This window comes from Mastacembelus armatus, chromosome 23 (genome assembly GCF_900324485.2).
Source record: "Mastacembelus armatus chromosome 23, fMasArm1.2, whole genome shotgun sequence".
Classification (NCBI taxonomy): Eukaryota; Metazoa; Chordata; class Actinopteri; order Synbranchiformes; family Mastacembelidae; genus Mastacembelus; species Mastacembelus armatus.
This window is the reverse complement of record NC_046655.1, coordinates 11,690,928-11,898,649: the sequence shown is the minus strand read 5'-3', so window position 1 is coordinate 11,898,649 and position 207,722 is coordinate 11,690,928. Positions and strand designations below refer to the sequence as shown.

Here is a 207,722-nt window from a genome sequence, read left to right as displayed (position 1 = left end):
AATCACTATAACTTTACAATTATATTTGTGAGATGTACTTTTCTGGAATAGGAAGTATCTGTATAACATAAAAGCATTTTCAAAAGTTTCATCAGATGCATAATGTGCTGTATAAGTGCTCAGCTAAACACAGTAAAGAAAACTGTGTCATCCCCTGCATTGCAGGTAGTGTGTCTCAGTGGAATATCTAAATAAAATACATTAACCTCTGGCTATTTGATGAGTAATGCATCCCTGAGTCATAGCTATTGATGAGATTTATTTTTTCCAGTCGGGTTTGTTCATGGACTGATCACGTCTTGATCCTACAGTGAAAAGTTGTGACTAATTTTAGATTACATGTTCACTGAGTGGTAAGTGACTACTTGTCAGGAAACTAGAGCTCCCAGAATTGCTATCGTAAGTGCACCACGAGCCTGGTGCTGTCAAAACCATGTGGACACTTATTGGTTATTAAAGATGGCCGTGTTTTTGTGTGACACAAGGGAGCAGTATACGTAATGCACAACAGAGAATGTGATCCAGCCAATCTATCAACAAAAGAGGTAGCAGTGGATGCAGTACATCCCAGGCATGGCGAGACATAAGTCACTGAGGTCACATGTGCTTGCATCCCTTTGCATGTGACCTCTCTGTTAAAAGGTCTCCCTTAATGAGACTGCTCCTCGGTGCCCTTGCCACACTAGAGTGAAGGAAACAATGCTGTGTTACAGACGCTATTTTGATTGGTGTCACAGTGTAAAACTGGCAGCGCTGCCGGCCCTTTGATGCTGTTTATATCCCTGCCGTCTTGTCAACACATATAATCATACAGCAGATTCCTGCGCCTGATATTGCCAATAATGCTGCCTGCAAACTCCAGCATCAACATCTTGTCATGATGATTCAGCACACAGGACTTTGCAGTGGTGGAAGAAGTACTGAGATTTATTTAGGAATTACAGTGTAATAATACAACAAGTAAAACAAGTAAAGGTCTGAACTCAAAATTTTTTTTTAAGTAAATGAACAAAGGTATTAGCAGCCAAATATACTTGAAGTAACATTGTTGGATGGTCAATTTATGTTTGGGATGCCCAAAATGCAACTTTACTGTAAATGTTTCAGGCATAGATTCAATTGTGTTTTGCTAGTAGCAGCTAATGTAGCCTTTCAAATTTGCAGTCTTTGTTTCTGAACACCAAAAGACTGGTATTCAATTAAACCCAAATTTCATGGATATAGTTTTATATTAATAATTTACAACCATTTTGAAGACATCAACATAGTTAACATCTTGTGGTCTGTACATTTTACAACATCAATGAAGCCATAACTTGCAATGAGGGGTTAAAAAGTACTATCTACTTATTTTTCTAGGGTCACAAGCCAAATTGCTTAGAATCACAGCATGCTTTAAATGCCTTTAAATCCTGAATCAGTCACATGCAATTAATGCCCAATCAATTTATACCAATTTCTGTTTCTCCGTGTTTTCCTTGAAAGCATCTGTCAACCTATGTTTGTACATTTACAAGCCCACATGTCCTAAAATCTTATGATTGTTCCTCTCTGGCCTTAAAATGAGTGTCGTGGCTGCCGAGTGTGTACTCCAAAAAAAAAAATCTGCAAATGTATGCACTTAAGAAGACAAGATCCCAGGAAAACAAACTCCGGAAGCCCCTGATTGACAGATCTATCTGCCCACTCTGGTTCCCTGGCTAAAGCTGTGCTGTGGTTGCCACTGGTCCATGCCTGAAGACATTTGATGCAAGACCATTTCTAGGTTACAATAACACCACCACACTGGCACAACTGCAATCCCGGATATCCGAAACACTTGGCAACTCAACCAAGCCATATTTAGTTTGAGGCTTGTAAATAACTGCTGCCTCTATCAGTGAATTTTCTCGACAGAGCATTTTGGGTCCATGAGTAGCTAAAAATACGTACACCTTACAGCTTCAAAACGCAGTTTTAGATAACATTCTCTCATTTGGAGAACTTCTCCCCCACTAACATCAGTATTAGATGTCATTCATGCAAAGCATGACAATCTTTTGTATCTTATCTAAAATATAAATGTAAAGAGACAATCTGTTTTTTCTTTGCCTTACGTGGATTGTAAATAACAACAGTGCAGTCCCCGCCTGCGGAACAACCATACAAGGACAACAGTGCTAGACTGAGTGAGCCCCACACAAATCACCACTCTGAGATGCTGTACAGTACATAATGATGGCATTCACATTAGTGGTTGAGGGGGAAAACTGCCTCCTGACCACTTCCAACTAACAAGCTCAAATTAAGACCACTGATGACCTCACAACTGCCAACTAGGCTAGTAAATCCAGCTGGATGTCTAATTCTAAAATAGTCTGGTAATGCTTCCTGCTGGTGCAATAGATAGAAATCACTATTTATATCCACCTATTGCAAGTTTATACAAAGTAATTATTTGATCTAACAAGGCTAATCAAACAGTGTTATTAGTTGCCTGTACAACTTCTATCTAATAATTTATTATTTCATATATATGCTGCATGATGGTTTCTTTAGGATTTAGGTGAGATTGAGGACAATGTTTTATTGCTCATCATGTGATGACTTAGATTCTACTCTAGCAGATAACAAGGAAGTCTTTGTATAAGTACGTTATATAGAAGAAGTTTTGGTCTTGTCTGACAGATGTTTCATCACTGCAACATCTATGTGGGCTGGGCACTTCTATGTGGATCACAAAATAATATAACTGCATATTGTTAGAGTATAAAATAATAAGTACATTATTTTTAACATAGTGTTAGAGTTTTAAAGACTAACATTGCAAATCTTGCAGCTTCAACAGAAATTAAGCTATCATACATCTAAATGAAATAAATATATTATATAGATATTTATTTTTTGTGAGAAACCTACATGTATTTTAAGATTCATTCACAGCAGACTGTATAAATATACAAAGACCAAATATACAATATGTACATTTAGTTAAATATGCAGTTACAGTTAAAATCACATGCCTAAACATTTGTTACTGAAATTTCAGCACTTAACTATTACCAGTCATAATCTAGGAGAGCATTTCTACTTTTAGTTAAGTATACAATATACTGTATGCACTACATTCTGTCCTCCACCAGTGGTCACATGACTTTGTTTGGGAACATATAGTACAGCAATGCAGGCGGTGTAATGTTCACTCCAGCAACATAAATGTAAATCATTTCCTATAGGTAAAAACAGATGCATATATGGAGAAGCACCAGATGAAATGGACCCTAAATGTAGCTGTATTATTGTTTGTAACACATTGTAAACATCTTTATGTGTGAATGGAAGCATGATGTTGTGGCCCCAGTGTTTGCATGACTGGATCTGATATTTTGGTCATGGCTGTAGGCAGCACTGGAGGAGTTTAGGAATGTATGACCACAAGGCCCTTTGGCCCACAACTGCATGTCTTCCCTGTTTGGGTACAAAGACACGGACCGTCACGTCCCTCGTCCAGGTCCACTGTGCGACAAACCACAGCTGACAGCCACCCACTCACAAATTGGAAAATGACAACCCTCAGGATGGCTGCTGCTTTCTTAGAAATGCAGTAAAGACTGAGTGATTTCCCTTTTGCTGCACTCCAGAGGAAGCTGTGATTACTTCCGCCCTGAGTGTGGGCGACTGGGTGGCTGAGGACATGTCACGTTCATGTCAATCAGCAGGTCAGACTCATGTACCTCTGTGATCTGAAGCCATGTAGCTTCAGGATTATACTGCCATCTGCTGGACTGCAGCTGCATAGCTGAACACCCTCACTGAGACTAATGACACTGCCATAGGCTGGCAATTGAGAAATAGAAATGTTCTCTCTATATTCACCATGCAATTGAACCATCAAATATTTATTAGAAACCAAAACTGCCCTTCACATTAATATCAAAATACAGTTTGGGCTTTGCCAAGTGCCCAGAAAATTGCATGACAATGATTTTCTTTGACAGATGTCAGTTAATATAGTGTATCTGTAAATACACCCTCTATAGGCTATTTTGACCCATCAATATAATGTATAGTTTGAATAAGAAAAATGTATTCCTTAGTTTTTTTAAAAACACCCAAATCTCCAAACATATTTTAAGTAAGTCATGTTTATTTTTTCTGTCTGGTGACACACACACCTACATGTTAGCCAACATAAATTTAGGTTTGGCAGCCTGGCATTGTAGGTGTGGCATGAATAACTACTTCAGACTCTCACTGGCATGCAGTCTCGAAATGTCGCTTATTTTACTGGCAGGAAAAAAATATTTACTTTAAAGAACAGAAAGCACAGAGTCACCAAATGGCAGGTAGCATATGTTGTCCTCACTATTTGCAAGTTATTTCAGCAGGCTCAAAGGTCAATTTTTAATTTGATATGTGGAATCAAAGCTGTCATGTATGTAAGAGTCTGACTGATAGTGATTTTCTTAGTAGATATAAAATATGAATCACAGTACATCAATTAATATTCATTGCCCTCTCAGTTCTGCTGTTATTTGTTTTATATCCATAGTCTGAAATTGCCACAGCTGCTTCCTCACCTCTTCTACTGAGCTGTCACATTTGGCATGAACATGTAGAACTGATAGGAAATGTACATACTGAAAAAACACTGGATTATTTCCTCGCAAATTACCATACTTATCTAAACAGATCAAACAAGTCACATGATGCACTGTTTTCAGGGTGGGTTTATAGTCACTGGATACGCAACCAGTAAGTTTTGGTTTGACTTCGCTCTAACAGGGGCCCTCCAGGGGCCCTCCAGGGGAGTAACTCATGTCCAATTGCTGCTTTAGGCCTCACTTTCATTATCACTTATATTCATATTAACCTTCCATTGTATGGGTTTACCTGAAAGCTCCTCCTAGGTTTAAAGTCCCAATCACAGATTCTGGGCCCCCAAAAATTGTGAGCCGGTCCCTGTAGAGCTGTTACAGCCACAACACAGCAACAACTCATGATATTAAAACACATTAACAATTAAAATGCCATATACTTGCATGTTTAACTAAATAACACCTGGAACAGATGTTTAGCCATTTAACCACACACGAAGTCACCGAGCTATTTGACGGGAGCAGATTCGCTTCTTTTTGTACAGAAAAAAAAAACAAATAATAAATACAAATAAAAAAATAACACCCTTTGTGTTCTTACGCTTCAGCAGTCTCAAATCTACCGAGTCTGATTTAATCTGCTTTTTTCCTGTTATTGGTAAATAAACGAATCAGCCGCCGATTTACGTCAACAGTACGTCACTTCCCCTCTCTTCAGGCGGGCTGCTTGAGAGACTAACAACAGAACAGCGCCACCGTTGTTTTTTTTTTTTTTTTACAATATTATCGCTAATTAAGATGTTTTAAGGTTTAATTAGCTTTACTGTGTGTGCCCGAGTGAACGGACGTAACGCTATAGGTTATGTAAAGCTACGTTAGCGTTACCGGCTAGAAAATATTAGCTTCTGACTTACTTATCGTGTCGTTAGCAAACAAAACATAAACCATCAGGTTTAATTTTTACAAGCAATGGACCGTCCATCAAGGTTTGTCCCAGTTTACCTGCTGCTGTTACAGTAACGCTACGTTAAATGCTAACACGTTGTTTTCTTCACACAGGAAAACAAAGGTTGTGAATTACTGTGAAGCCAAGGACCTTGAAGATGGTGAGTTAAAAGTCTAATTTCACTTTTATTTTCAATCTGTCAATGCTGAAGTACAGAGCAGGGGATATAAATACAGGTGTCTCTTATACCTGTGGTCTGGTTTTTCACAGAAATGTCAGACACCACAGCTGTTTATTGGGAAGATTTGTTGTCAGTAATTATATATAATTTATATTGTAATGTCATCTCATATATATGTGTAGTCAAATATTAATTCAACATCACATTAAATAAACTAAGCAGAGAAAACTTTGCACATCTGACTGAGTAAACAAAGATATAGTCATTTAATGATCACATTAAATATATCTACTGTCAGTACTAATGTGTGGGCCCTTCAAGAACGTACTCATTTTCAACTAGGAAGCATCTTCAACAACACTAAGAATAAGACATAACCAATTTAACATTTTAGTCAAAGCTGTTACTAATAAAGTTAACACACACACACGTCATTCAGGCCATTCTGTGCCATGGAAAATGTTGGAGCTGCTCACAGTACTTTTTCTAAAGATAAATATTTTGTAATGGCTGATATTTTATTTTTCTTGTTAAACACACAAATTAAAATTATTTCTTATTCTCTGCATTATTAATTCTGCCAACATTAACCAGACAACCAGTTAAGCTAATAGATATAAAGGTTTCATGTCAGTCAGCCTTGTTATTGTTGCTCATTGTAACAGGAGAACAGAAGTTTTAAGCAGTAGCTATTGCTCATTTTAAAGGTGTGCACATACACATACATAGTCGTCTGTCACCACCACCATTATCCTCATGTTCTCTCTTCATGTTGCGACAGATGAGGATTTTGCTTGTGTGAAGGCTCCACCCAGTAAAAAGGCACGGGAAGATGTAAAACAACAGGAGAACAAGAAATCATTCAGCAAGTTGCCCAGTCAAGAGACCAAGTCACAGTCCACACTGAGTCAAAAGAGCAGGTGGGTCACAAATGAATGTGACATAGTGAAGCATATGCATGATTAAGATAATGATGAAGATTTATACTGGCTCACATTCTCATTAATTTTTGCACAAAAAGACATTGGAATAAGCTCAATCTAATCTAATGTTATAGCTGCCAAACTCTCCACATAGCCTAGCTGCCGCAGTCAGTTAACAGCACACACTATATGACAAGAAATGAACAGTTCCACATATGCACTTGAAGGCGAGTGCAACAGGAATCAGAGTTGGCTTCCCATCAGGTTTGTTGATCAGACAATTTTGCTGCCAACAAAATACATGATACATAAACACAGCAAGGAAATATGATTAAATCATATAGGTGTGTTAGTTTTTATTGAAGCCTCAGTGTACCTTCTCATCTTATTCTCTTAAGTAAACAGTTGCATGTCACCCTGCACACAATTACATCTGAAATTCAGGCTGTTGTAAATATAGAGTACAGGCACATTTTCATGCGTCACGGCTGGACATAATCTAATTTTAAATGATTTCTGAGACTGAGTAACTTTTTTTCCCCACAGGAGACAGTTAGAGGAACGGGATCTAGATGCAGCCATTACACTTTCCATGCTCAATAATACAGATGAGATAAAAGACCAGTGTCCCACCAGTAAAGGTATGACTGTAAGTTTTAGATATAATTGTGCACTTTTGTACATAGGTCTATTGTATGTAACATTTTTCAACTTATTTTTATGTTAAATTTCTCTAGGATATGTCAAGATTCAGCTTCCTGCAGATGAAAACACAGATCCATCTTTGTTGCACCTTTCTAACTGCAGTGTGGATGGTGCAGTTTTGGGTAAATTTCCACATCTTTTTGTCAACGACACATTTCCTCTCATGTTACACATTGAACCTTTTCATATTTGCAAAATACATTGTCATGTGTGATTGTTTAGTAGATGTATAAATGTTGGTAATTTTCATTGTCTCCAGGTTTGGATGAAATCACATCAGAGAAAGAATCATCTGCTCTGTCCAAACAGAGAAAATCTTCTACTAAAACAACTGAGGAGAAGAAGAAAAAGCTTCAGGAAGAAGATGAAGACTATCAACCCAAACTCACACATGGTTGTCACTTTTTTTCACCAACCCTTAAGTATTTAGTTTCTGTTTTGTTTTACTTTTTTTGCCATTAAAATAACTACAATGCTTTTCCAGATTCAGAAAGTGATGAATATTTCAGTGAACCAGATGAGAGCGAGGATGAGGAATTCACAGTGAAGAAAGTCAGCAAAACTAAAAAGAACAAAGTCTCCAAGAAAGAAAAGGCCAAACAGCATCCTGCCTCTAAAAAAGAAAAGCAGCCATCAAAATCATCAAAGCCTAAGTCACAGTCAGCAGGTTTGTTGGGTTTTTTTTTCAGCTTTTGAATGTTACTACTGTAGCTTTATGTTTTATGTGGAAATTGGTTTGATAACTACTTTGTCTCAGCAGCATCCACGCCACTGAGAGGTCCTCCAACAGCTAAATCTGCCACCAAAAAACCTGTTTCATCCTCCACAGTTTTAGTGTCCAAACCTGCAGTATCTGTGAGCCCAGCAGGGGGCAAGATCCCCAAGTGGAACCCACCAGGTACAGTATGAATGAAAAACAGTAGTAATACTTCAGTGTAAACCTTTCAAGACATTTACATTATGTGTCAGTAAATTGAACTATACGTTATATAACAAATCTTTCCAGGTCAAATTGGTAAAAGTCCAACATCGTCCGGTCCAGCAGTGAAGTCTCCAGGTCAGGGCCTGAGACTCGGACTGTCCCGATTCGTCCGAGTTAAACCTCTTCACCCCAGTGTTACAAGTCACTAACTGATCTGTGGATGCCCCTGCAGGCATCAGTGAGGTTCAGTTCTTCTTGTCATTTTAGCTTTATCACTTATTTTTAAAAGATACTTGTAAATATTCATTTCTAATTTTCTTTATTTGCTGTGCAAAGATCGGATGAATCATAGGGTTTTCCCGCATTGACTGGTATCTAAAATCACAGATTGTTTCCGTCATATTGTAACGTCATTTTCTCAGACATTGTCTTACTTTTCTGCATTGTGTATTGTGTACATGTATATATTAAAATAAAATTTAAAATCTGTTTAATTTTGCATGTTGTGATTCCATTAAGTTCTACAGGGATTTTGAAATTACTACAAGCTGCTGATGAGATCTGTGGAATTGGGAGGGATGATGGTCTTCCAGATACTCGAGCTCCCTTAAATTTCAGACCAGTGGCAGGGATTTTCTGGTCTATTGTCATCTTTTAACAGATCATACTCTCAGATTACAGATTAACAATAAAGGGTTTGACCTGACAGTGTTTGGAGGGGTAATATAAACGCACCGCCTGAGGGACTGAAATCTATCCTTTATAGTATCCTCAGTGGCCCTTGGCCAATATCTCACACAAACCGTAACGGTGGAATCTAATCTTGTGTTTGAATACACAAAGCAGAAACAATTCTGCACCCCTGCAATCGTACGCAACACTCCCTTTATCTATTTGATTTTCATCATGTTATTTAAAGAGAATAATGTTCTTGTAGCATGTTTTCCTTCTGGGTAATATTCATGAAGTGAAAACAGCAGGTTGAACAGATCCTTTTAATGTTGATAATTGTGTGCCCTCAGATGTTCATCCCAATGGCATAAAACATTTCATACTCAGATATCAATATGACAGGACTGAGATTGTTTTTTTCATTTATGAAAGTTATTTATTGGGATAAACTTGACAGTATTTTTTTCTGCAACCACATGAACTGTGTTGTACAATTTCCACTTACATGTGATATTTTTATATAGATAATGTTGCAAATGTTTTTTCCTTTTCATCTGACAATTCATGTGATACTATATAAATGTGTACACTTGTATCATTTAAATCCCATGTCAAATGGGCTGAATGATTAATAGGTTTTTCTTTTTGTTTGGATTTACTTCCTGTCATCTTACAGCAGAGAGGTAAAGACACAGTAGGATACAAGGAAAACGTGAACTGGATTAAACAGACCCTGTGATTTTTTTGTTTTGTTTTTCTGAGTAAAAAAAATCCTGTTCACAGTATGAAACCTAAACAACAGGCTTGTTAGACACGCTGTTAGCACAGAGGCTGGACAATTTTGTTGTATTCCCAAAAGCAGCGTTGTGCCTAACTTGTATTTGAGTCCAGTTCCTGTTCTCCCCAGAGTGCTGCTGGTTTTCCATCCTCCCTGGTAACTACATCTAATGGTTTACACCTTGCATCCCAGGTGTAATGCAACAAAACAACAGAAGAATGAATGCCAATCCTGACAACTACATCTTTGAACTTCAGGATATCAGCTAAGACAGTTCTGATATGTCAGTGTATGCAACTGGATTTGTCTGTGTGTGTGTGAAGTGGGTGTGAGACACACTGAGGAGGGAGAACACCTTGAATAAAAGGTGGTGGAGTAGAAGTCGCTGTTTCAGTTTGAGGCACAACAAAACAGCATGCACAGAAGCACCAGGATGAGATCTGGCTGTGTTAAAGGGATTCTTGTGATCTTTGCCAGTGCTTTGGTCTTGTTATACCTCAGCTCCATTAAGAAGGAGCTCCACACCCATTCAGAGAGACTCCAGAAAGCACACCAGAATGAGTCCACGAGGGGTCAGGGAATGCTAATGAGGATGGACAAGATGGAAGCAGACATCAACAGGCTATGTGAGTAAAAGTCTCTATTTATTTAAGTATAAATGAGGATTCATCACATTAACCATGATGTGGTATAGATTGATTTGGTGTTCTGCAGGTCAAAAACATGGTGATATGTAGATTCAACTGGGCTGAATTTGTTTGAAAGTTTTCTTCAGACTAGTAGTTTAACAGCTTGTTCAGTCATCAAATCAAGGTTTATAGGCAAAAGGTCTAAAGCTGTAACATTAACCGTTGGTTAGTTTGCTGAATATTTTGAGTAATTAATGATTTGGTTAATACATTTAAATGTATTTATCCAGCAAAATAATATTGTATATCAGCAAATCCTCACATTTAAGAGCCTGAAATCCAACAGATTCTGCTTGGAAAATAGTAAAACAATAGATTATCAAAACAGCTGGACTGAATAGCTTTCATGTATGGTGGCATGCTGATTTGTGATTGAAATAAGACATGCTATATTTGCATTTCAGGGAGCGGTACTTGTTGGCTTAACCGTCTGTCTTTCACACTGCAACAAGGCACACAGTTTTTTTTTGTCTTTTGTCTGCAGTCAATCTGATGAACAATCTGGAAAAAACAGCAAAGAACGAAGAGGTGAAGGAGAGGAAGGTGGTGAGGAAGCTCTACCCGAACTCGGCCCTGTTCAGCCAGTGGGGTGAGGAGCTGTCAGAGCAGGAGCAGGTAGAGGCTGAGACGTTGTTTCAGAGATACGGCTACAATGCCTTCCTCAGTGACAGACTGCCCCTCAACAGAGAGCTCCCTGACACCAGACCCCCCAGGTGACTATGACGTCCTGCTCATTTGTAGGAACTAATAACTAATAATACTCCACCTTGTTCACATGCAGGCTCTACCATTCCAAAATCCTATTTCAGAAGGCTCTGATGAGCCTCTTCAGTGTGCAATTTTGGTTGTTTATATATTTTAATATTTGTTTCTAACCTTCCTCCATCCATCAATCCATTATCTATACCTGCTTATTCCTATTTAGTGTCACAGGGATCTGCTGGAGCCTGTCCCAGCTTTCTTTGGGTGAAAGGACTTTCCTTCATGATCCAACCAATTCATTCAAAACAGGTCATTTTACTGTAAATAATTAATTTAAAGACAATAATTTGGGCTTTGGAAAGTTGTGTGATATGTATTTCACAATTTTCTAACATAAAGAGAAAGGGATCCGAAATCATCCCCTGACGTTTCCTCTTCTTCTCATGGCCTCCCTGAAACAAGCTCGATAGGCTACAATTTGAGCCGAAAGATGTTTCATTTCAGTCAAATACGTTTCCTGGATAGAAACACTGACACTGTATTTCCTCTTCCAGGTGTGGTAAGAAAAAGTACCCAGATGATTTGCCTACCATGAGCGTTGTGTTAATTTACCTGAATGAAGCCCCATCTATTATCAAAAGGGCCATTCACAGCATCATCAACAGGACGCCGGATCAGCTGCTCAAAGAAATCATACTAGTGGACGATCACAGCAGCAACAGTAGGTCACTCTGAGATTGACAAAGTGATATCTTGGCTTTTAAAATCGTTTCTCTGGAATTACAAAGCCATTTTCACATGTTTTGGGTTAATTAGACATTTACTCAAGCGAGGTCAACAGTGGCCATTTACAGTTTTAAAATGAAAACATACAAGCTCTACTATTCCAATTTTTACATGTGCATACAGTCCTGAATGTGTGATCACATTAACCTTCGGTTTTAAAAAAAAAAAAAAAAAAAACTGCTCTCATGCAAACGATGTGATCAGTTTTAACGTGAAAATGAATATGGGAACAGTGTGTGAGAGCAGTGCTGAAGTTTGTAGTCAGGTGTGTCAGTATACATCAGTATAGTCCAAATTAAACACAGTGAGTTTACAGTAGCAGCTTGAAGTTGCACTGAAGCAGAAAAAGCATGCTTTCATTTGGATTTCAAATGCAGTGAATGGGAGAAGCTTTCCTGGAAAGGTAAATGTAATGTGGTTACACTACATAGGAGATGGCTGACAAAATAAATACACAAACCTCTGAGACTGAACCAAACGGTGTGTAGGGCATTTACAGGAACAGTTTCAATTTTGGAAAACATGCATGTTCAAGTTAAAGTTAATGCCACTCTTTACACATTTATACTCTGTTAATCTAACCCACTGCAATCTGTGTAATTATACTGTAATTATACTAATTTTTCATTAACACCATAAATGAAATTCTCTTCACCTTTACTGAAAGTTTATTTATTGGATAATGCTGCTACAGCTATTCTGTCATAAAATCTATTTTCTGCAGAGGATTTAATGGAGAACTTGGATGAATACATCACCTTAGTCAATGAAGAGTTTCCAGGCCTGGTGAAGAAAATTCGGCACTCTGAGCAGCTCGGCCTCACTCAAGCCAGACTGTCTGGGTGGAAAGCTGCTGTAGGGGATGTGGTGGCTATCTTGGACGCTCACATAGAGGTCTATGTGCAGTGGTTGGTTTATGCATGGCATTTTTAGTTTTCTCCAAGTCTTGCTGTTATGATAAACTTATTACATGTTTTATTCCCATTTGTTAAGTTAAGCTGTCACTGTGTGTGCAGGGCAGAACCTCTGTTAGCTCGCATTAAAGAAGACCGCACCGTGATTCTAACACCAGTGTTTGACAAAGTCCGTTTTGATGACCTGTCAATCACACCCTACAATGCCGCAGCTGACGCCTTTGACTGGGCTCTGTGGTGCATGTATGAGTCCTTCAGACCTGAGTGGTACGATTTAAAGGACGAGACACAGCCTGGCAAGTAAGTTCAACTTTAATCAGTTACCCCAAATCACAAACACTTTTACACTTAAAGGAAAAACATACGAATTTTTCTCCAAAGAGTTAGATGAGAGGAATATTTCTCATATGAAGTGGTAGAAGTGTTGGGATATTTTACAGTCATTCCCAAAGTTGTTTGTTTCCAAATCCAAATGAAATCGTTAGAGTTCCCAGTTATTTTCATAGTGGGCACAAATGCATCCAGTATCTTTGTTTCCCATATCTTTGTTTGATATGCATACAATAACTCTACCTACTGTATCTCTGTAAGAGAAGTACTTCACCCTCATAGATTTAGTCTTATGTAATTACCAACACTGTGGCTAATTTCAGAGATGTTTGTGCATTTGTGATTAACCAAGCTAAATATGCAGGCACAAGGACAAATACTGAAGAGGGAAAACAGCCATAACAAAACTTCCTACCAGTTACTGGTGACACAATACTGAGCAAAAGAATGATGCTATCAAGGAAATTGAGCTAAAACTCAAGATGAGCTATTGCTCACCTCTTTGTTTTCAGAAAACCTTTCCTTTTCTTTTCAAAAAATTCTATATCTGAAAATCCAACCACTATGCTGGTATTGTAAGTGACCATAACTCTGTGGACAGACAGACTCAACGAAGTCAAAACTAAAACATTCAGTGAGATCAAGGTTGTTATAGAGAAAAAACATGCCATACTTCAAAAGGAATAGACTCTGTTGATTGTGCATCTCTAAAAGCTGTAGTTTTTGTGCCTTTCAATACTATAAGTTCACTCAGTCATTGTGTTAGGATTGAGAAAGCCAATGCTGAATGAGAGTGACTGAAAACAGTCTCTCCACTAGAGTTTGAATCTTTGCAAAGTGGAGGTGATGTTAAAATCTATTATCAAATGGTGAAACAGAATGAGCTCAATAATTCCCATAGTAATTTGCCTGTAGGACATTCCCCAGAACAAATGTTGAAAACAGTGACAGTTTTATCATTACAAGCAGTTACTGATTTCCAGAAACATTTAAAGTACTTCACTTAAATGAAACAAACAGGGATACACACTTTATTCGTGGTGACTAAATATTCAGATATATGAAAAACTCCTCAAAGAAAACTACAAGTTAAATGTATCTTTTATGAATTTTGCTCACTGACCTTTGTGTTTGTAGTTGTTTTGATTTATAATTGCTGCACAGACATGAGCTGTTAAATATTTTCTGTGTGATTGTGAACTGACAAAGTGAAACTGAATGCAGTTTAATGGCATTAATACCTGAACTGCACTAACAGTATGTGGTTGGTGTTGAAATTTAATGCAAATTTTCAATTTTTATTTATCAGGAGCCCCGCCATCATGGGGATTCTGGTAGCTGACCGGAAGTTCTTTGGAGAGATTGGAAGCCTTGATGGTGGAATGAAAATATATGGAGGAGAAAATGTGGAGCTTGGAATCAGAGTAAGGCATTCACAAAATATGTGTGCATATATATAATGTATACTAAAAATAGTAATAGAATGGTTTGTTTGGTCAGGACTGGGTTAAGGGGGTTTCCTTTGAAGGTGCTCGAGTTAAATGTTGTCATTCACACATTTGAAACACCTAACATTAAACCTCATTCAATTACATATAGCAGCTCCTAGAAAAGGAGTGGGAGAAATTGTTTTAACGGTTAATCATATCATCTGCAAAGAAACACCCCTTTTGACCCACACTTCACTTCTTATCTAAAAACAAACCATGCTGCTATCTTAATTAAATATTGAGAAAAAAAACAAACCTTTATTTTGACCACGCCCCCCTTAACCAGGCCTTGACCTACTGTCAGGACACTGGACACTGGCACGCACTTTTTCCATGTCATATTAGGACAAACATTTTCACACCATATTATGGTATTAAAATTTTGCATATATAATGATTTTGCAACATATGATGTGAAAAAGTACCTTAGTATAGCATGGTGTGAAAATTTTTGTCCTAATATAATATGATATGAAAAAAGGGCCTTACTAAGTATGTTACCACATACTATACTAAGGCAAATTCGTGGACTACTCACTATACTAAGGCACTTTTTTCACTTTTTTCTGATTCCAAAAAAGGGCCTTACTATACTAAGGCACTTTTTCACATCATATTATGTTAGTGCAAATTTTCATCTCCATAAGGCACTGTTTTCATGCCATATAAAATTTTCCCTTGTCATATTAGGATAAAGATTTTCACACCATATTATGGTATGAAAATTTTGCCCTAACATAGGATGTGAAAAAGTACCTTAGTGTTATTAATTTTTGTGATGGGTAGATAGATTCACTACAATAAATTAAAAAATAAATTTTATAAAATTAATAAAATAAATTAAACATTTGGTTTTTGTCTTTTGGCAGGTGTGGTTGTGTGGAGGAAGTATAGAAGTCATACCTTGCTCTAAAATTGCTCACATTGAACGAGCAATGAAGCCTTACCTCCCAGACTTGGGTGAAATGGTAAAGCGTAATGCACTGAGGGTGGCAGAAGTGTGGCTCGATGAATATAAATACAACGTCAATATAGCCTGGAACCTTCCCCTAGAGGTACGGGGCAGGAAGACTGTCATTAATGAGTGCTGTGTGTTCTGATGATTGTGTAGTCTCTTTTGCTTTTCACAGAATCATGGGATTGACATCGGGGACGTCTCAGAGAGGAAGAAGCTGAGGGAGCGTCTAAAGTGTAAACCCTTTAAGTGGTATCTTGATAACGTTTACCCCCTGCTGGACCCCCTGCACGACATACTCAGTTACGGAGCTGTGAGTCAAAACATTCATATTTAAGAGGCATGTGAGAGGCTGAATCTGCGGTGCATTCTGGGCTGAGGCCTCAGAAGTTATAACATTGTGATCATATACACTCAGCTGGCAGTTGGTTAGGTACATCAAGCAAAACCTAATGCAATCTACTTCATCAGTCTTGGTTGAATCAGCACCTCTTTGAAAATGTTTCAGCAAAACTGAACATTATCACCTTAACTGAGGATTTATTGCAGGGCCTATGTGTGAGACTGCATCAGTTTTTATTAGGTGTACCTAACAAACTGACAGCTCTACAATCGCATAATGTAACTTCTGTGGCTCCAAGCTAGAATACACCTAAACTGGTAGGATTCTATATTTGTTGCTGTCAACAAATTCTATTTAAAAGAATAAAATGGACAATAGTGTGTAGAACTGTTCTTCATGGATGTTATAAAGAATTATTTTCTCCTTCTGCTTTTGTTGACAGCTGACAAATGATCTGAAGCCAGACATCTGTGTTGATCAAGGCTCAATGCCTGGAAACACACCCATTGTTTACAGTTGCCACTACTACTCACCTCAGGTATGTTCAGAGATCAACTGCAAACATACAGTAAATTTGTTTGTAGATAATTAGTGTTCTTTGTTGTAGCACTGTTATTTTCACTCCGATGGACAACTTTACATTGGTGGAATTAAATCTCACAAGTACAACAGCAATCGCTGTCTGGTAGACACTGGCTTTGGAAACATCCCAGGACTGTATGAGTGCAAACTTGCAAAGGAGAAGAGGTTTCACATGCTGTGGGATTTTGAACAGGTGAATATTTCAATTCAAATCTTCACTAGAGGTGCATCTGTCTGCCTGAGGAGGAAAAATGAAGTGACAGCATGTTTTGTTTGCAGAATGGACCTATTCAGAACAGAGAAACAAAGAAGTGTCTGGAAATTGCAGAAGATCAAGATGGCTATTACAAACTTGTTGTTCAGCAGTGCAGTGGTCAGAGCTGGAAGATACAAAACCTCATCAAAAACCACTGAGAACATGTGTGGGCAGACAAAGAAACAATGTTTGCATTTGGGTGAGTTTGCATTTTGCGTTGAATGACTTCGATTCACAAGAGTCATGTGATGCACGAGCAGAGCAAAGTTATGAACTATCTCACTGAGATGATTTTTATTTTATTTTTTGTTTGTGATACACAATATGAACTGCCATTGAGAAGTAATTTTCTTGTTCTTTTTCGAATATAAAAAAAATCTCCTTGACTCTTAGTTTTTTTGAGATTTTTTTTTTTTTTTTTATTATAGGTTGCTGATAATTTTGAGCTGATGGATTTAACTGAGCTGGCCAAAGAGGACACAGAGCGACTCACTTTTCTCAGCCCCGGGGTAGTTTACTGTCAGGAAACATTTTTCCTAGGAAAAGCAGAATAGTTCTGAAACTCCAAGTATCTACAGTACTCACCTTCCAGTGTCAGCCCAGAACATGCTGCAGTACCAATCAAATGCTTGGACACACTTTCTGGTTTAGCTCAGTGGGAAAGTGTGTCCAAAAATTTAACTGGTACTTTAAGTGTAAACTCTTTTTTTACAGTCATGTATAAAAACACTAGTCCTCAAGAGAACTTTGTATTTAACTTGGATAGACATCATGACTTATAAATGTTTGCTTTAGTTCAGCACTACGACAATCGTCACTCTAGGCAAACAGGATCCTTTGTGCTTGGGCAGTTTCATTAGCAATGAATGTGTCCCATTTGTTCTGCCACATGACATGAGCCCTAACTTACATATTCCCCCAGTCAAAAGTCTGGACACACTTGGGAAAGTGTGTAAAGGCTTTAACCTCTGGTTAATCAAATCAAACCCCACCCTTACTAAAGGCAGTTGTGGCCTAATGGATAGGGAGTCAGACTCGTAACCTGAAAATTGTAGGTTCAAGTCTCAGGTCTGGCAGGAGCTGTATGCTGTCAGTGTGTGTGTGCCGCAATGTGCACATATTTTCATCCTCTCTCACCTCTGTGCTCTTCCCTTCATCCCTCCCCTCTCTGACCCACTTTCTTGCCTTTCAGTGGACATGATCTACGGGCCCCTGGACCCAGTCAACCCTTATCCCCAGTCTTTACCAGTGAGTGCCCTCATCTCCATTTGTTAAACCCTGTACAGCGTCTTCTTCTACTGTTAAAGGACATTTTTTTTGAGTATTTACTCTAAATGTTGCCAGGTCAATAGATTTTAGCCTTATATTTTTAGTGTAAGTACCATGTACATTAGTTTCATCATTTTCACTGCATACTGCCTGATTTTCACCACATATTATACTTAGCTGTGTTTTTTTACCACATACTATACTAAGGCATTTTTTTCATTTTTTTACCACACACTATACTAAGGCATTTTTTTTTCATTTTTTTACCACACACTATACTAAGGCATTTTTTTTTCATTTTTTACCACACACTATACTAAGGCATTTTTTTTTCATTTTTTTACCACACACTATACTAAGGCATTTTTTTTTCATTTTTTTACCACACACTATACTAAGGCATTTTTTTTTCATTTTTTTACCACACACTATACTAAGGCATTTTTTTTTCATTTTTTTACCACACACTATACTAAGGCATTTTTTTTCATTTTTTTTACCACACTATACTAAGGCATTTTTTTCATTTTTTTACCACATACTAAACTAAGGCATTTTTTTTCATTTTTTTACCACACACTATACTAAGGTATTTTTTTCATTTTTTTACCACACACTAAACTAAGGCATTTTTTTCATTTTTTTACCACACACTATACTAAGGCATTTTTTTTTCATTTTTTTACCACACACTATACTAAGGTATTTTTTTTCATTTTTTTACCACACACTAAACTAAGGCATTTTTTTTTCATTTTTTTACCACACACTATACTAAGGCATTTTTTTTCATTTTTTTTACCACACTATACTAAGGCATTTTTTTCATTTTTTTACCACATACTAAACTAAGGCAAATTCGTGGACTCTACACTATACTAAGGCAAATTCGTGGACTACACACTAAACTAAGGCATTTTTTTCATTTTTTCACCAAACACTATACTAAGGCATTTTTAAAATTTTTTTTACCACATACTAAACTAAGGCAAATTCGTGGACTCTACACTATACTAAGGCAAATTCGTGGACTACACACTATACTAAGGCATTTTTTTCATTTTTTTACCGCATACTAAACTAAGGCATTTTTTTCATTTTTTTACCACACACTATACTAAGGCATTTTTTTCATTTTTTTACCACACTATACTAAGGCATTTTTTTTCATTTTTTTACCACACACTATACTATGGCATTTTTTTTCATTTTTTTACCACACTATACTAAGGCATTTTTTTTTCATTTTTTTACCACACTATACTAAGGCATTTTTTTTCATTTTTTTACCACACACTATACTAAGGCATTTTTTTCATTTTTTTACCACACTATACTAAGGCATTTTTTTTCATTTTTTTACCACACACTATACTAAGGCATTTTTTTCATTTTTTTACCACACACTATACTAAGGCATTTTTTTCATTTTTTTACCACATACTAAACTAAGGCATTTTTTTTCATTTTTTTACCACACACTATACTAAGGCATTTTTTTCATTTTTTTACCACACACTATACTAAGGTATTTTTTTCATTTTTTTACCACACTATACTAAGGCATTTTTTTTTCATTTTTTTACCACACACTAAACTAAGGCATTTTTTTTACCACATACTATACTAAGGCATTTTTAAAATTTTTTTTACCACATACTAAACTAAGGCAAATTCGTGGACTACTCACTATACTAAGGCATTTTTTTCATTTTTTTCTGATTCCAAAAAGGGCCTTACTATACTAAGGCACTTTTTTCACATATTATGTTAGCGCAAATTTTCATCTCCATAAGGCATTGTTTTCATGCTATATAAAATTTTTCCATGTCATATTAGGATAAAAATTTTCACACCATATTATGGTGCCTGATTTTCACCACATATTATACTTAGCTGTGTTTTTTAACTGCTATGGTCATGAAGTCATGTCATACAATACTAAGATATCTTTTAACCAACTGTCAGGGTAGAATTTTCCTTGTATACTACAGAAACCGATTGATTATTATTAATATATATATATGTATATATAAATTATTATTATTGATTAAAGGATTTATGTTTACACAACATGCTTACAACAAAATATTTTATGACTAAACAGAAAACAGGCATGATTATTTACCCCCTAAATTTATTTTGTAGCAAAGGGAGTGAATACAAATGCGCACACACCAATTTTCAGTTTTTTATGTGTAGATCAACTACATAAAATCCAAATAAAAGTCCATTTAAATTCCAGGTTATGCAACAAACTAGGGAAAAGGCAGAGAAGGGTGAATACTTTTGCAAGGCTTTGTACTATACAGTACTTAGTTATGTATTTTACTTTTTTAAAATTTATTTATTTTTTACACTGAATGCTATAGTGAAGTGGGTCTTCACCACACAATATTCCTTACAAAAATATACTATGCTTAAAGTTTATTTTATTTGGTAAATTCAGTAAAGTAAATTGTATAGTTTATGTAGTAAGTATACGAATATCAGTGTACTGGTAGTACATTTTCAAGTGTACCATTTACATTATTAAATATTAAATTATAGTATTTTATATGAAAATACATCTTAGTATATTATTGTGTAAAACATGTCTCAGTACAGTATGGAGTTTAAAAAATGCCTTAGTAGGCTTATTAAAGTATTTTATGTAAAAATGCGTTTTACAATAGTATTTTTAAAAATATGTCTTAATATAGTTTGACATGAAAAATTCACCTTAGTACAGTAAGGTGGGTTTTCACCACATATTATGGTAAGTTATGATTTTCATCACATTCACTAATAAGGTGCATTGTTTACCACATCATATAGTAAGGTCACAATTCTTGGTTCTCCAACAGTGTAGTTAATTATTTTCACCAAAGGAAATCGATGGTAGACCTTAGCACATGTATTTCTCCTTGAAGAGGTTGTAGTGGATCAAATGTTTCCTTCATGCTGGATAAGAGCTGACCTAACTTGTAACTCCACTATTTGTAAAGGCTGCTGGGTCTGGGTCATCTGCTTCAAAAAGCAGGTGAATGGGTCAATGTCTGTGTCATCCCCTGTCAAGATGTGTTTCCCCTCAATACCTTGAGCTCCACCTAACCTAATCCTGACAATAAGCACCAAGAAGGGGAGGAAATGGGAGGAGAGGGTGAGAAAGGGGGAGGAGAGGGTGAGAAAAGGGGAGGAGAGGGTGAGAAAAGGGGAGGAGAGGGTGAGAAAAGGGGAGAAGAGGGTGAGAAAAGGGGAGGGGAAAGGGGCGGGACCTTTTTTTTTTTTTGGGTCATCTTTCATGTTTTTACCTGTCAAATATGACTAACAGCAGTATATTAGTGTGAAGGAGTCGGTGTAGTGGTAGTGTAAGGGGTTTGGCTACCAGAGATTAAGGGTTCAAATCCCACTGAAAGCGGGGGGTTTTATAAAAACTTTCTTACTGAAACATAAACTGTTACTATATAAGTTACACCCTCTCCTTCTGGGGAGGGACTGAGTCTCCTGCTGGTCTTGAACCACCAACCTCCCGCTCTCAGGCCCTCTGCCTTTCCTCTTCACCATCTCTTCTCACACTTATATATAGTTCTCGTGTAATCATGAACCTAATAAGGAGCATTTCTGGACAAATTAATAAAGCTGTTCCTGGCAAGATTTGAACCAATGTCTTAGAGAAGATCTCAGCATGCAAGCACACTGACTGTTCCTCTACACTATTGGAGGAACACAGAAAAAGCAGTGCAGAACACCTATTTGTGTCAGTTTTCTTTCCATCTGGACCTACATTGAACAGACAAGGACTAAAAGGGGAGGAGAGGGTGCGAAAAGGGGAGGTGTGCTGCATGGACAGCCAAGGTTCTTCCTTGGACACTATAGCCCAGTGCTTTTCTGCATTAAGACTCTTCATTACAAATATGACTCTTGTCTCTGCAGGCAGCTGGTCCAGAGGTCGACAATCCTTATTTTGGATGAACACATTAGTCACTACCCTCATCTGGAAGATCCTACTGGCTTCCTTAATGCATATTTCAATTTTATTCACTCTTTCTGAAGGGATACTCAATGCTGCTGCCATGTTAAGGTAATGGATTCTGATGATTGGAACCAGAAGCAATGCTGCATTATTTTGAGATTTAATCACTTGATGGGTTCATTCAAGTTATCGATCCCTGAAATGCCACTTACTGCCATGGAGAGCATAAAATGTGAGCTTAAAGAAGCATTAATTGTACTTTATGCAACTGACTAACTCCTGTGACAGAGTGGAATTAGTGAACCCTACACTAAGTTATCCTGGGTTGTGTGATTATTATTAAGCTCTTTGATTCCCTCTATTTTCTGTTTAAGTCCTGCAATCAGCTGCATTCTTATTGAATTTTGATATGACTTTATACATTCTCTTGATGATGCTGGGAAACAATAAATGTCCAATAAAATTAGTTTTGCAAGAAAAAAAACACTCAACAATGAAATGATGTTTCATGAGACTCTATTGTTGATTTGACAGAAAAATGTTCTTACTGCCAAGAAACATGAGGGCCAGCAGACAGTATAAAGGAAACATGGAAACATTTACATACAAGTTTACATACTAGAAGTAAAACAATGTTTTTCACATTGGACAGTGTCACCAATATAATCACAACAGCATTATATATTTCATATTAAAAAAAAAAACAACAAAAAAACAGAAGATTCAGTTTTCGTTTTGCAGAGATCGAAGGTCTTGAGTTGGCACAAAGGTGCTGAGTGAGACTTTTATGCCACCGAGGCCAAAATGATGTCAACGACCGTCACCTGCAAGGTCACACCATCTGCTAGTGCCAAGCGAGCACGAACAAGCGCATCGTGACCACCGCGAAACACACCTGGGCAGAGAGGGAGGGAGAGCTGTCAGTACAACTGATGGCATCAATCAAATCATGTCAAAACCTTCATTCAGCACACACTATTTTAAAAACACTCACCAGCAAGGAAGAGGACATGCGAGTTCTTGTTTTCAGGAACTTTGTCTGAGCGCTCACATGGCTGCATTCCCAGGAAGCTGATGATGTTACCAACCGCCAGTCACATTGCATTGGCTGTAAGCTCTGATATGATATGATATGAAATATATATATATATATATATAAATATATAATATCGCAGCCATAAAATCCAAAGGATAACTTGTAAAAGAAACCCTTTTAACTACCAACGAAATACTTTTTGTACAGCCACCTTAATCTTTGAATTTATAATATAAGCCTAAATCCTGATTGTGCATACCATCGAGAGTCCGTACAGATGACAGGGCAAAGGTCTCTCCCTTCTCAAAATCATCTCCCACGTCTTCCCACGCGGCTCCTGTCGCCCCTGACACTCTCGAAGGGGAGCAGCAGAGAAAACCAGCCATTACAGCCGTGCAGTACCCATGATGCACATCTGTAAAGTTGAGGTGCAGTGTATATCATGTCCCTTAATGCACAGAAAAATACAGCAATACACCACACAAAAACAATGCAACTTGTTTGCATCGGAAATGTTGTTTCACAGACACAGGAATGACGTCTTTGTTAAGACAAAATAAAAATAAAAGGAGGGAGTTGGTCTCTCATCCAGCAGAGCTACTTAGTCCATAAACTTGCGGTTTGGGTTGGCACCGAAGAGAGCCACTCAGATTTCAGGCATCATCTACTACTCACCTCAGGTATGTTCAGAGATCAACTGCAAACATACAGTAAATTTGTTTGCAGATAATTAGTGTTCTTTGTTGTAGCACTGTTATTTTCACTCCGATGGACAACTTTACATTGGTGGAATTAAATCTCACAAGTACAACAGCAATCGCTGTCTGGTAGACACTGGCTTTGGAAACATCCCAGGACTGTATGAGTGCAAACTTGCAAAGGAGAAGAGGTTTCACATGCTGTGGGATTTTGAACAGGTGAATATTTCAATTCAAATCTTCACTAGAGGTGCATCTGTCTGCCTGAGGAGGAAAAAGAAAGTGACAGCATGTTTTGTTTGCAGAATGGACCTATTCAGAACAGAGAAACAAAGAAGTGTCTGGAAATTGCAGAAGATCAAGATGGCTATTACAAACTTGTTGTTCAGCAGTGCAGTGGTCAGAGCTGGAAGATACAAAACCTCATCAAAAACCACTGAGAACATGCACGAGCAGAGCAAAGTTATGAACTATCTCACTGAGATGATTTTTATTTTATTTTTTGTTTGTGATACACAATATGAACTGCCATTGAGAAGTAATTTTCTTTTTCGAATATAAAAAAAATCTCCATGACTCTTAGTTTTTGTGAGATTTTTTTTTTTATTATAGGTTGCTGATAATTTTTCCTAGGAAAAGCAGAATAGTTCTGAAACTCCAAGTATCTACAGTACTCACCTTCCAGTGTCAGCCCAGAACATGCTGCAGTACCAATCAAATGCTTGGACACACTTTCTGGTTTAGCTCAGTGGGAAAGTGTGTCCAAAAATTTAACTGGTACTTTAAGTGTAAACTCTTTTTTTTTTACAGTCATGTATAAAAACACTAGTCCTCAAGAGAACTTTGTATTTAACTTGGATAGACATCATGACTTATAAATATTTGCTTTAGTTCAGCACTACGACAATCGTCACTCTAGGCAAACAGGATCCTTTGTGCTTGGGCAGTTTCATTAGCAATGAACATGTCCCATTTGTTCTGCCACATGACATGAGCCTTGTCCTTCAGGTGAGCTGGGAGTGAGCTGTACCTGCAGGTAGAAGAAAGCTTAAATGAGACTACAATGACTAAAAAGAGCCATTCCAGTTTTAGACTACTAATAGCTCTTCATAACAAATGTGCTCCACAGGGGAAACAAAAACTTTGAGAAGGTAGTCCTTTGTACTCAAAAGATTTCTCAGAAAGATTTCTCCTTATTTTACTAACTTACATATTCTCCCAGTCAAAAGTCTAGACACACTTGGGAAAGTGTGTAAAAGCTTTAGCCTGGTAACAGCTGAACACATGTTTCAGCGTGAACAAAGCTGCAGTAGTTTACATTGTTTAAAACTGGTTAATTTAACCCTAACCCTACTAAGGGCAGTTGTGGCCTAATGGATAGGGAGGTTTGCAGGTTCAAGTCTCAGGTCTGGCAGGAGTTGTCAGTGGCTCAGAGTGATTACCCATCGTCCTGTCTACCTTCAATACTACAACAGCTGAGGTTCCCTTGGGAATTGGGTAAAACGCAGAGCACAAATTCCAAGTATGGGTCACTATACTTGGCCAAATAAGTCCCTTTCACTTCCTGTTTGCAGTGAAGAAATTGTCCATGTCAAATGAGTGAAACCAACAGAAAACAATGCAGTGTTCTGATAGCTGAGTGGTTTCAGTGGCTGCTCCATGTGCACTGAGCTGGAGATGGAATGTATGACGTTGGTTCAAATCCACCTACTGACATGTCACAACCAACCATCACATGTAGGCAAAGAAATGGTTCAGAGAATAGAATAAACAAGAAGGAGCCAATGCTCTATCCATTGCTGATTACCTGGATCAGGTGAGTTCAGTTAATCAGGCACTGGAAGATACCAATTTGTTTTGTCTTCCACGCAGAGATGGTATCTTCCAGTATCTGACTGATTGAACACACCTGATCCAGGTAATCAGCAATGGGTAGAACAGGGATAGTTGGAACATGGGTTGCCCACCCCTGATCTAACATTTGTTTCCCTTCTTCCAAAGCAAGATACTGGGGATTAAACTGCCAACCTGCTCTACCACCTTCATTACAAGCACTAATTAACTACACTACACAGACTAACAATAAAGGTGACCTGTTTCTAAAGCAAGTGTCATGCATCTGCAAGTAGTTTTTCACACTACATGTAGCACAAGTAGTCTGATGATATTCTAGATTATTTTTATTGACAACAAAACCCACAAAAACACCAAAACCAAAGACACTATAATCCATGTCTCAGTACTTTCCATCATTTCAATCCTTTCAGTGGCTCTCCACCCTTTCAATCCCACCAAAGAGCTCAGTGTTTAAAAAAGCATCACAAATAAACACTTGGTTTTGTAACTAGAGGCTAAAACTAAATGCTGTATATGAGACTGTAAGTAAATTACTACACATTTGTTGTGTTAAACAGAATTTCTAGCAGGTTTATACTGGATTAAGTCAAAATGAATGTGTTCATAGCAATGCAGCAGTGAGGCTCACTGGTTTGTTTTGTCTATGGAGCTCTATGGTGCTATGGTTGGGATAAACAATAAATGGGAACAATTCATTAATGGTTTTGGTATTTTCGTAGGATTTTTGACAATAAGAAAAATATAGAAGTCACCAGGTTTGTTAAATAAAAAAAAGTAAGAAAGGTCTAAAATGTATTTAAAAATGACATACTTGGTAAAAAAAACAAAAACATCTATAGTGACATCAAAACAGAGACTAAGAGAAATGAAAATCAATAAGACTGACCTGATAGAGTTGAGAGCCAGTTCTTTCAGACTGCCCAGGTTTCCCTTTAAACCTCCGATACCCACAAAGGCTTCATAGAAGTCATAGGAGAGGCCTGTGGTGTCGAACACAGACGGGTCATCAGAGCTGATCACCATCGGGTGGCCCTCAGACATCAGCATGGCTGCTGGGTGGTTCCGAAGGTCTGACACCAGCTTCAGCACCTGAAGGTCACAGGTCAAACACAGTCAAGGACTTTATAAACACAGGGACATGTTTTCATTGCTGTTGCGCAAATTACAAAAATGTTGCCTGACCTGGTTTGAGATAGGGCACAACTCCACGGCAACACTTCTGTTCCTAGAAAGCTCTTTGGCAAGTGGATGGTGTGCTAAAGCATAGCCGTGGCCAATCCGTGTGGTGTTGAAGAGAAGGGCATCGAGAATATTTTGATCTACGTCTGTGCCTTCATTATCTGCAAACACAGTGAGACCAGCGGATAGATTTTTTAAAAGTGCTCTCGTGCATTTAACAGGTTCATGTATTTTCTGTTTGTGATCGACGCACCTGTCTCTCCTGCATGAAAGAAGTACGGCAGCGTGACAGACAGTTCAGCTGGCAGAGAAAGTGCCTCCCTGAAGTACCAAAGACTCCTCCCGCTGTCCTCCCTCCCAACCTGAAAACATGAATGTTATTTTAGGAAGTACAACAACCGTCACAACACACAAGGAATTGATTTCCACTTAACAGAACTCGTCCAAACAAGAGGGACAAGACACTTCTTACCAAGTCAAATCCTGCTACAACATCAGGAAATTCCTTCTGCAGCTCAATGGCTTCTTTTACAGCTGCACTGACCTCAGGTACACTGAGAGTCCTGGGGAAAAAAGCAGGAGCAATGACAGACACAGGACAGGGTATGGTATTAGCCCAGTAAAGCTCAGACAACATGCCTGAAGGTGGTGCATCAGTCATAAATACGTGTAAATAAATCACATCATTTTTAGATCTTTCCTCTTCTGCTAGAACTTCACAGTGCTGCTGTGTTGCAGTCAGTTTGAATGAATGGAAAACATTATTGAAGATACTAATTGTTAACCAGATCACTCAGACAGAAAGTAGTCACTGGAGAAATGGCCAGGTAAGAGTCCAAATGCATGTGCAAAAACAATATATCACTAATTCATTAAAAAACAAAACTACAATACTACATTTCCCATCATGCAATTCAATAATTTTTCATCATAAGCTACTCTCTGACACATAAACGGTCAGATCAAACAGTTGTTTTCTCAGACCTTACGACGCCTCTCAAGAGCAAATGGAGACATCACATAACTGTTTTCACATGTTCAATTGCTCCTTTAAAAAGAATTAAATAGCTGCTTCTGTTTCCAAGGCAGGAAATTCATTAAGAGAAAATATATTGAATTAGTTCAATTTTTTCCAGTACTGCTGGACTTTTACTTGTAATATTGTTAAATTGTTGTATTTGCACTTTTATATTTGAGTATTGGGTAACTGTGATAGTAAATTCTGAGATAGCATATAAATTGTGCATACAATGACAAACACTGATTTTAAAAGAGCCTTTTTTTTTTTTGGACCACACTGGTAGATTACCTGTGGACAGAAATAATGATGCGAGCCCCAAGGAAGTCTGGATGATCTGCTGTGAATTTCTTTGTAACTTCTTGAAATGTTTTCAGAGTCCACACTTTATCATGAATGGTGCCATCAAGCTCATATGCCTGTAACACAGAGAGATTTTGGGTAGAAATGCAAATGTTTTCATTCTATTGTCACAGCCCAGATATATCATCCTACAACTGCTGCTGCAGCTCTGTGAGAGAGGCTGGAGTTCCAGGGAGCAGGTGTGAACAAACAAACACAAACCCTTGAGAGACCACTCCTGACTTCCAGATACAGGACATTGTCATGGTGAAGCTCCTCCAGGCCCTTGTAGATGTAGTCCCTCAGCACAGGAGCATGGCTGATTAGTCCTGCAGCTGCCAGGAAGGCTTTCTCAAACTTCTTCCACACCACATCTTGGCTTGGGTATTCACTGTCTGGATCTTCAGTGACCAAAGTGAGGTACTGCATTAAACTAATAAACACAGAAAAGGAAATATTCCTGGGTGAGTTCCTTCAATTAAAATATAGACATAATATTTGTCTCTATTAAAATATAGACAAATATAAAATATAGACTGCAAAGAAAACATTACTCAACCTGTTATCAAAACCGACTGGGTCTTCAGTTTTGGCTCTTAAAGTGTCAAGCAGCTGCCAGAAGAAGCAGTCCCATCGTGGGAAAGGCTGGTGAGTTGAGAACAAGAAGCGGACTGACTTATCCCATGTGTAGCAGATGTAGCAGTTGGGCCTGTAGGTGACATTTTTCACCAACCATTCAACACTGACCAGGGCCGAGCTGTGGATGTGGAGGGCTGCGCCTGTCAAAACAACAGCAGGAGGTTCTGTCAAAGCTACGGTGATGTACTGAGATGTAACAGTGATATAAAAATTAACTACTGTGAAACTGCTTTAAACCACTTTGCAGTTTTTCTGCATTTTAGAGAAAAGTGACTGGATCTGAAATGCGAAGGAAAAATAAAACATATTTGCTTCAGGGATGCTACATCACCTTTAGGCATCTTCTGCAGCAGTTTGAAGATGGAGCTCTTCTGGATGAGGGGCTTTGCCTTGAAGAAGTGGATGGCAGGTGGGAACTGGGCAGCAGACATCTCCTGCTCCTTTAATAGATGGAGGTAAGCATCCAGTTTCTGCTCAGCTGCTGTCAGAGTCACTCGGCCTCCTGTCTGTCTGGACACTTCCTGACGAATCAGCAAGTCCCTCTGAGTGGGGTCAGGCACCCCATCAGTCCCGCTCACAAACCACAGTAAGGACACGTAAGCGACCACAGAGTGGGAGATTGAGATCACCATGATGCAACGGGATGTTGTTGTCGTCCTCCTAGAACATGGACACACACCCTCCACAGGAGGTTTACTCTGCTCGGTCCTAGAAAGAAATACTTTGTTAGACATTAACTATTGAGATTGTAGCTGCAGTTTTTGTGGTCTAGAAAGGAAATATAAAACACTTGTTTTGAAAGTCAACAACATGCATTATCGTGCTGGCATTCCATTCAGCAGCTTGCCAATAACTGCTGTGCTTTCTAATTCAGAAATATCCAGGACAGAAAGAAAGAAAATAAACAAGACTAAGACTATTAATGCACATTGGACCAAAGAGGACAAAACGAAAAGGCAAATCTCACTCCCTTAAGATTAGAAGTACTCACTAGCCGGAGAGCCTGGTGTCCTGTGGCTCCCTGCAGCCGTCGCCCAAATGTCTCAGCATCACGATAAGTTTAACATGTCAGAAAATGACTCAGAGCAACTGAACAATTGGAGCATTTTTGTCTGACAAACACCATGTGATAAACTAATGAATGAAGCGTGAAAGACCAGTGTTGCAAAATAAAATGTAAAAGCTATATATCGCTCTGCAGTGAGGACATTGTACAAGTCAATAACATGATTTATAATTTATTCTTTTACATTTCCACAATATAACATTTTCAGTTTGAGACACAATCAAAAAAACAAAAAACAAACAAAAACAAAAAACAACCACACATACATATATAATTTATTCCTGGAAACCTCATATACATACTGTGCACCCTCTGGAATGATATCACCCATTCTTGACTTTATGACAATAAAAACAAACAGCTGATGTAACATCAATAAATTAACTGTGCTGGGTCATGTACAGCTGTCAGCTTTCGTTTTAAGATACGCTTTGTTTCTCTGCAATTGGTTGGAGCAGACACTCATTAGCAACACAATGCCCCCATGCAATTTCTAATGTTAGGTTAATGAAAGTGACACAGATGCTGTCTTTGTCATGAAGACTGATCCAGTTACAGGACAACTTGTTAAACGTCCAGCCAATCACCCGGTCCTGTCGCCCCTGACTAATCAGTGTAAACTGACACTCTCGAAGGGGAGCAGCAGAGAAAACCAGCCATTACAGCCGTGCAGTACCCATGATGCACATCTGTAAAGTTGAGGTGCAGTGTATATCATGTCCCTTAATGCACAGAAAAATACAGCAATACACCACACAGAAACAATGCAACTCGTTTGCATTGGAAATGTTGTTTCACAGACACAGGAATGACGTCTTTGTTAAGACAAAATAAAAATAAAAGGAGGGAGTTGGTCTCTCATCCAGCAGAGCTACTTAGTCCATAAACTTGCGGTTTGGGTTGGCACCGAAGAGAGCCACTCGGACTTCAGGCATCATCTGCAAATACAAAAATTCATGATTAAAAACGTGAGCATGTTCAGATCTTAAACTAATTCAACATTAATTATACTTAAATAATTAGGCATTTAATGAGCTTTTCAGTCATTTTTCAGCAGAAATTTCAAACATTCTGTGAGAAAGTGTTTATATCTTTCCCTTACATTGTAATTTATTGAATATTTGAGGCTTGGGACTTAAAGCAGAAATGAACAAACAAAATCACCACCATACAAACATGAAGGCATTATGTAGGAGCAGTATATGAAAACATAAAAAGCTCGTATACTTAACTGGAGGCTAAAACCTGCACAGTGTGTTTGTGATTGTGATGGCCGCCCATGTGGCCACCCACAGCTGAGACTAATGTCGGTAATCCTTAAGCACTACACATCTGAGTTTCTTTAGTTTAAGTTGATTTCAATTTACTTTAAACATTAGTTTTCAGATGACACAAATAAAGCACACCTTTTGTTTCACAGTATATTTATTTTGCATGTGGACAGTACATTGTCTTCTATCTGTAGCACGCACAGTTAGGAAACTTTTGTATAGTCACATTTTAATTTAGTTACTCTTTAAGCATATTTTGTAATCATTATTTTTTTTGAGTTACCAGTGCTGGGATGCCGATGGTGGTTGGTGCTGCTCCTGGAGGGACGTTCTGGCAGGCCTCAGGCAAAGGATGCACTCCAGGAAATAAAACATTTAAATAGAGGAAGTGACCAAGTGGACTGTACCAAGTGCTGGCCACCTTGTAGGGGAAGTTGGGAAATTTGTTTTGGAGGTTTTGTTTATTTGTATAAGTCATGTTAGAAGTTTCAGATATTTGTTGGGTTAATATGTCATTGGTGATATTGGGATTGAGATTAATTTAATATTTATTTGGTATTTGTAGTTTAGTGGTAGTTTGTTTCTTTGCTATCCCCCTGTGTGTGTTAAGTGGTCTGATCAGCCACTATATATATCTCCTTCTGTGTTCAGTCTGTGGGTCAGTTTGTCTTTAATTAGTTTGTACAGTGGTGTCATTTTTTGAATTAATTTAGCCTGAGTTCAGTTTGGTTTCTTTGACCTGTGTCCTCGTCTGTGCCGGCTTGGTCCCTTACAGTGATACTGATAAGAGCTGTCACTACATCCTACCTGCTGAGCCATGAGGTCCAGTCTGCTCTCCAGGGTGTTGGACACCTTAATCTTCCCATCAGCATTATAGAGCTCAATCCCTCCAGAACTGAAGGCCGACAAACAAAATCAGAAGGATCAAATTTAGAAGACACTTTATTTTTTGGAGAAATTTTGATATTGGGATTAAGTCTTTGTTTTTAAACGCAATTTCAAACCTGCAACAACAGATTTTTTGGCCACTTGGAGACTAAAGATAAAAGTTGTCAACACCTTTAAAGTTGATGTGTCAATAACAGTAGGTTTGTCATTGCAAGATATCCTTCCACATTTGATTCATTATTTACATAAATAACAATAATAATTACAGTAGTTTAAAAATGCTTACGTGTCTGGGGGGAGGAAATTATCCTGGTCAATTCTGACCTCCAGGTTGTTCTTCACAGCAGCTTTGTATACAGGAATATTCCTCTGAATACATGCCTGAAAGAGAAGTGTTGCAATATTTATAATTTACAATCAGAACTGATTCACACACACGCACACACACACAAATGAGCAGATTACTCACCTGAACCAGCTGCACATCCTGTTTACGGCAGCGAACGGTCACTTTGGGCTCCAGAAGCTGATAGAACCCCTGACAAAAGACAGAAAGAGAAGATCATCTGCACACAGAATTTGGGAAAATTTTCTCTGTGCTGCTTCTGAAAACCCCTGCGACTCGGGGAGGAGAGTGATGCAGTGGTCTATAAATAACTGCCATCGTCTCTTCAACTGTGGTTCATTCCAACCAGTAAAGTAGATTCAAAAAGTTCAGTCCCTATTCTTTATTTACATAAAAAAAAAAATAATGTACTGGAACTAGATATTCCTACAATTTTATTGTGAAACATTTTTATTCTGTTCTGTTTTATGTAAACTTGTGTCTGTTGTCATGAACACATGAATACTATGAATAATTGGGATCATGACTCATTTTATCTGGTCCTCCCAAAATGCTTGAAAAAGGCAGAAGTACAAATGAACCTGTAAGACCAGTCCGTCCAGCAGACCCGAATATTTCGCAGGGTCTTTAGCGAGGTTAGCGAGCCGCTGCCGAGCTTCATTCAGCAACTCCTGACGGTACAAATACACACAGTTCTATTATTTACACAGCCACCTGCTGTTTACACTGTCAATCTTTATAATGTAAATAAATGTTATACAGTAGTTTACCGAGATCATATCATCACGGGCCTTCAGGACCTTCAGGCGAGCCTGGTTCATCAAGTTGGACATTTGACTGTTAAGTAGACAACACACATACATTTAGATTATTTGGGGAGCAACACTGTGCAGACACCCTGAAGACTGTCTGTGGCAGGTAACAACAGAGTCATTGCAGGAAGAAGAAGCTAAATAAAGTTACAGAAACTCTGTGTCAATCTGTAGACAGATTAAAGAAGTGAGGACTTGATCCTGTGATTTGTCACAGTGACTCACATTTTCTTCTGCTGCTCAATCTGCTTCTCTTTCTTCTCATAGTACTCCATTATCTTCAGCCTCTGGGTTTGGACCAGACGACCCTTCTCGATGTTGAACTCTTCTTCTGCCTGCAGGAGGAAGCACAGTTCACTCAGTGAGCTGAAATCCTCGGCTGTAACAGTCGATTTGACTTTGCACTTACTCTGCTCCAGTTTTCTTAGGATCTAATAACCAACACAAAAGGGTCATCTACTTGAATTCTTCTGAATAAAATATTTACTGCCACAATTATTGTAGGGGTTTGGGTATATAAATGAGAAATTGCACAGCCTTTGACCAGCAGCTGCATGCCGGATGTTCAGTAAAACTCAGAACACACACAGGACACGGTGACAAGGACCATGTGGGCTCCGGTGCACAGTGCTGCCACCCGCAACTGTGAATGTTTTGACCACCAACACAAAAATAACACGGTCAGTTCACAGTCTAGTGACACAACTACAGACCCAGTTGTCAAGACAAGTGCTTGAATGAAACTCAGATCATCCTGTTACCGTTACACTGACAAACACCAGATCAAGTTGAGAAAGGCATTGGTTTCAATTTAACATGTGCATCACTGACACCACACTTCAAACTGACCTGTGAGCGATCAGCTCAGCAGACAGAAGACCAAGAGACACACATCTGTAAGGCGCACACAGCTGTGTTCATTGGTGCTGGTTGACATGTTTTATTTTTTATTGTCAAACATCAAAAACACTGACCATGAAGTTGCCTTTTCCCTTCTCTCTCTCCACCTATTCCCTGTACCCTCAGTCTACTGTTAACCCATTCATAAAAACCATTAGTGTTTAAATTAGAAATACACTGATTAATCATCATTCTAATCACTGTGTAAAACACTGTGATGTGACATGCACATGTGTTTATACCTTTGCATCAATTTCTTCTGCCTTCTCATTGGCCTCCTGTTCAATGAAGGCCATCATGTGCTTGATCTGTAGACACAAGAAACACAAATGACAAAATGAAACATGAAAACCCTAAATGTCTGTACTTGCACATAGATCCAGATCGTGCCTTTTATGTATTATTGTATTATCATGGTACTATTTTAAGAGTCCCCAAAGATGCCTGGAACACTCTAGGTGGGAAAATATTCTGAATGTTTCACAATTAGTGAAGTTCTTTCAGTAAATGATGCGTTCACATTTTTTGTGTAAAACACAAGTATAATATCAAATGTTTTTCTGTGTGAAACTTTGAATATTTGAAGGAAACACCAACACCAGACCTGACCCTTGGAAAGATCACTAGATATACATTTATTCAGAAGTGCAGCTGCTGTGAATGAATTGTAAAGGGAATAAATGACAGTGCTAATATGCACTGAATCCATGTACGGACCAAGACTTAAAACACTAACAGTATGCATCACCGCAAGTCAATTACAAATCTATACATGCATCTCTCCAGTATACTGAGCATCATGTGTAAATACGGAAATGTGTATATTGTTATTTATGTACATTGTTAATTTTTCACATCTTGCTACTTGTACTGCCATGGCAGTGTCTTGTACCTAAGAATTTCACCATCAGTACACTTGTGTACATGATGCGTGACAATAAAAGAGATTTGATTTGATTTGAAGACTTCTGCAAAATATCAGCTTCCTCATTAGTTACAGCTGTTTTTCATTCTGCCTGATTCTGTCTCCACAGTGACGCACTTTCGGTCCATTTAATTTCACGTCAACATGAACCCAAACCCTACAGCAGGTAGAACTATCATCTGTTAGTCTGGATTCCTTCTCCTGCAGCTTGTTTTCAGTGTTTACTGATATTTCCCATTGACTTTAGCGTCTCAATCTGTCCAAGTTCCTCATCGGGGCCGGGGCATGTGTTCATCATGTGATCATTTGGAAATATCTCAGCAGCAACTCACACACGACAACAGCTTCAATCAGCTGCTCGTTTACTATAAAATAACACTTTGACACACAAAAACAGCTGCCGTGACTGTTTTTTCGATGCTAACCCGCAGCAGCTGCCTCGATGTCGTTTACACACTCTGCTAACGTTTGCCAACATTATAGCCAACACCTATGTGTCTTGCTTTAACACTAAGACAGTGAGCAGTGTCCTTCTACAGTGGCCTCAGACTAAAGTCTGAATCATGTCATTTGAAGGTTAAAACTGTTCGTTACCTGCTTCTGGACGTCGGCATCGCTTAGCGCCATGGCTGCAGCTAACAGCTACCAAAGATCCGCTCGGGGCCTACGAGAGAAAAACAACAACACTCAAATTAAAACCTCCAGGAGATAAAACAACAATAACATTCAACACCCCAGCTTTAAATCGATATTTACCAGAGAAAGACAGAGGAGGAAGTTTGAATTATTCGCAGCAGTCGTGACTCGTAAAGATGTCTGCGGAATATCAGCTGACTTTCTGTCACATGATTCCCACTTCCGGTGAACAGCCAATAGGGTGCGACAGGAATTTTTTTTTTTTTTTGGTTTGTTTTTCAGTTGTTTACTTTTTGTTAATTTAATGCCTGGTTCAAAAACTCCAAAATACTTATTACTTATATATATTTATAAGTATAAAGGCCTAGAGGAAGACCAAAGAGGAGGTTCTTGGATGTAGTGAAGGAGGACATGAGGATAGTTGGTGTGGGTGAAGAGGATACAGAGGATAGGGTTAAATGGAGGCGGATTATTCGCTGTGGCGACCCCTGAAGGGAGCAGCCCAAAAGAAAAGAAGAAGATTCCTACTTTTATATAAGACACTATTATCACGATACTGAAGGAGGCTGTCTAAAGACCAATGAGTATATTTAACGTCGATCCTTAAAAAAAAAACTGCAAGTTTAAGTTAGTTTATAAAATTGTACTGATGCAGTTTTGTCAGCAGAGGGAGCGAGAACATGGAAAGTCCATCCATCCATCCATTATCTATACCTGCTTATTCCTCTTTAGGGTCACAGGGATCTGCTGGAGCCTATCCCAGCTCTCCTTAGGTTAAATGAAGGGGTACACCCTGGACAGGTCACCAGTCAACATGGAAAGTCCAACTTTAGAAATGTCTCTTCTCCCTACCTGCCATTTTCCACTCTGTGCCACCAGCTCCCACTGAGAACTCACTAATAATCTGTTGTTTGGAAAATGAACATAAAACACAGAATGCCCTCTGACCTTTGGTGACCTCTGAGAGACTGTCAATACACAAGTTAAATTCTGATTCCAGATCCAGGAATAATTTTTTTTCCACTATTCGCTTACATTATTCACGTTTTTCTCACTTTAAATGCACAGTAAAGTCACCACTGACTCCTCTCCAGCCAAATGTTATGTCATGAACTTGGGAGGTGGGGTGAGAGAGGGAGGGAGGGAGAGAGAGAGAGAGAGACTTTTGAACAGTTTGTCCATCTTGTGCCAGCGACAGCATGCATGTCTGCCTGTCTGTTGTTTTCTGGCTTCGTGTCTGAACACACGTCTCACTCTGATTCCCGGTATTTGCTCCTCACCTAGCAACTCACTCAGCTCTGCACCAAGAAGACACAGGTATGCCGGGATGTTCTTTTTTTATTCACATTGCAGAAAGTTTCAGCAAAGCCTGAAAGGAAGTGTGAATATTGAGCATTGCTACAAGAATCAAGAGTGTGATCTGACTGTGGCATTTGTGCACCACACTTTGTTAAAGGTGTGTTAATTGTAAACATGTAAGGGTCATTATGGGTCACTATGGAGTAGTGAAGGACAAAATCTCACCTTACACAAGACAGTTGTAAATCTAAACAGTCCCCGTCCCACTTTGACATTGAATGCTGACCTTTTGTAAATTCCGGCATCAAAAGTCACTCTGTCCTTGTTACACATCAGCATAACATAGAAAGAGTTCCCTACATCTCACTGATCATTTACTTCAGCAGCCATTCTGTTTTTGCTGGAGAAAGGATCAATGGGAATCCAATTACTCAAGTAGGTCAGAAAGTATTGGAGGGTCACAGAGCAGAAATGGTTGATTGGATTCTCAGCAGACAGGGACACAGACGAGCTGCCCTGTGTGTGTCTGTGTGTGCGTGAGTGTGCAAAAGGTTTAAAATTTAAAAGTGGCCAGGTTTAATGTTTAAAGCAGCCATGACACTGGGATTGAAGTTTGCAAAGGCCTACAGGACACACAGGCCTGGAGACACAATATGGCAGCTAGTTAGTCATTAAATCTGTGAGGTCTGGGAGGCGAATGGGTCAGTCTGCTCACTCTGGAAGGGGAGGAGTGATACAATGTCAAGGATTTTGGCATCAAAACATGGGGGAGAGCAAACAAAGAGAAATGTAAAATGTTCAGATCAAAACAAGAGGTGATTTAGTCCTGGAAAGGAATGTTCATTTTAGGCCTAGTAAGTTTTCTGCACTAATTATCACTATTTACAAATATTTAGTTTGCTTACAATAATGACCAACACCTCTTAGATTCAAGTGTAACAGATATTTAAGCTGAGAAGCGATTTGTTGTTAAGTGACATGTTCTGAAACGAGAGAAAACACAGACAGGCCACACGCCTGAACATCACACAGTGAAAAGCAGCTGTTAATATCTATTTTGGGACTGCAATCAAAGCTGAGACATGAGGGTCAGCTTCAAACTGAATTCAAGCCAAATTCAAGCAAACAGCTGTGAGAGCAGTTTCACCCTGAAAAGTGCATTTTTTCAAATAAGGAATAAGGATTTTATATTTACTAAATGTTCTCAGAAAGAATGAGAGATGGACTGCAGGAATTTTGGTGTCACGTTAGAAATGATATACCACTTCCATTTATGTTTATACTCTCATCAAATTCAGTCGTCATGTGGAATCACTGAAATAGCTTCCACTCTTGGGTGACAAATGGAGATGTATATAGTCCCTAAACATAGTAAGATATGCAGGATGTGGCTATAGATAGTCACAGCCACTGTAATACAGAGCAGCCAGTGAGTAACTTTTTCCAGTGACAGTTATTGATATCACTGAGAACACAGGCAAGTAAAAAAAGCAGATAAGAAGCAGATCATGTGATGAATTTCAAACACTATTCTGATAGTCCAAGTGCAAATTAATGCAGATTTGCTGCTTTTAGTCTGTTGGTCTCGGGGTCATGGTAGGATCATTCTTTGCTGTCTTCACAGGTGTCTTTTTTGATACTACCACCAGGGGGCACCAAAGTTGGAAATATTCATATTCTACTTATGGGGATTTTAATTATAATGAAATAATTACACATGTAATATTTAACCACAGTTATTCAGAAAACTCTACTGTGAGATTATAAAATGAGGATTTAATCACCACAGTGTAGTATGAGCTACAATTACACCACTACACCATATTCCTGGAGGCTGTCACTCCGTAGAGTAACCAGATCTGTGCAGCCAGGTGGCAGTGGCAACACAGTCAAGAGAGTTAATGTAAAAGTTAAGTAAATGTACTTGTTGACGTCCACTGCTGTAGGGCTTAGTCATGACTAACTGTACTTGCCCAAAATCTGGTCTGTTTTGTGTCTGCAGCAGCCAGCCTTCATTCTGGAGGGGAAGACCCCAGTTGAGTCTAGCAGGGAGGATGCAGGAGGAGGGCAGGCTAGATCCCCCAGCCCCAGTCCTGCAGATCTGCCGCCGACCCAAGTAGAGAACCTTGGACCCTGGCAGAGTGAGAGCCTGCTTGCAGAGTCTTGGTCCACAATGGGTGACATGGACCCCGAGGACACCAAGAGCCTTGATAGCAGTGATGGGGCAGTTCTGGCCGGAGAGGAGAACCATTCCTCCAACTCTGATATGGTCCACCTAGAGCAAGAGGAAGTCGAGATGCTGGAGGAGGCAGAGAAGGAGCCTACAAAAGAGGAGAGGGGAAGGAGACCTGAGGAAGAGGAGGAAGAAGATGAGGAGCTGCAGACGAGTGTGTTGAGTGTGTTGGGTGGGGAGAGGGAGCTGGCTGAGCTCAGGGAGGACGAACAAGACCTCCAGGTCCCAGAAACTGAGGAGCTCCTTGTGTCATCAGAAGAGCCTCAGGTGGAGAGGGAGCCTGCAGGATTCAGGCAGGTAGTTCCCCCGATGGCCCTGCCTCTTCTGCCTATTGTCAGGCTTGAACCCCCCTCTGCTACATCCACCCCTGTCCCTTCAACCACAACCTCTGAAGTAGAGGAGCTTTACTCTACTCAGGGGCTCCACCCTCCCTCCATCCTCGCACCGATGGCAGCAGAATCTTCAGTGGAGCGTTTGGAGCAACAAAAATTCTCACAGATTCCTCTGTCAGAAACAGGGGAACACTCAGTTGAAGAGTCTCAAGCAGCTGTAGAGAAGAAAACTGTCAAACCTCTGAGCTCCACAGAGCTGCTGTGTGGAGGTGCTGCTTTAGTCGCTGTTGTGGGAATAGTTGCATATGGGGCTGTGGCCTACTGCAGAAAGTAGAAACCTTCTCTTTAACCCTGAATCACCTTTCAACGCAGGTCTCTGTGTTTTGAAATTTATTCCAGTTGAAATATTCCACTTTGCTCTCTGAATTCTTGGTTTTACTCGCTGAATCTTTTTGTTTTGTAGCTGTTAGACACTAATTTGATTTTTCTGATTTGTTTTGTGCTACCTCAGCTCAAGGCAGACCTTATGGCCTTTGTTTTTCTGTGTTCAATAGATCTCGCAAGAACCTTAGCCAGTAAAACCTAAACCAGGAAGGTAAAATCATGCAATGTAATATTTTAAAGAATCCTAAAACTTGAACTGTTTCTTTGGTGATTCTTTGTGTCACTGTGTCTCTCATTACTTTGCCATTATTTTGAGCACCTATATTCAAACAAGACAGCCCATTCTGTCCTTCAAGGATGAAGTTGTCTGGCTTCTGGCTTGGATGAAATATTGGCCATCTAGATGATATGATAGGAATATTAGTGTATTTCAGCTTTGGGAACAATAAAAATCAAGAGCAGGAGAGTAAAGACTGTAAAAGAGAGAAAAAAGGTGAGAAAAATCAAATGAAAGCATTAAAGCACAAGAAACGCAGTGTGTGCTTGGTGCATTCTGCTGCTCAGTCAGCAACATTACACCCATTCAACGAGCAATGAAACCAGTGTCAGCCTCAGGACAAAAGGGCACTCTGTTCACATTACAGGTGTTTAACCAGAATCTGTGAGTGGCTAAAAAACACATGTATGTATGTATGTCATTTTAGTTTCACTGCATATATAATAAAGTGTTTTGCTGAGATTATAAAACCTGAATAAAGGCTTTTTTAAAACAGAATAATTGCATGTTAATTGCAGCATAGACACAGTGACTTAACCTGCTTTTATCAGCCTTGTTCTAAAGTTCTCACCCAGGACACGAACATGATCTCATAGATAATGATTATAACTCTGCGGTCACACCAGCATTCAGCACGATAGACTAATTATACACCACTGGGTCTGACACTTCTTGATTTTCATCGAGTGCCAGGAAATAAAGAAGAACAATGCAGCCGACTGTGCTGCGGTTACCCCGCCGTTCCCACATCGGTGCCAACATGCATACAGCTATTGAATTGAGAAGGGGAAGGAAAGTGCTTCTTTGTTTGGAAAAATAAAGGTGCAGCAAATACACTTACCACTTTCACAGATAAACATGAATCCCTCTGTGTCTTTTTTCACTCAGCACACACATTTAAACACATCTGACCACATATTAAGCATGAATTTACCTTCAGCATTAAAAATAACATGAAAAATAAAATAAATATAAAATACCAAGGTATCAGCAAGAAATGCAGTGTGTTAAAGGGAAATAAGTAATGTTAGCTGTATAACTTCAGCATATGTGTTAAAATGTGAGGAAACTACCATTTAACAGGTGAAGAATATAAAAAATATACATAGAAGTGTGTAAACTATGATTATCAGTGACTATAATGTCACAGGGACTACAATTTTCATTCAATTCAAATGAGACAATAGTACTACACAATAAAAAGGAGAAGAAAGAAAGAAAACACTGTTAACCACAAAGCTAAAATCAATCAAATACCACAAGCATAAAAACTATATGTGGAAGTGGTAATAAAAATCTTAATAAATAGACATGAATATCCAAAGAAGAAAAAACATTATAAAACACACATCATAATGAAGCAACATAAAAAGAACTGAGAATAGAGAGGACAAGCAGCAGAGGGCACAATTTAAGATTATTATATGTCTGATGATAAATCATTACTACCTGTAAATACAGCATAATCAGAATAATCAGAATAAAATAATCTGGTTACTAGATTATCTTTTATATTCTGTTGTGTGTGTTCTGTTCTATTCAATTCTATTCTATTATATTCAGTTGCATGGTATTTTATTGTTACATTTCATTCTATTTTTTTCTGTAACAGCATTTCTCTAAACTCAGATCTTTCCATTACTTGCTCCTCCTGCAGAAAACCCCTCAAGCTGGGAAGTGTATTATGTTACTGCTGACACCAGCATCAGACAGTTATCATTAGCCGCATATGAAACTGTTTTTTATCCTATTTTTGAAGTTTGTTGCTTTTATTTGGTTGCTGTTTGAATGCTGAGTGCAGCTGAGGCTGCTGGGAATGTTTGACACAACCTGAGCTATTGCACAGTTAAAATGTTGACCTGATCGTGTCCTTATTGCTAGACGACCACCAGTGTTCTCACATTTCATCCTCTGGTGAACATGAACCTAATGTGCCCAACCATCCAATAGTTGTTTATATTTCAGCTGGGACCAAAGTGGTGGAGCGATATGGCCAAGCCTGAAGTCACTCATCAGTGATGGAATTACTAACAGAACAGAATATAATAGAAAAGCGTAGAATTGTAAAGAATAGAATAGTGTGGGCTCAAAGATACTACAACCAAGAAAAAACTGAACTCCCAGATAAGTGATTTCTGTAATCAAACGGTGATAATAAGGAACATTTATGAGTAATGGTGCAGTACCATGGATTATAAAATTGTAAAAATGACAGAAAAATATGAAATTTCTTAAGACCCCAAACCAGCCTAATGGAGCAAACCCGTCAGTCCCTCACAGTGCCAACATCAGCACACAGCTGTCAGGCCTCAGCTTCAGCCCGACAGGCTGTGGTCTTTAATTTATGGAGTTTCAGTCTAAATGGAAAGGGGGAAATGCGGAATGGGAGAGGACAGGGTTTTGTGGTTCTTTGTTCTTATCAGCATTTTGCACAGGCAGGAAACACACATGCACACATACATATTTGCATGCTTGCACACACACCCACACACAGAGACACACCTTCCTTACTCTCATGCACACAAACACATACTCACAAAATATGTTAAGTCCTTGTGACATCTTCACTGACGGAAAAGTTATAAGTTAAAATCAGAGGAAATAATGATACAAATCAAGTTATATGGAGTCAAGCTGGATTGATCTGTGCACGAACAAACTGATAAACCTTTGTCCCTGCTATAATCTGTGCATCCCCATTTTTTGTTGCCAGGATATTTCCAGCTCAGCATTCAGGCCTGACAGCCACTTTAACGGGGCTGAAAGGGGAACTTCAGGAGCAAGTCAGTTGATATTTAAAACTGCACGCCTGTGATAAATGAACTTCTCAAAAAGCCTGTGTTTATTTGAACAGGAGGGTTGGCTTTGTGGGGAAAGAAGGTGCAGGTTGCATTTATCTGTGATTGCCTTATTATTAACCATTAACTTTTACAAGCACATTTATCTGAAATTGCATTTGTGGTATTCTGCTCAATTAAATACTCAGGACATTAATTTTAATTCCCCTTTAGTTCCACACTGAGCACTTACAGACCCACACACCTGTGGGGTGCAAAAAGGTGCTTTGTAGGAATGCAAGTGGTTTTTGCTTTGAATTTAAGTTTTTAACAATTTTTTTAATTTGTTGGTTAATATTTCAGAACACAATGAGCTATTAGATGTTATGAGGCAAATGTGCAAATATAATCGTTTTAATTTTTAGAATAATAACACAAAACTACATTGATATAAAAAAGATATATTTTGTTGGTTCTGGCATTTTAGCCTTTAAATGAAAATGGAATATATATAAAAAAAAAAAAAGAATAGATAAAGTTATTAACACTGACAACACTGATTCAGATCCAATGGATTTATTGCAGGTTAATTGTTGCTTTGGTGCTTGTAAGAGCCAAACCATTGGTTCAAATCATAGGAACTTATGCAAATATTGGTTAAAGCACAAAACAAAAACAGAAGGCCATAGCGAAAGGTTTCCAGCAATCCTATAGGCTCAAGTTTCAATTTACAGAAAGCACAATCCTGAAGAGCATCAATTATATTATATCTATGTTAGATACATAGCTTGCTCAGTATGCAAATTCTTAGGTCAGACTGAGAATTGGTGGTATTCCTGGGTCGAGTGTGCAATAAAAGAGGTTTTTGTTGTCTGTAGATTGTGATCTCCACCATGAGACAAAGTGTGATGCTTGCAGGTGGATCTGATCTGTGCTTCCAAAAAAAGAAGAAGTGTAGGGCAGTAGTACATCATGACGTTAACACATTTAAATTGACCGGCCTCTCTACCTATTCAGGTGCCTGAATACCGAACAGGTATTGGAGGTCTGCAACACATATATATACCTGTCCAATACCTTACACCTGCAGTAGTGTAAGAGTTTTCAACTATTAGGACCGAAATTGCCTCAAGTGAGGGCAACACCCAGAGAAGATGGTGAGTTCCAAGGATGCTGCTTTTGATTATGTTCTCAGCTATCTGAAAGATGGAAATGAACCTTTTCATCTCATATTCATTCACAGCTTCATGTTAATTATTTTACACTTAAGGAAAAATTAAGCATTTTTTTTAATGAAATGAAGTTTTGTCTGCCTGTCTACCTGTTCTAGACATCCTTGGAGAACGACATCAACCAAGACTTCCAGGATGCAATTGATGTGATTGAACAGCATTCAAATACTTCATATTACTCAGGTACAAACAAAATATTTCAGAAACTGCACAGGTTACTATAAGAACACATGATTCTAAACAAAAAAAAACCTCCTTATTCTATTTTAAATCATGCTCTGTACACATTTCTAGAAAGTATCCCTATTTTTATGTAAAGCAGAAATTTGGATCAATTATATCACTTTTACTTGTGTTAATTTTTGAAATGATCACTTTTGTCTTGTCAGAGTATGCATATTATGAAACTCTGGGTACCCAGCAACAGTGTCAAAGCTCCTGCTGCCTCGTCACACACCTGCCTGAAGCACCAGCTCCTGTATATGACTGGAATGACTCAGTGGTACGTAGTGCTCAGACAACAAATACACTTTGTATGTGTCAGAGATGTTAACAGCCTTTTTTGACTGAACATATCTGTCATGCAGCAGCAGCCCTGGCCTCAGGTAATCCCTGATGTCTCCATGAGTCACTCTGTAGCAACTGAATACCCTCATTTCTACTCAGGCTTACCACCACAGAGAAACAGCAAAGGTAATAAGCATGCACTGACATTTTCCTGGGGGTTCAGAGACATTTTATATTTTTTCATTTATTTATTTTCATACATTTATTAGTTTATCAACAGTAAAACAAGTCCAATTCAATCCTCTCTAGGTCGAAAAAAGCTCAGACTTTATGAATACCTCCATGAAGCTCTGAATGACCCCAACATGGGTGATTCAATCCAGTGGACAGACAGCGGCAGCGGCACCTTCCACTTCATTTCCAAGAACAAGGAGAAGCTGGCTGAGTGCTGGGGCCAGCGCAAGGGCAACCGCAAGACCATGACCTATCAGAAGATGGCAAGAGCTCTGAGAAACTACAGTCGCACCGGTGAGATCATCAAAGTACGCCGCAAACTCACCTACCAGTTCAACCCAGATATCCTGCACAGGCTCGGCTCTGCACAGGTGTCTCTGCACCTGCCCTGCCACCCTACACAGGAGGAGGTCCACACCCAGCAGCAAAACCCTTCTGAACAGAGCTATTGCGGCTCGGCAGCAGCAGACTGGCACAGCTGGTATGTACACTACCCACTGCAAGAGGACTATGACCTGGCCTCCAGCTTCACCTCACACACCACAACCAAACTCTGAGCTGACAGAGGATTTCGTTACAGGCAGAAGAAGTTATCTAAACCTTTAAAGTTTGAAAACGCTTTCCAAGACTTTTCAGCTTTCAGACTTTCTGGTCCCAGTGCCTGTATGCATGTTACGGTGGGACTACTACTACTACTACTACTTTCACAAAGTCTTCAGTCAAAAGTGTTTTTAAATACCCTTTATTTTAGCATTTTGTACTTCATATAGAGGAGTATTACTGTAAATTAAGTTGTAAATAATATATTCGTGGGAAATTCTGTAAATGAATAAAGACATTTGTTTTATTTAAATAAAAAACACCTGAATCATTTTGAGTATTTTGTTGATAAAAGCATTAAGGAAGTATTAGATGGGATGCGATTAGATAAATTTTATAATCCCCAGAGGGAAATTTAGGTAGTCTTGTATAGTAATAAGTAGCCAGTAGTAAGGACTAGTCAGTAGTAGTCCAGTTCATGTAGAGTTTTCATCTACCATTGACTAAGGTGTTGTAGAGCCTGATGGCAGTGGGGATGAAGGATCTCCTGTATCGGTCAGTGCTGCAGCTCAGTGAGGTGAGTCGTCCACTGCCATCAGGATGTTGTGCAGGGGATGATCAGTGTATTCCAGGATGGACTCAATCTTTTTCTGACTGCATCTCTTCACCACAGCCTCCAGTGAGTCCAGCCTCATTCCAGTCACTGAACCGGCTTTTGTCCAGCTGCCTTGAATCCTTGTACTACAAAATAAACTGTGTACTATTGTATTTATTGTGTAATAATAACATTCTTGATTTTATTAAATGGTTCTGTGTACTTTCACATGTGCTTGGTTTTACTCACTTCATAAAAACAAATTGTGGCCTTATTCTCCTCATTTGTCCAAAAAGAAAAAACTCATTATCAAAAATACAAGGCCTGTGTTGAAAGATTTGGCACTGTCTCCATTGTAGTGAAATATTACAGCCACACTACAAAAATTGAAATTAAGACACATCCTGAGAGGAAAAATATGGCAGCAAGTGTGTTCTTTTCCTGAAAAGAGAGTATTGTGTAGAGGCTGCCTACAGGCCAGGTCTTATCTGGTTCAGCGGGGAGGATGTGGTCAGTGCTGGGAGGCTTTGTTAATGGGCTGACTGGTGCTGGTGCTTTGTGGGATGGTGGTCATTGTTCCTGTGAGCCCAGGGTAAAAAACGTCTGGTGTTATGTGGAAAGCTCGCTTCTGTGGGGGTATAATAAGAGTCTGGGTACTTGAGTGTCTCAAAGTCAGTTCTGTGAAATTCACCTAAACTGCAAGGACTCTACTGCATTAGAATAACATCATCAGCCATGGTACAGTAAAGACTAGACTTACTGCACGACCGATGTTTGATGAATTTCTAAAGGCAAAACTACTAGAAAATGAAACTGTACTCAAGGCTTGTGATCAATTATTTATCTTTATCAGAATTCTTTGCAGGAGACTCAGACTGATCTGGAGGTGATCTTAGAGTTCCTCGAGGAGTACTACAGACAGAACACTGGGGAAAATGGTAGGAGGAATGGCTGGGAACTTAAATAATAATACTTACAGAGCTATTTCATGGTGATCTCTGAGCAACTTTCTTGCTTTTCACAGTGAACAAGATGTACTGGACTACAGGTAAGGATGACAGACGAGTATCTGCAGATGATCCATCATGTGAGCAGCACTGGACTTGCTATGAACAACCTGTAAGCATTAAAATTTTTGTATTAGTGCTCTTTTCCATCTAGGAGGCTTATATTTTACTACACCATGTATAAAACTATTATTATGGATAAGACTCTGATCAGATGATCTTCTTATATACATATATATTCCATCATTTTCTTTATCAAAGAACATCAAACCTGCACTTCTCCCCATCCTGGCACACGATGCTCCAGGAACTCTAACCCAAAATACAACAGCAACATTGTCTGAGCATGGGTCACTGCCAAACTTCGTATCAGCAAGACAATCAACCAAACACCAGGTCACAGCAGGGGGGAGGGGTGAGTTCTCCTTTTTTTGGTCACTGGATACTGTTATTGCCCCTGTTGCTAGTAGCCTGAGGCAAACAATACCAAGAGAGCAAATAAGAGACCTTCCCTTTACTGTAAAAACAATGGAGCTATGCACAGCTTAGCTCAATGACTGATTTTACATATCTATCAGATAACCGCAATGTTTACAGCTTCAGCCTCTCCGCTAAATGGCATCCCATCAGTGAAGAGATTTTCTGGGAATAGCTGTATTTGAGGAAATTATTAACTGTAACCAGCACTAACTGTTTTAGTGCAACACAGCTGCCATGGTAGTCCCCAAATCCTCTTTTAAATCTCTTTTATATCTTAATGTACATGCCACTTGCTGTGCTTTTTACTGTCTGCAGGTAGAAAGGTGCGACTCTTTCACTTTCTGTTTGAGATGTTGGAGGATCCAAACATGGCTCACTGTGTGTCCTGGGTGCCAGCAGCTGCAGGTGTTTTCCGTTTCTCCTCCAGGAACAAGGACCTAGTGGCAGCACTCTGGGGGCAAAGGAAGGGCAACAAGAGGCCCATGACTTATCAGAAGATGTCTCGGGCCCTCAGGAACTATGCTCGGTCTGGAGAGATCTTCAAGGTGAAAAAGAAGCTCACCTACCAGTTCAGCCGGGACACTCTGCTGTTACTGCAGAAGTATCATCGAAGAAATTAGTAATCTATCATTTGATCTAAAACTCTAAATGTGCTCTTTTTTTATTCTTCTTTTTTATTTCTAAACTTTCTTTTCCAACATTTTTCTTAGAGTGTGACAAACTGTGTTATGTTTTCTACAGCTTCTGTTGTAAATAATACAAAATAAATAAAAAAACATTTTTTACTCTTACAATTTAAAGGACTTCTATTAGTTTGTGGATATGGTTTAGGTTAGGATTAGGTGTGTATGTGCTTCTGTGTGTCTCAGTGTAATAGTTTTCCATGGCTGTTATAGACCAGAGGGTGTCAGTGTAGTCCATCTCGCTGCCTTGAGTGTCTTCTTTCATTTTTTCCTGTGTAGTGTGACCTCATGACTAAATTGCCTCTGTGATGTGAACTCTTGGCCATCCCAGGCAATACCAAATGGTTTTGTGCTCTTTGTAGCAGACCCACGTGATACTTCCCTAAGCCTCGTATTTACTGCTGGAGCCCGCTCAGGGTTATAAATGGGCTAACAGGGCTGTGGGTGTCTATTACCAATAAAGGCCACATACGTCAAACAGAATAATAAAAACAGTTTTTTAAGGAAAGATTATGATCTTCATTAAAACCTTCCACATCATCTGATATGTGTTGGTTTGCACTTCGGATCCTATTTTGCTGTGACAGTTAACATGTAGTTGCAGAGGATCCTTCCATATGCGATGACTGTCTGGGCAATGATGGTAAATTTCTGACAGCAGGTGTAACTGTATGCCTGCTCACAGGCCTAAAACACAGAGCTGTGCCTTGTCGTGACTGTTCTGTTGGGCTGTATGAGGAATTAATTGTGCGCACTTCCATGTTCAGATCATTTAACATGCTCACATGGTTATGATGGGGAACTTGGTATTGTAGATGTGCAGAATCTTCAGTGGGCTGGTTAAAAAAGCACTGGGCTTGTTGTTGCACATAAATCCAGCAGCTTTCACCTTGTTCATTAATTTTTACGACTTTATCAAGGTCCACATTTGATTTATCACTTATGTTTAATGTGCTAAAAACATTCATTAGGACCAATGCAACCACATCAATGACATAATTCACAATGAAACCCTCTTTTCATGTTAGATACACATGCCAAATGTCAAGGTTTATGACAGCTAAGTATAGTCCAAATATCCACTGCCCAGGCATCTCTGCAGTATTTATCTGCCAGGTTGGATTAAAGTAATATTTGGCATCTGGCCTTGAGTGACTGCATGTCATCTCAAACTTCTCTTTTATAACAAATCCAGAGAGCTTAATAGTCTGAATATGTTGAATTCTATCTGAGCACAACACAGGATTGTCAGTGAATATTACATCAGCCTCAGACTTGTGACAATGACGACACATTTTCTTTTTATATCCTCCTGATTTCTTAGTCTCCTCCCTCTTCACCTATTCTGTTGCGTAATAAGACCCTCACCCCGGATGCCCCACCTACAGCTCTTAACCCAATACTGAGGGGAAAAGCTGACAGTAATGATGATAAATTTAGTCCTACTTCAAACATATGACTTGAAATTACTTTGAAAATTCTCAATTTTGAATAATCTTAACATTTTGTGGAATTTGTGCAAAATTTCTCTAAATGTGACACTAATAATACTAATAAGAGGTTGCACTTTGCTTTATTATAGCTATTATACCTTATTTTGAGTCAGTCTCAAGTATGCCCTGCAGTTGTAAACATCTGCTTGCACACTATATCTGTGGTTCAAACTAGTCCCCAACAAAGATCTAATTTACTGCTGAATAGTTATGGTTTGCTGTAAACTAGTGCACTGCTGTTTAGGGAAATTATTTATATGTTTACATCTTCATTTGATAGTAAACAAATCAGCAGATATTCTGACCAAAAGCAGGGCTATATTTAAATTCATGTTTGAGAACAGATCTGGGAATCTGAAGGCTTATCAGGTGGGAAAAATAGTACTTTGCAAAAGTCTGAGATGGGAATTTACAACTGTGAAAAGCTTCTTTTGTCAGAGTCCTCTGTGAGGGCAACCCTGGACAGCACTCAGCAACTGGAGGTTTTAAAGTAAAAGCACACAAATTGGCTTGATTTCGTCTTTTAACAGGATTGGTTGAGAATAACAAAAATACAGAACAGTGAATGTCATTTCAATGAACCAGCGCAGCACCAAATCATAAACCCTAAATTCACTGCTGCTGCTTCTCCTCTAAAAGGCTGGAACAGGAGCTGGTGAGTAGGAGTTATTGATGCTGCAATAGATGCAAGAAAGAGCTGCACTTAATAGAGGAGGAGTATCCCACCTATCTATATAAGGCCTGAAAGCCAGTCCCTCCTGGATCTGTCACTGGTCCTCCTCTCCTCCCCCACTGAGATTTCCAAATTGTATCTCTGTGCCCTTCTCATCTCCCATCACTCTGATCTGAGGGGTCCCAGAGGTTTTTCTGCTACTATCCTGTCATCATCTCTCTCCCTCTTGGACTGAGAGGGGATCCACACTTTACCTAGCCTCTTGCAAAGTCACACTGCTCTAAAGGTATCTACCTGCTTATCTTGACTCCCTGACGCTTTTCTTGAGACGCGGCTCAAGATGCCAGAGCCCACAAAGAAAGGTAGGAGTGTTGAGAGTGAGGATGGGATTAGCATGTCACCTGTAGCAGTAACATCAAAGCATGTTACAGCCACATAAAAATGACATAGGCTCCAAAACGAACCTGCTGCATTGCATGTTTAAATTGATTTGAAGGCAGAAGAATTTTAATGATCGTTAAAAGGATTTTTTGTGATCCCTTCACTGAACTGTGACATGCTTCACCAAAGTGTGTTCATTTCATGTTTGCCTGTTTATCGTCTGTGACTGAGGCGAACAGAGTCAGTTGACACTCACTGCAGGGAGCTACATCACTTTCTGGCATGCTTGCCAGCTTGTTCGTAGGAATCTTCAAAGTGACTTTGACAGCGGTATTGTATTACTGATCCAGGCGTGTTTCTACCATTCTGGGGGCAGGAGAAGATCTGAGGTTTATGAACACATACTATTGTTGCGAGGGATTGGCATACAAGATTGTCCTATGTGATCGAGCTGGAGAAAGACGCGATGATGAAACACAGTGAAGGAATGCTGATGAGTGCTGAGAGAGTGGCAAGCAAAGACACATGAAGGATAATGCAATATGGATAAACTTGCAGAGGGTTGAGTCGTATGAAGATAAATAATAATCTCATTGGTGTTATCTTCCTGATGACTGATGGGTACCATACAGGGATGACCCGTTTGGACACTCATGCGTGACCCCACCCAAAATTCTGGTTCATTTTTAACTACAGACATCATATTAACCCATCCTCTCTCACAACGTGATATTCAATCCCTCCTTCACCCCATAACATCACTCATCTGTACCATTATGCCCATTAACATTCCTTTTTAATCCGCCCTTGTCTGACATTATGATGTGGTATTACTCCCCCCAGCTATTTGTTCAGCTCTTTGGGGGTCTGCCCAGACAAGCCCATGTTGAGGAAGTGGAACATTTTGTTGTTGTTAGTTGTTGGAAGCCTTCCTGATGAGAATTGATTCAATTTTTCAATAAATCCATTTCCATCTATAGGGCCATTTGTCTGCAACAGCTTCTGGCAGGTCGGGCTTCATTTTTACCTAGACCAAAAATTTCTTGCACATATAACATCGGTTTCTTTTCTGTCTATCCTAGAATAGGGATCACTCCTGTGATAGTTTCTTTTTTCTTGTTTTTTTTTTTTTCTTTGTGAATTTTTAAAAAAAAATCTTTTTCTAATTCAAACCAGCGGTCAAATAATGGATAAAAGAAGAATTTTTTTTCATTGACACCGATACATTCAGATGAGACTTGGCAACATGAAACAGGCAGCAGCAAATTGCAGTGTCAAAATTTGAGGAATTTAGGAGATCCAAAGTGTAGGAACTTGCGACAGTCAGAGGAAACATATATAGACCCAGCTTTCCCTGTATCATTATGCACCATCGTACCATCGAGCATAGTGACACCGAAGTATTCACCCACTGCCATAAACATCCCTGATCTCCTCAGAGACAAAGCCGTGGCGAAATAGAGGCAACAGATTCCAGTCTGCCTCAACCACTACCCATAAATAGCTGCACAGCCAAGAGCAGCAGATAAATAGGAGTAGAAAAGTATTGTTCTTTAAATGAGTCTGAACAGCTGAAGAGGAGAAGGCCAGCGCTGTTGTTTTAGACACCAAACTCTCAAGCCTTTAAAAGACTGAACCAGAGATGGCGGACTGGAAGAGATCTCCTGGGACCAGGATTCCTGTCCCTGGAATAGTTCAGAATGAGCACACTTTTAATCCCTATCCCTTGTTCCCTGCCATCTCCCTCTACTGCTGCCTAACTCCTCCTCCACACCAAACCACATATCTCCCTGTCACCCTGCACTAAGCGTGGATCACAGAGGTCAACCACCTACCCATCAAACATCTGACCCGTTGCCCAGACACCTTAGAGTTCTGTCTTCACTGAGACTAGGTTTTGTGTTTCAGCTGAGGAGAAGCCCATGTCACCACCTCACAATATTTACTGTCACTAAGGTCCATCACTCTCCATGGGCACTGTCCTCTCACACTATTGCATCATGGTACAGAACACCAGCTCATAAATCAAACCAAAGGTAAAATACAAGGGAAGTCTTAATTGCCACTTAATTGCCACTTAAGTACCCCACCCACCTCTCCCCTTCTTTTAGACACTTAGTGTCATTGAAGTTAATTGTTATAGTCCTTATCTAACCAGATTTGCAAGAACCACAAGAACAAACACATCCTTATTATTATAAATTAATCTTTATTGAAGTAATGAAGGCCTAAAGTAGGCAAAATGAACCCGATGGCAGTTTAGCTCATGTTGGAGCCTGTATGAGCCCTTCTGTCTGCACGCCAGAAGAGGCGACAGCTGAAAATACCTGCAGCCATGTCAGCTGCACTGGGAGTCCTCAGAGGTAAAACAAAACCTTTCTACACTATCATTATTTCAATAGTGATGAGACAGAAAGCGATCAAGGCTCATTCTCGGATGCATGATGTGACCCTCCAGGATTGTGGTCTAGTGGCCAGTGACACATTGTTTTGAAGTGAGATGGGTGTGCGGCTAATTTTGACTAGGAATGCTTAGCAGGAATCATTACATATGGAGGGATATCAGAAGCTAAGAGGTGATGGGAGAAAACGCCTGGTAAAAACAGTGCACAGACATACAAGGAGTTAGGGATGCAGTATTCATAGACTGTCTGCTCTCTCTAAAGCCAAAGGCGCTAAAGGAAACGTCTCAAGTCTTAGAGTAAGTTTAGGTTGTTGTCAAGTAAAAGGATTTCACAGACAAATCAGGCTAATATATAGTCTGCAAGAGAAAGTGAGACACTTGGTTTTAGCTTTAAAGTTTTGTTTCTATCTTAATCGCATCATGTTCAGAGAAATCTACACAGGGTTTCATAGACCTTTTCAGAGACACTGCCAACTATCCAACAAAAGGTGGTACATGATCATGACAACAATGGATTTGGAGACTGCTGTTTGTTTTTCTACCAGCAGTCAATGTTGTTGTTTTTTTCTTGACTACCATTGTTCATTAACTGCACACTTGCAGTAAAAAAAAGGACGAACTGCTGTAGTTTAGGGTCCACTGCATTGCCGCGAACACTAATAATAATTAATTAATTTCAAATCTTTCTTTTTCTTTAATGAGCTAATTTAACTGCCAGTGCAGTGATTTTGTCTTGATAATATTTCTTAAAGTCAGAATGTCGAGCTACCAGAAGCCTTAAAACAAGATCAAATGACTCTGACTAGGATGAATGCTATTCTTGTTTCTAGATAAACAAAGGCTGTTTAGAGCCTTGGCCTCATGTGAACAGAAGTTTAAACACTGAAATTAGATCAGTCTCAAGATGAAGTTGAGAATATACTGACATGCAAGATAAAAGATTAAAACTTGAAATTAGATTTCTTCAAAGTTGAGCTCAAAATACATGTCCAAGCATTGTGGAGGTCCTGTAACAGATATGGCCCTTGATTCTTGCAAAACATTACTCCAGATAAGATAGTCAAGAAACATTTACTTCAGCTAAAGACAAACAGCTTTACATAGTCCATGCTAGATAATTGAATCTATACTCAAAGGAAGCCAGATTACATTTAACTCACTTTAGGGTTTTTTCAGTGTGAGCAGGGAGAAAAAATATGGACTGCTGTAAATGCTGCATGAGTTGTCTGACGCACCCTTGTGTACTACACAACCTGTACTGGCTCTGTGCTCTACTAACCCACTAATGACAAAAGTGGTTAATTTTATCATTGTATGCCAAGGTCTGAATGGATGCTTTGATCTGATGAGGCCTTAATAGAGGTTTTGAATTTCATATTGAAATCTAAAGCTTCTGTCACTGTTCCAAATCTCGTCTAGACTTTAGCTTCATTAAGTCTACACGAGACAGGGGCTAAACAAACAGTGTGTCATGGGGGGCTCCATTATAATCAGTTAAGACTACATGGAGTCTGCACTCAATATGAAAGATGATATAGCTATACTGGGGAATGGATATCACTAATATGAGTCAATGTATAAAATTGAGTGATAGTGCTGACTGCATATAAGACATACATGTTTGACACCGATGTCTTCCTTTTTTTAGATGAGATGCCAAACGGCCAGCCAGAAGGTGAGTGGACAATGACAGACATCTAATCACCCCAGTCGCCTCATGGTGTAGTAGATTATTGTTGCACCATATACACACAAAAGCAGATCTAGAATCATTAATATTTTACTAAAAAACTAGTTGCACAAATGACCCAGGATGAAGTGAGATTACAGGAAATGTACCCTCAGTAAAGAATACCTGTGTAAAAAAATCCAGCTTGTATGCAGCAAAATGCACAGGCACAGGGCAAAACTGATGACATGTAAGATAACCATCAGAGCCCTGAACTTGCCGTGAATGTGCAAACAAAAGTGCATGTGGGAGTGTAAATGTGGAGCCAGTAGTCGGCAGTATGGACACGCTGCTGTGCTCCTGAGTGATCTACAGCGTCGACCAAGCTGTAAGCATCTCTGACATTCCTCTCACCAGCCAGCTGATCCCACTCTGTTGATTCAGCTGACAGCAAGGTGCTGACATTTAACTGGCTTTTAACCAGTGCTAGGGTTTGACCTTGGAGCTGCAGCATCTTGAGGCTCTCAAATGGTCGGGCGGAGAGCTCAGCTTTTTAGGGTCTAATTAAAAATGCTTCTAGGAAAACTGGTCAGATAAATCATTATTCCTCTATGGGAAGCCAGCGAAAATAGAACATGCAGATAAGACCACTATGGAGTTACAAAGTAGCCCTCTCACATCTCCAGGACCAAGCTAACATGTCCCCACGAGTATTTATACTGAAAGCAGAGACTTCAGTTTGATTGTGTCAAATTTACTGTAAGACAGTAAGACCCTACAAATGCCAAACTAATATACCACGACTGGGATTAGTAGCTGTAATTTGATTACTACTTGAGTTTGTAATTGTAATCCCTTGCAATACAGGTTAGTGAAAAAGTAATCCCTATCCCTTACTACTAAAAATAGGCCAGTTGCATACTGTAGCATGGAACAACACATGGATGAACAGAATAAACTTAGTGTATTATACATTTACAGTTGTAACTTCATTTTAAGCCATTTTCAGTCCTGTCACTGCCAATGTAAGAACACTCTACCTCAAAGTGCAATCTAACAATTACTGAGGTATATAATAAATGCACAACATTGACTGACAAAGCATGACACTTCCCTTTAGTGTTGTGGTGTTGTTACAATAATCAACACTTGGAAAGAAGGATAAAGTATAACTTAAATCTTAAGTCTTGGTAAAATTTTTAACTCTGTGTTTATTAATGTGAATTACTGCGGTTATCAATGATTTTGGTAAATCTCTAATCTTGATACATTAACAGCACATTCTGTACATTTTACAGCAGGAAAACAGTCCTGTGATAGATCATTCCTGTGTACGTCAAGTGTATATATCAACTGTGTGAATGATTTCAAAAATATGAGTGTTTTTGAGTGTGTATGTGTATGTGCAGGCAGGTGCTTGGATGTCGGTGTGTGTTATTAGACATATGTGTTTTTCGATGTCTATTTCTGTGTGATTATGTGTGTTTGAGTGTGACACTGAGAGGCGTTGCAGATGCTGAAGCTTTGTGCTTATTAAAAGCAGCTGTCCTATCCACCATTATATCTGTCACATGCTCAGAAAGTGTTGCTCCAGACAGTAATGGTGCCCCACCCCAACCTGAGATTTCACTGGAGGTTTCTCCACCCCCAGGTGGGTAAGCCTGGTGCCCCCCCCCCCAGAATGTTTCACTCCTTTGCACATCACACTCACATCACGCGTTCGTTTGGTGTGTGTGCCATCACGTTTTTTTCCCCCACTTAATTCACTTTGAGAGGCCTGAAACTGCACCATTTTGTGGAGGTATGATTGCTGAATACACTGTATGTACACACAAAAAGTTCATTAGATTAGCTTTAGGTTAGTCACCCCACTCACTGTGCACACATCCAGCATTGGTCTATATGCTCTTTTCTTGGTTCTTGGTGCTGTTATTAACTCATGCTGTGACTGCTCTGTACTTCTGCGTCTGTATTTTGAGTGATTACACAGGAGGGGTGCAGTACAGAGCTTGGGGAAGCTGGGTTTTAATGACTGTTTTTGCACCTTGGGACGTTTTTTATTTTGTACAGTAAGTCAAATCATTAAGTAATTATCAAAAATATAAATTTAATACAAATGATCTATTTTAAAAAAAGGTTCAAGGAAATGTTTTTTTTTTTTATTATTATTTATGTAACTCTAAACAAGTGTTACTGACTTTTGTCAATTTTGGGGCATCATGTACTAATCACAATAGCATTTGCAATCTGGCCATTTTATAAATATTTTTTGGGTCTGTAAATCCATGCTTCCTTAATACCTTTACATTATAGATATACTATGACCAGATAGTTAATCATACCTATTGCTCCAATGATGTCTTTACAGTGTTTTTTGTACTTATTTTTTTTATTTCATTTATTTTTTTATTTGGATTAATTGACTTCAAAAATGAAATGTTAACCTTGGAGGATAATGTCTATCTGGTCATTAGATATTTATATCCACCTCATTTGAGCAAGCATTGTTTTGCAAGGCTGCCAGTGTTTGTGCTTGATGCTTGCTGCTCCAGCGCTTTGTCTGCTGTACAGAGGCGGTAGCAGAGGGGAAAGACCCCATAGAGACTGATGGGAAGAAACCAGAGCCCGCAGAGCCTGAACCATTACAGGCTGTGGTGCCGAGTCCCACAGAAAACGGCTCAAACCAAACACAGCTTGCTGGGGTAGGGGTGAAAGAGCAAGCAGAGTCCGCTAACTCTACTTTAAAGGGAGAGAGGTCTTGCTCTCCCCCACCACCTGGTAAGTGTACACATCTAAAAATGAATCAATCCCATGTCTCTCTTAGTCAAAGTGCATGTACCCCTACAGCAAATCAAATAACACAAATGCCCTGAAATCCTTACTATCCTTACTATAGTTATTTCAGTTGTACACTAGGTGGCTCACTACCATGGCAAACTGCCCTTTTTTAACTTATGTGATCTACTCTCAGCAAAAAGCAAACAGATTACACTGAATTCCCTGCCAGGAATGGCTTTCACTCTTATTGACTGGGGCCATGCATGGACTACTTATTTAAAATGGTGCTCTCATTCTTACTTGGCTTTAATGGCATGCAGTCTTCAAAGGAATATAAAAATATATGCGTGCACTTCCAGGTTTTATTTTTAAAGAAGGAAAGTCTAATATAAACTAATTACAAACTAACAGATGAAGCACTAATTACATCCTGAAATGGCAAACTGATGATAACACAATTCATGTGCAAGGTGAGTCATCAAACAAAGTCTTTGTCCGGCAATCCAGAAATATGAATACTGCATATACACAGAGCAACAAGGCAAAAAAACCAAACATATATACTCAATATCGCGTTGATTTCGGGTGTAGTTGTTCAGCATTTGCATAATGGCTTTAGCTGAATTGATCTCCACTGTGTAGAGGCAGAGAGATACAGCTAGGGTGAAAAATCAGGTTCTTTAAAGTTACACAGGATTTTGAGTATCCTTGGTTTGAGTATCACAAGCGTTTGCTTTGTTTTTTTGTTTGTTTGTTTTTGGTAAATATGTGTTGCAGCTACTGCTAAAAGGCTGATTCCTCTTTTTTCCTCCTTTTCCTTTTTTGTTCACTATGTGTGTGCATGCACCACAGCGCTAGAGAACTTGTGCTTTTTTTTACCGCAGCTTGAGAAGCTTGCAGCAATGAGCACAAAGCTTTTCCCACAGTTACGATCGCACCACTCAGACCTACAGTAGTTAGGTTTTTATAGGGCATGAGCCAAATCACCAAGTGATATGCTGCTCTCATTTTTCCTGTCTGAGAGCTGCATGTCATGATATATTCAAAGTGGTGCTTTGCATGTGATCGATGGCCTTGTTGGCCTGCAAGTTTTCTGTCTTCTTGGAGTGTCACTGGTGGACTTGGAGCTTTTTGATAGGTGGGTCTATTTGTCAAATGACACCTTTATTGCAGATGATGATGATACTGCAGCCACTACTCCATCCCCACCACTCCAAGCAGGTTGGTAACATCCCTTACCACTTCCTAATTTATTCTGCTTTTTTGAGGACATTTGGAAGTTATATAAAGTTAAGCTCAAATTATTTCCCATAATTCCAAGAGCGCTTTGAAATTTTTCAGAGGAACGCAAAGGTACTCAGGAGGTTACTTGTTGTTTAATGGTTTATATTGTGGGTTGTATTTTTGGTCTATTAGTGGCGGGAAACTAAAAGAGTGCAAAATAAAATGTTTCACTCATCCAACAATTTTGTTTGTTTTGTTATCTGGTGTATAACTTGTATTAGCACTTCACATGTCTGTGACTACACGTGTCTAGATTTTTGGTTTTTTTTGTTTTTTTAACTGATGTTCATGCCACATCTGTAAATTTATTGATGCACAATACCAATCAAAAGTTTGGAAACACTTTCTCATTGAATTCAATGGTAAAGTGTGTCCAAACGTTTGACAGGGAGTGTATGTCTGTGCACTGACATACATGTACTAACAGCATATTTCCTACAAGTACATCAACCTTTATTTACATATCTCAAATAAAGGTAAAGATGTGATAATGCTATTTTACATGTACATATTATACACTATACATATATTATACATACATATATACACAATGAACCCATGGATGTTTAGTGTGTATGAACATCAAGACAAATCTGCATTATTTGTTAATAACCTAATAGTTATAAAATATTGTTTACATAGTAAAATGCCATAGAACTTCAGAATAGTGTGATATTAGTGGCAATTCAAACATTGCATCAGCTTTGATAGTTAGCCTAACTTCCTTATATTTAGTATTAATGTTGATGCTACTCTAGGTTCAATACTGAATAATGTTAATAAAAACTGAAATATCTAATGAACAACAATATTAGAAAACTTCCATCCTTATCTAAACACTTGAAGCCAATCACATGACATGGCTTTGTTCCACTAGCAAAAACACGAGCACACAGCCGCTTTCCTAAGCTTTTAAATGGAAAGCATTCAGCTAGTCATGCCCACACTGATACAGACACAATATTCATCACAAAGTAGTTGAAAGTAGTTGAGTTTATCCTGATTAATTTCAATGATAACTGTGCTTTTTTTGCAGAGAACGTCAATTCAACCAAGAAACTCTCAGTTGATCTGCCTAGTAAGATCCCTCTGTTAAATCATGTCACCGTTTCAGCACCAACCAAATCAGTAGCTTACTCTAAATCAGAATAATCTGTCGTCTGAACACAGAAGACATGTTGCAGATATGTTTATTTGTAGATGTTTTGTTGTGTTTGGGAGCTACTTTTTAAAACAACAGGAATTGAAGATGTTCAAAATCTCCTTGCTAACAAATTAATACACACATATTAATGGACTGAGATTTCTTTTTTCCTTTTAATTTTAATTTCAGGGTGTTACCAGACCATGTTTTTTTGTTTTCTGTGCACATTAATTGCCATTTATGTGAGTACATCCTTCATATTGGAATTCTGATCATATTTATCCTAAGGTTTGTATTTTCAATCAGCAATTATTATTTGACAAATTTTAAAAATACCATCTGAAACCAAAAATAAAAGCATAGCACAGTTTTTGTGTTATAAGATATCTGATTCAGAATTCCTCAAGACATTGCTTGCAAGTCTTTAACTGCTTGTTGGTTTTAATTTTTATGCGTGTGTGCCTGCTTCAGTGGACTTTACAGTACTATTCATTACAATATGCTGTAAATTTCTCTCTGTCTTTGTTTAGATGATAGCGTGCCAGCCATGGAGAGAAAAGACTCAGGTAATGAAGTGATAGTCAAAAAAAGAGACTCTTATGGTAAATCATTCTGTCACACTCGCCAAGAAGAATTTAGACTTATCGGTTTCTTTCTTCCTATATAGCTGGTCAAATCAAACTTCAGTCAACAGTTTTTCAGGTTAATTTGTTCAAGGACCTAATTGTGCAGAATGAAAAAGATAGTTTTCCTGAAATGTCCCAGTTCCGGCGCCTTCTGTCCTCCTCGCTGCATGTAGGACATAATAGACTGTTCAAAACTTTCATCTCTTCTATTTGAAATAGGTTAAAGTTTCAATGTTGGGGAGCAGCATTTGATAGACAAACATTTGTAAGTGGTGTACTTGCAAAAAATGTGAAGACCGGTCAAGACCACTTTCATCCACTATACAGCAACAGTGTGACTCATCCAGGATCGCAGAGGATTTTGCGTATTTTGCTGAACATATCACATAAATGTGGCCCGTAATGGAAATTACACACCCCCTCTGTGTTTCATATTGTCTGTTTCATGCTTTCCATGTTGCAAAGAGCTTAAATTCTGCGGCTGTATGAGGTGTGATTGTTGTGGGAAAATGTGTCAAATTGTCTTTTAGTCTTTCCATGTCTTTGTTACTCTACTCTGTTAAGAATAAAACTCTCAGATGAAACATGAAAGGTGGGTATATGAATTTCCTGCTGTATTAGTCTTACACAATGGCAGTGAGATCTGTGAGTAACGTATGCATTTCTCCTAACTGACCAGTGTGGTCTCTGGGAGAAGGTCAGGCCCCAGAGGAACTGGAAAAGCCCGCTGACACCCCACCACTGTCCACACTGCTGATAGAACAACCTCAAAGTGGAACTGTCTCTGTGGGTGAGTGACAATATAGCAAAAAAGGTTTACCAGAAAATTCAATCATAAAAGAAAATTATATACGTTGACAAGATTGTCACACAGTAGTGGATAGCTAAAATATCTGTTGTACTCGTTGGTCAACTGATTTGCCTCAAAACAGCCTATAAAAAAGTCACAATTACAGGATAATGTTAAATACTAGGAAACAGTACTGGAGTAGGTAAGCTTACTACAGCCAAATTTACAATTAATGTTTGTAATATACATATATATTTTTGTTTTTAAAGGTGGAGATATCACCTTTGTTGCTAAAGTGGAGGCTAAAGATCTTCTCCGCAAACCCACTGTCAAGTGGTTTAAAGGAAAATGGATGGATCTGGCCAGCAAGACAGGGAAGCACTTACAGCTGAAGGAGTCCTTTGACCGACTCACCAAGGTACTGCACCACAAGCCACCCACCCTCTACTGCCACTTGTGAGCGCCACACTACATGCTAACTGTGCTACTATACCATTTCATAAATACCCCATTCTGGCAGATCCATACATTTGAGATGCACATCATCAAGGCCAAAGAGAACTATGCTGGAAACTACAGGTGTGAAGTCACATACAAGGACAAGTTTGACAGCTGTTCCTTTGACTTGGAGGTTAAAGGTTTGTCACAGCAACAAAGTGCATTATATAATTTTCACACGTGGAAAATAGTACAAAATGGAGACTAGCACATATGTTGTTACTGTCTTGCAGAAGGACAGAGCTCACAGAGTATTGACATTCGATCAGCTTTTAAAAGAAGGTAATAAGAGCATGGTTCATTATACGGTATTTTCATGAAGTCAACAGCGACTACTCTGAATCTAGTAATCAAAAATATTTCCCTTTTTCTATTGCACTGAACAAACCAGAGGATATGCTTCAGAAAACAGGTTCTCTAGCAAATGACCTACCCTCATGAATACTCCTGAAACAAAACAAAAGAAATTGTGTTGTTACACAAAGCACAATCATGAACATTTCCCCTTCAAGTAATATTATTGTACTACATTTAAGTGTGACAAGATGGTTGTAATCATGTCATTAACCTTTCTGAAAGGTAATTACAAATCAACCAAATGACTCAATGTCTAATTAAAGGCCAACTCTTGCATTTTAAATCTTCCTCCAAACAATGTATCTGGTAAGCAATGCAAAGCAACCCAGGCTCATTGCATTATCACAATGTTTCTGAAGAGGCATTGTGGCAATGTTGTCTGGCACAGCTCTTTGTGTGCTTTACACAAACCATCCTATTTCAAGCTTTTGGCAAGAAAAGAGAGAAAAGGGGTTTGTGTAAGCACTGATCATGTGTTAGCTTTGAGCTAAGGCATTGATTGACATTAGAGCCTGTGCTTTGTATTGCTCTTTTAGCATTGTTTTTTAGTGCCTGTAATAGTTTTATCTCTGATTAAATCTTTATTAATCTTTCCTTTTTAACAACAGCAGTGAAGGACAAGAAGATGCAGGGGAGCTTGACTTTAGTGGTCTCCTTAAACATAGGTGAGAACCACGTTCCGACCCTGAGTGGATTTAGTCCTATTCAGTATATTTAAGCCTCTTTTTTTTTTGGCTGTGCCTCTTTTCTCTTGCTGTAAATTTGATTTGTATTAGGCTACTGTATGAGTGGCAAGCACATTTCTACACATGATATATTATGCTATGGCAGGGGTTTTCAAAGTCTGACACTGTGGGCCCCCACACAACAAAATAAATGCAGCTGCACCCCCCAAAGACCTCTCTTTACTCTAGTGGCAAAATTATTATAGTAGTACATGAAAATAATAATATTAACAGTAATAATATTAATTTTGTTGCTCCTATTATTAGTCTTTGTGTTAAACTTGAGGGACAATAACACTTTAGGCTTTGTAACTAAAATGCCCAAAATGCTTTGGGAGATGTAAGATGAACATATTATGTTGCCATGGAGTCAGAGAATTAGCTATGAGCTAAAACCATTTTTTAGCCTATAGTTGTTAAAATGGCATTTTAAAGAACCTCAATTGTGGTTCACCTCATGCAATATCTTTGCCTCATGTCAGTCCTTACATGTCCCCCCACCACCTTACTCCCTATGCCCCCCTATAGACATGCCTCACAGTTTGAAAACCTCTGTGCTATACCAAAGCTACTGCGGTTAGCTCACATAAATGAAATATTGTCATGAATATTTGAGACGACACAATGCAATATTTAAGTGTGAGTACAAATAGACCTTGCCAGTGAAAGTGTTCACTGGCAAAACTCAACATTTATTTTGGCCTTGTCTCTTCTTCTCCCCTACATATTCAGAAATCAAAGGTTAGTAGAGAGAAAACCATAGGTTTTAAAATGATTAGACCTTACTGCGGGTGAGTACTGTAATTCTGTAGAGTTCCCAGCATGACATGTAGCTCTAGGAATTGGACAAGCAAGAGTGTTGGCCTACTGTAGTACGGTAACACTTCATTTGAAGGCAGCATTCCTAACTGCTCTGTCTGCAATCAGTAATGATGGAAATGGGCCTTGCATCATAAACACCACTCTTGATCAAGCCATGAAATCAAACAGCACTTTTATGAGGCAAAGAGCACCATTTTGGATCATTAATGATGTGCCAGTGGGCCATAGAGAAATGATGCTGTAAAATAGTGTTATCACTACACTGTCGTTTTATTTCAATTTAGAAATACAAGGCAAACACCTCCATGTTCGTTTCTGCCTTCCTCATAAATGCCTGAAAAATAAACAAATGAAAAATAAATCCAATAATGGAATAATATTTTACACTTATTCACCTCCAACCTTTCAGACATTTGGAAAAATGTCTATGAAAGAAAGGGTTGACAGAATGCTCTTTAAATAAACTAATGGATACATTCATGTTCACAACAACATGTTTATTAATATGGATCTCACAAATTAATCTGGATTTGTAACATCTCCAATAAACACATTCCTCATCGTCTAACAGTGTCAGACCATCTCTAAAGTGATCAGTCGAACCAACAACAAAGGGATGGGCCAGTTCATAAGAGCAATTTGAAAAATATCTGATTAAAAATATTTGTTGCAAGTTTTCCCTCAATCCCTGCATGCTCCATATCAACATGTTATCATACAAAAAAGTCAATCATAACAGGGTGTTTAAAAAAACACATTACAATAATTGAAAGTACTCTCCTCAATTTATCTGTGTCTGCTCCTATGTGCAATTTTCATCCTATAACACTGTAAAAAACCTTGTGGTGTCCCACACCTGAGTCGTGTGCTAGTATCCAAACAAATCCAACCCCAAATTCCTCTTTAATTCCCCTTTAGTATACCCTTCACCCCAGATCAGCACTATAAATATTCATGTTATTTGATTATTTGTCAATGCAGTGTTACCATGGAATGAATTCCAGCTATAAGCAACAACTTAAAGATTTCAAGAAATCTCATATTTATATTCCTATATCCTACACATTCATGATAGGTGGTACTCAAATCACTGGCTTCAGAAAGTTATACATGGCCAAATGCCAAATCATGTGGACTGTGAAACAGCAATTAGATGATCATGTTGGCAAATATAGCTCATAAAAATATAGTTTACAGCCTTATATTCTACAAATTACATTATTTTTGATAGACAAAGTCATGAGAGATGACTGCTTATATACTATTTAGTGAGTAATTTTCATCATTGGTCAGAACAGACAGTTTAAAAGTTATATCAGTGTCTTTACTTAAAAAAGGTTTTGGATTATGTTAAGCTTGCTGTCAACTACTAATTTAGGAAGGACTCCATTAATCGTCATTCATGCATTTTTGTTCCATGGATCTATGATGAACGTTTAACATGAAATCACAGGGAACAGACACACATAAAGAACATCAAGAGACAATTAACCCACAACAACTTCTAAACAAAACACCTCTGTGTTTTGTATTGATGGTGCTGATACCCTGTCACCATTAACATGTTCCATCACAGCTGATGTCAGCACACAGATGAACAGCTCATCATGCCCATCCCTTTGTGTGACATGTCCTGAGGAATGCTCAGCAGCATAACAGAACAACATCACTGCAATAAAACTATTTAACAAGATGTTGGAAAACAGCTTTGTGTTTCTGAGATCCAAATGGATGTCTCCTACCTGTACCAGTGCTTCTGAGCCACTATCCTGGAGGTAGCTCCTCAGGACATGTTGCAAACACCAGCCTATGACTTTGTCTCTCACATCCTTTCCTCGTATCCGGCACCATTAGGGAGCATAAACAGCAGGATGACACTCCCGAGGTGGATGTATGGGAGATCCTGAAGAACGCCAGGCCAGATGAGTATGAGAAGATTGCCTTTATGTATGGTATAACAGATCTGAGGGGTCTGTTGAGGAGGCTGAAGAAGATTCCTAAAGAGGTGAAGAAGAGTGAAGGTAAATACATCATTGTTTGCAATACTGAATGGCTGAATAACAATCTTTATGTTTGATTACAAAAAAATGTTGGTCTTGCCAATGATATCAAAAGAAATGCACTTTTGATGACCTCTGCAAGCTTAATTTTGTCTTTTCAAAGCTTTTGCAAAGAAGCTTGAGCCAGCTTATCAGGTGGACAAAGGTGGAAAGATCCGCCTGGTGGTTGATCTGGCTGACCCCACTGTTGATCTGAAGTGGTACAAGAATGGACAGGAAATCAGGCCCTCAACAAAGTATGTGAAGACATTTTTCTTTGTATTATATATGTTCCTTCTCCCTTTCAACACTGCACAAATGATAGACATTTTTTAAAAAAATGCCTATCATTTGTGGTAATGTCTGAAACTAGCTACGGTTACTATGTGTTTTCATTTTGTCACCTCTCAAATTCACAATGGTTCACAGGTTTGAAATCACAAACAGATCTGTGCTCATTTCATCAATTTACTCAATATGTATTTGGGTAAACTGAAGCCCACATAGATATACATTTTTACAATAGCTCGATGGCAATAATTAAAGACTTAACAGCAGCACAGTAAGACAGCATGTGTAGTGTAACTTTACATGGCCTTCACAGTTATACATTAGTCTTTTCCACACCACTGTGAACCACTGCCAGCTGACACCCAGTGAATAAATAACTCAACTCTAATGTGGCTCTAATCAGCCTCTCACACATTAGGGACATTATGAATTCCCAGAAAATATTTCTGCAGAGCTACATTTGGGTGTGAATGCAGTGTATGATGTCAACTGTTGTGTTTCATTGCCATTAACTGCTGTATATGTGCTCCTCTATACAGGAAAAAGGTGGTACCTCCTTCACAGGTCTTTAACTAAGTCTGGCTTTGGAACAGACTTAAAAGATAATAAATCTCACAGTAAATGTTAGTAAATCACATACTTTAACAAAAAAACATTACTGTAACCAAAACAACCAGTCCCATTATTATGTAGGTGTAATGATTTTTGTTTCAAGTATATTTTACAAAGATATGATATTTTGAACTTGTTATACAGTATATTATTAGAGTTTAAACTTTTATCAGCTTTGTTTTAGTGAAAAAGGCTCCAATAAACCCGCTGTACACTACCTGCTACACAACAGGAAGGCAAAGTTATCAACTAGCTGCTGGTTTAGAACAACATAAGCCATTGTTTATTAGAAAATTTGCCATATTGGCAATATAAATAAAATATGACACTTTGTAGAGTCTCTCTGAAATACCAAATGTTTTGCAGTGCATAGAGTATATTAATACCAGATTGAGAGACAATGATTTTGTAGTAAAAATGTCTGATTAAACAATCCTAAAATAGATATTAGCAGGATTTCTGATTTGCAGTATACATACAGACTATGTTTAAAGTTCTGATTCAAAGCCATATAATGTTAAAGCCATCTGGGAGGTTATTGCTGTTTTCTGGTTTTGGTCTCCTGTGGCATTTTCTCGCAGGCTCCCTGTTCAGAAGACCATAAAACGCTGTCTCTTTCTCTCTTTTGATTCTCTGTGTTGTAACAATATTGCTGAATACATATTGTATCCATTCTGGCATGATGTCTCTCTGTCTGTCATGTCATGGTGCTCCTTCCTGTGTGCCATAATCAATTCCTGTACACTCGCTCTGCTCCGACCCCATTGTGGCTCCACTGCTGAACTTTAGTCAAAGAAAGTAAGTCTATGTGTGAAGTCAGATTTCCCTTTTTCAAGTCAGTTTAGGTCTGCTCCTGTCTATCTTCTCTGATCTCTGGGCTTCTGTAGTGTATTTGGTGCATGTTAACTGAATAATGATATTTACATTTTGCATACACTACTGTGGTTTCTGTAGTCGACATATTCTGTAATAATTGTAAATGTCTTACTTAATATGTTGGAATAACATGAATTACTATTTTTGGATTACCATATAATGTTTCATACATAGCCTTAAATTGTTTAACTGACCAATAATGGATTTAATGGATTTCCTGTTTAGGTATATTTTTGAGCATAAGGGTACACAAAGGATTCTGGTCATCAACAACTGCAACATGAATGATGACGCAGCCTATGCTGTAGCTGCAGGAGACGAGAAGTGTAGCACTGAGCTGTTTGTTAAAGGTATAAAATGTTCACCTTTATTATAACTCAGAAAGTACATGACCAGATACACTGAAGCTTTGTTTGTGTGCCATCAATCGGGGTTCAGTTTCTTTCTACTCTGTTGTCTCACAGAGTTGCCAGTTAAGATAGTTAAAGAAATTGAGCCTGTGAAGACCACAGTGAACGAGAGGATTGAGCTGGAGTGTGAGGTGTCAGAGGAAGGTGCTCAAGTCAAATGGTAAGATTAAAGAACATTAAGTATGTCACAAAAAGACATGTTTTTCATAAACTGCAAGGATTATGAACCTCTCAATATTGACAGTGCATGACCTATTTAACAGATTGCTTTGTGACTCAAACCAAACTGTTTAATAGTAATTAGTTTATTGTCTAGTCTAACAGAGTACCTCAAGTCAGCTGAACATTAAAAATGTGAAATATGTCCAAAGACATATAGCAGTAGTATATATAACAAATAAAGTTTCTAATTAATAAAGAACTCTGAACACTATATTTATATTTCAAATGCTCCTTTCTCCCTCAGGATGAAGAATGGTGTTGAGGTCCCAACAGGAGTGCGCTCCAGATACCGAGTTAAGTGCGAGGGAACTAAACACTTCTTGGTGATTGATGACGCCTCTATAGAGGACACTGGGACATACTCCATTATGGCCAGCGGTGGCACTTCTGAGGCTCACGTACAAGTTGACTGTATGTAGCGTCTTGCCTTTTTTCAATATTTGTTATTGCTTGTATCACAAAGACACTGGTACTAATAACTTGCTCTATTCTGTATTGTTCTTTAGTGAAACCACTGAAAATCTACCAGGACCTGCAGGATATGAAAGTTTTGCTGGGTCAACCCATCAAGCTGCACTGTGAGATCTATCCAGGCAACGTGCCAGGCCGCTGGTACAGGAACGGACAGCTGATCCAGCCAAGTGACCGCATCAACATCATACACAGAAATAAGTATGCCTTCTCTGTTAAATTCAACTAATGAAAACAATTTCACCCATCTGCTAACTAATACTGTATCTTGTGTTGTTATAGGGTGCATCGACTTGAAATTCAGGCAAGCTCTCTTCATGATGCAGGAGATTATACTTTTGTACCTGAGGGATATTCACAAACTCTCTCTGCCAAACTCCACATCATTGGTACTCATACTCTTCACTGAATTGGGGAATTTTATTTCTTTTTATATGTTTTCTATCTTTTCATGATTTGGTTTGATGTTGCAATAATTTTTAATTTTTCAGACCCTCCAAGGGTCCATTTGGAGAGCTTGAACTTTCCAGAGAACACAGTGACAGTTGTGGCTGGAAACAAACTCCGCTTGGAGATCCCAATCAGTGGAGAGCCGGCACCCCGGGTGGTGTGGATGAAGGGAGAAAGGGTGAGCTTAGACTTTTCATCATAAACTCTGTAATAGCAGAAGGTTAGTAATTTTCTATACTTTTGTGATGTCAACAAATCACATGAAAAGACTAAAACCAACCTGTGTTAGTCAGTGTTTTAATGCTAAAACTCCATCTTTTTAACAGTAATGAAGTAGCATGTCATCCAGTGAAAAACCATAATTTACTGTGTTATTGATAGTTTTTGGAAAACACTGAGGATCTATGACATAAAAACAAGAAGTATCAAGTTTTTGTCCAATACTTTGATGGTTGGTTTCTGTCTTTTCAATCATTCATTGGCAGAAGATTACAGAACATTACTAGCCTTATGCTTTAAAGAGTCATCTGCTGGTCATCAAGCCTTTGATTTTTTACTCAGGTGTACATACAATTGTTCCTGTCTTTTTTGCTTCAGGTGATTCTTGATTCAGGCCACCGTGTGCGAGCTGAAACATATGGTGACCAGACAAGCCTGACAATTGACGTCACAGAGCGGGAGGACACAGGAAACTACAAGATAGTCCTGCAGAATGAGGCCGGCGAGGCCACGGCCAGCATCAAACTCAAAGTTGTAGGTAAGAGATCACCAAACACTTCAATTAGATGGAACACAGGGAGAAGTGTAGTATTGTAGTCTTGTATCATGTATTGTGGTTTTGTGTTGTCTACAGACATCCCTGACCCTCCAGATGCTCCCTTGGTCACAGAGGTGGGGGGCGATTGGTGCTCTATGACATGGGAACCCCCCAAATATGATGGAAGCTCACCGATATTTGGTAAACATTGCATTTTACTTAATGGTAGTTATGATAACTTTACTGATGACCACAATATACTGTCTTGTTCCCATACATTATTAATGCATGGCCACAATAGTGATTATTCAGTTGAATAAAATCTTGTCCATGGTGTGTAGTAGGAGAGCCTACATTGTTGGATGAGACTGATACAGCTGCAGTTCTTTACTGAACATCTAGATTTAGATATAAACGTATGAATTAATTTTGATAAAAACAGACTATAATCCTGCTTAATGTAGTATCAACAGTCAGTTTGTTAGCTTAAGAAGACGATTAACTCATTATAACATCATCAAACTCAATAGAAACATATTGTAAGGAAATGTATTAGGAAATATTGCGTGTTATTTTTTGATTAAAACACGAAGGCCCGGTGTATTATTGTGTTCATTAGCTAGCTAGCTAGCTGTGTCAACATGAATAGCATGTTTAGCTAACACTTAGCCAAACTAGCTAGCAGGGCTGCGGACTTTTTATTGAGAGTAAAGACTTCTGTCTGAAGGTTTCAGTGAAATGTTGTACATGCAGAAGTTAATACATAAAGTTACCCTGCCTTTTGCAGCAGGTTAAATGTGTCTTTAAGACTAATATAGCGTTAGTTAATGTTGTTTAATGTCTCAACACGAAGCTAACTTACCTCAGCTTAACGTTAACGTCGCCGTTTGCGATGGTATTGTGCCGTTTCTGAGAAAATCTTTGTGGCACTCTTTCTAAATGTCTAAACCATTAACCATGTGTTGTATATTGTTTTTCTCTGACCGCCCTGTAATACTTTACCTCATACTTTGTAGTATGAACTGAATTGAGTCATGGCAAAGCGCAGTATAGTCATCCAATGAAAACGGGGCAATTGGTTTTAAATGTCAGGTTTTGCATCCCGCCTTTAAAGGTTACTTCATCGAGAGAAAAAAGAAACAGAGCTCTAGATGGATGAGGCTGAACTTTGACCTGATCAAAGAAACAGCATTTGAACCCAAGAAGATGATTGAAGGTGTGCCATACGAAGTGCGAGTCTTTGCCGTCAATGCCATTGGTGTGTCAAGGCCCAGTGAACCCTCTAAAGCCTTTACTCCCCTTGGTGAGTCTCCACTTATCAACCTAAACATTGTGAAATAAATTAATCTTTTCCAATCTTGCTCCTATTCATTGCTGGAAATAAAATGGTTAACTATGACCCCTGTGATCTCGTCCCAGCTGTGACCAGTGAGCCTACCATGCTGGTTGTGGATGATGTGACCGACACCACAGTGACTGTAAAGTGGCGTCCTCCTGAAACCATCGGAGCAGCTGGTCTGGACGGATACTTAGTGGAGTACTGCATAGAAGGAAGTGAGTCAACATTAAATCTACCAAAGACCACTAAAGACTGTTTTGTGATCTGGTTAGGGGTATTTTACATAAGGCAATATCACATTAATTAAATGAGGAGAGAAGATGATCTCTTACCAGTAGAGAGGTAGAAATTTAAGTGTAAATAAAATATTCAAAAAATCCTGTAAACAAAGTTTTTTTCATACTGGGTGTTTTTCTCTACAGGTGATGATTGGGTAGTATCCAACAAGGAGCTGACGGAGAAGACCAGGTACACCATCACTGGGCTGAGCCCAGGGTGTAAAATTTTCGTTCGAGTCAGGGCCATCAATGCTGCCGGAGCCAGCGCTCCACGGAGCCTTCAGCATGCCATCCTGGTCAAAGAGGTTATTGGTGAGCAATCATAAATCTATACTGCTCTTAAAAGGTTTTTACATGTTTCCTGTTGTAACTTAGCTTGAAAGTTGGGCATTGACATGAAAGACAGCCGGATTCACCTTCCAGTCTCACACTTTCTTGTCAATCTCCTCATCAGAACCACCCAAGATTCGTGTCCCCCGACACTTGAAGATGACATACACTCGCAGAGTTGGAGAAGCAGTCAACCTTGTGGTGCCATTTATGGTAAAGCAATCTTGCAATTCATCAGTGTTTGCTGCAGTACTATTCAAAATACTAAACCCTGTGATGATGTCGGATGATGATGATGTAGGGCAAACCAAGGCCGAAGGTCACTTGGCTGAAGGACGGCAAACCCATAGACCCTTCCCACATCAACATCCGTAATTCAGACTGTGATAGCATCATCTTCATCCGTAAAGCAAAGCGCAGCCACTCTGGGAAGTATGAGATGACAGTGCAGGTTGAAAACTACGTGGACACAGCTGTTATGGACATACAAATCGTAGGTGAGTGAAAAATATTATCATAAAAACATGATTAGAATAATAATTTGTCTTTATGGCATATCAATGGTATTTATGAAGTGTTTTCAAGACTAAACTGCACATTATCCTTTCGTGGATTGTTAGACCTACCGGGACCCCCTCATTCTGTGACAATTGAAGATGTATGGGGAGGAAATGTGGCTCTGGTCTGGACTGCTCCAAAAGACAACGGCAACGCCCCAATAACAGGCTACACCATTCAAAAAGCAGACAAGAAGACAATGGTAGAAGATGGAAATATACTATACTGAATTTGAATGAAAGGCATGTTCTAGAAACAGGGTGTTTATGCAGAATTAACATCACATGTTTTCCTCTGGCTATCAGGAATGGTACACATGCATTGAGCACTACCATCGCACCAGCATCACCATCACAGAGCTGGTGGTTGGAAACGAGTACTTCTTCAGGATCTTCTCAGAGAATATGTGTGGTCTGAGCGAAACTCCCACCCAAACCAAAAAAAGTGCTCTCATCGCCAAAGAAGGTACAACTCACTGTGATATTAGCGAGTGAAAGTGTGCCAGTGTGCGTATATACAGGGGTGAGTTAAGGAAAAAATGTCTTTGCTTCTTAAAACAGTTACTGAGAATTAATGTAAAGTCTTATTCATTTACTGTTTCTAGCCAAACCTCACATGCTGCATGACTTTAAAAGCCTATAATTTCTGATGGGGGACATGGTTCCACAGTGCAAACTCTGGAACAAGTCAGGTTGAAATAATTTTGATAAATTTGTGGTTTCATTTGCTGACTATTTTTTTCCATAGCTCTTTTCTCAAAGGTACTGTCAGTGGTTTTCCACCCTAAAGTGAGCATGTCTCATTATCAAATATGGTAACAGGGGTCGGGCTATGACATCTGATGATAAATCAAGAAACATTGTCTTTCCCTCGTCACATAGGGAATTCCCCACATGATACCGCTCAGTGCCAGTATCATGCACAACCCCATTCCTTTACCCTTCCCCCCACAGGCTTGCAGGTGAAGATGGCTGATTACAGTGACCATGACTTTAAGGAGGCGCCAAAGTTTACACAACCACTGATCAACACTTTTGCCATCGCGGGCTACAATACTACTCTGAACTGCAGTGTCCGTTCCAACCCGAGGGTAGGTGGCAGGACATAAGATAACATGGTGTATGTGTAGACAGAGCATTATAGTCAGGTAAATATACAGGTTGGTCATGTTGTATCATAGTATGCCAAAAAAACTATTTAAGTATTTTACTATATCAGGAGACTTTTTCCAATCTGTTTTCTGGATAAATATCATCATACTGCTAACATGTCTGACGTCTGCCTACAGGCCAAAGTGATCTGGATGAAGAATAAGATAATCATCCTTGACGACCCACGTTACCGCATGTTTAGCAACCAGGGAGTATGTACTCTGGAGATCAGGAAACCCAGCCCCTATGACGGTGGTGTATACACCTGTAGGGCTGTCAATGAACTAGGAGATGCCCAGGTGGAGTGCAAACTGGAGGTCAAAGGTCAGTGCTCAACAGGAGGTAACGTCTGAGTGGCTTCCTGAGTACCTGTCTCTATCTGAGTCTGGTTTTCCCAAAGTTTCTCTTGTTTTATTTCTTCTTTGTCATTTCTGATGTTTATATTTCATGTCTCTTTTCCATCTCAAGGATCTTTGCTTCTTTCAATTAAAAAGGAAAACCAATGAATCATTTATGGTAACAATTATTTATCTCCTTTAAGATGAGTCATTATGCTTAAAAGAGTGCAAAGAAACAAAGGCGACTTTGGGAAACCAACTCTACCAGGTACAGTAGTGTTTGAACTGTGTGTTGCAGTCTACCAAAGGGCTGACCACAGAGGAGGGGGACATGTAAGTATCTAGGTTGGGTTGCACCAGCTATTTCTAAATCCATTACTAAGTTTGTGTGTAAAGTCATCCTGCAGCTGTTAGTAACCACTAGATATTTTATTTGGTAACATAATTGTTGAATATATAATTTCCACAGGCAAAGAATATATTAAACTTATCCATCAATGTTACAACTACATCTATGAATGACTATTTCATTTATTACAGGACATATATGTTAAGAGTTAACCTAGATGCATTCAAACTGCTGAGTGTGAATGGGACATAGTGCTAACCTAGCTAATTCTATTTGATAATTTAGCCTGACATTATTAGTTTGATGTTTGGTAATTTAAGGTAGCATTTTGTTATTTTTAGGAATAAAAATTTAATTCTTTCTATTTCAATCATCATTAAAAAGTATTTTATAAAATGTCAGGTTACTTATTGGTGTGTCACAGCTACACCTTCAGTTACTGGGTATAAACAGCTAATCTATACTTAAGGAGCAGTCTGTCTGATGCAACTGGTATTAATTTTGTGATATGTAAATTTCCACTTAGTAAACAATGTTATAAGTACTTTGAAGATATGAACAACCCAGACAACTGGCTCCTGGACACCAATTTCAGAATACAAGCAAATAATGACATAATAATAATCCTTTCATGTGTGCAGTGCACATAATATCTGGTGACACCTCCTCCATCTCTTCAACATGTAGAGGTTTATCCCCCATGTTCTCACACAACTCTATCCAGTCCAGTTCATCGAGCCATCTTGTTCATCATCACAACACACCACCGCTACACACAGTCTGTCACCAGTCACATGTCAGTAGGCATAACATATAGAGCTGTGATGTTTTTGTGTTGTATTATTTAATGTCTCCATCTTAAACTGTTCTCCACAGATTCCAGTGTCTTCTTTATGCCACACAGTTAACTCCTCATATAAAAGAATTCAGTATTAACTCAGCAGTATTCCCTGGTGCACACATATAACTTCATGTAAACATTTTGTTAACCCCCTCTTCTCTTCTCTCTCCCCCAGTCCAAACTCAAGAATTGTGAATTTATGTTCTCATATAAGGTAAGCTTTCATATGGTTTTGGCATATGAAGCTTATGTCATTCATTATGCATCTCTCCGCCAGCCTTTGTAACCTCACTTTTCTCATTCGGTGGGACTGTAGCAGTTTTTCTTCCCCATAAAAGCAGGACTGAGACAAGGAACATGTGAAATTGAGCTTTATTAAAATAGGATTTGCATGACAGCTTTGCTCGATGATCCTCTTAGGCGGCTGACTTTAACAATCCCGTTTTGTATATTTTAATTGAAAATGTGAGAATTTAAAGACTACCTCTCATGTAACTTGAGCCCCAGAAAAGGTGAGTAAAAAGAATAAAATGTTTTGCAAAACCTCTAACCTTTGCTGAGAACTTCATCACAGCATATTGTTGAAACTGAGACAGTTTTTTGCTAAGTAGACATGTCTAGATGTTTTTTTCTCACCTGCTGTTGTATAAATTCATACAGGAAATCAAACTAACAATGGGTATTTGTGTGTGTGTGTGTGTGTTTGCGACTGCCTCATTAGTGGTGTATGCACCATGGGAGACAGCACTCTGTTCTAGGCTTTCGCTTGCTGCTGTTGACTAAAGACAGCATTCATGAATCTAGACTTTGGCTAAAAAAAACGACAAGCATTGGATTTCAGTAGAATCAGCTATGTCTTTTGGTTCCACAAGCCTGAGCTACTGTCCCAATTCCTTACTATGCACTAACTCTAAGCACCTAACAAAATAGTACAGTATAGTCAAAATATAATCCAGTAAATCTGTATGTCCCTGAAAAGCACTTAGTTTTGAGTGCAATGTGTATTGCAGTTTGCAGCTTGCTAGAGTTAGTATCTACCTGCAAACTAACAGCATAGTATACTAAGACAGTAAATAATATGGAATTGGGACACTGACTTAGAAAGTAGTGTGCATTGTGTACACGAGCAGTTCTGATCACCTTTCTTCTCATTTCTGATGCCAGCCAGTGTTGTGAGTTCTTGGCCACTCTTTGCTTTCGGTTTGTTTTGCCTGATCAGCCTGTTGCTCTTCAGCCCTTTCTCCCTCTCCTTCCTCTTTCTATTCTTCCTTCTCCACATCTGCCTCTGTGCCTCCCAACACTGGTATAAAAGAGCTTTTCCTCTCGTCCTCCAGGAGGCTTCACCTTTTTTGAACTCATGCAACGTGGAGTGCCCCTACACCTGATTGACAAGTACATGAACGAGGCGAAGATTGTTGAGCAGGAGAAGTAAAATCGGACAGAGTGCAATGAGACACTTTTAAGATGGAGACATCTAGCTTTGCAAATATCTGCCGCCACTAAGTGATCCTCTTCTCTCACCTACTGAGGTCTGCGGCCTAAAAATGGATGGAGACGGAAGGAAGGGTGTGGAGGAGGGTCTTCCGGTCTGTGGTGTGGCATGCTGTGTGCAGGTTTTGGAGCTAGTTAACATAGAAAAAAAAGACACTTCACTTGTTAATCACCCTCTTGTGTTTGAAAGACGCAGATCAGCTCAGATGCATGTCAAGCAGTGTTTTAGTTCAGGCTTTTAATAAGGTCACATAGTGTGTAAACAAACATATACAAAGCACATATAGCACCAACAGTGACGCACACCAACAGTATTTACATGCTGATTGTGGTTGGGAATGCTTGTTGAAGGGGATAACTTACTTCTGGGCTCTAAAGGAAGTAGAAGGAAATGTATAAACAAACGTTTGGTGTTTCTATGGTGTCGCAGATTTTGTGTACGGCAAGAAAAATGAAAAAAGACTTGAGTAATGTTAGATAAATGAATGTGTTGACACTTCTGAAGACAATTTACCTTGATATTTGGTAATGTAATTTTTCTGTGTAGGTTATTTATGTTTAATAAGTGAAACATAAATATGCACAGAAGTTTATACACACTCCATATTCTGCATGACACAAGATTGTTGAAATCTTATTGGACTTGATGCTTGATTGAAGCTCAGTCGTGTGCATTTTACCAAGCCTTTACACTTTACCCATGTAATTATGACCCATGGATTACAATAAAAAGTGAAAAGTTTATATAATTTCCTTTTGTGAGTTCTTGTTTTGGGTAGATCTTCATTAAATGGTTGGAGCTTATATTAGTCATTCTTGGGGAAAGCAGTCTAACAAATTTATAATGGTATGAAAGTTTGACCAAAATGTAGACTTCTGTAATTTCTTGGTCCCCAAGACATTTATAATGTCAAGAATCAGTCTATCATGCACTACAACAATCTTATATTTACAGTACAGGGTTTGAAAAGGCCCATAATATTATATTAAATTCTATTTGTAGAAAATGCTGAGAATGTAGTTAATTATTAATTGGATAAAGATCATGCTGGGCTCCAACAGTGAGTAAGTAGAATTAGATGCAGTTGCCTAAAACACATTCAGGTGCAAAAACGCATAATTTCATTGTTATATCTTTTTTTGCAGTGATATATCCGTGATAGTTATTGATTTAAACCTCCCGGTACACAGCCATATGATTCCTTTCCGGAACCTCGCTTCCTGCCGAGACGCGCCTCGATTAGAAACGCACAGACGTCTCATGGTTCCGCCGTGGAAATGGCCTCTGTCTCCTCACCTCCTATAAATGCCAAATGAGCCTCTGTTTGTGGACCGAGAGTAGATCGCCCTGTCCGAGTTGGTTACGGTAATTTGTGGCAGAAAAACAATGGCACATTTCCTGTGGCCAGAGCCGCTGTCAGTCGCACAACTGAAGCGGCTGGAGGAGCATAAATACAGCGCCTCTGGTCGGTCCCTGTTCGAGCCGCCGTGTCAGGTCTACTGGAACTGGCTCGTCCAGCAAATTCCGACATGGATCGCACCAAATACCCTGACGATTGTGGGGCTGCTGGTCAACATCCTCTCCACGGTGGTGCTTGTGTGTTATTGCCCCACGGCAACAGAGGAGGTGAGTAAACCGACCGTGTCTGAAGTTCCCAACACAGAATGGAAAACGAAAACGCGAAGCTTCAATAAAGAAATGGGATAAATAAAGTTGCGTAATCATCTGAAAACTTCAGATGCCACAGAAGCCACGATTTAGGGTATTTGTAGAATCAGCATAGTCTGATTGTTAATTCGGCTTAATGTGATCCTCACAAATACTCGGTTAAATAGCATTTCCACGTCATTAATGGGAGCGTGCTGTAAATGCTTACGGCCTCGGCCATTACAAACCGAATTAAAGACCACCTCTCGTTTCAGGAAAGAGCTTAATCCACAATGTGTAAGGACACATATATAGACGAGATAATAATCGGATATAAGAGTCCGTTCACAAATTCAGAGTTTGGACGTGTTATTTTTTACAGGTTATTGTTTGATGCATTGTTATTGATGGCTAAACTCAATTTGTACAAAAATGTTGCTTTTGTTCAGTTTACCATTAGAAAGGATGAAGGTGAATAGAATTGAATTACAAATAATATCTGTTCAGATGGATATGTTGATGTGAAATTGCTCCAAAATCACCTACAATGTAGCCTCAGCATTTTTTCCTGAAACAACAGGACTTGCAACATACAGCTGAGCCAGCAGTTGACCTATGATCCACTTAAGTCAATGTGGCCCTAGAAGGAATCCATAAGAGTGTGTGTTTATCAGACACCTTTGCCCAGCCCAACCGTGACAAGTTTGTACTCAAGTCCAAAGTTCATGCAGTGTGCCAGAACTGTCAAATGCCACTGGTGCAAAAACATTTCAATTTCCTTTTCTATTCAACAGTGACAAAAGCAATTGACCTGATCATGTCTACTGTTATTTGTGGACTATAAACGTATAAAAGTCCCATGTCTGTGCAAACTCACATGAACCTATGGCCACAGTTCAGAGTTTTCCCTAAAAGAACCTCTGTGAAAACCCTAAACAAGCCAGACCTGGTCCCCTCCAGTCCACCAGTGTTTAGGAGGGAAAACAGCAGGGCTTCTAAATATTTAGGACATCATGGGATTCTTAGTCTTAGTGGGTACACAGACTTTCTTTGTCTTACAGACGTACACACATGCTCGCACACTTATATTCTAGTTGTAACCATGCTGCGTTGGCCAGCCCTAGTGTCCAGATGGTTTGGAACCTCCAGCCTAGTAAAAGGAGTCGGACCAGTCCTGTCAGCTGGAATCTTCCTGCTTACAGGACATGCACGGAGACATACAGTGATGTGCATGTGGATGGTAACACACTAATGTGAAATATATAAACACTGGATTTTAATACACACAGTAAGTACACACAGAGCTGCAGAACCAGTTCCCATCTGATACATATCAGACCAGAGAGGACCCACACTCTAACCATTTCCTTCCACCTCACCCAGGTGTACACACCTGACTCATGGTGCTGACTCAGACAACACCTCATGTCACACGTCCTTGAATCTTCCTCACGGAGCTCAGTGTTCCTGTCAGTGATAAAATACACCAATATCTTAACTCAGCAAAATCCCACACAACATGACTGGAATAAAAAACAAATGGAAATGAAACACCACTGACATGCACAAGTTGTGAATTTCCACCACACCTACATACTAGCCTGAAAAGAAGCCACATCATTGCTGTGTAAAACCCTGCATGTCATGCAATGTGTGTTAATTCAGATGTATTTCCCCTTCCTGTTTAGTCTCCCCTGTGGCCTGTGGCTCTCAGTGAATGACTGACGCCGTGCAAGGAGCTCTTAAATCGCAAACCTTAAATCTTTTTATTTTATAGTGCCCTCTTTGTGGAACACATTGGTTGTTTTATTGTGCGTTTTATTTATTTTAGTGAAAAATGTGACAGTATTTTAGTGTAAAACACTTGAGTCAACTGAAGTTGTTAAACTAATATACAAAGAAATGTAAATGTATTATTATGATTTTTTTCTAGGAAATTTTTTGGATATTTCTTACTCGAGGAATCACTTAAACAATTAGTTGATTATAATAATAATTTCAGGTTATTTTATTTTGATAGAATAATTGATTAATTGACTGTTTCAGCTCTGCTTTGTTTTTCCCAAGTTGCTTTGCCAAAGGACAAGGCTGATACTTTTCTTATGAAAGAAAATCTTTTTAATCTTTTAAAATCTGTTTAATCTTTTAAAATCTTCTTAATCTCCGCCCTCAGGCTCCACCATGGGCCTTCATCCTGGGTGCACTGGGCCTGTTCATCTACCAGTCACTGGATGCTATTGATGGGAAACAGGCCCGGAGGACAAACAGCAGCTCGGCCCTTGGAGAGCTCTTTGACCACGGCTGTGATGCTGTCTCCACAGGTGCTCTACCATGCAGCAGGAAGCAGAACTTCAGTTTGAAAAGACTGAATTTGTAGATGGGGGAGCTCTCATTTCAGTAACAAGATATTTACAATTGTATTGTGGAATAACAACAACTTACATGTCTTCTTCTCTGTTTGTTGGTCTTGTTTCTGTGCAGTGTTCGTTGCTGTGGGAACATGCATTTCATGTGGCGTAGGAGGTCTGTCAAACTGGATGTTCTTCTGTGGTTTTATCGGGATGTTTATGTTCTTCTGCGCCCACTGGCAGACATATGTGTCCGGGACGCTTCGCTTTGGGCTGTAAGTCACATGCTCAGTGTTACATTTATCCAGTATGCAGATACATACTGGATAAATATTACTCCAATTAAAGCTACTCTCTCTCTTCCTGGTTACTTTATCACAGGGTTGACGTCACAGAGGTGCAGGTCGCCATCATAATTATGTATCTGATGTCGGCGTTTGGAGGCGTGAGCCTTTGGCATACCACGGTAATTAACAATAATATATTCATAATGTGCACAGATACTGTAAACCCAGGGGAACACTTACATTTCGCCTTCAGTCTGTAGTAACATTTTTTTCCATTAGTTTTTTCACTCTACTAATCTTATCTAAATCAATTCCTAGTTTTTAGTGCTAGTTTTTAAATAGCATTTGTGTTTTACTTTTACTCTGTGCTGCCTTTGGAGGCTTGAGAGAAGTGAGAAGGTAAATATTGGTAGCTAACGCCATGGCAAGATCTCCAACATGTATTGGACATGATCTGGCTCAAAAAGCTGATGATGTCACCTGCAGTCTTTTTTTTTTGTTTTGTTTTTTTTGTTTTTTGCTTTGCCCTCCCATCATGCTCGGCATGCCTGCAGCTTTTATATAAGTGCCTTTCTTCTTTCTATAAGGAGACTGCTTTTTGAGCACACGTTAATTTGACCTTCACATGTTTACGTAGTTGCCCGTCATTGGACTGAAGCTGTATGCCTTTCCCATCATGGGCATCATTGGGGGAGCCCTCTACTCCTGTTACAACTACTTCTATGTCATTTTGAATGGAGGTGTTGGCAAAAACGGCTCCACTGTAGCTGTAAGTCACTACACAGTCACGTTTTGCACAAAACATAAGCTTTTATATATATAATATACAATATTTCAGGATGCATGCATAATAAAAACCCCTCTGTTTAGGACACCAGTGTGCTGAGTCCGGGTTTGCACATCGGCCTCATCCTCACCATGGCTTTCATCATTTTTAAGAAGTCATCCAGCCATCTGTTTGAGCATTACCCCTGTCTGTACCTGCTCACCTTTGGCATGGTCATCTCCAAGATCTCCAACAAGCTGGTGGTATGTCTGATGTGTCTTAAGCACCATAAATGACCAAAACTCAAGCTTCTTATGTGATTCAGCAGAGAACGTATCAAATCTGTTTTCCTTACCTCATGTGTCTCTTCCGTAGATAGCACACATGACCAGGAGTGAGTTGCACCTCCCAGACACAGCTTTTATAGGTCCTGGCCTCCTCTTCCTCAACCAGTACTTCAACAGCTTCATTGATGAGCACATAGTTCTCTGGATTGCCATGGTCAGTACTGCAAACGTACAGCAAACAGTTTTGTTTTTTTAAAAAGGTACTCCAGACTGTTAGCATTGGATGGCCACAAAGCTGAGAGAGCTGTGAGAGGCTTACGTGTTTTTGCCAAACAGGAGTGGTCAAATTAGGAAGTAAGTGAACACGTGTGGGACAAAGGAAGTGACAGAATAGATGGAAATAGAAAAGCTGGAATTTTTTTAATAGAAAGAGAAGTGCAGGAAAAAGTGACTGTAGCAAAGATTTATTGGCTGATTCTATTCAGACCAGCAGTTTTACTTGGTGTGTATGTATGTTGCACATGATTGCAGCTCATGTTGACAAAAATCACCATTAAAGGGGTTGGAGTATAGCGTTTGTCCATGTTCGTTTAATTTTTTTTATCTTTTGCTGCAGGTCCTCTCTCTTCTAGATCTGACACGGTACTGTATGGGCGTTTGCCTCCAGATCGCCTCCCACCTGCGCATACGAGTCTTCAGCATCACGCCGCCGAACCACGCCCACCATGATTGACGGTTTGCCCGGCGGGAGGAGGCGGGTGGAGACGCAGATCTCTCCCCGCTCCTGAAAGCAGACGACCACGACCAGAGTGACGTGGAGAGACCCTCGGCCCTGAGCCACTGCAGCCTTGACAAAGTGACCACTTCTGATTAAAACTGCCTCCCACCATTCAGAAAACTCAAACCAACTCAAGTCAGAAACCAAAAAACAAAAGAAAAGGTTTAAAAACCATGAATGTTAAATGGAACCAGAGTTTCACATTCATGTTGTCAGAAATTTAAGTTTAGATTTTTACATTAACACTTTCTACTTATTCAACTCAAATACCAAACTTTTTTCTTCATTGGGTACTTTATAGCTTGGGCAAATATCAAATTATATCTGCTTTAGATTTAACAACAGTCATACAAAGTAGAATTGTCATATGTGACAATAAAACTGCTCAGTAAGGTAAATATCTTTGACGTACGTCCAAGCTGAAGAGTACGTGTTCTTAATCTATTGTGTTTTTATTTATTGAATGAATCTGATGTGAATCAGGGACTGAAAATACAGATAGAAATTTTTTTAAAAATCTTTCAAAACCATAAAGAGTTTCCAATGAAGTTTGTAATGTGGACTGGCAGATTGTCACTGGGCTATGTGAAAGGGTAACGGTCTGTGTTAATGCTGAAAACGACGACTGGTTCCCTGTAAGGCTCCCCCCCCCCCACAAACTCCACTCCAGTTTCTAATATTTTTGTTCCCTTTTACTCATCTCATCCTAAAGTAAAGTGTTAAAAAAAAACAACAACAAACTCACCTGCAGCCTTCGGTGCCGTCGACTGATGAAGCAATAACACTCGACTATGTTCTGCTTTCTGTTCTTCTCCCTAAAGGGCTAATAATTATTTGTAATTGTACAGACATCAACTGAAGACACCTTAAATATTTTTGTTGTAATTACTGTTGAACTTGTGAATATTTAAAGCAACTTTGTTTTCACCTAAGTATCATACCAGATACAACAGTAATAATACAGGTTTACTGTATGTTTTTTTTTTTTTTAAACTGTTCATTCTTCATTCATGTTTCTTCATTTGTACATATATATTATATGTATATGTTAGTGGTATGTTTACTTCTTATAGATCTGTTGGATTATCAGTAATTTTGTAATGACTGAATATTACTGAACAGTTGTAATCTAACTTTGTCGTTCAGGTTAATGGAATCGAAAGGGATACTTCTGTATTGTGGGTTAACTGCTTTAGAGGTTTTATTTGTAAAAATAAAATGATGTTCAGGACACTATGGAGGGGCATGTCTGGAAAGAAGACTGATTTAATTTACAATGCGTTTTGGAAATGTGCATTGAATTGTATCATCTGGATTTCAATCCAGTGTTACACTGCTCAATAACAATGTGAAACACCTTTCTACTAACAGATTAGCAGAAAACAATACTAATAAAGAAAATATTTTTCTTGTGGTTTGTTGGCAGTGATGAAAAAGTACTTGGATCCTTTCTATAACTAATAGTGAAATATCAATGAATGTAAATACGCCAAATAACTATCCTGCATTTAAAATCTTACAAAAGTACAGTTTTTCAGGAAACTACTGCAACTATCAAAAGTACCTTTTCTGCAGAAAACAGTCCTGTGACTGATTTATTGCTATATTACATTATAACTGAGTCTTCAGTGTGTAAATAGTATTTTATCGTTGTAGCTGGTTGAGCTGGAGTTAGTTTGTATTACTGCTAACTACAAAGGTTGTGGAATAAAAAGTACATTAACCTTCAGCATGTGGTAGAACAGAAGTATAAAGTACCAAAAAATGGAAAGTCAAAATACTTCAAAAATGCACTTCCTGTAAGTGTTTAGTTACCTTGGTCACTGTAATGACAGAAACACCAAGGTGACTAAACAAATTCACATTTTTATTTCAGTCAGACGAACCACTGAAACTGATGCCATCTGAGGAAATGCTATTTTCAAATACGTGACTCATTGTGTCGCCTGCTTTTCCTGCTGACAAAATATGTATGACTAAAAGAGCAGCAGCAAAATACTGACAGTATCCAGTAGTAGCTCCATTTTTGCCCTTATAATGAATTCCATTCGGAGGAAAGGATTTTTGAACAGCTGATGAGGATTTTATAAGACTGTTTACATTCTGCAGCATTAAAATCAGGAACATCAGTTACTGGGTTCACTGTCACAATAATACAATCGATATAAGTTACAGAATATACTGACGGGTCTGAATTTCAGACAGTAGCGAGCCTGTTGAGTCCCACAGGGACACACACACAGGTGTCTATGAACTCTGTAATATCACATGTACCTCTGACAATTACATTTGTAGAGTGTTAAGAATGAAAATCATATTATCCTACATCCCATTCATTGTCATCAGAAATCACTAGATAGGGGTGTGACGTGGACTGGCCAATACTTAGAACAAAGCATTTAAAAAAAAAAAAAAAAAAAAAAAAATGTTCAAACAAAAAGGAATGAACAAAAAGGCACTTCAAGTTTTCTTTTTCTTAAATACCACACAGCTATAACAGACAAAACCTAAATTAATGATTCCTATTCATCAATATAAATAATTTACCCCCCATTTCCTTAAAATGAAGCTCAAGGAGTAAAAGATAAACGCAACCCCAATTATCAGTTTATCTGGGGATTATCTTCCCAATTAATACTTTTTCTAAAAAACGTGACAATTTCTTAACAAAAAGTAACATCAACATATTTAGGATGATAAAAAAAAAGAGAAAAGCAGAAAACAAATTAGTATGAGTAAACATTTGGCATTTTTGATTGAATACTCAACTGATTAATCACATTGAAATAGTTGCAGATCACTTTCTAAAGATTAACTGATTCAACTTTAGTATGACAATCTGTGGATTTGATGCACACAAACACCATGAGACCTGACATGCTGCTCAAGTGTTTCACAGTTAAACAGCATATCAATCAGTGTCGTGGAGAGGACAGGACGACAGAAGGGTGGCACAGTGTGAAGGGAATGTTTTGTTTACGGCTTGTATGAGAAGTCTTGGGTGGCCCTCAGTGGAGATAAAAAAGATTCCCTGGCTTCTTCTTTCTGGCTTTAATTCCTTTCCTCGGCCAGCCCCATCCTTCATCTTCTGAAAAATGTTTCATCGCCATCTCACTGCATCTATTTATCCCTCATCGGTGCTGATGCAACACAAGCCCTGAGGACCTTCAGATTCAGTTTCCACCCAGTCCCCAGGTCAGAATCCTCTATTGTCCTCTCTGCTGAGCAGGCGAGGAGGGGTGGAGGGTGAAGTGCAGAAAGGAGAAGAAGAGGGAAGTCTTCTCCTTTCACACCCGCTCAGGGTTGCTGTCCCTGTTCACTCTGCGTCTGGGGAACAGCTTTCGCTTTAGCAGAATCAGCTGCAGGAAACAGCGTAATTAGAAACTGCACGTAACTAAGAAAAGACAAACAAGCCTTGTGTCGTCTGTTTTGCAGGAGGAGGGTGGGGTTTTACACAACCAATAATCCACTGTGGTGGAGAGTTAGAGATGAGATTTTAAAACACCCTCTAAACTGTCTGTTCAATATGAAGCTGCAGGCAGCAACAGGTTAGCTTAGCTTTGAATACAGACTGTCCAGAGGTAACAAAATCAGTCTACCAGCAACAGAAAAGTTGCCAACTAACACATATCTGTTGTTTTTACACAGATGAAGCAAATAAAAGGTGTTCATAAATTCATTCATTTTGCCACCACCAGATAGAGCCAGAGCAGCTATTTCCCAAAATGTATAACTGTTCCTTTCAAGACTTTCAAGTTTCCTTTTGTAACCCAAGAAATCAAATAATCTTAGGAGCAGAGCAGTAAGGTACTTTAAAATCACCTCTCTCTGAAGAGTGAAGGCCCTTTGGATCACTCTCGTCTAAACAGTGTGAAGCTGACTCATATTTCTTAATAACAGGCAGCATCTTCTGCCAAAAGCACATCAAAAGTCTGTGCACAGTGACAGACACAGAGCAGCGAGACTCATTCCTCAGTGGGAACACTGGTCCCATGGGCTGCTGTGGGGAAAATTCTACTAAGGTCGCTGCAACTGTTAACCTTTCTTTAGCTTCGCTGAGGAGAAACTGGAAACCTTTGGATTAGTGAAGTGCTTATCAACAGCTCAATGTCAAACCTGAGTCCAGCAGAATTTGTTACACAATTCCTGGCATTTGTTTTAATCTGCTTTCAGTACCAAATTGGTAGAAACACACTGGGAATTGTCAAAGATGATGATCCTGATTTAAGTCTGGAAACTTCCAGGTAAATAATAAATAATTATTTGGCAACACAGAATGTTAAAGTATTGAAAATACAAGAACATGTGATCCTAGTCAATAAACAGACATGTCTCTTCTTTCACAGAGGGCTGCTGGAGGTCTTTCAGCTCTATAAAGCGAGGGCCTGGCTGAGCTGGTGATACTAACTCGACACATGAGACGGATGCACCTCGCAGTGAAATTTCGGTAGAGACGGCCTCAATCATAGCTCAAGCGTTAATCATGGAAAACAAGAGGTGTCTGAGTGTATGTCCTGTGTTTATCTGTAAATAAACTCTGTGGGGCCTGAGGTGGACACACTAACCTGCTCAGCAAAGAAGGACAGGACGGTGAAGACGACGAGCGTCACCAGGACACAGTGTGTCCAGAACTTCAGCTTGTCCCGATACACCCGCCTGGGGAAAAAACACATTTCACTTTGTTTTAAATTAAACCTCATCATTTGTTACCATGCAAACAGAGGCAGAAATAACATCTATACTACTTAATCTAGTGAAAAACAAGGACAGACAGACTAGCTGTCATCTGATGTGACAAGAAGGAAGCATGCAATATGTAGGGGGCAGAAGGGCAACAGGGTGACAAGGTGGCATCACCCAACACCATCTGCCTGTGATTTTACTGCCTCAGACACAGAAGGAGAGCTGGAAATACAGGGGAGGAGACGAGAGGATCAGCTGCGTGATGATCTAGCAAGGATTTTACAGCTGCCGACTGATCCGAAGCAGCTTGGTTTAATTTTAAAGCCTCCATGAGAGGCTTGAGTTCTCCAGCTCCAATAGTGGAGCAGATCCCTGACAAAAACTCTCTGCAGCCCCTGAGTGACTCTGACTGCTCCAACCTGGCAGCACTCAACTCATGCGGTGACAGCTACAAACTCTAAAGTTGCACTGACAGATAGTAAAAACTGTTTAATCTAGCAGCTCTGTGAGGAAAAAATAAAACCTATATCTTACCTTGATGAGGGCAAGATAGCTTCAAATGTTTGGTAAATAAAGCATGGTGCACTGGAGATGAGTCATGTGACATATATTACATTTGACTGATTGGCTTTCAGACCTGCACTGGTCTGCACCTCGCTGTGTGAGCTAACACAAGCATGTTAACATCCTCACAGTGACAATGCTAACATGCTGATATTTAGCAGGTAGAAACGTGTTTAAAACGTGGAGCAAAGTGATGGACCAGCCGACCAATACTGACACCCCCAGAGCGATGCTGCTACATAGCTAATATTAGCTACAGTCTCCGTAGCAACAAACCTGAAACCCTTTCAATGACCACAACTAATTAAGCATTTCTCTACACTTTATACCCTACCATTCCTGGAGCTCCTCCATATGCAGGAACCTGTTGCGATACTCTCTTGGCAGCTCAAACTGGGATGGCAGCGGGAACATGGACTCATAGAAGTCTCTCAGCACAGCTTTGACTGTGGCAGCGTCCTTATGGCTGTGGTCGATGTTATCATTCAGACAGATGAACTTCCTGTTGGAGTTTGGTGAGAAGACAGATATCAGTACAGTTTCACAGCTGGTGTGGCAAAGATGTAGAGGGATGTATGAAGAAGAAGAGTTCTCCCCACCTTGGATTCTTCCTAATGTCATCTAACTGGCCGACCACATGGGACACATTGGTGCGCACCATCTTGAAAGCTATCTCCTCCTCTCCCATGATCTCAAACCTGTCCAACCAGTGCCATGTTAGCAGTAGGAAAAATAGAACCATACAGGAAGAATATCTTTCAGGCTTTGCCAGACTAATGGTACTTACTTGTACTTGTTCTGGTCTCGAAAGGCTTTGTGGATGCGTTCTGTGATGGGCTTACAGTGGAGAACGAGGCCTTTTGTTACAGGAGGCTGTGGATTAAGAAAATACAGAATCTCAGCCTTACTAGTACCAAAAAACCTCAATTTATAATTTCTATTTTTCTAAGGAATTTAAAGTACACCTCACCATGCTAGGGTCATAGTAGGCCTCCTGAGTGGGGTTCACCAAATGGAGCTGGGTCAAGTTAGTCGGTAGAGTCTTAGAGCAGTTTATCAACATCTGCTCCAGACCTGTCAGGTCCTATGAGATTCAACAGAGAAAAAAAAAAAAGTTCTTGAAATCCTGCAAGAACTCTAGTATTATAATTATCTAGCATGTCTCAAAGCCGTATGTTGGGGAGAGGAGACATATCTGACCTGGAGGCTGAGTGGCAGCTCGTGGATCCTTGTGGCAAGAGTTCGAATCTCACGGTCTGACAGGACACCCGAATGATCGGTGTCGATCTCATCAAACACCTCGGAGACGTTGAGCTGTTGCTGAGCACTCATCAGGAAGTAGAAGTATGAAAAGGCGAACTGCATGTCCTCTGAGTGACGCACACGATGGGCTGATGTTTTGTCAAACTCCTCTGGGAATCTGAAGAAAAGAGCACAGAGCAGCTTCACATGCAGCAGCTTGGGGTTTATATAAAACTCTATTCAAAGACATAAGACAATGTCCCTTACGTGTCCTGGAGCTCCTGCATGATGAGACGGTCAATCATGTGGGGCATGTGTGCAGGGACCTTGCGGGATGTGAAACCAAACTGGCTGTTGAGCAGCTTGTTGACATAACGCAGCGAATCAGCAAAAGTGTCCTGCAACCTTCGCCCCATGGCAGCACCATCAGTCTCATACATCAGCTCTTTCTGCAGACGCTCCTCTTCCTACAGAGTCACCACAGGAAAAGGAAACTATATTTAAGCAGGTTAAAAAGCAGGATTAAAGGTTAAAAGTCCAATTTGCAGGCCCTACTTACTTCAAGTAGGTCCTGAAAGTACTTCCTCCTCTCCCATGGAAGGAAGCCTCTATCTGAGGAGATGAAGTGCTGGAGTTTTCTCCCCACTGGAGCTCCCTCTGGAGCACCGGGTGGCTCCACCTGGCCCTCAGATTTCCGGATTTTGGAAATGCTGTCTAGCAGTTTGGAAGTCATAGGCCTCTCTATAGCAGCATTCAGAGGGTAAGGTTTTGGTGTGCCAAACTCTGTCTTATGCTCGTTAATATGTACAGGGATGAGAGTGACAGGTTTGTCTTGTGAGTTCAGATTTTTGTGAATTGCATTTCCAGCTTTCTCTTCCACAGGCAGTTTTCCTTCAAGCTGCTCTCCCTCTAAGTCTTTATAAGGCTTTCCATGGGCCTTGGCGGCACCCTCATTACCTGGCTGGGAATCAATGACCAGCTGCTTTTGGGACAGTGCCTTGTAAGGTTTTAGGAGTTCAGCCTTAGTGAGGTTATAACCCCTGATAGTAATATCACCAATCAGAAGCTTCTCCTCCAGCATCTGAAGCTCAGTGCGAACAGCAGCTGGTAAAAGTGACACATTCACTGAAGGAACCTCTATGACAACCTGAGGTTCCCCAGGCTTCATCTTCTGGATCTTAGGACCCTGTCTATCTTCAGGAATATCTGAGAAAGGGAACACTGGCTCAAGAGTCGGGGTTGGCTTTGGCTCTTTACCTGTGTCTTTGCTCACAGACTGTGACACGTTAGTCTGAGGAATCTCACGAGTGTCGACAGCTATGGTTAAGCTCATTGTAAATTCTGTGTCATCTTCTCTCTGGAAAGTGAGGTTGTACTGGACCTGGGTGGCGTTGTGGCCAGGATAAAGCAGCAGATGAATGGTTTTCCACTTGTTGGCAACGGAGGTGTGGCGAACCACCTGGCTGTCACTGACCTGTGCCTCAGAGACTCTGCGAGCCAGTCCGGCAAAGCTGAAATATGGTTTGACCTCCCCCACTGGGAGAGTGTAAAGGCTCTGGTTCTTCAGCAAGGTCACACGGTGCAGCTCACCAAAGTGCTCTACAACAGAAATTAATATATGGCTAAGAATAAAGCTGGTGAGTTCCTAGATTTATGTTATTAACCATAAATCTAAAGAGAACACGTCTTTACATTCAATGTAGGTTTTGGTCTTTTTATAAAACTGCATGAGAATTAAAAAAATGAGGAATGTCAGACTTATATTTAACCTGACACTGACCACTGGCAGTTTCTGTTATTGTTATAAAAGAGCTTTGGCTAAGAGGAATAGTTACGTGTATGTATTTATTTTAAACTCACCTTGGCCACAGTCGCCCACGTCAAAGCCACAGGAAAGTACATTGCAGGCTTGGTCACAGAACTTGTCAGCTAACCAGGAGTTGGCACAGCCTTGATTACAATACGACATCCCGCCCATACCTCCCACACCACCTGCAAACTGCCACACCGGTCCATTAGCTCCACCAGCTCCACCACCACCGACCCCTGCAATAAACCGACTGTTCCCAGCTGCACCTGCAGAGAGAGGGAATAATATATTTGACAGGAATGACAAAAGTGAGCTCATTTATAGAGAAGACATGGCAGTGGTGTCTTTACCCAGGCAGTCTCCTCCATCCCAGTCACAAGCAGAGTTGTTGCAAGCTTTGTCACAGTAGCCATCTTTGATCCAGGATCCTGGGCAGCCCTCAGCACAGTTGGGAACAGGCCAGGTGAGGTACACCTGTGGAGAAGTGAGGTAAGAAAGGACTGAAGGATGAGTTGAGCTCATTATCTTGTGCATTGGACAATTTTACATGTCTTGGCTGAGCTTTCCCACCTTCTGTCCTTTAGAGTGGCTGTAGAAGTCGTCTGGCCAGACATCTTTGCCAAACATCACGTCATCATTGAGGTAAATAAACTTTTGGGAGAGCCCTGGGATGCGGTGGATGTGGGTCTCTATTGCAGGGGAGCTGAAGGTGGGGAGGTGACTGTAGTTCAGGAAAATATCCTGCAAGTTAAGGAAAACATTTTATATAGAGTTAAATAATGTTTTAAAGATATAATTTCCAAACCATACAGGGCTTAAGAATAAAAACATTTCAAACAGAAGATCCTCCACAAGCTTGGGAAAAGATGTATTTTAAAAAGGAAACAATATGCTCTAACAAGTGGGTGCAGTATGGCGTAAAACAAATGAAAATCCAGCCACTCAAGTAGATGATTAAAAATAAAAGGCCTTTAATAAATACGTGCTAATGCAATAAAAAATAAACAAACCTATATCAGCAACATCCATCCATCCATCCATCCATCCATTTTCTATACCCGCTTTTCCTGGCTCAGGGTATATCAGCAACATGAAATTCCTAAATGTTCCAAACTCATACATTTGAAGTAGTTTATGAAAGTACTTAATACTCGATTAACAATACTTAGAATAATATAGCATGAATATACTGTATCGGCTAGAAGAAAGGGGAGGTGTGAAGTTCTTCATTAGGGTCTGGCTAACTTGTGGCTTTGAGGCTGTAAGTTGAGCATGCCTCATGCTGCTGTAGGCATCTGACTCTATCACCACCTCTGATGTCCAAAGCTATGGCTTCCATGCCTGTATTTGCCAAAGTGGAGTCACTGCTGTGCTGGGCTGCTAGATGATGCCTGGCCATAGGATGAGCTGGATTCCCTCTATAAATAGCACAGCAGCGTTCTGTTACCCTATCCCTCATTCTACTTTTAGTCTAGTCTATATAGTAACAGCCGCAGAGGCATTCAAGTCTATAGACAACATGGGTGGAGTTACAGTTCACCAAACTTATAAGTGCTATGACTGTCTTGTGAAGAACATACTTGAAAAGTTATTTTTACCACATTGTTGCCATTGTTAGCCTTGTCTTTTTTGGGCTTTCATGTTGTGTCACATTATGACATGTGGGCCTACACGTTATATGTGTAGGATTTTGTTCCTAGAGGTTAAAGCATTTAATGCTGACCCTACTAAAGAGGAGAGAAAGCATTATGGGAGAAGCTAAAGGTTAATTTTTACCTGATGTGTGACAACAGTGACTCTGGGGTTATCCAGGTTGAGCCAGGAGGGAATCTGACCATTAGTGACGATGAAGATGTGTCGCACCCAGGGAGCATGTCTCTCCACTGAGCGCAGTGAGTAGCGGAGCTCCTCGTTGTCCTCAAACCTGCTGGCTGAAACATCTTCATCCTGCTTGGACTGGTGAGGAAAAACAGAAATTCTAGGAGTATGATACATCTGGATAGATGACAACAGTTAAATGTGTTTCAGCTCTACTGACACATCTTGGCTGTTTAAAAAATAAAAGCTCTATAAGTGGCCTTCATTACTTTTGGAAAGGGAAAGGCCAGTCATACCTGTGAGATGGCGGTCAAATCCCAGAACAAATAGCCAGGGCTGATGGTTAACTCATTTCCATCCAGCGTCAGGTTCTTTTTAGCCTGCTGCGTGAGATCAGTGAAATCCTGTGGGGTTTTCAGGTGGAGCAGGGCGATGCTGGCCTCTGAGTACAACTCAAACTGACAGACAAATAGAATAAGTATTCATTTCATCAGTATTATCAAAATGGATGTTAGCAGGGGTCAAAAATTGTCCTGACCTTTATTCACTAACATGCTCAGGCAAACGAATATTTTACAGAGTGCCACTTGTTCAACATTTTTTCCAAGCTCTAAAGGTAAAATATGTGGAGTCCCCCTGTGGGAAACTCCTGAAGACAAATGTCTCAGAGCTGAAGTCGCAGGCCTAGCTACAGTGTCAGCAGAGTAGCAGAGACCTTCCAGCCATCACAGAAGGACTTCTGAAAGGTTGAGATGACCGAGTAGGCATGAAAATGATAGGAATGAAAGTAGTGTGAGTTCTAACTACATAGGCCCTGAGCTATAAAAGTCAAATCAAATCAGCTATGATGCTTGTTTGGAGGCATGTGGTGGTCAGCCTCGAATGTGTGAGTATGTTTAAAGAGGTGAGAGTTCGGAAAATTCTGTGATGTCATCTGTGATGGCTCTCTGTGTATGTGAGCCATGGTAGGATTGTTTCGTGTGTGTGTGTGTGTGTGTGTGTGTGATTATGTGATGCATGTGAGGGACCCGTCTGACTTTGCTCATTTCAAACCATCTGTCCAGCCTCTCATCTCTCTAAGCTTCCTGGGACAGGACCCACTCCTCCTCCCTCTATCATCCAGCACTGAACCCAAACCTCTCACATGAACCCATGCTTTGCCTTGACTCTGCTCCTGGTTACAATTAAAACTCAAATCATTTTACCGCTTCCAAAACTTGCTGAATAATTGCCTTGAAACAGTATTTGTCATGATTCTTCTCAAATATAAACTAAATAAGTTTTGGGGTTAAGAACTATTGATGGAATCAAATCAAGCTGTTACCAGGGCTCAGATCAGGCCTGCAAGACAATCACACATAAGGACATTAAATGTGTTTAAGAGCATGTTGTGAGGTCCAGCCCACGAATTAACGTTGTGAAATCTAAGAAAAACCTGCAAGACTCACAAGAGACTTTTAAAAGGAGAATGAACACTTACTCTTACAAATGAAAAGCTGAATTCATAAGCAACAAAAAAACAGCCTGACTCAGGTCAGTACTATCAGGGCTTTGCTGCTATAAGTCTATTCATTCTGGTACGACCAGTAGTTTGTTGGTAGCTAACGCTGTAAAATTATCATTAGTGTGTCAGTTCACTGACTTTATGACTTTTCCACTTGTGCCACAGTAGTTTTATTTGATTAAGAATCATCTCATTATTTTCACTTGTGACAACACTTCTGAAAAATCGGCACAGGGTTTAACATTTACCAAACCACACAACAGCAAGTCTGACCTTCAAATTGACAGTTAAGCGCTTTTAATCCGACAGCTTCCAATTTCATTTGAAGGAGAAAGTTCTCCAGAAGAACAGCAATAGAAACCTCTAGGTGTCAGGGAGACAAGAAAGACGAGCTGCTCAGGTTTGTGGTGTACATACTGGAGGTGAAATTTAATGTTGAAACAGAAAAACACTGGAGGGTCAATCAGATAACTTTCAAATCCTCCAGGCAGCAGCTCCAGTTATTCCTCACCAGAGTATAAACATATCCCAGGTTACACATTATAAACTTCAGCTTGTCACTACAGAGGCATCAGAAGATGTAATTAGTGGTGAAATGATCAACACTGTGTAAACCTATTAACCCAGTGCTGAGTGATCTTTCTGAGCAGGTGGATTGAGGTGTGGTTGGCGGGTGGCACAGAGGGTGACGTCACCCTGCGTCACCCGCTGAGCAGACAGGTCAGACCATCCAGTACAACAATCTGAGGTGACAACTTGAAAACAACAATAAGACAAAGCAGGAAAACCTACTCTGATGCAGGTTTGAAGGTAATCATTCGTGACAAGATTATTTACCTTTAATGAAAAACAAAATGTATTAATCCTAAACTGGAAGGAGAACAAACTATGATCTTGTGGAACAAAAATAAAGTTGGCGCATTCTTTAACACACGGTATCCTTTTTAGCACAGATTCATGATCATGTGAATCTGCAGATGAAACACTGCATGGAAGCTTAACCACAAAAATACACACTACTACAAACACATCAGCAGGCTTGTAAACAAACACCGGGGGTAGGACTGAACCAGCGACAGCATGGGCAGATGATCGGGGTTGTGGAGCAGCTTTCATCACCATGGCACTCAGTCTAACACCAGCTATAAATACCAGCTGTTTCTCCCTGCTGGACCTCTCCCCCCACACTATGTGGAACATCCCTTTTCACAGAAAGGACCCGGCGACACCAGGAAACACCTTGAAATCCAAACTGTGCATTGTGTGGTGGCCTGTGTCACTATAATTGCTCTAGTCCTAACAGCCAAATACTCAGACACACAAACACTTTCCATCCACTTTCCTGGACTTGTGTCTTCGCATGTCCCAGTATCATGTCCACTCCCACTATTTTAGTCCTGCAACACCCTCTCCAGCATGTCCCACTTTCCACTTTCAAAGCTGGTCTCCAAACAGGTAAAGTCAGGTACAAACAAACGTGTGAGATGGTATGAGCTAAGAAAGCAGGGGAAGGTCAGTAAAACCCTGGTGACCTTTCAGCGTGCTGGCTGGCACCACGCCGCTCCTAACAGTTGTTCTTATGTTAACCCTCACACCGCCAGCTAATGTTACAGCCCGAATACTGCTGGCTGTTATCACATGACCCAACACACTACACCGCGGCAAACCTGGAGACAAATGCAGGGAATGATGGGACAACTGGATTTGATGATGATATGTGGGTTAAACACCGGCAAACTACCCATCATCACATATGAAGTTGCAGTGATTTACTCCCATGAGGTTCTGACAAGCTGATGTACTACTGTGGCACAGTATTACACACAGTATTACTACCTATTAAAATAATCAAATACAGGCAATGCAGGGAAATTGGATTCTGGTATAGGAATGAAAAGCATCTTTACTTATTGTTCCCAATTGGATCACATTTGTAGATGTTTTTTCTTTACAACAGACATTTTGAGAAAAAAAGAAGAAAAAAACAGCTGGAACTAGTAACACTAAGGGTGGCCTGGAGTCCATTACAATGTAGTTTTATGCCAATTATGTATTTATGCAGATCTGCAGTCCAACTCCAATCACTGTATTTACATTTATATAATATTTATATAATTGAATATTAGATTCTATTGCAAGTACACGGACTGTAAATTTCTTAAAGATTAAGAAGATTGTATAATGTCATTGTATGCCACCTTTGTTATACAAGCAGAATATACAAAGGCAGTTACAAAAGATGTTATCTAATTTGTCAGCCATTACTTCTGCCATGTGACTATATGATCAGAAGACAAAGAGTTGATTCCTGCTCATCCCACATGTCTGCTGGTGTGACAGGGTCACTGCAGCTGCAGCGCTTTGTTTTCTTTGATTATATCAGAGTAAGCCACGCTCGTTAGTGGCATTCCTCCCTCTGAAAATATACAGTAGACTTCTGATTAGAGAAAATTATTAAATACACAAGCCGCCTGCTGCCGAGCTAAACTGAGGCCCCTTTATCCACATCACAACGTAACTGTTTAAAATAGAAAAAGATTTAGCAGGACAGTGTAACCTCCTTTCCAATAAGGATGTGACATTTAGATTAGACCTTTCTTAGATGCTATGATGTATAAAAAGATCAAAACTTTAATTTGGGCACAAACAAATATATGGTATGTGTCTGTTCTAATAGTGATGTAGAACATCCTTCAGCACTGAGAATGGACGCTCTGTGAGCGACATCTGGTGGCAAGGCAGTGTCACTGTGATGACAAATTTTGGGGGGAAATAATGCCTTTTTTCTGTGTCAATTAAACAATAACATTAATAATAATGTTTACTGTACACTGATCACTTGAAACTGATTTAAAATATCTGTTTCAGGTCCCTGGTATGAGCTTTTTGTGGTATTTTCATACCTACACACATTTCTATCGACACATCAACACGTTTCTCCATGATCACACCAAAAACCATTTCAACTATGAATCACGTTTTGAATAAGATGCTTCTTGCAAACAAAGAGTTTGCAAAGATAAATCATAAAGCGACAGTTTTACCTGCTTGATCTTGTTGGTTACGGCAGAGGGCAGTTTCGCTCTCAGTTGCTCTGTTTCCTTGAAGGATGGCGGGAAGCCACTCAGATAGGCCAGAGACTGCATGCGAATTAGACCTGGAGCCTCTTTATCTGTTGTCTGCAAAACACACAGACACATTTGGCAACTGAATCACCTTTTGACAATTATCTTCATTCTCTGACCATAAGAGTAAGGAGGGTCTGTTGATGATGAAAGCAGACAGCCTTGCATATAGCTCGACATCTACAGTTAAAATAAACTCACCAGGTAACATCTGGACACAGAGAATTTCTGCTCTTCTCGAGATGTGTCTGTAAAGGCTTTATCAGCTGCAAGAATCAGCAACAGGTAGAAACAGTTTAAAGCACAGAACATGAGTGGAGGTTATGAAACAAGGTGACTGGAAACTTTTTGAGTAACCTACAGGAATGAGCAACACTAGTAGAAACAAGGTGTTGCAACAGACCTGCTCCGTATGATTAGCAGTACTCAAAATTTGATATAGAGGTGCTAATGCTGCTGAAAATAATCAACGGCCACAAATTTTCTGCCACATTTCTCACACTCATTTTCTGGTTATTCATGAATCATACTTCAAACGTTTTTGGCATTGTTAATAATTTGTCAGTGATGATGGCCTTTCCTGGCTATATTCCCTTCCTTTATTTTATAAACCGTCTGAAGTGTTTCTTTCATTTGTGTGTTTCTACCGTCAGCCTGCGAATGGAAGATGACCACAGAGACGGTGGTGGATGGGTTTAAGGGTTTGTTCATCAGCAGCAGCTCTTTGGCAGTGGCAAAGGAGGGAGAGAGTGACGGGAGCTCTTTGAGCGTAACGTTGGCTGGCAGAAAGGGGTCCAGGACCAGCATGGGCGCTATGATGCAGTGGGACAGCAGGCATTCTGGCTTAACGCTGAAAATAAATGGACAGGAAAAGAGAAAAGATGTATTTCAATTAACATATGGGCTTCTTGTGCACTTACCTCAGTGACAACTGCCTTTAATGTGTTTTGCACTAACAAGCATGTCTGTTAGTGCAACTTAGTCAAGTTCACACATTCAGCAAACAGCTTCTTTGTGTCTGCGGTTAAACTTATACATGTATTCTTCACAGAGGAGGACGAATGAGGTGAGAGAGGGGCCTGTTTAGCAAACCAGCACAGGAAATATCTACCCCAAAGTCAAACCCTTCACTGTGATTCAGAAAGCTGTGTGAGCTTTTTAGAGTTCATCACTGAAGGCACGTCAAATGACTCTCTCCAAAAACACATTTATTTCACAAGAGATGGCAGAAAATGCTTTTAAAATTAGATTTACTTTTATCACCACATTCAGCTGCTTTTCAGAAAACATGCTGCACACAAATGCATTTATAACAACTCTAAACAGTCGCTTATTGTTACATCTGGACCTCTTTTAGTTCACACCTTTTGGTACTGAAGCCCACCTCAACTTCCTGTTTCCACACCGTGCTGTTCCATTGCGACTTTAGATGTCATTTCTCTGGGTTTCAAAATGTGTACAAGTCTGAGAACAACCTCAAAAAACCAGTGGTGTCAAACTGGACCGCACTAGAGTTGTTTTTCTAGTGTCTTTCCCTGTCCTTTTTGTAATATATATATATTCTTATATTAAATTGCATTATTCTGACAGATGTTATTTAGGAGCCTCAGTTGTATAAACTGGGTGGATGAAGCAATAAAAAAAACTCTCAATATAACACAAAACCGTTCTCCAGCAGCACAAACAGTCTCCAGTAGCTCTGAATATTTCCATATTATTTCCATGAAGAAACGCTTTATAAGGAACGTGGCCTAGTTTTATCTGGGTGTACCTAAATAACTGGCTTCTGAGTGTAAACATATCAAAACAGCAACACAAAATTCTCTGTACCATGATATAAGGTTGTGGCCTTCACACCCACCTGTCCTTTGGCACTTCAGTTGTCTCATTTTGGTTTTTTCCCAGGCGTTCCCTACAGTATGAGAGACAAACCAGTTAACCAACATTATTTTTCTCACATACTACCTAAAATAACAACACTATAATAAACAATATACAAAAGGAAAATAAACATAATAAGTGCCTCATTTTAATACATTATTTTCACGCTAATGTCTGAGAGAGGAAGAAAAGTCCAGAGACTACTGAAACATAGGAACTTCCTCCTCAGTTATTCCAACCTTTGACCTGTGATTCCCTTTTCCTTTAGGGCAACATCTGAACAAGCCAGTCAGTGAAAATGGTAAGTGTGAATGATAATGCTTAGTTTATTCAGGTGCAAAATCACTCAGGTTTGTTTACTCTTGGCCATGTACTGCAGGACAGTATGTTATCCAGCAAAATGAAGGTTAAAATTTATGGCAGTTAGTTACAGCCCACATTAAATCTACACTGTCACTGAAGCATGACATAAGCGCAGAGAGTGGAGCTGCAGCTACCTCAGAGCTCTTTGTTCCTCCTCCAGTTGCTCTTTGACCACCTTCAGTTCCTTCAGCAGAGCCGTGTCTGTGCCGTTCACCCATGTGTACACCACGTCAATTGGCATGGGCAGACAGAGCCTGCAAAGACAAACACTCATAAGGCTCAGCGCTCAAACTGCAGAACTGTGACCTCATTCCCTACATGTCACACACTCACACACTTTCCTCTGGCAAGTCTGAATTAGCTGTTATTCATGCATGGCTACACCTCATCTATCTCTCTCAGATTTCCCCATAAAGGGAAGGATACATGCAGGCTTGGCTGGGCTAAAGCTTTCTGCCTACAGTGAACTAACATTTGCACACTTTCCACATTCATAACTGTAAATTCGACACGATTTTTTTTTCTTCTTGAACCTCATCCAATTATAGTTGTCACTTGTGACTCTAACAACAGTGATAAAAATAGTCAGCTATGCACAGTACTAAACTTGTATAAATGAGGGAGTGACACAATGATTCATTTCTTGTAGCTGGCTCCTTAAAGCTCCTTTAGGACTGAAAATGTTCAATTTTTCTCACCTGCTTTGGAAAGATTTTCCACCCACATTGTCTCTGTAGGAGTCAAACAGCACATGATACTGGTCCCGACTCCACTCCACCACCACCTGTACGGAGAGAACACATTTCATGACACACTCCTTTGGGGCTTGTAATTCTCATTTGTGCTGGACCCACACAGACACACACATAATGCACAATATAATTTTCTGATCCTTTTGGGATACTGCTTTTAAATTTGAGCCAGTATGTTAAATGTGTACTAATTACTGAGCATATATAAAGGTTTGGGGTTATAGTTACAAATATTGCGCAATATAAATTGCTTTAACTTAGAATTAGAGGGCTGTGAGGTAGACATATGTTTTCTTGAAATTTTTGTGCAACTTTTTGTGTTATTATCAGGCCGAATTGTCATGAGCATCCTAAAAATTGGTGTGATGTTTGAATCAAAGGCATATAAGATACCACGGAGTAACTGGCAGGAAAATCTCTTTAAATAGCCGATTGTTTGAGTGAAATCTGGTGAGTTAATAGCTGGCTGCAACACAACGAGGCTCAGCCCGAGTCACTCGTCCTCTGCGGAGAACAGCTAACCACGTTAGCTAAAATGAAACACTCACCTCTCCGAACTGAAAGGCAGAAACTATCATGAGGACGATCCCCCCGAAGCAGAGGTAGAGCCCGTATCGGTGGGACAGACAGGTGTAGGTCTGCCTCTGTACCAGCTTCAGCACCGAGTTGACGACTACCATGGTTCTCCTGGGCGAAGCATAGCGCTGCATTCATTCACAATAACGCAGGTAAACGCGCTAAACGAAGAAAGTAAACATTAGAGCCGAAGCGAATGGGTCAGCTGACCAGCGAGAAGGTTGTATGACACATGACAAACAACCACACTGTTCACGCTTCCTCTGCGCCCGCGGTGCTGCGGTCGACCCGAGGCTCGTTGTCGCCCCCTGCCGGTAGGGAGCTTGGACCGTGATGCCTTCACGGGCTCCAGGAACTGATAGAACCGTACTAATAATTTTTCTAATTGTTTTGTGTCTTTGTAGAATTTTTCACCGAGTATCTCTTCGTGGCCAATTTGGCAAATCTTTGTAGTAATGGCTGCCTGTTTGTAGTTGTTTTAAATGTTTGTGAGGATTTTGCATCTCTTTAACACCCCCTTCATCTATTTGTTGTGTTTTTTTCTGTCTTTTTCAAGTAACTGGATTGACTTAACAGTCAACAGTTAACAGTAACAGTCACTTTAAACTAAGGTGAACAGCTGAACTCGTAAGTCATCAAGCCACACATGCTGCTGGCTTTTTCAATAAAAAGGGTTTGATGAATCTGAAGTGTCCTTTTTGAAAACTTTGAGGCTGATAATTGAGGTCAACATTTTTCACCCCTGCTGAGATCCTCCCTCTCTGACAGTTTTCCAGAACTTCTGTTGGACAAAGTGCTTGTCCATGGTCTAAGAGAGGAGGAAAAAACCTTTTCAACCACATTTCTTAAGGTTGGAGCCAAGTCGGGCACTGGTGAGCTCCAAATACTTGTGTCCACAGTTGAACCTGCACTGGCTCCACTGGGCCTCTGTATCCTAGGCTTCACCCTGGAATAAAAGAAATATCTCTGTAAAGATGTGAACTCAAAGACTTCGCCAGATGTTCCAGGTTCTTCCTCTTTGTCTTCCTCGTTGTTTCGCACAGAAATCCAATAAGATTCAAGTTTTGAACCACAAAACCTTACTTAAGTAACCATGTGTTTACACAATCCCAGATTTTCACAAATCAATGTAGGTGAAGACACTGTAAATCAAAGGCATTATTCCCATATAACATTACCTTTTTTGCCTTTTTGTGGTTGTACTGCAATGCATTTCAGATAATGTTGCACTTTTTACTCCATGATTTCTTTTATAGTTATAGATATTTCAAAAATTTAGATTTTACAAAAAGTGAATATGATCACCTCATAGCTTAGAACTCCAGATACAGCCTTACTCCTCTGCACAATGCTGCTCACGATCCATGCATCTAAAATTAAAAAAATTAAAAATTCCATAATGTTCAATGCCAATCTTCAGTAGTGGAATCCAAGTACATTTATTCAGTGTACTTAATGTATACTTTGAGTATTTTATGGTATTTCATGCTTCTCATTTTGAGGGAAATTTGGCAGCTTTACCAGTGACATTGCAGATTCTTACATTATCTGCTGTTCTACGCATTAAGGCACCAGGCAGTACATAAAGTAATTAGCCCAATATACATGTACCTGTAACATTAGTACTTTTGATAGTAATTCTGCAGTCTGAGTATATTTTGAAGCCTAGTCTTTGTACTTAAGTAGCATTTTGAATGCAGGACTTATTACTGTAATGATCTTGTGTGTGTGTGTGCACACTCACTTGGCAATAAAGCTCATTCTGATTCTGATCTCTTTAACTTGTACCTTATTAGGTACTTGGTAGAGGCTGATATACTTCCTCTGCTGTTGGTCCTTACTGGCACTGACCTCAGTTCCCAGACAGGCAGAGTAAAAAAGCGAAGAAGGAAGAGAGCTGGATGATCATAACGGGTTTATGTGCGTAGGCGGGCCCCGGGGAGTCGTTTTGGGGAAGAGGTGACTATACTGTATATCAGTTCATAGGCAGGGGCCAAGTTCATTCTTGTTCGTACGAGCGCATGTGACTGTGGGTAGCAGATTTCGTCAGGTTTCAAAGCAGCAGCAGCAGTAACTTTATGGCTGTGTTGTCTCAGCACATACGGGTTTTCTTTTCTGCACGTTCCGCGTAAAAGCTCTGAGATGTTTTGGTTCAAGCAAGGACTTTGCTTCCTGCCAGTGTTTTTGGTCATCTGGTCCTCCAGCACTTTCATTGTTTCCTACCTGATTGCTATTTTCAGGCATGATGTCGATGTAATCTTCCCATACATAAGGTAAGTTTCCTTCAGACATATGTTTCAGGAAAGAACAGATTAACCAGACTTCCTGTCGAGGTGTTATTCTCTTGAAGTAATTCGAGAAACCAGAGCAAAGTTGTTCCAATATGCAAACTTAGTTTCGTTTTCCTACGCGTTAACTTGGCTGGTGCCCAGACTCCAGCTGCGTCTACACATCTGTATTTTTCCGAGGGCTGCTGCAGTTTCAAACCTCTATTTCTCACTTCTCCGTTATTTTTTTACGAAAAGAAGAGAAAACACAAACCTACTCTCAAATAACGGGAAGTTCGGATTCACTTTCAGCGCATGTTTGTAAGTGCAGATCTGTCTTTTCCCGTTTCAGTGACACAAGTGCAAACCCCCCAGAGAGCTGCATTTTCGGCCTGATGACATTCATTTCTGCGTGCGCAGGTATTTCCACACCTGTCAGTATGAAACTCTGCACTGTCCCCACCCAACTGACCCTTTTAGGCAACTTGGGATTTTTGAAGGGAGAAGATGTCAGTCACATTTCCCTTTTTAAGAGAATGAAACCAAAATCTGGGATGCAAAAGGGAATTTTGAACAAAAAAAAACAAAACAAAAAAAAAAAAACATGAGTCATAAGTTGATAAAATGTTGTGGTAAGTTGACCATGTTTTGAACATTACACAGGAATAGCCACCATATATTCCAGATACAAGTATGTGGAGAAGCTGAACGAGGAAACAAGTGTGGTGAGACCATCTCTCAATAAAGCTGCTCTGGTGCTGGGGGTGCTGTCCTGTTTGGGCATGTGCGTTGTAGCAACTTTCCAGGTATGTCTCCACAGGCAGTGCAGACTTTAATCCACACTTCAGTATGACTTCACCTCATGTCTAATGCAATTTTTTTCTACTTTTTGCTTGCAGGAAACAGCAGTGACAGTAGTTCATGATATGGGAGCTATGCTGTTCTTTGTCTCTGGTATCATATATATAATTCTCCAGTCTGTCATTTCATTTTCTGCCTATCCATACGGAGCTTCCAGGAGCGTGTGTGGAGTGCGTGCGGGCATCGCCATCATTTCTGTTTTGGCATTTATCCCCAGTATCCTTTCACAGAAGTCTATGTGGGTTGTTAACTTTTTGTTTTGTTAACTCATATGACTTGCATATTACCAGGAACCTTCGATTGCAACATTATTATTCCCCCGTGAGCCGTTGTTAGTGTAAGTGTCAGTAACCACAGCGCTAAATCCTCTTTTCCTTAATGGAGAATTCAGCTGTGGTCTGTGCAGTTTTTGTGAAACAAACCGAGCTGCACAGAAACAGAGACAACGAGGTAAACTGCAGCTCCTCCCTGTGTTATGGAAACAATGGATTAGTTAAATAAGAGAAAAGGATTAATAATAAGTTGGGTTTTTTTTTGGTAACTGATCAGTTGGCATCTCTCAATCAAAAATGCAAAAACAGTCCCCAGTTTCTTAATTGTAAGAACTTGGATAAAATGGATAAAGGTCCAACTTCTGCCAGTGTAGTAACCAGCCCTTAACAATCCAACCACTGCTGACAAAACATTTAGAAAACCTACATTTACGAACCAAACGATGTGTTGATTAGTCTAGGAAATCATATTTGATAATTATTGTAATTCATCCTCATATGTTGACTGAGTGCAGCTTCTGTGTCCCCCTTACAGGACTATCCCATGTATGTAACCAGTGCTGTATGTGAGTGGGTTGTTGCCTTCAGCTTCGTCTGCTTCTTCCTCACATATATCGATGATTTCAAAGTGAGTATAACACTAATAAACACAATGCTAATTCTTTTTTTTAAAACTTTTCTTACTTTACTTTTTTATTCCCTACAGCTTTTTACCTTACAAGTGAAAACAGAGTATGAGGAGTAGTGTTGATCTCCAACCCCCAGCAAAACTTCAGTGGACCTATTTTTAGTTTTAAGAGACTCTTGCAAGGTTTTTGTCCTTATATATTTATGTACACAAGGCTTTTATATGACTGTGTTGTTTATTACCTGACAGTAGGTACTGTACTTTTTATATTTATATTTTTTTTTACAAGGGATGTAAGCACAGCCTGTATTTTTCTACCTTTTATACAGTCAAACATCATTTTGTCTTGTACCACCTATGTTCAGTCAAATGTCACTTTGCACTCCCGACCCTTGCCACACCAGCGTGACATTGCATTTCAAACCTGTGACCTCTAATTGGAGAAGTTCTTCTTGAGTGGACACATGGTTGGACACATGATCGCTGCACATGTGTTTCTCAGTGACAACACCAGTCAAACTATTGAGAAAGTCGTTCTGTGAGTGCAACTTTATCTAGTCAGCACTTATGTTTTCTGAGATCACACTGATATCAGATACTGGTACTTATTTTCAAAGACCAGGCTGTTTGATTTACTACTATGCCTGTGATTATTCCTCAAATGCTGCCAATTTATTAAGAAAAGGTTGGATGTTTTTTTAGTATTTTCAAAGATGGATTACTATACTGTTATGACAACACAGTAGGGAGAAAAACACTCATTCTGTAGATGCTGTGATTAAGAGTTTTGTTCTGGTACTTATTGGTACCAGCTGATACTGCTATGAGGTTCTACAGTGCAGCTATGGATGTTATTCTGCATGTGTTTATAACCTACAGACATCTCATGCTATGGGAATTAGGCTACCTAGTACTACAAACTGGCTTTCTAGTTAATTTGCTGCCTAATTTAATTCCTATAATAAAATAATCAGGAATTGGAGCTGATCTAAGTGGTTTGTTCAGTATGTGCTCGAGCAAATTAATGAAACTTTTTTCCCCCTGTAAATGTTTCCCATCGTTTTTTTACTTGTGACCCTTCAGAACCTCATGAATGTGAAGTGGGTTTTAAGTAGACCAATTTGACAAAAGTACAACTATTTTGTGTAACATACAGATATTTCACTTAGTGTCGTATCTCCAGGTTGGGAACTGGAACTTTTCGCCAATACAAGTAAAATCACAGGGGACACCAGCTGAGCTAAGAGCACAGGGACAGAAGACACAGGGGATGTTATTCAAAGCTTTTGTATTTTTGCTTATGACATTATGTATTGCACAGATTCTAATACACTTCGAAGTTGAATAATAAAGACGCACTTTTTGAAGCAAACCATATGGGTGTTTTATTACAGGCAGTCTTGTAAACAAAGTGCTTGTCCAGACTTCTCACCTTTTAACAGTCATTACAGGATAGAATCCATCCACAGACATCTTATTCATCAACATTCTTGGCACAGTCTTCATGTTTTTACACTTTCAGGTAGGTATTCACACGTAGCATGACGAACATAATTGAAAGAAAAGAAAATATCCCATGTTTACCTCTTTATTTCAGTGGAGGTCAATGTGCAGTAAATTGCTATTTATGGCAAAAGACTTGTGGAGGGAATGTTAGTTATAGTAGGTGCCTAAAGCAGGACCAGGCAACATCAAATATTTATCGTCTTTCACTAGTGGTATATTGTGGTTTGTTTTTATACTGTTATGACGATGCATACAGCAGCTTCAGAAAGTATTCAGGTACACAATTATCTAGTTAGTGCGATGTCAGTTAGTAATGGCCAAAATCCATTTCAAACAAAACGAAGGTACCATAATGTGCCTGAATAGTTTCCACAGCCACTAATGTGGTTTAAATTTTAAATGCAAAGCAGCAGAGGCCTTGCTATTGTAGTCACTTTTCCAACATGGTCATATATGTATTTGTGTTCATTTGTTTTTGTGGTCAAGAGTGTTCATATTTCCCATGCAGCACTGAACACACCACCTGACAACAATAGTGTGAATACCTGTTACTTTTCAGCCCAGTGTGATTGACAGTTTGACTTACTGTTTATGTTAAACAAGTATGTTTTATCCAAATCAAATCAACAAAAATAGACAAAACTACCAAGTGACAAATGTGTCACTTAAAAACTGTGGTGGTTGTGTCACTACCAAAGAAGAAGAACTACATGGTTTTGTAGAAAAACCTCTTGTTACTACCGTGTTCTGGGGCCTACTGCTTGAATAATCAACAGGGAAAAGGGTTCCCCTTTTGATAAGAATAATCAAAAATGCTATTAATATATTAAAATTGAGAAGATCTGATTGACCATTAGGAGAACCATTTCACCTGATTCAGACTGTAATTACAGTCACTCTGGGTAGATTTGCCTATTTCATCTGCACCTTCTTGCTGGTGCACTTGTACAGGCACAATACAGCTTACTTCTCATCTAGGACAGTCCTACAGAAGCTCAGATGGCAAGGGATGGCCTTCAGAAGAAGCTTTATGGTGGCGAGGACAGAGGATAAAGGTCAGTCACTGAAAGACGATTCGCTGTCAGAGCTGGTGGCAGCAACATCTGGATCCTCTGTGCTCTTCGTTCCCCCATCAGGCACGGGGGCGTCCGGTGTCCTGTCATCAGCAGTGAGAGGATTAGTATAATGAAACCTCGTAATACAAATTTACCAAAATGCTAAAGATTAATATATGATCAATGCCAATGTTTTAAACACTCACTCAAGCAAGTTAGGATCCAAACCCTCCATAACCATTTTATTCCTAATGGCCATAACTGGAACCCCCTGAGACAGATAAATATGTATTAACACAACAGAAAGAACCTGATCTGGCACATCCACAGGTGTTGCTGACTCACCACTTGAACCATTTTCAGGTAACGGGCATAACGTGGGTCCTTGGCCACAGTCATGACGTTCTCTGTAGCTGCTGCTGCTTTTTGTGTTGGTGCAGTTTCTGGTGTACTCTGAGCAGACTACAGCATGAAATAGACAAATGAATAAGGCAGGGTGAAACATTTAGTAGGTTAGATGGAGCAGATACTGTATCAGATGTGGTTCTTAGCACTTTTGGCAGGTTTCATACTTTGGGTTTGAGTTTCATGTTTTTCTCTCAGGTGTTTTAATGCTGTTGATCATTGGACTAGATCTACTGTTGGAAAGATAATGTGGTTTCTATTATAATGATTATGACCTTTCTTGTCAAAAATTGGATGAGCAGAGTGATAACACTCTGGTTTTTGTGTTTTGGTCATTGGCTGCTGTTTTTCCCTATTTCCAGTGTTTCTGATCAGCCAAGCAGGAAAAATCATCTTTTGGCTGTTTTGCAGTAAAGTAATCCTGAACAGTACTAAATGTTTGATATTGTGCATGTCTGTGAATTTACCTCTGTGGGTGGCAGAGTCCCTGCTGGTGGGCTATCTGTGTGACCCGGACTGGCAGTAGTGGGTCCATTAGCCTGCACAGTTTGCCGTTGACTAAGTCCATCTATCGTGACATCCTCCAATCCGGGGATGGAAGACAGCTGCTCAGATCACAACAATTTTCCATAAATGATGAGCAAATAGGCACAAAATGTACATGACATAATAGGGTCAGGTCTCACCTTAGCTTCCAAAATACAGAGGGTGGTTTCAATCTGCTGGATGCGAAGAGATATGTCTGCAAGTTTCTGTGGGTAATAGGTTTGACAGTTGATGATGTGAACTACAGAGATAACGTGCGACAAACCGGAGAGCAGAAGCAGAAAGGTGAAAGAGTAAAAGATGCACAAACCTCTTCACAAACTGTAGAAAATCGGTTCAGGAATCGTACTGTATGTATGGCAAACTGGTTGAGATAGGCAACGATTCTTCTCTGTTGTATAGCAGGAACCTAAAGAACACACAGATATTTAGGTCACAATGTTACAGGATTTAACAAATAGATGTAACAGGTAATATCCTTATTTTAGAACATTTACAGTAAATAAACTCTATTTTGTTCTAGTAGTTAATTTATTAGTGCTTGAGAGAGACTGTAGGATTCAGATATGAATATGAACTTTATTTTACTTTGACCTAAGAAGTACTGAGTGTCTGTTTCTGACATGGAGGAGTTCATTGGAAAATTACAGGAAAACATTGTGTTTGCTGAATATAAGGAAATCAAATGGAGCTTGCTATATAGTTCTGTTAATCTGAGATTACTATCCGACTTTCTGAACAAAGTTTCAGTTTCCGTTTCTTTTCATTTCCTCAAACAACTAGCTAGTTATTTTTAATGTCAGCTAGCTTAGCTAAGCTTCATACCAACCTTGGTCAGGTCCACTCCAGACCCCACTAGTGGCAGCCCGTCCTCATCCATACCAGGATCTTACGATTGGGATGTAGTTTCAATTATAAAATAAATAAATTGTCCTCAAAGCAGGAAAAAAAAAAGGCAGAAATCACAAGATGCAGACACATATATATGTTTGCTGTAAAACGTTTCACGTGACTCTCGCCTCCTGACGTCACCAATTGCTTCTGCGAGAATGTGCCGACGGGATTTGTAGTTTTATTCTGAAGTCGCTCTTCCTCTGTGGAAAGTGTGTCAATATTTATGCTAAAACGATGAGACTCTCTTAAGTAAAATATAACACATTTATGTGTAATTGTATCTCCCTGAATATCAAACATATGTTAAAAGTACATACTATTTACGTTTTGGGCTGTAGTGAGAGTAGAAGCTTTTCCAACAGTAACTGTTGAGAAAAGGTGAGTACTCTGCGTTGAACTGTATAATTGCAAAGCTGAAAAAATAAAAGGGACAAAGCTTCAATATTTTATATTGCATTTTGAGATGGAGGGAGAAACTGGATCAAGCTAATCCCGATCAATTGTGAGACCTTTATTTTGAAAAGAGGAAACGCAGGCGAAGACTTGAGGAAACGGGTGTTTGCGTGCTAACAGCGCATAATACTAAATCTAACAGCATCACTTTCTATTTATTTTTCAACGCCACAGAAAGCCTGTCGCGCTAATGGAGGTTCTTGGGCCATCAGAGAAATTAAGCGGTACGTTTAATAACAATCTTCTCCCGCTGGATTTTAGAGCAAGCTATGTTTATGCTAGCTATACAGTTAGCCGGGCTCGTCTATTTAACGGATATGAGCTGCATAAGGTGTCAGACTGGTGATGCTGCAATAAAAATAATTTTGTTATATTCAGATTTGCATATAATATAATTAAATATTACAGTTCATTGAAGTACAGTTGAAGATATTTTTTTAAGTTTGTAAATTTGAAACTTGAATGAAATAGTTTTGTCCAGCAATTACACTGGTTCATTGGATTATGCCTGGTAGTTTACATATGGGGCATAAACATTTATCAGTAATTGTTCTATTTCTATGTTTCAACAAATAATTACCTCAATGATTTAGTTGAGAAAGCACAAATTTCAAAATAAATTTCAAATGTTTTGATCTAGTATTGTTGACTTTGTCTGCAAGTGCCTATTGGATTAAAAGCTCATTGCTTCCCTCCAGAGCCCACTTCTCACATTACACTTTTATGTTTCAGACACAGGCCTGCCTCTTTCATGTCTTCGCCTCCTGGTGCCCCCATTGCAGCTTCTGTCTGCTGCTATGTGGCAGCTGGCGAAGCAGAAAGATGTGATGAATTATGAGAAACTTCAGGCGTTTGTGTTCACGGTGACAGAAGCAGTGCCTGGACTCATCAACCACAGGCAGAGAGCCCAGCTGATTCTGGGTCTGAGAGCCAGGGTGAGCAAAACCTACAGTTTGTGTTACACACACATATGGTTAGTTTGTTGTTATTAACTCACTTGTTTGTATTTCAGTTGATTCTGGAGCTTTGCAAAGACTCAGGGCGAGGTTTTGTTGATTCTCAAGTGATCCAGAGCTATTTAGATAGACTGCCACTAACGTCTACCAACACAGATGTAAGTACTTAAAAGGATCGCCTGCTTACATCTGAATAGAGACTAATATTGACCTTGGAGGGCCTCATTTACTGACATAAATCTAATCTGTGACAGTACAAGGATGCAGAAGTGAGAACAACAGAGTCCATATTCATTGCACTTGTTCAAAGCCTGTTGAAAGATCCAGTTGAAAGAGCCTACTTTTTCCAGGTTAAGACAATTTTAATTCATTTCTGCGCTTGAAATACACTAAATTACTGCTAAAATAAATACACATTTAATTATTACTTATAGGAGGTGTTCCCTGTGGAATATGGGCCTCAATATGATACAGCTCTACATGTGTTACTATGGGAGCTACTCTCCAAACTGGAAAAGATGCTTCCAATACCAGATCTTAAACAGGTATTCAGTCAGCTCATCCAGATGTTTCAAGTTGTTTTACCTCTGTGAAAGGGGCCATGCCATTTTACCAAGAGCCTTTCTAGAGCTGTGCTGTGATTACAGACTGCAGCCTGGCTCACCTCTGCTCCCTCTGTGTTGGAGGAATATGTGCAATCCACAACAGAAGAGCTGAGCTCAGTCCTGGAGCACTACAAAAGTTCAGGACTGTTGAAAATGCCATGTAAGTAGAGCTTTTTTTTTAGTGGGCGTTTTTCTGATGTGTTATACACTACGCAGTTAGTGCAATTTGCTGCCCCCAGAAATTGTCTCAAAAAGTATAGTGTTTCAGTCATTTACTCCTTATGTTTTTCGTAGATGGCCCATCATCCACCATTGGCAGCTGCATCATGTCGGCTTTATCCATTCCTCCTTCACAGAAGACAAACATCTCTGTCGGACTAGAATCCATCCACAACTATGCCAACCCTGTCACGTTTGTTGGAGTGGACCAGTACAGCGTCGTGGCTGTCTACACAGAAGTGGAAGTTGGAGCATCTGAAGCGGATGAAGTGGTTGAGTCAGCTGAAGTTCAAGTTCAGACAGATTTCTATGAAGAAGAGATTGTGGCTGTTAGCACAGATAACACCAGCAGTGAGGAGGCCAATAGCCTGAGAGTGGAAGAAACAAGTGAAACTGTGGGTGTTGCTAAAGCTCTGGAGACTCTGACAAAAACATTTGCCTTAAGGAAGGAGAGCCTGGGTCAAGATGTACTGACAGGAAAGAATAATGATTCATCTTTAAATGATGAGGTTGGGTCAGGAAATGCTACAGATGAAGGGAAAATAATTGAAGGACATAAAACAAGTGTCCAATCTGGTGACAAGAGAGAAATTATTGAAGAAGTGAAGGAAGATTTCCAACCTGGAGGCCTAGAGAGCGACATTAACTCATCTTGCACGCACCTGAAGGATAACTACAAATCACTTTCTGTCCCTGAAGAAATGACAGATGTCTCCAGTGAAGTTTCTGTCTATGAAACACAACAGTCTGGTGCCACGGCTAACGTCCGCAGATCCTCTCGTCTACAAGTGAAGACCTCATCCAGTTGGCAGAAGTGTAAATTCAAGAGATTGTCAAAGGATATTATAGAGGAGCCAAAAATGTACAAAAACATTTATATTGTAATTGCTACATCTTTTGATATAGGATTTTTTTTTTAAAGAACATCTACACATTCTAAAAGCAGTTTCCCAAAATACTTCTTTTAAAACACTTATTTCTAAAATTGTAACATATATATTAAGATTGATATGAATGTTCTGCACTGAAATGTTTTTATTTCTCCAGGAGCAAAGCTGATGTATCAGTTGCCCCGTCTGTGATAGCAGTCAGAGGAATGGACAAAGGTAACATACTGACATGAAGAAGAGAAAAATATCTGACCTTGTCAAATAAAATCCACATGTTTCACTCACAGCTGTGTTCGTTTTATTTGCAGGAGATTCCAGTGAGATGACATCGATTATCTTCACCTGTTCACAGTGTCCTTTTCACAGCTCAGATGAAAACAGCCCTCCTCACTTCCACATGCAGAGTGTTCGAACAGAAGTTTACAGGAATCTCTCAGGAGCCAAGTTTACACCGTCTCCCTCCAGTTCTGATGAAATATTTACATCAATTAAACTTTTCCCCCAAGGAACCACAGAGCTGGGGGCAGCAGAACAGCCTGACAACCAAAGCAATGCAAATGTCCCTCAGTCTCAGAGCAGGCAAAAGGCCCTCACATGCGAAACGTGTGGCAAAGTGTTTACTCGTACGTCAGACGTCAGAAGACACCAGCTGACTCACACAGGAGAAAGACCGTTTCATTGCTCGCAGTGTGACCGAACCTTTCAGCATTCGTGGGATCTGGCAAAGCATGAGAGTAAACATCACGGTGTGGCCATCTCCTTCTCCTGCCAGCTGTGTAGGAGCTCTTTCTCCAATCTGCGAGCATTAACTGTCCATCACAAGAAGTGTCACTCACAGGAGAGTCAGCTCCCTCAGATCTGCTCCATCTGCAGCCAGAGTTTCCCCACCTCCTCTGAGCTGCTCGAGCACAGGAAGTCCCATGTCACCAGTAAACGCTATATCTGCCAGCAGTGTGGCGAAGGCTTTGACTCCCTGCTGGCACGCTCCCAGCACCGGCAGATGCATCTGGTGAAGCGTCAGTTTAAGTGTCCACACTGTGAGAAGACATACACTCGGAGGTCTGACGTGAAGCGACATCTGTCCACCCACACTGGGGAGCGTCCTTACCAGTGTAACCAGTGCAACAAACAGTTCTCGCTGCGCTTTATGCTCATGAAACACCTCCGTGTTCACACGGGTGAGCGGCCTTTCCAGTGCTCCCACTGCCCAAAGAGGTTCACACTGGTGTCTGTGCTAGCCAGGCATGAGAGGATGCACACTGGGGAGAAACCTTTCCTCTGTTCACAATGTGGGAAGGGCTTTTTGTCCCAGGGTGAGCTTTCAAAACACCACAGGTCTCACATGGACGACAGGCCCTACTCCTGCCCTCAGTGTGACAAACGTTTCAAGAGCAAGAAAACACAGCAAGAACACATCATCTCCCACACCGGCGCCCGCCCATATCCTTGTACCTACTGTGGGAAGGGCTTTACCAAGCCATATGCACTGACCAGACACAACCTCATTCACACAGGAGAGAGGCCGTTCCCCTGCGGACACTGTGAGAAGTCATTTCTCACTCTCAGCGAGGCTCAGCTGCACCAGCGGATTCACACGGGGGAAAGGCCGTATCCCTGCAACGTGTGTGAACTCAAATTCAAGAGCTCATCAGAACTGGCACGACACAAACGTAGCCATTCAGGGCTGAAGCCAGTGAAGCCGTACTGTTACCAGTGTATGAAAACATTTGCATCCAAAGCCAAACTGAAGAAACACATGGAGACACACAGGAAGGAAGGAGAAGCACCAGAGTCTGTGGACTCCATGCAGCCTGAGGAATCAAATAATTAAAGGAGAGAGACTAAGTGGTTAAAGTAGTGGAATAGTGAAAAAGAATGTGAACTGTCTTAAGATGTTTAAGTTCAGTATCAGATTTAACACGCTTATATTAGGAGAGAATATATTTTCTGCAAATCAGGAAGACAATGTTTACCCCATGCCTTGATTATACTGACTGCATTATAAACTGGGTATATTATTCTGAAAACTGATTTTTAGAGGTTATTAATTTTCAAATACTGCATATGGACATATAACTGCAGCTACACTATCTCATCTCCATTTGCCTTGAAACATGGAACTTACAATCATGTTGAAAATGTTTTGTTTTTTTTTTAAGAGAGGTGAACAGAATTGTTCATTAAAAAGATTTATTCATGTCATATACTGACCATTTATTGTCTCTGTAATATTGTGAATCATTGGTGTGCACCTCCCTAGTTTTAAGATGCAGACTTTCAAATAACAGTAATGCAAATAATAATCAGGTTGCAGGCCAGAGGTTCAAGGAGTAGGCTGTAAAACTGAAGCAGAGCAGGGAACATAATATAATCTAGTGCCATCCAATAAATGCTACCTTTTATATCATGATTTTTTTTTTTTTTTTTTCAGCAGGGGTAGATTGCGTTACACTCTAAGGCAGTGTTTTTTCAACATGGTAGGCATGTGAAAGGTCATGGGATGATTATGAAGGATGAAGCAGAAAAGGTTTTGTCAAATGTGTGCTTTTTTTTCACTGTGGAAACTAGACTGCAGTAAAAATGTGCAAATTTGATGAACTGCAATAACTTTAGTAATAGCAGGTATGATTTGAACGTGCTTTAAGGCGTGCCTGCCTTATGATGCTTTTATTGTTTCAAAAGGGCAGTTCTGCAGCCATAACAGTAAAGTTTTCCTCAGCCGTTGTTCTCTGCTGCTTTATTTTGAAGGAGCTGAATTGGAGGTACCCTCTGTGATAGACTGGCGACCTGTCCCAGGTGTACCCCTCCTCTGGTCCAGTGATCCAAAAAGTGAGTAGAGCTAATGTATGGATGGGTGGGCGAGTTGGATTTGCCTATAAAATCTCATCCTGGATGTGTCAGGTGATGTATTTCCTTCACTTCCCGCCTGCACATAAAACAATGTGTCAGTGAGCTGATGATTCTAGACCAAAGATTAATTATAAACATCATAAACATAACCTCATTTCCTCAACAGACCCTCAGCTGTCTGTGTTCTTATCACTGGTACACTGGCAAACATGGCTTTTCTCTGCTCATGTAACCTGGCAAACACCTGAGAAGTTAAAATAGTTGTTGTAGCCAAATTAAAATTTCTGTTTCTAAAGCAGGAAAAATTTACTATTTTACTATTTTCTGCAGTCCAAACAAACAGAATTTGCGATGTACATCTATCTGGATATTCCCTTCTCCATCATCATGTCACTGTTATAATTGTCCTTATAAAAAGAGTCATTTGAATGTGGTTAATTAACTGAGAAGCTTTAATTAGCTCTGATTGGACAGGGGTTTAATGGGGGGGGGGGCTAGTGTGCCAGGCAGAGATCATTAGAATAAAATTGGCAGCATCGTTTAACAGGAGACCAACAAAGTGTTATTGCAGTGAGTTTTAATGCTTGGTTTGAAATGGTTTTCTATTTTTAGCACATCATATGTTTCTAAATGTATAATGTGAAACTAAATGGTGAATAACTAATTTTTTGGGTCATGATTCCACTTTACCTGTTTTTTTGCATTTATACCACAGCAGTTCTCGACAGTCTTCCTTCTGTCAGATTATATGTGTTCACTTGGTCGATTGGAGGACTGTTTCTGAGGTATTTGGGGAAAAAAGCAGTGTTTTTTGTTGTAGGATGGATAAAAACCAGAGCCGGCTGTCAAATGATCTTATTATGTGCTTTATAAGCATAAGAAATGTATCTATTATGTCATCAAAATGGTATCATAAATGTTAAATATCAGATGAAGTAAAGTAATATTTCAAACTTTAATTTTTTGTTTTCTACACTTAAAAAAAAATCTGATAGTCCATATCTTCTTTCAATACATCACAAAGGTTAAATGTTGGGAAAGCTGAATTTCTACAAATAGTGTATAGACATGAGATCATTTATTCCACAAATGGACCAAAGTCACATTGAAACAGATGTCTCCTCCACACCGAGAGAGGGTGTGCATGGGTGGATTCTCAGTCCATCCCAGCGCTAACACCTCTTGTCTTAACTATAGTGAGGGGCAGCAGCGAGCGAGCAGAAGTCAGAATGTGGCTATCAGCGCAGGAATTTAGAGTACTGGTGGCCATGCAGGTGGAAAGAATGCCCGAAATAAACAGATAAATCGGATGGAAAACGGGGGCTGTGGATGCAGATAACAGCACGGCGTGACACCCATCAGCAAGATTTATAGTCCAGTCAGCGTTGGTTGTGTTGGTGGCGGATTAATAACCAGTCATAAAAAGGTGGGAGGGGGATAGTGTGTTGCAGGAGGACAAGAGTGAAGGCACTGATAGAGGAAAGAAGAGAGGGGGAGTGTGTAAAAGAGAGAGAGAGGAGTAGATAAAGCCGGAGCGAAGATCATGAGCTCTGCACTGCCTTACGGCTCCCTGTCAGCTCGGCCAAGTCCCAGCAGACGGGCTTTGGACTGGGAACGTGAGCAGCTAGCTGTGCGAAGACTGTCCTCTCCAAGGGGTCTCGACCTGCTCACTCCTCCTCCTCTTCCTCGTCGACCCTCCGCTATCCCCGGGTACTTGCTGTCTCCATATCAAGAGCAGGAAGAGCACCTCCAACGGCAGCAGCAGCAGCAGCACCAGCAGCAGCGTCTATCCTTGTCCATGTGCTCAGAGGCCTCCCTGGCACCCCCTGCACCTCCACCTGTGGGTGCTGCCCCACCCTGCTGCCACCCAGTGGGAATCATGCACCTGCTGCGCCTAGGTCTCCTGGCCTTCAGCTGCCTCTTCTGGGCAGCCGGCTTGGCCATCTTCACCATGGGTGTGTGGGCTCAGATTTCCCTTGCAGACTACATGCTGCTGTCTGCCAATCGCTACCCCAACGCTCCACTCATTCTTCTGACCACAGGTGCTGCCATCACTGCCTGGGGCTTCCTGGGTTGTCTGGGAGTGGCTGCAAACCTGCCCTGTGTCCTACGGGCTTATGGGTTCTTCCAACTCGCTGCACTTATAGCCGGTTTAGCAGCTGGACTCTCTGGTCTCTTCTACCGTGAAGACATTGCTGGAGGGTTTCGCAGCGGCTTACAGCGAGCAGTGGCAGGCTACACAGAGGATGAAGGTCGTGCCGATGCTCTAGACAGCCTGCAGAGAGCCCTGGAGTGTTGTGGAGCTGAGGGTTGGCGCGACTGGCTTACTTCAGACTGGGCTATCCAACATATGACCTTTGTGCCTGCTGAGAATGGTACCTCTGTGTCCCTGCCAGACAGCTGCTGCGTGAGACGCAAGGGCTGCAAGAACCGACCTCTTCTCTCCGATGATTCTGATGGAGTGGTTGCTGCTGGAATCCATCCACACGGCTGCTTCCGCAAAGTCTTCAGTTTGGTCAACGACAACGTCTTCCACATCGCTGCCACTGTGTTGGGATTAGCCTTCACGCAGATCGGAGGCATTGCCCTGGCCTGTCTGCTTGCCAACAAACTGGCACCAAGACAACATCGACGTGTAGTGGCACATTAATGGTCAATTTTAAGCCAACGATTGACCAATTTGTGAACGATTAAGTCTGATAATGAACAATGCCCTGAAAGAGTGATAGAGTTGCGAGGTTGGGAAAGTTTCTTTGGGGTATCCAGGGTCCTGCAAGTAGAAGTCCCATTTACTGTCTGGCAGTGTTAAATGACTGTCAGTTGGAGCACCTCCAATGTTTGGATGGTGCATGCAACTTTAAAATGAGCAGAACAAACCACTGTTCAAATCATTGATTTTTAAGAAGTCAGTGGTAAAAGCCAAATCTGAGAAGGCAGGAGCCAACTCCTGAGAGATGGAGGCTTTGTAGAAACCTGCTAATACATTCAGCAGAATGAATCTGTTTCACTTTATGTCTCTGGATCAATTTTGGATTTGAATTAAGCAACTACAATATTGTGCTTTGTTCTTCTCCGTGACTTGGCTTTGTTCTGATTCACATCTCTGATTGGCTTCTTCTCCATAGCAAGGGCAGCTTAGGCTTAGTGGCATTGTAGTGTTTTGTCATATCAAACATATGAATTGTTCAAATATCTAAACAACTCATTTGTTTCTAAGTTGAGGAACCTTAAAGATATTTCTAAAAGAAAATAGGAATTTAGTGCCAAAAACCTGCAACTCCTCACACTTCGCAACTCTTTTACCCTCTTGGATTGCCCGACTCTGTCTTCAGCACAGTTCTACACATACTTCCTGAATTCAGCGTTGGGTAAATTGGTGCACTTTTATCCACCAAAATCTTTTATCCATTTGATGCAGTTATACCTGCAAACAAGAGATAGTTTGACATCAATTATTTGTGGTGCCAGCAGTTTATCTCAAAGACTGTATGGGAGTACAAAACAAAGCTCTTTGCCTTTTTTGCTGTATGGTTTAGTTTTGTAAATAATTAAATAATGGCATGAATTAATATGCTTCGTTACGAAGACTGTATGCATTCAAAATGATTATTTAGAGTTGAACTACTCTCATACTGGATTTGTCCTCAAGTAGTACATCTCACCACTGAATGCACAGGAATGTTCACCAGCAGTTTTCCACTTTACAGGATTTAGTCTGGCTGTGTTCAGCAGATGTTCGAATGCACATCAGTTAGTTTTTCCATCACAAAGACTACACTGTGCTAGAATGGTGCTTTAGGAAATAGCTTAATATCGTCTGTGCTGTTTTGTGCCGTTTATACTGTACATTTGACAAGCTGATGTAATGTTTACTGTGCGTTGGTAAGATATTTGATAAGATTATGATTGCTTTAATATAGGTCTTCCAGAGGTCACTGTAGAGTTTCTGAAATGCAAGTTGACCTGACACCATTTTATTTTATGAATAACACTATTCTAAAATGCTCTGCTGCACTGGCATGGCCCAGATGTTTTGGAGGCTATAACTAGCATGAAACATTCAAAAAAAGTGGAGATTAGCATTTTTTTTTTCTCACATTTCTTCAACATCCAACTAAAGTTGACCTAAAGAAAGCGTTCAGCATTTAGCGAATGATTTTCTAGTCAAGAGACAAATGAGTAGATTGGTATCAGTCTGTATAGTAAATGTAAAGCTAGAACCAGATTATCATGAAGCATGAGAGCAGGAAGGCACAACTATCCTGAGTAGTTAATAGGCACACTTTGTTTTTTTGTTTAGTCAATACAAAAAAAGTGTTAAACACGATACAACATGCAGTTTAGGTTTAGAGGTGCTGACAAAGACAAGCTAGCGGTATCCAGTCCTTATGCTAGGCTAAGCTAGCAGCCCTAGCTGCTGCTTCATTTTTAGCAGACACACATGAGAGTAGTAAAATTTTTTTTCATCAACTACCTCCTGACAAAATGATGAAGTAATATTTCTCAAAGTGTAAACTATTCCTGTGATGAGTGTGGAAGTGTGTTTTTTTTTGTTTGTTTTGTTTTTCACATGGATGTATTATATGTGTTGGATGATTGTTACACACACTGATGATGATACACATCCATTAGCTTTTCTTCCAGCCTCCTAAGCCTTTTTATCGCTACTGTTATTGTAATATATGACATATATCCTATGTACAATAATGTAGCCTATAATGTACTGTAATAATTACCAAGAGTGCAAGCATGACATGAAATTGTAAACTATAGCCTATCTGTCAACAATAAACAAAAATCTTTGACTCATTATAGGATATGATATTGATTTGATGCTGGAAATCGTAATGTCAAGGTCTGCTGCCCTTGAATATTTCAAAAAGATGATAATGTAATAGCATTCCTGTAATGTCACACTGATAATATACAGTACAGCAATGGTAAAGGCAAATTAAAATGTATAAATTTTATGTTGTGGGGATTGCGGAACACTTGTAAAGAGCACTTTGGGGGTTTTAATGTGAGTTTTATCCTCTGAAGTTGGAAATAAGTGAAGAATTTATCCTTTATCCTGACAGATGGCAGGTGTAATGCTCCAGTATGCATTTTAAAGATGTGTAGAAACCCATCTAGGTCTTTATTTTATGAGAAAGGCCACGCTTCCAGTGTGCCAGAGTGGTAAATTATTTGTGAGTGCTTGGTCCTCACTGAGACCTCTGGTCAGGCAAATCTGAATTATGGCTAACTGGATGACATCTCATTTCTACCACCTGAGACAGTGGTGATAACATCTGCCCTTAAAGAGGGACAGCGGACACAGATCCACTGCTGAGTGTGATGAAACGCAACAGCCTGACACACCATTGATTTTTTTGGTGGAGCAGAAAATCATGAACTATAGTCCAATTGGATAATATGAAGTAGATTTTCATACATGTATCACAAACTTTACCTTAAGACCTACATACATCAATGTTTAGAGACAGGGAGGCTTTATCATGTGGCCTCTAAACAATGACTACAGTTTTCTGACCTAATTATTCTATTGATTAGCCTAGATTGTGCTCTAACAAAGCTTGCGGGCGTTTTCTTTCTAATTACACTGTCCTTGTTTAATGTATTTTGCCTGCGGTTCCCACGTCCCCACCAGCAGTTTCACCACACAGAAGATTAGCTCTGATATCTGAGCATCAAGGAAAGTACAAGGTGCATTTTGCTCATAAAACTTAAGAAAACTGTTGGTTTGAACTGATTTATTCCGGACAGTGTCCTAAAATTCATTAAATAAATCAATGAAGCACTATATTGACTAACTTCAAATTCTTCAATATAAATAATTTGAATTTTAAAAGCCATTTCTCTATTTCCCTGACATCAGAACACATTCAGATTTGTTTAAGATGTAAAAACTCTGTATGTGTTTGTGGTGCACTTTTTAGGGTCTGGAGCAGCTAAAATAAATATGGCTTTAGGCTCACTAAACAAATGGGTGTGTCCCTAAACCAAACGTCTTGGCTCTGATAACATCACGGATCCCACTTATTTGGTTTTGGTACATCGAGGAATTCAGGATACATTTCCTAGACCTTGGAAATCTGTGTCAAAATTTGCTCACTAAGTGTGTCAGTTCTGTTTAGATACACTCAAACTCAAAACGTCCAGAATATGTTGGAGAAGTTTAGATTTGTAAAGGTTTTTTCCTTTTACTCCCATAATATAAATGGAATATATACTGTGGAAGAGCGTGTGGGACTCTCCGCCTCTTTAGTCTGCCCTACATCTGTCTCCTTTTTGGTCCTTTGCCGTTTGCACAGCAGTCTGTGCTCTGCCCCACATGTTATTTGGCAATTCTCAGCACCACCACTCGTCTGTAGCTGCGTAAAACCTGCTGCGCTACGGTCGGAAATGTAGCTGTTTTGCGCACAAACGGGTCTCCAAGATGGACCTAAAATCCGAACTTCTTAAATCCATCTGGTACGCTTTCACGTCGCTGGACGTGGAGAAATGTGGAAAGGTGTCCAAGTCGCAGTTAAAGGTAAGTCATAATTGTTTTAAATCCAGGAAACTGAGACCGAGGGGCGTCCACTGGAGAGGACAGAAACAGACCGTGTTTATTTGTGCTGCTTTTCCGACTGAGGTCACCAGTCTCTGTAGTTTCCTTTATATGTTGCTAATTATTATTATTGGCATATGTGAGTTAAGGTTATATTGTAAAGGAACATTTAACACACAAACCTCCCACAGGCTGAAACACAAGTCCATATACTTTAAACAAGACCTCGTCTAACAGACACGTAACCTGCTCAGACTGGAGCTGAGGTGTGAGACCACTATTCAGCTTCAGGCTCAAAGTCCATTCTTTTTCCTGAGGCCCAACAGTGACATACCACCCCCCACCCCCCGTCGGGGTCTTTTATAAAAGACGACAGCAACAAGGAAGCATCTAGTTTTGTATCTTTAACTCCACAGTGAGTGTTAACTTTGTCTGACCGAGCGCCCTCAGCAGAGAAGAATCCAGGGAAATAGCAGAAAGCTGTCCGGACACGTTTAATCACCGACGACTACCTGTCTGTGCTTGTGTGCGCGCGTTTGTGGATATATGAAGAAACGCGGCGCGCACAGAAGCCCGAGACTCTGTGCTGACCTTTACACACGACAACACATCTTCTCTATAGATACGTGTGTGTGTGTGTGTTTCCTTTTCAGGTGCTTTCTCACAACCTGTACACAGTGCTGAAGATCCCACACGACCCCGTGGCTCTGGAGGAGCACTTCCAGGATGATGATAACGGACCTGTGTCTAATCATGGATACATGCCCTACCTCAACAAATATATACTGGCTAAGGTACTTCATCATCTCACCACTGTGTTTTATATCCTGTAATATTCTTTTCCTGTTTATTTTCTATTTTTTATTGGTATTCATCACTTAAAGGGTAGGCTGGATACTAATAGTGGGTTAGGGTTTTACTGGTGTTGCACTTACTCAGTTTATAAGTTTCATTCATCTAAAAGTTCTCAGCTCTGGAGGCAGAAATGATTCGTTGATTCTCAGTGGGTGGAGCAGTTTTCTGTGAGTCATTATTTGTTTTAGGAAAAGCTATAATGGTTTTGCTTGAGTGATTTTATAATAACTGTTATGTTTGTTGTTCCTAAGAAAGAGTTTTAATTGAGTCTCAGTTATCTTGAGTCTTTTTCTGCGTTTTCAGGTCCAAGAGGGGATGTTTGACAAGGAGAGGTTTGACGACCTGTGCTGGATGATGACCATGAAGAAGAACTATAAGGGGGTATCACAGAGGGTGCTGCTATCAGAGCGAGACAGTTTCAAGCTCTTCTGTTTATTCAACCTCCTGTCTGAGGACCGCTACCCGCTGGTGATGATCCCAGAGGAGGTAAAAGATGAGAAAGGAGAGTTTAATGTGTGAAACTGGGATTTGTAGTGGGACCACTTTATTTTAGATTTTTTGCAAAAACCTGATGGATTGAAGTCTGTCATATATTTAAAAAGAAAATATTTTGAAGGTGCACAGCAAGAGAAAGTGGTCTCGTTTTGATCTAAAATAAGCCTCAAGTATAAATAACCCTTATTGTTCCCTCAGCAAATAAAGATCACGCAGTGAAGGCAGCACCAAGGCTTTTGTGGGAATTTACATGAGGCTCTTTCACTGTGATTGTTTAATTGTTAGAAAAAAATATGATCCTCCATATAAACCCAGCATGTGTCCAAAGTCAGACTGTCTTGTTTCTCAGAGCAGCACAAGTAAGTAACTTAATGAGGCTCTTCCTTCCTGCATTTCCTCCATAATGTGTCTAGTTTCCTGTCAGTGTCGACCAAAATAGTCTGCTTATTCATTATCTGCATAACAGTCTTCCTCTGTAAAGGTATATTACAGAAACACTTTGATAGAGTTTGTCATCATTCTGTCAGTTTGGTTATTTCCAGCAGTATTGGTCTGGACCTGCTTTAACTTTTGGTTGTTCTTTCTGTAAACATTTCTAGGTGGAGTATCTTCTCAAGAAAATCTCCACAGCAATGAGTCAAGAATGGGATGGGAAACCCTTGGAGGACTTAATATCCCAGGATGCCACAGTGCAGGAAGAGGGCATGTCTGTATGGACATTCCTGGAGCACATGGATGCAGGTCGGCTGCTGAGGGTCACCAATGCAGAGGCCTTCAGTCTGGCTTTGGACGAGGTCTTTCTGGAGATGTACCACAATGTCCTGAAGAGGGTGAGCTTTCTGCGTGCACAGTCCTGCCCCTTTCATCCCATTTGTCTGCTCTGGTCATGTTTTTAATTTGCTCTTCAACTCTTGCCTTGATTCCAGGGTTATATGTGGAAAAAGGGGCACGTGCGTAGGAACTGGACTGAGCGTTGGTTTGTGTTGAAGCCCTCCTCCATGGCGTACTATGTCAGCGAGGACTTGAAAGACAAGAGAGGGGAGCTCCAGCTGGACAAGAGCTGTGTTGTAGAGGTTTGTGAGAAAATGCAATTTAAACTCTGCACGTGTGAAACTTTAGCAGGAGGAAAAACAGTAAAGTGATGTTTTATATTTGCTGAGTCTGTGTCCTCTTTATGTTTCAGCCGATTCCTGACAGGGAGGGGAAACGATGTCTGTTCTGTGTGAAAACCCATAACAAAACCTATGAGATGAGCGCGTCTGACCAGAGACAGAAGGTGGAGTGGACTCAAGGTGTGTTGGTGTGTATAAGTCGAAACACACAAACTCACAAAGTGTGTGGTCACTGCTGTGTTGTCTTACAATTTACCGTAATGACCTAGTCACAGATTAAATTCTTGTTTGATGCTGTCAGTACTGTCATTGATTAGTTCATTGAAATAGATTTTTTAAAGATTGATTTACAGTCATTTTTCAAACATAACATATGTTAGTTTCAGCTTCATGCCAACATGGGTTTGGAGCTTATTTATATCATGTAGGAATGTAAATCATATATTAAGCCTCATGACACTGAGATTTTTTTTTTATTTTGTGCATTATAATAATGTTAAAGGTCACATGTCCACATTTTATTTCTAAGCAGCTGATTAAGTAGTTTTCTCATGCCCATTCCAGCAGTATCTAGTACAGCCCCAGTGACTGTAACTGCTTATTCAGTTTATAGCAGAAAATGTTCTGATTACCAAGTATGGTCTTGAATGATGGTTGCTGATAAGGAAGATTTGATGTTTCAACAAACAGACATGCAGTAAAAGAACTCTTTTCCAAAAAAGGATTCAGAACAATTCTCAAAAGTAACAAAACAAATCTTTTTTTTTTTTTTTTTTTAACTGGATCTATGGTCAATCTTAATTCTAACGCACTACTGAAGAATAATATGGCCTTGTTCAACTGAACAATCACTGGCAACTCTTCTTGCGTGAATCTTCATTTTTTAGGTATTTTTGGCAGAGTTAGGTTGTTCAGCCCTGAAGGAATACCTCTGTCCTACTCATGAATCAAAGCAGTCATTACTCTAACCACCCAGCTGTTCTCTGAGATTTTAATGTGTCTGTCTGCTCTACCTGTCCAGTCATTCAAACAGCCCTCCGTCTCCAGAGCGAGGGCAAGTCCTCCCTGCACCATGAACTCAAAATGAAGAGACGGGCCCAGCGGGAAAACAGCCAACGGGAGCGTAGCCGGAGCAGCTGCAGCAGCCGGAGCAGCCAGTCGGATGACTCGAACATCCAAGAGGTGGAGAGGATGGAGAAAGAGAAAGACAGACAAGATTTAGAGATCGAAAGCATCATCCAGGTAAAAGAGGAAGGACAGTTAACCATAACATTAAGCTCGTTTGCAACCGAGCTGGCAGTAGTAAATATGAAGTTACATTACAGACCACATATCTGTGCCTTGCAGCATGCACGGGAATTGGAAATCAGACGCCGAGAGGCAGAGGAGAGAGAGAGGAGGAAACAGAGGGAGGTGCAGATGGAGCTGGAGAGACAACTGAGAGAGGCCGAGATGGTATGAGAAAGTTTGCCAGATGACAGCGTTTATTTACAGTTCTTCTGAAATGGGATTTAGAGTCCATCCCATTGACTTTGATCTGTAGCAGGAAAACGCTGGCATAAAGTTCAGGTTTAATGTTTAATGATTTGAAGACACGGTTACGACATTCCTGGAAAAGGAATAGGTCAGTTCTTTCCACTCAGTTGGTATGTGTGTGTGTGTGTGTGTGTGTGTGTGTGTGTGTGTGTGTGTGTGTGTGTGTGTGTGTGTGTGTGGTGTGCGCCAAGCTGAGAGACAGCATGCAGGCAGAGATGCAGGCCAAGGAGAGAAAGGCTGAGCAACAGAAGAAGAGGATTCAGGAGCTGGAGCTGACGCAGCAGAAACTGGAGGCTGCTCTCAATATGGAGATCCAGGCTCGGCTGGAGGAGGAGAGGGCCAGACAGGAGCTGGAGAGGTAACAAACATACACAGCTGCAGTAATCCCCTCAAAACCCTATACTCCGTGCACTAAGCCCAGTGTTGTCAAACTATGACACTGTGGTCTGAAACCCTCACCACAACTGAAACCCTCAGCTCCCTCTACCCAAGTGTGTCATAGCTGCTGCTGCCACTGGTGACTGTTTTAGAAATTCACCAGAATCAGTGATTGAAGACAAAACAACAATAATTAAGATCCTGTTGATTACAGAACACCAGGATTTATGTTTAGCAGTCATAAAGTAGCTTTTGGCTTATGTTTCTGCTCCATAACTACATAGGTGATTGTAGTTACAGTTATTGCTTCTTCTCTTTCTTCCCTTCTCCAGGTTGCTGCTGGCTGAAGAAGAAAAGAAGAAGCAGTACCAGCTCCTGCAGGAGAGGGCCTTGCAGAACCTCAGCCCCATACAGGAGGCCTCAGACGGCAGCACCAATGAGGATACCCCATCAGCCCTCTACTCGGCCTCTCAAGAGCTCCAGAATCTGCAGGAATCTCGCCAGAGGAGTCACCAGCACCTAGAGGTGAGAAAGAGTGTGTTTGGATGGGCTCAGCGTGCAGCAGGTTTAATACCATAAAAAAGCACTCATGAGAAGCTACTGCATCTCTCGTCTCACTCCAGGAGGTTCAGGAGAAGCTAAGGAATGCCAGTCAGCATGTACGGCACTGGAACGTGCAGCTGAACCGCCTGATGACGCCCATCACACCTGGAGGTGCAGTATCTTCTGCATTTGGACTGTGTGGGTCTGGTCTGAGGAGAGGGCACAACATTACTCATCTGTGTTTGAGCATTTACATTAGTGTAACCTTTTTGAAAGACATAATTGTATTGCTGTTCTAAACCTGTGTAAATATATCAACGAACAAAACAAAAATCTAATTTGTTGTCAATAATTTGTTTCTTGTCTGTGTGCGAGTGTAGCGTGTTTGGAAAGTCGCCTGACAACAAAGCAAATGTGTCCCAAAAAGGAAGGAGCTCTGGCGAGTAATGAGTTCATCTCCAAATTCAAGATTCGAACCAAACAAAACAGCCAGAAACCAGAATGCAGCAAGAGACCGGAGGAGCTGACGGAGGCCGGCAAGCTGTCAGACGGATCAGACGAATCGCAGGGAAAACCCAACGGACAGATGTGATTAAGGAAGCATGTTTTTAAATCTACAAGTTCAGAAATAATAAGAAATGTTTCATTTGTGTAAGATTGAGAGCAAAGGTAGGAAGGAGAAAAGTTAATTACCATAATGCATAAAACTGTGCATGAAAAGGACTGTATTATATTTATATGTTGAGATGCAAAATAAATGCCAGGCAGATAATGCAGGATTTATTGAAAACACATTTGACTAAGATCAACTGAGATTTACAGTTTTGTACAATAAATTTCATGTTGTGATATTTGACAGTTCTTCATTCAAATCATTTAAAGTACTGCAACTCCTCTTTAACTTCCTGAAGCTGATTGAGATTAAAGATCATCAAGACACAGAAATGACTTGTAGTTGACGAGCAGCTCTCTAATGTGGCAAGTTTCAGCCTGATAACAGAACTGACAGGAAGTTAAATAAAAAGTAAAAGCTGAAAAGTCTGTTTTTTTGTATCACATCCTAATATATATATATATATATATATATATATATATATATATATATATATATATATATATATATATATATATATATACACATATATATATACATATATATGTATATTATATACATATACATTTTTATTTTAGCCTGACTGAGCATTTCCGCAATTTGATATTGCAATTTTTACTCAAAGAAAACATCTTATGTTTATTCCACCACTGATAATGTGATAATACAGTAGATAAATACAATCATGACATGTTCTGACCTGCGGCGGCGCTGCAGGAAGAAAGAACTGGAAACTTACCCGGAAGGAAAATAAAATAAACTGTTCATTTCCAACAACATGGTGGCTCCTACAAAGTGTCATGCTGGTCGTGGATGAGAGGTGGTTCAGTCAGAGTTTAGTTTTGGTTAATTAATCAGAGTTTGTCCGGGCAGGTTATGAGTTTTTCTAACCCGTGAAGGCATCGTCAGGTCCTCGCCATGTTGGCATCAGCGGTTGTCAGCATGACAGCAGCCTCCAGAGGGAAGGTCAGGTCTCTGGTCTCTCTGAGCAGGAGACTGTCGTCCAACCAGCCCGGCTCCTCGGACACAAGTCACCGAGATCCGCCCGAGTCCGACGCGCCTCTCCCGGATGCAGACCCGGAGGAGCGACACTGGAGACACAGAAAAAACCCCAGCGGCTGCTCCGTGCTCCTCTTCCCCGGCCAGGGCAGCCAGTTTGTGGGCATGGGTAGAGGACTTTTAAAGTACCCCAACGTTAAAGACATGTTTACAGTGGCCCAGAAGATCCTCGGGTACGACCTGTTGTCCCTGTGCCTGGAGGGACCCGAGGAGGAGCTGATGAAGACGGTTCACTGTCAGCCGGCGGTCTTTGTCACCTCACTGGCTGCGGTGGAGAGACTCAACCGGGAAAACCCCAAGGTCCATAAGGATCAGTGCATTGATCCAGCTACTCTGATAGTAGATAACTGTTATTGAATGATGACACATTTGTTATTTTTCTTTTTGTATATTGAACATCAGCACAATGACTTATGGACACTTCCTCATGATAATATCAATACGAAAACCTTATTTTCCAAAAGTCCAAATGCATCAGTTTTTAGATTTTTTTGACATTTCTGTCTACAGGCCATTGAGACTTGTGTTGCTGCTGCAGGTTTCAGCGTCGGAGAATTTGCTGCTTTGGTCTTTTCTGGTTCCATGAACTTTGCAGAAGGTAAACATGACAAAGTGACAAACTCCAGCAACAAACCACGTTAGCTGCTAATGGTGGCTGATATACCTTGTTTTCTGCTGTACGCTGTGTGTTCTAGCTCTGTTCGCGGTGAAGGTGCGTGCAGAGGCCATGCAGAAAGCGTCAGAGCTGGTTCCCAGTGGGATGCTGTCAGTCATCGGTTGGCCTCAGGCTCAGTATAAGTATGCCTGTCTGCAGGCTAAAGAGCACTGCAAGAGTCTGGGGATTGAGGAGCCGGTGTGCTCTGTAGCCAACTATCTGTTCCCTGACGGGAGGGTCATCGCAGGGCACCAACAGGTATGGAGCATGAAAACATAAATTTGTAATACGACTACAAATCCATCAAGTTTCTGCTGGTTCTTAGTGGGAAGAGCTCAATATCAAGATCAGTGATACTAATCGATGGAAAAGTAATGAAGAAGTTAACGAAGAGGCTCAGCTGTCAGAGCTGCTCTAGGCTCCTCTTCTAAAATCTCTTCCATCCATGTTGTCTTCCCAGGCTCTGGATTTCCTCCAGAAAAACTCGAGACACTTCCAGTTCATGAGGACCAAGCCTCTCCCAGTCAGCGGAGCTTTTCACACCGAGCTGATGGCGACGGCCATCGAACCCCTTAGAGAGATTCTCAGACAGGTGGAGGTCAGTCAGCTGTGCACCCACCATGACATACTGGGAGTTGATTGGTTGGTTGAATACATCAAGCTGTGAAAATACAAAACCTTGGGCTGTGGGAAATTGTAGTGAACATTCTTCTGTAGTTTTGAACCTTTTAGAGACAGAATTTATTATATCGAGAGCTAAAAGTAATTATTTTTCAAGATGGGAAATGAGTAAAATGGTAGTGTGAAAATTTTATATACTGCCCCTTTAAATTAAATTAATTTCATCCACATCTCATGAAAGTATTTCCTAACGTCACTCCTTCACTCTCCTCTGCGGTTCAGGTGCGTCGGCCTGAGATCAACGTGTACTCCAACGTGGATGGCAAACGCTACATGAACGAGAGCCACGTCCGCAGGCAGCTGGTGAAGCAGCTGGTGTCGCCTGTGAAGTGGGAGCAAACTCTGCATGAGATCTATGAGAGGACGCAGGGAGAGAAGTTTCCTCACACCTACGAGGTCGGACCCGGAAGGCAACTCGGTGCCACGCTTCAAAAGTGTAACAGGAAGGCCTTCACAACATATACACATGTGGAAGTCACTGCTTATGAAGACTGATCTTTCAAAGGTATGGGCCCTGATGTGGAAAAGAAATAAGCAACAGGAGGAGATATGGACCTCAGTGGTTATTTTATCTCAGACCAAGAAGACCTGTTAATCCTGTAAGCTCCTGTGGTTGCTTCTTAATGGTCTTTTTTGTGTCTCACTGTGAAATTAAACAAATGCTTCATTCAATAATAAGACTAATATTTTGTCATAATTAAATTTATTAGCATCATGTGAAAAAGCATTTTTAATCTGCAACAGAAAGTCCAGCTCCCCTCATTTTATATCAAGCCAGTCTACATATCATCTTTGTAAAAAACGGCCTCTTAAAGAATAAGAACCTAATCTAGATACAAAAGACTGCAGGCCAGCAACAGTCCAGACATGGAAAACGTAGTTTTAGACAGTACAACTGTGTGCCGCAGGTTTGTGCTACAATTTTCTGGCCAGCTCCTTGGGCAACATGGTAAAACTGATTTAAACAATTTCCACATCCTGCTAAATTTTACAGTCACATTTTTTCATTTTTACTATGTTTTCTGGTTTTTGTTGCCCAAGAAGTTGTTCACACTCTCCAGTGTCAACTTCAATACCACTCATCAAAATAGTAAAAAAAAAGAGAAGTCAAAGTAAACAGCAGAAACAAATCAGTTAGTAATCATTTTCAAAGATGTGACGACCAGAAAGACCTGCTCATGGCCCTTTAGGCTGTTCATTCCATCCACAGTGCACTGAAAACGGCTACTGCAGCGAGCAGTGCCACAGTCACAAGTGCTCCTCTGGTCCAGCCAGTGTACGTTACCTGTTGAAAATGGGACACATGAAATGGAGTGAATCAAATGTAGATTATTCCGGATCTTTAACTGCTTTGAAGCAACATTTAGCGAAAGGTGACATGTGTAGAATTAAATTAGTGTATGGATGATTAGAGACACAAAATAGCACAATGAAGACAGAAATCTGACATTAGTAATAAAGAAGTGTAGTAGCATCCCAAAGGCACATCACATTGTTTTTTCCCTGACACATCACAATGATGTTTGGTAATGAGTGAAACTACGATGTGTATTTTACATTACAAATAGGGTTTGACAAAGAGAAATCCATAGAAAGTGGTTGTTACCCAGGCTGTCCAGGCCTCAGCTCTGAGGATCCCCTGCCCAGGTGCAGTGTTTGCTATCCAGGACTTCACTGCAGCAGACAGTCCGTGGAAGCCCAATAACTGGCTGCGAACATCCCTGGGAAAACACAACACAACGGGTTACAGTCAGCCACATAAAAATGAGTGCAATAACACTAAAAGAGATATTTTTCAGAGTTTCTACCGATAAATGGTCCTGGTCAGTGCCTGAGCAGGCCTCAGGATGTGTAGAGGAGTTGGTGGCCAGTTTGGATGTCTGTTGGACCACTCCCGGTCCAGCTGGTCACCGATTACAGCCAACCGCCGCCCAAAGGCTCGTGCAGCCCTGCTGTTTATCCTGAAGCAGGAACAAACACAAGTTTTTGCTTTTTTCAGTATGTTATCAGACAGATGTTACTTACAGGTGCTTGTAATGAATATTTAATAAAGTACGCAATTTTTGTATTTTTCCTACTCATGAGGCCAATTACACCACAATGATACAGAAAAAACCATAGACACAAATGATTGTTCAAACAAAAGCCTGTTTTTAATAGTGTTTCTTTTGCTACAGCTACAGTGTGTTGCCTAAAGCCCACGACACGTGCAGGGCAGGGCTTGTAATGTACCTGAGGTTAACGTCAAGCTGGGTGCCTGTGTCCACCTCACCAGGTCCAGCCTGGAGGGACACACCATGACTCGGGTGTCTTGTTTGTTCCACCATCTTTGTTTTCTAAGAAAGCAGGTTTTATGCAAATTATTCCTATTTGCACATGTTAGAGAACAGCATCTATAACTTCAATGCCCGTGTAGGACAGAAAATGGCTCCCAACGTTCATAAACAGGCTGTGTAAATACTGGTTCACGTGACCAGGATAGGTGGTAGCTGTGTTACCAGGGAGGACATCCAGGTAAATAAAACAGGCTCTCCTAGGTTTGAAGAGATGATATCATCTGTTGGACTAAGTCCAAGGGTTGCAGTCCACTTAGTAGTCCAACTGCAACAATCTACCACAACAAGTTTCAGTTCCCTCAAGTACATGATATTTAGGACTAGTGTATGCAGGGAACTGAACACTCACTAATCTCTCTTTATCACTGGATTTATGATTTATTTTCCGTTTGGCTTTAGCAATCCAGCCTTAACAGGTGTGTAGGCTTGTACATGCACCAGTCCTTAGCCCAGTTCCTGTTGTGCTGTGCCTGCAATCATGTGCCTGAATGCAAATGTATAATTTACATAACTCAAATTAACCAAACTGCCTTTTTGTCCTCACCTACAAGAAATAAAACACTACTGGCTATGAGTACTCTGTTTAAATCTTTGTTTACCTTTCACGAGTTAACCCACAGCAGATAATTAAAATAATTTAGAAAAAGTGTAGTGTATATAAATCTTTAGTTACTGTTTATATCAACTTAATACAAAAAAGATCACTAATATGGCCACAAATGTGTGAACCTTAAAAATATAAACATACCTAAGGCTCCAAAACAATACTCACAGGACAGACCTTTAGTTTAAATCATATGATAGCCTATAGTAGTCTGCCATATTGCCATAACAAAGAGATGAAGTCATCCTTCTGCCCAACGCAAACAAAGGTCGTTTTGAAGATCATATAAATTAGATTACACATTATGACTTAATTAACTGACTGAATATCCAGCTACGTTTACAAATCAAATCTTTCATACTGTAGCATGTTGAACTACTATCCGGATACATTTTAAAAAGAAATGAGTACCCCCACCCTGATAGTAAACAGGTGCATGTAGAGTCAAATAGAAAGCAAAACGTACCTTTTTGTGTAGATTAAAGTGGACGCCGCCCTGTAACCGATGTAAACAATTACAATTAGAATCAAAATGCTTCGGGAATAATAAGATAAAGAAATAATCGTACAGTTTTTTCCTATACTTACAGCAGCGTCCTTTAATCTTGCTGCTTTCAGGTAACTAGAGTACCAATAATGTCACTGGCCACGCCTTTACCTGTTCCTGCCGACAGCGACCACCAGGGGGCAACGAGGGTCACAGCATACATGTGAGAAAACATGGTGTATTTATTTTTTTACTCTAGGTTTTAACTTACTTTTTAAAATATGTAATCACTGGTAACTCCTGTTTATAGACTAATATTTATTTGGCTCTAAGTGGAAGGTTTTCAATTGGCCTACAATTATACAGTGTACAGAATGTATTGCAAATTATTTATATTATTCTTTATAATGTTATTTATAATGTTGACCCAATAGCATTTTACAAATATCAATTCATTTTGGACTTTAAATACATACATTTAAATATAAACCTATAATTATAATACTTTTACCTGTAAAATCAAATTATTATCTTTTTCTCTGTGTTTTTAATTTAAAAATCCAAATTTTGAATGTAACCAAATATCCTAAACTCTAAATACAAGTCTTGCTGGTTGTAAATTCTCTGTTATGATTATTGCGGACAGACCTAATCTCCTTTGGTTGAAATTCCCCAGTCACAGCAGCGCCCCCTGCTGGTGCTCTGTGGTGGTGACAGCCTGCAATGACATCACCGCGACCTCCGTTGCTAGGTTAGGTTTCCAAGGAAGGGCCAAGCCAACAACGGTCGTCGCGCTAATGTTTTTGAGACAGTTTAATAAACATTTCTTCTTCAAACTGTAGCGTCAGTTAATTAGGTTCTAGGAGGTTTTATCGTGTAATTACGGTTCAATAACAAAGACTTTTATTGTGAAGAGTAGTTTGACCGAGGTGGGCGTTCCGTCACCGTGTCCAGATTCGTGACGCCTGGATCAATAAATGTAAGTTAGCTCGTTAGCAGTAAAACATGGAGGAAAAGCCTTGACGTTAGCTGAAGCTAACGGTGATGCTGATCCGCTGCCGTGCCGCGTTGCCTCCCTCTGAGTTTAGCTAGCCTCTGATGAGATTGCATAAGTGACTGGGTGATGTCCGCCCATCCTCTGCAGCAGTCCGGGGAGGATTCAGCAGCCTGCTAACGGAACCAGCCCGGCTAGCTGATGCTGATGACTGGCTATTTCCTCACATTGATTTGCAGGTAGGCGAGTAGATAGAAAATAGAGGCAATGGAAAATGCTTTGGTGCATTGTAACAGCGTGTATTTTTTGCCTTTCTCTGTGCATTGTGCTGTCCTGAGATCTGACTGCTGTTTATCTGCTTTTCTATCTGTTTACCTGTTGTTTTGTGCTCCACTCTAGTGGGAGGCACCATGGCCGGTAAAGTGAAGTGGGTGACAGACATTGAAAAATCTGTGCTCATCAACAACTTTGAGAAAAGAGAATGGATTCAAGTCACAGAAAACGAGGACTGGAATTTCTACTGGTAGGTATTCTATCTACAGTGGCCCTGAGAGCAGGATATCATTGTATGTAAGAGTCAAGGGTAACAGAAGTACTCAGATCCTTTAGTTATGTATGCAAGTACCAATACCACCATGCAAAATACTCTGTTACAGGTAAAGCATCCAAATCCCTGCGTACAAAATATACATGTGTAAATGAAAGTGTCTTAAATCTCATCTGGCTCATATGTGGTTACAAGGCACTTGAAATGACAGGGCCAGGAAACTGTTCATGCTCATATTCAGATCTGTTACTAATTTTGAGTTTTCAGTAAAACCAAACTGTTTTATTATATTTCTTATGTAAATTTGAGAAGTAACTAATAACAACATATGTTATAACGAGGAATAAAATTTACAATATTTAATATAGTAGCATAAAATGGAAATAGTCATGTAAAGTACAGGCATCTTAAAAGTACAGACCTTAATTATCTCAAATAATACATAAAAAAGCGATTACTACACTCACTTCTAAGCTCCATATTCTTTAGATCGCCATAATGCAAGTTCATTTGTACCCACGTAGGATGAGTATCCAGACCATCAGGAATGTGTTCAGCGTGGACACTGGCTACCGCCTATCAGATGACCAGATGGTGAACCACTTTCCCAACCACTATGAACTGACAAGGAAGGACCTGATGATCAAGAACATCAAACGCTACCGCAAGGAGCTGGAGAAGGAAGGCAGCCCGCTGGCAGAGAAGGATGAGAATGGAAAATACATTTATCTAGGTATGTATTAGACTGCTGAGTGAAATAATATATGTACGGACACAAACATACTCCCTTCCAAAACATGTATTCTGGGATAAGGCTGATTATATTTCACTTTTTTCTCCATGTTTTGTGCAGATTTTGTCCCCGTGACATTCATGCTCCCGGCTGATTATAATCTGTTTGTAGAAGAGTTTCGGAAGAATCCGTCTAGCACCTGGATCATGAAGCCCTGTGGGAAGGCACAGGGCAAAGGCATCTTCCTCATCAACAAACTGTCCCAGATCAAAAAGTGGTCCAGAGACAGCCGTACCTCCTCGTGAGTTACCAAAGACTTCAACATCACACTGCTACAGCCAGGAAAAACTTCTAGTTATGTTATGCTTTATGTAGATTTTTCAGATTTTCTCCCTTTGTTCTTCATTTAATTGAAAAATAAATAGAAACCATCTATCATAGCACATTTCTTACCTTGTTTAGTGGAAGTAGCCCCATCAGACTAAACTGGCAGATGATCACTTGGAAACAAATCACACAATTGGAGAGAATAAATATTTTAGCCCACAGAATCTATATTATCTACTGTTTAAGAATTTTATTCCCAGGTAAATAACAAAGCTGCTAGTGATCATTCCAGTAAAATAACAGTCCAGTTAGACTTGGTGTTTTGCTGATGCTTGGTGTCATGCTTTTTTTCTCCCAGGTTTGTAGCAGCATCTAGTGGTAAGGAAGCATACGTCATCTCCCTGTACATTGACAATCCCCTGTTGATAGGAGGGAAGAAGTTTGACCTGCGTCTTTATGTCTTGGTGACCACTTATCGGCCTTTGAAATGCTACATGTAAGCTCTGGCTACCTGCTGCGCTTAGTAATATTAAATGATGTCTGTATATTATAGCAGACGGCACTTTAACCATAGAATTTGGGCCATATCGAACCATTACCAAGTTTTGTCAGACATTATTCACTCTGGAATGATTTTGGTAATTCATGAATAATAATAATGTTAATATTATCTTTTATACAGCCAGAATGTTACTTGAACTCTGTCTGGTCACTCTCAGGTACAAGCTGGGCTTCTGTAGGTTCTGTACAGTGAAGTACACACCCAGTACCAGTGAACTGGACAACATGTTTGTTCACCTCACTAATGTAGCCATCCAAAAACATGGGGTAAGTCTGTATCATGTCTGGTATGGGTAGTAGGGTGTATTCAATTATTGGTAATGAAAGGGCACAGCCATTGTTGTTAGAATGTAGTGCTTTAAATTCCAATATCTAGTTGGACTGTGTACCTTTAACACAGGATGACTACAACCATGTCCATGGAGGGAAGTGGACAGTCAGTAATCTCGGTTTGTACCTAGAAAGCACCCGAGGGAAGGAGGTGACCAGCCGACTGTTCGACCAGATCCATTGGATTGTGGTGCAGTCCCTGAAAGCTGTGGCTGTAAGTAGGCATGATTATCAAGTTTTTACTACGAAATGACAAGTCAAAAATCTACAGCAGTTTTCTTACATTCTGATTGACATTATGGAAAAGTTACTAAATTATGGGCCTTCTACACATTGAGGGTATGTTGTATATTTTGTTAAATGTTAAATAAGGATAAGATTAGATAACATTTTGTCCTGTTAAAAACATACATCTCCAAAATGTCAGCTTTTTATAAGCCACGAACAACAGTCTTGTTTTAAAATGGTTATTTTATTTATCTTATTTGGTCTTAAGAGTATCTTAAAGTATTTTATTTTTTAAACCACAAAAAGATTCTGGACTGTGCTGTTAAATGACACCCTTTCAAATATATGTCTCTGCTCAATAAAGCTCACCAACTGTGGTGTAAATATGAATGGGAACATGTAACCTGATAAAAGTAAAATTTAACTATATTTGTCAAATAAATGCAGTGCAGGGAACCTCAAAATACTACTAAAATACAGTAGTGGAGTTAATGTATTGAGTTACTTACCACCGCTGCTAACTGACCTTTTTACAACCCATGCATCAGCCACATGCAGTACAAAAACCATTAAACTACATTGGTTGAAGTCTCCAGAGTTTTGTTCCCGTTGAGAAACTGTTTTCAGTGTTGGACCATTATGGATCGCAGAGTAATACTTTTAAATACACAGCCGTAAAACTACCTCAATGTGGTGTTGTCTTAGTTCTTAGCACAACAATGCACTCAACGTAATGCACACTTCTCTTTTCTGATCTTGATCCATATCCCCTCTAAGGCCTTGATACCCAGGTTGCTTTGTGTGCTAATTGCTAAGTCCATTGCTATATTTTCAGTCTGATTACTTGATACCATTCTTCCCTGCTGAATCACTCTCTGATGTATTAAAAAGTTCCCAACACTTACTGGTGAATTTGTCTTTCTAATTTGGTCTGTGTCTGGCATTTCTCCCAGCCTGTGATGAACAATGACAAGCACTGTTTCGAATGTTACGGGTATGACATCATCATTGATGACAAGCTCAAGCCATGGCTTATTGAGGTGAGTAATTTAACAGGAGTTATTATATGCATCCAACCCTCCAAACTCACATTCACTTATTTAACTAAAAATCTACCTCTGATGTGTGAAAGACCCTTGTTTTTCTTAGCAGCCCAGAGCTACTTCACATGCTTGCACAGTCACTTCACGTTCCTTTCCTTTGATTGTTGAGCAACTTTAAATGCCCTTGAGGTTTATCTTTCTGTATATATATTTGGACGTGTGCCTCTTTTTATTCAAATGTGTGCTGAAGGTGTGACTTTAACCCCTTCAATGTCATTTTAGTTCCAGCTGAAAAACATTGCTGAAAATACAGGTCAAACTTAATATGTACCAAGTCCTACAAGCTGGTGCAGCCTGGTACAAAGACCAAATTATAATTTTTTTTACATTTTAAATATCGTGCTTGTTGTGTAGCTGTCATCTTCTACTGTGCTCAATTTGACAGCCACACAATGACTTACTGGGTTTTCAGGCTAGGTCTGAACTATTTCTGTTCTCAGGCACCAATCTCATCTATTTTGGTCAATGACAAATTGGTTTAGGCCTTAAATGCTCCTCTGTGACAGGCCGAGTGCCACAAACCTAGTCAGGAAATTTTTCTTTTATTCATTATGTTTCCAGCCTCCTCTGCTTTGGTTCTAACTTAATGTAGTTATGCAAGTAAGTATGAATGTTCTTGTTAACAGGTAATGCAAAACATTAGCTAAGGAGCTAATGTCTGTATCATCTAGTCAAGGAGGTGAGCGTGTGTGTGTTTTCATATAATTGTTTTATCTACTTCTCTTTAGGAAACCAGGTTAGATTTCTAGTGTGCATCCAGTGTTCCTCTTTTATATGTTGAGCGCTATAGCACATTAGCACCTGCATTTCCTGCCTGATAAGAGCTTCTATTTCGGCACAGGAGGAAACGAAACGAGTGTGTGGCCCCACAGCAGATTATTCAGCTCTGCCCAGTTGCTTTGAATCTACTGGATTTCCATGTCTTTTGGTGCACCGTCTTCTTAAATGTAAATGTCGATTTCTGTATCTGTGTGCACCTCAGGTCAATGCCTCTCCGTCGCTGACCTCCAGCACAGCCAATGACCGCATCCTGAAGTACAACCTCATCAATGACACTCTCAACATTGTCACACCCAACGGGGACATCCCAGACTGCCGCTGGAATCGCAGCCCACCCCGAGAAGCCCTGGGCAACTATCAAGTCCTGTAAGTGGCACTGAAATCTACCAGTCACATTCAGGCATGTGGCTTTGCTGGTATCCTTAGGGTGCTGGTTTGAATCTGACTTGAAGGAGCTGGTTTTATCTATGCACACTGTTTAGTTGTATAAGTGTATGCTATACTGCAACTAACCCAGACTAGGTATAACGACAGTGGCTCCCTGATTTCACTACGGCTTAGTGATAAACTTGCTACAAGTAGTTGATAAACAACGTACCGTATACGTACAAATGTTTTTCTTGGTCACTGTTACAAAATGTATATCTTATACTTTATTTTTGATTCTTACTCCATAAAATACATGAAAATGCTGCCAGAGATCTTTTTACCTTCAGTACATTCATCTTAAGCCTAATTTAGTGACAGAAATATCATGAGTCCCTCAGTGACAGGTATATTCTACCCTGGTCCTTTCCACTTATGGTGGCTTTTTTCACATTTTCTTATGGTACCTTTCTTGTTCAGTGTGGCTGTTAAGCTATAACACTTTTGATATCTGTGCCCATGTAGCCCGACAAGCAGTTGGTGTTCTGTTGTTAGATAAGCTCAGTGTACTGTGTAAGTATGGCCAAGTGGCAACTTGTGTATTATGTAATCCTGTTAACCCTTCGATAGCTCAGTTGTTAGCGCGGAGGACTGTAGTGGTAATAGCAGACATCCTTAGGTCGCTGGTTCAAATTTGGCTCAAAGGACTTTTTGCCCTGTGTGGAGAAAAAAAACAGAGGTGGGTGAGTTGGTTGTTTTATGTACGTACACTTACATTGTCAGTATGACCCTGCAGAACTGCTTTTGGGATCCTTGGATAGCTTCTGAAAACCTCTACACAAACACCTGTAGGATGAATCAGTTGACACCGACCCTGGTATTTACACAGTATTAAATCTCCTCTCTCTCTGTCAACTGGCTTTTCACTTTGCCTTCCAGTGCCTTCCGTTCAGCTGCAGACCAGACAGATGTCCAAGTAATTTATTTGGAGTAGTGAACCGATCAACGTCAATGCTGTCCTCATTTGGTTACAGCTTCATGGAGCACCTTTTGGAAACCTTAGCTTGATGTTATTACGTTATTTGTCATGTTACGACATTGCAGTAGAATTATACAAAATTATAATTTGATGAAAAAAAGTGGAATGTTTACTAATTTCAAGAAGCTGCATCTGTTCAAACAGGTTACGATTATCATCACTCAGCACAGCAGGGACCAGCCCGTCTGCCTGCACTTTCTGAGCAACCTTATCTTATCTTGTTCTCTTAGGAAACAGTTAATACCTTAGTGAATTATGTGAAAACGCTTCAAAAGGTTGTTTTTCTCATAAAATATTAATCAGGAAAACCTTTTAGACCGTCGACATTTCAACGTTTTGGTCCAAGATTTGAAAAAAATAACTATGACCTATTTATCATTCTGGTGGGTTCTACCAATATGTTAGTGCGCTGGGGGGGTCACATGCTGAATAGGTCCTTAATTCTAGTGATGCAGTCACTAATTACCCCTATACAATGTTTTTTATATGTTAAAACCTTTTGGCAATACAAGTATATGTGGTTGTGCATGATCCATTTGTTATGCAAACTTTTATCTCTTGCTTTAGTTCAAGTGGGAGAAAATAAAATTCAGTCCTTCGAGCCAGATTTCAACCAGCAACCTAAGAATGGGTGCTATTACCACTACAGTCCTGCGCTGCACCGTCGAAGGGTTAACACTGTTACGTAATACCCAAGTTCCAAATCGGCCATACTTACACAATGTACTCAGGGGTCATTAGACATTGTGACCACAAAAGTGAGTGTATTGTGTGCTCTGCTCCATTGTTTACACAGTAAATCTATGTAAAAACAGCCACCGGGAGGAAAATACCATGTTACTCCTCTTTCTCCCCTCATCTCTGACTGCATTCTTAACATTACACCAAGATCCAATATAATTTGACTACAGTTCAAAGCATTGGCATATAGGCAACATAAAGAAGATGTTATGATAATACTGGTCGATTATGACATCAGGTCTGTGTTACCAGGTACGACGAGGAGCAGGCGCAGAGCGAGAACACAGAGCGTGACCTGCGGAGCCGCTCGGGTCAGTCACTGGGGTCAAAAGGCACAAAAGGGAGCGCAGCTGTTCGTTCAACTGCTGCCACTTGGAAGTGAGGTGGTATTGCTGACGCTAAATGACTTCCTGTACAATATTACAGGGTCTAACAGTGGGGCACAGGAGATAAAAAAGACCAACCCAGACCTTTTTTTAGCCCACCTATCCCATGGAGAACTGCTCTCAGTCTGTCTCTCTACATGTTACTGGCTAAAGCACAGGGAACAACAACCCTGCAGCTGGTAGGGAGACAATTCAACAGTGTGGTCATGTGAAGAGTTTACAGGCTGGAGTTTGTGCCTGTTTTTATAAATTAGTGATGAAAAATATAAAAATTATGTGGTGGAGTGGAAGGTTTAGTCAAGTCAGGTCAACCTTATTTGGAAAACCCAATATTACATACAAATTTTCAACAAAAGAAGAAAAGCAGTTCCCCAGCAGCTGATCTCTCTGCATGGATGGCTAGGAGTGCAGTGGGAGCTACAGGTGAGAAAAATGGCGACTATACAAGAAGAAAGCTGTAAGTTATATACAACAATTGGATTAAAAAACAAATGTGAACAAAAAGGCTTGAGCTATGCATGAATCCTTACATTTGAACTTCACCCACCACACAGGTGCTAATAAAAGGGACGGTGAACTGTGTTTAAATGAAGTGGCATGCAAAAAAGGTTTAAGGATATAAGTTATTGATAAGCAGTTGATGGGGAGAATTTACAGTACTAAATGTGTGGAGACCTGAAAATACAATTTAATAATGTTTTTTAAAATGTTTATTATCAGTATGTTTATGTAGGGGAGGGGGTTTAGTGTTGAACCCTATTATACTTTGTTTTTGCTATTTTTGCATTTTGAGTTGAACCACTGATCATAACTACTCCACATCAAAGATCTTAGCTAATGACACTTTTTGGGAATGTGTGCTTTCAGTTGTTTATTTCCTGCAACTGCTGAACTACTGATCTGAACTGAATGTTGATGTTGAAACGCTGTGATGAACAAACATGTTCTTTTTAATACACTGATGTAGGGCTGAAGGGTATTAAAGAAGAATATCGCAAAAATTGATTTTTTTGCAGTGTACAAGGTTAAACAGTCTCCTTAGATACCTGCCACGTTTCAATTCTCAGACCACTATGATAAAAAATACAGCATGATACTTTAGCAATGTTTAGGGTAATTTTAGAGAAATAAGGTGTTTTTTCTATTTGTTTGCTTGATTCAGGATTCATCTGGAGGCTCACCTCTCAGTCAAGGCTAAAGTTCATGATCAAGATTATTTTATTTTCTCTAAAACATGGATGAGAGGAAGGTGGCGAAAGGGCTCTGGACAAAACATTTTTGTAACCAAATTGTGATTAAATCATGCTGTTATCTAAAATAATACCACTCAGCCCTATCCTGATGTGGAAACCCATTTAATTTTTTTTTTTTAATTAAATTCTGCTTTTATATGGTGAAGGTTTGTTGATTCTTTTATTGAAATAACAAAGGAAAACTGTGTACTGATTGTGTCACAGGCCTCTTTATTTACTTTGTGAAATTTTAATTTAACCTATCTGAAGAAGGGATTAAGTTTTTAGTTTTTTGTTACTTCACTGTGGTAAGGGCAGCCTGTAGCGTTTGATGAATCTAATCTGTCTGGACTGTAGATTAAGCAAAGGTCAATCCTTCAAAAGGAAAATGACCTTTACTCTTATGTTTTTGCTGTTGCCACAGAAGTAAAGTAGGTCTCTGCATGGCACCATTCCCTGACCTCGAAGGTTTGACAATCTCTCACAATCAACACCTTGATGTGGACCAGAACCTGGTTACGACATATAGAATAGCAGATTATCAAAATCACATACATGTTGGCCGTTGAAGTTCAACTATGTTACCCAAAGCATCTCATCTGTATTGCAGGGAAGGAGGGCATACACATCCTCCTGTGCTAGAGACCAATGGGTGGGTTGTCCTATTTTTGAAGTGTTAAGACAATATCATTTTTTCTAATGCATGCACACCTCAATCTCTCTCTCGTTCTCACGGACTCTTCGTGATAATTTAAATATAGGCCTACAGCTGCACATCTGAAAGTGGTCATTGCACAACTCCGCCTCTGTTCATATTACAGAATTAGCTAATGGCTTCTGCATGAATAGAGGGGGTTATTATGAGAAACACATGATGATTTTTTAAACTTGCCTTTTCTAAAAAGCATCTGGGTTTCTCAGACATTTAATTCTGTCTTCACGCAGCCGTCATATAAACAACCTCTGTACATATGAAATTGGTTCCTCTACATTGATATTTTTTAAACCTTGGCTGAAGCTCAGGTACATGGGCAAACGAGGTAACTAGTTGAAGAGAAATAAAACTATTGGCACATGTTGCTGACGACCCCTGGATATCCCCCAAGGGCCCCTACAGGTCCCCCGACCTAATACTGGGTACCATTAAGTTAGATTAAGTAACCAAAAAAAGTTTTCAGGGGATGTGACGTCAGACAGGCGCGCCTCTCTACAGTTTACGTGAAGCTATTCAGCCTTAAATATCACAAAATCCCAAGGCAGACCATTTCAAAATAAGGGTCTGGCACTTGCTGTGCAGGTCAACCTGTGGGCATCGTTCTTTAATAACAGTAACCGATGTTTCTCCAGCAGTCTTTACCTAATTAACATACTACTCCCTGTTTGGTTTGGTGTGATTGTGGCGGTATATTTAGGTTATTCATCACCTTTTATTATAATCAAATAAAATAATTTAACCGACGAATATTACCAGACAATTGCCATTTAAATCTACTTGCATTTAAGAATAATAGCTATATGGTATATTTATATAATAGTTATGTACATATGCAATCAGTTACAAGTGAAAGCCAAATTTTAACTTCTGAGTGTAATGCAGAATAGTGTTTTGTAAACCCATGGGGGCTGGGCACCTTCAGGTACATGACACATGAATAAAAATACTACATCATTCATTCATATCATAGGGCATTTATGAAGTAATTCTATGTGTAATGCTCTAGAAATATTAAGTAGCAGATATATACAGCTCAGCTGACTTTCCACTACTTTCTATCACAGACGCACTAATCGTCTTATTTTGAAAATCTTGAGCGGATGTTTAGATGTGCCGGAGCGTTAGCTAATTAACTGACGGTTGTGTTCAGTCACTCGGTCGATGGTGCCGCTGCCGAGCAGAAAAACGGGTGAAATACTTTGTAAACTGGATCCAGAGAGCGGAATTATTCTTCATTTAATAATAAACTCACAAGAGGAATAAAACAGTTCGAGGTGAGCTTACACAGACACTTTTGTTTTGAACATTTGAACTTTTAACTAGCTAGAGGCTAACGTTAGAGCTACGGGCTAACGTTAAAGTTGAGGTACTTCCCGAATGGAGGAAGTTGGTACCTTTGTAGTCACTAAAACTTAAAATTATCAATGAAGTAAAAGTTATAGTAACGGCAACGCTTTGGGTATTTAACCTGGGTAACAAAATGTAAAACTGGGCATTCTGCCATAACACGGTTGCGGTGAGTCGTGTATGTGAGGGCATTAAAAGTCCAGAGACTTATGCTAACACAGTTTGTTTAACTAAGATAATGCGCTGTAATTAATGTCGGACTGTAAGTTACGTTGTTTTGAATCAGGTTACTTATATATAAGTTGCGTTAAAACCTTTTCCTCCTGCTGCCTAGTTTTTGCATGGATATGAAGAAGGGCGGGGCAGGTTCCGTAAGTAAAGATCACCTCCTGCTACATGTCACATCAACGTTACATTATTATTTTACAACGTTTTAGTTTCGACTCCTGTACTGTGCATTCAACCCGGTTTGTATTTACAGAGAGCGATGTTCAGTGTGTTATTAAACCCAGTGCTTCTAATGTTTTTGTGTTGTACAGAAAGCTCGTTGTCAACACGAGGTGTTTAATCATGGAAGAGAGAACCTGGCTGGTCCGATGGGGGTGACAGAGATATTGCAGTGAATCAGTGGAAGCTAGCAGTCGTCACAGTCATGCAGCTGGGCTTTTTCGACATGTGGAGTTGTTTTGTGTCATTGTGGTTGTGTTTTTAGTAGAGTTGTCAGGGTAAAGCAGTAGTGAAAGCCCCGTTAGTTCCTTTTTTCTTGGGAGGGCATGTGAACTGACTGGGAGCTGAGCTAAAGTTAGAACAGCAATTCCAATTTAGGCTAAAGGCACTGTTCTCCATTTCGAGGGATCTTTGTTGCAGTATTTTTCAAGAGCACACATAAAGTAGTAAAAGGGATGTTAGAATTACATGTGATTTATGGTATTAGTATGAGTGAACATGAACTACTCCCATCCAAGGGTCAGAGAAAGCCAAATGACTTTTTTTTTTTTTACATTCTAAGTTAGTTGCAGGTTTCTGCTTCTCAGTTTTATGTTACTGTAAATATCTTTTGGTTTTGGAACTATATCGATTCCGATTTTTTAAAAATCTGTTGTTGTAAACTGAATATATTATTGGAGTATTGTTTGGATGAGGTGTGACTTTGTTGAAGGGACTTTGGGCTTTAATAAATTGTGATTTTAATTTACAGATCTTTTATAGACTAAATGAGGAAATGACTCATACTCATAGGCCTTATGGTTACTAGAATATACAGTGAAGGAACCCCAGTTTATATTACCTCATTTAAAGGTCTCCTGTGATTTCTGTCTTTGTGGTGAATTTGCTACAATGACTACATTCATTCATAGCATTTTCTTCAGCATTAAATACATTATGAGACACTGCTCGCTCTGCGTGCAGGACAAGGGTTTCCACAGGAAAAACTGAGTGTTTGCCTGCTGGTGATGTCAGGATCTCCCCTTCCCTGTCATGTACTACCAAATTTCCCTCCATTATGTTCCTCTCCATGTCACTGGCATGTCCAGTGGAAAATTCCTGAAACTGTGGAACAAATGCCATTGTTTTTCCCTGCCCGTGGAGCAAAGGGTTTTTGAGCAGGTGGTCTTATTCTCAGGTATTTTCAAGCTGTTTAATTATAGTTTGAAGCTCTGTCTGTGGTCTTGATAAAGGCTGGATATATTGAAGTTTGTAGTGGAAATATTCCACATTTTAAAGGCCAGCAGTACCGTACAGCTGCTGAACTCATGTGAGGAAGGAGGGCAGAGGTGACTGACTGACAGGGAAAGAAAATCAAGGTCAGGGCCTGAGATTGCCATGGAAACTTCTGACCTTCAATCTTCAAACAACAATAGAGAAAGAAGCAAAGGAATGATTGTATTTTTTTCTCTCATAGCCCAGTTGGGATTTAACAATGTCGTGCTGTGAAACCACAATATTGTAGGGATAGATCAGCTCAGCTGCGCTCCGTGCTGTCGAGGTTTTGCTTGTGTTTTATGCAACAAAAGAAGTTGCACAAAATGCACAGGTCAGAAAAGAAATATTTATGTTATTAAGACTTTTGCAGAGTAGTGTATTATCAGTATTATTGTTATGTAATTGTATCCACTTCCCTCAGTCTCAATTATAATCTGAAGATATTGTTTAACACCATTTTAAGCAAAAATTCCCAGGTTCTCTAATATGGGGATTTGCAAGTTTCTTTGTTCATATCATTGGAATCAAAATGTTTTTTTAGACCAGATGATAATCAGTTAATTGCAGATCGATCAGTAAGGGAAAACAAATCCTTATATTTGAGAAACTGAACCCAGGAAATGTTTAGTCTTTCTCCTTGAGCAATTGGTTCATTGATTAACTGACTGTCAGAATAGCTGCCCATTGGTTTTCTGTCAGTCAGCTGATTGAATAGGCAACTACCTGGCTCAACTTTAATGGTCAGTATACACTGGTGGCTAATGATTTTGATTTATTTATTTATTTATTTTTGGATTTATTTATTTGTTTGTTTATTTATTTGTTAATTTAAAAAAAAAAATTTAAACCACGGTTTCTTTCTTGAACCATGAAAACAGCTGGACAGAAGGAAATAAAGATCACATTTAAAACCCTGGCAAAGTAAGTCATGCCTTCTCGTTTAGACTAAACATGCAAGCTGTGGGTTCTTGTTTACATTGACAATCAAGTAAACAAGCCCGGGAGGTCTCAATATTTAGCAGGAAATGAAATATGACACAGCAACCCTCAGGAAAACTCCACGTTTCCCCTTTCCAGCTGTTAGTAATTCTGCTAGAGACAGAATGAATGGAGATTGTGTGACACTGACATAAACTGTCCATGGTATACTCTGTTCACAAGAGTTTGGTCTGAAGCACCAGGCCTGGTTCACTGCTAAAATTTAAACGTGAGGTGGGAATCAGGGAAAATAGCTGTCGTGTTATAAACACAGTCCTCCCTATGAGTCAAATGTGTTTAAAAGGTAAGATATGAAGTCTGTACACTCAGGCTGGTCTGCTGGCAAACTGTTTCTCACCCACTAACATAAACACACACAGCTTTGGGACAGGCATGCATGTGCCTGTCAGCTGTGTATGCACCTACCTCTGGGGTGTGTGTCCTGTTTTTTTCTGCTTTTCGGCTCCATTCATGACACCCAGAGCACTCTTGAGAATTATAGACATAGATGAATAGACACATTGCTGGTGATTTATGGGGAAAGAATATGGTTTTGTTCATGAGGGTGTGTTTTATCCTGTCGTCTTTTCTTTTGATTATATCTTCTTCATATGAGCTCACTGGAATCTCGTGTCTGTTACTTAGACATGACTCAGGTCTCCTCCTTTCCAGCAGCATAGTACAGTGAACCTTATGTGCTTTTTATAACACACATGGTCATTTCTGCTTTTGCTCTCTGTCTGCATTTCCTCCCCCCTACAGCTGCCTGCTGGTTTCTCTGACTCATCATTCACAAATCAACAAGCTAACCCTCCATCTTCTTTAAACAGCAAAGCTGCTCTCATCTGTGCAAGTCAGGATACAAATACGTGTGTTTGTAAAATGGGTTACATGAGTAGTGACAATTTCAGTACTTGCTGAACTTGCCAAGATGCAGTTTAGACATACTAGTACTCAGGAATGCATTTCTTCACTTGTATCTTGAGGCTGTTGTCACCAACCAAATTCCAATATGCCCAGTTCATTTACTTATCAGCTGTTAGAGGATATCATTGTTGTTTGATTATGAAACCTCTAAGCCTGTAACCTAAGAACCCTGATTCAGTCAAGTTTCTGCAGCTAAAGCTATGGAGTTACTGGCAAGAAAGACTGTCTTATGTGTTTTACATACATATCATATTTGTCATTTCATATATAAATAAAGGCAGATAACAATTAGTCCATCCCTCATTGTCTACATGTTCTCCTCATCCCCATGTGCTTTTTTGCTTGTGTGTACCGCGCAGAGTGACTGATTGAGTGGATTTCAGACCTTGGTTTAGTCATCAGTGTGGTTTACTGTTCTGGGTCAAGCCAAATTCAATTGTTTAACATAGTCCTTTATGTCCTGCAGAGCCAAGAGTGTGCAGACGTTTGTTCCTGTTTGCTGTTGATTACATCAGACCTGGGAAAGAGCTTTTGCGATGAAAGAATTCCCAACACATTGTTTGTGTTTAAAATTTTTTTTGGCTGTGCAAGGTCGTTTTCCCTGGCCTGTTTTAATTTTAAATCTAGCCGGCCTTTAGAATCACCTGATTAGAAAACCATTTGTGTGTCCAAGGACAAAACAACATTGATATAGAGCTGACTGATGTGTCATTATAATTCAACAATTTAATGATATTGTTTTAAATGTTTTGGTAGTTTGGGTTGATGACTGAATATTTAGTTTAATGTGACCTTTTTCACAAAATGTTGGCATGTATAAATATCTCCTAAAACCGCCAACACTCATACATGTAGTGTTAATGATATTAAGGTATTGGATTTTGTCAATCTCAGCCCTTCGTACATTTGTGCATCAAAAGAGGAACATGTTTATTACGTAAGTTGCCAGTGGTCTACACACAGAGCGTTTCCTCATTATACAGCTGTGGTCATTTTGTCAGCAGAGGTTTCTGTGTTTGTTGCCATGTTTAGATATTTGCAGCTTGTTTCATGTGTCCCTGTGTGTGTTGTGCTACAGCAGTAATTGGTAAATGCAGAATATGGGTAGCTGGAACAAAAGGGTGACACTGATCTGAATAATTAGTATATATAATATTTGGAACCGATAGACTTTTCATTTTGTCTGCTCTGTTATCAAAGTAATTCAGTAATTGTTTTAACTCTAAACATTACAAAACATCCAGTGTAATTTTACCATTAGCACAGATTTTGTTAAAATAGTATTATTTGATGCATAAGAGAGCTACATATGCAGCTGTGTCCCATCATGGCTATCATTCATCAGGAAGTTAAAATTAAACATCTGGTTTTCGCTGAAAGTAGTGATAGACAACATCTGTTAGTGTGTTTGCTGCTCTGTATGCATGTGTGTTTAGCTGTATGACTGACCTGATTGTAAATTACAAACACAGTTAAAGGGAGGATTGTTCATTTGCATAGTCAGCTAAGAATGTCCACAATGCTGTCCTGTGTCCACGTCCTGCCCTGGAGGGCACGGTCCACTGACCACTGAGCAACAACCTTCATCCCTCATCCTTCGCTGTCTCGCTCAACTGAAAGAGGCCCTGTTCGCACTTGGCACTTAAATGTGACTTGTGTGATCTGATTACCAGTGAACAGCTCTGAATTAGGAATGGGTCTTTTGTTATTATTCTTTAAATGAGTGTCACTGAGTATCTGAACAGTCTAAAAAGTAGCACAGAGGTAAGCGAGTCATAGAGAAGGAAAGACACAGGTCGTTGCTACTGAATAACTTTTTGTTTTCAATTATTTATTTGGTTTACGTTTAATGAACACTAGTAGTGGATGCAGTTGTCTCAGAGATGCAGGTGAGGGTGAGCTGGGAGGTGGTGATAGGGAATCATTTGCATGCTGATGTTAGGTGTCAGCCACAGTCTGTCCTAGTTGGATGTAACCAGGATCTGAATATATTTGGTTACAAGTTCTGAACTTTAGAGAGAGGAGAGGCACCAGACTGATGGAGACGGGATGAGAGGAACGGCAGCATGAGAGAGTGAGGCGGAAGAGTGGTGGAGAGGAATGGGGGGATGAATAAAGAGAGACTGTTCAAGGGCCTGTTGAGTTTGAAATGATGGACATGGAGAGAGAAGAAGGGGTAAGAAAGTAACAGAGGACTGTCTGTCGACCCAGTCTGAAGGAAACGGAAGCAGCCTGCTGTGTGCTTCTTGAGTTTCTTTTTCTTTCTTTATGTCAGAATCGCACACACATACACACACATATAGTTCAGCTGAGACTGTGTGCTGCCAGCAACCACTGTGGTTTGCGTTTGTTGTGTGTTGATGGTAGTGAGGTCAGAGAAAAGGCTGAAAACACCACCTGCTGCCCAGATTATCAAACCATAATACACACACATCCACTCCCTTCCCCCTCCATTTTACTCTGTATCACTCTTCTAAACTATTTTGTTTTTACTCACAGTATTCTTATCTTAGTCTAATCCATAGCTGTAGTCACTGAGGAATGTCGTAACACAGTGATGCTATTGTCTTTCAGGTGTTCATAGCACATGTAGAGACAGCGTGCAGCAAAAATGAGTTTTCCTTTCTCTTCGTACATATTTACTACCGCCGCTTTCTCATGAGCTTCTCATGTTGTTTGAGCAGAACTTTTTCAAAGTTTAGGTAATGCAACTTAATGTTTATTTGTGCTATATCTATTCATGCCTATTATGTATTTTTATTTGATCATTTTGTATTTCATTTGAAATTATATATATATATTTTTTCAAATGTACTATAAAAAATGATCAGTATCATACAGCCCTGTGAAAGATGCAATTATAAGGAGTAGCATTTTGTAGACATATTGTTTTTTTAAAGTTAGTAAATTATTAAAATTGTAGATGATTTAGACATTACTCAATGAAAACTAAAACAATATAGTATTACTAATACTTTTATAGTCTGTTTTATAAAAAAATGTAGATGTTTTTTGTGATTTTTTTTTATTTATTTTTTTTTATGTATGTGTGTGTTTTGTCTAGGCCCTACACACTGAGTGTAACTTAGGGCAGCAACAATGTCGGGCTCTTACGATGACTCCATGATCGATGTCTCCAGCGACAGCTTCTGGGAGGTGAGACGCATCAAATCCTTTTCCACTACCTGCTCTTTCATCCATAGTCACAGTGCCTTCTGTTTTTGTTTGTGCAAACTGTGCAGTGTGCAGACATATTTACACCTCAGAACAACTGTTGAAATAAGTAGAGTAAAGCCATAAAATTATCTTTTCCATTCTCAGATTGGTAACTACAAGCGAACAGTGAAACGGGTAGACGATGGAAATCGGCTCTGTAATGATCTCATGAATTGCCTTCATGAGCGGGCGCGTATTGAAAAGGCCTATGCACAGCAGCTCACAGAATGGGGCAAGCGCTGGCGGCAACTCATAGAAAAAGGTCAGTACACACACACGCATATAATATATATACACACACAAATACATGCTTCTGAATCAGATCAATTTTTCTACATGCCCTCAGAACATGACTTTCATGTTTGCCTCAGGTCCTCAGTATGGTACATTGGAGCGGGCGTGGTCTGCTCTGTGCACAGAGGCAGAGAAGGTGAGTGACCTCCACATGGAAGTGAAAGCAGCACTGATGGGAGAAGACTATGAGAAGCTGAAGAACTGGCAGAGAGACTCCTTTCACAAACAGATGATCGGCGGCTTTAAAGAAACTAAGGAGGCAGAGGATGGGTTCCGCAAGGCTCAGAAACCCTGGGCCAAGAAACTTAAAGAGGTTAGAGTTACAGGCTTCTAATGAACTCATAGAGTACTTAAATAGTATAATGTGTAGTTTAGTAGTAGCATGTAGTAGATAATTTTAAACTATAAGCATCTAAGAAATTACCACATCATTTTGATTACAGCTATGACTATCATTTTTACCCTTCAGTTCACATGATTACATATTACTGACGCACTATTGTTTTCCCATTGAGACTAGCTGCGTACTAAACAAGAGAGCACAAGCTGATGATTGCATCCTTTTAGTGCTGATCTTCAAGGTGAAGCCAAACATTAGCTGCAGTTTGCTGAGGTGGCAGCTAGTTATCCTGTAGGTCTTTGATTGTCAGTAGAAGGGAAGGAAACAGTGAAGTTTGCAGGGAAACTGGCACCTCCTGGTTCAAAGGCAGGTCACTGTATTTCCTACTACTGTTTTCATTTTGGCAGCCTGTATATGTGGCAGTACTCATATTCCTCTCTGTTTTTGTTCATGCATATATAAAAAAGTATGCACATGCAAGTATTTGTGTGTCAAAGGCACTGAATGTTTTGCAACTTCCAGGCTCCTTTTCACCATTTCCCCTGTGTATGTCAGTGGGTGGTGACATTCAGGCCTTGCTGTTGAGCAGGGACAGAACAGTACAGTTTTGTAGCCAGAGTCATTTATTGATTGACTCGTCAGTGGTGGAAGGCAGGGAGGAAATGAGGCTAATTAACTGATCTAGAGAACAGATGACACGAATGACGTGGGCAGCATGTCAATAATAGACATATTTATGTAGAACTGGATACCATATTTGATTAATTGCCCTGAGACTTTATTGGACTGCCATTCTGTTTTGCGCTCACAAATAGAGGAATATGTAACTGCCTGTTACATCAAACTAGACAGCAGGACAGGCTGCTGTATTCTAAGTGCTGTCCACTTATGACCACATGATTTGCTGAGTTGGGACATGGCTGCTCTGGCCCTGGCCCAGGTTACTCTGGACACTGCCCAAGGCACTCTGCAAATAGAACCAGGTTGGATGGTGTTACTTCCTCAACACTTATCTGTTGGAATTTAAATGGAAACAAAGTGAGGAGTGGTTGAATCCTCTTGTCATAAATGCATCATGTATAAAAGATGTCGTCCATAAGTGTTTCCACACTTATGGAAATTTAGGATGAGGTTCGGTATAAGGTATATTTTTTACAAAGATAACATGAATGTAGTAAGCTTTTGCATTACATTCTTTATTCTGCACATTATGGGCTGGTGGTGTTTCGTCTGTTTTAGCTTATTACTGTTGATGATGATTGGATTCCCCAGGTTGAGACAATGAAGAAATCTTACCATTCTGCCTGCAAAGAAGAGAAGTTGGCAACCAGCAGGGAGACAACCAGCAAACTGGAGAGCAACAACAACCCTGAAGCTCAGAAGAAGCTTCAGGAAAAGGTGGAGAAGTGTCAGCAGGAGGTGCAGAAGGTAAAGCTTCCACTACAAAAGGATGGTGCGAGTAATAAAATGCTTTTCCTTTCCCATCCTTTATCATATGTGTGTCAGAGCTGGCCAAGATCTAATTCTAGGTATATATGGTAGAAATTTCTAATGAGAATATGGATTCATGTTCTAATCTTATTCTTGCTTTTTTCCAGACGAAGGAACGCTATGAGAAATCACTTGAAGAGCTCAACAAGTTGACCCCTCAATACATGGAGAATATGGAACAGGTGTTTGAGCAATGGCAGCAATTTGAAGACAAACGCATTCGCTTTTTCAGGGAGCTGTTGCTGGAGGTTAAGCAGCACCTCGACCTCTCAGCCAATCACAGGTAACATATAGGGCGTTGTTCAGAACATGCCAGCTGAAGATTTCACAAATTATATAAAAAATGTGTTTCTTGTGCTGTATTGTTTGTAGATTCCAGGAACTCTACCACACCCTGGAAGACACAGTCTCTGCTACTGATGCTGAAGAAGACCTGAAATGGTTCCGGTCCAATCACGGACCTGGCATGCCAATGAACTGGCCCCAGTTTGAGGTACTGCAGTGTAGATTTAGATAAACAAAAGGATGCAATCTGTACATAGTTGTCTTTCATTTTATCAGGCTTAAACTGTACTTTACAAACACATCTACATTTACAAGGTCAAAATCCTTAGTCAGTGTCACAGCCTGAGAAATTGTAACCTAACGTTCAAAAACTCTTCTCAGGCATGTATAGCATGAGAGAGTAAGTTCTTCCTATCTGTGAAGGCATGTTCTAAACCACGGTCAACCACTCTGTTGGCACAGCTGTAGGTGTAATAATTTACCGATTCTCTTTCTGTCTACCAGGAATGGTCCGTAGACCTGAACCGAACCCTCAGCAGACGAGAAAAGAAGAAACCCTCAGAGGGCGTCACACTGACCGGCATCAATCAAACTGGGTCAGACCAGCCTGTTCAGCCTGCCAAGACCAGCAGCAGGTAGATATCTGATCACTCACTGGTTTGCCTTTTCTGTCCATAACAAATACACACACAGAAAACTGAACATCTGTTCTTACTGTGCACAAACACAATCTACACACCCCTGTTAATTCAAACTTCCCACATCTGATGTAATCCAGCACACTCTGCTCCTCTGAAGGAACGCTTGTAAAACGTTGCATAAGGGAAGCTCCGGGAGTGACGTCTAGTTCTTCTCATGGCAACAGTAAACATTTTGCTGCAGTTTCTTGGGAAAGAAGTCATCCCCACGACACCAGAGTGTGCTGGCACATAGCTGAAAGCATGCCACAAGTCATGTGGATATATTTCCAGACACCAGGAGGTTCACAGCATTAATATTGGTATTGAAGAGTTTTAAGAAAGCTGGATTAGTGCTGTTAGTCTGACAATTCTGATTAACAAAAAAAATCAAAGATATTTTTCTATAATTGAGCACAATTGTGCATCATGTGGCTAGGGATTTGTTTTTAGTCCATCAGAATGAAGAACAACAGTATATAATTCACTAACTTGCTGGAGAGTTAAGCAAAATGACTAGAAAAAAGCCTGTTTGTCAGTGCAGTATTTTTAATATTTATAATTATTGATTTAGGTTTCTAATGATCTAATGGTGTATAATAGAATTAGACTGTCAGTACTTAGAGCCACTTTATGTTTGATTGGCAGTTTTTAATAACATAATGTAAGGGTCCTAAGTCGAGATGAGATGTTATTTGTCCCTGCAGAGAAATTTGTCTGGGGTGCTGTGGCAACAGCATCAAGAACATAACAGTGGACAGCTGATTAAATACCTTTCCTCCACCCACTGTTAATGTGAAAAACACATCAGAGATTAATTTGCAAAGATGTGAGCTTTTATGTGTGTTAGTTTTATTTTGATATACATTCTAGGAATTAATATTTGGCTGTGATTTTCCTGTCTCATGTTTGGGCCTTAACGCTTCACATTCCTTTGCAGCTTGGTAATGAGGTTTCCTTAATTTAATGTGCAAACACCTGCTGTTTGCTCGTATCCAGAGGTCGGTAGGAAATGGTGTGTATGCAGAAACCATGAGAGCATTGAAGGAGTGTGTAGAGGAGTCAACAGAGGGAATGTCAGGCACGGAAAGCATGTGACCTCTGAACTTGGAAAAGTTGATTGCTAGGCTCATCCCTCAAGCACAGCGCATTGTTATCCTTTCATTTCCGACATGTGAGAGTAAACAGAGTAGTGGGTTTCCATCTGAATGTGGTGATATATGATGTGACAAGTATCATTGCTATATCTGTTTCCGTTGAATATTATTTTTAGTGATATGCTTTTTTTTTTTTTGGTACATATTCCAGTTTTTAAATGCACAAATTGAAGATTCACATAAATGGAAGCCTGTCTTCTGTATGTGTATGCACTGTGGTGGAAAAGGTGATTTGGATTCAGATGTTTGATGATTTCTATAATCACAGAGTTCAGCCTGAAGGTCAAGACAAATTTCACAGTAATGGTTGGACAATTATCTTGATTATAGTTTTTTTTTTTTTTTTTCCCCCGCATCAGAAGATAAGACCTTCTTCTCACTAACCTTTATTGGTAGAACCTGGTTTCAGTAGGATAATACATTTCTTTGAATACTTTGGAGTTAGAGCGTTAAGTTTGTTTGTTGTCCTGAAACCACCCAAAGTTGCATGGCATGACTATTCAAACAAAGGCGTTCACATTTCTCCACTTCACACTCAAGGACCATCTGATAGCTACTGCTGTTCATGGTCCAGTAATTCTGTAAACAGGGTGTAGAAATCCTGTGTTTCCTCTGATACAGGTCTAGTGCAAATTTTGTTCCTTGATGCAGAAAGTGACAATGGGAGGAAGTGAACTGCCTTTATGTGAGTTTATCAGAAAGATTTTGCACCTTGTAACCCCAGAGCTGACAAAGGTGTGTGATGGGCCTTCATAATGATTTTATAGGATCATATTAATTATGAGGCGCAAAAGCCTGTGGGTTGAAGTGGAAATATTCAAGTAGAACATATGGAAAGTTACTGTCATGGTGTCTTTTCATTGTTTTGTCTTCCAACAATAACATGTATTATTACATAGCAATATAATAATCACTGCCTCATCTATATTTATAACAACTTCACAATTAACTGTTTGCCATCATCTGTGTTTGCTAAGCTACAGTTACTTTGTTGTGAGTTGTTCAGTGAATGGCCAGTAGAACATTTAAACTCATATGTTGTGTCATCAATTCATATATATCTGTTGCATCACTATATATTCCTGTTCTCATAGCTCAGAATGTCAAACAGAGCCATGCTCAGACCGTGTCCACGACAGGTCTGTCTCAGTGAGTATTTCTGTGTGTTCGTGTCAACAACCCATCTCTCACTGTGTCCCATGTTGTCAGCCTGACTGTTCCCAGTAAAACAGCACCAGTGGGCTCAAACCCCTTTGAGGAGGATGAGGATGAGGAAGACGAAATGGCCACGGAGCAGCAGACCACAGTCAACCACAACAGTGTGAATAAAGAGGAAATTAAAACGTTGGTGAACAGGCGAAAACATTCTGCCCACCTTTCTTTTTCTGTCTTTGCTCCACGGATCACTATTTATGCCTCATCTCCTGCCATGACTTTGTCTTAGTTACTTGCTGCCTTCGTCTGTGTATATCTCTCTCTCTCTCTCTCTCTCCTGAAGGTGGCAGGCTGTTGTTGCTCTGCATGGTTGCTGGGATGCATTGCACACAAAGCCAATGTGTGTCTGTCCTTCACTCCTAACATTGCCATGTCTTGTAGAACATTACATGTCATGCGCATGGAGGCGCATGTGTCTGCAGTGATAAATCAAAAACTGTATGTTTGTTTTACAGTCAGATCTGCTTTTTTGTTGGTGTAAATTAACTTACATATTTCTTTATTGGCAGAAAAAGATAAAGTAAACCACTGTCAGCAGTAGATTTGCACCTGTGACCAGATCTGACTGTAAATTGTGTGTATGCTTTGTTGTGTTTTTCAACCTTGGTCTCCATCAGAGCTGAGTTCTCTGTGGTGTTTAGGTGGCTCCCTCTGTTGGCCGTTAAGGTTAAACTTCAATCATGTATTCACAACAATGATTTGCTTGTTACTGTATTTTTCATGTGCCTTTTGATATGTCCATGTAATGTTTTGTTGCATAGCCTTAACTTAGCATCATGTGCACTTTCACTTGAAGCTTATGGTCTTAAAGTGGCACCAAAGTGACCTTAAATAATTTATTATAGTGCCTGAACCAAACACTTGCTTTGTACCATTGATGCCATACAAACACGTTTCCCACTTATTCAGAACTGAAAGTTGGATGTCTTGACGATAAGTCACAAAGCTGCCAATGGATTAGAAGAAAACATTTGGGCTTTTTTTGTGTTTTGACTGTACCTGGTGTTGTATTTATTTTTCTGGCTTTTCTGTTTTTGACTCTTTTTCTGCTTTTGCCTAGCATGCTGGGTTGCCCGTCAATGTGTACAGCCCTGACATAAGCATGAAAAAACATTTCCTAAGTGGCTGTTTTTTGTCTATCTAGTGCTAGCAGTGTGGAGAAGACTCCAGACTGGTCAGATGACGACACAGGTGGTAATCCTTTTTCTGCCAACGGTGATGGGAATCCATTTGAAGATGAATCCTCTTCTCCGGTTGTATCTGTACCAGTTAGAGCCCTTTATGACTATGAAGGACAGGAGCAGGATGAGCTCAGCTTCAAAGCAGGTACATAGCAGGATGGTGGAGGAGGGACAGACCCAAAAGATACAGGTCTGTCAGGTGCCATTCAGTTTTAGAAATACGTTTATTAATCCCTTCTTTCTTTTTTTTTTTTTTTTTAGGAGATGAATTTACCAAAATTGGTGAGGAAGATGATCAGGGTTGGTGCAAAGGTCGGCTCAAAGACGGACAAGCAGGTCTCTATCCTGCTAATTATGTAGAAGACATCCAGTAAATGAATGATCACAGATGAAATAAATGTGAAGAAAGAAGGAAGTGAGGTGTGTGAAATGACAGTGTAGCTGAAAACAATAAAGACCGGCCTTCTTATTATTTTTTTATCCCTTTTCTCCCTGGTAATGAAGACTGAACAGGAGCAGGAGAAGGACCTCTTGATTTATTGTTGCTTTGACCTTCATAAAAACTAAGTACTAAGTTGGAAAAAAACCACAAGTTACCAGGTGGGGAAGATCACAAAAAAAAAATTTCTGTCAGTGTAAGATATGTTACTTAGAATCCCATTTAAACTGTTACAAAAAGGTTAGCTTTTCAAGAATATATTACATAAGAATCAGTGAACTTTATTTGTGAATTTATACATTGTTGAAAACACTGGGATGACAGTCTGACAGATCATCTTGTGATGCAAGCCATCATATGGATTAATTAAGATGACCCATTTTATAAGGATTATCCATTTCTGCCTGTTCGAATTTAGTCAACAAATATTTTGAACAAAACGGTGTCAGATTTAACTTGATTTACATTAGTGCTTATGTTATTCTGTCAATCCTTTCAGGGATTTGTTCTTCCATTTAGTTAATAAAACTGTTCTGGTTATTTTGTGATTAATACCAGTCGAGACTTATCAAAGTCTCATTTAATTCACAGTGGGTAAGTTTCTTCTAGTCACTGCAATTGAATGTAAATTCACTGATTGTATTTTCTTGCATAGTGATTCTTCACTTTTCCAGTGTTGCGTTTTTGCAACCGCTGACTCACATATAGCATGAACTGTCCTGGACCCTCATACATCTCTCTACGTTGATTGTAGATTGTAATACTATATGGGTTTTTATACAACACTGAAATATTTTCACAATGGTTTATCTTGAATCTTTATTTTTTAGTTCTCTCACTTGTCAAATATAAAGTTATGGGAGAGTATTTTATTGTCATTTGAAAATATATAACACATTATAGCAATAAACCCACAGCCAAGTATAGTATTGCATATGTGCATGTAAATAGCCTAGTTTGAACATAGAGCAAATTAAGCATCGAGATCAGCTGTCAAATATGTAGCTGGAAACTGATGATTGTTAATTTATGCCACAAGTGCTTTTTGTTCTACTCTTGTTACAATGCTGTGACTGAGAATCACTTTGTACATTAATTGAATGTTAAATGGAAAAATATCCCTTGAATCAGTTATCTTATTTGTAAATATTTTTTTTTTTTTCCCTTCACAGAGGCCCTTAGTCATTGAGATTATCAGCTAATTCTAGGAATAATTATTTTTCTCTTATGACATGAATGAATATACCCGATTTCATAATCTCCATATACATTTTGATCAAGTATTCTGTTGACCTTCATTTTTCAGAGATGAACTGCAGACTTTTATGTTGTGCAAGCCGATAGTAAATTAATTATTTCATAAATTGATGAAATAAGAAAAAATTGATGCCTTTAACGGCAGCACAGCAGGAACATGATTTCTGTTGTCCTCTAATAATAGCAAGAAAGGAGATGATTCACTATGTTTTCAGGGCATGCTGTTGCTAACACTCAACAACAGCTGTACTTGCACAGTAAAGTTGGTAAATGTTGTCCCACAACCTAATAAAAGAGTTTATTGGGAAAAAATTTCTTGAGTGCTGATATTTCTCATGTTTGTTTGATTTCACTTATGTCAGGATGTCTAGTTGACCTACAATTAGTTTGAATTGAGTGTGTGATTCTTAAAAAGTCTTGAATATATTTATGTATCTGACAGAACATATATGGTAATAGTAGTGTTTTGAGTTTTTTACTGTTGTATATACATTTTACTGGTGAGTTTTGTGTATTTTAAAGGCTCATGTTGAAATAGGCATTGTAAATAAGCCCAGGCTGTAAATGCTTCGTTATGTCATATACATGGACCTATCCAAATGTGAAATGTACATAAATATATAAACGAAAGAAATACTCTTTCCACACTGTTTAAAAGACGGCTGGAGAGACAGATGGACAAGGAAACGACATTACCCAGAAGCCCTTCCTACAATAACATAACCACGGGTCAGTTTTAGCCAATCAGCGCCCGACTCTGACGTTCTCCTACTGACGTGTCGTGTTCGGTTGTTATTGAGGAAAAACCGCTGTTTTCATGACACTTCTTTAACCACCAGGTGTTACCAACAGTCGGAACCATGTCGGAGCCCAGCAAACATGACATTTCTGCTATTTTTAAGCGACTTCGAGCCATTCCTACCAATAAGGTGAGACTTTTCTCAACCACAGGCATTCGACTCTTCAGGAAGTCGGCTGAACTAAATATCTGACACGTCGCACTTTGAGAGGCGCCGAGGCTAGCTCTGTTTTACCCGCTTCTTTTAACAGTTATCCGATAACAACCGTGTTGAAAATCACTCGGGTGTGTTGAAACGCGTTATTTGTGGTTTAGTTTCATTTGGGAGAGACTAAAACTTGTGAACTGTACCCAGACGTAACGTTAGCCAGGTGGCTGGAAGCCTAGCTAGCTACCCACAGTTTGACAGCTGGGACTAGCCCTGTTTGTTTAGGCTTGAACTCAGTTTGCTTTAAACTTCCTCTATGCTTCCGGCCCACTTTTAAAAAAATGTATGACAGTAGTGAACACGACGATTGAATGGTAATCACAAATAAAACTGGTATGTCAGGAAGGGTTCATTTCAACAGCTGTTTGCATCAGCGACTTCCACGTAGCCGATATTGATTTTAGGCTTATGATCTTGACATATGAGTGAGCTCATTTAAAGCTTCATTGTGATGTGTCAGCTTTCCTCCCTGTCTCTTAGGTTTGCTTTGACTGTGCAGCGAAGAACCCCAGTTGGGCCAGTATCACCTATGGTGTATTCCTGTGCATAGACTGCTCTGGGACTCACAGGTCTCTGGGGGTGCATCTGAGCTTTATCAGGTAATTCTGGGTTTATTCATATATGGCACACAAATAGTTACTGACCGCTTCCTAATGAAAACATTTTGTGCCAAATATGAACCATACGGAACAGAACAAACACAAAAGAGAACGGTTGGTGGTGGAGAGTTTCACTGGAGTCCAGTGCTCGCTGAGCTTTATCTTTGTTAGAACTTAGGGAAAATGAGTTTCAGGATTTTGAACCATCTGCCGACAAACCTTAACTTCTTGTCATATAATTCATAACAATAATCTAGTGATGAGGACACAAAAACATTCCTTTTTGTGTCATAGGTCTACTGAGCTGGATTTTAATTGGTCTTGGTTCCAGCTTAGATGTATGCAAGTGGGAGGCAATGCCAGTGCGGTGAGTAGTTAAGTGCACGAGCAACAGATTGTAATCCCAGACTTATGTGACACCCACTTGATTTAACTTGATGACTACTGTTTGCTTCTCCGTGTCTGGTTTGATCGTCCAGATTGCATTTTTTAATCAACATGGGTGCACAGCCAGTGCTGCCAATACCAAGTACAACAGCCGGGCTGCTCAGCTGTACAGGGAGAAGATAAAGACTTTAGCCACACAAGCCACCAGACGTTATGGCACTGAGGTAATGAGACATGTTGGTTTACTGTGCAAATACACTTGACTCTTGCTCCACACAGTGAAAGAAATCTGGAGCCGAGAAATAAAGCATACTGTGGCTTCCAGTGTAATGTGTCTTCGTTTATCACACTTTCCTAAAAATATGTCTTGAATTGCACAGAAATTTAAATCCGTTTTGCTGCTCTTCCGCTCCACAGTTATGGCTTGACAGTCAGGCCCCTCTCTCTCCAACATCACCAGATGACAAACAGGTGGATTTCTTCAGTCTGCATTCACAGGTAAAGGCATGTGCTTGCTTTGCCCAGTTGTGTGTTTATCTGTGTATGTGTTTGTTTTCGTGGGTTGTTAATTTCACCATGTGTGTCTCCTTCATGCGCAGACGGGTCCTGAAAATCTGAATGTGGCCAAATCGAGTCTCAGCTCTCAGCCTTTAACTCCAGATAAAGAGGGAGATAAAAATGGTAGGCACTGTTTCTCCTCAGCAATGTAACATAGAGAAAGTCTACAAAATTCAAACATGCACTATTTGTATTTAACCCAGTACTATTTATATGGTTCCTCATATATACATACAATGATCCCAGGTAATGCAGAGGAAGGTCCAAGTGTGGAAATGCTGAGTGTTTCTCCAAAAGCAAATCCAGGTTGATTTATATTCTTCATGTTTAGGATTCTTATTTTTGTATCAAATTTGCTGAGCTGTGAAAAATGTAACTTTATTGTTCTTCAATCTTTCCAGAGCCGTCCACTCTTCTCAAAAAGAAGCCAGTTGCCAAGAAAACAGTATGTACAAAGCAGTATTTAAAAGTGGACTTACTGTAATCTATTGTGTATTTGTGATTGGACAGAATGAGCATGGGTGGTGCATTCAAGGTCCAATTTGTAAATCTGTAAAATGTGTGGAATTGCAGTTGGCTTCTAAGAAGGGTGGACTGGGGGCTCAGAAGGTTAGCAGCCAGAGTTTCTCAGAGCTGGAGAAAAAAGCTCAAGCTGCCGACAAGCTCCGAGAGAAAGAAGACAGCGTTGTAAGCACCAAGAAGAATATTCAGCCTGAGGAATCCATGTGTGTACCTATATTTTTTATATGTGTTTATTCACACTCCTGTATGCTGTCATTTTTTAGTGGTCATGTATTTACTCATAAAGTTTCCAACAGAAACCTAGTTATTACAAGACCCAGATGCTGCTTTTAATTCACCTGCTTCTGTCACCTGCTGTTTTTCATTTGTCTACCTTCTTCCTCCTCTCAGTGCTCCATCTCTGCGGCTGGCGTATAAAGATCTAGAGCAGCAGAGGAAACTAGAGGAGCAGAAGCTGAAGGGATTAGACGGGAAGAAGAAGGAGCAAGCCGAGAGACTGGGCATGGGTCTAGGCATCAGGAGGTAGGGCGGTGTGATTGTAAAGAGAAATACTAGTGATCCTTCAGAATTAGTTCCTTCCTCTCACTATTGCTCTGTGTCTGCTCTTCTCTGTAGTGGAGTTTCTCACTCTGTGACAACAGACATGCACATCATCCAGCAGGAAAATCCACTGGGGGGCAAGACCACAAAAGGACGACGGTTCACTGAGGATGACGATGATGAAGGGTTCAGCTCCAGGTCAGATGAAGACAGAAAATCTACCTTTTACAGAGTTGTTGATGATGAGAGCTCAATTAAAATCTTTTGTTCACCTGACATTATTCTGACTTGCTTTTGTTTAGGCTCTTGTCCCGGTTCGAGGATCAAACGGAAACCTCAGATAGTTTCTCTTCACGGTGGGGTGATGGAAGTGATAGTGGGGGCTGGATGAAGGAGAGCAAGAAACCAGAGCCGGACATCTACCTGTCCTCTGCTATATCTCGACTAGATGAGAGGTAGGATATTGTGTGTTCTGACCTGTTGTCATCACTGTAAAGTTCAGTTTGCCCTGAACAATTTACTGTTGTTGTTTGATAGTATCCAAATCAATGTGTGATTGCACATTATCCAGTTATTGTTCATCTGTCTTAGCTTTTCATTTTGAATTATTTGTTATCAGGCCCACATCCAGAAGAAAACCAGAATCAGTACCAGTCTTGGACACAGGAGAAGCTCGGAAAAAGTTTGGAAATGATGTCAAAGCCATCTCTTCGGATATGTACTTTGGAAAACATGACAACTCTGAAGTACATAATCACCACATGCATCCTACCCTAACATTATATTAAATAGTTAATATGTACTGTGAGTAAAACTGTACTCACATGGACATTTGAAGGGTACTGCCCTGTAGAAGTTGATATTATGGAGTAGAATCTTTCTTGAAAATGTGTTGTTGTAGTTTTTCTTTATGGAAGTCTGTGTGCTAAAACATAAAAACATATTTATGTGTTCTGCACTTTTTCTCTTCAGTATGAGGCCAAAACCAGACTGGAAAGACTTTCTGGAAATGCCTCTATAAGCTCAGCAGACCTTTTTGACGATCCAAAGAAACAGACCAGTAAGACACTACTGCACCATTGTTGCCTTTGCCAAAACAACTGAGTATATCACTTACTTAGTATTTAAACTTGTGTTATTGATACATACACCATTGTAACTGTATGTGTATGTATGTAGTATGATCCCAGCCCCTACATTATTACTGTAAATAGGGCTGCATGTTCTTCTGATTTCATTCACTAAACGTTATATAACTCGGACGTCTGTTTGTTCACAGCCAGTTCTTACCGTCTGACCAACGTACTGCCCAGTGCTCCTGACATGTCCCAGCTCAAGCTTGGGGTGCGCTCAGTCGCGGGGAAACTCTCCGTTATGGCCAGTGGGGTAGTTAACTCAATTCAGGTTGGTAACACTTATTATAAGCCAACATATGTCTACATTTTGCTCAAATCCATTTTCTTAAAAATGTGGTTGTCTTTTTTTGTTTGTTTGTTCTTTCAGGACCACTACAGTTCTTGAGTCATAATGTGTGTCGTCTTGAACTCGTCCCTAGTCGTTTTTGAATACCAGAGTTAGACCATGTTCCCACTGAGTGGTGTTTCCATAACCTGGTGAGAGGAGAACAAAGATCAGTGAGTGATCTGGGCAAATCTGCTCTGTGACACATCAAAATTTACCCCAGAACTAGCCTCCATACATCTATAACTAGTTTTTTATTAGACAACATATATAGAGTGGTTGTTAGAATCAAGATGACTGAAGCACAATGTTTGTTCCTGTGCAGGCGTTTGAAGGGAGAGTTCTGTGTACAGTATAGTCATGAAGAATATTCAGTTTGCAGTATATTACTTAATTTGCTTTGAGGTTTGGGGGTTTTATTATTTAGAAATACTGTATGTAGCAGTCTGAAGATTTCTCATGTTATGAAGGAGGGATTTCTTTTTTGATTCCTTTAGCTCAAAACCTAAGCAGCAGATGCAATTCAGTCGTAAGTACACAACTGGTTAAAACACGCTTGTACTGATCAGGCACTTCTTGGTGACACATCTTATTCTTTACGTCTTACACATTCCCACAGATTTGAAAGTGTCCTTTCCGTCCCCAAAGTGCACTTACGTCTACTCTTCCACAGACAAGACCAAATGCTGACAACCAGATCTTGGGGGACCAGACAAATATTTTTAATTTTAATTTGAGGATTGTGCTTATATTGTTTCCCGACAAGAGTTAGATGAGAAGACTGATAGCACTCTTATATCTTTCCAGATAAAATGTAGCTGCAACGAGAAGCTGCGTAGCTTAGCATAACAAATCCAACTACTAGTACTTCTAAAACTCACTTGAAGTTGAATCTTCTCATCTAAATGTTGGAAAGAAAGCAAATAAGTTCATTTCTCAAAATACTCTGAAAGATTTAATAACAAACAATGAAGCAATCAGCTTAATATCACTACAGTCCTGTTTGATGTGTGTCAGTTACAACATGTGTAAACTATTTTTTCCTGTTCATTCCCTTGTAGACCCCATTCAACAAAAATGAACAATCCCTTTAAGTCTTTCAGTTTGTATTTGTTGCTGTTGCTGATTTTTGGATTTGGCATTTATCCATTTATGGCTTTGAAAACTCCAGTTAGTGCTTTAGCATTTAGCCAGCATTTGCCATGATGCTTAAAATGCTACTTCAAATACTTTATTGTGCAGATTTAAGGGACTGGTGTTTTTTAAGGCCTGAGCAGGCACAGGGGGATTATATTACTGAGCAGTTTCTGTGCTGTTGATGCTCCTCAGGAGTTTGATTTGACTAGAGGGCAAAGTGAAAATTATACATCTGTCATTGACCAAATATTTTACTGCATCACTATATGCCTTAGTCCAAAGAACTCTGCGTAACATGCCCCCATATTGCAATATTGTGGAGTCACCAAGTTACCTTTTTGCACATAATTTGTTAGAAATTGCACATGGCAGCTTTTGCTTGAATGTACTTTGTATTGTAATTGAATCTCTAAGTTGACGATGTGTCCATGTTAGACTTAAGTTGTTGTTAATCTTTGTAAGATTGTCATATGCTGTTGAATGTTCAATGTTATTTAGAAGAATAGCAGCTTGTGTAATTTGCATGGGCCTTGTAGTTATTCAAACATAATGTCACATCCTCACATCTGGAATATAAGACAGCATGTTACTGCTGCGATCAATCCGATGAATATTAATTAGTGAACTGTTAAATCATAACTGTATGGTAGGCTATGAACTGCTACATACACAGTTGTATAGAGCTTTGTGTTACCATTTATAGAAAACTACTAATAATCAAATTTTGACAATTTTTTTGACAAAGGTAATGTCACATTTTTGGAACCATGCCAAATAAATGGCTTGTGCCTAAATTGACCTGTCAGTGAATTATTTGTCTAATTAAAAATGACCATGACAATTACCCAGAATTCAGTTTAATGCCCTTTAATGCGTCGAACTGTGCAAACAAAACGCCAAATGTTAATCTTCAATGTATCAATCTAGAGGGAAGCTGCAGATTTCCACTGTAATGAGGCTTGAAACAAACGGTATTTGACATTTCTTGCTTGAAAATGACTTAAATAACAATATAATAACCAATAAGTGATATTGTTGCGCAGTAATTTTCTGTCAATTGACTGATCGATTAGTAGGACCTATTAATTAATAGTTACAGCTCCACTAGCTCCACTAGCAGACTGTAATCCTGCATGGACGATGCTGGCAGCGGCTTACGTGGCTGGCTGATGCGTTTAGGGTGCTTCCTGTCTTGTTGGAGTTTTGACCGTCGCAATTGTAGATCGGTGAAACGAGCAATTAAGTTGGTAAACATGGCTAAGAGTTGTAGTTATACATGAAAACACTATATTTCTTTATTCAAAAGACTCAACATTCAGTATCTAGTTCAAGTTGTCACAATTTTAATGTTTCCAGCTTAGACACTATGTAATATTTACGAGCTTCCAAAAAGTGCTTGAACGCCACATTTTTCCAAGGAAAGAGGTAATAGGCGCTTGATCCAGCTGCTAATCATAGTTTTTCACCAACAGTATGAGCTGTTTTGTACGAGTTTCTTACTGTTTTTCTCTACAAAGTCAGTAAGTAGGTGTTAAAGTATTTCCTGCCAGGCCTGTTCACAGTAAAAGTTACCAACAGTGTAGAGCCAGTGTGCTAAAATGCCTACTGAAGTAAAGCAGAGGAGAAAGACAAAACAAAGTGATGAAGTGACCGAATCATCGGCTGCAAACAGAAAAGACGAAGCAGAAAAAGAGAAGACAGAAGCTGGAAACAACACAGGGTCGAATAAAACGTCTTCGAGCCTGGACATTAAAAGTGTGATGTGCTTATTGTCGCTTGCGGCATGTGGGGCTCTGTGTTGGTGAGTAAAAACAGCTCAGTATGAATCTTAGGATCTGTGTGATGTGCGTCTGTCTAGTTACGTGTTTTGTGTCGGTGTCAGGGTGGTGCTACAGCAGAATGACAGGTTTGCCCAAATTGAAGAAAACTACAAATCTCTGCACGGGAGGACTTCCAGTCTGTTCGACATGGAGGAAAAAGTCCTAAAGGTTTCTAAAAAGGTACGTTTGATTTACAGTGAAACAGGCCTCCGGCTGCAGTGAGGCGGGTGGACGTTTAAAGGGTCATTTCACCCCAAAATAATCCCCTTTGGTGTGAGGCTGTGCAGATAGTTTTGGTTTTATGGAGCCAGAGTTTGAGATGATATCTGGGATTTCCAAACACAATGAATTCAGTTTCAGATGGTTCTCATATGATTAAAACAAATATTTTTCACTGGACCTGCTTCTTATTAAGGAATTGCTGCTTTTTATGTAATCAGGAATCACTTTCTGGAAACAGATGGTGCTGTTGGATTTTTAAAATGATGCTTTTTGCTACTTTTAGATTAAAATCCATCCATCTCACTTGTATTTTGGTAGAAGTCTACATCTAAGAGCCCAACATTTAAAACCCAGGCTGTCAACATGGCCAGATACCACTTTAAGTAACTGATGAAATATGTGAGGGATTTCTATGTGTAATTTGAGCGACATTGTCCTCTTGTCACTTCTCTTTTTGTCACGTCTTCCCTTTTTTAAGGGCAAAATTAATAATAGCCTAATGTATTTTTCCTTTAGCCCCAAGTCAGAATGGATGGGACTCACTGCCTCACATTATATATTCATATATAATATATATGTATATATTATAATATACATTTGTGTGCTTGTTCAACAGTTATGTTGTGTACTGTGCCTTTCTGTGTGCATGAGCTCTGGTTTCTGCTGTATGTCATATATGAGTACTGAGGATCATAGAGCTCCCACAGAAACAGCCCTCCTGTTTTGTGTTGCGGCTGCAGCTTGCCGTCTCTGAGGACGACCTACAGGAGGCACTCTCCTCCGTTTCTTTGGCGACGAGGCTCCAGCAGGACGTCTCCACCCTCCACGCTGCTGTCATGGCAATGCAGGCTGATGAGAACTCCGCCTCCCGTGACCTACAGACGGTCAACGCCCACTTCCTTAACGTGACGGAGACGTGGCAGGAGCATCTGGCCGCCATCTCGTCCGATTTGGCTGTCCTCAAGGCAGAGTCACGGGAAGCTCACGCCGGAGCCACCGACCGGGTGAACGAGGCAGAGCAGAGGGTCCGGTCGCTGGCGAAGAGGTTGGAGGAGCTTGAGGACAGCACAAAGAGGAATGCCCGAGCTCTGGAGCGCACAGAGGAAGACGACACCAAGCGAGTGGAGGATCATCTGGACTGGAACACCAAGCAGATCCACAAGCTGGAGGAGCAGATCAGCAGCCTGACCAAGAGGGAGGCTGAGCTCAGCTCCCAGCTACAGGAGCACATTCCCCGGGCACAGGAATGTGAAGAGCACCTCCCTCAAGTGGAGGAGGCGGTGCGCTCCATCCTGAAGCTGGGGAGTGATCTGAGCGGGGCGGAGAAGAGGATGGAGGAGGTGACACTACAGGTGTTTGGCACAGAGGACAGCATGCTGAAAGCCCTCAATGAAATCCTTGAGATCAGGCAGGAGCTGGACACCCTACAGGCTCAAAACAGCATCCTGAAGATGAAGAATGAGCTGTCCGTGGTTAAAGAGGTGGTCCGTGAACTCACCATGGTGCTGAGAGAAAATAGGGTTGACAATGAAAAGGACTTGGAAGATCTGAAAGAGGAAGGATCAAAAGATGAAGAGGAGGATGAAGAGTGGGATGAAGACCAAAATGAACCAACTTTACCTTTTCATGATGACCTCACTGAATGATGTCATTTTTATTTATCTAGGAGACAGAAACACAGCTGTCTGTTTGCTCCTGTTCAGTATTAATGTTTTATAAATTATTGTCAGGAAATTGTGACTATTATTACATAAATGTAACCAGATGTTAGTATCAACTATGGCATATGAGTTATACAAGTAACACACACGGGTTGGTGATCAATTTCCATAGACACTGTATAAATGTGTCTGGTTATAAAACACTATCTGCACACTTTCTGAAGCCGTAAACTGGGGTTTTTGTAGTTCACCTCATATTTGGCACAAGATTAGCTGTTGTAGATTTGTAATAAATCTTGATCTTTTTGATGAATGGTCCATCTGATTTTTAGTCCACATGTTAAAAGCATGCCAACAATTTCATCAGTGGACTTATTTAATAAAATCGCCATTTAATGAAATCTCTGATTTGCTTCTCTTGTGTTTTTCATGAAGGAAAATAACCTGAAATTATATCTTGTAGTGTATGATTGCTTTAAATACCTTCCACCTCCTCCGCCTGTCCTTCTGCACCTCTCACTCCATGTAATCTATGTGCTGTTTCAGTGTGAGAGCATCCAGCTGATTCTGGACGATCTCGAGGGTCAGCGTGGGGTTCTGCAGCTTCAGCTGAAGGATTTGGAGCAGGACATAGGTCAGCTGAAGGAGTGGGCCTCTGGGCTGACTGACAGACGAACTCAGCTTCAGAGAAGCCTCAGCGCGCTGAGAGACGCAGTGGAGCAGATCGAACAACGCACCTCGGCCATTGCTAAGGACTTTGCCAACAAGGTACAGCATGTTAGATTGTTTTGTTGCTGGTTTTCTTACAGATTCTTGTGAGATAAGAGGAGACAATAGTCACTGCAGGAACAGAATTTAACTTGGGGGCTGTAACTCATTTTTGACATTATCAATATTTTTTTATTACAATATTTTTTCAATCTGCTGTTTGTCTATAAAATAGCAGAAGATAGTTTTGTGAAGGATAAATTAGAAATTTGAGCTTTTGGTCACTTAAATTCCTGTTTTCAGAGGAAACTTTTCCTTTCAGACATGTTTTTCTAGATCCCTGTTCTTCTGCTGTGTTCCCTGTCTAGGTGGCATCAGTGAGGACGGATGTGCGCAGGATGGACGGTCTGCACTCTGAGCTGGAGTCTCTGCTCACTCAGGTTGGGGAGCTGGAAGACAAGACCACTCAGGTGGAGCGCAGCATGGTCAAACGCATCGGTGATGTGCTGGCCAGCAGCATCGACCGCGTCTCAAACCTTCGCGCTGCATCTGAACGTAACACGCAGGCCTTAGAGCAGCTGCGCAGACACATCCCTGACCTCACCGCCGCTGACGAACAGATCTCTGAGCGCTTGAGGGATCTGGAGAGCAGCAGAGCTCGTCTGATAAGAACAGTGACCTTTGCCAGCGACCTTAAACCAAAGGTGGCTACTATTAAGAGGGACTTTGGGGCGTTTGAGCCCCAGCTGTCAGATCTGACTCTGCGTATAGGTCGATTAGCAGAGGATCTCACTAAACGAGAGCAGGAGATCGCTGATCTTAGGCAGACATTAGCTAACCTCACTGCAGTGGAAGGAGATTTAAGTGTTGCAAGTAAACAGGTTAGTGAAATAGCTGACATCTCAGACCTTGGAGATATGCACAGGCCAACATGAAAAATGACCTTCGAATCTCAGACAGGTGGAGATTTATGGTTAATGTCACACTACTGTTTTATTCTAAATAAAGTGGAGATATTGTTTACTAAATCCCGACTGTCTGAACAGCTTTGAAAGCCAAATCTGAAAACAGAAATCCCTAACCCTTCCCAAAATATGAACATCAACAATGTGGGAACAGGTCCGTCAACATTTCAATGAATTATGTTCATTCGTGAGAGAGGTGATGGCAGAGAGTGTCGGCTGCTGCTCAGCTGCAGAGTTACCAAGTTGAGATAAGACTGAAGTCAACAAGAGACGATAAGTCTTCTTGGCAGGTTAATGACATTTTCACGAAGCGTGTAAAAGAACTGGGACTGTGGGATAACTTGAAAGTGGCCAAACAACTGCAGCCATACGTGTTGCACAAAGAACCACATTTCTGCAGAACACCTGGAAGAAAATGACCCGTTACCTGCTGCTGTTTGTGCATGAAAGGTCTTCAGTCTTTATGAGGTAGAGCACTGTTATCTCAGAGAAAAATGAATAGTGCAGTTGAGATGACATTTACATTTTTTTAAGTCTTCACATCTATCAATATGTGTAAAATTTCATCCCCACCCTTGCAATCAACATATCACCCATGATGCAACAGTAAAGGCAGCTAAGCCCAAAAAATAATAAATAATTCCTTGATGCTTAGAGTCAAAAAGTTTTTATTCTTGTAGAAAAAAAACATGTAGTGAGTAAACAAAGCAGTGCTCAAAATGAGCTTATTTGCATTTTGAGGTTCAAAAACAGCTTTGACCTGGAAAATGTAAAAACGAATAAAACAATTAGAAAATAAAACTACAGTGCAGAATGAGTGTGGATTTGAACTCACTGATCAGCAGACCAGCTCTAACCTTCTGTCTCCTGGCCTACGCCAATGTTCCTCACACATCTTTTCTTAATTTAAATGTGCAACTTCATGACATAAACCATCAAGTTTTAGAATGAATCTTCATAAAAAAAAAAGGACAAGGACGTTACTTTAACCTGTTTAAATTCACTATTGTCCCTGCTGGATGGTTTAATTTCCTAATGTCACATAGATAACTAGAGGTACCCATTTTTCCTTCTTGCCAGGGGGCTTGGAATAAGCCTCGGTGCTTGCAGAAATCGCGTGATCATGGTTGGCTGTCTTCCAATCCAGCCACTGTGCTTTGTAAACTCTCCAGCTACTCCGGCTCCATGTTGTTGCTGTTGTCCTCCAGAGCAAACAGCCTCTTCTGCAAGTCCTCCAGCTGCTGATCCAGACTGGAGTCTTTGGAAGCAAACTCAGTCTGGGTATCACCCAGAGCTGCCATGTTGGACTGAAGCTCCTCCAAACTGTTTTTCAGTGCTTCCAGCTCCTGCTGCAGCTCAGTTTTGGTTTTCTCCACAGCCTGCCCCTGTGCAGCTACAGTGCTTTCATGACTGTTGTACTTTGCAAACAGTGATTCCACTTTGGAGGAGATTTCTGACACTGATGCTGACAATAAATCACCGGTCTGCTCTGATGCTTTAACTCTGCCTTCCAGGTCGTCGGACATTTTCTGCGCCTGAGCGGCTGCTGCGTTCACCTGTGTCTCCACACTACGAACAGCACCAGCAGATTGCTCCACCTCGCTCTCCAGTGTCATGGTTTTATCCTTCAGAGCCTGAACCCCAGTCTCTGCTGCAGACAGTGACTGCCTCAGACTACCAACAGTCTCTTGGACTACTGACCTCACTGTTTCCACTTCTTGAGACAGGGATGCTACCTCCTGATTGCGAGTCTGGAGCTCTTCCCTCACAGCACCTATCTGCTCCCTGAGTGACTTAGCTAAAGAGTCAGCTTCATGTTTGGCTGTTTTGATTTCGGCTACAGCATCAACAATGGCAGAGAGCTCCTGTTTGATGAGTGCAGGTTCTTCTATGTCACCCAGACGGGCTTTGAGATCAGCCAGCTGGCTCTGCGCCTCACCCTGAGCTTCAGTGAACTCTGCCACACTGGCTGCGATGGACTGACTCACCTCAGCCAGGCGCTCCTCGACAGTCTTCTCCAGAGAAGAGAAGTCCCTCTCGCGAGCCTCCTTCACTTCATTGATGCCCTCTGAGAGGTCCCTGAGTAGATCGTTCTGCAGCTTCTGAAGAGCCTCTTCCACCCTTCTCGTCTCTACCTCCCCCCTCTTCATCCTGCTGATGGCCTCTTCCATCTCCACCCGTGTGATGCCCAGTGATGACTCCAGCCCATTCACAACACTCTTCAAAGACCCCACCTGTACAAACGACAGCAAAACATATGTGTGCAGCTCCAAAGACCTTTTTCATCCACTCTACCATCTCAACATGTCTGGACATGAGTCCTCTGTATACACACATGTATATATAATTCACTCTAATACAACAACTTCAAATGACTGACAAAAATTAAGAAAAGATTCTGAACTAATGATCCAATAATTAGCTTTTCCTGAGTTTTTCGTGGCATCCCACAGTCTTCATCAGAACCTGATTTGTTACCAGTTGGCTCAGTCTACTGAGACATTGATTTGCTGATGAAGACTTTATAATGAGGTCAAAAACCCTGGAAAATGGCAGTGAATGGACCCTATTGATAAAGAGCATTTTTGTACTGTAATGGTGAAAAAAGTGTTTAATTGAAATGTATCTGCCTGTTTAGTAAATTAATGCAAAGGATTAACTTCAAGGTTTCAAATATGTGCAATGAAAATCTGGTGCAGCAGAAACATATAAATCAGTTAATGAACACAGGCAGGTCAATATATGCATCACTGTAATTGACCATATTCCATATAGACAATAGGCTAAATACAGAACAACTTCAGCCTGTGGACGGTTGTGTCATGTCTAAGTTAATAAACTACAGTTTTATATAATTATTATATTATTATATATATACCATTGAAAGTGCATTTTGTACAGCTCTGGCTGATCCCTGTCATTTTCTACCCACCTGTTGAACGACACTCTCCATTTTACTGCCCAGTTCTGCGCTTTTCCGTGCGCTCTCCTCATGTTTCTGGTTTGTCTGACGGATTTCTTCCACAACTTTCTGTAAATGCAAAGCAGCAAACCCTGCAGCGCCTATTAGCCCAACATAAAACACAGTAGTCGCTATAAGCCCCAGGCAGCTCCCTGACCGTGGACCCTGGGTCCCAGAGCCACTCGCTCCATTATTGCTACTCTTCTGGCTTTTCTTCGGCGCGTCGTCTTGGTTGGATGCGGCGTTTTTCTCGATGGAGCTGCTCTTATTCCGGTTTTTTGCAGTCATTGTCAGCAGGAGCTCGCTGGGATGGCTGAATGTGTGTGTGTGATGTGTGTGCCGCTGGTTCTGCAGTCGTGGATGGAGAGCGTTTCCAGTCCAGGCCCACTAACTGTACCAGCAGCGTATCAGTGAGCGCGTCGTGTCTTTCCACGGGGCTCTTTGCGTTGAGGTATGCGGATGTAGGCTGTCCCATGCTCCGCTTTAGCCTCTTTATGGGTCTACTTTAATTGACATGAAACAACGACTGATTGCAGCTGCTCTTTGCTGATGTTCTACTTTTATATCAAAACCCATAGACACAAATCAAGTTTCTACAGAAGCGTCTTTCTGGTGCATTAAAAGGCAACTCCCATGACTTTTTTTCACTCTTCCACAAATTCCCTAACAAAATGAGCATGAGAAAAGTTTCTATAGTGAAGAACAAACAAAAAAAAAACTGTTTTAACAGTTTTTGGCACAAAACACTGGATCACAGGGGGGACTATAAATATCTGTTACTGACATAAAAGTGTCTGTTATTTATCCGGTGTTGCTGGGACACTTTCATAAACGTTGTGTCAATTTCAGACTGATGCAAACTTTCTGCAACCGGCTCGTTGTGAAACGGATCTCACTCGGGAGGGGCTCCTTCTTTCGTCTCTGCAGTTTGCTCCTCCTTTCATACGTGGCAGCTGCAGCCTGAGCTCCGCAGGCTGAGGCTGACACATCCAGCGATCACACCTATACAAGGAGAAACACACAAGACACTCCAGCTTTTATTTCCACAGAGAAATTAGCGAAAAGTGCAAAGTTGCCGGTGGTTTTAATAAATAAATGTCCTCCATCATAACAGGCAACTTTTTTTTAACCCTAAAATGCTGTTTGCAGTTTAATGAGCGCAGAGATCTGTTGTGAGCATCTGGGTTTTATTTATGATGATTATGCTGTAAAGTAAAAGGGAAAATGGCTGCATGTAAAATTACTATTTTTGCATACTGGAAACCATAAAGTGACAGAAATAGGTTTAACCACCAGATGTCACCAAAACACCCGAAAACACATACACCTGTAGACAAATCCACAATGGAGTAAATATACACTACTAAATGATAAGCAGCCCATTTAAAAAGAAATACATTTAAAATAATTATAAATTATTTACATTTGATTATTCTAGTATCTGCTTTTAATAGACAGAAAGTGTGAACGTATTTTTATCTAACGTAGAGACAATCATGTGCCAGTTTATTAGGTACACCTAGTTTAAACTAATCATAGGGATTATTGATTAAATAGCTTGAAATATGTGTTGATTCATCCCTATGATCCTTTTGGGTGCTGTAGCAAACTAGATAGGTAATAGTTTAAGCGTTTTTTGGATTGAAATGATAAAAATAAGTTATAAGAATAACTGAAAAACCTTTGAGGATAATAAGCATGTTTTTCCCTTATAGCTGTTTGCAAATGATTTTAGGGTCTACATTTAAATGTTAAATTGTATAGTTTCCAAGCAGACCCTGAACGCAGCATGACGCTCTGCGTGGACGCCGTAACAACAGACGCGGTTTTTCCGACGCGCTGTGTTCGGTTCTTCATATCGCAGGGACTGGACCCGTTTTGGAGCTGTAACAGTACCTCTACATGAGATGGCCTAACGTGAAAGGCTTTGTCTCCTGGCCCGACTGTCACTCGGACGTCTGAAATGCCGTCTTTTCCACCCGCGCCCCGTAGTCTCTCCGAGAATGAAGCGGGAGCGCCGCTAAGATGAAGACCGACCCGGGGATGAGGATTTGAGCTCCGTGTTTTTACCTCGAGTGGGAAACGCTAGCGGCTTAGCTAGCCAGCTGGACTGAGAGCTCGGGATACCGGATTTGTGCGGCCATGGCTGGGCTTATCAAGAAACAGATACTGAAGCATCTCTCCAGGTCGGTGCCGAGCGGACGACAAAGAGATTCAGCTGTCAAACCTTAGCTAGCTACCCCCAAATATTAGTTCAACTATACAGACGAAATGCTACTGTCATTTATTTTAACAGTGATTAAGTCGTTTTCTCTTGTGGTTTAGGGAGTTATCCCGCATCCTGGGTGTGTGTCAGTTGAGTTTTCAGTCCATAAAACCCGGACTGACCCGAGACGTGGCTTCTCGGCTAACCTGCTAGCATCTGGGTTAGCTAGTGAACGCTAATCCTGCTGGGGCAGGTTGGACCAGTCGAATGATTGACTCAGATTACTCAAAAATCTCAATGCAGGATCATCTAGACAGGGACGTTTATTGTACTTCTATATTTATTTAACATAGCTGACAGTACTGTGTTAAACAGTCTCTTATATACCAAGAGGGAAATCAACAAATAATGGTTCTGGGTCTGTTTAATGGCACAGCCACTTAATTTATTGTTTCTTCATGTTTTGCTTTTATGGCCAACATTCATCTCTAGATGCATTATTGATTATTTCCCACTCTCTCTCCCTTCAGTGGGACTTTACAGTTTTATTCCAAGGAAGAGCTTGAAACATGCAGCAGTGTTTTTTTTTTCTTTCCCTACATATTAAATTGTTGTAACAGAGCACATTCACAGCTTATATTGAGTTTATTGTTGAGTAATGATCCTGGCAGTGTATTAAAGTGAACCGAGCTCACATCGAATATAAGAAATGTGTATATGTTTATATTTTGCTGGTCACAGATGATTTTGTCTTTGAAATCTCACCAGGATGCAGTTTGTCTTGGTGGGGGCTGAATGGTAACTCTGGTTAATGCTTTAATGATGTTTGGGTTTGCTTTGTCTTTCATGATGTTGCCCAATGCCACAGCTAAGATTTGCACTGTCTGCAGCACACAGCCTATGGGTGTCATGCCCTTCACTGTCCTAGTACTGTGAGTTGTGTGTCCTGTGTATTGAGGCGATGCATGAGTTTTTTTTTTTTTTTTTTTTTTGAATGACGGTGCAAGGCCTCAGCGTGATTAGTATCCATACTGACAGGAAGTGACCAGAAGAGCAATGATGTTACGTGTCTTTGGTTTGTCGTTTGATCTGCTTTGTCTTGGTCTGATTGGTCTGACGCTTAGTGGAAGGTGAGCTGTCTGGGAACGGTCCAGTCCAGTGCCGTTTGGTGTAGTGATGTCATAGTAAAAGTGCTGGTGTCAGACGCAGCATCACCTTACTGTATATAATCCAGTGTATGAGTACAACTCCGGTAGACTCTTATTTGGATTTTTCTGGCTGGGTTTTTGTCTGCTCAGTCGCAGCTTTGTGGTGCTTCATCAGTGTAATCAGTCATCTAGCCAATTTGACCTCTCTGCTAGTCGAATCATACACACTGCTGGTGTGCTTACACAGCTAAAGGTTATGTTTGGAGTGTCAACATGTCAGTTCAGACTTTTTTGCTTAACTTCTGCATCAGACACACGTCTGCCTGGTGCCGTCTTTGAGCAGAACGAGCCTGTTAGTGAGGTGGCATCAAAGCTTTACAGTTTACTCAGTCTGCAATGGCTCTTTGTCTGAAGCATTCATGACATATTAAACCAGCTGAGAGGGCCTTTATGTACCATGATCTGTCAGAAGACGTTTTCTGTGTGGCTTTTAATGTACATGATGAGATTTTGATTATTCAGTGTCATGGCTGAGTTGTTGGCATGCATGTGTGCTGTGTTTTTCCAAAGTGAGGGTGTATTGACAAAGTGTTTCACAGAAGGTCCAGCTCAGGTAGCCCCTGGGGCTGAGTTGATGACCAGATGTGTGTTTGTCTGCATTAGAGACTGGTTTAGATTATCGACAAGGCCCTGGCCCAGAGCCAGTCAGAGTGTTGTCATAGTACACAGACGTATTAGATGGACAGAGAAATGTCTAAACCAAAGTTAAACACATTTGGTCACATTCTTTTTACTTTCTTCTATCAAAAATGACGTGCTCTTTGGTTTCCACAGAAAGCTGAATGTCGGACTCTGCTCTAAAAGCGTCCAAAGTTAGGTTTCAAAGGTTATTTTTACTTGACCCTTTAATTTTATGTCAATAACATCACTATTACAGAGGAAATGGCTGTTTATTAATGTCACAGGACCATATCACTATTGCTGATTGTAGGCAGCATAATTTAGACCCAATCCACAGGGAAATATAGATATTTAGGGTAATGGAAGAAGAATTGCTAGATGTGCATTAAGCAAAGCTGAGTTAGTACTCAGGTTTTACTGGATATATTCAGTTTTTATCAGTAGAGCTTTTAGTTTATACGTTTTAATTATTGGTTATTGGAAATCTCAGGCTGAGTCACTGATTCCACAAAAATGTAATCTATTAAAATCACTGAGGAGGTAACAGATTATTTAATGGAACTGTTTTCAGCTCTGAGTCAGCTAAGAGTGGACACAAGGGCGTGTACCTCGGTATCACCAAGTATACCCTCTGTGGAGGTTTAGTGGCTCATTGTGGTGTGATAGACGGGTTCGTTTCTGTTGTTCGTCATCTTGTGCCTGTTCAGGCCTGAGTCTTTCCATCCTGCAGTAGCTGTGTAATGATGCACCACAGTGAAGAACTCCACTATTCCCAGTGTTATCGCTCACTCTTGGTGGGAAGGCTATTATGGCATGAGTCATGACTGAGTGCCTTACTGTGGGTGTCTCATCACTGTGTAGCTATGAAGTGCCTGTGTTTGTGTGTGTGCGCACTAGACATCTAGTTTGTGTGTGTGTGTGTGTGTGTGTGTGTGTGTGTGTGTGTGTGTGTGTGTGTGTGTGTGTGTGTGTGTGTCTCAGAGCGACATTTGGCCTGGGTCCCTTCAGTTCCTGGCATCCTTTCCTGCTGTGTGACCAGGCTCTTGGATTGTTTTTTCCTTCACACTAACCTTTTCACAGTGGTCTCCATAGGGTCATAAATATCCCTGCACTCTGGCGCCCACTCTGCCAATGCAAACTCTCTTCACTTTCACAGGTGCACTGTGCTGTTCCTTTGACATGTACTTGTAGGTGTGTTTTTTTAGGGGTTTGTGTATGTAGGCTAGAGAGTCCTTCATGTAATCCCACTTGCTGGTAATATTGAGATGACACACACTTTTAATAATAGTTCTTTTGGAGCTGCACACTGTATTGTCATCATCACACCTCGACATATATTTTCCACAAACACTTTGCACTTTGAAAGAGCTGTGATCTCAGAGCAGGACGTATTCATAAAGCAGAACTGTTGAAGTGACAAAAGGAAATACATTTTGTGCACTTGCCAAGCACTGTTGGCAGAATTTAGTTACAAAGGAAACTAAGGTTCCTGTGTAAACGTATAACACAGTGTTGGGGATGTAACAGAAGATTATTGTCATTATTGATTCATCCTTTCAGTTAATCAATGGCTGATAAAATGTAAAGGTAGCAAAAAGTGTCCTTCACAGATATTTAAGTAATATTAAAAGAAGAAACTGGAATCAGTGAGTTTTTGCTTAAAATATGACTTAGAAAAAATAATAGATGATCAGATCAATAAATAATAATTCACTTTTGTTTTTTGTTTTCAGATTTGCACACAAGTCATGCTATGGTAGCTTCTTTTCCAGGGCTAACATGAATGCTAAGGCTAACACCAACTGATAATTAAGAGAAGGTTGACTTATGTGGGCGCTTGTTATTTTTAGGGTGGGTTGTTCTAAGGTTTCCATTTGATTTACCAACACAGTCACACTCTAGATAGTTTTCCTCCAGACTCTGTTTCTGCTGTCCTCTAACCATTAAGGATTGAATCATACATTATTTCTGAAAAGCCAGTATAAAAATATGTATTTAAATCACCTCAGTTAATCAAAATGTGAGAATCTCACTTCAAATGATATGTAAGAGCTTTGTTTCAATATGAAGTTGATCGACCACTGTGTTTTAACGCCGTTTAGAAACACTCTTTTGTCAGTTAATGTATTTTTCTGCATTCTTGTATTGTGTCAAATTAACTATCCATTAGGAATACTAACGTTACTGAGACGCAGCAAACTCATTACAGTCTGCTCTTGACACTGATGGGGCTTGTAAAGGGTTTAAAGGCCCATTTAAATGTCACATTGTCCATTTTTGTTGTTGAGCCAAGTCTGCTGCTCAGTCAAATGAGCACTGGTAGGAAAGAATGTGGTTGCATCCCAGTCCCTTTTTATTTCTGGAAAACCACATTCCTAAATCCCAGAGGAATGCCATGAGGATGTCTCCTCTCTTTCTTTCTTTCATTTTTTTTCCTGTTTTGTTTCTCTTTCACTATATTTCTTTCTCTTTTTACGTTGCCAGACTTTTGGTTGGTAAAACAAGCCGGTCTGAGTCACTCTTTCTGTGGCACTGATGTCATCAGGCTGCGCCACACATGTATCATCAGAGAGTTTCCATTTAGGTAGAATGTAGAATAAATACAGCAGAAAACCTGAAATATTAAAAAAACAGGCTTGAGCAACAACAGTCAAAAGCTCTCATTCAATTCACTATTAATATTTTCTCAGTTATTAAAGGAAAGCAATACATGAGTAATGGTTTAAAACTGTTACAGAGAAGTATGTGGACTTGGATTAAATAAATGGTTAATTCTGTGTTTGTCAGACTCCTCTACAGCCACAGTAGGTAGTGCTTATCTCTTTGTGTATTGGATTTGGTCCAGTCACCTCGGCCCTGCAGGATGGAATAATGGCTGAAGTCTAAAGAGGAGACATGAAAGGGAAAGATGACGACGTGTGAACTTAATACCCTCTCCTTCTTGCTGCCCTTCTCAGAAATGTGTCACTTTAGTGTCAGTAGCCTTGATATTAGACAGCTGGTTAACCACATATTACGTGATTATAGTATTTGATTTTCTATGACATTGGAAGAAGGGGAGAGGAAGCACGAGATGGTCCTGGGGAGACTGAGAAGCCAGATAAGGAGTGAGAGAGTGGGTGAAGTTAGCTGGCTAGCTGCTGTAGGTGATATGTGATCAGCAGCAGCAGATGAATATTTCACTGGTCACAAGGCTGAGACGCTGCAGCAACAACATGCATCTCTCAGAGACAGCCTGGCTGTGTTTCTGTCTCTGAGTGTGTGTATGTCCATGTATGAGCACAGGTTATTATGATATTACTCGTGTTTTGTTTAGGGCAGGCTGCGCTCTGTGTCTTGTCCCTCGTTCCACCGTGCTTGGGCTCAGTTTGTGTTTCCTGCTACTGCTGCATAATTTACAGGGATGTTGAATTAGAGAAGAATCACACACTGGCAGGGGAAGGTGCTGAGTGAAAAGGACCAGGAACTGACTGAATCACAGTGTTGCACGTGTCGCAACATTACTTTTTACACTGGAGGTGCCACCTCTGTGCACCTTGCCATTTGTTTTTCACTTTTGTTATACAATTTAAGGTTTTCACTGTTAGTTTGGAGTTTAGCTGTTGGATTAGGGCATCCTTACTGATTTAACTTGTGTCAAATTTCAAGTCTTATCTTATCTTGTTATGTGGTTCCATATCTTTTTTTGATGATGCTGACCATGCTATTTTTGCTCTATCTCATTCACCATAATTTTAAAAAAGTGTACAAGAATAATACAGAAATATTGTATCATTCTGTTTTGATATCGGTATTAGAAAATTCAGTTCTTGTGTTTCCACAGACGAGATTCAATTCATACCCAGTGCTGTTGTTCCATCATGTGTCACAGTCATTTGTCACATCTAAAGTACTGGGGCCGTAAAATACTTCAGCCTGTTAGATGTTATGGCTTTAATAATCAGATGACTGTCAGCAGTGTGTAATTGTGAAACTGATCTTTGATCTGGGTACATACTGTGTATGAGAGATTACCTAAATAACAGGAAGACGGCCTCTGTGCTGTGTGTTTAAAAAATCAGTCAGTTCATCTTATTTTTAACACGTTTTAGCTGAACCACCAGTTCAGATCTAGTGTTTCTGTAGCTACTGTAGCAGATATTTTGCTGCATTATTAGGTAAAAACCAAAGCTCTAACCAACTGGCTATATGCAGGAATTCAGATCTGATTATATACAGGGTTCTTTACACCTACACAGAGTTGAGGCTGTGTGACTCCTGACAGCTACAGAATGTGAAATCAATACTGTCTCATTTTTGTGAGATTCCAGTAGTCTGGTCTGCAGAGAGGCACAGGTCAGAAAACCATTTAATATTTGGCCACTCTGGTAACTATTAACCTGTCATCAACCTGTAAACGGGCAGAAAATACTTAGGTCATGGACATCGAAAATGTGGGTTTAAGTCTATTTACAAATGGACTACATACAAATTCACTACAACATACTCTGTCCACAGCATGTCCACATATGTTTCTACAGATACAACAAGCTGGTTTTGTTCTTAAATCTAATTCTCTCTGAAATGAATAATGACAAATCAGCATACTGCCAACCATTTTTAAAACATGCATCTGAAATACGTGTTGTTGCTTTGGAAAGACACCCCTCTATTGTCATGCAATAAACAGAAAGCCCAGCAGTTGTGGTTTGTTTGGGCTGCCTGCTGCTTTGCCAAGAACCTGTTTCTAAAAATATTCCCAGGCTCAAAGCTGCACTTCTTATCTGTGTCTCATAGGTTTGCGAAGAACCTGTCACCAGACAAGATCAATCTGAGCACTCTGAAGGGGGAGGGCCAGCTCACTAACCTGGAGCTGGATGAGGAGGTTCTCCAGAGTCTGCTCGACCTGCCCACCTGGCTGGCTATCAACCGCGTAGAGTGCAACAAGGCTGCAATCAGGGTGAGAAACAGCAGGGTGTTGACTTTTCAATTTTAAACAAAGAGATGGAAATCCTACGAAATAGGCTTATTCACTTTACACAGCCAGATGAGAAGAATGACACCAGTGTCTGTAGTGTGAATATGAAAGTCCATAACTTACATTTCAAAGTACATTTATTTAATGTACTCTACTAAAATTGTATTAGTCTTTTTATCAAACTCTTTGACAGAAAATAAATCTATATATAAATCTAAAATGATAATGATTTTTTTGCTTTGAAAGTTTATTACTCGAAGACATAAAATCAGATTCTTTATTACTTTCTTTATTGCAGTTATTAAATCCAAAGTACAGAGATAAGGTTTTATATTGCTGAGTCCTATTTAAATTTGCATGTATGTTCACATCAGTTTGAACTAAACACACACTGAGGCTGTGTGATGCTGACAGTGGCCATGGTGCCATGTGTAACATCAGACCCTGACACACCCTGGAAACAGTGAATGGAGCTGCGTCACTTCAAACATGACTGGGTTTTTACTTGGACCAAGGTCCACTCTCCACGTCTTCGTCTCTCCCTCCATGTCAGTTCTTTCTCTCTGTTGTTTTTGCACATTCCCTTTGTTGCCATGTGGCAGTGTGTAATACCAATACAGAGCTGCAACTGTATTAGCCACAGCAAGCATCAAATTTCTAAAGTCATCAGGTTCCAGTTGTTAAACCAGCAAAAAAACGAGATTCTTATCTTGTCTTTGTCTTCCTGTTAATCTCCCACTCCTTCTGTATTTTAAAGACTCTCACACCCAAATTTCAAGAAATAAAAGTTCCTTTATTGATTTACTTGCTTAAGTACAGTTTACAAAATCAATCCTATAGCAGTAAGTGACGCTTTAACAGTTTTACACACAGTGTAGGCTGCATACAATGATGTGACCAGCAATAAATGTTTCTGTTTAGACGAATCAAAGTGGCAGATGTGAGTTAGCACCTCCTACTGTCAGCTCCTAGTATGAGGTGGAGGATGAAATGTGTCTGACTCAGTTACAAGCACAAGTCTCAAGCACTTTCTCACTCCTTGATTTATGAGAAAATCAATCACTCTATTAAAAACATTGAACCTAAGCTTTAAATCTCCTTGGCCATATCATTTGACTCAGACGTGAATGAAGAGGCGGCATGTTGAGGATTAATTAAGCTCTGGAGCTGAATGGAACGACCTGCCATTCAGTCTAGACTCACTGATGTTTTTACCTTCCGTGCTCTTTTGACTTGATTTAATTCTGCAATTGCAGTTATTTCAATTTTTGTGTCACATTGACTGATAATTTAGCTTTTGGAGCACCAAAATGCAAAATGCTGTAGGGATCAGAATATTGTGAGGCTGAAAAGCTGAGGCACTGTTCTGTTTTCACTGATAGATACCATGGACTAAGCTGAAGACTCACCCAATTTCTCTGGTAAGTTACACCTGATTACATAATTTAAACAAATGATTGATTAGCTTTTCTTTATGTTATTGTCATTGAAGTAACTGAATCTTCAGGAATTCTGTTTACAAATAGGTACCACAAAAATTAAAACTGATTAGTTGTTTTACAGTGTGAAAGGACATATTCAGAGCCAGTTCTTCTCAATATTTTGGTTATTGCCCATCACATATTTGATGATGCTGTTTATCACAAGTTGAAGACCAGGAAACCACTGAAAGTGTTGTAGTAATTCCCATCGTCGTAGAGCACCCGGTTTGCATAGAGCTTCACAAAGACGTTGTCTCCGGCCTCTAGCCGCAACAATGCCGCGTTTGTTGCGCTGTCATGGATGTCCTCACCTTCTGTGTCCCAGGTTGACACCACCCTCTGGCTGTTCAGCATCAGTGACACCACCGAGTTGGGCTGTCCAGAATTGTTGTTGTACATGGTGAAGGTGAAGTAGTAGACCCCCCGCACCATGGCAGTGAAGATGCCAGTGGCAGGGTTGTAACTGCTGCCAATGTTGGAGAGGATTCTTTGGTATTTCACTGGTGTGTCTTGTCCAAATGGACCCATTGAGCTTCCCAGAGCAGCCGTGAAAGCCACCTTTGACGTACCTGCAGATGTGACATCCGTAAGAGCCTTCAGCTGCTCATCCTGAGCCTTGTTAATCTTCCAGAGCTCCTCAACCAAGCCTTTGCTGGATTGCAAGTTGGCTTCGGCAGTGGCCACTTTCTGCGTCATGGCGCTGAGGTTTTGCTCAAGCATGTTTTGTGTGTGTGTCATGGATGCCAGCTTCTCCTTCATGGCAGCCACCTCACTGAGCAGGGCACAGGTGTCAGGTTGACAGACCGCCAGGCTAGCTCCGGTCCCCAGGTAGCTGTAATTCCCAGCACACATGGTGCTGGAAACCAATAGCAGCAGGAGGAACATACGCTCCATCTCTAACATCGTGTCTGAAAAATGTGGTGTGTGGTCCACAAGCCCCAGTCCTTATATATACTTCAGCACCTGGTGTTTTGTAATGTTTTTGGCCCACTGCTCTGATTAATATTTTATATAAGACATTTTAACAAACATATCAGAAGAGCACAAGACTATCACAGCATTATTTATCAAACATTTAGCTTGATTGTCAGGAACATATTATAATAGAGTGTTGTATTACAAGGTAACACAATAGCTCTTTGTTGAATCTGCTCTTAGTCACTAAACTGTAGAGGACAATGGTATCACACCTCCAATAATAGCAGGGCTGTGGAACTATTATACAACAGTGTGAAAAAGGGAGATTGCATATGATAACATGTCATTATTCCATGGTATGTATAAGGATGAAAAGCTTGTTGTGTCAAGACTTATTAATTTGAGAACAGTAAGAGCGTAATTCATGACGTTTCAAGGATTTTTTTTTTTCTTGACAGGCTACCACTTGTGGCTAAGTGAACAATATAGCCATCTTTCACTTTTATTCTGACCAATCGAACTGCAAATCTCACAAAAATGCACTTTTTCCATCTGACATTGTTACTGGCTGACTGACATGTATACAGTGAGGAAAACGGTAGACTGATAACATTCCTGCAGGTAGTTGTTGAAAAGAGTGAACTAAACACAGCACAGAAAGCATGATAGGTGTGCTGGGTAACTACAGAATCAAAAGATAACTTCCTTACGACATGTTTATTGAACTGTTTCTATAGCCATTGCCTGCTTTCTGCTTTAGACCCTGGATAAAGTGGTGATGGAGATGAGTACTTGTGATGAACCCCGTCCCCCGAATGGCCCGTCTCCCATAGCAACGGCGTCAGGACAAAGGTGAGCTTTGTATTATTTCTTTTTCACTTTCATATCGTAACTTTCTTTAAGGCTTTTGGGTGAAGAGCTGTCAAAAGGAAATTTGTTAACATGTCATGCTAGTAATCATGTACTGCATCTGCCCATTACTACGCCCTTATTATCACCTTGTTTGCTGTTCTCTCTCTCCACCCATGTCTCTCATCTAGTGAATACGGATTTGCTGAGAAGGTGGTGGAGGGCATATCCCTGTCCATCAACTCCATAGTGATCAGGATCAGTGCCAAGGCCTTCAATGCCTCATTCGAACTCTCTCAACTGCAGGTCTACAGTGTCAACACCAGCTGGAACATCAGTGACCTGCGATTCACTCGCATCCAGGACCCTCAGAGGGGAGAGGTCAGCATATTTTTATATAGGAGTAAAAACTAGTATTAAGCTGTCACGCTGTCCGGGTGGTTGAATTAAATATAGTGTGTTTCCTACTTTTTCAATTTCTTGTTTACTTCAGATCCTGACATTTAAGGAAATAAGCTGGCAGATGATCCGTATTGAGGCTGACGCTATCCAGAGCGCTGAGCATGATATGTTGAGTGCCCCCATTCGCCTCATCACCAACCAGTCCAAGATCCGAGTCACTCTCAAAAGACGGGTCAGACACACAGCTTTGGAATAGATTCAGACAGTCATTTCATGAAATTTGACAAGCCAGGCTTGAAGACCCAAACTCTTTAATCACCACTGAGAACAATAATCCATCTGTGTGGCCTTACAGGCTGCAGGGCCAACTGCAGTGATTCATTATGTGGCAAACGTTTATTTACACAAACGCAACTACTATTAATACAGTGAAGTAGGAAGTGGAGAATGTGTGTGGTCTGTGTATGTGATTATTGCATTATTACATCATGCATTGCATTATTTACTATCAAAACTCATTCTCCTCATAAATTGCAGTAAGTCAGTTACACACTGTAACAATGGATATTCAGATAAACAATGTGTGCTTCAAATGTTGCACTGTAGTTCTAGCAAAGCTGGTTCATACTTACTGAAACAAAAGATATCAGACAACAGAATGTTGTCTAAAGGGAATATTACATTAGTGGGAGCTCTCAGTCTACCTCCAACTGTTGTGCCTGACACAGATTAAGGACTGTAACGTGGTGGCCTCCAAGCTGATTCTGATCCTGGACGACCTGCTCTGGGTTCTGACCGACTCCCAGCTCAAAGCCATGGTGCAGTATGCCAAGTCACTCAGCGAGGCCATGGCGAAGTCTGCACAGCAGAGGAAGAGCATGGCCACTGAAGACCAGGTACACATACACCTCAAATGTAGTGACTTCATACACATATGGATGGCCATTTTCCCTTTTTTTTTTTTTGTCACTCTATAAATGTTGATTTCCCTCCCATTTTTCCCTTTCCCCGTTTTCCATTTTGAACTTTCCCAACCCCCCTCACCCTGTTCATGCCCTAATTCCACCTTGTATAGATGAGCTGTGTCCTGGTCTGATAGTTGTCTTTGTGTCATGTCTGCCTTTCTCTCTCATTTCTCAAATGCCATGTGGCGTCTATCAGCCTACATCATCTCTGTCTCTCACTGTTGCTGTCACTTTCAGTCTGTGGCCTAGTTTCCTAGTTTAAATACATACATGCATTAATCACCTACACAAATTCACACCTATCCACATCCCAGATGAGTTTACTGTCAGTGTGTTTACTGTAATTTCATCTGACACGCCATCTGCTGGACATACTGAGTACTGAGTCAGCTGTTTTTGAACTGAACAGACTTTTTGCCAAGCTGTTAGCTGTTTGTTGGCTGACAAGTAAAACCAAAACTGCACCAGCCGGTCACCAGCAACAATTTCACAAGACCATATAGAGCAACAGCTTCAGTACCAACAATACCAAAGCAAAAACACTAATCGTTGTATTTGCACCTTTCTGTGCTGGTGCGTATCTGTTGACCAGGGGTCATCAGCACACCCCTCAGCCCAGCAGGTGCGTACTCAGCAGGCAGCCACAGCCGCCGACCAGAACGCAACGATGGCCAAGCTGTTCAGTGACTACGATGTATGTGAGACGTCCCACCACCTCCAGATCACACACCTCGACCTGCACATCTGTGACGACATCCATGCTAAAGACAGAGGTAGCGCAGATACACACCCAAAAAGGATTACAGACACAGATCTTCTAACTCCATGGATACACAGATATTTTTCAATGTGATAAATAAAATGTGCTTTGACTTCCTGAACACACACACACCTGCTGAAACGCTGATCTCAGTTGTCTTTTTTTCTTGCTTTTATTCACATTTCTTTGTGTCTGTTTTTTAAACCACAGAGGTTAGTGGATCTAACTTTTTGGGGGGGAAATATTTGACCTGACTCTGTTTTTCTTCCATGGTGAAGTGATCAATAAGAGGATAACAGGTGGCGCCATGCAGCTTTCCTTCAGCTCCATCACTCTGGACTACTACCCTTTCCACAGAGCAGGTATGACTCCTGCAGTTAGGTCCAAGATGTAGTTTCTGTAACCTCTTCACTACCATGCAGTCCTTGCTGCATCCTCACTACAGTTTTTTATTTTTTTTCTGTTTGTCACTCATCACTCCCATGGACGTCCAACTGCCTGTTCCCATTTTCCCACTCTCCAACCTTGCCAGGTGACAGTTGCTCCCGCTGGATGCACTACAGCGAAGCCACCAAGGCCAGGGAGAGCTGGGCTCGGAACCTGCTGGATGAGTTCAAGTCTAATGTGGAGATGTTAAAGAGTGCAGTTCGAGACCATCAAGGTTCTGTCCCTGCACATGGCTCCCCACAGCATGGTAAAAAAAACACACACACACTTTAACATAAAATAAACAATTAGGTGTCACTCAACTTGCCCTTGGTGTGCGTTTATCCTGGCATCAGCACAGCACCACACCAGCATTTATGCCATTCCTATGGGTTTTCTGTCCTCCAGTGTCCCTTAGGGACGATGTGTATGGGCCTCTAGCAAGTCAGGAGAGATCAGGAGGAGGAATAGGGCTTAGGGAGGCAGATGGACTCCTAGAGTGGAGCCTGCACTCACAGCCTCCAGCCCAGTGCTGCTGGTGCCTAGAGCCAGGTACTATGGTGTGTGTGCGCACAGCGTGGTGCGGTGATACACACCTTTTAAAAGGCACAGAGGTTTCCTTTTTGAGAACTGAGTGGTTGCTCTGTTTGTGTGCCTCTTTGTTCTTTTTTTATTTATACTTCTCTCTCTTTTCCTTTTTATCTCTATCTTTTCTCTTTAGGTAAGATAAACACCTCCTCCAGTTCCTTCAGTCCTCCTCCCTCTCAAAGCCCCAAAACCCAGCTCATGTCCAGTTCGTTTGTTCTCAGGATGGCTGACTTCAGCATCTACCAGGTCACTACAAACACACACTGCTTTCCAAAGCTTCATTTCTGAAATGAAGTCACTGCAGACGTCTTCTCTGCTGACTTTGAGATTATGTCTCCTTTCATGCTACAGGTGTCAACAGCAGACCAGCGTCGCTCCAGCCCCAAAACCATGATCTCCTGTAATAAGAAGTCATTGTACCTTCCTCCTGAGATGCCAGCCATTCATGTTGAATTCACAGAGTACTACTTTCCAGATGGAAAAGATTACCCTGGTAAGACTTATATTACTTGTAGTAATTACCCCTCCTTACCGAAATTGAGAAAAGTACCATCTCAGCATTAATCTTTATTAGTATTCCTGAGCTGTGTAAGTAGTTGTTTTTCTCTGATCATCTCACTTTTGGAAATGTTCATCCCATTCAGTCAGCTGTGGGAAAATCATTGATTATTGTGTGGCTGAGAGGAAATTTATTATTTTTTTAATTACACACAGTGCTCTGAATGAGGGATCAGCCAGTAAATTCATGTCATGGATTTCTCACAAAATCACTCTATTAGAAACATCATAAGAGTTTTTTGTCCCTGTCTAATCAACCTGAGGTCAAAACAAGAAATTTTGCTTTGACTTAGAAAATATGAGCAAGGAAGTGGGAAAATAATTGTTCTTGTTGCTATGTTTTTTTTAATTATTTCTTTGATATCTTGTTTTTCCTTTGTATGCCTAAAAATGATGTAACAAATATAACTTTCCCCCTTTTTCCTGCATTTTCAGTCCCGTGTCCTAACCTGTATGCCCAGTTAAACGCCCTGCAGCTGGTTCTGGATCCTCGCAGTCTGGTGTGGATCAACCTCTTCGCCCTCGATCTCAGACAGAGTCTGGAGCAGTTCATGGAGATCTACAAGCTCAATGACTCACAAAAACCAGATGAACATGTTGACATCAAGGTTGATGGTCTAATGCTCAAGGTAAAGGAGACTGAAAACACATGAGCTTTGCTTAGATTTAAATTATGGATTGCATGTTCTGGTACTAATGTTTCTAATTGTATTTCTGCTCTCCGTTAGCTGGTGATTCCCACTGATCGGGATGCCTCTGGTCCTCCTGACCTGCCTCGTTCCATCTCAGTACAGACTTCAGAAATGGTGGCCACTAACACCAGACACCCTGCTAACTGCACCCGCTCCCACCTTGAGGTCCTGCTGCAGGCCTTTGACGAGGAACCCTTCTTCTCTTCATATTTCACTTCATTCCCTCGGTCCTCCTCCTCCTTACCCCTCCTCCATCATGTCTTCCAGCGTCACGCTCATGAACAAGACACCAAGCTCCATGACATCTACCGGGGATTGGTGGTGCCGACGATGGGCACAGATGCCCTCAAGATGCCGGCAGCCACTGACTTTTGGGCGCTGCACTTTTCCCAATTCTGGGTGGACTATGAAGGCACTCATGGAGGTAAAGGGCGGCCGCAGCCCTTTGTGGACTCCTTCCCTCTCACTGTGTGGGCTTGTCAGCCAGCGAAACTTGTCCACCACCAAGAGAAACTGAGAGGTGCTGCTGGATCAGGCCTGACCAGAAGTACTTCTGCAGGGGCTGTTGCACGGATGCAGAGAAAACGCTTATTAAAGGAGTATTACAGTACTGACAGTGCACCATCAGCATCTCACAGCAGTGATGTAACACTGCCGGACAGTAACGGACTCCATAAACCCCTCTCATTGGACAGTCGGCCCTCTTCTTCTTCTTGTTTTTCGTCAAGTACAGATGCAGATGTGCATATTTTGGTGCATGTGCAGAAGCATTTAAGTGCTCAGGTATGTTTTTCCTCCTTCGATTTATCAGAAATGCAAAATGGGTAGAGAAACTTGTTGGCCCCAGATTGCGGCAGTAATAAACAATGATGTAATTAAATGCTCAAACACCAAACGATCCTTTGGTATTTCGGTATTTTTTATTTTTCTGTTTATGGAAATAGAAAACACTTTAGTTATTGCTTTAGTCTATTCATTTGGAAGTTTGATTCACCACGGATCAACTATTATGTTATTAGAAAGTGACTTTGGTGTGTGTGTCTGTGTGTCTGTGTGCATGCAGGTGAGCCACCGGCAATATTTGTTTCTGATGCGCCTGCAACGCAGCATTAAAGCCCTGCAGCAGACATTGCAGCAGGACCTGGATCAAATGAGCTCCAAAAGGGAGCGGAAGGATCCCTCCCAATGCCCTGCGGACCACCAGCCCTTCACCATCTGCCTGGGCCTCCTACTAAAAAGTGCAGAGGTTTCCCTGCTCATGAAGCCCATTCCCCAGCCTGAAGGTTCAGGATCTCCTCTGGTGTCTGAACTCTCCCCCTCAGAAAGCCGGGGAACTCTGGAGCCTGGGAGTGACACAGGTGAAGGGGTGGAAAAGGGTGAGAAAGGGAAGGAAAGGTATGGGTCTGAAAGGGGGGCAGCAAAAGGGTCTTGCACTGTCGACCAGCTGTTATGTGGTGAAGCTTCAGAAAGTGGCGCCACGCAGGGTCCTCCCCCCCTTGTCCCCACCTCCTCTACTATTCATCGTCCTGACTCAAATCACAAAGCTTCTGTGGAGGAGAGGACTTCAGTTAAGAATGCCGGGAGGCGGATTTCAGATGAAGCTGGTGACATGGTGGTGGATGGGGTATCTGCGGGTGATGAAATGGGAGTTGGACATGACTCTAAAATGAAGATGAGTGACCCTCTGTCTGACCCACTCAGCAGCAAAGACTGGAACGACAAAGACAAGGCTGCAACTGCTAAGATGCCTCAGTCGATATCCAGGTATTTAGTTTGTCACAGAAAAAGCTCTTTCTTTATTGCACAGTGGCATTAAAATTGAATTATGACAGCCTGCACTGACATAAAGGTGCCCTGTGGAGTTTTCTTGCAAACAAGCAAAACACACTGAGGTCGAACAAACAAGCTCAGTGCACTTTGTTCGTCAAAACACAATGCTAAGCAGATCTAAAAAACCTTTTGTTTCATTCTTGCATTTACTTCATCATCAGTCAGTGAAATATATCAAGTCTGGTGCACAATAACATCAGAATGGGGGACACTGCTCTGTCACACTACTGCTGGTCATAAAATGTATTTTTAATGTCTAGTTCCACTGAATCAGTCAATTAAAATAACACCAGACTTTGGTGTTTAGGTTGTTAAGATTTATAGTTCGCACTTCAGTTTTACAGCATTTTCTAGTTCTGTTTGTCTAAAAAATATTTCATATAACATCAGTTGCTTTCAGAACCTCTCACATTTTCTACTTTTAAAGATAAATGCTAAATCACCAGATCCTCTTATTTTGGAATCTGGAAACCGGAAATAGTTAAAGTTTTAGGTCTACTTGATTTTTTTAGAATTTTATAGAGTGGTTAATCAGCTTATTTTAGAAAATAACAGATTAATCAATATGCTGCAGCTCTTAAAATACCATGTGTTAAAAGTAATTAAGTATGTCTTTTTTATCATAATAAATTCAACCAGGCAATATTTGCCACTGTGCTTCATTATGGTCAAGGAATCTGGTGAATGAGTCTTTTTCTAATCGAATCTGTTTCTGAACACAAGAGCTGTGTGTTGACCTCCATCATGACTGTTTCCCAGTATGAGTGTTGAGTCCCTGATATTTTGAATGTTGGCTGCCCTCAAGCTGCCATGTCTTTCTTTGTGTTTTTCTCATCTGCTGTCTGTCATCTCTCCATATTTTGTCTTTCCGTAACTCATTCACTCACTGTTTGGCCTCTTGACCTTTGCTTTGACCCCTGCAAGGTGTGTGTGTGTGTGTGTTTTCTCTCTGCCAAGGAAAGGAAGTTTGTCTGTGGTTTCTGATCTCCTCAGCTCCTCAAACTCCAGCAGATCCACCTCCCTTTATTCAATGTCCAACATGTAAGACACTGGATCTGTGACTAGGTGTACTAATAGCTGTGGGTGTGTGTATTGTACAGTGGGTACGGAAAGTATTCAGACCCCTTTAAATTTTTCACTCTTTGTGTCATTGCCGCCATTTGCCAAAATCCAAAAAGTTCATTTTATTTCTCATTAATGTACACTCAGCACCCCATCTTGACAGAAAAAAACAGAAATGTAGAAATTTTTGCAAATTTATTAAAAAAGAAAAACTGAAATATCACATGGTCATAAGTATTCAGACCCTTTGCAGTGACACTCATATTTAACTCACATGCTGTCCATTTCTTCTGATCCTCCTTGAGATGGTTCTGCTCCTTCATTGGAGTCCAGCTGTGTTTAATTAAACTGATTGGACTTGATTAGGAAAGGCACACACCTGTCTATATAAGACCTTACAGTTCACAGTGCATTTCAGAGCAAATAAGAATCATGAGGTCGAAGGAAAACTGTCCAAGGAGCTCAGAGACAGAATTGTGGCAAGGCACAGATCTGGCCAAGGTTACAAAAGAATTTCTGCAGCACTCAAGGTTCCTAAGAGCACAGTGGCCTCCATAATCCTCAAATGGAAAAAGTTTGGGACGACCAGAACTCTTCCTAGACCTGGCCGTCCAGCCAAACTGAGCAATCGTGGGAGAAGAACCTTGGTGAGAGAGGTAAAGAAGAACCCAAAGATCACTGTGGCTGAGCTCCAGAGATGCAGTAGGGAGATGGGAGAAAGTTCCACAAAGTCAACTATCACTGCAGCCCTCCACCAGTCGGGGCTTTATGGCAGAGTGGCCCGACGGAAGCCTCTCCTCAGTGCAAGACACATGAAAGCCCGCACAGAGTTTGCCAAAAAACACATGAAGGACTCCCAGACTATGAGAAATAAGATTCTCTGGTCTGATGAGACCATGATTGAATTTTTTGGCGTTAATTATAAGCGGTATGTGTGGAGAAAACCAGGCACTGCTCATCACCTGCCCAATACAATCCCTACAGTGAAACATGGTGGTGGGAGCATCATGTTGTGGGGGTGTTTTTCAGCTGCAGGGACAGGACGACTGGTTGCAATTGAAGGAAAGATGAATGCGGCCAAGTACAGAGATATCCTGGAAGAAAACCTCTTCCAGAGTGCTCAGGACCTCAGACTGGGCCGAAGGTTCACCTTTCAACAGGACAATGACCCTAAGCACACAGCTAAAATAACAAAGGAGTGGCTTTGGAACAACTCTGTGACCGTTCTTGACTGGCCCAGCCAGAGCCCTGACCTAAACCCACTTGAGCTTCTCTGCAGAGACCTGAAAATGGCTGTCCACCAACGTTCACCATCCAACCTGACAGAACTGGAGAGGATCTGCAAGAAAGAATGTCAGAGGATCCCCAAATCCAGGTGTGAAAAACTTGTTGCATCATTCCCAAGAAGACTCATGGCTGTACGAGCTCAAAAGGGTGATTCTACTCAATACTGAGCACAGGGTCTGAATACTTATGACCATGTGATATTTCAGTTTTTCTTTTTTAATAAATTTGCAAAAATCTCTACATTTCTGTTTTTTTCTGTCAAGATGGGGTGCTGAGTGTACATTAATGAGAAATAAAATGAACTTTTTGGATTTTGGCAAATGACACAAAGAGTGAAAAATTTAAAGGGGTCTGAATACTTTCCGTACCCACTGTATATGTCAGTGTGTCCTTGTACCTGTGGATCAATGCAAATCTGTGAAAATGTGTATCCCGTGGGCCCCCTGTGGGCATGCATTTGCATGTGTGCATGACACGCTGGTGTGTGTCTGTCTGTACGTGTTAAATGGATCTTTTTCCCGTGTGGTAAATGTCTACCTGTTGAGTCGTGGTGATAGTAGAGATAAAATGGTTTGTTGTTTGTGACAGGTATTTTTTCAGCCTTGTGTTCTCCATCTTTTGGGAGTCGCTTTGATTTTGTCTGTTGTGATTTTTCTTTAGATTGTTTCTGGCGCTTTGGAGGATAGCAAACTCGATTCTTTCATGACCTTAAACAGAAGCACACAAAGGAATGAAGCAATATTTAATTCATGACTTGAGTAAGCTCTGCCAGCTCCCTGAGAGCACAGTGGTCTCAGCTCAGTAACACCACAGGAACAACACTACAATCTGATTTGGTGGCATAGAAACAGCAAGCTCATTTTGCGGTTTTTCTTTTTTGTCTCTGTAAATTAATAATTTAATCTTTTTTTCAGTCAGTCAGCCTTAAAATCAATGGTGTGCATGGACAGTATTTCCTAAGCATATATACAATAGTTCAAATTATAGAATAAATGTTTTTACTCAAGCTGCACTGTCTTTGCCTCGTGACTCCATGTCTGTGTGTGTTTTGCAGTGGTCGTTTGATGCGGGACCGCTCCCAGTCCAGTTTCTCAGTTTCCTATAAGAACATGAAGAAGAGCCCATCGCTGCAGTCACTGGACAACATCTCCATTGATAGCTACCTGATGGAGGACGGAGACATGTACAGCCTGCTGGAGAGAGGTGGAACAAATGCACCCACGCACACACATGTATACAGAAACGATCTTATGTATCCAAGGTTTGGTGAACAATTGTGTTTTTTAGCTCGTCTCCACCAGCTCCTCAGTTTCAACTCTGTCTTTACTTTCACTTCTGACATTATATGTAGTGGAGGAAACAAAAATAAATGTTTCTACTGGAACAAGAAATGATCATTATTCTATATGTTCTTGGAGGTATATGTTATGACCAGGAGGTGGCAGTATTGTGTTGCAGGAAAGCATGTATTGATAAATCCAGACAGTATGTAAAAACACAGCATCGAATGTATGCACCTGTATGTGTGAGTCATGTTTTTGTGTCTGCATGCACAGATGATGTGTCTATCTCAGGCTTCAAGGATTCCATTAGTGAACAGAGTGCCGCTGAGAGCGCCACTGAGGCTGTGATTGGTCAGGAACAGGAGGGGGGCGTTTCTCCCGACACTGTCAGCGCCACCTCTCAGAGCATTGATGAGACCACCAAAGATATAGTAAGATACATCGGCCTTTGAGATGTCTACAGAAGTATGCTTTTAGTATCAACAGCAAATAGCTGGAAGAGACTGAGAACATTCAAACTGGCATACAGCTCACATGTGATGATAATAATCTTATTATAAATTGTCCTAACAGTCAGAAATGCATAAAGGTAAGAAATAGTATGTTGCTTGTAGAATTTGTTAATTGTTGATTATACTGGCTGTAATTTTCCTTCTTGTTTTTGTGTCTTCCTGTCCTCCAGGTTTCGGTGCTGGTGTTGAAGGTACAGTCAGTGTGTGTGGGCATGGAGGTGGTGGGTGAGAGTACGGCCGTGGCTCTGGAGGTGGGCCAGGTCACACCCAGCCAGCTGGGCAACGTCAGCCTCAGACAGTATCTCAGCAACCGCAGCCTGGGTAAGAAACACATAACACGTCTCATTATTATCCCAGACTAACCCTCAAATATGTAGTTTATGTAGCATTTTGTAATAAAGTCTTTTAGTTACATTTGACATTTTTGTCGTATCTGCTAGGACTCACATTGTATTGTATTTTCATGTCAAACAATCATTACCGCAGCTGATGGAAAACTCTCTTCTAGTTTGTTAAAAACAAAGCAAAACATCTGCATAACATGGGAGTGTAGAACAAGCCAGTCCTATATTAAATTGTGAGTGTGTTGGTTACATAAAACAGACCAACCAAAATAAATGAGTAGAAGTTGGCTGCAGCCTCTTTCTTAAGTTCAAAGCCTCAGATGAAAGTGAATGGACACTAGTCAAAATTTAAACATACAAGTAGGTCAGCAACCAAACAAGAAAGACCAGCGGGGGAATGACTGCACTCTCTATATTTGTGGATTTAGAATAAACCCAGCCACGTAACCAACTTTTTGATCTTTTGTAGATATTTTTTTTTTTTTTTTTTTTTTAGATGAACTTTTGTGGTGTTTTGCCTTTCTGACAGAGAGAGAAAGGAAACAGGAGGACAGAAAGGAAGTGCTTGTGATAAAGGTCTTAGAACAGACTCAAAGCTCAGTGGTTGGGTTTAAACCACCAGGGTGTTTTCTGATCGACCCCTCCTGACGTTGTATTTTCATTGTCCATATTTTAACACAAAATACCCAGCTGCAGTGACCAGCAGCAGCATCAACCCCCTTTCTTAACCCACAGCAAACAGCGAGAGCAGGAAGGAACACACTAGAAGAAATTAGAGCTGTAACTGGTACACGATTAATTAACAGTACACTACTCTGCATTATTATATTTGATGAGTCCAGCTTTGTAAATGCAGTAATTGAGTTCCTCTGTTGCTTTTACATTGCAGTACATTGAATATATTAGGATTTTGCGTTTTGTTATGGTGTCACATTGGGCTGTGTCATATTGTGATGGGCAGTTTTTATTGTTTTCAGTTTTATAGCCCAAAAGATGAATGAATGAATGAATTAATATAACAATAATAACAGTTAATTGCAGCCCTTATCTCCTAGAATAAGTCAACCATTATCATTATTCTTTGTGTGCAGGAACACACACATTAACCCCCCCATCCTTTTCATTTACCTTGCTATAACTCCCCACAGGTTTGGTGTGTTCAGTACCAATGCCTGCTCAAAGCAGCCAAGGTAACTGCTGTGTGTTAATTCACCATCTGTAACTTAACATGCATGCTTGCCTCAGCGTGTCTGTTTTTTCCCAGTTTGTCTCCTGCCAGATCTCATTTTCAGACTCAGGACTTTTGCTCAGCATGCACTGCAGATGCACATAGATACAGTGTGTTGCAAAGCAAGTGATCGCATGAAGTATGTGTGTTTATCTCATTTTCCAGCAGCAGGGGGTGTTAAAGTGACACTGAAGTGTCTTTCCCCCCATGTGAGTGTGGGTGTGTCGGGTGGGGGGGGGGGGTGCTTAGGATAGGGTAAATTTGGTGGTAATGGAGTGAGTGGTCCCATTATTTGCAACATTAGGCCTACAACCTTTAAGTGTGTGTGTGTGTGTGTGTGTGTGTGTGTGTGTGTGTGTGTGTGTGTGTGTGTGTGTGTCAGCCAAGACTATTTTAACCCCCAATCTCCCTGTTATCTTCTCTGCCTAATTTGCTCTCTCTGTGTCTCCTCCTCTTTCTCCCCACCTTCCTCATCCCTCCACTGCAGCAGACTTTGCAGTTCCAGTTCAGTGATTCAGGCAATGAGAGAAACGCCAGCTTTATCCCCACTACCTCTCTTCCTCCTCCTATCTCACAAGAACAATCCCTCCACCTCCTCTTCCTTCTTCTTCTCATCCTCCACCTTTTCCTCTACAGTCATCCCTCCAGCTCCTGCTCTATCTTCCTACTAATCCGCTGTCATTTAACCTCCTCCCCCTGCATATTTCCTTCCCGTCATCTTTCCCACTCTCTAGGCCATCTTTTTTCTCTCCTCCATGTCTTATCACAATCATTCAGTGCTTGGCTGCTGGGTCCCACCCTCTCTCTCGCTTTCTCTCTGTTAACCAACTTGCATCTCATTCTTTTTTTCCTGCTCTCTCTCTATTTGCCTCAACCTCAGCCACCCAGGATTGAGAGAGAATATGTCATTTTATGTGAAAACAGCTGACAGCAGTGTGAGTGTGTGTGCCTGAGTGTTTTTGCCCTTTGGTTTTAACCCTCTTCTGACTTTCCTTCAGAGAGCATATTAAAGGAATGTGATGGATTTCTGAGCGTCAGTAAAAAGATTTCTTTCTGTGGGGCCGTTTTCATGCCTTGCTGAGTGTTTCTATTGCAACTTGTGGCTTCTCTCTGTTACAAACTTGTGCCTGTAATTGTGTGCTTGCTGACTGAATTACTATTTGTGTATAAAGTGGTAAAGACTATGTGAAAGAAGAGTTTTAATTACCTTCCCCTTGAGTTTAACTTCTCTCCACATCAACTTTCATCACTCTGTTGTTTTTCTTTTCTTTTTTTGCCTCTTTTCACAGAAAACAGGACTCATGACATTTTGTAGTACTGAGGGTCAAACTCAGGTCATTCTGGGATGGAACACTTTATGTAGTTAACCATCATGTTAAGTCTTTCACAGTTTGAAGTGTCTAATTCATAAAAATATTCAGAATGAATTTTAATCCTCAATTCTTGGGTTGGTTTCTAGCAAACCCTCTAATCCTTAGTCCTCTGAAGTAATTAAATCTCAACAGTGAAAAATCCCAGTCTCCTTCAACCCACCTCTTTTCTAATTTTTTCCTGCTTGTCTTTTTTAGCTCCCTTATTTCCAACTCTCTCATGTTTATCTTTCAGATATTCTGCTTCCTCTGCCTTTTTCTTCATCCCGTTTCTTACTTCTTAAACTCATTTATACTTGGCTTTAACATGCACCCTTTATATACTGGGTCTTATACCTTGGCCTTGCTGATTTATCACTCTTAGCTGTAAAGCTGAGAGATAACTGAGCAGTGAACAAAGATCCAGGACGAGAACTTGGCTAACTGTGTGATTGGACCAGAAAGAGGAGTTGCTTACTGTCAGATCCACAGTGTGGGAACTGTAATTATTGTGGAAGGATAGAGAGAGATCCTGTTTCACTGTGGGTGTATTTCAGCTGAATCATCTCTACATGAACTCCACAGGCAGGACACTAAAGCTAAAGCTAATGCTAACAGCAGCCTCTGTGTGTTCCTTCACAGCTGGTGGTGACATCAGCTCTGCATCCATCAGGGGCCTCCACAGTCCGGAGGTTCGGGCTCGTCTGGAAAGCGGGCCCTGCGCCGCCGCCCATTCCCCGCTGGCTGAACGCAACGGCTTCCTGCAGCTGCATCTCCATGGATACAAAGCGAGCTTCCTGATGTCCACGCTGCGTAACTTGGCCCATTTTCTGGGTGACGACTCTGCACCGCAGGTGCTACCCATGGAGATCAGCATCAGGGACATACACATCAACTTAAAAGTGAGAATCTACAACATCTTCCGTCATGTACAATTATCTTCCGTCATATACAATTGACTTGAACACAATGTTCTTTTTTCCAATACTTTATTACACTGTCTTGCCTGAACAACCAGAATTTGTGGTCTTGCTTTTTCTGCATTTTACCCAGAGGCAAATGTTAAACTATTGTATATGTACAACATTTCAGCAGTAGATTTCTCCTATTTTTTCCAGTTGTGTTGCAGTAATAGACCCCATAGGTCACTGCCATAGAGTGCAGCAGCTTCTACAAGTTAAAAGATTTTGCACCATAGCCTAATTGGAATTTGGATTTGAACTCAATGTTTAATGACATAAAAAGACTTTTCTGCCTTCTCCCCTGGGGTCCTTCATGGGTGAGCAGATTTGCTGTGGAAACCTGGATGTGGATAATTTCTGTCTCATGTCTTCTCTCCACACACACATCAAAATTTCAACTCATGCACTCAGTATGTACTGTATGTCTTTCAGGATGACGGCCCCCGTGAAAACCCCTCTGACTCTGAGCCTTCGCCGATCAACCTACATGTGGACAGTCTCATCATACACAGGGAAGACAATGGCTCCTTCTCTATAGGAGGTGATACACACACACATTTTCACCTGCCAGATATTTCCACCTCCACATCAGGACTGATTCACAACTCTTATATAACATGTTCTATTAAGTGCTTTTAAATCCATGCTCGGTACATCCACACCTCCAAATTCCTTTCTGTTGTCTCTTTGTCCTCTCAGCGGACCGAGCTGCAGAGGCCAAACCAAGGAAAGAGGGTGTGTTGATTGACAGCTCACTAAGTCCGGTCCCTGAGGCTGTGAGCAGCGCCTGTGGTGTATCAAAGGCTACTCAGACCCAAGTCCCACCCACCAGCCCTTCTTCATTTACCAGAGAAAAGGTGAGACGCACAACCAAAGGATGCTGCAGGAGTAGATGGGTACAAAAATGCCACCCACCACATCTGTTATTGACCGTAAAGAGGAGGATTTTGTGAAATGCATGTAGCCACACAAACCTTTGCACCCGCCTTTTATTTTCTTTTCCTCCTACAAGGATACACTGCAAAACAGGGAAAACTTTTATGACTGATCATACTGGAGGCGGATTTTAAACAGATACAGTGCCAAATTATGGTTTTGCCAAGCTATTCCAGTTCCTTGTTTGGCTTTCATTCATTTATAGTTAGAGTAACATTTAGCAATTTATGCAAAATACAAGTATTACAAATTTTAGCTGAAATTTTGAAAGTCAACAGTTACATAATATGGTTTCACTAATCAGACTCCCATCTCAAAAACAAAAGGCATGTTTTTATTTATCCTCATTGTGCCCCGTGTTTATTGTTGATTTCCAGATGCTAATGGAGGAGAATGAGTGTTTGAAGGTGGAGTTGTCTAGAGCCAAGATGGCACTGGCTGAGTTGCAGATGGAGAAGGACTCGCTGCTGCACCGCATGAAGAACCTCAAGCTTAACACCAGCTAGACCTGACTTCCTCTTCACATCCAGCCAGTCATTCACATTCAGCCCTACTGGTCTACAGTGATAAGGAGCGGCACTGATAGGCCGCAGTGAGCGAGCAGCAACTTCAGCAAGTAAAGAAAAAGAGGGATTTCTCACTGCAACAGCTCCTTTTACATTTTTTGAGCTCTATGTGATTTAGAAATGAAAATAATTCCTACATAAAGCAATGCAGAGTCGGTGTAAAGACTCAAAAATACACACTTTTACATGCTTGTCTGTTTTATGTTCTCCACTTTGAATTGTGGAGGCTTGGAGAGAGATGAAAAGGGAGAAATGACATTGAGTGAGTGAGTGAGTGAGTGAGTGAGTGAGTGAGTGAGTGAGTGAGTGAGTGAGTGAGTGAGTGAGTGAGTGAGTGAGTGAGTGAGTGAGTGAGTGAGTGAGTGAGTGAGTGAGTGAGTGAGTGAGTGAGTGAGTGAGTGAGTGAGTGAGTGAGTGAGTGAGTGAGTATCCATGGCTGTGCCTACAGAAAACTCTTCCCACATGGTTCCTGTTGTTTCAGTTAAAGACAAAAAAAAATCACAGCTAATCTTAAATAATCTTCATCTAAACCTGTATATATGAAGGAACACACTGAATGTCATATCTTCAGAGGAATGTCTCAAAAATGATTTTGCACTGCACTGAAGTTAAACATGTAATTTAGTGCTTTCATATTTGGAGGGCACAGGACAAACCAGGCTCTTATGCCTTGTCAGAGTGTGTACAGTGTATATTGTATAAGAATGTGAACAAATGAGAATTTTCTACAGAACTTTGAATAGTTATGCAGTGTCTCAGTTGAATGTGTGTTATGTGTGTCTCACCAAGAACAAGCATTTCATTATAAGTAGGTAATAAATTTATACGTCAGTTCAACAGTTTTGTCAGCAAAATGCCCCACACTAGTCTCTACCACCCCCCGCGCCCTGTTTTTCTATTTTTCTGTAAATATCTACTTAATATGTGCAGCACTTTTGAAACTGAGGCACTGTAAATACAATACCCTGAACTGTGAGAGAACAAGAGTTGCGCCGTCAAGTGGAGAGAACAAACTTATGTATGCTGCCTTCTTAAACATAAAAAAATACACAATCAACAAAAAGTAGGGAATAAAGGTGCATTGAAGCAGCCGAAGTACATACATCTATGTAAATTTCAAATCTTCCACATGTACTTTTGAACATATCTGCTGCTGTTCCATAGTCCATGCCTGAGATGTTAAAAATGACTCAAATCGACTGACGTTTCTAACAGCACACAACAGTTTTGACACAGCACAAAGATAAAAAGACTCTGCTCTCATACTTAACATTAAGATTCAGGACCTCCATCAGACTGCATATGCAAATGTACTTTAGCACAGCCCAGGTTATTTCAGTTTCTTGCTTTAAAATGAATTGTTCTGGTTAACATAAATGACATGGAATAATAACTAGTTTTCTGTGCAAACACGGTATTAAGACTTGAAATGTCAGGGGGAGGATTTTAACGCGATTGTGTTTGTGGTGGAGAGGGGAAGTTTTTTCTTTTTTTTTTTTTTCATCTTCGTTTTTTCTCCAGCCATCACAGCCTTCCTCCCCTTTCTGGGAAACTCCACCTCTGAAAACCTGTGGTGGAAGAATGAGACACAAAAAGTAATGAGTTGTATTTTGTCTGTCAAAGCTGCTGAAATACTGATGAAAATAAAACGGTATCAAGTTTAAAAGTTTCAACTTTATATGTTTTTGGTTTGGATGTATTTACAAATATAATTCGGTTTTATTCCTTATTGACTGTATTATATTCATGCTCCAATATAGTGCTGGATATCGAAGCTCCGTACCTTTAGTACAGACCAAAGCTATAACAATTAGACCATTAAGCAATTACTTGAAGGGAAAATTATTGTATTTAGATGTTTCTTTTTTCATGCAAAACCATCCATTCTCTAGTTGCAGCTTCTCCAAAGTGAGGATTTCCTTCTTTTTCTGTACTATACATCTGAATATCTTTGGGTTTTGGGCTGTTGGTTTAGTAAAACAGCTTTTTTTTTTTTTGTTCACTATTTGCTGACAATGGAGAAAATAAGTTTCATTTAAATAATGAAAATAAGTCACTTGCAGCTTTAAGTGCAGACAAGAACCTCTATGTAACCTTGTTGTGAGTTCAAATGAGTCGCACTGAACCACTGCAGGAGCGTGTTTGGACTTTGTGCACATAAATGGTCATGACATTTTACTGCTGGAGTAGTGCAGTGAGTCATAGAGGAGTATTAAGTGTTTGAATGTGTGTGTGTGTGTGTGAGTGAGAGAGAGAGAGAGAGAGAGAGAGAGAGAGAAGTTCTGCTCTGCTGCTGTTAACACAAAACCTGTTTACATACTGCAGCTTAATGTTCCTGTGATGATGGCTATGTCACAGAGAAGAAGTGTTTGTGGAAGCACAGCCTGCCTTCAGTCATGTATATTGTGTGTGTGTGTGTGTGTGTGTGTGTGTGTGTGTGTGTAGGGCAGTAAGGGGAATATGGGTGGGCATGAGAGCGCCAGTCACAGCTGGTTTGTGGGAAATGTGGTGAAAGAGAGAGACATCAGATTGTGTGTTGGTTCAACTTCAGTGGGGCTGAAACTGCCGATTCACCGTTTCATATTGTTGCCATGGTTACGGGTGTTACGACCCAGTGAACCTGTAACTGGTTCGTTCACATTTTGATTAAAAGCACGGTGTTTACTGGGAGAACTTACATTGTTGGACGGCACCGATACAGGTGTGGGTCTTCAGCGACCATCTAGAGTTAACGTCTGTTGTAAAAAAACAAAAAACAACAAAAAAAATAATTTTAATTTACCTGCTAGTTAACGTAATTTAGCATCCACAGCCAAGTTATGCTAGCTTAAGCGATCAAATTCAAAACGTTTGTGACAGTAACATATTGTAAGATAACTTCTCACTTGTGAAATGTTACTTTCTTGCTTGGTTTTAGTATTAAAACATCTAAAAACACAAAATTCTGATGTTTAGCGTTAACGTTAGCATCTCAGCTGCTAACGTTAGCAAACGTTAGCTACCCTACTGCATATATAACGTTAGCTGCGTCTCAATTTATCCAAAGGGGAAAAATAGTCAGTTTTATTTTGAATACTGTCAAAAAATAGGCAAACACAAATTTTGGGTTTACCAAAAGGGTCAAAAAAGATAGTTATGAGGACTCTACCAACACCCAGAACCAGGTAATCCACACTAACTTTAGCATCGGTTCTAGTGTTGCTAAAACTAGCATTAGCATGAGCCAAACACCTGCTGGAGGATGAGCCACATTTGCTGCTGTTGGTGGATTTAACTCAACTTGAAGCCAAAGCTGAAGCGTCTTTTCCAGGCTGGCACCTGACAACACACCGGTTTGGACGACTCTGTCTGATTAAAGGTAGGAAAGTATCAAATCTCTCCTTTGTTATTGTCCAAACACTGTCAGTGCAGTTCGTTATTAGATTTTCTGTGTTCAGCTGACCTGGACTCTGGTTTGTGTTACTGAATTAAATTCCACAGTCAATATATTATCAAAGTGCTGTTTGTATTGTTGGTATGATGCTAGTGGTCTGCTTTGGTATTGTATTGTGCCTCTCTGTGTAATTACTGTGTGTTTGGTGTCAAAATAGTTTGTTGTGTGAATTGGACACACCAGCTGTTGGCTCAGAGTGTGTGTGTGTGTGTGTGTGTGTGTGTGTGTGTGTGTGTGTGTGTGTGTGTGTGAAAATACGTTATTAGGGTGTAAGCCTGCCTTCAGTCATGTATATGTGTGTGTGTGCGCACGCGTATTAAGCTGTGTATAAGCTTGTATACCTGTGTGCTCCTTGTGTGCTTCTGTCTTTTATTTCTGACTACAGTGATCCCCTGACTTTTCACATTTCTCCATTCTGATCAGTCTCAGTACCTTGTGATCTGTGCTAATTAGCAAATGTCAGTATGCTACCTTGCTTAACTAAGATGCTGTAAACATGATACCTGCTAAATGTCATTTGCAGAGCCACTAGAATGACTATAATTAATTTTTTAACTGTTTAAGATTGCATCTTGGGCACTGGAAGTTGTTGTGGGCTTGTTTCTCTATTTTGTTCTCTGGAATAGAGTTAAGGATTGAATCGATGGTGGTTGCAGCCTAACTCCCACCCCAACAGTTTTTTGCATCCAGGAGCAGGTGTAGGCTTGTGTGTGGACCCACATCTTGAACCGAGCAGCATCATATAATCACTGACATGTAGGAGTGTTGATGAAAACTGAGTTGTCGTCTGTGGCCACATTTACATTCATGCAGAAATCTGCTGTTGAACTGGTTTCTCATTTGGCCTGATTTTGTACAAGTGAGTAGTAGCACCTTAATCCGAAACATGAGCAGCAGCCAAACACAACCGAACAAGCCTGTTTCATGTAAGCTGGAGAATGAGTGAAAAAATCTTATATATAAAAAACACTATAGATGGATAGATAGATGGATATACAGATAGATGTATCTGGAACACTTGAAGATAGCACTTATTTACAAATTCCAATTAAATAGCAGCATGAGGCCACCAGGCAGGTCCCAGCATGCACTGAGGCAGAGCGGGCAGTGGAGAGGAGGGTTGTGCTTGTTTTCCGGGCTGTTAGTGGACAAATCAGAGCACATCCAAATCCGTCTTCTGAATTCATTCACACAAACCCTGCTCTGACATGACAGGGAGGCTATTTTAGGATCTCACCTGTTTTCAAATTCATTCAGCTGCAGAAGAAAGCCTCTAGCTCTCAGCAGGAGTGTACACGTGTGTGTTTAATTAAATAGGTTTCTGGTCTGAAAGAGGCAACAACTGGCACAGCTGGTGAGCATGAGTGGGACTTTGTAAAGAGCCTAACAAAGGCATAGCCTCCTGTTGGTGTCGTAGCATCATCATCCACACCCAGCCTGCACAGTAAGTCTGTAAGTCAGGTCACACGGGATAACACAGGAAGTCAGGTGGATTTGCTTTCAAAATAAAATAATTTGAAAGGCCTCAGTACCTGGGAACATCCAAGATCAGTACTAATTCTTATTTATTACTAAGATGAGAAACATGCCATCCTGGCTGAATTGCAGCATTTTGTTTAACAGCATGTGTGTGCCACATTAGAGTATAGCTACAAAAGGGAAAAGTGGTTACTGCTTTGTTACCCAATTTTCTGGTCTTGTCTTAACCAGATCCTTCTGTCAAAATATGGTTTCATGCTTGTGTTGCACACTTTGTTATTGTTCTGTCCTGAAGCTCCCATCAGATTATTCATGCCATG

General features: G+C 40.3%; 22 protein-coding genes and 1 long non-coding RNA gene across 40 annotated transcripts; 17 read left to right on the top strand and 6 right to left on the bottom strand.

The window, feature by feature from the left end:
* Positions 1-5,346: 5,346 nt before the first annotated feature.
* Positions 5,347-8,748, top strand: rad51ap1 (RAD51 associated protein 1). Its single transcript, XM_026326752.1, has 9 exons — positions 5,347-5,563; positions 5,637-5,683; positions 6,486-6,624; positions 7,174-7,268; positions 7,365-7,454; positions 7,592-7,726; positions 7,817-7,999; positions 8,093-8,230; positions 8,339-8,748. Exons 1-9 carry the CDS (start codon positions 5,547-5,549, stop codon positions 8,461-8,463), a joined length of 969 nt encoding a protein of 322 aa, XP_026182537.1. The 5' UTR covers positions 5,347-5,546; the 3' UTR covers positions 8,464-8,748.
* Positions 8,749-9,992: 1,244 nt separating this feature from the next.
* On the top strand, positions 9,993-22,442 carry LOC113142023 (probable polypeptide N-acetylgalactosaminyltransferase 8). Its single transcript, XM_026326751.1, has 13 exons — positions 9,993-10,330; positions 10,878-11,106; positions 11,650-11,816; positions 12,606-12,789; positions 12,898-13,095; positions 14,435-14,549; positions 15,485-15,670; positions 15,746-15,883; positions 16,356-16,451; positions 16,521-16,688; positions 16,775-16,950; positions 17,944-17,999; positions 21,936-22,442. The coding sequence occupies exons 1-11, from the start codon at positions 10,120-10,122 to the stop codon at positions 16,907-16,909; spliced, it is 1,827 nt and encodes a 608-aa protein (XP_026182536.1). The 5' UTR covers positions 9,993-10,119; the 3' UTR covers positions 16,910-16,950; positions 17,944-17,999; positions 21,936-22,442.
* A 302-nt stretch (positions 22,443-22,744) lies between these two features.
* Positions 22,745-23,674, bottom strand: LOC117152627 (uncharacterized). The gene is made up of 3 exons (XR_004463031.1): positions 23,271-23,674; positions 22,970-23,092; positions 22,745-22,870 (listed from the first exon to the last, which is right to left on the bottom strand). It is a non-coding gene; the product is annotated as an uncharacterized LOC117152627 (long non-coding RNA).
* A 247-nt stretch (positions 23,675-23,921) lies between these two features.
* On the bottom strand, positions 23,922-29,967 carry ada2b (adenosine deaminase 2b). Its single transcript, XM_026327148.2, has 9 exons — positions 29,076-29,967; positions 28,665-28,884; positions 28,328-28,538; positions 28,055-28,182; positions 27,218-27,308; positions 26,999-27,107; positions 26,749-26,906; positions 26,453-26,655; positions 23,922-24,739 (listed from the first exon to the last, which is right to left on the bottom strand). Exons 1-9 carry the CDS (start codon positions 29,476-29,478, stop codon positions 24,625-24,627), a joined length of 1,638 nt encoding a protein of 545 aa, XP_026182933.1. The 5' UTR covers positions 29,479-29,967; the 3' UTR covers positions 23,922-24,624.
* A 100-nt stretch (positions 29,968-30,067) lies between these two features.
* Positions 30,068-35,793, bottom strand: atp6v1e1b (ATPase H+ transporting V1 subunit E1b). Its single transcript, XM_026327149.1, has 10 exons — positions 35,709-35,793; positions 35,547-35,616; positions 34,270-34,335; positions 33,353-33,462; positions 33,086-33,152; positions 32,897-32,986; positions 32,439-32,507; positions 32,256-32,350; positions 31,889-31,976; positions 30,068-30,748 (listed from the first exon to the last, which is right to left on the bottom strand). The coding sequence occupies exons 2-10, from the start codon at positions 35,577-35,579 to the stop codon at positions 30,686-30,688; spliced, it is 681 nt and encodes a 226-aa protein (XP_026182934.1). The 5' UTR covers positions 35,580-35,616; positions 35,709-35,793; the 3' UTR covers positions 30,068-30,685.
* A 973-nt stretch (positions 35,794-36,766) lies between these two features.
* LOC113141798 (bcl-2-like protein 13) lies at positions 36,767-40,092 on the top strand. The gene is made up of 2 exons (XM_026326345.1): positions 36,767-36,905; positions 38,890-40,092. The coding sequence occupies exon 2, from the start codon at positions 39,061-39,063 to the stop codon at positions 39,784-39,786; it is 726 nt and encodes a 241-aa protein (XP_026182130.1). The 5' UTR covers positions 36,767-36,905; positions 38,890-39,060; the 3' UTR covers positions 39,787-40,092.
* Positions 40,093-43,862: 3,770 nt separating this feature from the next.
* On the top strand, positions 43,863-45,420 carry spic (Spi-C transcription factor (Spi-1/PU.1 related)). Its single transcript, XM_026327391.1, is given in 6 exon segments — positions 43,863-43,867; positions 44,006-44,051; positions 44,221-44,305; positions 44,512-44,624; positions 44,710-44,815; positions 44,939-45,420. Coding segments are annotated over 6 exon segments (837 nt in total).
* A 1,110-nt stretch (positions 45,421-46,530) lies between these two features.
* spi2 (Spi-2 proto-oncogene) lies at positions 46,531-48,279 on the top strand. Of its 2 annotated transcripts, none has more exons than XM_026327099.1 (5): positions 46,531-46,736; positions 46,864-46,936; positions 47,023-47,117; positions 47,267-47,420; positions 47,801-48,279. In XM_026327099.1, the coding sequence occupies exons 1-5, from the start codon at positions 46,734-46,736 to the stop codon at positions 48,103-48,105; spliced, it is 630 nt and encodes a 209-aa protein (XP_026182884.1). In that variant the 5' UTR covers positions 46,531-46,733; the 3' UTR covers positions 48,106-48,279. The 2 variants fall into 2 exon arrangements, with proteins under 2 accessions (XP_026182884.1, XP_026182883.1); XM_026327098.1 differs by having other exon boundaries at positions 46,852-46,936.
* A 2,164-nt stretch (positions 48,280-50,443) lies between these two features.
* Positions 50,444-77,357, top strand: mybpc1 (myosin binding protein C1). Of its 8 annotated transcripts, XM_026326300.2 has the most exons (35): positions 50,444-50,696; positions 54,768-54,794; positions 56,368-56,439; positions 57,360-57,566; positions 58,740-58,787; positions 59,887-59,928; positions 60,525-60,560; positions 61,300-61,410; positions 61,680-61,828; positions 61,931-62,048; positions 62,142-62,190; positions 62,874-62,930; positions 63,723-63,731; positions 65,667-65,833; positions 65,976-66,108; positions 67,544-67,552; positions 67,856-67,980; positions 68,095-68,200; positions 68,507-68,673; positions 68,769-68,934; positions 69,016-69,122; positions 69,225-69,361; positions 69,781-69,940; positions 70,037-70,141; positions 71,055-71,243; positions 71,360-71,494; positions 71,702-71,869; positions 72,012-72,100; positions 72,189-72,384; positions 72,508-72,647; positions 72,751-72,910; positions 73,399-73,535; positions 73,734-73,920; positions 75,300-75,338; positions 76,459-77,357. In XM_026326300.2, the coding sequence occupies exons 1-34, from the start codon at positions 50,675-50,677 to the stop codon at positions 75,317-75,319; spliced, it is 3,750 nt and encodes a 1,249-aa protein (XP_026182085.1). In that variant the 5' UTR covers positions 50,444-50,674; the 3' UTR covers positions 75,320-75,338; positions 76,459-77,357. The 8 variants fall into 8 exon arrangements, with proteins under 8 accessions (XP_026182085.1, XP_026182086.1, XP_026182087.1 ...); XM_026326301.2 differs by lacking the exon at positions 63,723-63,731 and having other exon boundaries at positions 50,445-50,696; positions 76,459-77,354; XM_026326302.2 differs by lacking the exon at positions 67,544-67,552 and having other exon boundaries at positions 50,445-50,696; positions 76,459-77,354.
* A 484-nt stretch (positions 77,358-77,841) lies between these two features.
* On the top strand, positions 77,842-84,138 carry chpt1 (choline phosphotransferase 1). The gene is made up of 8 exons (XM_026327275.2): positions 77,842-78,242; positions 80,437-80,584; positions 80,745-80,886; positions 80,993-81,077; positions 81,536-81,667; positions 81,769-81,927; positions 82,040-82,165; positions 82,568-84,138. The coding sequence occupies exons 1-8, from the start codon at positions 78,003-78,005 to the stop codon at positions 82,682-82,684; spliced, it is 1,149 nt and encodes a 382-aa protein (XP_026183060.1). The 5' UTR covers positions 77,842-78,002; the 3' UTR covers positions 82,685-84,138.
* A 58-nt stretch (positions 84,139-84,196) lies between these two features.
* Positions 84,197-101,181, bottom strand: gnptab (N-acetylglucosamine-1-phosphate transferase subunits alpha and beta). The gene is made up of 21 exons (XM_026327274.2): positions 101,020-101,181; positions 100,418-100,503; positions 99,854-99,973; positions 99,337-99,387; positions 98,123-98,325; positions 97,677-97,741; positions 97,395-97,529; positions 93,143-93,304; positions 92,805-92,984; positions 91,599-91,769; positions 91,379-91,502; positions 91,079-91,294; positions 89,778-90,817; positions 89,486-89,685; positions 89,177-89,396; positions 88,947-89,060; positions 88,764-88,849; positions 88,576-88,674; positions 88,311-88,478; positions 87,295-87,385; positions 84,197-86,088 (listed from the first exon to the last, which is right to left on the bottom strand). Exons 1-21 carry the CDS (start codon positions 101,179-101,181, stop codon positions 86,017-86,019), a joined length of 3,765 nt encoding a protein of 1,254 aa, XP_026183059.1. The 3' UTR covers positions 84,197-86,016.
* Positions 101,182-102,922: 1,741 nt separating this feature from the next.
* dram1 (DNA-damage regulated autophagy modulator 1) lies at positions 102,923-106,447 on the top strand. The gene is made up of 7 exons (XM_026327277.2): positions 102,923-103,320; positions 103,667-103,734; positions 103,978-104,120; positions 104,214-104,391; positions 104,567-104,625; positions 104,983-105,075; positions 105,154-106,447. The coding sequence occupies exons 1-7, from the start codon at positions 103,190-103,192 to the stop codon at positions 105,190-105,192; spliced, it is 711 nt and encodes a 236-aa protein (XP_026183062.1). The 5' UTR covers positions 102,923-103,189; the 3' UTR covers positions 105,193-106,447.
* A 202-nt stretch (positions 106,448-106,649) lies between these two features.
* washc3 (WASH complex subunit 3) lies at positions 106,650-109,602 on the bottom strand. The gene is made up of 7 exons (XM_026327278.1): positions 109,417-109,602; positions 108,898-108,996; positions 108,728-108,793; positions 108,509-108,646; positions 107,982-108,098; positions 107,843-107,907; positions 106,650-107,737 (listed from the first exon to the last, which is right to left on the bottom strand). The coding sequence occupies exons 1-7, from the start codon at positions 109,465-109,467 to the stop codon at positions 107,638-107,640; spliced, it is 636 nt and encodes a 211-aa protein (XP_026183063.1). The 5' UTR covers positions 109,468-109,602; the 3' UTR covers positions 106,650-107,637.
* Positions 109,603-110,018: 416 nt separating this feature from the next.
* On the top strand, positions 110,019-115,066 carry LOC113142423 (zinc finger protein 888). Its single transcript, XM_026327442.1, has 9 exons — positions 110,019-110,158; positions 110,667-110,869; positions 110,947-111,048; positions 111,145-111,240; positions 111,325-111,435; positions 111,538-111,655; positions 111,790-112,576; positions 112,762-112,820; positions 112,913-115,066. The coding sequence occupies exons 1-9, from the start codon at positions 110,125-110,127 to the stop codon at positions 114,433-114,435; spliced, it is 3,033 nt and encodes a 1,010-aa protein (XP_026183227.1). The 5' UTR covers positions 110,019-110,124; the 3' UTR covers positions 114,436-115,066.
* Positions 115,067-115,275: 209 nt separating this feature from the next.
* LOC113141789 (tetraspanin-7-like) lies at positions 115,276-120,261 on the top strand. 3 transcript variants are annotated; one of them, XM_026326330.2, is made up of 3 exons: positions 115,276-115,433; positions 115,621-116,239; positions 116,652-120,261. In XM_026326330.2, exon 3 carries the CDS (start codon positions 116,998-117,000, stop codon positions 118,102-118,104), a length of 1,107 nt encoding a protein of 368 aa, XP_026182115.1. In that variant the 5' UTR covers positions 115,276-115,433; positions 115,621-116,239; positions 116,652-116,997; the 3' UTR covers positions 118,105-120,261. The 3 variants fall into 3 exon arrangements, with proteins under 3 accessions (XP_026182115.1, XP_026182116.1, XP_026182114.1); XM_026326331.2 differs by lacking the exon at positions 115,621-116,239; XM_026326329.2 differs by having other exon boundaries at positions 115,276-116,239.
* A 1,502-nt stretch (positions 120,262-121,763) lies between these two features.
* On the top strand, positions 121,764-127,784 carry def6c (DEF6 guanine nucleotide exchange factor c). Its single transcript, XM_026327417.1, has 12 exons — positions 121,764-121,989; positions 122,661-122,801; positions 123,166-123,348; positions 123,957-124,187; positions 124,284-124,430; positions 124,541-124,649; positions 125,491-125,711; positions 125,817-125,924; positions 126,197-126,363; positions 126,716-126,908; positions 127,007-127,097; positions 127,307-127,784. Exons 1-12 carry the CDS (start codon positions 121,894-121,896, stop codon positions 127,516-127,518), a joined length of 1,899 nt encoding a protein of 632 aa, XP_026183202.1. The 5' UTR covers positions 121,764-121,893; the 3' UTR covers positions 127,519-127,784.
* A 523-nt stretch (positions 127,785-128,307) lies between these two features.
* Positions 128,308-130,612, top strand: mcat (malonyl CoA:ACP acyltransferase (mitochondrial)). The gene is made up of 5 exons (XM_026327468.1): positions 128,308-128,898; positions 129,109-129,196; positions 129,294-129,511; positions 129,714-129,851; positions 130,157-130,612. The coding sequence occupies exons 1-5, from the start codon at positions 128,458-128,460 to the stop codon at positions 130,427-130,429; spliced, it is 1,158 nt and encodes a 385-aa protein (XP_026183253.1). The 5' UTR covers positions 128,308-128,457; the 3' UTR covers positions 130,430-130,612.
* A 3,460-nt stretch (positions 130,613-134,072) lies between these two features.
* On the top strand, positions 134,073-142,894 carry ttll1 (tubulin tyrosine ligase-like family, member 1). Of its 2 annotated transcripts, none has more exons than XM_026327484.1 (10): positions 134,073-134,594; positions 134,755-134,878; positions 135,427-135,635; positions 135,756-135,936; positions 136,321-136,458; positions 136,703-136,790; positions 136,924-137,067; positions 138,035-138,121; positions 139,167-139,330; positions 141,363-142,894. In XM_026327484.1, exons 2-10 carry the CDS (start codon positions 134,766-134,768, stop codon positions 141,490-141,492), a joined length of 1,254 nt encoding a protein of 417 aa, XP_026183269.1. In that variant the 5' UTR covers positions 134,073-134,594; positions 134,755-134,765; the 3' UTR covers positions 141,493-142,894. The 2 variants fall into 2 exon arrangements, with proteins under 2 accessions (XP_026183269.1, XP_026183268.1); XM_026327483.1 differs by having other exon boundaries at positions 134,074-134,594; positions 136,682-136,790.
* A 1,672-nt stretch (positions 142,895-144,566) lies between these two features.
* pacsin2 (protein kinase C and casein kinase substrate in neurons 2) lies at positions 144,567-160,257 on the top strand. Of its 3 annotated transcripts, XM_026326483.1 has the most exons (12): positions 144,571-144,717; positions 145,125-145,161; positions 151,464-151,555; positions 151,721-151,877; positions 151,987-152,222; positions 153,522-153,677; positions 153,848-154,023; positions 154,113-154,233; positions 154,530-154,660; positions 157,069-157,203; positions 158,219-158,400; positions 158,517-160,257. In XM_026326483.1, exons 3-12 carry the CDS (start codon positions 151,499-151,501, stop codon positions 158,627-158,629), a joined length of 1,464 nt encoding a protein of 487 aa, XP_026182268.1. In that variant the 5' UTR covers positions 144,571-144,717; positions 145,125-145,161; positions 151,464-151,498; the 3' UTR covers positions 158,630-160,257. The 3 variants fall into 3 exon arrangements, with proteins under 3 accessions (XP_026182267.1, XP_026182269.1, XP_026182268.1); XM_026326482.1 differs by lacking the exon at positions 145,125-145,161 and having other exon boundaries at positions 144,567-144,717; XM_026326484.1 differs by lacking the exons at positions 145,125-145,161; positions 157,069-157,203 and having other exon boundaries at positions 144,567-144,717.
* Positions 160,258-160,712: 455 nt separating this feature from the next.
* Positions 160,713-165,226, top strand: arfgap3 (ADP-ribosylation factor GTPase activating protein 3). Of its 2 annotated transcripts, XM_026327164.1 has the most exons (16): positions 160,713-160,880; positions 161,439-161,557; positions 161,852-161,924; positions 162,037-162,168; positions 162,362-162,442; positions 162,544-162,625; positions 162,749-162,808; positions 162,904-162,947; positions 163,076-163,227; positions 163,415-163,546; positions 163,640-163,762; positions 163,867-164,019; positions 164,184-164,310; positions 164,537-164,624; positions 164,844-164,968; positions 165,068-165,226. In XM_026327164.1, the coding sequence occupies exons 1-16, from the start codon at positions 160,812-160,814 to the stop codon at positions 165,083-165,085; spliced, it is 1,578 nt and encodes a 525-aa protein (XP_026182949.1). In that variant the 5' UTR covers positions 160,713-160,811; the 3' UTR covers positions 165,086-165,226. The 2 variants fall into 2 exon arrangements, with proteins under 2 accessions (XP_026182949.1, XP_026182950.1); XM_026327165.1 differs by lacking the exon at positions 162,749-162,808.
* A 2,313-nt stretch (positions 165,227-167,539) lies between these two features.
* Positions 167,540-172,245, top strand: ikbip (IKBKB interacting protein). 2 transcript variants are annotated; one of them, XM_026327214.2, is made up of 4 exons: positions 167,540-167,963; positions 168,045-168,162; positions 170,412-170,633; positions 170,942-172,245. In XM_026327214.2, the coding sequence occupies exons 1-4, from the start codon at positions 167,761-167,763 to the stop codon at positions 171,506-171,508; spliced, it is 1,110 nt and encodes a 369-aa protein (XP_026182999.1). In that variant the 5' UTR covers positions 167,540-167,760; the 3' UTR covers positions 171,509-172,245. The 2 variants fall into 2 exon arrangements, with proteins under 2 accessions (XP_026182999.1, XP_026182997.1); XM_026327212.1 differs by lacking the exons at positions 170,412-170,633; positions 170,942-172,245 and adding an exon at positions 168,945-170,260.
* On the bottom strand, positions 172,190-174,957 carry ckap4 (cytoskeleton associated protein 4). The gene is made up of 2 exons (XM_026327211.2): positions 174,471-174,957; positions 172,190-173,772 (listed from the first exon to the last, which is right to left on the bottom strand). The coding sequence occupies exons 1-2, from the start codon at positions 174,786-174,788 to the stop codon at positions 172,711-172,713; spliced, it is 1,380 nt and encodes a 459-aa protein (XP_026182996.1). The 5' UTR covers positions 174,789-174,957; the 3' UTR covers positions 172,190-172,710.
* Positions 174,958-176,312: 1,355 nt separating this feature from the next.
* Positions 176,313-204,130, top strand: bltp3b (bridge-like lipid transfer protein family member 3B). Of its 3 annotated transcripts, XM_026326831.1 has the most exons (24): positions 176,313-176,686; positions 183,312-183,474; positions 184,875-184,913; positions 186,652-186,743; positions 186,932-187,121; positions 187,234-187,374; positions 187,871-188,038; positions 188,700-188,880; positions 189,146-189,229; positions 189,400-189,561; positions 190,015-190,127; positions 190,233-190,374; positions 190,875-191,068; positions 191,168-191,914; positions 192,195-192,895; positions 193,919-194,002; positions 196,365-196,513; positions 196,867-197,024; positions 197,276-197,426; positions 198,598-198,639; positions 200,669-200,928; positions 201,421-201,529; positions 201,688-201,845; positions 202,302-204,130. In XM_026326831.1, the coding sequence occupies exons 1-24, from the start codon at positions 176,643-176,645 to the stop codon at positions 202,428-202,430; spliced, it is 4,401 nt and encodes a 1,466-aa protein (XP_026182616.1). In that variant the 5' UTR covers positions 176,313-176,642; the 3' UTR covers positions 202,431-204,130. The 3 variants fall into 3 exon arrangements, with proteins under 3 accessions (XP_026182616.1, XP_026182614.1, XP_026182615.1); XM_026326829.1 differs by lacking the exon at positions 193,919-194,002; XM_026326830.1 differs by lacking the exons at positions 193,919-194,002; positions 198,598-198,639.
* Positions 204,131-207,722: the final 3,592 nt, after the last annotated feature.

Coding starts and splice junctions, on each gene's coding strand:
- rad51ap1 (XM_026326752.1), top strand. Junction 6,625..7,173: donor ACACTGAGTCAAAAGAGCAG/GTGGGTCACAAA, acceptor TTTTCCCCACAG/GAGACAGTTAGAGGAACGGG. Junction 7,727..7,816: donor TCAACCCAAACTCACACATG/GTTGTCACTTTT, acceptor ATGCTTTTCCAG/ATTCAGAAAGTGATGAATAT.
- LOC113142023 (XM_026326751.1), top strand. CDS start 10,120: ATGCACAGAAGCACCAGGATGAGATCTGGCTGTGTTAAAGGGATTCTT. Junction 10,331..10,877: donor AGCAGACATCAACAGGCTAT/GTGAGTAAAAGT, acceptor TTTTGTCTGCAG/TCAATCTGATGAACAATCTG. Junction 11,107..11,649: donor CCTGACACCAGACCCCCCAG/GTGACTATGACG, acceptor TTCCTCTTCCAG/GTGTGGTAAGAAAAAGTACC.
- ada2b (XM_026327148.2), bottom strand. CDS start 29,478: ATGTCTAACAAAGTATTTCTTTCTAGGACCGAGCAGAGTAAACCTCCT. Junction 27,108..27,217: donor TTGTAGCAGGATTTGACTTG/GTAAGAAGTGTC, acceptor TCATGTTTTCAG/GTTGGGAGGGAGGACAGCGG. Junction 26,907..26,998: donor CTTTCATGCAGGAGAGACAG/GTGCGTCGATCA, acceptor CTGTGTTTGCAG/ATAATGAAGGCACAGACGTA.
- atp6v1e1b (XM_026327149.1), bottom strand. CDS start 35,579: ATGGCGCTAAGCGATGCCGACGTCCAGAAGCAG. Junction 34,336..35,546: donor ATGCCGACGTCCAGAAGCAG/GTAACGAACAGT, acceptor TTGTGTCTACAG/ATCAAGCACATGATGGCCTT. Junction 32,351..32,438: donor AGGATGTGCAGCTGGTTCAG/GTGAGTAATCTG, acceptor CTTCTCTTTCAG/GCATGTATTCAGAGGAATAT.
- LOC113141798 (XM_026326345.1), top strand. CDS start 39,061: ATGGGTGACATGGACCCCGAGGACACCAAGAGCCTTGATAGCAGTGAT.
- spi2 (XM_026327098.1), top strand. Junction 47,118..47,266: donor GGACTTGCTATGAACAACCT/GTAAGCATTAAA, acceptor TCTTTATCAAAG/AACATCAAACCTGCACTTCT. Junction 47,421..47,800: donor GGTCACAGCAGGGGGGAGGG/GTGAGTTCTCCT, acceptor TACTGTCTGCAG/GTAGAAAGGTGCGACTCTTT.
- mybpc1 (XM_026326300.2), top strand. CDS start 50,675: ATGCCAGAGCCCACAAAGAAAG. Junction 57,567..58,739: donor TTGCTCTCCCCCACCACCTG/GTAAGTGTACAC, acceptor CCTTTATTGCAG/ATGATGATGATACTGCAGCC. Junction 58,788..59,886: donor ATCCCCACCACTCCAAGCAG/GTTGGTAACATC, acceptor CTTTTTTTGCAG/AGAACGTCAATTCAACCAAG.
- chpt1 (XM_026327275.2), top strand. CDS start 78,003: ATGGCACATTTCCTGTGGCCAGAGCCGCTGTCAGTCGCACAACTGAAG. Junction 81,078..81,535: donor TGAGCCTTTGGCATACCACG/GTAATTAACAAT, acceptor ATGTTTACGTAG/TTGCCCGTCATTGGACTGAA. Junction 81,928..82,039: donor AGATCTCCAACAAGCTGGTG/GTATGTCTGATG, acceptor TCTCTTCCGTAG/ATAGCACACATGACCAGGAG.
- gnptab (XM_026327274.2), bottom strand. CDS start 101,181: ATGCAGCGCTATGCTTCGCCCAGGAGAACCATGGTAGTCGTCAACTCG. Junction 99,388..99,853: donor GAGGAACAAAGAGCTCTGAG/GTAGCTGCAGCT, acceptor CTCATACTGTAG/GGAACGCCTGGGAAAAAACC. Junction 98,326..99,336: donor ACTGAAGTGCCAAAGGACAG/GTGGGTGTGAAG, acceptor ATTTATTTTCAG/CGTTAAGCCAGAATGCCTGC.
- dram1 (XM_026327277.2), top strand. CDS start 103,190: ATGTTTTGGTTCAAGCAAGGACTTTGCTTCCTGCCAGTGTTTTTGGTC. Junction 104,121..104,213: donor GCGTTGTAGCAACTTTCCAG/GTATGTCTCCAC, acceptor TTTTGCTTGCAG/GAAACAGCAGTGACAGTAGT. Junction 104,626..104,982: donor ACAGAAACAGAGACAACGAG/GTAAACTGCAGC, acceptor TCCCCCTTACAG/GACTATCCCATGTATGTAAC.
- washc3 (XM_026327278.1), bottom strand. CDS start 109,467: ATGGATGAGGACGGGCTGCCACTAGTGGGGTCTGGAGTGGACCTGACC. Junction 108,997..109,416: donor CTGGAGTGGACCTGACCAAG/GTTGGTATGAAG, acceptor TGTGTTCTTTAG/GTTCCTGCTATACAACAGAG. Junction 107,738..107,842: donor TTGGATCCTAACTTGCTTGA/GTGAGTGTTTAA, acceptor TGCTGATGACAG/GACACCGGACGCCCCCGTGC.
- LOC113142423 (XM_026327442.1), top strand. CDS start 110,125: ATGGAGGTTCTTGGGCCATCAGAGAAATTAAGCG. Junction 110,159..110,666: donor GCCATCAGAGAAATTAAGCG/GTACGTTTAATA, acceptor TTTATGTTTCAG/ACACAGGCCTGCCTCTTTCA. Junction 111,656..111,789: donor AGGACTGTTGAAAATGCCAT/GTAAGTAGAGCT, acceptor TGTTTTTCGTAG/ATGGCCCATCATCCACCATT.
- LOC113141789 (XM_026326331.2), top strand. CDS start 116,998: ATGAGCTCTGCACTGCCTTACGGCTCCCTGTCAGCTCGGCCAAGTCCC.
- def6c (XM_026327417.1), top strand. CDS start 121,894: ATGGACCTAAAATCCGAACTTCTTAAATCCATCTGGTACGCTTTCACG. Junction 124,188..124,283: donor ACCACAATGTCCTGAAGAGG/GTGAGCTTTCTG, acceptor CCTTGATTCCAG/GGTTATATGTGGAAAAAGGG. Junction 127,098..127,306: donor GACGCCCATCACACCTGGAG/GTGCAGTATCTT, acceptor GTGCGAGTGTAG/CGTGTTTGGAAAGTCGCCTG.
- mcat (XM_026327468.1), top strand. CDS start 128,458: ATGTTGGCATCAGCGGTTGTCAGCATGACAGCAGCCTCCAGAGGGAAG. Junction 128,899..129,108: donor TCAACCGGGAAAACCCCAAG/GTCCATAAGGAT, acceptor TTCTGTCTACAG/GCCATTGAGACTTGTGTTGC. Junction 129,512..129,713: donor TCATCGCAGGGCACCAACAG/GTATGGAGCATG, acceptor TTGTCTTCCCAG/GCTCTGGATTTCCTCCAGAA.
- ttll1 (XM_026327483.1), top strand. CDS start 134,766: ATGGCCGGTAAAGTGAAGTGGGTGACAGACATTGAAAAATCTGTGCTC. Junction 134,879..135,426: donor GAGGACTGGAATTTCTACTG/GTAGGTATTCTA, acceptor GTACCCACGTAG/GATGAGTATCCAGACCATCA. Junction 136,791..136,923: donor TAGCCATCCAAAAACATGGG/GTAAGTCTGTAT, acceptor CCTTTAACACAG/GATGACTACAACCATGTCCA.
- pacsin2 (XM_026326482.1), top strand. CDS start 151,499: ATGTCGGGCTCTTACGATGACTCCATGATCGATGTCTCCAGCGACAGC. Junction 157,204..158,218: donor AATAAAGAGGAAATTAAAAC/GTTGGTGAACAG, acceptor TTGTCTATCTAG/TGCTAGCAGTGTGGAGAAGA. Junction 158,401..158,516: donor TGAGCTCAGCTTCAAAGCAG/GTACATAGCAGG, acceptor TTTTTTTTTTAG/GAGATGAATTTACCAAAATT.
- arfgap3 (XM_026327164.1), top strand. CDS start 160,812: ATGTCGGAGCCCAGCAAACATGACATTTCTGCTATTTTTAAGCGACTT. Junction 162,169..162,361: donor CCAGACGTTATGGCACTGAG/GTAATGAGACAT, acceptor TCCGCTCCACAG/TTATGGCTTGACAGTCAGGC. Junction 164,020..164,183: donor ATATCTCGACTAGATGAGAG/GTAGGATATTGT, acceptor ATTTGTTATCAG/GCCCACATCCAGAAGAAAAC.
- ikbip (XM_026327212.1), top strand. CDS start 167,761: ATGCCTACTGAAGTAAAGCAGAGGAGAAAGACAAAACAAAGTGATGAA. Junction 167,964..168,044: donor GCATGTGGGGCTCTGTGTTG/GTGAGTAAAAAC, acceptor TGTCGGTGTCAG/GGTGGTGCTACAGCAGAATG. Junction 168,163..168,944: donor TCCTAAAGGTTTCTAAAAAG/GTACGTTTGATT, acceptor TTGCGGCTGCAG/CTTGCCGTCTCTGAGGACGA.
- ckap4 (XM_026327211.2), bottom strand. CDS start 174,788: ATGACTGCAAAAAACCGGAATAAGAGCAGCTCCATCGAGAAAAACGCC. Junction 173,773..174,470: donor TGGAGAGTGTCGTTCAACAG/GTGGGTAGAAAA, acceptor TCGTTTGTACAG/GTGGGGTCTTTGAAGAGTGT.
- bltp3b (XM_026326831.1), top strand. CDS start 176,643: ATGGCTGGGCTTATCAAGAAACAGATACTGAAGCATCTCTCCAG. Junction 197,025..197,275: donor ATGAGACCACCAAAGATATA/GTAAGATACATC, acceptor CCTGTCCTCCAG/GTTTCGGTGCTGGTGTTGAA. Junction 201,846..202,301: donor CTTCATTTACCAGAGAAAAG/GTGAGACGCACA, acceptor GTTGATTTCCAG/ATGCTAATGGAGGAGAATGA.